Raw genomic sequence first — 288,358 nt, 5'->3', positions numbered from 1 at the left:
TTCCGTTAGTGCCTTCAGTTCAGCCAACTGTGCCGAACATGGCCGTTCACACTTCTCAGCTTTCACCGTCACAAAGTTTTCCACCTTCCTGTTTCACAACTGCAAAACCTCATGATCACCCAAATGATCTCACAACATGAACCATGCACAACATAAGTGACATCAGCCTGCACAAGTGAAGTTGCTTCTAAGTCAGGTCTCAGTTTAATGTATCTCACAGCTTCTGACACACGCTCATGTGGTTCTCCTTCAAACTCACGTGGAATGACATCCGCAGGATCCGATGTAGTACACTTCTGTATTCACATCTGGATGTGTCAAAAGATGCACAACCTGCAAACATCCTGTCCGAGTCACAACATACCTACTCTGATTTATTAGTTCTGAAATCTTATGGTTTTTATTGGAGACATATAAGAAAAATGGCTTCTCATAGACTAGTGTTGGCCGTTTTGGATGACTTTTGCTAATTTCGTTTCAAATTTTCAAAGGCTAACTTAGCCTCGGTTGTCCTCTCCAGTTGTGCTTTCAACCTTTGATCTATGGATCTTTCATGATTCCTTCCAGAGGAAGCGCATTTTATTGCATAATCCTCCCAAAAGAAGATCATACTTGTTGTATTTTAATTTTACTTATTTATTCATTAGATATTTATTTATTTATTTTGGACATGGCGCTTTTCTTACTCCCTCCAAGTGGGATGGAGAGATATCAGTAATTCCCTATGGGCTAAATAGATACTCTAATTCAGACTATCAATGCTAAAATTTAAATTAGAAACTTTGTTCCGTTCAAATTTTAGAACTTCGTAATAGTGGCACATTTAAATTTTAAATTCAGAAACTTTGTTTTGTTGTGTCCTAGTAACAGTGACCTATTTAAATTCAAGTTTTAGAAACTTAGTAGTCGTGATACATTTAACTTAAAAACTTTGTTTTGTTTTGTAATGATGACACACCTGAGGGCGGTTTTTAAACCCTTTTGAGTATGTCTGGTGTAAGTGTACTTCTTACCTCTATATGTCAATGTAAACCAATACTGGGATTCCTCTGCCAGAGGAACGCCTTGGACCTGCCGGGTCACTTGCTCCGCCCCGCAGGGACTGGCCACGGTCCTGCCGAACACTCGGGATTATCGGTGCTCTCGGACAGCTGTCAGCAAAGTGTCCCCTCTCGCCACAGGCCCAACATGCCCCCGAGGACCTTCGTCCTCCAGGTGCACCTCTTCTTGACCTTTGACAGGGTCGACGATGGACTTGCCCCTGTAATGGCTGTTCAGCGGCCCCCGCTGTCATGGCCTCATTTCGTACTTCTTGCTTCGCTTGCAGTTCTTCTAACTGCAACCGTGCAAGTTCCCTTTGCATATCCTTCTCCTGCTCCTTCCGTTTCAGTTCTTTTCTGTATTTGTTTACTGCATGCACCACGTGGTCTCGGAATTGTCCATGTGACCTTGAATTCAACCCCACCACATCCTCCAGCCTCCCCTGAACTGGGGCAGGCAGAGCCTCTTTGATGGAAACTCTGAACAATGTCACCCAAGCTGGGCTCTTCTCGATTTCTCCCTCAGACTCTTGTCTCCATTTCTTCAATTGTTGTGCAATGTACACAGCTGGACTCTCTGTTCCTGACAGTGGCTCCCCCTTTAATGCTTCGAGGTCCACTCCCACAGGAAACTCAGCTCGTAACGCTCTCCAGAGTGCAGCTCGATATGCATTAAAATCAGTTCCATCAGCTCGGTGGCTCAACATCCAGTCATTCTCACTGTGTCTCAAAATGCCCTCCATGGTAGAAGTTCCAAAACACAGTGCCCACACTGCCTTAATGTGTCCCACAGACAACAGTTTATGCACAGACTCTTGTTCAAAAGCTCTTATCCATCTACTTGCACCTGTGTGAATGTCCGGTAATCGAGCAACCAGCCCCCCTAGGTCGAGCGTCTGCCACGGCACATACTGTCCCTGCGTCATTTCTATCAAACTCGGTGCTGACGCTGTTGGACTCTTATGTTCTTCAGAAGATGCCTTTTGAACTGGAGATGCCAGTTCGGGTGATTTTTGGTATTGTGGGAGCTGTCCCCTTGCCTGATCTGAATTACAGACGGCGTCTGGCTCAGGAGCTCCATGACTGCTTGATGTAGCTATTTGTAGTTCTGGACGTTCATGTGATATTTTATAATCTTTTATTTCAGAATCTCCTTGTATGTTTGCTGCTCCTGGCAGTGTTGGATATAGCTCTGCATTTTCAAAGAAATGTAGAACTTTTAATTCAAGCTCTCTCTTTTCTTGTCTCTTTTTGCTTTTGTCCTTTGGTTTGTAAGCTTTAATCCTTTGTTCCATAATCTTACAGGTAGCTCCATTAAAAGTGCCACCTTTTGGCCAGGGTGAGACGTTATTTTTTGTTCGTTTTTCCCATTTTAGAGATATCTTTTTAATATCTTTGGAATGTTCAGGGTGTTTGGCGCTGATGATTATTGTTAGTGTTACATCCATTGTTTCAACTAGTTAGTTCCCTTCTATTGACTTTTGACTTTTTCTTTTTATTTACTTATCTATTTTCTAAATTTTCCTTATTTATTATTCGTATTCCCCCTTTTTGTTTTTTTTTTTTTTTTTTTTTTGAAAGTCAATTTAAATTAACTAATTATTTAACTCTAATCAATGCTAATTTAATGCTCGGCTAAATTTAGCTTAGATGCAGCTAATTATTGGATTGGATGTTGTCAATGCTAATGTTAAGGTTAGCCTACGTTAGCTTTGAAAGCTTATGCTCTAGGTTGGTTTTTTTTTAAATTAAACCAATGTTAATTCAATGTTAGGCTAATTTAGCTTTTTGACTTCCGGTTTGGAGTTCGGTTACTATTATTGCTAATGTTAATGTTTGCTAACCAATGCCAATTGATGTTAGCTTCCTAGCTGTTGCTAATAAATGCTAACCTCTTGCTAATTAAGATTTAAACCAATATTTGCCTTATTGCTATTGCTAATCAATGCTAATTGTCTTTCTGATCAATGCTAATTATGGCTAACGAAATGCTAACAAATGCTACTAATGCTAACTATTGCTAATCAATGCTAATTGTATTTCTGATCAATGCTAATTATGGCTAACGAAATGCTAACAAATGCTACTAATGCTAACCAATGCTAACTATTGCTAATCAATACTAGCTTCCTTGTTGACCAATGCTAATTGAATGCTAATTATGCTATTCAACGCTAGTGATTGCTAATCAATGCTAGTTATTGCTAATCAATACTATTAATTGCTAATCAACGCTAATCAATGCTAAACAATGCTAGTTATTGCTAATCAATACTAATTATTGCTAATCAATACTTGCTGTATTGCTAATGCTACCCAATGTTAATTTATTGCTAATCGAAAGCTCAGTTAATGCTTACTCTGTTTGAAGTGACTCAGGCTAAAGGCGTTGCCCCAACTTTTGCTCACATCCGTATGTTGCCGATCCAATCCACACACAATGTCCTCCACCAATCCAGATGATCCAATGTACGTCACAGCTACGTCAATTCTGACCAATGAAATAATTTTTTTTTTTTTTTTTTTTTTTTTTTTTTTTTTTTTTTTGACCAATGAAATCTGAACACACCTCTAAATCTATCTCCAATGAAACACGTCTGAGACACGTAACTTCTAACCAATAAAATATGAACACACCTCTAAACCTGCCTCCAATGAACCACGTGAATTTCTAACCAACCAAATATGAACACACCATTACATCTACTTCCTAGACTGTTATTAACTCCTCCCAAGCATAACAATTGAACCAGACATAACAATTGAACCACACCCCAACTCAAAATGGCGTTTGTCACACTTTTTGTTACAAGTTGAGAAAAAGGAGGAAATACAAACTTTCCGCTGGACAGAGAAGAAATACAATTTAACACGCTGTGGACAGGGAAACTACAAATCAAAAGATACAGAAACAATGCATACGCGAAAAACTTTCTTTATCAGGAATGTCACATTCACGTCGAACGACGTGATGAATCGATGGCCTAAGGACAGAAACTCTCCCTTAGGAATTGCGAAACCAACATTTACTCGACTGATAACAACTCCGCAATTAGCACATTACCTAAAGAAAACTAATAATTATTACAGTTCAACCATAAAGTGCCCCTGGAAGACACAAGGAAAGAAAATGTGATCACACACGAACATTTGAAGCAGCAGAAAAATGTCAAGGACAGAGCACGCGCCTTCACACCAGCCTCGTGCCCGCGCAGCACCCTCTGTCCCCCTGAAAGCCAAAACACCTTCACTCGCCTGTTGAGAATAGAACTTTAGAAACTTAACACCAATCACAGCAGTATTCAATAATCAATAGTAACAAGATGCACTCAACGAAAATACAGAATCTTAAAGAAATAAACACTCAGCGTTTAAAACTCACAGCACATTACTGCAACAACTCCTTATCTCCCCAAGTTATTAATGTGGCAACTATAACAATTAAGCAAATTATAACAATGAAGCAAATTATAACAATGAGGCAAATCTGAGTTTAACTTAAAATACTACGAATACTCAAAAGTCAAGGGATGATATGAGTCAGAACCTTTTTTCTTTTCTTCTCTTTCTTGATTCACACAAACCAGCAGGACTCCACACACATTGACACACACCTTGACACACACATTGACAGACAAACAGAGACCGGTCCCACGCACCCACACCAAGTCAGTCGATCACCAAGTCGGTCGATCAAAGTTTTGTCAGTCACCGTTCAAATCTTCACATTTTTAAATTATCAATTTCTTTCATTTAGACTTTTAATTTTTCAGGAGATGTGTGTGTCGGCAATATATGGAATACAAAATGTGTTTTCCCTACAAGCCTTGTGATATGGTTTCTTGACCAAAGCAACAGATGCTGACGTGTACTTTACCAGCTTCGCTGTGACCTCTCAATAATAATCTCCTGTGGCCAATTTCATAAACGAATTTGAATTTTCTTCTCAAAATGTCTTTATACTGAGGTCTCGGATAACTCCAAAGAGTTCTAGGCAGATATATAAAATGATATAAACATATATACTTAAAATGTGCTCCTCATAGAACTGGATTTTTCATTTCAGAGTTTTTTTTGAAAGCCTGATTGATTCAATCGTTGAACTTTAATGTTCGCCAGTCAATCAATTATCAGTATTCGTTTTACTCCTTGACTAGTGAAAATAATTTTCACGTATGTTTAATGAGTCTAGTGTACCCCGTACTCCCGTCAGTGTTCCTCCCCCCAATGCATTGAAGGATGGCTGATAGGATGCAAGAGGTACCATTGATGGTTGCTCAACAACCTACCCGCTTCCTTACAGCTATTAATTAATCCAGTTTGAATTCATCCGATTCACAATTGGCCGGAGCGCAGCGACTATAGTCCTTCTTAAATACCCCAAAAATACAACAACCACACAAGCCAGACCAACTGACCACAGCTGTCTGCTTTACAACTCACATAAGCTGCTGTTTACCCAATTTTATCCCAATTCAAACATATGGCTCCTCTTGGCCCAAAATTTCCCAAACAATTTCAACAGCCCCCCTGCGCAGAGGAAAGCAATGGAAGGGCTTACCGAATACAGGATCCGTCTCTCTCCTGTGTTCTTTTAAATTTGGGGAAGCCGGAAGAAGCCGTCAGCTGTGCTCCACTAACAGAGATCAACTGCGTAATGGTAGGAACAAAATCCCACCTGCCGGCTTGTTACAGCTGATGTCGGTTGTCGGGGCACAGAGGACAAGCTCCGCCGGGATCCAGATGCAAACTCTCACGAATTCGGGGTCACCATTATGTTGTGGAGAAATTAGAGTCGAATCCCGCGTTGGTCAGCCGTCCATTGGGGAGTTTATTGAACAAACCGTCACAGCAAATGTGCATACAGAATGTACAAAATGTCCGACGAGCTCATTTTGGGACACCCTTTTATACCGTTTTATCATAACAAGTGTACGTGGCCCTCTCTGGAGGCGCCTAGCTTTCGCAGTTTATAATAAACACGCTCATTCTAACTATCAACAATATTCATATGAACCAGTCAACAAGGCCCAGGATGTAACTAGGCCAGAAGTCATGAGCATGTCATGACATCCTTCTCCCACACTCATTGTCCGTAACTTACACCCCTCAATATCCCAATTTATCATGTTAGGAGCGTAATTCAGAAAAGGTGGAAAATGAATGTGAACTACTTCATTTTGGGACTGGGGACTTGGTTCAGAATTTCAAATTAAGAACATTTACTTGTTCAGTCTCAGTGTATGTGAACTGAATTTTGAACTAGTTAACCTGTGAACCTGCACAACACTGCTATGCCCCTGCTGATGTTCACTCCTCTGCAGTTATGGATCTGCGCTGCTGGTCTACAGGACAACATACGAAAGCATAGAGAGCTGTAATATTAGTTTCTGTGTATGCTGCACTAGGGACAAATACCTTAATCCTCTGTGTCCACAAAGCATTACATTGCTTTTGCATAGATAAGCTGCATGTTTCTTATACTCAATGCACCTGTGCTTTTGCCCATGTGGCTTTACATTTCTATTGTTATTCATAATAAAATCCCCTGTCTGACGCATAAACAGGAATGTGATCAAATTAATCAGCGAGGGTTTCTTCTTTGCCTCCATTCCTGAATCATAAACTGTTGGTACTCTTGCAGAATAAAGAAAACTTTCAGCCACAGATAGGTCTTGTACATCTTCAAATGGTTCTGTTGTGGAGAGAAGAAGTTAAAGCCTTTTCATCAAATCTGAAAGGATGCATTTGCCAGATCAGACCACGCACCAGCATGGATAGCATAGTGGATAGCAGTGTGTTTTCTGCCTGTTAGCGCAGTACAGAAAACAGGGAGACGTCAGTATTTGCTAACATATCCTCTTGATCCGCAGGGTATGGCTTGTGTCTTAGTCTGGCCTGAAATGATGTGGTTTTTTAATTTCTTTCAATGTTTATTAATGTATGTCCAATTACTCGTACCTGGAACCCATTTTAAGCCCCATTACCATCTCCACTGAAGCATAGCACTGTGAAGCACATTTGAGCGTCAGTGCTGGTCAACAACTTAACCGATTTAGACTGTAAAGCAAAAATGAATCTTTATACTTTTGGAATAGGTAATCATTATTTTTTTTTAAACTTAGAGCTTGTTTAATTTGGATTGAACATTTTTCATTTTAGAAAATGTGTCACCCATGTCATTTCTTTATGGGTAATCCATTTAACACCTCAATTATTCTAAGGGTGTTGGTGACACATCCCTGTTAAAGGGATAATTCGGTTTCTTTGACAGCAGGTTTGGGTGAATTATTCCAGAGTAGTCAGCCACTCTTTCCTGAGTGGAAAACTTCCAAAAGCTTTTCAGAATGAGAACACTAGAGCAATTGTTATTTATTTATGGATGGATGAAGGGTGTACCCCGCCCAATGAGAGCAGCGATAGGTTCCAGCCCCCCTTAAACCCTGAGTTGAATTAAGTGGGAACAGAAAATGGATGGATGGAGTTTCTGTGGTTGCTATTTTGTGTATATTTACACTGCATCACTTGATCCAGATAAGAACATCATGTAGCAACACAACTCAGTGTGTATTTCAGAACTGTCCAGGTTGCCACAAATTGATCATGTTAGGCTGACCTTGTAACTGTCTGATGCAGAAATGATGTGGTGTAGAAGTCAACAATATAGCATTTGCTCAATCTACTATGAATCATTTGAGGCTTGAGTTGTTTTTTGTTGGTGAAAAAGGTTGCTCCTCTGATTCTCCGGACTGAGAACACTCTGACCGCAGGAAAGACACAAACTTTGGACCGCTTCATGGGATCCACTTCTTGGGACATGGGAGTTGAGAAAAAGTCAAAAGCCGCAAAATGATCAAATTATTCCCTTTCGATGAGTCGAGATTCTGAATTTGACATGTACTGTGTTCTGCGTTAGCTTTTAAGTGACTTTTACACATTTTCTTTAAAAAAGATAATACCATTAGTGGATCATTTTAAATGTTTGATTGAATATCTGTTTGGAAAAACTATGCATCCTGGTACAATTTGATGAAAGCAGTATTTCCTTCTGTTTGTGTGTGTGTGCAATCGCGGGGGAAAAGAAAGTACACCCCTTTTCAATACTAAGCTTTTACATATCAGGACATAATAAACAATAATTTGGCCCTTTACCTAGTCTCAAGATGAGATAAATGCAACCCTGGATGAACAACAATGCTTTGAAATATCACTCTGTGCTGTGTCATTATGTATTAAACATAAACTAAGACAAAACTCAGAAGCAGTTTGTTGGAAAACTAATCATACCTTCCTTTTGAATCAAGTGAAGAATAATATAATAATCTTATTATTATTATTATTATTATTATTATTATTATTAAATTATCAATAGAAATAATAATATATCATTTACTGCAGTAAAACGCATATATTTTTTCATGTGAATCTTTCCTTGTCTGGCAACATGTGGCACCGGTAGGATTATACACAAACTCACAGACATGGATAATCACCATTATTTGTTTTCTTTGTTAATCGGTTCTTTTTTAATTAATATCTCCTACATTTATAGCTTCCATTCTAAGAGTTTATTCAATGAATCGTTTTTTCTGCTATCGTTGTTGTATGGTTTCTGTCGAAGTAATGTGTTAAAGTCTCTCATCTATCACCTTTTGTCTTCTATCATGTAATGATCTTCATCCTTCAGTTCATGTTTATGTCATACCAAGCACACCATAAAAGAATTACAATGCAAGAAACTAATCAAGATGTTGCTAAGGCCCAGTCAAAGTCAATTGAAATGCTTAGGCGAGACCTTAAGAGAGCCGTTCATAAACGAATGCCGAGCTCTAATAAATGTTTGAGAGACTGATAATGTCATACTGACCCCAATTACTTCAAGTTGTTGCTGGTAAAAGTGATTCTCAAAGCTATTTAATCAGGGTGGGCTCTTCATTTTTCATGCACCATATTTTTTTTTTTTTGTTAAAGAAATAATGACGCAGTGTAACGTATCATGTATTGTTGTTCATCTGCGGTTTTAAACACCTAATTTTACAACCTTTAGGACCACAAGGTTTGTTATTATGTCCTGTGTCGACTTTCTTCTTCAAATCTAAAACACAGAAGTCTTAATGCCCATCTTGTCAAAGACCAAATAATGGTTGAATTAAACAAGAAAGGTGTAAAGTGATCGATAAAAGGGATCAACAGAGTGAATGGCTGAAGGAGTGGTCCATTTCAGACACCATTAATTTCACCGAGGTGGGAGAGACGATCAGAGGAAGTCGGTCCACAAACAAGTCTCGTTTGACTCTAGAATTTTCCAATAATTCATAAATTCGGTTCATTGGATTTTCCATCAATCCATAATTGCTTCCATGCACGACCCAGTTTCATAGTCTGTCATAGCTGCACTGGTCCAAAGCACAAAACAAATAATTTTACAAAAAAAAAAAGTCATCACTAGTCTTATCTCTAATATATACGGGTGTTATGTGGGTGTTATGATGATTACAGCCATGCTTCGCAGTCGTGTGTTAGCTGCTCTGACACAGCTGGTAGACACTGCTGATATGATTTTAAGAACAGAATGAGCATTGAAAGTTGTTCAGATTTTCTGGCACAAAATGATGGTTGGCTCATGGACCACTTAAGGCTTCCAAGGGCTGCTTGAAAAAGCACTACCAACATACCATGCTCCATCTGTACATCTATGTCAACTCTATACCTGCTGTGTAGTCATCTGTTCTATCTAAAGCAGTTGTTGCCAGTCCTAATCCTGTAGCAGTGATGTTGTCTTTGCGTGAGATTTTTTTTCAAATCTTTCTATTTATCTATTTTCTATTCTATTTTATTTTTTTGGTCCTCACTTTTTAACTGCTTTTCTATATGGCCAGGGCCCTTTGCTCTGGACCGCTCTTTAGTTCTGTCACTGCTTTCTATTCAGGAATGTTTCTACTGTTTGTGATTCCAGAACTGAGACACCGGATGAAAGTTTTTTACTTAATTGATGAGCGTTCCAGTTTCTTTTTCAATATAATTGGACTTATTTTTTGATAATGCATATATTGCCATGTTTATTCTGTTGTGGTGCAAATGTTTTTTTTTTTAAGCAAATGATGAATTAGAGGAGTGTCTACTTCCATTTATGGCTGTAAATGGCTGTGACAACAGGCTTGTGCATTAGGACACAATTTCACAGTGAGTGAGATTTATAAAAGAACACCAAGTGTACACATGGCTTTGGTGTAAAGAGTGTGAATGAGCATTTCTTCCTTTCACTGTCATTCATGTAAAACACAGTTTTAGCCATGAAACTACGTAGTTTTATACATCTAGCCCTAGACGTTTAAGATGTTTTTTGACAATATAACCCTTTGCAGGGTGATATGAAAATGCTTGCCATGTACAGTGGTCAAGGAAGCTAGACACATAGCCAAAGCAATGGCTATAAGGTTGATTAGGTGTGGGAAAGTCATGCTTGCTTTGAAAGGACTTTGACCTGCCAAGGGACTAAGGATTACTTTACTTGTAGCTATTATCTATCATGGTGTTAGTATGCAACCCTTCTATCTAAACCCTAGGCTTTTCTTGTTAAAGTAAGTGAGTAAAATAAAGAAAGAAATACCTTAATGAATTCATAGATATGATGGGATGCATGGTGGTGTGGGGGTTAGCTCTGCTGCCTCACAGCAAGAAGGTTCCTGCATCAAATCCTGGCTGGGGTCTTTCTGTGTGGTATGTTCTCTCTCAGACAGCATGGGTTCTCTTAGGGGACTGTGGCTTCCTCCGACAGACAAAAAACATGCATGTTAGCTTGATTGGTGATTCTAAATTGACCGTAGGAGCGAGTGAGTGTGAGCTTATGTTATATCTGTCTCTGTGTTGGCCCTGTGGTGGCTTGATGACCTGTCCAGCTCTCTTTCAGTGGTAGCTGGGATAGCCCCCCCCCCCTTTAACCCTGCATGAAAAAGTAATGTGAAATAAAGGAATGAATGTTGATGATCCAAGTTGATTTGCTGAATTGTTTTATCCATAGACTGTAAATAAACGAAGGATAAAACAACATCAACCACTGTTTTCTTGAATTTTCATTCTAAAATCTTGAGTTTTGAGTGCCATTATCGTGCCGGTCTTGTTTTTAAGAGCCAGAAGTGACCATATCTGGACAAATGGGTAAAGCTTTATCTACATTTTTATATAAATTACTATTGATAACCACTTACTATTCATTGATGGTGTAATGTATATGCTTGAAAAAACTTTTATCGTGAACATTTCATCTAATCATTTAAACATTGCTCCTATACATCTATGCTACAGGTATTATAGGCACTTGCGTTGTACAAAAAACACATCACTGCATTGACATCTGGTGTTAGGTGACGAGCACTGATTTCCTATTTTCAAGTGTCATTATTTTGATTGTCCATTGTCATTTGAATTGTTACAATCACCCCAGCTGAGTAAGTCTATTGAGCCTGAAGTGCTCCGCAGTGCAGAGCAATAATTATTGATGCAGCAACTGGTACACTACAGTGTACTGCCGAGCAGATTGAAGTATTTCCTAATCAGATCTGAGCCGCAGTGTGAGTGGACAAGAACAGAGTTTTGGACAAACAAGGAAGGGAAAACTTGATTATTAATTAGTAGACAATGCACAGAAGGAAGAAAATGAATGAAATCATTTAAAATGGGCGGAGAAATGTAGGGAAAAGAATGAATGGTTTATCTTTCATGCACAGGTTTAGGAGACATACGTGAAAGTGTGAAACTACTGTAATGCACTAAGTCTTGAAAGGACACAGAGATGTGACAAAACAATAGAGCAAGGCTATCATTTAAAGTCTTTAACAAAAGCCTGAAGGGGCAGAATTTAGAAATAATTTATAATTCTCTATTTTAAAAATTTAAGGAAAATAGATGCAGTATAGTTAGACTTATGCAAACAATTCAATTTTGTGTAAAAAAAAAAATATAATAATTAAAAAGACAATTGTGACAGTGTAAAAAAATAAAGAAAAAAACACCTAGTGTGTCACAAATTATTGCTCTATTGAGCAGTTTCATTGAAGCCCATCTTCAGTTCACCTGAACCGATGCCATGAGGCAGTAGCCAAATGTTTCCTGGTAATTTTGTTGGACTCATCCCTATGTTAACCAAGAAAAATGGAGAATTGTGTTATGGAAGGGGGAAGTGTGCTTTGTAACACGTGGGTAATATTACTAAGGGATGTATTTGAATCAATATTGTCATGTTCTCGCTGAGTTTTGCTTCCTAAGCCTAACCAAACAGCTACTAAATTCTACATTTAAATGATGAAATCAAACTAAAAGTGTAACAACAATTACATAAAAGGTAACATGAATTGCACAGGACAATTCTAAATGACTTTATCTATCCATTGATTATCTTTAGCTAATGCAAAGTCTGGTCGTGGCAGCAGGTCCAGGAGAGAAACCCACACCATCCTCTCCCCAGTGACACTGTCTAGCTCCTCTTGGGGGATCCAAAGGCGTTTCCAGGACGTAAGGGACATATTATCCCTCAAGCGAGTTCTTGGTCTTCCCCGGGGCCTCCTACAAGTCAGACATGCCTGAAAAAACAGGAGGCATCCAAACCAAAAAACAACCTCAGCTATCAATGCAGAGAATCAGCATTAATCAGCTCTGCTCTGAGCTCCCTCCGGATTGGTCGAGCTCCTCACCCTATATCTAAGGCTGAGCCGTGCCACTCTGAAGGAAACCCATTTCAGCCGCATTCCTTCAGTCACTAACCAGATCTCGTGGCCACAGGTTAGGGTCGATACAAAGATGGACTAGCAAATCAAAACTTCACCTTCAGCTCAGCTCCCTCTTCACCATTGAACACCTGAGGCAAGGACTCGTTCTCGAACCGAAGGGAGCACTTCACCTTTTTCCGGTTGAGAACCTTGGCCTCGGATTAAATTACTTTAACTCTGGCATTTTCATTTGAAATTTAAATCATCAGAACTTGCCAGTACTGAAATTGCTTTTGACTCCTGAGTACAACTTGGAAAAAACAAATTTAGGGTATACTAATGTGTCAGATATCGTAATAGTTGTTGAAAAATATGGTCAGTGAGACCATTTTGTACAGTGAGAACGGATCTACGTGAGGGAATCTTGTGTTTATTGGAGCCAGTTTTTATTCCTGTGATATTAGAGTTTTATCAACAGTTGGCTGACTCAGTAAATAACTTCTGAAGTGTGCTTTGATGTTCTATTTTGGTTGGTGAGATCACTGTGTGTGTTATTTAACTCATAATTACTGTAAATATATTACATTTTACATGAATGGATCCTAGCCCTCCCCAAGACAAACACTGGTGTTCAAAAATACCAGCGCAATGAAGCTCTCAGAAAATCTGGTTGATTTTGTTTGTTTGCAAGATGAATGGCCATTGTATTCATTTGAATAGCTTCACTCAATTGATATTAATTCATGCTTAAAGTTGTGGCTAACAGCATAGATTTAAACAAATACGCAAAACCATTCCAGCCATAAAATGTATCACTTTCGTCATAAAATCAAATGATTAGCTTGGAAGTCCTTTAAAACACAGCCCATCCTAAGCTATTTCAAACAGCAAGTATACCCGAAGAAGTTCTCTCATATAGTAAACATATTGTTGTGGCAATTTATGTTTGCAAATCACAAGTTCTATCAATTTAGTTTTCTTTGGACAGTTAGAATATAATTTAGTTAGTTTGGAATCCAAATCTGTTATTAATTTTTATATTTGAATTTGTTTAACCTACTTTGGTAATTTTCAGACCCTCCCATTAATTAGAGAGATTAAGAACACACCGGGGGCATGTTGGAAGGGCTTTTTGTTTGTCAAATGTCCGGTGTGTAGACGGGAGGTTTTGGCCACTTTTTGAGCTTGTACAATCAAATTAATTTAACTTTCGTTTTTCATCTAAATTGTGAGAGATGTTTAGTTATTGTTTTGTTCATATTTTTTGTTGGAAATAAACTACATATATTTTTTTAAACAATCAAGTCGGAAGTGCGTGCAAGAATCAAACCAGCACCTGTTGCCACCCACGGCCTTTCTTAGAAAATGTGGTTTGGAAACTTAGAAGGCCGCGACATATATGTTGGGCTGTAAAGTTTCATAGAGATTGGAAGAGATATATTGTTTGTCCCTGTGTGTGGATTTTATTGGGCAGTGAAAGAGAAAGGCTCTGTGTGCATATGTGCCTACAGACATGGGAATTGCAGACTGTGCCTCTGTGTTTTTGTCAGTGCAGCTGTTTATTTTCTTGCATCTTGTGAAGCCCCCTGGCTGAACCATATTCAAAATCCATAGCTGTTGAACTCCTGCCTTCGTCGTGGGCTCCCATTTGCTCATCTGCAGGCAGCTGCTTGTCTGCTGGCACCGACAAGTTAATGGACAGATGGATTGTGCACTGACTACTGAACAACTGGCTACACCTGCAAATGGAAAATCAACTGATGGGAAAAGAGAAGATGCAAGAAGAAAATATGGCAAAAGAAAAACAAGCAAGACGTAAGTCAGAGGAACAAATAGGGTACATACTGTAAAGAAATATTGAGCATATTGAGTAACTAAGAGGGGAAATTAATTGATGGAATGAAGACCCTCTGGGGATGACGGGCAGGGAACACCACCAAGGACAATTTCAGCATCAAGAGTCCCTTGGAGAAAACAGAGCTGTTGACAGAGTGAGGTAGCTGATGCTGCTAATTGCATTTTTGAAGGTTTTGCTGCTTAAGCATCATCTTCATTTCCATGCAAAGTGACGGACAAGATCCAAAGCTATAGCCAGAAGAAAACAGGGCCTGATGTTTCCTCAGGACACTCTGTTGCTGTGCGGAGGCTGTTATCATCTTAAAACTGTGAATAATTCAAAAGAAAAAAAAAAAAGCCCATATCCTGTCTGTCTTCCAGTCTGGTCCCACACCACAAACCTAAGCGTTATTATAGCCAGCAGGTGACAGACATTGCAATCATCCAGTGAAGGAATGATTCCCTTTGAACTAAATAAGATCTGCTCCTGACACTGCAAGAGTTACATGCAGCAGAGAGTTGAGTACAGAGATTTTGCACTGGATTTGATTCAGATATTATTTATTGAATATTATCGAGTTCTGTGCCATTGTAGTGAATTGCAAAGTGGAACAAATCTTTAGACTGATCATTTTTATTCTGTGCCCTCTGTTCTCGCACAAACTAGTCTTAAATTTTGCAAACCCCAGTATTTCATAAAGTAATGCAATAAGTTTATCAATATGTAAAAAGATAATACACATCATTCCAGCAATATGTCGTTTTATGCCTGTTGAATCATCAGGGTAACAATTTTTCAGGCCTGTCACGCCTAGTCTCCCTCCCGACTCGTCATGTACCGAAGCGGGATCGTTACAGCTTTATTTCTGCTGCATGTAGGTTTAATGTTCTGAGCGGCTGTATTTTACACCAAACCTCTGAAAACAGCTTAGCTGCTGCATGGCGCCCAAGCTTGATTTGGTTTAAAAGTGACTGCTGAAGCTTTTAGAAGTTAAGTTATAAGTTATTAGAAGAATTTAAGACTCCGTTGTTGCATAGAATGAGAACTGCAGATTTTGTCCTTCACTTATTACTTTTGATGTGCATTAGCAGGAGATCTCTTAGTGTCAACTTATCATTTATAGTGTCACGACAACTTTTTTATGATATACTTTGGTCTCATTTGATCATGAAAAATCCCTATTAAAGATTGAATGAAGTTTACAACACAATCAATGTTGTACTTAAATTGTAATCCTTAAATTATTTATTGAATCACCTATAAATCAATCTAAGCTCTGCAGGAAGAGGATTGTTTGCATTAGGTTTACAGATATAGATTACTGCTCTCTAAGCATTATTGGGAGAAACAACATCTATTACTAATTAAGTGGTGTAAAGTATCATTAAAGTTGAAAGTGTCATGCATATAGTTGTACATGTAGGATTCACTGCAACATGGAACATCAGCAGGTCAACAACACAGTCCATACATTTATCAAATAAAGAAAATGTGGAGTGCAGCCTGGGGCTCTAGAGTCTTGCTTATGTTATTCTTACCTGAAGAGCTTGCCCAGCTATGCCTCAATAAGCAATGTCTTTTTTGATATCCCATAGTGTCGGTTCCAGAGGCATGGGTGTGTTTTTTTTTCCACCTCAACAATGAAATCCTCATCCTCCTTATTGTGACAGTGACCGAGATGGCATCGTATCCCTTGACAACAGCAGAAGTCATTCTCCAATAGCTGAGATGTGCCAAATCAGGAAACTAGTCTCTAAAGACTGGTGCAGTAATAGAGTGGCAGTAATAGAGCACCAGTATGTCTCGAGTTTGAATAAAGCAGATTTGTGACTCGTTGTAAAATTAATTATTTTGAGTCAAAGGTTAATAGGATATCTAAAAGGTTCAAAGTGAGTTAAAATTTATTATTACCTACCTGCATTCATTCATTTTATCATGAATGCTTCATCCTGCTCAGAATCATGGGGGGCTGGAGCCTATCCCAGCTGTGGCAGGGTACACCCAGGAGAGGTCAACTCAAAGCCAGCACAGAGACAAACAATACAAACAACCATGCATGAACACACTCACTACCACGCTCAATGTAGAATACCCAGATAATCTTACATGCATGGAGAAAACCCACGCATATTCATCTAAATTCAGGTTGAAGAGATTTTTTTTTTCTTTCTTTCCTTATTCATTTTTTATTTAGGTGGTGTTGTGTGAAGGACAGGGTGGTGTGGTGGTTGGCACAGATTCCTCACAGCAAGAGGGTTCCTGGTTCGAATCCTGGCTCGAATCCTGGCTGTTTGTCTCTGTGTCTCTGTTTGTCTCTGTGTGGCCTGGCGACCTGTCCAGGGTGTACTCCGCCTCTTGCCAAATGGCAGTTGGGACAGGCTCCAGCCCCCAGCGACCCTGAGTTGGATTAAGTGCATATAGAAAATGGATGGATGGATAGATGGAGTTGTGTGAAATTCTAATGAGCAGTCAGTGACATATATTCAGAAGGCAGCAGTCTCTCAGAGGTCTCTCAGTTTGGATAGTCAGATGGGAATTCTGACAGTGGAGCCTCTTTTCAGAACAGGGCCACAAAGTTTTTACCATTTAGAATAACCTCAAAAATTTCACAGCTGTTTCAGTAAAAGCTATTTATAGTGAATTTCACACTCACTGCATCACATTTGCATCAGATAGTCGTCTACTTTGTCCCGTTTTTCTCAACCGAAGAAATTCTGTGTGGCTGTCCAACAGTGATGACTGTTGATCAGCTGTGACTCCTGAAAATAGCACAGACACTTGCCATTTTTAAAATCTTTGCCAGTGATTTGTCCGACCTTAGAGCACAGTGACTACTGTCTGCTGCAGGTCTGCTGCTCACGAGTACTTCACAAAACCACAATATCCCTAAGTGCAGATAAAGTATAAACATTAGTTTTTAAAAAGTCTTTTTTTCCTGCTGTGTTCTGGTTCAAAGTCTATTCTTGTGGCTCAGAGCCCTGCTGGTTTTCAGTTGTGAAAAGCAGCTAATTAAATTTACCTGGATGAATTTCTTAATCATGTAAATTCCATGCAGAGAAAGTGCTTTTGTCCCTTTGACAACCAGAATTCAGATTCATTAAACCAGACCTTCGTTGAGTACTGAGTGAAACAGCCGCAGCCTGGATGTTGTGTTAGGATAAAGTGCTAAAATTGCACCATTTAAAATGAGATCTACCCTTGAGATCCACAAAATCATGACAAGCTACAGGTTTAAAAGTAGTAGGGCTTCATTCTAAGGCTTGTAGTGGCCTGTGCTTTAAACTTAAAGCTATAGACATAGTATGTATAATATTTGAACTATCCTGTTGAAATTTAATTCAAGTTAGATCAAATAAAGGACATTTCACACTGCTGGTATTCATATTGCAATCATCATTTAAGGAGTTTTGCATGAGCACCTGCTTGTATTGTACCACTGTTACTAAGCATTTTCAAGATGACAAAGAAAAGACTTAATGTAAGCCCCTGAAACAGTTTGCTCTTCTGCAATCCTACAATCCATGTTAAGAGATAAATGTTTATCAGTTACCTGTCACCATCACTGGGACATCAGCCTTGTGGGTACTTCTGCACTGGTCCACTTACAAGCTAATTTCAAAACCACAAGATGAGCAATACCAAAACAGGAATAGCCGACAGTGTTCTTGTCCGAATGGGAAATGCAACATTGATAGCAAAGCACCAAAGCAGCAACTGAGCATGTACAAGCTTCCTACTGAAATCTGAATCCCATCATATAAATCTCACGGCCATGGGCAGTATTAAACGTCCCATTAGGGGTAATACATTTTGTATGAAAGACTTTAAGTCCTTTAATGTTTAAAAAGGACATAAAGCCACATGTGATCTCTGCTTTAAAAAAAGTACACTTTGTGGGACTTCTACAGTTTTGGGGGGCATTTTTAATTGAAAGCATCCAAAATCGACTTCTAAACATGTCAACTTCTAAATCATTATATCCCTTTCCCCAGAAATACACTCTCTCGTTCGCTCAATGTTGAGCATTTCGTTTTGATGATACCCATGTACCACAAGATTTAAAAGTATAAATGGTGTTTTTTCTTTTTCATACTGAACATGTTGATGTGATCACCTCTTCAGCTCTATGTTGTTTTTCGATGGGTATGTAACTGCAGCAATGTTAATGCGGTTTTATTGGCAATAAGGATCTTTGCTTGTACATTTGGTGCCTTTCTCTTACTGAATAATGTATAACACGTCCTAAAAATAGCACACGTTCCACTATCTAAAATACACCGACTCTTTGCATGTGGAATGTCATTTCACACATACTGGTGGTAGCGTTGACTTTGTGCCCAATCCAAATGAACAATTGTGCAGTTTAAAGGAAGGGTTTCTGTACTCAGCACATCCACACCATCATCCAAAACCATGCTGATTTCACCTCGGCTTCGTCATTTGTTTAACTTCCTTTGATCCCCATTCGAGCTGACTGAATTATGTTAATTAGCTCACATATGTCATCACCTTACTTGTGTTTGGGGACAACCAGGTCCTGAAGAGAAGCAAGAAGGCTATGATTTAATGTAACATCATGACATTTCTTCACACGCACGCATCATGTTTATTTTAAGTTTATCAGACAAAAATAAAACCCTCTCCTAGAAGGCAGAGCTCGTAGGCATTGCATAGATGGAGTCACTTTAACACAGTAACCTGGGTATGCGGAGATTAGCGTTTTTGCAGTGACTGTCATAAATGAAGACAAGCTCATTTCAACTCTGATCAAACCATGAAACAGTGCTGTGTTCATTCTGTGTGTGCATTTGTGCTCGAATGTTTTGTCCTGACAAAAAATAGAAAGGAGAGGAAATCCCTCAAGTATCAAGAAGATATCTTTATATTTGTTACGAAAACTGAGCACATTATGGTGACTTGGGCGTAGTTTTAAATATATTAACAATGACAATAGAAATTAAACTGTATCAGTAGAACTAATCACATTGATGAGTCACAAATGTATTGTTTCTGTGTCGTTAAAAAAATAAAAAATCTTTTTAACAGTTTTTGTCATATTAGCTAAATCATCTTGAATAAAGCAAGTAGTTTTCACAGCCCAGGCCAGTAAAGTTCACCATAGTACCAGCTAACGGGTAATAAAAAAACAGCCCTGAGCCCCTGATTCTGATTGTTCTGTGACGTCTCCCAAAGGACAGGACATGAAATATGAAATTGCTGACAGAGGTCAATCAAAGCCCAGAGAGTGATAACATTTTATATCTCTGTGAAAGTACTTCAGCACCATCTGACTTTTAGTGATTGATCCAAGCTGTCACCAGGGGAGCAGTCATTCTGTTCATGCATTCATTTTCTTTACAGTGCATCAGTTTTTTTACTGCTCAATTCTGGCGCCTTATAGAGACCTCCTTTGGCATTGATATTTTACCATCCCCCTATATTGACTTTCCTGAACACATGCAGTAATTTAGGAATGATAAAAAACATGAAACCAACATATCAAAAAGCTGTTCAATGTTAATAAACATGCCACCCAGCATGGCCATGACAATGGTCAACTGTAGAATATTTTATCACAGATAAATTTAACTATTTTTCGTCACTCAAATCATCAAATCAAATTAAATTTACTTGTATAGCACATTTCATGTACAAAACAATTCAAAGTGCTTTACATAAAATAAAAGCATTGCAGCAGGGAGTGGAAGAAGCATTAACACATAAAAGAATATAAAGAGAAACAAATAAAATCATTTAAATGAATTTAAAAACAAACAACAGTCCAGATAAATTAAACGATATCGTGCAGATTTTATGCACAGACACATGAGAAAAGATATGTTTTTAACCTGGATTTAAAAATGTCTACATTTGGTGAAAGTTTAATTTCCACTGGCAGTTTGTTCCACTTGTTTGCAGCATAACAGCTAAATGCTGCTTCTGCATGTTTAGTATGGACTCTGGACTGGACTAGCTGACCTGATCACTATTTTACTTTATTTATAAGCTTCCAAATGAGATGTAGCCTCTCACACCATATCTTCTTTCATCTCTGCTGTAGAACAAATAGATATTTTAAGATATGATGGAGCTGGGTTAGTGCGATCTTGAATCGTGAAGCAAAGTATTTCAAAATTCAATTCTGGATTTAACAGGGACCCATCCATCCATCCATTTTCTATACCCGCTGAATCCGTCGGTCGGGTCGCGGGGGGGGCTGGAGCCTATCCCAGTGGTCTTAACAGGGACCCAATAAAGCTAAATCTGAAAGAAAAGTTGTATCTTTCATGCTAATTGTCATCACACCTCTTCCTGAAGCCTTTTGGTTGAGGCATTTTTAAAAATTGTTGATATGATTATTGTCTTCAGATTGTCACAGCTATGGAATAGCCGATACACACAAGGAGGGACCCAAGAGCAGACTGACACAGAGAGATGGCAGAAAGAAACTGATTTATTAGTTGTAATGGTGTAAGGTAGGTCCACAGAGAGTCCAGCAGCATCTGTAGGAAGAGAGTAGGAACACTTAAATGGGACCAAGGAGTTATCGAATAATGATAGTTGCTTCCACATAAGGTTTCCAACACAGGGGAGGGTAACGATGACACTGGCTGTGGTGTGGTTTGTCGAGATGGCAGCGGGGCGTGCAGGCAGGTATAAAGCGAGGAAGCAGAGGAGAATGCAGGTTGTAATCTGGACACAGTGAAGGGGTTGACGGAGGTATCCAAGGATCTCGGAAGGTTACACTGGGTAGCACAGGTAAAGGAACAATAAGTCATATGAAGGTTTTACTAGTAACACTGAGCAGCACTGGTGAGCCTGATTACCAGATAATCTGGCGAAGTCTGGAGCTCCTGCAGGTCCTTAAAGGGATAGTTTGCCTCTTTTGACATGAAGCTGTATGACATCCCATACTAGCAATATTATTTATGAAAATTGACTTACCCCCTACTGCGTACTATAAGCCGAGTTCTCGTTTTGGCGTTGACGAAAGTAGTCCGGCTAGTTGGCTGGGGTTTAAGAAATAAAGGGTTTTGCTTCTCAAAACAATATGCGTTCAAAAGAGTAATACATTTGCATCACAAAATCGTTCTCCAGGAAAAAGTCAGACCTCACAATCGCTTGGCGCTATTTTCTCTCCCTTCGTATCAGTGCGTATAGCCACCTGCTGACAGCCGCACCTGTTACGGTGTTTACTGCTCAGAAGCAGGGGACTGCTTGGTCTGCACTTCGGTCTGCACGGCCTACAAAGCACGCAGTGATACGTATACCTGCTCAGCCCCGCCTGGAACTCAGAACGCAACCACACTACCACAACTAAGTGCAGTCATGATACAGATCACATACTGTATGCCTCCATCAGCTATTTTACTCATTTTTGATTTTGATTCAAGTCTTTGAGCTTCTTCAACAGATATGTTGTTTGTTGAAAATAAGCATTTTCTGAACTCAGAGAAAATACAGCAAAAGCTTAAAATGCTATTAGATGACCTATATGCCCGAGGTGTCATGCTATGTATGCGTTCTTCCATAAAATTCAGCTTTTCTGCATGCATGTAGAGTAGACGTTCCATGCTTGAACTTTAGTGCTTCTAGACAGCTCTGTCTGTTCAGGTGTTGTAAGAATGTGTAAATACACTGTGCTGCCATCCAACCCTTTACAAAGAAGTCACTAACTTGTAGATACACGGTTGTATCACAATCTCCAACAGATTCTCTTTGATTTTTGAGACCCACACGTGTGCTTTCATTGACCTTGTGTTAATCTTACTGTCTTACCCGTAATTCAGATCAGCTGGTGGTAGTCTTGAACTTGCAGCCTTTTGATCCCTGTGTCTCTTTGTTCAAGCCTCACACTACAGATTGTACTGCCGGTCCAGAATTAACTGTTTAGATTATATCATAACTGCAAACACAAAATTGCATCTGTCACTTTGATGTGTCTCTGCTAGTGACCTGTAAGTAATGAAATGACTCCGCTTCTGTCACAACTTCTCGATTGTATTAATGAAATAAATATTTTTTTTAAAAACCCTCACATTTTTTAAAAGAAATGCCAAACCTAATTTAATTAGTTTGATTTATACTTGTTGAAGCTAAAAGAGAGGATAAAAAACAAATGTTAAAAAAAAAAAAAAAAAGTGGAATATAACATTTAATGAAACAAAAAGTTCAAATTAAAAAAATACTTTTTCCCTTTGGGATATGAGAGACAACTTTGACTTCCATGTGATGAATGTAACAAAAACGTTTTTATCATTGAAAGTCTTTTATGCTTGATTACTCCTTATGACGTGGAGTGAAAATACAGAAACAAGTCAAATATACAAGATAATGATAAAAATCTCCAGTACTTTACAAAAGCCATACAAGAGATTTTTCCATTGGGAATCTATGACATCTGCATTCACGTCTTTTTTTTTTTACCATCCTGTCACCGCCGCAGCTTTCTGCTTTTTAATTGGACGTTACTGTAATAAACAAAAATCAGAGACAGGGACATCACATCTTATAATCTGGCCACCTACTGCTCAGATTCAGTGGATGACAGCATGCCCATGCAGCTTTGTGCACAAAAAACTTTTTTTTTCTAACCCTAACAAAAAGGTGACAGTTGGTGGCAAAGTGTGCAACTTGCAGATGTTTTTGCTTGCTAATTTCCAAATAAGGCAGAAAAGGAGGCTATTTTTTTCCCTTCCTGGTACTGGCTACCATTACAATGGTATACTGATGGAAATCTATGGTTGAAGATAACACCTGTCGACATCTTACGATAGTGATAATGGAAAACTGTGAGATACCTTGTTGTGAAAAGCAAATACTGAAAAAAGGGTCCTGTTCGCCTGCACTTTTGCCAGTTTTCACTTTCTTCATTTCCCATGTCTGCACTCTGATGCCCTGAGTTCTGAAAGCAGAACATTTCAAATGCACTTTGTGTTCAAACAGCTTCACCACACAATGGAGATTGCTGCTTTCTCTGCTGTGACATTTACATTCAATGGCAGAGACATTCCAATACAAGCGGTAAGCTGCAGTCCCACAACTAAAACATGAATAATTTAATTGTCAGTGATTAAACTATAGACTGAATCTAATAAAGTCAGACAGGACCAATTTGTTATTGTGTATTACAGTATATCCCAACGTACAGTATACAATAAAAGGATCAGCATTGTTTATTAAGATGTCTAAAATGATTAACTTGTTTTCGAACTAGCTTAGAAAGGGCAACAGTTTAGGCTGATTTGTCAGGTTGCATTCATGTATCACAAAAGCCTGTTTACATGACACCAGAAAATAAAATAAAAACAAGACTTTTTAAATGTATGTTAGCAGATAAGTCTGACCGAAATTGTATAAAATTGACCCTCTCACCACCGGACTAACACACCCAGTTGGGGTTCGAATCCTTCCTCCTTGTATATGCTTAAGTAGACTCAAATGGGCCAAGGCACTCCACAATTTTTATTGTTTTGCTTTTATGTAACATACATTTGTGTAATATTTATGTAATATTATAAATCTCCATTCAAGTCACTTAAAGACGCCTATGCAGTGAATCTGGTTCTGTTACTTACTTAACTTTTGAAGTACCCCTTTACTGAAAATCAAGTTTTTAACCTTTTCAACATCTCTATGAGATGTTTTTATGTGTTACTAGACATATCATGAGTAAAATCTGCCAGCAGTGCAATGGATGAGGATCTTGAAACTGCTCAACACCACCAAAAGTTTTCGAAAGGCAAGGACTGGTGCTATGTTTTATGAACAGGCACCAGCCATCCTGACTACTAGCAGTGTGGGGCTATACAAATTTGCTTGCGCTGTAAGGAACAGATTAAATTAAAAGCTAGCAAGCTGTGGAAGAGGCAGTACAGGCTTGATATGGAACAAAGCAGAAGTAAGGCCCAGTAAGGAGCCGTAGCACTCTGCAACGGCAGTGGGACGTGGCAAGAAGCTCGCTGCCAGTTTGAACAGAGACTAACCGTGGATGCCACTAGCCCAGGGAGTGCTTGATCAGGTTGTTAACCAAGCTAAATCGGAAGCTGGTAGAATAAAGTCCCAGCCAAGCTGCACGCTAAAAGGAAGATTCCTCGCTGTGATGCCCCGTCAGAGACTTTGCCTGAGTAGCTGCTTGACTAGTTTAGCTAGTGGCTTTTGGGTCGAGGAGGCTTCTGGTTGGCTCAGCTTGCAGAGTGCCAAAGTTTCACACTTGGAAGCATAGAAATGGAATAGAAAACTCTTACTTCCATATGTATATGTCTTTGTATAATTCTTTTCGGCTTTCTTGAAAATTGCCCTCTGGCTCAAAGTTGTATCAGCTGCCGTTCTTTGGCAACCGATACATGGCTGACGAGTAGACCTGTTCAGCCATGGAAAGGTTTTATTGATTTGGAAAGGAGTTGTTGGGCAGTAAGTGTATGCTGAGTTACCCCACTGCTACCAAAACAGGTTATAAAATGAATTCTTCCATCCATTTTCTATATTCTCTCAATCCAATTCAGGGTCATGAGGGGGAGGGAAGTGAAGCTTATCCCAGCTGCCATTGTGCAAGAGGCGGGGTTCACCCTGGACAGGTCGCCAGTCCATCACAGGGCCACACAGAGACAAACAACCATGCGCATAAACACTCACTCCAAGTGTCAATTTAGAAGGACCAATTATCCTAATAGACATGTTTTGGGATGGGAGGCAGCCAGAGAACCCTCTTGCTATGAGTCGACAGTGATAACCACGCCACCACCGTGCAGCCCAGTTATGAAAGTTTGTTTAGTTTTTTGTTTGAGTTATGCAATATATCTCCATTACAGCTTGTAATAATCATAAACATACTGTAAACCCACAGGTTGAAAAAAAATACATCTTATCTTACCTCTAGATAAGATCTGAATTATAGAAACACTTGACAACATTTGCCATTGCTTTATGTCATGAATGTAATTTCCCTGGGGCAACTTGCTTGGATCAGGGGGAACCAAAGCACGAATGGAATTTGATATCTTGGTATCTTATTTGCAATGATGAGATGATATTACCAAATAATGCCCAGTGTCTTATCTTTATGTGGCAAACAATATGTGACAAAATAATTACAGTCAGTTTAAATGTGAAACACTTTTGTGTTTCACATTTGTCCAGGCACAGTAAGTGGCACAGCCTCATCATTCAGAGATAAATTGGTTATATCAAAGGCCAGGGTCATCCTATTCACAATGAGCAGATGCTTGTTAATTGTTGTCAGAAGGATATCAATGCTCTTTTTCTTGAGCAAGAACTATAAGTTATGCAGTTGTGAGTATTTTGGCAGGTGTTCGTGTCTGTTTGAGGACAGATTTTGTCGACACAAAGGCATTTCAGAGACAGACACAAAACATTACAGGTTTGTAGTTGCAATGAGAATGAAAGCTAAGGATAAGGAGATCAAAAATAGAGTTGACTGAGTCTTTATTAAAAAGAACATATGTAATTGCAGATAATCTTGAAATTTTGTAGATGGGTGTGGTTTGAGTATCAATTCTTGTTGCAGATGTTGTGATCCCATCACAAGTTAGTCTCTAGTTTTTACATTTACTGTCACAGTCATACAGACATCTAATGGCATTTGTCCATTACATGCTACAGTACAGCATTGGTTGGTACAGGTAGCAGCACAAACCATAATAGGGACTATTAACAAGAAGGCAAATCAAGAATAGAGTAATACAGAGAATAAATCCTAATTTGAACCAATAACTCAAAAAATTAACTACACGAACAAGAAAACAGAATATAAACAAAACAGAGAAAAAACAATTCAAAGTCAGAAAATTGACAAACCCAACTATATCAATTTTTCTTTTTCTCTGATGTTCCTAAGTTTGTTATCTTAACAGCATACATTTGTGCCTCTCCATCTCCTGTATTTGATTGTCACAGCTTTTGATTAGTTCCTCTGCTGAGGACCATCTGGTGAAGAGCTTTGCAAATGATATTCTCACGCGCTAAAAGCACGGGGAAAAATTCATAGCCTGGAAGCTGATATAAGCCTTTTTTTCTAATAGGCAAAGCAACATTTATTCTCTCTCTTGTTTAATTTACTTTAGTTTCATTTCAGCAGAAAAACTAACATGCACTGTATGTAGCATCGCCTTTGCTATCACTGGGTTCCATATCTACAAAGCTGGGTGTCACAACTGAATTTCATATCATACATGTTGGAATAACTGCGAAACACTTAACAATATGGACGTGATCGCCACAACACTCCAAGTTTTCTTGTTTACTAAAGCACGGATGCACTGGTGCCTGAGAATCCGGATTTGCTATTTGAGCATTGTGGACGTAATGTACCATCCCTGTTTTTCTCTGTTTTGTTGTTCAGTACTTTAGGGCATGCCCATCTCTACATTAAATCAAGACAGTCCCAATGAGAGTGATGTTCTGTTGCCATAGAAATATCCACTTTTTTTCACACATTTTTTCTAAATATACTTTGAGCCTCTAAAACATAAATGGAGTGCTGATTACTAAAGGTTCTGTGATAGACTCATAAAGGATTTTTTAATTAAACAATGTGGTTTTTGAAAAGCCTTGTGTTGTATTTAAGCGCTCAGTGTCTGCTTTCCGGATAGATGGGGAATATTCGCATTAAAGGCTTTTAAATACTGAGCCAGTCAATGGTCCGTATCAGTAAAAGAAACAAGACAAATTTGGGATAGCAGAGACGGCGGAAAATATCCTAAATTCAGAAAAAGACACAGGGATTATGTTTTTTAAAGTCTTCAAGTCCTCATGCTATAATGTGCCCTTTGTGTATTTGCCAAATTAGCCCACTCACTACCAAATGATACACAAGTTATCTCAGTTTGTGTTTTACATGTAATATAGACTCTCACCCTGCGGCTATGGATTCAGTGAAAGCATAACATGCAGAAGAAGGAGGAAAAAAAACACGGCAGTGCTGCATCCACTCATAAATGTGACTTTGTTCACACAGCCTGATGTTCAAATTCATGCCTCAAATGCACTGAATGAAACACCACCCCTGTTGTGTTTGGAGGGTATCACAGCACAGAAGGAGGGCGGTTTTTGTGGTTTTAGAATTAAAAGAGACAGCCGATATTCATATCTCTAACATTCAATCTTAGCTACTCGGATTTAGAAACCTTTAAATGTCCTTACATATGAAGCTTGAATGACTAAGACACATTCCCTCTGGGTCTTGAAGTGAACATCAACAATCAAAGACATCATATTCAGTCTTATTTTGGGGGTTGGCATCTAAAGATTCATGATTTTGTCCTCCAGCTGAGGTATGTTTTGTGTATTGTTTTTTTATTATTATTTGCCTATTTATTTGCTTGTGTGCAAGCAAGATTAGGCAAAGACTACCTGGCCTACTTTCATGAAACTTGGTGGAGAAGCAAGTCGTGGGCAAGGGAGCAGACCATGAAATCTTAATGCAGATCTAGATCACTACCCTAAAAAAATGTGAGAAAGGGTACTGGCTTTTTGAGTGCTCCTCTATTTAATTATTCATCTTTTTACCAATGGGATAAAGGGCCTTAGCTGGATATTTAGATCCATGAATTTGAGACACTCGTTCACCACTTCAGCTTTTATTATTGGTTTACTTTTTCATTTTTTCTTCATGAATGAGCATCCCTGTTAAGTGGCTTTTTGGCACTGTAGGAATTGCAGGAATTCCCATATAAGTAGGAGAAATAAAAGCACAATATACATACCCTGTATCAAGCTTGCAAAATTTTAATAAACAAAAAACAGGTTCAAATTATTTTGATCGCAATGTTGCTCTCTTTTTCTGATCCGGATCCTCCCTTTTGTTTCATTCTGTGCAGTAAAAGGCTTAGAGTTACTATGAAAGGGCCCTGTTTCCATATGAATCCAATCCATCTCACTTTAGTTTGTTATGACATACACGTATTAATCAATAACTCTGAAAAAAAAAACTGCGTGTGAGCACATCAGTCCTTAATTTCTCCCAATACATGATACCATGTTTTTGTGCGTCATCTTTTATCCCATGAAAAGCAGAATCCCCTTCCGAATGCCATTTACATGAGACTCGAGGAGAAGCTGTGCCCACTCACTAATACATGGAAGAAAACGAAGCGTGAGGAGAACAGAGGAGGCACAAGCTGAAAAGGAAAGGCCTCTTAATGTCAGATAAAAGGAGGGATACTTTTAAGAAAACCACACTAAGGTTTAGTCACATGGGGGTTGAGTAAAGCACAACTCACGGGAAAAAGATCCACAGAGGTGGTATTAATGTGGTAGACCTGACACGGTTCCTCATGTTTTACTTCACTGGAAATAGAAAAAGGAAATAAGAAATAAAAGAGCTTTCTGTCCCGTCTTTTTTTCTAAATCTTCTAGCCCAGCTTTGAGACATTGTATCAATTTATTTCCAGCTTTTGTAATAATGCAAGATTCTGCAATTAAAGATTTTATGTTTGAACTATTTATCTATATTTATGTTATTCGCTTAGCAACACACTCATCTTGAAGCGATACAACTTATAATTAAGTAAACAGTTTTGTTTCTTTTAAGCGAATAAAGACTTGAAAATTGAGCATGCCAATTTAATGCATATTCTGTCAAGTTCAGAAAATATCACCAGACATTCCCTTTGCTGACTGTTTTATGTGAGCACTTAAAAGAAAGTGTACTTATTTGTGCACAGGCCTGGCTCTGTAAATGGTAAAAAACACCAATAGGCCTAAACTAATCCTCACAACACCCAAAGACAATGTGCACCAGACAGTCCTTTAGATCCTCACTCATTTTCCTGGGCATAGGGTGAATTTAAAGGATTGTTACAAAACTCTTCCCACTCATTTTTTTTAAGTCACTGGCTTTTGTGCTGCAGCAAATTTGTTTGCATGCGACAGAACCCCTGTCTTTTCCTACCTCCTTGAAGCCTTTCTCTATTTTACTATTTGCTCGAGCTCATTTAAATGTCACACTTTTGTTTTAAGCTGGATCATTCTCTCTGCCAGAGGCTAAGAAGAAGAATAGAAAAAAAAATGAGGAAGATTGGCACAAATGAGAAAGCAAGGCAGAACATCACAGTTTTGAATTTGGGAAGTTACACCTAAATTACATGGGAATGCAAAGAGGGAGCGATTTGAAGCTTTAGGTGAGCAATATTAACGAGGGCTCAAGTCGAATACGAAGCCTTGCAGTTTTCTCCCTTATCTCTTCACAGACAATGTGACAAAGCTAAAAAGGATTGAGGCGCAGGCCCAGTGTGGCATAGTCTAGAACTTTACACTCCGAAGTTTGACAACTTTTTTAACATGTGTATATGATACATGTCAGAGGTTGGAGCACGATTTACAGCTGCAACCTACCCAGGTGGTATGATTCTATGCTACTTCTACTTATAAGTATTCATCAGTGTCCCTAAATTTAGCTCTGCGTTCTAAGATGAAACTTTAATGATCTGTGTTAAAATTGGGTCACGCAGCAGCACCAAAATAACATGTAACGCACTGCCTATAGATATAATACAGCGAACAATCTGCTGTTAATATACATCTATTATACTTTTCAGCATAAAGTTCAGCACTTTGAGTGACATGATCATTTGCATTCTCTATGTGATCACAGCAACTGTACGTATATTCACTTGTATTGCTGGGGAGCAAAAAGTTGCAATAACATGAGAATGCTACCATGTTATTACCAAATTGTTGTTGCAAGCATTTAAAAAAGAAAAGTGTTAAAAAAAAATCATACAGCAGGCACAGAGTCTTGTTCATGCAGTTTTATTTTTGGCCCATAAAAAAACATCTAGGTCCAGAGCTTTTTTTTCCCCCATCTTTGGTTTGGACACCAAATCCTGAGGGAAATTTCTCTCTTTTAGCTGCAAATTGCCTCTCTGTTCACCAAATGGTTGCTATCTTTGTCTTTTTACACAACTCCACGGAGAGGTAAAGAAAAGAGATGGCACGGTTGTGAAGGTGGTGTATTTGATATGATTTTCATTCTTTTATTTTATTTGTGAGTTTCGGTTTTCAGTGAAGATTGCAGCCTCGATGGCCAAACCTGAAATTAAAGCTGAACAATAAAGTCTGACAAACACTCCACAGTTGGTTTGAGATTTTTTTTCGCCAAATTAGTCCTTGTTGAATACTTACGTGTTATATGTTGTTATCGATTATAGATACTGAGAAACATTTTTAAAAATCATGATTAAAAATGGATAGAACACCCTGAGATTTAAACATAATTTTTAAGTAAAACATAATTTCTTGGTGTTACTTTTTATGTATATAATATAAGATATATTACATTATATGTATAATATAAGATTCATGTTGCAAGATGTATGCCTTTGAGTGGAGCACCAAAGGATGGCTCACCAGGAGTCGTCTCAACTCAGATGTAGTTTATGACTGCTTCTCTCTCTTGTCAGTTCTGAAAACTTGACAGTTACCATGAGGGATCCCATTTACGTAACTGGTAGTCATTTAATCAATTGCTAGACTAAAAGATCTTGATGAGTGCAACCTTAAAGCAGAACTTGCTTAACCAGAGAAGTAATACATGAAATACACACGAAACAGTCAGGTTCCCCTGGCTCCTCCTTGTCTTTCTGAATGCAGTTTGCAAGAATCTACCATGCCTGGGTGAAAACAACCAGTAAGAGTGGATAGAGCCCCTAATTGGTGTCAATCACTGCTGCCTCTACAGTTGCCATGGTTACAAGCCAGGGTGTGCATTACAGCCTTCTCTTTAAGGCCGGCCTCCTCATATGGAGCCCTGTGACCTTGAATGCGTCATTCTGCGTAGCGTGTGTGTCAACACAGTGGCAGTAGTATGATACATGTCTTCCTGAAGCCACAAATGCAAATGACGATGAAAGTCGTTGGTTTAATCCAGTCCACCTGTTTATTTTAACTACATGTTTGATTTGTAGCGGGTGTGTTGTAAGTGTTGTAATGAAATTATGAACATTTGTCCACATATCCAATACATGGTAGTTTCACAATGCAGGCTTACTATTTAAGAACTTTTTTTGTCTCACATTGAGTCGCGTCAGTATTAAAGTGTGTAGTCTGTGACAATGTATAGTTTTCTAATTGTAAACTAATCATGTACATTAATACTCAATATATACTCCCAGGGTGCGATTTGCCGGGGGGGATGGGGGGGATTATCCCCCCTCTGGTTTTTATCTCTGCTGGAAAAAAGATCCTGCTAACACCAAAATAAACCAACAAAAATGTTGACATGACAGGCAGTTGTGACAGTTTTCTATAGTCTACATAGGCTACTCACTTTCAAAATGGCCCGACGTGGCTGCAGCTTTGATGTTCACGAAGGTCCGCGGCAAATAGATAGGCTAGCCTACATTGTATACAATAACAAAGTTGCGTTCTATACGGAAATTAGCATGCATTGCTAAATCAAACAACCTGCGAAAATGAAACGCCAAAGCAGTATTTCGTCCTTTTTTGGTGGACCATCAAATAAAAAACAATCGACCCCCCAATATCCGCACTTAACTGCAGCACACCTGATATTTAGTTAGAGAGATAGATGAATTAGGCTACTTTCTCTGTGTTCATTCTCTCATTAAGCGTTCATTTTCATCATTTGATATCGTCGGATATTATTTAGCTGTTTCATGATTTTAAAAAACAAAACAAAAACACTAAGTGTTATTCATTTGATATCATCCAATATTGAGCTGTTAGCTGTGTTACCTTCATTTTGTGACGTTTCATGATTAAAAAACAAAAAAAAACAAAAACAAAAACATCCCCCCCTCTGGTTTTTTGACAAATCGCACCCTGTATACTCCTAACCTCAACCATTTGTGGGTGGGGGGGTGTAGAAAGTAGGATTGCTTTGGAGAGTCATGGAGAATGGGTAAACAATAGCTGGGTGCAATTACTTTACTGTAACTTTGTAACAGGCTAGCAGACTGGCCCATACATGCTCAGACAACTCAGAACTCAGTTAATAAATTGAATTTATCATAAACTCAGAGCAGGTGTTGAAGACAACAATAGCAAGCTAAGGCGTCAAGTCTCTGATCTCACTGCTTCTGTGGAAATATGACACAGGAGAACCAGTATATTACAGTTAAATTTGGGTTAGGGTTAGTTAAAAGATTAACAAATATTTCCCATATTTTTAAGTCCAGAAACAATCCTCGAAAAACCAAGAAAAAAACAGAAAAAAAACGAGGCAAAAGTCTGAGAGACTTAACTCATGATAGGCCGGGGACCGACAGGCTAAAAATCCAGGGGCAGAAACAGGTAAAAAAAACACATGGAAGTTAAATATTATAGTATTGTTGAATAATATAGTTAAATATTACAGAAGTCTGGTTCAAAAGAATCTCTGACGATCTGGTACCGGAGAGAGAGAAGACTGACACTTAAAGTAGGGAGCAGCACAGGTGAAGGAGAATCAATAATCAGCAGAGTAGAACAGGAGCCAGATGCCTTCAAAGACAGTGTGGAAAACTCAAGCCCCTTAGAAAGACTAAAATCATGACAGTCTGAATGTAAATTGAAAGTTAACGCACATTATTTGACCGAAGTTTATGCATCTACCTGTATAAAAACAAAAACCTGGCAACTTAGACTACAGCTGGACATGCAACTCAAAAGAAGCTGCTTTCATATTTATGTTTATGTTCCTAGAAGCTGTGCCCATTCTTCTAATTTATTAATGGCTTCTAGTTATGGCTGCTTGCTGGGGTTTTTTTCTGACATTGCAGAAATAACAGTTGTGAAATTCTGTTCTGGTTTGGCATAAGTAGATTTGCCTGAAGTAGAGCCAATAACAGATGTCAGAGCTGTTTCTCTCTTTCTCTGCCTGTGTGGCTTTGTGTGTGTCTGTATTTGTAACCAGTCAGAAGCTGCCCACTGCTTCTCTTTAGCTCCTAATGGGAGTCGGCCTAACTTGCCATGGTAAGCACCGCTTGTCAGTCTCTGTAAGCGCCTGTGAGTGTGGATGTTTGAGTGTAAGAGTGCATCATATTACACAGGCAGAAAAAGTTCACTGGTATCGTCATGAGATGCTGAATGAATATTCCTCCCCTCTCTATCCCTCTTACTGACTGCATGTGTGTTATTCGTTGTTCTCGTTGTCTTACTTTTCCGTGCACCTGCCTTTTTTATTTGCGGGTTTGTTTGCCCATCTGTTTTGTTTGTGTCTTTGACCACCCCCAACTCTGCATATCTGTACACCTTTGACTTTGTCTGCCAAAGAGTCTGTATGTGTGTGCATTTTGCAGTGCTGTCTGTCTCTGCACGCTTTGAATAATCTTCTTGAGCATCTGCTTGTTTCCCAGTCTGTGTACATTATGGCTGCTTGATGGTGTACCTGCCTACTTGTCTTTCACCTTTACATCTCTCTCAGTTTGCTTACCTGTCATTTTTGACTCTATTTGTGGGGAGTTTTTCAAAACTGTTTTTTCAGTTACTTGGTGTTTGAAACGAGGAGCTGTATATTTAATAATGTCTCGCTGCCACCTCCATCTTTCTCTCCCAGCCTGAACCAATTCTTCATATCTGCTCTGTTTATGTATTTTCTTGTAACCAGCTTCATCTACATCTGTCTATTGTTCTTACTGTGGGTCTTCGTGTAACTCGGTTTATTTGCACTGTATTATTCTGCCAGTTTTTCCACAGCTTGGATTTTGTGCCTTTTCTTCTGCCTTCCCTCCGTCCATTCATTGATATTCCTTTCCTCTTTGTTGTTTTATGACCACTTACCTTTATCTTTCTCACTCATTTCTTTTAAGTCAGTATGAATTTCTCAGCATATAGCAGCAGAGAGAGGGACAATGGTGAATAGGAGCAGCTGCTAATCAGCTAGGACTGGAAGGAAGGCCGTGAGTGTGATAGAGCGGGCTCTTAACTTGGGAAGCTTCGCCTGAAATTTGCAGTGAGGAAAGGGATGGAGACAGATGGGTAGGGCCAGGGAGAAAAGCAAGACACAGAAAGGGGAGTCTAAGTGGATTAGAATAGAGGATAGGAGGGAAGAGTGGACGAAAGAAACATCAAAGCAGTTGAATGATAGGAAAGAGAAGGGAAAGAGTTAGACAGAGAGAGACTATAAAATAACTCAAAGTTCTGTTGCTTATCAAAAAGCTTGACAGCGAGCTCAAGTGAGCTGTCTGACAGACCTACCAGGAGACCTGGACCTACCACCAATCCCTCTGGTCTGTAGGGAATTTCAAGAAAGAATAGTCTTGGATCCTTACGATAAAAACATGCTCAAGTTTCATCATTAAAGGAGAACTCCGGGGCATTTGAAGCGCATTTCCATTGCTAGAGGTTGTCAAATACTGATAGTAGGACACAGACAGGTGCAAATCTGCGCTCCCTGTGTGGAGATAGCGCTGTTCGCTCAGCCTGTCATGCGAGGCTAATACGTGGTGGCTAGGGGCAAGCGCTAACCCTTCCACGTAAAACAACAACGTGCACACAGCAGAAACGTCACACCACTTTATAAACCATCCGACAATAAAGTCACAAGCCTTACCATCAAAACCATATGCATGGTTCTCACATTACTGGCATGGGGACGTTACAAAATAACTTTATAAACAGCATGTAACTCACCGGTTAGTTGTACGCTCGCGCATGTGAAAGCCCAAAAGAGTCAATGGACGATACTCCCATTTACAAAACAATTATCTTCTCTAGAAAAACTGCGTTCAAGTATTTAAAACATTACAACAATACATGCCCAGTAATATTGTTGTGATGTTTTAAATACTTGAACGCAGTTTTTCTAGAGAAGATAATTGCTTGTCCAAAGTTTTGAGCGACTGAAGCGTCTTTTTATGCCCTCTTTTAATCATTGCCAAATGCCAGGATTAAGAAAAGTATTTAGTACTTTTTTTTATCAAGGACAGCTAGCTGTTGCAGCAGATCAAATTTACACACACACACCCACTATGGCACAGACAAAAAAAATAAAAAATTGCGAGGCCAATCAAATAATTGAGAAAAAAGACAATGAGTGAAATAGATGGCATTTTTCATACGGACTGAAAGGAGTTACAGCATCACAGAACTTTTCACTTCATATCAAAAATTTGAAACAACATAATAGCTGGAATTTCTTTTAACTTGGGTCCGCATTTAGAGGGCATATTTTTTTCTACTTTCATTCCACTTTGACTGTCCAACTCTACACCTTTTTGATTGTTTGTTCTTTACGGTCCCGCTATACTGCAGAAGCCTGGGTAGTTTTTCTATTCAATCCAAAAAAAAAAGGGTTTGTCAGGAGTGTGGGTGGCCTGCCAGCTAAGAAGTATGGAGATGCCTGTGGCCTCATTAGTCGTACATATATAGGCACCCGTGACCTTGGGTGGGTGGAGTGAATTTTCAAATCCTTTTTTGGCTCATCAGTAAGTGTTCTTATCATTAAACGAACAGTTCTATCTCACAGATCTCTTTGTCCATCCCTTTAGGAAAAAAATAGTTCAGAGATCCACAAATAGTAAAGAGTGTTCGAAGTGACATTCTAAGTTGTTTTTAAGCATTTCTGAAAAAACTCTGCTTTATTTGGTTTGGACAAACAAAGTCAATGGTTCATTTACATTGTAACGGTTCCAAGCATTCATTTTCCTTATGTAAGTTGGTGACATTTTGGAATAATTCAAAAAGATTTTTACAAAAGTTAAAGTCTCTCTTTCTTTCTCAACTTATTTCAGCGACATAGGTTGTTGTTTTTTACATTTGAATGTGATCATTAAGCTTTATACATTTCAAATTATTATATCATCACATTATCAGCCCACAGGCCTAACTTAACAGTTTGAATAGGATGTAAATTTTCCCATTTGCAATGGAAGCAGTGACAGCACTGCTTAGAGTGAGCATATTATGCGAGAGGTGTGGCACTGTCACACTTTGCTTTTACCAATGATGCAACAGTCACAAAGTTGATGCTACAGTGCTGCGTTGCTGCTTCTAGCACCTTGATATGGCACTAAGTCAGATCTGTTCAGTTATTTCAGCAGCAGCTTCGGAAGGATGTTTGGGGTTTTTTGTGACAGCATGGTGCAGAAAAGACCATGATGGCTTGACCGCTGTGCCTCAGACGTTTTGCGTTATCTGGACAACAGTCTGTCGAGCTCACAAATTGTTATCATGGCGCCCTCTCTTACATCTCCTTCTGGCAGCTTTGTGTTTTCCTTCGGCACTGCCTCCTGCAAGAAATCAGCTGCCTATGTTACCCTCACACATATCAAGTACAGACAGTGGCTAGTGCCTTCAAGTTTCCTTGTAGTTCATTGCTCTGGCACTTGCACACATATGTGAGGAACACATTTCAGGCCAAAAGAAACACTGCCTAATCAACTTTAATGGCCTGTCTGTGCTCAAGTGACCCATTTCCTTTTTGTTGCTCATTTAGGAACAGAGAGCTGTACACTTCTGGAAGCACATGCTGCCATTAACTTTGTTTCCTCCTGTGCATGGGCCCATCTGTGCAAATCCCACTGAATTTGCTCATATTTCCTGACTAGAATCTCAAACTTTCAACTTTCACCTTTTTGGTGTGTGCAACACACGTCTTATTTTCTCATCTGTCAGATATGTTGCCTTTTACAAGCTCTTTTGTTGCGTTATCTGGATCTCACCTCTGGAGGACAGATGAATTTCGGTGAGCATATCCTGTGTTGTTGTTTTTTTTTTAATCAAAATGCAACTAAAATCAGGAGTGAAGAAAGTTAAATAGATCACAGCTTACCTAGTTTCAGCCTTTCTTGTTTCCAGTATAGGATAATCTTTTGAAGGATACACAGAAAGACAGGACTGTGGTCCAGACCTAATCAAGAACATCTATCAGAAAAATATGGTTCAAAAGAAATTGATTGGCTCCGTACTCTGTAACGAGTGACATTTTCTAATTCAACCAGGGCTTCCAGTGAATACCAGGGAAGACACAGACGTTTTTTTTATATTGTATGATGAAAAGCACTGATTCAGCTTCTAACTTCTGTCAAAATGAAACAGCAGATGCTCAGGGCTCCGGCTGAGGCATTTAATCAATGAGTGTTGGCTATACAACAATGTTCACAAGGACAAACAGCCTATAACAACGAAGAGAAAGTGAGGGGTTTCTTTTATACTGTCTTGTGTAACAGCAACATTTTGAGTCTGTGTTCTTCTGAGTTTTCAGAACAATTCTGGAAAAATTTGTCTGGATTCAAGGTGAAGACAAAAAGGCATTCTTTCAGGTTTCTTGAATACGCTGGAATACGCTCTTGGCAGAGACACAAACAGAGATAAAGGATTGTTTATCTTGAGAAACGCCTTCTTCAACACATTATCTATAAACCTAAAACTCATATATTTTCGTAATTAAATTTAATAATGGAGATGCCTAGAAGCTTGAACAGAAATTTAAATCGATAATCAGTTTCTTTCGGGCAGAGATGGGTAAAGAAATTATGAGTCTGTATTTCGCCTGCAGAAGACAGAGTTCAAAGCACTGTCAGTTTGGTAAATCATGGAGGACGGGAGCGCTAAGAGCTTTTCAGATCAGGGCCACAGAAGAGCAAATTTTCAACCGTCTGAAACAACTTCAATCTCAAACATTTTCTAGCAGTTCAAGCAAAGGTTTTATATAGTGACTTTTACACCGTAACAGCTTGCTCTGTCACTATTTTCTCAATCGACACCCATATCACTATGCGTCATTACATTGCGCTTTGATTGAGCTACGTATCCTACCACTGATCAGCTGAGTTCATTAGGAGTCAGTTCAGACTTTTTGGATAGCGGTCTGCTGGACATTAATTTCCTCTATCTTTTCAATATCAGAATTGGTACTCTGGGATCAGATTAGCGAATCAGTGAGGCCCCCACAGCCAGAATTCCTCCCTTCAAAATTCCTTCTAATGATCAGCAGGCATCACTCGAATGGTAAACATGCTGCCACTCTGCAGTTTCAGCAGATGTAATATCATTATCATATTCAAATTTAACATGATGGCTCTATGGTTAGAATGTCTCATTTTATCTAAAGCCTGTTACCTTGACATCCTCAGCCTGTCTCCATCTCCTCCGCTTGCATCCAGGCAGAAGGGAGTAAGACTCGTGGAGAGGAGTCAAGGATAGGAATTGAGGATGTTCAAACTGAGAACTGGGACAAGGAATATGTATAGCAGTCAGGAATATGCTGTGTTTCATTGTCTGATGTCTGGGTGATATTTCTCTGACTCTGAGCTAAGCTATACGTATCTATAATGAAATTCCAACACACTCCTGTCATAGGAAACCCACCTTATAAGCGAGAATTTAAAGGGGACATATTTTTGAGCACTTGCTCACTCTGTGCCCATCCAAAGAGACTGTTCTCAGAGAGAGGCGAAAATAGGGCAAATAGAGAAGGACTAAATGGCTAACTTAACAAGTCACAGATAGTCTCTTCTCATTTGGCATCTTCATTTTTCCAGATAAGCAACACTTTCACAACATTATGGCAACATGTAGTGAAGAAAAAAAAATGACAAACTGATCATCTTGACTCGAGAGACGAGTTCTGTATGATATTTCCAAAAACTCAAAGCACTGCAGTGTTTATGTCCGACTTGCTCTTATTTTCATTTTTTACATATACAATCTGTCGGTTTTTATTGTACATAATGCCACCCTCATCTACATTGGTGATCTATGTACTTTTGGGCAGGTGTAGATTATACATCCCGTCCGACAGTTAGAAGTCACTTTGAGATGTGTTCAAGTGCTAATTTGTTTGCCTAGATGCTGGTGGCATGAGGAGACTGAAGCCTCTTTAACATATGCCTTTTCAAGCTGGGACAGATGTGCTTTCATTGCGCATCGTGTCATAGGTGAAAGTACAGAGGTAACAACGGAGGCGAAATCGTTCTGCATCATGTGTGCTCCCACACATCAAGCCAGCATCACGAACTCTAAGCAACGGCGTTGTTGTCACTCGGATTATTCAATGACGCCTGCTTGATGTGTGCAAAAGCACTGCAGGGCTGATCTTCCTCTGTTTGGCATGTGCAAATTATGAGGAGGAACAGCCGTAGTTAACGAAGACATCTCTTTCTTTTTTTTTCCAAAATGGTGCAACATATGTGTGAAAGAGGCTATAATAATGGGTCTCGTCACTGTTGTTCTTTACGTTAGTTTGGTCCTGTTGGGGTTTCTGTTTTTTATTTAGGAAAGTTTTGCTTTTGGTTTTTCTTGTGTTCTCAGTTGTTTATATAAATATGCTGTTTTGTTTTTGTTTAGTATTTGCTTTATTTCTTATATTAATTTTGAAAGTAGTTTTAGTTTTATTAAGGCCGGCGCACACCTTTACGATTCGTGGACGAATTTGTCGGCCCGATGACTTCGCATGGGAATCGTAAAGGTGTGCGGTAGCAGCCGACAAACGATTTTTGTTTCATCGGATCAACTCAAACATGTTTGATATTTCCGTACTGATTTTCCTTGTGCCGAATACAATCGTATGTGTGTGCGGTCTCTGTTCCGATGTCATCGCGCAGGATTATTTAAACAGCCAATGGGAATAGCGCACTTAGTCACGTTGGACGACTACGCCATTTTCAGTTTGAAAGTCACGTGATTTGTGGCTTCCTATTTCGGTCATGTGATAACATTCGGTCAAAAAAATCGTAGGTTCGCAAGTGTGTGCGGTGGACGTGCGAGCGTGTCAGATACGGTCCGAATTGTTATGCCGATCACCCGACAAACGATGCAACGATGACATCGTAAAGGTGTGTGTCGGCCTTTAAAAGTATTTCCCTCGTGTGTGATGGCTGGCTTTTCTGCTTTGCTTGTCTGCTTCTGTGATTGCCTGCTTATTCTTGATTGTTGCCACCTGTGACTGTGTGTCTCTCCCTCTTCCTCTCTCAGTCTGTTCTGCTTGCCTTGCCTGTTATGTCCACATGCTCTGCCTCTGTTCACTCAGCCAGTCCTCTTCTCTGCTTCTTTTTTCCTGGTTTTGGTTTAGATTTTCGGTTAATCCACTTTTTACATTCACCCACCCAACCTAACTTTGGACTTGCAGTCTTTTGTTTTCTGAGAGTTTTATTGAAACCTATTTTCTCCAACACTCCCTGCTTCCTGTATCATCTTTAGGCCCTCCTTTGCCTGACCTCATAATAGAAACATACTCACTAGAAAGTGGAGGCATGAGAATGAGAGAAGAAATATGGGAATGAAGGGTAGCTAGAGGGGATAAAAGAGAAAAAGGCCAATAATCATGCGTTTGACATTTAGATGTCTGATGGAAGAGAGATGACAGAAGAAAATAGGATGAATAGAAAAGGGATTTGGGGTCTGGAAAGGAAGAAAGCCCCTTCTTAAATGCAAGAGGGAGTATATGAGAGGAGGATATGTAGTCAGAAAGATGAGAAAAGAACAAAAGAAAAAGATGTAAGGGGAGAAAGTAAGAAAAAGTAGAACAACCCTGCTACATTCAGCAGTCTGTTATTTCCTCCTGGCTCTCAAGAGGGAGTGATGCATGTCTGGCTACAAGGATTTGCCTGTTTTCTTGAACATACAAACACATTAAAACATGTATATAAGCATACAACCCCTCAAAATAAGAAACAAATAACATATTAATCTTCTGTCGCAAAAGAAAACTCCTTTTAATTAACTCCAACATGTTGTCTATATCAGGCCATACTCTGTAGATATAGAACATCAGAAATTACAGACAAAACTGATGTTTAATGTTCTGTTGATTTATGTATGCATATTTTTACTTCACTGCAGCACTTGTTTATGTTTTGTTTATTTCCATTTCTGTTTCTATTTGCCAAAAACAGGATAGAATGAAAAATAAGCATGACATATCCACTTATCAGATTTAACCGGAACTGTCAAAATGTTGCTTAATCTTCTCTGTAATCAGTTTGTTGGGACGTTGCCACGAGGAGCTGCACGAAAGCCAAGATCTGACACAATGGGGCTGAAAGACAAGATCCAGATTTCCATGTTACCCAAAAAGCTGTAGCTTCTTTTAAATTCTGTGAACTAGATTTAAAATTAGGGGAGAGTTTGAATTTTTCAGCCCTGCAACAACGGAATAATTGTGCCTTTTCCTCACTAATGAAATAACATGGCAGTTCAAAAAGTTGTTTTAAAAGGGAAAAAGTCAAAATCCCATCAGTATAGACAGAATATTTGGAATTGCTCTTATTGTGCGATCTAAAATAATATTAAAGTACTTAATAGTTGTTTCAACTCCTTTTTGTGTATGACCATTAACGGCATAACAGAAATTAAAGTCACCAAACAGCCTTTATTTTGGCCTTTCTTTCTTTTACATTCTTCTTTATCTTTCATGGGCCCTCTTCGCTTGATTTTTTTATGTGTCCTCAAAGTGTTTCCTCAGTCTCTCAGCTTCAGTACAGTCTGTCAATTTAAAGTGTGAATGGCGGTGGGGAGAGGTTGACTGAGCCAGACAGTTCACACACAAAACCCAGACAGTCACTTTTTTTTTGTCACAATTGCTGTGTGTCTGCTTTATAGAATTCTCAAACTGCATGAGACATCTCTCTTACACCTGCTTCAGACGTGTCAAAATGACTGCAAAAAAACCTCACACTTTCTCAGTGATGAGACGAGGTCCAGAGCCTTACACATAGATTTCAACTGCTTTTAGTAAAGTTTTTACTTAAATATCTGGGGAAGGCCTTCAGCAAATCCTAAACATAGCAGCTTCATCAAGCTTCATCAGGATTTACTCAAGGGGCTCAGTTCAAGTTGGGTTAATATCCAAATCGTCACCATTGTGTGCCACCTTGCTGTCTCTTGACTTTTCATTCCAATCATATCAAGTGTATGGACTGCAAAATGTGCCTTGTACAGAGCCAGTGACTTTGAGAAGGGTAATTAGTGAATTACTACGCATTGATCAAATTCTAATGTCAACTTCTTTGTGATTAGCTTATGTAGGAGCTGTGCCAAAACTATGGGAGTAGCAATATTGTACAGTAGGCTCCAAAAAAGTAGTATCATAAAAGTAGTATCTTGGTCGGCCTTTTGGGTTAAATTGCAATATATTGTGTACGTAGGAGTTCCACTTGCTTTCGGCCCTTCTGTGTCACTGGCTGTAAGCCCAATTGAGGTCAGTTCAGAGAGATTCAGAAAGAGTTACAGAGGAGGAATCAGAGAAGGAGCAAGTCATGTTATTACAGGAGCTGTATTAAGTCTGCAGTGTGCGCCAATGTGTGCTTGTGTGCCATTGTGGGTGTGTGCACTATGTGGGCACACTCTCTGCAGTAATAAGCTTGTTGGTGTCTCCAGTTCATTTATCTGGTTCCATTCAGAGTGACCTTGAGTCACACGGCCTGCACTCAGATATTCTCCACACACTCATACACTGCACATACACACACACTCTCTCTCTCTCTCTCTCTCTCTCTCTCTCTCTCTCTCTCTCTCTCACACACACACACACACACGTGCAAAACAGTTTAGAAACATTTGGTTGCTGAATATATGAAGGCCTATACCTTGATTCAGCTTGTCTAAATGGAATTATAGTAATGATGCATGTTATATAGAGCGAATATTTGTCATGTTCAGTCCCTTTCTGTCACATTTTGATTCCTTCGCTCTTTGCACATAGATAATTGCAAATGGCCCATGTTTCAGGGTGAGCAGGAACAGATTGGCGAGACCTTATCTATGTGCTCTACATGGGTTAGAGAGTAAGCGAATATACACTGTGAAGTGCAGAACTTGAGCACAGAGCTTTGACAGTATGATTCCCCAAAGTATAATAAAACATCAAAATATGTGTCTGAATAAAATGACTAATTAATGTGCCTGGGAGGATAAGTCACGTTTTCTTCAAAGTTTATATATCCATTTGAATGTGTGGCAGCTTTGAATGTCAGTAAACCCAACGGCAAATTACAGTCTAAAAGCTTCAGACCACTGGCTGTACGGTTGTAATCATCCGGCAGTTTGAAGTAGTTTGCCTTATGATCCAGCAGACGGCCCTCTAGTGTCAGCTGGACCTAATGAATGGTAACTTGTCAGCAAAATAAACCGTTATGTTAGCTATGTTGTAACAAAAATGGATGGCAAAGCTTTCCTAAGAGCACAATTATAACACTTTTGAGTTTTGCACTGTAAATTGTTTCATAGTCTAACAAATATAGATCGGCTTGACTTTGGACCAATCAGCTGACTGACTTTAAAACAACACATCTGCAGACTCACCTGTGAAGGTTTAACATATAAGTTTCAGGAGACTTAAAATTTCATTACATCCTCGCATGAGATAATACAAAAGTTAGCTGGATACAAAACAAAACGGTAAGAGGTAGCGGCCATGTTTGAACGGATGTTCAGGTGAGTCAGATCATATGTAATGTCCACAATGTTTATTCATAGGGAATTTTATAAAAGTTATTAAAGATAAAAGTAACTTAAAGGTAAAGAACACACACTGCTGTTACTTCTAAGTCAGATGATTTCAGTTTGAATGCACGGACTCAAACAGCATTTTTATCATCTTGTTGTCCATTGGTCCGTGGCTTGGTCAGTGTGGCTGAATAGCAGATGTGTCGACAATTCACAGCGGTGGCCCAGATAAATGTTACCCATTTATTTTTATTTTTAACCCAACGCTATTTAATTAAATATACTTTTAGATATTCTCTCTTGGTTTCCTGGGTTGCCTGCTGCATCGTCACAGTCAGTCAAATAATCAAGCATACATATTTACAGACATCTTAGCCAACTTGAATCGTGCTTCCAAAGTCAACTGAAGTGCTCTTCCCTTTCTATCCGCCTTTGTCTTGAATAGTTGTAAGCCTTTGCATTTTCATTATTGATTTGTGTAACAAGTAAACAGCATGTGAGAAGAGCTCATATCGAATGCAGTTTTGTGCATTAATGCAGGAGTCATTATTCTTTCTGTTTGTGCTATAAGGTTGTAATGTGGTTTTTATGCTATATATGGCTGAGTTTCACCGCAAGCAGCTGTTGTTTAATGAATGAAACACTCGGTGGGCTGTATCTTCTTTCTTTACTTTTAGAATATTTCAGCCTCACTCCAGCAAATCCTGGGCAATCTGCAGACAATCTCTACCCAAGAATCAGCAATATAACAACAGGCTCGACTCCAGCACAAATCTGATGAAGCACGAAGATGCCCATGTTCACTTCACCTTGGCAACTTGAGGCAATGCAATATCAAGCACTTCTTATTGATGGTAGAATTAACTGCACTGCAAACAGCAGCAGCTAAAGAGTTGCCTTGGGAACTAAATAGTTCAGCATCCACACTTGTTACAATTTCTTCTGCCACCTCTTCATGCCATCTTTTCTTCATTCTGCAATCCTCTCTCTCCTCATTTACCCTTCTCTCTGTCAACATGTTTTTATCTTTATTCATCTTCTTTTTTTTTTTTTTTACACTCCCCGGAGAAACGCTGTCTTACTTGTTCTCTGCCTTTGGCCTGATTTCATGGCATTGTTTTCTGTTTCTTTAGATACCTATGGGCCTCAAGGGAAAGGACCAACTGAGGAGGACAGGAAGAGGTGAAGGGGATGACTGACAGGAGAACACGAAGGAGAAATCACCCTTGGCAGAAAGGTCTAGATGGAGAAAGGAGGAAGAGGGAGGGGGGGGGGGGGGGGGGGGGGGAGAAATAATTTAGTGTACTGCAAGAAAGAAGATAAGGAATCAGAAGGCAGAGGTGTTGGGGGAGATGAGAGGTTTATGTGTGCATTTTGTCCCCTTAATTAGTTTATCTCTTTATTCAAAATAGAGTTTCCTTTCACATCCACTGTCTGAACAGCATGTTTGTATTTAGGTATGAAATGTTTGGAAAGCTTGAATAATACATGTTGACAACTGATAATGGCTGCCTCCTCGAAGGAGTAGTTGTTGCAGTCAGCAGAGCTTTATCAGCCTAAATGCTGATCAAGGATTTGAAAATACTAAAAGCATTTGCACTGTGGGCATGCAAATAACAACAGCTTATTCTAAGTATACAGCATACATGTGTGGTGTATTTGATGCAAACTCGCGGCATACATATCTGTCAGAACATGACATTATTTTCATTATTACTTAGATGCATTTCCTGGGTACTTCAGCAATTAAGTAGTGCACCTCCACAAAGTGTAAAACCCAAAAGAGAAAGGTAAATGATGCTATGGTTACCGGCTGATGCTTGAAACAGAGTATGAAACAAAAAATGACACCCTAAAAATTAAGTGGGGTCAGGGGGCATCCTCTCCTGAAGTAGAGTTTTTAAAAAGAAGCCTTGAAATAGTGACTTCTTGGCAATTTTGAGAAAACACAAACAACCAAAGTACAGAACAGACATAACATTGAATAAATCAGATGGAGTTTGAATATGCCGAGCTAAAAAATATCTCACTCTGCATAAAATTCATCAATTAAGTTCATGTCAGGGGATCAACTGGCAGTTAGCAGGCATTCAACTAATGTACTGAGATGTGTGTGACGCCAACATAACCTTCTTGAATTATTGCTAACTAGTGACATCCTTATTTTTAGAAATCTAGATATTACTTAGTTTATAGATCCACCCTCCATAGATTTGCCACGGGGCACCCCCCTCGAGTCAGGCAGGCAGGGTGCTCACATACTGCTGCTTGGTCAAGACCTCCTTGTATCATTTTTTAACACACAGGTATTAAAAACTGATTTCTGATATCATTACTTTGTTATGTACAGAGAACTACTGTAAAGCTGCACATAGTTATCCTTCTGCTGTTGTAAATGACACACCTGCATCTCCAGTATTTTTTCAACTTCTTTCTTTTTTACTTCTGTTCTTTATTTTTTTTTCCTTTGCTCTGCCACTGCATTTCTTTTTTTATGCGTTAAAGGTAAATGGTCATTGTTAAGCATTAAACATACTCTGTAAAATTAGGAAAAAATCACGGTCACACTGGGTGAAAAATTCAGTTTCCGGTCATGTTTGAATCCCCGTTCGCGGCTGGAAACTAATTGTGCTCTGGCTGAAGGCTGGCATCTGGGATCGAAAACTTCCCATTTCTGTCACTCTGCTGTCAGGAGCAATCACCCCCACTGCGATAGAAAGGATGTGCGCTCTTCAGGTCAGGGGACTGTTACAGTGATCGAAAGCTTTTAATCCCAGATACTGCTGAACATTTATCCAGAGCACTGGTAATTTCCGCCCTTGAAGGTGGATTTCACCCACCCAGATACTGATGTTCTCACCCATAACATACATATCATTGTATTTTGCACATTGCCACAAAAAACATGTTACTAGCTTGCAAAATCCTGCATTTCCTATAGTATTAGCTTAGGGGGTGACCTAGTTGCTGAAGACTGACTCAGTTGGCTTCTGACCCAGCATAAGCAAGTGATGAAGTGGGAATGAGGACAAATTGACCTGATGGACCCACAGAATGTCAAGACAGTGATTGAGCACCTGTCTGGACATCAATCCCATACTTTGTGCTTCACGAAGGATGAGATTTAAATACACTGAACTGTGAATAACACTAAAGCAAAATGATATGACAGGATTAGACCACTGTACAGCTTGAAAGTTGGTCAATATTGTTTGGTTAGACATACAACAGATGACAGCTTCAATGGTCAAAACCCATTAAATGTTGACTCAAAGGGAACATAGAGGACAGACAGAAAACAGTCGTGCTTACAAACATCTCAGGGGTATAGACTTGGTTGTGATGAGACTGAACATGACCCAGAATGTACAGCTGGAGAAACAGAGAGGATAAATGTATTCAAGACGTTAACAGAAAAGAATGCAACGGAATACCTTTTTTTGTTATAATTATAAAAAAAAGGTCAAAACAGAAGAACAAATGATATGTCTGGATTGCTCCTGCTGTCACATCTGCTTCTCATCTGCCATCATCAGGACACCTTTATAGGAGGAGCAAACAGTCTTCACCAGATTGTCTCACAATCTTTGTGGTAATTAGGCCGACTCCAGTGTGTCCTCATTCCAAGTTTTTCCAAGTTCTTCCCTTGCCTTTGCGTCTCTAGTTCTCGTCTCCCTCCTCCATTTTCCATGTTCAAGTTTCGTCATGCCTGTATTGCCATCCACGGATTCCTCTCATCAGCCTGTTGCACTTACCTGCCTGCTCGCCCTGCGGCGGCCGTCGTCTCGAAACCTTGCACCACAGCCAGCACCCTCCCCTCCATCTTGGATTCCCTCTGGAAAATAAGTAAGGACAAACCAACCACTTTGGACAATACACCAACCTGGAAAATCCCTCTAACCTTCTCCCTCCTCCCACAGAGTTCCACGTTCTACCGGATTCATCTCTCGACCCCCACATACTCCACATATTAATAAATTCTAATTACTCCGATCCTCCTCGAGTTCCGTGTCTGCTCTTGAGTCCGTATTTTCAGAGTCACCTAGCCGTGACACACAGATGATTACCCTCGTGATGGAGAAGCTCCTGCTCTGAAGTAGGAGATCAAAAAGACCCAACATTCAATGAACTGTAATTTGTTGCAGTTCCTGTGGTGCTCACTCAAACTAAAATTGAGACTGCCTCCAGTAGTTATATTTACAATTAAACTGTTCTTGCTGCCCCTAAGCACCTTTTCTCGTGACCACAACATGGGAAACAGCAGAATACAGCCATCCATGGAACAAAATTGAGTTACCTGGCAGACAAGCTGTAGATTGTGTATTGATATTTATTTCCAGGTGATTTTCAGATCAAATGTAAATCAAAATCGTCAGTTTCGTGGAATTGGATCAAATAGTATGTTTGCTATAAAGGAAACATCTTACCAATGTTATTTTTTGGATTAATATGAGAGAAACCAGTCCCATCATTTTGCTCTGTGAATTTACAAAAGACTGTTGGGCCTTCTTAAAGATCCATGAGAGGATATTTTGTTTGAAAGACCTCCTCCTGCTGTATCTGCCGACAGCATGCCTCCATCTCCTATCTGTTCAAAGACTTGCTGGATAATAGTAATCAAAAGAGTGTTTCTTTTAAACGTATGTAGAGAGCTGTTTTTATTCCTACTTTAACTTGATAGATCATTGATGCTGTTCTTTTTAAAAAGCACATAAAAAGCTCCAGGTAAGTCCATTAGGAGTACAAGTGATCACATCTTTTCATCAGTTACAGAAATATTGTGCCTCAATAATCTATTTTGTTCACAAAAATCTTTAATGAGATAATACAGGGGATCTTTTTGAGAATTCCTCCTCTGATAGTTCGTAATACTAATACTGTCTCTTCGGAGCCAGACGTGTTCTGTTGTGTGCATAAAAGAAAAGAGAATATGAAATAAAACCAGAGTCCTAGAATAAAGGAGAACAAACTGGTTGGGGGTGGGGGGGCAGACAGAAAAAGGACACGATAATGACCATACCAAGCCAGAAGAAAATAGGACTACCAGACCAATGTCTTTAATCAGTGTTAGAGCTGGAGGATAAATCCCACCAGGAAGCTTCATTTAATATCTGCTCTTGAGTGATTGATCGTGTGTGACTTTTTGGACGGGAATACACTGTGCATGTGTTTGTGTTGTGGCTGTATAAGTTACCAATTTAAAGACTGTCACTCTTCAATTGGCCTGAGTTGAATAATCCTCAGCTCTGAACAAAAACGTGAACGCATCTTTCTGTGCCTCCAGATTCCCCTCCTGACGGACAGATTCGATCAATTACTAATGACTCCCAGGAAGACCTGAAAATGAGTGCTTGCAGAAACATATGAGATTGTATAACATAGAGAAAAAGAGCTTTCGAGCATGACACAAATGCAAGGCTTTCAGCCATGAAACTGGGGTTCATTTCCTGTGTGGGGCAATTACTAGTATCTCCCTAAGGTTGACAGATTTGGCTTGTCAGTGCAGTCCCCTCAACCCCTGCTGTAATGTTATTTACTAATGCTCTACTGGGAACTAATTTTGATGCCATTAGCCTCTCCACGGTTGACACTTTCGGTTAGTTTGGCCAAACTTTCAGACATCTGAGATCTACATCTGTCAATCTTTGGTTGGAAACAGATCAACATTTCCTGGAAAGTCATTAATGAACTTGCTTATCGAGTTGTCTTCAACTCTACTAACATTATACTGACTTCACCTGTGCCGATTCTGCTCATCTCACACATGGGGTACCACACTCTGGCACCCGCCTGAAACTAAATGAAAGCTCATTAATTGAACGAACAGCATAAATTAAATTTTTTTTTGTCTTCATCAAAATGGGGCGGCACATATTTGGTGTTTTTTTGGCATATAAATGATGATATCATATGTTAAAATGCCAACATCTACAATCTTCAACTAGCTTCTTCCTCGTTCTACCACGGTGATGAATCTGGTCTGCCGTGATAGCATCACCGGCTTTGGACCACGAGCATTTCACGTTATCTTATTTACAAGGTAGCTGGAGGTCGCCTGTGTTAACACTTGTTGTCTTAATGCCATTAAAAAAAATTGATGTGTGTCAGAAGTCGATATATATTCCGCTTTGTGGAGCCAACAAGGTTTTTTTCAATGTGGTCATCTACAACAGCAGTGCGGCTCAAAGAAGAGGCATGAAAACACTCCATTGTTGCGATTTTAAAGTTGCGATTTTTTGCGATTTAAATGTGTTTTTTTTTTCAAACAAATTGTTTAAATATATTCTCTAAAAGTATTGGTACAAAATATACTCATTTTTCACATTAGTCCCACTTACCGAAACAGATCATTTGTAGAGATGGCTCATTCAGGTTTACTACCCTAAATATTTCAAAAGATGTAATGATTAAGATGTGCCCTACAAAACAGTTGGGAATTATATTGAATAGCTGATGCATTTATTATGATGAAAACTATGAAGAAAGAGAACACGTTTAAAATGAGTCTCAAAAGGTACCTAATAGACCATGCAAACTGCAACGGAAACTCCCTCTTTTGTCTTGACTGTTATGAGATAATACAAAGACTTTATCATCGCAGTGATCAGTTTGAAATGCTACGCTGTCGTTTACTCCCATACTCCTGCACATACTCTAAAAAGAAATTGACAACATAAAATTCTGGAAGCCTGGAAAACAGCAGTTGCCGAAAGAAGCTGGAATATCTGGACAAATTCTCTAAAAACGAGGTATAGCTTTACAAGCAGAGGCAACCACAGGGTGCTGGACAGGGCAGGTAGTTTACAGCTTCAACAGAATGGCTGTCTAAAAAAATTCAAACGGGCTCGATCAGGCTGGCACTAAAATGAAAATGTATCATATTTCACAATAAAAAAGAGAAGGGGAAAGCAGAAAATAGAGTGATTACAAAACAGATCGAACGAAAAACACAGTTAAACAACTCATAGGGTGGAGCGAGAAGATGCCTTGATGAAGAATTGTGTAATTCCTACTTGAAGAAAACACAGAAATTACTTCTTTATTCCGATTCTTCACTAATAAATACATAGATATAAATATTATATTGCATTTCTATCAATCACATTTCAAAATAATTTTTAAAACATTTCTTAAAGACATTCAAAACAAAAAACAAACAAAGAATAAAACACTACAGAGACAAATTGAGCTGAAAAGACTGACAGCTGGAAGAAGACAAACAACATGCAGTGTGACATAGAAGAGAAACAGCCACGCAGAAAGAATAACAAACTGAAATATTAAGAAACTGCCACATACCAAGCAAAATGGTGTTAGTTAAATTAGTCGTCAAACCGAAGGAGCACTCTACCATGACAGCTCTGACAGAGGAGAGGAAATTGCATAAGCATGATGCTGAGCAAACAGCAAAAGAGGCAAAACAGCAAATGGAGAAGGATGAGAAAAAAGAGCTGCCGTGCTCAAATACATTTCAGACTCGAGAGGTTAAGATAAGGCAGACCCAAGCTGAGAAGATGAAGGATCAAAAGAGCTACTGGACTGAAGCAAGACCCAGTTCACGGCTGGCAGATTGTATCTCAACAACCAACTGGAAAAAGGTTCACCAGAGGACGAAGGAAAAGAACATACAATTTCAGGATGCCTGTGCTACCTTTGGGCAAAAAATTGTCCCAGTGGTGACCAGCTGAAGGTGGATAAACAGGAAGTTGCTGTTAAGAATGCAGAACAGGCTGCTGAGTGGGTGGATGACCCCTGGCAATATGTTCCGTGTACACTTGTAGAAGCTGCAACAGTAACTGGTATACATCTTTTAGCAACGAGCATGGGGAGGGCATTCTTCAGACAGTGAGGAATCCAACTATGTCATTGAACTGACAAGTGAGGCTCATTTTACCACACTGTCAGGAGATCTGCAGCCTGCAGCTCAGAGTGGTAGACATGGAGCCAAGCCGTCTGCCACAACTTCAAGGATCAACCAAATAGAAATTTTCTGCCAAGAAAATAAACCAAAATTCCAATTAATTACACTTCTGCCCATTTGCATCAAGAGGGCCAAGCTGAGAACCACTTTTCTTCCACCCATTTACAGCAGCAGATAACAGCTGACAAACACCGCCTTTCCAGCTGTTTCCACCAGCACACAGCAGCTCACTAAAATACAATGTCTACCAGTTTCTATAAACACAAGCCGACTGAAGCTAACTTAAGTTTGATTATTTCTAATTAGTCAAAATCAATTCTAAGTAAACATTTTTGTGGGGTTCATATCGTAAAATGTACAGTAAATGGACTGACTTTTACACTAATATTACCAGCAAGAGGAGTATGGCACTATCTTTGAGTTAACAAATGTCATGGTGCATTTATTAAATAATGTAACAGAATCAAAATGAAGCTGGAATAATGATCATTATTATCATCAATTTCTATTAGAAAAGTATAATTTTCCCTCTTTGGTCGTTTGCTCCTTTGCTTTCCTGCTCCAGTGATTATCTACTCCGCCTCAGCTGGGAACGCAATCAGCTTCTCTGTGTGCAAATGTCTTTGTTTGCTAAATCGTCGATGTGAACATGAGGTTTACACCATGTTGCGCTTTTGGTAGTCATTGTTGGGGTCTTTATTTCATTTACAGGTTGTGTAAATGTTCTTTTTACACTGAAGAATTGATCTGCTTGGTCCTAACAGAGCTATGCATAAACTCAGCTCCATGAAGGAAACGTGGTGAAAAAGAATGCGCCAACGTTCCTCTATAACGATGTGAGAGAAAAAATGATTCCTTCAAGTTAATGCTGTCAAAAAGGGTGTCTATAAGTCTTTCTTTTTTTAAAATATCTGTATTTTTGTTTCGGTAAGTGTTATAGGTCTTGTGTTGCTATTTCATCTGAGGGTTGTATTTATCTCGTTTTCAGACCTGCTTAGGAGATGATTTTTTTCATTCTGTTTTGTTGTATTAATCTATGAAGTTACAATTGAAATGGTGCATTCTTTCTTTTTTGCATGATATTTGCAGAAGTTCATTTCACCCTTCCTTCGACAAGATCCTAATCTTCATGAGCATCTCAAACACCTTTTCTAAAATCTAAGTGGCAGCCATCGGGACATGCAGGGAAACAAAACGGCTATAATTGACATCAACTGCTGATGAAATTCTAATCAATGTAGGTGAGAAAAGTCAAACAAATTCTGTCACGGTTTGAGGGTGAGTAGGATCCAAAAGCGACAGGAAACTCCTCGTTGTGGAAAAGGAATGTATTTTATTACTAATAATCCAAGGAAAAGGGAGCCAACATACACCGAACTGAAGCACAGACATTCAATAATCCGACCGGGAACAAGGGACAGAACTGAACTTAAATATACACGAGGGTAATCAAGGGAACTCAAAACATCTGGGGCAAATTAACCAGGGAAAACCAAAAACACAGGAGAGAAGAAGGTGACCAAAACACAGATCCTGACATTACCCCTCCCTCAAGGGCGGATACCAGACGCCCATAAGTCCAAAACAAAAATCAACCCAATCCGGGTGGGCGGAGGGGGCCTCGGAAGGAGGGCAGAAAACAAAACAGAGTCCAAACCAGAAAACTACCCAACCAGGGTGCGGAGAATGAGGCGGCAGCTCAGAGGCGGACTGGAGGCCGATGGAAGTCCGGAGGGCGGCCGGGAGGCCGACTGAAGCCAAGACGAGGGTCCGGAGGGCGGCCGGGAGGGCGGCCGGGAGGCCGACCGAAGCCAAGACGAAGGTCCGGAGGGCGGCCGGGAGGCCGACCGAAGCCAAGACGAAGGTCCGGAGGGCGGCCGGGAGGCCGACCGAAGCCAAGACGAAGGTCCGGAGGTTCCCGCATGGACCCCCGGAGCTGCGGTGACGAGGGAACGCTGGAGCTTGGCGTAGGCGACTTGGAGGCGTGGGAGCTCGGCGTAGGCGACGTTGAGGCGCTGAAGCTCGGCGTAGGCAGAGGCGACTTGGAAGCGCTGAAGCTCGGCGTAGGCAGAGGCGACTTGGAAGCGCTGAAGCTCGGCGTAGGCAGAGGCGACTTGGAAGCGCTGAAGCTCGGCGTAGGCAGAGGCGACGTGGAGGCGCGGGAGCTCGGCGTAGGCAGAGGCGACTTGGAAGCGCTGAAGCTCGGCGTAGGCAGAGGCGACTTGGAAGCGCTGAAGCTCGGCGTAGGCAGAGGCGACGTGGAGGCGTGGGAGCTCGGCGTAGGCAGAGGCGACTTGGAAGCGCTGAAGCTCGGCGTAGGCAGAGGCGACTTGGAAGCGCTGAAGCTCGGCGTAGGCAGAGGCGACTTGGAAGCGCTGAAGCTCGGCGTAGGCAGAGGCGACTTGGAAGCGCTGAAGCTCGGCGTAGGCAGAGGCGACTTGGAAGCGCTGAAGCTCGGCGTAGGCAGAGGCGACGTGGAGGCATGGGAGCTCGGCGTAGGGGGCAGCAGCGGCTGAGGCTCTTCAAGGAGCTGCAGGAGGACGCCCAAGAGGAAAGCTGATAGCACGAGCAGTTCCTGCGGCTTCCCTGAGCTCACCTCCAGCTCAGGTGCAGCCTGATAACGAGGAGCTGGAGCAGGTGCAGTCATGGGGGGCTCTGGTGCTCGGAGCTGACGAGGAGCGGGTTCTGGTGCTCGGGGCTGACGAGGAGCGGGTTCTGGTGCTCGGGGCTGACGAGGAGCGGGTTCTGGTGCTCGGGGCTGACGAGGAGCGGGTTCTGGTGCTCGGGGCTGACGAGGAGCGGGTTCTGGTGCTCGGGGCTGACGAGGAGCGGGTTCTGGTGCTCGGAGCTGACGAGGAGCGGGTTCTGATGCTCGGAGCTGACGAGGAGCGGGTTCTGATGCTCGGAGCTGACGAAGGGCGGGTTCTGGTGCTCGGGGCTGACGAGGAGCGGGTTCTGGTGTCTTTAGGCGGCGCAGGGCTGTGGCGGCGGCAGGGACCCCCTGGTGAGGAGCACTGGAACCTCCCCGGGAACAGTGGGGAGCGTTCCCCCGAGATCTCCTGCCGTTGGCGAGGTGACCCTCCCGTAGGACCTGGGAGGCGTCACCCACTGCAGATGCCTCTGCCGAGCGTCGACCAGACCGGCGTCCTCCTCGTCCCAAAGACGGCCGGTTCTGAGGAGGTGGACAGTCCCAATATCGCCGGGGGCCGCACCCGGGAGGTGCGATCGCCAGCCGGGTGCCCCAGAAAGGTGAGCGCTGCGCTGCCTCCTTCTCCATGCGACGCTCGTACCTCATAGCCTCCCGGCGAAAGTACTCAAAAAGAGTAATCTGTCCTGGTCCTGCTGCTGGATCCATCTTTTGGTCGGATTATTCTGTCACGGTTTGAGGGTGAGTAGGATCCAAAAGCGACAGGAAACTCCTCGTTGTGGAAAAGGAATGTATTTTATTACTAATAATCCAAGGAAAAGGGAGCCAACATACACCGAACTGAAGCACAGACATTCAATAATCCGACCGGGAACAAGGGACAGAACTGAACTTAAATATACACGAGGGTAATCAAGGGAACTCAAAACATCTGGGGCAAATTAACCAGGGAAAACCAAAAACACAGGAGAGAAGAAGGTGACCAAAACACAGATCCTGACAAATTCAGCTTAAAGTGTCATGGCTAGAGTCGTCCTGGACATGGGATTATTAATTGATGGAGAAGGTTTTAATGCATGACCATCAAATCATACTAAAATTAGCTCTGGAGATTAAATTGAAAATATCAATTTCCACACCTGATCAAGTTCACTGAGCAACATCGACATTGGTGTGGTCAAGCAGGGGTGGATCCTTCAAGGGATTGAAAATATTTGGCATAGGCTGTATTTTATGTAAAATAATCATGTCCAGATTGTAGAATACCTATCTATGTACAGAATATTTTCAAGCTTTGACAGTTGTTTTTACAACTTATCGTGTTGAGTTACAGAAATTCACCTTATTTAGGGGATTTACAGTGGCCCTTAAAATTTTGTGTATTCCTTGGAATTTCTATATTACTGCATGAATATTAACTAAAAGTGCATCAGATTTTGATCAGTGCAAATGGATTTATATGTAATGCTGAAGTACTTCATATATGTGAGCTGGACACTGTCATTCAGATTACTGCACCTTTAAATGAGACCCAGATATGTTTGTGGGAAAGAAACCAAAATAATTGATCCCAAAATAGAACATCTATCTTTTAAAGTTCCAATGCGTCTGCAAGGCAATTTCTTGAAGAAAATGTCTTCTGTTTGTGAACAAAATTTTAACGGAAAATGTGGGCAGTTCATCAGAGTTACAGCAGTTCTGTACAGAGGAATAGCTAAAATATGAGGAGGTCAGACCAGGTACTGAAAGCAAAGGTTCACATACTTTTACCACTCACAGATAAATAGAAAAAATTAAAGAGTTAATTTTCCTGATACTAACAAATGATCAAAATTAAATATTTTTGTTTCGCTTATTTTGGTTCCTCTAATCTACCTTTGGATCTACCTGTGTATAAAAACAGGAAATATTTTAAGTTAGATTCATACAAAATCTGAGAAAATCCAAAGGATCTCCCAAATTTCCAGCACCAGTTCAAAAACACATTTTTTTGAGAATACAACCTATGAGAAATCTAGGTTAAGGGAGACAGTTTCAGTGTTATACGCAGGGTTATAGAGTGCACAATGTGCAGATTTCCCTGGTTTGACATATTAACTAAGCTCCTAGACTTCATATCTCATCGGGTTCTCACCCGAGACCTGTCTGAGGGGTTCGTACCGGACCTACATAAAGTGCCATATGTCACACTTGACACAAACACCTGGTAATACTCCATGGGAGCTTAATCTTGTTGAAGATGGGTACTTCTTTTCAGCAGGTTGCTGCCCCAGAAAGAAGACAGTTATCTACAAAACCAAATAACAGTTCATAAGAGTAGCACCCCTACCCCGCCCATACCTCATGGGTAAGAGTAATGAGTTATACAATTAATTAATTCAATTAATTAATCAATGTAAATTTGTCTTTCTAGAAAACCCACTTTGACTTCTGGCTTGGCCTTCTTTTAGTATTCTTTCTGATCCCAACATGGAATTTCCTCCTAAGATGTGTTCTAAGATGTGATATTCTGGTTTAGACTTTGAGGTAAATAGTGGCTGATGATAGTGGTCTGAAATTGTGAATAATGGAGCCCCCTACTGCTAGCGCACGTTGGACCTTGTCACTTTGGAAAGTGACAAAAATCAAACACTATTCTCATGTGTGCTGTTGAATGTGATAAACAGTATATAGTTGCAATACAGCCAGTTGTTGTGATTATTAATTTTTTTTAGTATTTAATCATTTCGAGTCACTTATTATCATTTCACACATTTTTCTCGATTATGTCGCCAGGTTGACAGAGCAATAAATGAGGCAGTTATTGCAAAGGCTGCTGTGTGAGTCAGAAGGCTGGGTAGAAATGAAGCTTTTCTATAGCATTAAACTTCTACCACCCTGCAGTCAGAAGCGACAACAAACACCACAGGGATTATAAACCCCTTTAAACCTCTTCTTTTGTTTTGTCTTCATGTATCTCTGTCTCTCGCTCCTTCCTTTTTTGTCTTTTCACCATTTTTTTCTCTCTCTGGTTTGATATTTCTTTTCTTTTCACCCTCTCCTTTTCCTCTGTCACGATTTTCTCTATGTCTCCCTCTGATTAATAAAAGCGGTAGAATAAAGGGCTTTCACTCAAAAGGGGAATCACTCAGGGAGCCAGGAAAATAGAAATAGCCTGTCTTAATCACCAATTGCATACTCACAAACGCATGCGCCGTTTCCAAAGCTCCCACACACAAAAAAAATCGCATACTCTATATATCACTATCATGAGGTTCCAGGCTGCAGATAATCCAGTGACAGCTGACATTCAGCAGTTTGTTGTTCGCACATACTCACTGGAAACCCTGATTAACACGTTTTATGAAGGCAAGATTAACACCAAGTAGCAAGGAATACATGCCCTTAAAGGAATGCAAAAACACATGGAATCACTGAACGAAAAAAAGATGTTGCAACAAAAGTATGATTCTGAATAATTTTAGTTTTGCTTTATGTATTTGAGACAATGGGGGGGGGGGGGGGGGGGGGGGCACACAAAGTGGTGGTGATGGAACAAAACAAATCCGTTTTGGAATCAAACATATCAGCTCACTGTTCAACGGCCACTTTGCAAAGTCTTAATTCTGGACATACAAATGGGTCAGGAATAAATAAAATTCAAACAGAAAAATGATTAGGTATGCGATTATAAAGGTTAGATCCTAAAATAATGGACAGTCATCAGGACTGAGATGGCACAAGGGTCAACAATAGGATGCTCACTTATGTTAAATAAAGGGCAGTGGAAGGTAGATGGGGTATTAATAATAAAAAAGGAATTTCCCATTTGGATTAAAAACACATTTATGGGGTTAAGCTATTGACTATCAAGACCATTTCTTGGAATGCCATTCCCTTTATGTTTTATGGCACCAGATATAAATAATTTTAAAGTTCATTGAAGTACCAATGAAATAGCAAAAAGTATGTCTTATGTCTATAATTTAACAACTGGTCCAACAATCCTAATTCTAAACAATCCTATAGACAGCACATGAGATGCAGTCTTTCACCATTAATACCCACGAGATTTTTTATTTATTTACCATTACAATGGGCATGAGTCATATTGTTTTTATATGAGCATACCAGCTGAATGAAGGAGTGGATTATTTACTGTAGATAATGTTAGTCTGTAATGTTGTTACTTCAATGTCTGTTACGGGTCCCAAAAATGATAGTTTGGCTTATATCCAAACTTCCAAAGATTTGATTGGCTTGTCTGGATTGGTGCTGGAATAGCTCTCCTCTTACCTTTGTGTTAGATGGTTCTGTGTATTGGCACACCAGATGATGTCTGAAACTGTAGGGTTTGTCCTGTGGTGTACCTCAGGGTTCTGTCCTGGAACCTAGCTTGTTCCTTGTATTCATTCTTCCTCTTGGACAGATTATTAAGCATTTAAATACTATCTCCTCTTATTATTTTCATGCTGACAATATCCAACTTTACTGTTCTTTCAAGGTCACTGAGCTAAGCTTCATAAACTGTATTCCTTGATAAACTGTTTGACTAACATCAAACGGTGGTTAAGCAATAACTGTCTGCAGCTAAACAAAGACATGACAGCAAGACTTGTCATTGCCCCTGTAAACATTATTCCTCAGATAAAGCAATATTTGGTGCTCTCAGCTCTTTTGTTCAGAATAACTTTTGGATTCAGATGTTATTTTTGATTAAGCATTGTCTCTGTAGCATAACTGTAAACAGTGGATCAGAAATTCTTTTTCATTCCTTCCAAGTGATTTGTTCATAACTTTGATTAAGACTCATAACAGAGTAAAGTGCTGCCCCTTCAAGCAGCAGGAGGGATGCCTGACTCATGTAAGTAATTCCACATGGTAGCAGATATCATTCTTAAGTCATTCATTGAGAGGCTGCAACATCTCAACAAAGAGGTTGGAGGGGGTTTTAGATAAGACAGCAACACAGAGCAATTGTAATCACTCGTGTGTTCATGATACAAGATTATACATATTACGACTGTTTTTTTCACTTCTGACTCACGGTTCACATCGTAACACAACAACACTTTATTAAAAACACGCCTGTCCCTTCATGGTTTGGTTTAGGTAACAACAGTGCATGGTTAGGGTTAGAAAGAGATAATGGTTAGGGCTAAAATACATTCTTTTTATTTTTTCAAACACCCGTCAAGCTTCATGGACATTATTTTGTTGGTTGCCTGAGTTACATGTAACACAATATGGTTCAATAAAACTTTGTCACTTCCTAGTCTGATTAATTATGTAAATTGGCTAGAGTTAATCAACAAAATGCCCAATTGTGACATATTTCTTGCGGAGGACAATCTCAAACAGCAAATACCAATTTTGTGTCAGCAACACAGAAAATCTAGGAAAATTCTAAGGGTTTTTCTTTTAATTCTTTTAAAGACTAAACATGGAGAAGCAGAATTTAGCTGTTATGCTGCAAACAAGTGGAACAAACTTCCAGTGGAGATTAAAGCTGCGGTCGGCAACTTTTTTTTAGTCATATTAGCTTGAACTGTCATGGGATTCTGGAAGTAGAATATTAAATAGGCTGTTTAGGAAAAATAACTAAATCTGTAGCTCCCTCTGAAGCCTGTAGCCTAATCATGCTTGCAAAAACCGAGCGCTCCCGGCTGTTTTTAACCAATCAAGTTAGGGTGGAGGAACCCTACCTGTCAATCACAGCTTGTGCACACGCTGCTGAGCGTGAGTCTATCGCAAGCTTGTGTGCGCTCACACTGGTGTGAACTCACGTGCACAACCTCGTCCACAGAGGGGGAGGGGTTTGGGGGGCGATTCGGAGCTTGTTAGAGGTTGGGGGAGGGACCTGAAAGTTGTATCAGTTCGAATTTTCCGACTTTAGACTCGCAATTTTGAAAACCTGCCGACTGCAGCTTTAAACTTTCACCAAATGTAGACATTTTTAAATCCAGGTTAAAAACATTTCTTTTCTCATGTGTCTATGCATGAAATCTGCACGGTATCTTTTAATTTATCTAGACTGTTGCTTATTTTTAAATTCATTTGAATTATTTTATTTGTTTCTCTTCATATTCCTTTATGTATTTTTAATGCTTCTTACACTCCCTGCTGCAATGCTTCTATTTTATGTAAAGCACTTTGAATTATTTTGTACATGAAATGTGCTATGCAAATAAACTTGACTTTGACTTTTGACTTTAATTCTTTGTATATTTTGATTGCAGACAATTGACCTGGACTAGTATGTACATGGTTGGGCACAGTTCAACAGCTTGATCGTAGTTATATGTGAAACAGACATTTTAAGTGGTTTAAACTTTGCTAAGAGCTCCCGCTCTGCTCATTTGCCTCTCATTCCAGAAGTGGATTTTCCTCATGATCTGGTCTGACAAGTGTGTTTTTGCCTATGTGTGCTTGTGGCTGCGTGTCAGCTTGTGCAACAGCTTGAGGGTAGATTTTTCTGGCAACGTAAATAGATTAGCTCAGTGAACTAATTACACAGCTGTAATGTACTCATCAATATTTAAGGGTAATCACTGCTTTAACAGGTACTGATTACCATGAAAAGAGCCAAGAGAAGAGAGGCGATATCTCTGATACTTCTAACAATGCTTATGTGTAGCCATCATATATTGTAATAATAAATACTGCAGTTTTAAATTTGGCGTTGTTTTCTCCTGTAAGTCAAGAAAAAATATAAATTGTATTTGAATAAGAAAAAAAACGACTTTCAAAACAAAAATATCCTACTGTTTTCATAAATGTGGAATCCATATTATGACACAAGATTGAAGGCTTACGTTTAAAAAGAGTCAACAGACTGAGCAGCGATTGAAATGAAAGTATTTGCTTTTTCTGTTTTGTTTGTTTTTGTCTTTCACTGGCATCTTAGTGCATCATCGTTGTAGTGTCATGCTGTCCTATCCTTATATCCCTTTTCTTTTGCATTGTCCATTTTAACCGAAGATGAACACAAAGCTTCACTTTTACTCAAACAGTCCTTAGAAAGAGGCAGAAAGTGAAAATAGCTTGATCTATTTTTTTTTCCAAGTTAAAAGCAAATACGAGTGTGACAGAAACACCCATAGAGACAGATTAAAGGGAGCGACACTATCAACCATGCAATTACCCTGTTGATTTCTCTGTGAGACACTGACATTTAAATGGAAACTGTAGAGGAGTAAAAATAGAGACTGAGATTTTAAAAAAAAGAGATATTACTGTACTTTATCACTCTGTATTCCATTACTGTGATCGCCATTACAAGATCATCCATACTCTTGAGAAGCTCTGCATAAGACATCCTGGCACAAAACTGCACCAGCACACGTACACATATGGGAACATGCCAGCATGTAAGCCATACTCTATCAATGAGATCCCGCTGTCGTGAGCGTCCACACCTGTATGGAAACAATTCTCAAAGGATTCATTAAAGGGATAGTTTGCCTCTTTTGACATTAAGCTGTATGACATCCCATATTAGCAATATCATTTATTAAATTTGACTTACCCCCTGCTGCGTCCTGTGAGCCGAGTTCCGGCCTCGTTTTGGCGTTGACGAAGGTTGGGGCCACAAAAATAAAGCGTTTTGCTTCTCAGAATAATATGTGTTCAAAAGAGTAATACATTTGCATCACAAAATCGTTCATCCAGGAAAAGTCAGACCTCACAATCGCTTGGCGCTGTTTTCTCTCTACCTTCGTATCAATGCGTGCTGCCACCTTTTTTCATTTTAAGAGAAATAGATTCAATACTCTTCAACATTATGTCAAACTGAAAAAAAAAAAAAAAAATTTGTTTTCAATCTCCTTGTCCTTGTCTTCCATCATGTAGATTTAGATGCAGTGCTCTTAAAGTCAAACACTTGTGTCGTTACATTTTTTTTTTCTTCTCTTTTTTTTTCAAGGTTTACTGTGGGTTTGATGGATACTACTTATTCTTGGCGTGCATTGCATCTGGCAGGTTTTTTTCCATCCATCACGTGGCTTCATGTCGATCCAGAAGCATCCGGAACAGAGTAGCACCTGCCAAACCATTCAAGTTGTAGTCAGTCAGGCAAAATCACATATCTCTGTGGATTCTTAACACACACAGACCTTTTTCTCCCAAAAGTGTAATTAGTTTCTTTGCCTTGTCCTCTCTTGTTCTTTATTTCAATTTATGACCTCTCATTCCCCATAGTTTAAATCTTTTGATTTCTAGCTCAGCAGCATGTGTCAGTGAGCTTCTTGCACATGTACATTGATGTTTGTGTGGCTTATTAGGAGGCTGTCGACTGTCCTAGACATTCCGACGCATCTAGCTTTGTCTCTAGGAAATCACGTGTACGTGCAAATATTGTCTAAATTGCCCAACAGATGGTTTCTTTAACTTGTTTGGAGGGTCATTTTATGAGATTATGCTGGAGTTATAACAAAGGGATCTGAGCACAGCCCCAGCCTTGAAATGTATCTATAGCAACCACAGTTGATGCATAGTCCTAAGGATCAGCTTTATGGTCACAATTTCTATTGTCAGACTTTTTTTACTGTTTGACAAAAAAGAAATGAAAATTATGCGAATGAGCTGCTTTCTTGGGAATTTTCCTTTGTCAGTTTATAGCGTACGTGTGCAGAGACAGTAGGAGCAAAGCAAATTAATGTAAACTACACAACACAATGTGACATGATGACCCCCCCACCACCACCTATCCCTGACCCATCATCGCATGACAAATATTTTGCCAAAGTGAAACTGAGTCCATTTGTACAGGATGATATAACTTGAAAGTGGCTTGGATTCTCTGAGGCATTCTTGTGTATGACTTTCATTCCAACTCCTCACCCCTCTGCCTGATTGCCGATTGCTTTGGAGATCACATTCGAAAAGCTTCCTGTGCATACAGGCAGTTAAATGTCATTGTGTAAATGACCTGATCAGGTTCATTTGTTCATGGTTCAACCTGCCTGTGCATGTGAATTTTTAAGACTCTTTTCACAGTCCCAGCACCTCACCAACCACAAACGTATGCTGTGTTTAAGTGCCAGTGGAAAACTAAGAACTAAAATTTTCCTGGGCCATCTCATGACCATTAAACGAAATAAATCGATGTGGCTGAGATCATTTAAGAGTTAAAATGAACCATCATTGCAATTCTCTCCAATGATGTCTTCCATCTCTATTCCCTCTTTTTACGTAATCATAAATACAAATAACGCTCTAAATCCACCATGACAAATCATCTGGTGAAATTGGTTGATTGCAGTGCTTTTTAAAGCTTCATATCAAATTTAACCTTGACATTCAAATCGACATCTTCATTTTAACTGCTAAAGTCAGGGTTTGAAAACCATATACTTCCATTATGTTTAGTATCCCGCAGAGTAGGTAAGTAGTGCAGCACAAAGGGTGAATGATTGAGAAATTAGATTGTAAGACGACAATTAGCTTTGCTCATTTTTACCTCAGCAGGGTGACCATCACAATGAATGTTCTTTTTCTAAGTTATCACTAAAAGTCATAAAGTTCCTCAATTTATTTAATATCAGTCGTACCCCGTGGCAACGTAGATACAAAATTTATCAAAAGTATTAAGATAATCCTATCATTTTCAAAATTGACATTTCCGTATGGGAGGCTTATGTTGAATGTCAAAAAATAGCATTTCTAACTCCAATGCTAATATTCCAAAAGTGTCAACTTGTGTTATGAAATACCCGTAATAAAGAAATACACAGATATTAGGTCTCCAATAATGTTTCTTTCCAGCTCCCATCGCTTGCACAAATGTGGTCACATCTTGCTCCAAATATACCAAGTCAAATGCGGAACTCAAGGCCTTAAAACAAGAGTTCACAGACCAATGGGTTGTGCCATTGTGGCAACATTGGTATATAATGTACAGGCCCTAAAGGTTATCCATTCAAATACAAGGGTAATTGATACCAATCCACAGAAATACACCATTCTCAACATGCTTTAAAGGAAACACTGATTTCTAGCATCCGTACCTGCCTCCTCTTTGATATACACAGATGCTCTCCAGCACTCCATTCCTTGTATTTCATGTTGTAAGAGCACATCTCTAGCAGAAAATCTCCAACTGTGAACTAAAAGCGTGAACAACAACTGCAGAAAAAAATCTGAACCATCCTGTCCACACATTGTACGAAGCATCTCATGTGTGCATATGAATCCGATTACATTGGCAGAATACTGGCAATTGCGTTTGCATTAAGAGCAAACATGTTACAGAACCGATTCAAGTGTAAATCAAGTTAGTCATGGGAAACTCTGTAATGCTGAAGCACAGTACATCTGGACTGAGATTTATATAAAGTCATCCTTTTTGTACATTTTATGTACAAACATTTATGGAGTTTTTCTTTACAACATTGTACGGTTCTCAGTTTGATTTAAATTAAATAAATAAATATTTTAAATATTCAGCAAACAAGACGATGTTTAGCAGAGTCAACAATTATTAAATGCAGAATATTTCAGAAAGGATATTGCTGGAAATCTGGATCTTTTTTGAGCATTAGATTACGAATTATCTGATTTTGGAAGAGACACTTTTAACACTGACGTGTAATCTGTTTTGAAAGAGCAGTGACCGATATAGCCATTCCCAGGGCAGTGTACTGAGATTTAATATCTCTGGTCGTTACACCAGAAGGACAATCTTCCCTGTTTTATAATTACATTCAGATATACCGTGTGGGTGTTTAGCCATCCCTCTCAGGTCAAGAACGTGTTAAGATTTAGAAATATAAACCTTCTTGTAAGTTCTTTAACTCTTGACGTCCTCATGATCCTTAAAGATGTCCCTTCCATCTCTCCAAATATGTCCAAGACCTTGTGATAACTTCATCCTGACAAGCAATCTCATCTACCTGTCTTTTCTACTCTGGAGACTCAGGTATTGCTCTGAGGTGTCGTGTGGTTCTCTCTGGGTACGCCGGCTTCCTCCCACCATCCAAAAACGCGCATTTCAGGTTAATTGGTGACTCTAAATTGTCCCAAAGAGTGAGTGTGAGTGTGCATGGTTGTGTGTCTTGTTTGTCTCTATGTGGCCCTGGGATAGGCTCTAGCCCCCCCGCGACCCCAAATTGGAATAAGTGGGTATAGAAAATGGATGGATGGATGAAGTGTTATGTTTCACTTGAATGCAGCCCAGCCAAAAGGACTAAAAAAAAGCTGTTTGTGGCATCAGTCCAGCACATTCAGCTCAGGCATTAGGAGCTAATGGTTTTCCACAAGCTATAAAATGTGTCTGGCAAATTAGATGCTATCATGATTGTCTATCCAGCCTTTTCCAGCCTGACACTACATTAATTGCAATAGCACATGTAACTAAGGTTATTTCCTCAAGTATTTGCAGTGCTGTCTTTTCATTTTTAAGCTGCTTTCTGATTCTTTTCACTTTTCACAGATTAAAATTTCCCATTCAGGAACACATGAAAAGCCCATCAATTACACTAAACTGTGAAAGATTGAAGCCGTAGAGACCATTTCTACGCTCTTGACTTCTAGCCCCTTAAAATTGTCCAGTCGCAGGACCCTTCATTGATGAAATGAAACTTCTCAGACAGTTTTATTTAATCAAAAGGTAGAATAAGCTAAATTATATCAAATTGAATAAAATAAGGCAACAATTGTGGATTATTATCAGACGCATGCATGGGAACTTAGATAGTAGCGCTGTGTTATTCTGTGCCATTCCTTGTAACAGTTTACATGAATGGGAGGGTAATCAAGTGATGACGTTGTGGTTATAAAATCAGGATTTTATGAGAGCAGAGTGAATGTCTGGAATTGCTTTAAGTGACTGCAACTGGACACACTGTCGTGATGCTTTTCAACCACAGTTTTTGACATGTTTAATGATGTCTAACAAAAGTATTATATTCATATACATTTAAAGAACATTTTTACTCATACACTTTTTTTTATACAAAAGATCCATCTTTTTGTAACATTAAAAAGATGCCAAAACATAGAACTTTGAAGCTTGTACGGAGTGATAGGCTCCTGTTTAACTCTACTTGATTATATACTTGCAGCAGTGATTTGATCCACACACACATACACAACTGATATGCATCAGGATAGACAAACTTGTTCCTCAATCCTCTTGTCTCTTTTTCTCACATTTCTTGCCTTGTCATCTCTGCTGTGTTACAATTTTATTCCACTTTGCATTTAAATGCCACAACCTTTGAAAATATCAGACAACACTTATTTGTTAATGATTTTTTTGTCAACTTTTTCATTTCACGCTTCCTTTGTTATATCTCTTTGGTTTCACCTGTTAAAACAAAACCATTGTAAAGACTGTTTTATCGAGGTACAATGTGGACTTATACTTCTTTACCTCATTTCTCTTTCTTACTCTCCCCCTTTTTTTTATTGTCCTCATCCAACTGGAATTCATCTTTATTTCTAGCTGAAGATGGTACCACCATTGTCCTATTTTTTCAACTATTTTTTGATACCTTTTCTTTTCTCCTTGCTCATTTATCATCTTCATCACCACCTTACAGTGTTTGTTCTCTTCTCTCATCTGCCTTCCTCCCTCTCATCTTCTGTGTGGTAGATTAAATGTACGAAAAGCATTCTTAGATAAGCAGAACTATGTAAGATTGGGCCTGATGGGACGATGAGTGGATTGCTGTGTCTTCTTGTGACAACAGGAGGCACTGCTGCTCCCTAAATATGTGACCAATACAGCATTGGGGAATTGGATCATTCTCTTGACATGTGTACATGTGTTCTAGGCACATCGAGAAGGTAAGATCGCGATACCAAGGTGCAGCCACATTGTTCATGGAATGCTGCATCCCATCACAGGTCAGAGCAGACCATTATGTAGTCAGATCAGACTTACAAGGAGATTAGGACCTGCAGAGAGGGCATAAAGTGTTGTTATAAGGTGCATAGAATTTAATTAAAATATTCTAAGAAGATATTATATACCAGAGCTCATGCAAAGTTTTAGGGATGAGGGTATAGTAAAAAGAATTCAGCTCAGAAGCCCTCATCAATCACACCTGACATAGATCCCTGTTACCACATTAATGCTCAGCTCCTTTGAGCAGTTTGAGCTTTTGGTAATATCTACATTAAAGGTAGTACACCAAGTACTGCTTTCAGAAACATGCTATTGTGCAGCAACTCATCAAAAAGAAAAAAACTCTACCCAACTCTTCTCTCTAAGTATATGCCAATGTCAAAGTTCCCATTCTGTCTTAAATTCGAAAGATACTTGTCCTTAATCAATCCTTTAGACACTTTAGAAGCACATAGAAAAGTTCCAATTTAATTTAAATCACATCACAGCATTGAAACTGCTTTTCTAAGAGTTTTTATTCACCTGCTTACAACCGTTGGCTCGGGGGACTGTGTTGTTTTAGTGCCATTAGACCTGTCTGCAGACTTTGATCTGGTGGATCATAACATTCTGCTGTCACATCTTGAAGAGTTTGTTGGTATCAAAGTTACTGTTTTTTGTTCACTTAGGGGATTATGGCTCTTCTGCAGCCCCTCTTACAACTGGGGTGCCTTAAGGGTCCGTTTTGGGTCCAATGTTGTTTAAATTATATAAGTTGCCTTCGGGATCTATTTTTAGGCAACATATTATTCCTTTTCATTGCTTTGCTGATGATAACCAGGTCAATTTGCCCTTGGAGTAAGACAGCAGAAACTCACTGCAATTGTTACTGAACTGTCTAAGTGACCTTAAAACCTTGATCAAATTAAACCTTCTCAATACAGAAAAATAAAAGTAATTTGGGCTTATAAAATCTACAGTTTTGTTCAACAATTCTATTGGTGCTCTTGGCTCTTTGGCTACATATAGTCACTCTGTTTTCAAAAAATCTGGATGTGATTTCTGACAGCCCCTAAAATCAAGAGGCAGAGCAGTGCGGCTTCTTCCAACTAAGAGTGATTGCCAAGGTGGAAGCCTTATAAATTGACAAACTTTTGGAAAGTTGAAGCGTAGCATGGAGAGAGGTGTGGTTGAAATCTTCAGAGATTGTCATAAATGGTTTGGGATATTGTTTTGTAGCTTGCCATCAACTTAGCTGATGATGTCACACACAGCACTGGCAGATAACACAGTTGAACTCTCTTGGAGAAAAACATGGCCAGAAACTCACAACCAACAGTTTAACATCTGGGGTGCAGAGAGGTTTCTCCTCAGTATCATGTCCAGGACTACTGGCAACCTGTCCAGGGTGTACCCTGCCTCTCGCCCAATGACAGCTGGAATAAGTGCCAGAATTACCAGCAGAAAGATATTTTTAGCGCACAGCATCCAAACCAGTGTAGGAAATGTTTTAAAAAAAAATGTAAGACCACTTCTTCTCAAATTTTGGTCTAATTTGTCTAAGCCGGTAACATTTACTGTGATAATGACTCTGTCATTTCAGTATTTTCTGTTTGTCAATCATCCAGGAGATAAACAACTAAGTAACACAGTTTTGTCCAGCTTCCATATCTGTGATCGGCACGTTGATCTCATTCTCTTTCTCATCTTTTATGTCATTGTTTAGAAAGAGGGTATGCACAGGACCAGGCATGCGCACAGTTTTGTACATGTGGATTTTTCTTGGCATATATATACTTTTCAGATTTTGTGACTACGTTGACCTTCAGCACAAAAGCTGCACACTCTTTATACATGAGGCCCCTGGACACCACTCCTCTGGAAAGAATTGAAAATAAAGACTTTTTTCTGAGCTTTATGGTGATGGTGTCTGACTGTGTGTGTGCCCGTTGCTGCACCTCATCAGCTGGGATTTTGGCTGCAAACGCGGCCACACCATCTGTTGGTCAAGGACTTCCTGGACAAAACAACTCAGTCCCAGAAGGCCTTGCAGGATGGAGTTGATGTAGCATGTCAATGCCAGGTTGGGTAACCTTTAACACAAACACAGAAGTTGAAAGTCAGACTGCAGCTCATTTTCTTTCCTTTTTACATCTCCCTGGTCTGGGTCAGACATCTTGGAAATACTTTTACCTCAGACAGACTTTGCTGTCATCACTGATGTTATCATTATAGATGTCACTTCTGATGTTACTGCTCTTGTAGCTGTTGAAGAAACAGCTTCTTATTACAACTGGAGTAAGGTTAGATTTCATTAAGTTTACTATCTGTATTAACCGCTTTCTGGACTCCGCCATCTGCCTCATCATTTTTTTAAGCTCGATATAGTAAAACAATTAACTAAAGCAGCCACTGAAGCCACCAGAGTGTTTTTGTCTTCGTTTTTCCAGCCTCAGATTCAGCTGAATCTGGAGTCTCAGTCTAATGTGTGGGGTGCATGAAACCTCCTTGACACCAGATTCTTCATCTTCGCTCTCCTCAATGTTGCTGTCACTGGTGGTAAGTGGACACAAAAGCTGCTACTTGGCTGCATATGGAGTCATTTCAGGGTTTAACTTAATTTCTTGTGAACATAACATATGCCACTGGAAAAATGTGCTTATTTAAGCTATTTGGGTCAACACTTAACCCAAATTGCAGTGTACGAGTGATATGATATGCCAAATTGATCAGTCTCCTCAGCCACACTTCAGAAGTGAACATTTCCCACACTCACAAAGTATTGCACACAGCAGTTCACTTCAACATGTTGTTTTCCGGTCATCTGACCTATGTTCAACTGGGGGGCCTCTTTGTAGGCGTTCTTATCTGGATTTCTGTATTCTTGTGTATTTGTGAAATGGCTTTAGTAGCAGCCAAAGCACTGTTCCAATTAAAAGTACACATTGAGGCAGGAACGCTCCAAATATCAGGATGTACAACCTCTTTGCTCTGCCTACATCGAGGAGGCTGTGGCAACATGTGAAAATTCTTTGACCTTTACAGTGGAGATATATCACATGTTTATTATTTTTGTTATTATTATTATCATTATTAAACAGAGAGTAAAATAATTTTGTACTTTTCATTGGCAGGAGAGGATGGCAGGATTACAGCTTCAATCAGACTTTCTGCTCAAGCTAACTGTGGTGTGTCATGAGCTGGCGAAGCCCTCTTCCCCAGAGGGGAAAAAACAAGTGTTCAATCAGCTTACAAAGAATCAACTTGTCTCATTGAATTCAGAGATTCACTTTCAAACCATGTAGTTACACTGAATTACCTTACTTTTGTATCCAGTTCTACTGTGAGGAGCCTTGGAATTATTTTTGGAATCACTATTAGCTGCCACATTCTATTCTGCTCATTGTGTGGTTCCAGAATTTCTGTGAATTCTGCCTTTATTGACGTTTATTCTATGTTCTTTCCTTTGTGACACGTCCTAAAGGAACAGAACTGAAGAATGCCTCCTTCCAAAAACTGCATACACAACCTCACAGAGACACGGTGGATCTAGTTGGACAGGGAGTTTTCTCGAGCCGGCACATTATCGTTTGTTGAGCCGTTTAGATTTGGGAAAAATGCGATAGGCGCATTAGTTGTGTGATAAAGTCAACGGTCATGTTGTTGAATCATACACGCATCATGTTTTGATAAGTATCACACTAATGAAACGCATGATGGATTGGAGGGAGTTTGATGATATATAAAGATATCCCTGCAGCTGCTGCAAGGTAAGGAGTTTCGACCATTAAATTGTATATAAAGTAAAAATCTTTCTGTCTTTATAATTGACTGAACAAGTGCACCTACGTTTGTGGGCCAGGTTTGTTCGGAATAGAGTGATAATAGATAGAAGATGAAGATGTATGCCAGACTTGTATATCAAAGAGACCAATGATGTGGGAAAAAAAGAGCTATCAAATGCATTTTTTCCCTGTGCAATTAAGTTACAAAAATACTATAATTCCCCTGTCTTTCTTTGAATATATCCAGTTATTTAAATATTACTTCCCACATCTATAGAAAATGACTTGTCCTCATTTACAAATTACAAATAGCATCTATCATCACAGAAAGGTTCAGAACTCTAAAAGACCACATCAGATCTTATCAGTTTAATCAAACTGAATTATTCTGTTTAAAAATGAATCATCCCTAAATAGTATCTCAGTTTATGATTTGGGGACATATTGAATGGTCTTCTCAGCTGGATATAGACACATCCCTAATATGGGGGACAATACTGGTCAGTAACATGAGTTTATTATTTGCCGGCTCAGACCAGAAACAAGTCATGTCATTTTAATATTTGCCAGGTCAGGTGCAACATTGTTTCCATGGCCCTTAAATTAGTTTGTTAAAAAGAAAAAAAAAGCCCTCAAATGAGCATATACACTCTCCTTTTCTCATTTCTTCTAATTAATTTCAATTCATAAATTGCAATGGAAATCTGGCTAATGTTCATCTCATCAGTTTACTGTCATGGGTGAGAAACTTGATAATTATCTCCACATCTCTGGTGACAAAATAGGTCATCAACTTAAGGGCAATAATTGCAGAACGCAGTGCACCTCATTGCAGCCTTGGACTGGCAGAAATCATTGTTCCGCTGTAAATGGATTCAGCTGTAAGAATATTCCAACTTCTGAAAAACTCCAATACCCATGTGCTTTATGTGGCAGTCAGATAGGTCTTTTATGAGGATGAAAAGATGTTCCATTTATGTTGCATTCAAAGCCACCAGACTCCATTGATAAAAACAGCCCTTTGACCACGCAGAGTACAGGAGCTGCTATTTATTTGTTTGACTTTGACTTTTTATCTGGCTCTTTTTGTAAAAAAATATAGTTATGAAACTGTTCTTTGACAAGTTAGTACGTTTTTATATTAATTTCTTCTTTCATCTGCTCTACACCATAAAAAATAAAAAAACACGGGCGTTTGGTTCTATCTGCACAGCGTAAACATTGTTACAGATGTCACATGGGAAGGAATTGATTTAAAATCCTGTGAAAAGTCAATCAGCTTCTAGTTTCAGAGAGCGGGTTGATAAAACTTACAGTTTAAAGACAGGAAGTCATGCCAGTAAAGTTGAATTATTAAAACAGCTGTAATCTGATGCAACTACACTAATAACTGACTATCAGCACTGATAAATATGTTATGAATATGTTGCAACATTAATCCTCTGCTTCGGATCCATCTGCTGTGGCTTGTTGCCCTGAAATATTCAGCTTGTTTTGAGTCTTAGGCAAGCACCTGTATGGGTTCAGGGATTTTTTTTTTTTAACTTAAGTCTTTAACTCTGCCATGCTATCATAGTGTGAATTTCACAATGCTTAAAAAGAAGAGAAAATCAATTGGTAACTGAAATTTATTCATACTTAAAACTCTAAATAGACAGTCACCAACTTGTGTGATTCTTCTGATTGAACCTTTCATGTCCAACTCTGTAGGAATTTGCTTTGTCACTTAAGGAACACCTTGCACGTTGTCTTTTTTCTTCTTATTTCCCGGTAAATGTATCTTATGAGATGTAAGTGCAGAAAAAGTACTGTGTACAGTCTAGGTGAAAGTGGGGCTTTTGTAGTTCTTTTGTAGTCAGACATAAGATGGTGGGGGTTTTTGTGGGTTTTTTCATCACCCTGATTTGTTTTATTAGTGCAGGTTGTATAGCATCATCCTTTCGACACAAAGTCCACAGTTCTAATGCTCTACAAGTTTAGAATGGTGGTGTGGTGGTTTACACTATCTTCTCACTGCAAGACGATTACCTATTTAAATCTTGGTTGGGGCGTTTCTCTGTGTAGGAAAATAATTCTCCAGTCTTCTATACAAAGTTGTGCATGTCAACATCATGAAGATCACGGGGCATCAGAAAGTCATGAGTGAGTGCACAGTCATATATATACAAATATGTGGTTGTGTATGTATGTATACATATATATGAACTTTTGAAAGGGTCCCTCTTGTGCAAATCTTTCAACGTAACCTCCAGCAGTTCCAGACTAAAAGCATCACGTTCATGTTTTATGTGTTCTCAATAGGGTAGAGTTAAAAAGTTTAAGTTTCCTTTTTTCTATTTAATTTAAAGTTTTTATTTGATCATTTTCTTTTCTTTTATTGCTTACTCTGCTCCCTAGTATTTGTCCCTTATAAATATGTCCTTTGTTTTAGTTCTTACTGGCACCAGTACACCTTAGAAGAGGGTCCCTCTTGTTTAGATCCTCCTTCAACAAGGAGGTTTTAACTGACCATAGACAATGGTGTGAAAATAGTTAAAGGGGAACTCCGGGGCATTTGAAGCGCATTTCCATTGCTAGAGGTTGTCAAATACTGATAGTAGGACACAGACAGGTGCAAATCGGCGCTCCCTGTGCAGATATTGCGCTGTTTGCGCAGCCTGTCATGCGAGGCCAATACGTGGTGGCTAAGGGGCAAGTGCTAACCCTTCCACGTAAAACAACAACTTGCACACTGCAGAAACGTCACACCACTTTATAAACCATCTGACAATAAAGTCACAAGCCTTACCATAAAAAATATGCATGGTTCTCACATTACTGGCATGGGGACGTTACAAAACAACTTTATAAACAGCATGTAACTCACCGGTTGTTGGTATGCTCGCGCATGTGAAAGTCCAAAAGAGTCAATGGACGATAATCCCATATACAAAACAATTATCTTCTCTAGAAAAACTGCGTTCAAGTATTTAAAACATTACAACAATATTACTGGGCATGTATTGTTGTAATGTTTTAAATGCTTGAACGCAGTTTTTCTATAGATGATAATTGCTTTGTATTTGGGAGTATCGTCCATTGACTCTTTTGGGCTTTCACATGCGCGAGCATACAAACAACCGGTAAGTGACATGCTGTTTATAAAGTTGTTTTGTAACGTCCCCATGCCAGTAATGTGAGAACCATGCATATGGTTTTGATGGTAAGGCTTGTGACTTTATTGTCGGATGGTTTATAAAGTGGTGTGACGTTTCTGCAGTGTGCAAGTTGTTGTTTTACGTGGAAGGGTTAGCACTTGCCCCTTAGCCACCACGTATTAGCCTCGCATGACAGGCTGCGCAAACAGCGCAATCTCTGCACAGAGAGCGCCGATTTGCACCTGTCTGTGTCCTACTATCTGTCAGCAAGGTTGGGTTTGAAGGGAGGACGCGGATGCAGAATTGAGGATTAAAGCAAAACTGTGAGTTTATTTCACAAAAAGATGGTAAACAAAAGCGCGGCTGAGCCGGATACAAAAACCTAAACTGTAGAAATATCTATGACGAAACAAAACAAAAGCATGGGAACTTATCTGTGACTTATCTGTGGCGTGGCGTAGCATGGATGGTGACGGGGAAGGATCTCACAAGAACTGAAAGGAAACCTGGAAACTAAATACTGTGGATGGTGATTAAGGATGGAGTGCAGCTGATGGGGAAAAACAGGTGAGGGACGTGAGGCTGATTGCAGGGAAGGAGAGGGTGGCGTGACATGAAAACTAAACAAGACCTGAACCTAAAACATGAGAAAAAAAACTAAACTAAGACATGAACTATAAACCAAAACATGACCTAAAACTCGTGACATGGCGTTACACTATCAGTATTTGACAACCTCTAGCAATGGGATTGCACTTCAAATGCCCTGGAGTTACCCTTTAAGTTCCCTTTCTTTCTATTTTATTTTATCTTATTTTTCTTATTAGATTTTGCTCATCTTTTTTTCTGCTACTAGTAGTTATCCGACCGCTGGGATAGGCTCCAGCTCCCCCGCGACCCGACCGACGGATTCAGCGGTATAGAAAATGGATGGATGGATAGTAGTTATCCTTTATGCATATATACTTTTTTTCTGATGTACTAGCACCAACAAACCTTAAAAGAACGTTGCTATAGTGCAAATCTTGCCAGGCACCTCCAACAGTTCCAGACTAAAAGTATTTTGCACTAATGCTTTACCTGGTCAGTGATGTCAAAATGGATAAGTTTCCTGTCTTTTTTAATTTATTTGTTTTTGGCTTTATTTATTTTTCTATTTTCATGCTTTTATTATAGTATTTGTTGTTTGCATATATATATCTGTCTTCTTTTTTTTTCAGGTACTGGCACCAACAAACCTTTGACAGGGATCATCTTGTTTAAATCGTCCCAGGCATTCCTCCAGTAGTTCCTCGCTAAATATTTCTTATTTAGGTTTTCGTCTGATCACAGTCGGGTGGTGTCAAAATGAATGTGTTTCCTGGCTTCCAGTCAGGTCGGGATGTAAATGTAAATTTCTCTTTGTCTAAAATAAATCTCTGCATTTGGCTCACACAGTCACTTACTCACCTCGTGCACTTTGTGTGTGCCTCTCTGCTAGACATCTAGCTGGCGAGCTCATCGTGTCTCAGTCTAAACTTTACACTCAAAAATACAGAGAGGAGTTGGAATATAACCCTCGATACAAATGCTTTTCGAAGCCATTTATAGCCATTTGTATTATAAGGCTGATTTCTATGCCAAACTTAAAAACAACTCAAAAACATACTCAAAAGGCAAAGCGTTATGACACCTACACCCACCACTTCCACACTTTCACTTCCACGCTGTGACAGATTAAAAGAAATGGACTCTGAAAAAGGAAGAGTATGACCTCAGAGATCTGGTTCTTATTCGCTGTGTGCCACTCTCTGCAGCTTGCTGTAAGTCATACTTCCAATGACACCATTCCCTGTTGTGTGGATTAATGGGTATGAGAGACTTATAACTGGTTTTCAGTGTCTCCAAAGCACAGGGAGGCCTACAAGGCCATATATGACACCATCAACTGTGGGGAGAAACCCTCTATGATAACCAAGGTGTGTGCCACACATTGGCTCTCCATTGAACTTGCAGTTTCACGCATTTTGGACCAGTGAAAAGAGCTTAGGCTGCATTTTGCAGTCACCAAGTCTAGTCAACACTGTTACATGGCTGAGGTTGAATACTCCATGTACACTGATCCTCAAAACATCTTGTGTATGACCTTTTTTACTTTTTTGTCAGTGCTGGGTGAGGTACAGTTGGCCATCAAGGCTTTAGGGGGACAGCAGGTCGATCCTCTTAAGCTACTTGACAGCTTGATCAACCTGATTAAGTCTGTGAGCAGCAAGGTGCTGAATCCACTGGGAAATGCTAATCTACTCAAAGGGCCAATAGACGGATACTTCAGTCCCAAACCATACCTTGGATACCTTTTTTCAGTCAAAGGCAGCCGAGCTCCACCAAGGGTGGTGAGGACCTGGACGTGTGGTGGAATTGGGTTTGATCGGCGTGTTTTTCTCTGGAGTTGTGGCTCTAACAAACATCATATTTGTAGCAGCACAGTCCTTGGGAATCTTAATCGCGATGTCAGCCATTCGTCTGTCTCCACACGGTCTCTTCCAAGAGCCTGACGCACTAAGGCATCCAAAAGTAGCAAGACAGCCGCTGCGCTTCCCATTACAGATTCAAATGAACCTTCAATTAGTGCACAATTTAAGTCAAACAGAATAATGTCAGCATAATTATGGGGTATAATGTATTTATATTTTCTTCAAAGTAATTAAATATACAATCCATTAGTCAAACAAACTTGATTGGAATAACAGCAGACTATTTTACGAAACTCCTACGACAGCTCTGGATCACTCGTAAATTCTGTTCGTACCTGAAAGCAAACGTAAAATACGAAAAGATTGGTGAATGCGCAAATTCTCTTAAATCACTCGTACGGACGATTTAAGAACAAATCTGTGCGTACGAACGGTTCTTGCATGAAGCCCAATGTGCGAAAGCATTGTGTTGCCTTCACCATCTCCCTCTCTAACGAGCAGAAGGTGAGACTGCCGGACAACATCGAAGCATTGTAATACATGTCAGTATTCAATGTGGAAGAAACTCTAAAACACAATAAGAGCACTGGAGAAATAGAAAAAATACCAAAGCTCCTTGAGTGTTCCCCTGCAGAGATTGACAAGATGGTCCAGCAATGGTGTGCCATCCATCTTAGTAAATGGAATGAGACAAAAAAACACACTGGGCTTCTAGAGTGAGATTTGGAGGTTCAGGGATACAGCTGAGAGCAACCCGTTTCAAGAGCTTGTCCATGGCTGCTGTGTCTGAGTACTCTCTTGACTTCAGCTTTCGAGTGTGGTAAAAAGCAAACTTCGAAATCGAATGTCCTCGCAGAGCCTTAACTCCATCCTAAATGGACTGAAGCTGTCTGGTGAAGCTTGCTATGATCACCAACTGCCTGATAATGTTTTGCAGCTTTTTGGCACAACAGCTGCTTACTCATTTAAGTCATTTGTTGAACCTGAGAGTCTTGACCAAAGTGACGATGACCCACTCTTTCTGTGAACCACCACAGTCTGTGTGTGTGTGGCGGGGGGGGGGGTCTGAAAAACAAACAAACAATTAATCTAAATTAGGGCCAGAGGGGTTACTGTACTTTTTTTGGCCCATTTAGATCGTTAATGTAGATTGTATACAAAAAAAATGTTATGGTTAAAAATGATCACGTCTTACTGTCTTACTTTTAAGTGAATCATAATGGTAAAAACCAAAACCGATTTAAGAAAACTAAACTAAAAGATAAATAAATGAAAAAAAAAAAAACAGTTACCAGAGTGTCTCTTTTAGGTCACTTTTACCAAGCCCAGATAAAGACGGAGGGTTGGAATGATGACATGAAAAAAAAAAAACAAGAATCAACAGAAGGAAATCAATTGTAGTCCGAAACATATTTAGGGTGTTTTTTTTTTTCTAACTTTTGGTCTCTCCCAGACATTATTCATCTCTCCTACAGAGTCAGTTACAATAACATGCACAATTGCCAATTATGCTAATTAGGTGATCAGTCATCCAATATCTCCTGTGCTTACTGAGGAGTTGGCAACACTGACCACAATGAGCTAGAGTAGCTCACTAATACATTTTGGGAATATCAGCAAGAGCATTGCTTTAATGAGAGCGGTTTCTTTAGGAATGACTTATTTTCCAGTAATTTCAGCCTTAAATCTAAAACAGAGTTTAGATATAGATTTAACAAAAGAAAAAAGGCTTGTTTACGTCACATACATTTAATTTCACTGCTTTCTCCAAATTGCCCAACTCACTCGGGAAGATGAAAGACATGTTTCTGGTACTTAGAAATCTACAACTGTTGATAAAGTGTTTGGTAATGATAATCAAACCATCATATATTGGTCTTATCATCCATTATAGTATAAAAATATGATGTCATTATATTCTACAGTGGGTAACTGAGAATCTTTACCCAACATTTAGTTTTGAAAAGATTTCCAATATGTTTTATAAACGTACAGGGAATTTTCCACTCTTTCATCCTTATAAGCACAAAACACAAGGTTGTTTTCTTTTGTGTTAGTAGTGTTATTAGTCTCTTTAGTTCATAATGGGAATATCCAATTCTAAATCTCTGAAAAGCCACTTTATGGCAGTGTTTAAATAGATTTTTACTTTTTGTTTGGTCAGGGTTTCAGTTCAGCAGTGAAGGCGTCTTTTTACCCAATAATGTCCAAATCGCCTCTGTAGCATTACGACATCTGTGGAAATAACAACTCATAAAATAGCATTCCTTTTATTGCATTAATAACTAACTAATTAACTTTAATGTATATTTTGTGTACTTCATATTGAATACAACAATAATTGTATTTTTCATTTTTCCTTTTAGACTAACTAAATCTCTTATTTCCTGTTTGAAGCTGCTTGAGGTGTGTTTATAATAGAGTCTCCAGTATAGGCAAATTGATAATAAAAAACTGACTTCATGTGAATTTTAGTTACACAGAGATCAATCACAAGTAGAAAATCTAGCCCACCAAATTTCTCAGAAATTTTAGAAGGAATATTTGTTTATGGCATCAAAGTCGCTATTGCCACAGAAGATAACTGATCTGAGAATCCGAAAATAGTATCACACGTAATATGCTTCCTTAAGCCTCCAGCCAGTCCACACAGATTTGTGACATGAGCGAGATGGACCAAGCCTTGAGGAGGAGAGAGCAGCTGTAGCACCTTACCTGTTCCGCCCGCAGCCACCTTAGTCCCATGAGGTCTTAATGTCATATGACAAGGTGACGTTCTCCAACGCTGGTGAAAGTCTGACAAGATTTCGAACCAGCATACATTGCCTCAGGAGCATCAAGCATCACGTCAAGTTGTTGCAGCGCAATGCCACATAAAGTCTAACACACCTTTTGATTATCCTGAGGCGTGGCTGGCAGGGCATTTTGGGATTACTCATTCCTCTCACCGGTGGCTCATCATCCTCCAACAATTTATCTACCTCGGTCTACTCCCCAGTCTTCACCAGATCATCAGTCTGCCTTCAGGATACACAGCATGGCAACTCTTGTTCTCATGCTCAGTGAAAGTTACTGTGACTGTTGAAATCTTGTTCTTTGTCAGTCTCGGGGACCACACTCTTATACCACAGCCCCCACACCTCAGTTTACTGCAAAATAAATCTGCATAAAGGCTCTTCTCTTGCCAAACCACAACACCAGAGCTTTCATCGTCAAGAATTGTCACAATTTATGTAAGTATTTGAATGGAGTAAAAAAAGACACCTCATCAATGTTACAGTTTTCATTTTAAAATTTGGACCATATTACTTTGAAATGTAGTCAGTTACTTAACATGCTGCATGTTCATCCATCCATCCATCCATCCATCCATCCATCATCTTCCGCTGGTCCGGGGATCGGGTCGCGGGGGCAGCAGCTTGAGCAAAGAGACCCAGACGTCCCTGCTGCATGTTAATTTGTTGTAATGTGCAGCAGGATTGTGATTATTGAGAGTAACACAATTCATTAGATTACAAAGAAATATATAATAAGAATCCTTTAAATTAAAGTCACACTTCTCATAAATGGTGGCAATTTTGCTCATTGGAGCATATAATAACATTACAAAGAAAGAGACAGTAGGCAATACACACAATCACACACGCATAATTATAGGCTTGTGAAAACAGGTAGGCTATATTGTAAGGTGGTGTCGTTTTGAATGTAGCCCCAGCTGTATTGGACCACAGCTCAGGAGGTTGTTTGTTTCAGAGAGCAGGACCACAGACTGCACCCTCGACAGATTTGGTTCTAATTTTAGGAATTACTAGGAGACCTGCAGTATTTTAATTTGCTTTTATTGCCGTTTCCAAGATGTAATCAAAATGTAAGAACGTAGTCCTCCAACTCTAATTCTAATTACACCGTTTTTGTTGACAGACTGTAGCTGAATATAGTTGCATTTTTTTTTTTTTTTTTTTTTTTTTTTTACTCTGCTCTTGTGTGCGACTGTATGCCGGCTCAAATGTCGAGTATTCTTATTCCACAGGCGAAAGTGCAACTCTTGTCACGTGACCAAATATCCCAGAAGCCTCCTCACCGGGAAGTGGTAAACTGGAAAGGTTTGTCTTGACAATGATGGAGGAAGAGGAATTTGAATTCGCTGAAGATTTGGAGGCTATTTTGCATCTAACCCCAGAGGTGCAATTAGCCATTGAGCAGGTAGGCGCTCGGACTCGTTACCATTATGTCAAACGGAAAGCATTGTTGTCCCTTTTGCTAACGTGTAGCCAGCTGCTAGCCAGCTAACCCATCCTCCGGGCTCTCTCGCAACAATGACATTGATAGCTATTAAACCTGACATTCTCCACAATACTGACATTGTTCGGCTTGTTGAAAGCTTTGTCAGCCTGTCAGCTTTAGTGGGAAATGAGGCACAGGTCTATTTCGCAAAGGTGTCTTTACTTTTTTTCTCCCCTCCCTAGATAGATTAAGATAGCCCTAAGTAGCTACACCAGGCTCATTTAACAAGTTTGGGTCACCGGGCTAAAAAAAACCGTGAAAAAACTGTACGTCCATCACACAAATATTCCGGCGTAAGTTCTGGTTGAAGTGTTTCCGTTTGTTTGTGTGTATCCAAGGTGTTTCCCAGCCAGGACCCACTGGACAGAGCAGATTTCAATGCTGTGGAGTACATCAACACTCTCTTCCCCACGGAACAGGTACAGTGAGTTTCATTCTTTAGTAAGAGTTATCACGTGATAAAGGGAAACCCCTTCCACAATGGTCACTGTAGGAAAAGCCCTGTTGTTACTTTAAATGTCTCGATCTGGATAAGGTTTGCAGTGATATTTTTCTTCTCATGCCCTCAAAACTATCAAAGACACATTGTTGTGGATCTTCATGGAAGTCTTGCAAGCATCTGAAGAATCTGAAGCGGCTAAATTGTCTCATTTCAGCGTTTACACATACTTATACAATGCAGAACAACTACAATTCAACTGTAGCAGGAAGCGCGTGCACAACGTAGTGGATATGAGGCACGATTTAAATAGTCACAGGTTGCCCTGTCTGTGAGTGGATATATGCCAGCTGGCCATGTACACAAACTTGGCTAATGTGAGTGCTTCTGACTGATTGCTTGTGAAAACTGGTGTTTCAGTGAGTGTTCGTCGTGACAGGCATTGCATACGATTAGTTTTTGGTGATGTAGCAAAGTTAACCACCGTTGTTTGTGTTTTGGGTCAGCTCAACCAGTTGAGCTGCACCGTGCCCTAGGAAGTGTTAAGAAAACAAGGTAAAAAATTAATAAATATATACGTTTGACACAGACTTGGACATCGTGTTGCAAAACATGAAAGTGGGAGTGTGATATGAGGCTTCATAAGTGCAATCGGTGGTAGTGTAGATGATATTCATATATCTAATTTCTCTACCAAAACGCTTGATTTTTAAAAGAAGGCGAATAAGAGAAGCTAGACTGTTCTGGTGACACCAGGAGAATTGAATCTGTCATCAGAAATGAAGACGGGCCCACAAAATCACAGTAAAATAATGGATTGATTTTTGTTCTCATCTTTGTTTCAGCTTGTTTTGATACAGTATCATTTTTTTCAAAATTATTTCTATATTTTTTTTTATTGATTTAATCTGTCTACCTTCTATTTCTCAAACAAATCTCCCCATTCTTGCTTGTGTTTTTGTTCAAAACTAATTAAATTCCATTTGATTCTTCCATTTGTCATCACAAATGTTATATTCCTTTCCCCTTGTTCAGTTATTAGTGTGACATGCATGTGTGTGTATATTCCACCTCCATCAGGGGTCACTGTAAGCTTTTTTTTTTTGCTTTTATACTGTTGATGGTTTTGCATGCATCACCTCCTAATTGCACCATGTCCATCATTTTTAGGTGAAAGGCTCCGCCTGTGCTGCATTCGATGCACAGTGTTTGATTTGTAAAATGTCATGGAAAGTCATCTGCTAATTTGGCCGCAGCTGTCTTATTAACGGCGATTAAAGTACATGTTTTAGTTCCGAGAAAGTTTTCGTTGAATGTATCTGGATAAAGTGTCAAAAGGACCGAATGAAACAGATTTACATGTGGAAGGTTGAGTTTTCAACTTTGAGTCAAACAATGTGGTTTTCCGAATGTATGACAAACGATTGCTTCATGTTTCACCGACATCCTGTCTTTGTTTTTGTTTTGTTTTCTGCCAGTCTTTGGCTAATATCGATGATGTGGTAAACAAAATTCGTCTGAAGATTCGGTGAGTTCATGCCAACTGAGTCGTGGGATTTTTTTTGTTTGTTTAACTGTACCTTCAGTGTTACTCAAGATCTGCTTTTTCTTGTCTTCGGTAGGCGTCTCGATGACAATATCAGGACGGTTGTGAGAGGCCAGACCAATGTGGGCCAGGACGGCAGACAGGTGAGCTGAGCTGCTAGTCGTCCGGCGGGGTCTTTTCAAGGTTTTTCAAACGCGAACGCCAGAGGTTTTCAGCAGAATGCGCCGACAGTTTGCTGCTCAGTCACGCTTTATGGAAATTTTCTGCAGGAGATGCAGTCCAACAGCTGAAAATGCACTTTGTTTGTCAATAGCACACCGGAGGATGAACACGGTACAAGAAGTATGCTGTGGAAATCAGTGCGACTTGTGAACAGAATGTTGAGCGTGGCGGATGAGGCATTTTGATCACCCTCTCTGCAGTTGCGTTTTCTGGAACAAAAAGACAAAACTGATTGAATTGTATGTTTGGCTTTTTTTCTATGATAATTTCCTCATTTTTCTGGCAGCGTGGCTATAAAGGACGCAGGACTCTTGTTTTGTCATTAAACAATGTTATTTTGTAATTGCAAAGGTAGTAAAGAACAAATGCCGAACACTGGGATTATCCCCAAAGGCAAATTGACATTTGCGGTCAGGTAAGAGGGGGAAATTAGGTGTGTGTGACTATAGGGCAGTGACATCTCACAAATGTGTGTAGATGTACACCTTGTGGAGTTTGCATTTCCCGGTCGTTAAAAGTTTGGAAATCGTTAACATTTGTGCATTTATCTACAAATTGATTGCACTGTTAAAGCTTGTATGCTTTCTCTCAGGTTAAGTGTTGCATTTGAATGTAATCGACACAGAAAAACAGGCTTCTCTCCATCTCCTGCTCTCTCCCCTCTCCATATTGCTTCCATGGAAAAGGACAATATGACTCAGATCCATTCCCGCAGCTCAAACTGCGTCTATACGGAAAACATGTCGGTGCAAAAGATTCTCGCATGTAAATACTTACACTTCTTTCCCAACCCAGACTCTTGATTTTTTTTTTTTTTTTTTTTCTGCCTTTTACTTTTGATGATGATGGAAAAAGAGCAGCCCCAGCTGATTCACTCCAGGTCCCTGCTCTTTTAAGGAAACGTGCCTTTAAGGGAACGTGACACCTGCTGGGTGAGCCATCCGTGTTCTGACCAGTTGACGTGATTAGGTGCGCGTTGTCGGCGCAGTGCCTGGCTCGTCTCTCCCAGTCAGCTCCCGTTTAGTAGCGGAAACACTCTAAATCCCCTCCAGACCAATAACATTAAACAGTCACACACAATAATTTTAGTTTGTTTTTCCAACCCCACAGAGCCATTCCAGCCTTTCCAGGGGGAAAATCTGTTTTTTGTTTTTTTTGCAGATGGAAAGATGGAGAGGTGTTCATTTCGAGAAGGCAATACATAGAGACGGCCCTAAAATAAACCAACAAGATCAGCAGTTCGGTCATTTCTGCCGTTAGCTAAACTCACTCACTTACCTGATGTGATCCTCTGGATTGAAAACCAAGGTGGTAAAATTTATGTAGAAGAAAGGAAGGAGCAAGTTGGGAAGAGAGAGAAAGTGGAGGTCTAGTGAGTATTTTCTCGGTAGGGTGGCAGACAGCAATATGTTTGCCAACTGAAAGTCTGGAAATGTCTTAATGATCAGACTGTAGTGGCTAATAAAGCTTATATTTAGAATGTCTGAGGCAGTGTTACTTTTAAAATGTTATTAAGGCACATTGCAAACATAATTCCATCCCTTGATTAGTTGTTCTTGTCGAAAATGTCATGGAACAAGGTATCGATCCAGAGTTCATGTAACCAGTGATATCACCACTCATTAAAGAGCTAATGTCTTGGACATCTACATTATTTATTTATAAAACATTTAGATGCTTTAATACTTAAAAAAAAAAAACATTGTTTCTGTATCTGCACTGCCCAAACCCTGCATGTTGATGTAGACAAAAAGCCATGTAACACCCTCAGGGAAAGTAGGTTTCATCTCTCAGGTCCGGTGTGAAATGATGATTTCTATGGCATTCAGAGTATACTCTCTCTTTCTGTCAACTTTGACAATACCTGCTCCCAAATCTCCTCTGATATGCATCGCCTTCATTTCTTGTTGCTTTTGCACAACTTGTCCCTCTCTTTTTCTAATTGGCTAGTTTTCGTTGAGTTGGTCACAGGCTTAAAGATATTCCCCATCAAAATGAGGTTGTTCTGTATTTGTGTTTGGATCCCGATGGAGACTCTGAGTCAGCAGTTTCTGTTTGAAGGATTATTTTTCTCCTTTTGTTTTTTTTTTGTTTGGTATAATCTGTTTAATCCGCTTCAATAATGTGGTCATAGTGGCCTGTTACCTTTTCTAATCAAGCGCTTCAGAAAATCAGGCTTAGCTAGGACAGAACGTTTTAACACGATCAGTGATTAGTGAAAATTGTGCTGAATTATTAAAATATCTCACTTAAGTTGAATGGATCTGTTGTCCTATTTAGCTTGAAATGGAGAAGAACTTTTTTTTTTTTTTTGCCCTCTACCAAAGAACGCTACACTAATGTCTAGCAGGGGTTCATTGGAAGCATCTTAAAACATTGAAAGGAGGCTCCCCTCCCTCCTCTTCAAACCTTATAATACAGTCTATGTTAGCCGTGGAACATGTGCTACTTATTGCATGTTCGAGATCCACTGGTTTGTGTGAGTGCCGATAACATCTTTGGCATGGAGGCGCCTGCTGGGCAGTGGTCTTCTGAGCTTTCCTCAGGGCTAAGTACAGGAAATGAGCACTAGGAAGCAAGCCAGATTGAATCAGCTGAGCCTGCATTAGCGACAGTCGCTGCATTGGAAGTTTCGGACTCTGTATGCTCAAGGGCCCCTCCAGGGAACCTTTCAAAAGATTCAGTGGCACTCCCTTCCTCCCAGTGCTCAGATCAAAGTACTGTCCCTTAACCTGCCTTCACTCCTCCAATCACCAACAGCCGTAGTGTGGTATGATGACTTAAAAAAATGAAGCATGCGTGAAGTGGAGGCAGCTTTTTCTCTCCTTGACTGAAGGCTAATCAGTACCAGACACTGTGTGCTCTCAGTGGTAGATCGTGTTGATGAGAAGTCGTATTACATAGAGAATACATTTTTAACTTAGTTTGATTACACCCAGGCCAAACCACCCTGTGTAGGTTTAAAGATGGATTTTGTTGAGATTTTTTTCACGACCTTGTCATATGGTACCATCGTCACCTTGACTGTGTCTCCATGACTCGGTCACCACTCTGGAAGGGAAACGGGGGAACTTCTGTCAGCGCAAGCTGTATTTATGTTTGTATGTGTGCGCACACGGACACTTTTGCGCGTTTGGTCCCCCACTGTCCACTTGTTTGTTAGACGTGCCTGTGAAAGTGGTAAATTCCTCGGACAGCTGGTGCCGGCTGTTAGCATTCCCTGTGTGCACGTGTGTCAGAGGAGAGTTAAAGCTGTGTCTGCAGTGCCGCCACGGCAACAGACCAAATGAAGCCAATTAGCCTGACATTGCATGTCGGAGCAAAAGCTCTGTTTGGCACCATCAAAGAAGAGCTGCCGTGTCAGATGATGGGGAAGTATTAGAATAGCAATTCAGCTACCTTACAGCCGTGACTGTCTAATGTAATATACCCCGTTAAAACTGCGAATGATCTCTTTACTCCTAAGAGTGACAACGGTGTATATGTACTTACATATGGAGGAGAATGTGCAGAATATTAGCTAATCAGCTGATGCTCTTCACAACAACCTCTGGAAGCAAACTCCCACAACTGGGAATAGTCCAGATTGGCACCTGCACACAGAAGGCAGGACAATATGCCCAAAGTGTGCTGTGGAAAAAGTACGCATTGGGAATTGTAGATGTGGCCTATCTGTAATAGTGACTGCTTTTATGTTGATACCAGTAGCACGTCTATTGGAACATGTCTACAAAAAATATAGAGGTCAACAGAAGATGATTTCACAAAGATGGAAGCAAGTGTTTCTGTTTTTATCTCCCGTGAACCTGCCAGCAAGTAGGAAATCCTGTGATATCCACTTCATCAAATAGTATGTGATAGAGAGTGTTTTCACTGCTACTTGTGCAGTAGTTGAAATGTGCCTTCTCTTTATCTTTAATATTGCTTTGTTTGTTTGTTTCATGCAGGCTTTGGAGGAGGCTCAGGTAGCCATCCAGCAGCTCTTTGGCAAAATCAAAGACATTAAGGACAAGGCTGAGAAGTCTGAGCAAATGGTACGTGCGCACACACACACACACACACACACACACACACACACACACACACACACACACAGGCACGTATTCAAACACAAAAACAAATGGTTTGCTAAAGCACAGCCCGGATATGACCCAAGCACAGGCGAGATGCAGCCTGTATTTTTCTGTGACAATAGAAGACAGTTGGGCAAGTCATTTATATAAGTCAAGATAATGCACCTTCCATGTGTGCTGATGTTACAAGCAGGAATTTGCGTGTTTGTTTGTCAACGAGAGTCATAGGACGGTGATTACAGAAAGGATGGGGTTGAGGTCATGGGGGTGGGGATGTCTCAGGAGATACGTTTTAAAGCTGTTCATTTTACTCTCTTTTTCTTGATCCTGCTATTTCTTCCAGTCGACCACCCTCTTACATTTGTCCAACTGTTTGTGCTTCATCTTGTCATCTCTGCACTGTGACGCCTTCCATGCAATTTTCTTCTTTCCTCTATCTTGATTATTTGCTCAAACTGATTTGCTCCTGTGCAGGTCAAGGAGATAACGAGGGACATCAAGCAGCTGGACCATGCCAAGCGCCACCTCACTACGTCCATCACCACCCTCAACCACCTTCATATGCTGGCAGGGGGAGTTGACTCTTTAGAGTGGGTACAGTTTCTCATACAGTTCCCCTAAAGTTTCTTTTTAATTGATCTAAGGCAGGGTTTTCAAAGTCGGAGGCAGTGAGCCTCCCCTCAAATAAAGTTTGGTGGAGAGACCCCACACTCCCTCCACCTTTCTGGTTAGTTTCGTTAAATTCCTGACTGCCTATAGGAAAACTTTATGGTGTATAAAATCATTAATGTGTGCGTTTTTGTTCTAGAGCCATGACCAGAAAGAGGCAGTATGGTGAGGTGGCCAACTTGCTGCAGGGAGTGGTCAATGTACTGGAACATTTCCACAAATATATGGGCATACCCCAGATCAGACAGCTTTCAGAGAGGTAACTAGCACGCAGACACACACACACACACACACACACACACACACACACACACACACATGCTCAAACACACTTGACTGTTTGGTGATCAGCATAACTCTGGAGCTCATTTCCAGTAGCCAGAAGGTTAGCTCTCCTCTCTGCTGAAATGTTCCACTGCTCGTCTTTCGAGCTGTTGAAAAGTGGTTCCAGTGTTCAGTGAGGTATTTTGCGTATTACATCCTGTTTATGTAGATAGACACACATTCAAGCACTGTCCCACACATGTAGGAAAACAGAGGAAGGAAACTCACTGAATAGGCGCTCATTATGCCAGTTTTTCTTCCATTGTAAGACAGCAGGGACACACTTTTCAGAGGGTGCGTTTGTATCGCCACGTATATGTTTCCCCTCTGCGAGTGTGACATGCATTTATTGCAGTACTCTTTTATTTTTTTTTTATTTTAGGTTGTTCTTCACTATGGCAGCAGGTCCATCAGTTATCTAACATTTCATTGTTTGTTCACTCTTGTATTACTAATGTTTTTTCTTTGTAAGAATTTACACACACATTCACACAGAAAGTCTTTGTTATACTTTTTTCCTTCTTTGCTGATAATTCCCCAGGAACGGAATCAGTCTTGGACACGTTGGTCAGCTTGAAACTCAAGTTCAAAGCAGTGCTGATCCCTAAAAACTAAAAAGGACGACCTTCTGTTCTGTTTTGACCGAGGTGTGGTAGATAGCGTTCATACCAAAGAACAGCTGTGTGGAAGAAGTGACTGTGCTGGAGAAAAGGATGAGAGGAGACACAGAGAAGTGGAAGATATGAAGGCAGGGCTGGTGGCTGGAGGCAAACGGTTAATAGGGAGTATCAAGGCTTCATGCTGAGAAACGGGGGCTGAGGTTGCGAGGGGATCTTCACTCCCCCACCAGACACCTGATTTCTTTGTGTGTCATTTCAGTCTACTTCCATAGCAGCAAAGTTATATCAAAGATGCAATTTAGCATGATCCCTTTGGAAAAGTGAGATTCACATTTAAAGTGTCATTGGTGATGGATGTTTTTAAGCCTCAGAATTTGGGCTTTTGCAGCCAGAGGTGACGTGCAAGAAACACACCTGATGGAGAATCCAATAATACTGTGCACGTCCATTGGACTAAACCCGCACTCAAAGTGAACCTGCCTATAGTAATGCATAGCTTTAAGTCATAACACAATTTAAATAGGAGAGTTGTATGAAAAATCATACAATGCAGAGTTGTTCTTCAGATACAATTCTTTATGAGGAGCAGTGAGAGAGAACTTTTTTGTGTGTGTGTGTGTACCAAACCACACAAATGTGTGTGCTGTAGAAATGAATGAGAAAGTGATTGTCATCTATTGGGAGGGACTCGCTTTTTGAGCCGGCCTCAAGTAGCTAATGGAAGAGATGCAGACGTTTCTGTGTTGGCTTCTTCTCTCAGTCTTGGTGATAGCAGTGCAATACATTAAGAAGCAAAACACTGGGCTAATAGTTTGTCATCTAAAAATGCAACTGATTCCTTTCTGACTTACTCTTCTCAGCTGTGCTGCTGAAATTCCGATTTTGTATTTTTTTTCATCATGCATCGTGCATTCTGTTTATATGCAACCTCAGACATCAACTTTGCACCGTCAGCTGTAAATCCACCCTGTGTGCTTGATCGTCTGTAGCCAGCCACACAGCAGTGGGGAGCTGTGTATGTGGTCAGTATCTAGAGTCTAGATGCAGTCGTACTCGTCCACCCTGTCCTGTTTGTTGTGAATGATTGTCATTGCTTTGGATGCTGCTCTTGGTGAGCCAAAGTGGGATACATTTCAAGTAATCGCAAACTCGTTTAACTGGATGTAGTCGGCCAATTTTTTTTTGTTGTTTTGTTAGAGTAATGTTTCACATTGGTAATTCTGCCAAGGAATGTCCTTCTCTTCGATTCCTAACAGAATACAGCGATAATCTATTAAAGGTCTGAGCCACGCTGGCGAAAATGAAAATGCTTTTACCCCTACGTGCAACCTATTAACTGCTCATTTATATTTTTCATTTTATTTTTTTTTGCCTGTAGAGTAAAAGCAGCACAGAGTGAGCTGGGGACTCAGATCCTGGCAGACTTTGAAGAGGCCTTCCCTTCTCAAGGCTCCAAGGTAGATATCTTACAAAAAAAGGTTGTCATTATTGTTCCCCCGTTGCATTAAAAAAAAAAAATTATAATAGTAATAATATTAATAATAAAATCAAATAAGAGATAAAATGCACACTTTCACATACCCATTCACCCATGCAGAGACCGGGTGGACCGAGCAACGTGCTGAGAGATGCCTGTCTGGTGGCAAACGTACTAGATCCTCGCATCAAACAGGAGATCATCAAAAAGTTCATCAGGCAGCACCTCTCTGAGTATCTGGTTCTCTTCCAGGAAAATCAGGACGTGAGTAAGAAGTAACGGCAGTTGACATTTCTATTTTCGAGTTCGATTTCTGACGAGATCGTAGTCTAAAATGGTGACCTGATAATGGTGAAGAAACATTGTTGTTCTTCTTTTCCAGGTTGCTTGGCTGGACAAGATCGACCGCCGCTATGCCTGGATCAAACGGCAGCTGTTGGACTACGAGGAAAAATACGGACGCATGTTTCCCGAAGAGTGGTGCATGACGGAGCGCATTGCTGTGGAGTTCTGCCACATTACCAAGTAAAGCACACGCAGCATGCAGTCTACAAGCCCATCAGCAGATGTGTGCTGACACAAAGTTGAGATTACGAATGATGTGGTTTGTGATTGATCTGATTCATAGCCAGTATTCAACACTGACTCTTTGTCCAACAGAAGAGGGAAGGGAGGGGAAAAAAAAAGAAGAAAAACTGAATTAAATTAACCGGAAAATCTTAAATTGGTTTTTAGGACTTCTTGGCTTTATGTAGTGAACTGCTCTGTTTTAGCCCAGAGTGACAGTGGCAGTTGAAGTAGGTGGCCTACATGAGCAGTGACCCAGAGTCAGTATTTTTCTCCATCTTTTACTTCAACTGCACGAACGACCCGAGGGGCACTGTGTGCGGCTCCCATCTGTAACCGAAGCCCTTTCTTTTTTTTGTCATACCACCATTATATCACTCAGTAGACCCCCTCATTATACCATCATTGCTTGCTGACGATGAGTCAAACAAAACTGGTGTGATGCCGCCCCATTGTGTGCTTTCAGACAGCATGCTAACTTTCTGAAATCAGAGGCATGACGTACAACACAGCAGCTTCCCCTGTGATGTGTTTTCAGTTCTGTGACTAACTCCGCTGCCAACTAAAACTACATTGTAACCAGTTTAGTCTCTATATCTTTTACTCGGAACAGCAAGGTGGAAGAAACCTTTCTGTTTAAAATGAACCAATCTGAAAAATCGCTGTCCATGATCATTTTAGTCTTATCAGCTCCCGTGTTCTGCATTAAATGTGAGATGTTACGTCAGGCATCTCAACTGAACCGTGTCCCTGGTTGGTGTAAGTTTGTGTTTTACACAGCAGCCTAAAGTAAGTCGAGCTTTGTGCCGCAGGATCAAACCACAAATTAATTGATGGTCAGGTTTGATTTAGGGCGTTTATTTTTTTTATCAATTGGAAACTATGCATTTTGAGAGATAAAAGCACAGCAAATAATCAAGTTGCATTATTAGAAACGGGTCTGACATCCATATTTGTAGTCTTACAAAGGTCCTTTATGTCTTTTCAAAGTGGAAAGATATCCTTAAACTGACTTTTATCGCCTTGTTTTCTTTTTCTTTTTTTTGCACGTGTGTTCCCTAGGGTGGAGCTAGCCAAGGTGATGCGAACTCGGGCAAAGGAGATAGAAGTGAAGCTGCTTCTGTTTGCTATTCAGCGGACCACAAACTTCGAGGGTTTGCTGGCCAAACGGTTCACAGGATGCACCCTGATGGATGCGCCAGGAGTGAGGAAAAAGCACACACAGACGCACACAAACACAACTGGTCTGTTGACTCCAAAAAAACTCAAAATCCCTCAAGTTGAGACTGAACCAACACAGTTAAAGTTTATAGATAGAATTTGGATTCTATATCTAAATAAATGCATCCCTCACTGACTGCTTTCTCGCATTAAGTATTGTCCATAAAAGCCAGTTTTTACAGACTTCACACATGTGCCCACATTGTTCTACAATGACAACTTTATACCTGCTGAAATACTCTTCATTAGGTTTTGCTGTAATGTGTGCAAAACTCATAATGCGTTTCTTTGAAGTCACTTGTTTTTGTGTGCACCGTCGTTGTATTTATGTGAACTATTTTTTTTTATCGTGTTCTCCTTTCACACATTTTTTGGGGTACCAGCCCAAAGAAGCATTTTAATCCAGGCCAAGTTTGAGCTTGGAGGTGGAAGTGAGACATTAGGAGCGGGCAGCTGATAAGTGGCATGCCTAGTTATGTTTGGGGCCAAGTAGGCCAGCCTTGTCCTGACCTGATATTAATTAGGCTTGACAGTAGCCTTTTTGTCTGCAATTCACTTTACACCCATGCCTGCTGGGTTCTGTAATCCAATCGGGGATTTGTTTGAGTGGAATTCTATAATAAGAGTTTCGTGAAATGGCTTACGTTAATGTAGGAGGAAGGTGCTGAGTTCTGAACTCTAAAACATTTTGGAACGCGTACACTGAAATGACTGCGGGACAGTCAAACCTACTTTTTGCTTAAATTATTGGGCTATGAGGAGATTATTAAGATTGTGCTATATCTTTATTTGTGCAGCAGAAGAAGCCAGAGAGCCCACCAGAGCCGACAAACCCCTTTCTGGAGGATGAGCCAGGAGAGGATGTGGGCGCAGAAAAGGATGAAGATCTTGCGAAGGTGAGTTGACCTCATCTGACATTTTTATGCCACATCAAGGGGTCTGTCAGATGTTGCTTCCACTTATGTTGAGCTCTCTTCCGGCTGAATGAATCTTTTTGAGGTGGTTATCTCATTAGTGGCTCATTTTGCTTTTCTCTTTCAGCCCAGGAAGCCCAAAGCTCCAGACAACCCTTTCCACGGCATTGTCTCCAAGTGCTTTGAACCTCATCTATATGTCTACATAGAATCCCAAGACAAGTAAGCAGCACACACTCACAGAAGCAGAGAAGATCAATTTGACTCATGGTAAACAAACCCAGATTTAGGAGCAGGTTGTACGTTAAGCTGGCACAGGAATGCCTTTTCCACTGCCTACTCATCAATCAGTTCCCCCTCCTTCCATTCTGCTTCACCTCCTCCTGTCTTTCCAGCCCTTGTTCCTGTACATGCTTCTGTCTCCACTGTGGCAGAAATGTTTCCCATTAGCTGCACGACCACAGACATTGAAGGAGAGGGAGGTTGAATAAGTGCTGCCACAGCAGATCTGCCTATTTTCTTTCCCACCTCGTTATTTTTTTTCTTTTTGGTAGCCTCACTCCATTCTCTTTTTTGTGTAATTTATGTTTAATTCTGTCTCTATTTTTAAGATTTATGTCAAGCCCTATTTAGTTTCACTTTTCTTTTTTTTTCAATCCTCCCCTTTTTCTTAAGATTTTACCACCAGTTTGCACTTGCGTGTCAGTCCCTGCCCGACCTCAGTGATAGGGATGTTTTCTGAAAGTGCTGAAACTGAACTCTGGGACTGTTGCGCTTTCCTGCAACCCACTGGAGCGTTAATTGCTGTTTGGGGGACAGGATTGACCTATACTGCAGCTTTAACCTCGTTTTTGTCCAATCCAAAGGCCTTAAAACAGGCAGAGGCCAAATCAGCTTGTCTCCATGGGACGTAGCCGAAGAGAACAGTGGCCTGCTTGTTTTGTCTTTGGCTTTATTTCCTTGATTCAAGAGAATTGTTCCACAACAACTGGCTGTAGACTGTGGCACTGAGGATTTGGCGCTTGGAGCATTTTCTTCTATTTGTCCAACTGTCTCGCTCCCTGACTGCTTGTTATTTTATCGTCTTTGTATTTATTAGGGTTGAGAATTAATCGTGTGCTTTTAATGTTTTTTTTAACACATACGTGCGTAAACCTGTGTGGGTTTGGCTGTACATTTTCTTGGTATCTGCAGGAACCTAGGCGAACTGATTGACCGCTTTGTGGCTGATTTCCGAGCACAAGGTCCACCCAAAGCAGGCACGGAGGAGGGTGGAGCGGTGCTGCCCAGCTGTGCTGACCTCTTTGTCTATTACAAGAAGTGCATGGTGCAGTGCTCCCAACTGAGCACCGGAGAACCCATGATCGCCCTCACAACCATCTTCCAGAAATTCCTCCGAGAGTACGCTTGGAAGATCCTCTCTGGCAACCTGCCTAAGTAAGACCAGTTCAGGTTTGGTTATTTAAACATGTATACAGGAGCATCTCAGAAATTTTTTTAAGGTATACCCCTGAAATAAAGCTAGAGGTGGTTTTCATTGGTGTAAGTAACCCACCGAGATTCAACGTATGAAGTTGCAATGTAAGCAATATCAAGAAATTATCAAAAGACCAAAGAAACTTTCTCCGACAGTATAGTCACGTGCGCCGTGAAGTCGCGCTACGGTTGTAGCTTGACTTGGTCAGTTAATTGGAATACTCTCCCTTGTTCCAGTGTACATGCATGATAGAGGAACCAATTCAAAGCATGTCTGACAGCAGTGTTTATGTTTATGCATTTCTGCCTACTTACAGGTAGGTAGATAGGGTAAGGGGGACCCCTAAGGACCCCTTCTGGAGGTACTACCTTTCATGCAGGGGATTTGAACCCAGGTCACCTACATGAAAGGTGGCAATCTTACCACTACACTATCCAGTCCCAGTGCTGCAGCCGAACAGTCAAAAAACATTCAAGACATACCGCTTCAAACTTTCACTGTGGGAGATCATTGTACTTGTAAATATAGCTGAATTCACTGCAGAGACCTCTTTAAGTAAATTGAGTGGTTATTTTTACCAGATTATGCTGTGGTTATAAAATCAGGATTTTATAAGGGCAGACTGGCTGTCTGGAAATGCTTTAAGCAACTGCAAATTGACATGTAGTCTTGATGGGCTGAATTTTATTTTATTTATTTATTTTTTTCCCCATCACATTTTCTGACATTTTTAGCTTGTCTGAAAGAAGAAACTAGAAAAGAAATTGTGGCTTGACAAGAGCAGCTTTATTGGGAATTAGGCTGTATTGATATACACTTGAACTTTACTGTTTTTTGCAAATAGGTGCGTGAGATACCTTGGAATTAGTCCTTACTGTTATTGGTTTCTTCTTCTGTGTACTAGATGGTAACAGTGAAGCATGCCCCGAGCCAGTTTGAGAGTCTAGTTGAGGAAATGCATGCAGGAGTGACTTGTTTGACTCATAACTGCATTATCTGGGTGTGTTTGTCGGATGAACATGTTCACATGTATTGTAAAAGTCTTGTTTTGGTTGGACTAATACAGTCATTTTGTCCTTTTTTTAAAAAATTTTTTATCCACGTGTGATATAAACACACTGACTGTCAAATCAGACTGCTTCAGTATTCTACATTTGCCTCAACAGCTCCCAGGTCAGTTGCTGGAAGTAATATACGAGTGGCGTCATACGTCCTGTGATTGCTGACTGGCCAAGTTGGGGTGACAAGGAAAAGCTCCTCTCTTGAAATAAAATTTTGTTGCATTTTTTTTAAATGCAGAGGGAATTTTGGCGGTTCTCTGTTCTTTTTTTTTCAACAAACGAGATGGAAATGGAGTATACAGGAAATCAAAAAATTTGTTGCAGAATTTTAGAGTAAATTATATATATAATTTATTTTTATTTTTTTTTTTAGACCTACAGTTTTAATAAATGAATTGGGTGTTGAGTGACGTACTAATAAACTTAGTGGGATACCTTGTCAGTAGCTAACATGCTATCCTTAAAGTTACCCGATTCGTGTTTTACCGTCTTTCGCTCTCAGCTTGCTTGTCTTTCATTCAGACTTGCTGTTTTTATTTTCATCAAGTTTGAATTTTCTGATTCTAACAAATTGCAGCAAACAAGTGACTCAGCACACCAGGAATAATGATGAGAAAAATAAAGCAGTTATAATGCTGCAAAAATCCTACAATTATAAATGACAATGATGCGTGTGTTTTTATAGAAAAACACATTTCAAAAAGCATCTCATCTTTTTCTTTTTATAAAAAAATAAAAAAAAGCAATGGCAACCCTCCTATTTTCAACTAATTCAGCCACGGAATCGTTGCATAGTTGTGGATTGTAGCAAATGCAGATTTGTTTGGGATCAACTTTTCATCAACAAGCCCGTTGCACCCATATTTGTTCATGCTTTAGTTATGGAAACGGGGGCTGTTTAGGAGAAAAAGTTTGATGCTAACATCTTCTGTCCTCACTGTTGTGATGGATTATGATGGCATGCTATGAGCGATCTGGAGTTGGTTTGGCTGTGGTAAAGCCTAATATGCTACCAGCAAAAACATCTCTGGCTCATTGGCCACATCAGAACCCGTCACTGACTGTGGGGCGCACACACAGCCAGGCTTGGATATGCGTGCATGCTAATTACACACTTGCGTTTGACGGCTAATGTATACCATACTCCTCGCTCGACACAAACACTGTCATAGACTCATTGCGCGTGCACACACTTGGAGATGCTTGCAGACACCCGTTCGGTGTTGTGTGCGTTGGATTGGTTTTGTGAGGTTTTTGAAAGGGGCCCTCAGAAAGGAGTTTTAACTGTGTTGTGGTTTTACCCACGTCTCTGTTATGACGTTTATTAATGAACGGGTCGCTGGCCCCCACTGTTGCATCTGTTTGTACTTATGCCCATTGTGTCGGTTCCTAAAAATGGCTTTCCTTACCTGCGGTTTGAAAAATGTCTTGCACCGAAGGCTGTGTAGATGAAAGAGGGCTCCACAGATTAATCTAGATTAATCTCAACCACTTGTCCCTCTAATTCACAGTGTAACATAAAGGAGTAGAGTACTGTGACTGAGAAGTAAACATTGTGAAGTTCTCCCACTTCGATTTGAAGACCGGCTCTCAAAAATCCATCTTCAGCTAAAGAATAGACTGGAGTTTTTATCGTCAGCGGGATTCATCTGATCAGTTTTGAAACTGTGCACATTTTTGAAAACAAACTGAACTCTCAAATTATATATAATGTTGTAGTTTTTCCCTTTCTTAGGAAACTGGAAATCCAACCAATCCAGCTCTGCTGGGGATTTAAAAATCAATATACAGTCTACTGGTAACTGTAGCCAACATCAAAAACAGCAAATCCCTTATTGTGCGACACGCTCAGTGAGCTTCACATGTTGAGTTTTCATTACAAAGCAACTCTTGTTACCAGCTAGGATGTGAAAACGACCTGAACCTCCCTCTTAAGGCTCTGCCAGTCATGGATGCCAATCTCACACTGTCAAAGGTAACTGAAATAGCTGACAGGTTTCACATCCTCTAAAGCTTAGCTTGTAGATCTTTGTGTGATCACCGCAGAGCCTGCTGTGATTCCTATGCGAGCGACTGAAGCAGTTTTCAGCTTTCATAGTGTGTCTTCATCCGTCTGTGCTTAGAACCCCAAAGTGTAAGTTGGTGTTCGGATTCTCTGCTGATAATTCATATAATGTTGACTGGAGACATCGGTGTGTTGAAAAGGAATTCTGCCGCTGTGAGTACTTGGAAGGCGAGTGAATGTTGAAGAAATCACTTTTCTGCTCCTTTAATCTCTGTACAACAGTGAAGCCATTTTCCCTCATGCAGGGTAGTCGCAGAGATGGACTGTGGTGTGATATGTGAGAAGCTAAATGTCCACAGCATTCAGTCTGCATTTCTTGCTGAGATTTTCCACCCTGCCCCCTAGTGAAATCTCTGGAAGGTCAGCGAGGAGACTGTGCAACATATTGGCAAAACATTCAGAGGATTTACAGCAGGTGTGTCTGCTGGTAAGAGTTGTTGCTTTATCCTCTTCTCTGCTGACCTGCACGTTACTTTTCACCCACCTCTCTATATTGCAGATAGATACAAATGCATGTTGAATTGATGTTGACACAAAAGCGGTCATCAAGGACCCTCGCCGTTCTGAAGATAACGGCAATCGTTCACGCCGTACGTGCTGCCATCGTGTTCTGCCTCCTGGGTGCTCGAGACAGATGCCACCTCCACCTCTCATTTGTATTTCACGCTGTGGGAGCACATCTCTGGCTGGACAAATCCCCCACTGTGCAGTACATCTGTGAACAGCAACTGTGAATAGAGTTCAGACCAACTTCCCCTGAAAATGTATCACGTTGACGTGTGAAAGCGGTTTAACAGACGGTTTTCTAAGCTGAACTACTTTTCTGAAACACAACAGCCACAACTGATACGTCACTCAATCTGTTACTGTCTATAAATACACATATTTGACGGCTTCAGGAGAGTTGTAGGGAGGAATAGTGTGATGTCGAAGGTCTTACCAACATGTAGCCGTTGAATATTGCCACACGATTCTGATTGCACATTCAAGCCTTATTTCCTCCTTTTCTTTTTTTTAACTCTCCGTCTTTGAACTCGTCTTTCTCTCTGCTGTTTTGTCAATCTCTCTCTCCAGATCCAGCAGCAGCAGTGGGGGTCTCACCATTACTAGCCTGCTAAAGGAAAAAGAAGGTTACGAGGCGGCAAAGTTCACAGGAGATGAGCTCTGCCTGATCTGCAGCATTCTCAGTACTGCCGAATACTGCCTGGCTACCACACAACAGGCGCGTACCGAAACTTGCTCATACGAGTGCGTGCTGTGAAATGATGCGAATTGGATGTTTGCGGTGACCATTTATGCCGGGGGAAAGGGCAAAAGCTTTATGATGGTAGCAGTCACAGACGCGCGCTTAATGTTTCAGGAACTGCATTTTAAGTCAATATTTCATTAACTTAGACGTACAATATTTATTGAGACACATGCTTGATCACGAAGGCTTGTCTGTGTTCACTTGTGTTTTTGTGAATATATGTATTTGTGTTCCAGTTGGAGGAGAAGCTTAAGGAGAAAGTGGATAAAGTGTTGGTGGAGAGAATTAATTTGACCGGGGAGATGGATACATTCAGCACGTACGTGGCAGCTACCTACAGGCCTTGTATTTTCTTGTAAATTTGAGCCCAAACTTTTTATCTGACGAGTATGTTTTAATGGTGTCTCTCTTATGTTTTTATAGTGTGATCTCGAACAGTATCCAACTGCTGGTTCAAGATCTCGATGCTGCCTGCGATCCTGCCCTAACAGCTATGAGCAAGGTTAAAATGCAGCTGCCTTTCATTAAAAGTCAAATGAACATTACCATATTTTTGTCCTCAAGTGTAAGGCTTGAAGATGGGTGCATTCCTGCTGGTGTTGCAGGGGCATCTGCTCCGCCAATCATCACTAAGAAATCCGTTAGAATGCAGTTTTTCCATTTTTTACTTCGTAATGAGTTTAAAGGTGTCCACATTAGCTGAAACCTTAGAACTATTTCAAACAATATCTGACCCTCGAGGCCTCTCTGACGGTTATCCCTCCCCCTCAGATGCCGTGGCAGAGTGTGGAGCACGTGGGCGACCAGAGTCCTTACGTGACATCAATCATCATACATATTAAACAAAACGTGCCGATCATCAGAGACAACCTCGCCTCCACTCGCAAATACTTCACACAGTTCTGCATCAAGTTCACAAAGTACAGTATACCCATTTAATGCACCTCTGCACGAATTCCATCTAAAAGTTCTCAAATTTGATGTTTGTCAATTCTTTACTTCCTCAGTTCTTTCATTCCAAAATTCATCAACCACCTGTTTAGATGCAAGCCTATCAGCATGGTTGGAGCTGAACAGGTAGGTTTAATTACCTTAATGTGCATTGTGTGCACACCTGTACGGAATATTGTATGTTCACTCTCGAATATCGGCTTTTTTCTCTCTTGTGCAAACTCTTCCACAGCTCCTCCTTGACACTCACTCCCTGAAGACGGTCCTGTTGGATCTGCCTTCCATAGGCTCCCAGGTGCTCCGAAAGGCACCTGCCAGCTACACCAAGATAGTGGTGAAAGGCATGACACGTGCAGAGATGATTCTTAAGGTGAGGAGTGCTGGAAGTCGCAGGGTCATTTAGGCGAGCGAGTCTTTGCATTAATGACTCGTGTGCAACAGCTCTGTTCAGGCTTTTTTTTTCCTGTGCAGCTTTCAAGTGCAAATTAGTCAAAGTATGAAAAAGAAGCCTGTCCTAACCATCCTTTGAAGTATTTTGGAAAAACACTCAATCCTTGCTTCTAAGGCTACTGGAGATGAATCTAAACAGTTTACCTTTCACATGTAAACTGAGGATGAGCTTGCAACTTTTTCACTGACAGATTCTTATTAGAATTTGAGAGCAACTTAAACACAGTTTCAGTGATGCTCAATCCTTACGGGACACTTCACATTTTATGACATTTAACTTGGGTGGCTAAACCCATGCTGGCTCTTTTTTTGCAACCAAAGCTTCAGTTGGTGACCTTTAAAGGCTCGGAACTTTAGATAAGCCCTTTAATTTAAGTACAGTCTGGATGGCTTTTCTTTATCTCGTGTTTGCCGTTTAGCAGATTTGATGTTGAAGCTCTGACATATCCAGTTAAACATGAGCTTTTGCACTAGACCAAGAATAGTCTGGCACAACCGGCACCTAACTGCTTTTCCATTGATTGAGGTTTCATCATAAGAAGCAACAATAGACTGAGCAAACATTCCTCCCGTGAGTGTTTGTGGTTGGACGTGAGAGCCAACTTTAAATGTTTGTCTTGAATGAGTCACTTGTGCAGATTATCCACCCAGGGTTTATTTTGGGCAGAATAGTCCTTTAATTGTGTCTTTAGCCCCACTCACAATAGCACTTTATGAGCATGTTTCCACAAAATAACCCATCTCACATGAGGCGCGGAGAAAACAGGAACGGAATGCTACTTGTTTAATGAATGGGAGACGGGCCAAGACGAGAAGCATATCCTCAAACCCAGCATGTGGCTGAGCCCGTGAAAGGTGCGAGTGAGTAAATAAGTGCGTGCCACCGTGTTTCTACTCCAACAACACACTTGCACATGCAGTGCACCATGTTGCATGCTGGATGTTGTTTACTGTGAGAAGAGCAGTCGCAGGATTCTGCCAGCTGGCCTCTTCTCAAGATTACCTTATGAGACTCCGGAGGATCCTAGTATGTGGCTGCCATAGATTAACCCCACCCTTATTAACCGTCTCAGGGGTGAAGAGTCATGCACACGCACTCAGATTGCAGCCATTTATGTCCCTGGCTTTCCACTGGTGTCCCTGGAGGCCTTCTTTCCTTTCTCTCGTCGGACTGTTTTGGTGCTCACAGCACTGAGTGTGGCCTGCTCTAATTGTGCTATCGCAGTAATGCTTTTAAAGTGATAACGGTGGATGAGTTGTACAGTGACAGCTTTTCACCTCCCCGTCCATGACGCTTTCTTTTGCTGTAGACACCGACTGTCTAACGAGCTCATCTCCCCGTTTCGCATTTGATTGAGTCTCTTGGTCTGCTCTCTGTGAGGTTGCAATCTGTTCCATGTGCTCTTTGCAAAGCCAGTCTTTGTCCTGCGGAAAAATGCCTTAAATGTATATCCACAAATTTCCACTCATCTGCCTCACATTAAAGAGCCTTTCACATTATAGGATTATATGAATGCATTTACATCAGCCCACTACTGTCTGGGTTTTTTTTTTTTCTGAATTTGACTGCCAGTGGGCCCCTTCAGCTGGAATGGATCTATGTGGCTTCTAAAGAACTCTCAGGCATAGATAACACTGCATGAAGGCCTTTGATTCAAGTACATTACTATGACAGCAGGAAGCATAGAAATCACTGTAAAGGCAAGACATTGTATACTAGGAGAGGTATCAGAATCCACTGTTGAAGAAACTTCTCACTGACTCTTTTTAATGACAGGTAAACAATAAAGCAACATTTAAAAGAGGAATGATGCTGCACAACAATATATATGCTTTAAATGTTGAAAAAGATCCAATCAGCCACGATGTTTTTTTGCTCAAGGTAGGGAGGCTTCTTTGGATTTCGTCGATCTAAAAGAAACTATTTGGAGAGAGCCACAGAAAGATTACTTCTATGACCGTTTTTAGCTTTGGAAGGAGACAGAAAAAAAGAGAAGCTTTTGTTCTGCAGCCAGCACTCTAGACATTGACTTTATGTAACATTGATGTTCCTCACAGGTAATTGCTTCCACCTTGAGACTGAAGCTTCTGAAAGACGAACCCATTGAGAGAAGGTCAATACGGGAATTCCTCTGCCTGGCCTCAGCGATAGTTTTAAATTACACTTTATGATGCGGTGGCTTGAAATGAAATGGGTCTTGCCCTCACCAAGAAACTGTAGTTCAGTGAGAGAGTTGAAAAGACATTTAAACTACTTAAAGCCTATTTCAAGTAGCCAACTGCAGGGTCCTTTGAACATTTCAGTTAATGAGGTGCAGTCTGAACTCTGATATTGAAATGAGCTGTTCGGGGAATGATCAAACTGTACCTGATGGTTGTTTTACTGATGTGTAAAACAATATTCAGTCCGGTCTCACCGATGACGCTCCGAGCTTCACCCGCAAAATGCATCTGAAAATGACACAAAATGATGGAATAGCAGATAGATAAAAAGTGACTAGAAAGAGATGTAGAACTGCAATGAAAAAAAGGGTCAAAGAAGCATGAAGATGCACACTATTGAAAGTTGCAAAGTTAAAACACAGAGATAGAAAACTGCTACAAAGGCAAACAAACAACAAACAAAAGGATTCGCACACTGTAAAACGCACAAAACGATTACAGAAATGTAAAATGGCTTCAGAGGGATGCAAAATGTCTGCAAAGAGATGGGGTGGGGGGGTGCAAAGTGGCTACAAAGGTGAAAAACAACTGCAAAGAAACATAAAGACACGGAATTCTAAGTAGCTACACAAACGTAAAATGGCTGGAAACGGAGGGGGGGGGCACGTTGCCTCATAATACATCCATGTTTATACACAGTTATTTGATCTGAACTTTATATGAACTAGCTTTAAAGCTGTCGGAGTATCTGCTTTGAGCGTTAAAGATGAATACATTTGGGCTGTCTGCTTTGTGAGCCAGTGCTCAGTTGTGTTCAAAGTACATAAGACTCTTTCAGTCTGTCTGAGACGGCCTCTCCTGGCCTCCACAATGCCTGTGAGACGTGGCTGTTTTCCACACTCGCCCAGCCCAGCCCACCAGAGCTCCAGCTTTCTCTCCCTCTTCTGAAGTTCTCTTCTGGGGAGTATTTCAAAGGCAACCCCCATCCCCACCCTTGTTAAGCCTGAGAGTTTCTCTCACTCCATTTCTCTCCCTCTGTTTTTATGCCCATTTTCATTCTTAACTTTCTCTCTCCCTGTCGTTCCCTTTTTTTTTTTTCTACAAGGTCCCTACTGGCCTTTCCTCTGGCCCGGTTCCAGGACAGTTGCTAAGTAAATCACTCAGTCAGCAGGGCTAGTAAGAAAGCAAAGAATTCCACACAATCCTGAGCCTCTCATGCATGCCTCCCTCTCTGCCTCTCCTGTGTGGGATTTCTCCATTCTCAGTGCATGTGCAGCTCATGCGCTCCTTGCGCATTTCACCTTGAGTGAAAAAGGAGATTTAAGGACAGATGAAGTTGTTTAGAAAGCATTTTGTGAGCTTCTTGGGCACATGTGCATTACATGGGAGGAAGTGGGGTCTGTCAGCCATGTGCTGGTCTACCTTCTTTGCAGCGGCTTAAAGAAGTGGTATCCAAGCCTTCCTCCTTCTCTCTGTCTCTAATTCTTGCCCACTCGTGCATGAAGTAATTGCCGTGTTTAAAGAAAAAAAAAAAAAGGAGAAAAGCTCTGTGGACCTAAAAATGCATAATCATAATTTGGACTTTGTTTGCAGCTAAACTACTTGGTCGTGTCAGTTGTGGCCCCCTTTCCCCTCATTTGGGCCATGGCTGCTCCCATGTGGGATTATTTAAAGATCTCTTGGGTCATCTCATGATGGTTCACAGGAAATTGGTGATGGAGGGTGAGGGTGGGGGTGTTTGAAACCGCACTAAACGATTTAAAACTGTTCCGCAGGTGGTGATGGCCCCCCATGAACCTCCAGTTGTGTTTGTTGACAACTACATCAAACTCTTGGCTGATGGCAATCCAGAGACTTTCCAGAAGATTCTGGATATGAAGGTCAGTTTGTTTGATTCTGCCTGGGATGGAAATCCACCGTTTAATCCGTGGAAGGTCGAAAGCAACACAACACATTTTCCCCATAACTGTGTATTGCAGCTGTTGTCCAAGCTTTTTAATCGTAAACATTGGGACAGTCTGAATAATGGACGAATAAATTGTGATTCATTCATCGGTTGTATGATCCAGTATTAATTAATGAATCCCAAGATCAAATTTTTTTGTTTAATAATTCCCTTTTTCTGTGGTTTTTGTGATCAGTTTTGAAGCTAACGGACATAATTTCATGCGTGTGTGTGCAGGGTCTGAAGCGCAGTGAACAGAGCAGTATGCTGGAGCTCTTCAGGCAAAGGTTACCCACTCCGCCCTCCGGGGCCGACGGTGGCCCCACTCTATCCTTCAGTGCCCCCACCCCTGAGCAAGAGTCGTCTCGAATCCGCAAATTAGAGAAGCTCATCAAGAAGAGACTGTGAACAGAAGCACTTGACAGTTGCTGGTGTGACCTTCTGCCATCTTGCATTTATTCATCTCAAAGTCTGTAGAAATGATAGAAAGGGGGAAAGTTTTCTGACTGATAGTCGCATGAAGCCAAGCTGCTGCCGGATATATGAAGACACTTCCTCAACGGTTGGTTGCCGTGGTTAAGTTTGTCGTGCGCTTCTGCAATTCTCCACCTTTCTTATCGTGACACTAAGGTCCGAGCTCTCAGTAGAGTGAATGTAAGTGTCTGCTCAGAAATCTTCAAGCTGCTTCTCAACATATCGAATCCACGATGATTTCAAGGAGCCTAATTAAAGTTGATGTTTTTCCGGGTGTAATGTCCTTTTAACATAGCATACACATGAACTGTTTTAAATCTGTGTGTGGGAGAACAGGTTGGTAATGTGTGTCATCCATTAAAAGGGACGTTGACACTGTTTGTGCATTGGCCTTAAGTGATCTAATGGGACTGGGCAGAGGGGAACTTTGGATTCTCTGCATTTTCAGACAGATGTTCGGCCATCTTTGATCCTTATGTACATAGTCACACCTGTACACTAAATATTATGTTGTTTGTTTTTTTTGTTTTTTTTCTTTATTTTACTTTTTGGTAACAGTCAAAAAATGCAGTCTACATCACCATTTCTGGGAAAAAAAACTTATAGTCTGTTCACTGGCTTCATTAACGCACTCCAATCCTGCCATCATGCACTGCGTGTTATACATTTTCATTGTCTGAATGGTATGCTTCAAGGGCAACTCTATTAAAGCATTGCCACATAATTTCCTCTCTGCTTCAGCAGACGGGTGTGGGCTGTTTTACTTTGCACGTTTTGCACAATACCAGGAAAACGTATCGACCTGAATTTAACTGGGCCCAGTTTGAAGGAAGGGTCTGGACAAGTTCCCACTGCTGGCCTTGTCTCTTGTTGCCAATTATCTCTCAGCCAATCGGTAACAAATAAATGCTTTAAAAGGCGTTTCCTTTCCTGTGTTTGTGGATGTGAAAGCCCCCTTTGAGAGGCTACAAGTTTGAAGAGGAGCCGCGGGTGGCTGAGCGCACTCATTCTTCCCGAGGCTTGTACAGAAGTTAATGAACTATTTTGAAACAAACAAAAAAAAAAAGCCTTCTAGAACGTAAAATGTGACGTTTCCCCGCGAGTTTGAAATGGTTGTTTTTTAACTGAAGTGTAGAAAGGGTTTTTAAGTCCGCCTGTGCGGTGTTCGGGGAGCTGAAGCCGAGCCAGGTTGATTATATTTCCAGGCTGCAGCTGTGCGTACTGTCCGGGAAAGAGGTTCGCGACAAGCACGAGGAACTTCTACACGCAACAACTACAGGGCACGAGGAACTGAAATCTGACCGCGTTTAGCTTTCATCACCTGCGGTTCCGCTCGTTGGACTTTTGCAACGTTTTTTGACAGAAATGGTCGGCAGGTTGAACTTGCCAAATGTTTGCGACGGAGATCCTCTGGACATGAGCTGCAGCAGGGCTGATAGAGGACTTGATAGCCCGGACTCCGGGTTACCCCCGAGTCCGAGCCCCAGCACCTGGTTGCTGCCCGCGTGCGCGGAGAAGCCGGGTCGCGTGAGCCCGGTGTCAGAGGACGAAGGAAGGGGCTCCCTGGTAAGTAATATGACTGCACCGTTTTCATCACTGCCCACTTTATGAAGTCACCGTGCTAGTTTCCACGTATGGGGAGAAAAAAAAATGAATGTTTAAGGCTGGCTCCCTACATATTCAGAGCTGTGTACAACTTTTGTAAAACTTGCCACTGCTCGCAGGAAGCTGGGTCAGATATGACAGTTTCCCGCCGGCCACAGCATGTGTACAGCTTTACTGAGTCTCTTAATTGTTAAATCGATGTGCTAGTTTATTAGACTGGTAGGTAGAAATGTGCAGCAAGCATGGGTCAAATCGGCACTAAACGGGGCCACTTGTACTGGCAGCAGTTCTAAGTGGCCCAGTGCAGTGGTGCTTTTTTTGTTTGTTTGTTTTTAAGGGCTTTATGTGTTGCAGATTCCAGTTTCACCTGCTGGATCTATTCCACAGCTGCAGCCGCTTTCCTTTGGGGAAGGCATAGCACTTAACCCATTGCCATCAAAGGAACTGAGGTGGGTTTATTTTCACACGACACCTGCAAAGTGTAGAAGTGAGCAGGCTTTGTTTTAGTGCTCTGCTTGGTTGGCGCATGTAACTCGCGCTCTGTCATCCACAGATACACTTCATCCGTGCGCTATGACTCTGACCGTCACTTCATCCAGGATGTGGACCTGCGGCCCCTGGGCCGGGGCCTTGAGCACTGCAGGCAGACCATTGTGGCGGTGTCCCATAGCACCTGGCGCCACTACAAGACGCAGCTGGAGTTTGAGCCACGCCTTCGCCCTCAACGCTTCAAGAGCACCACCATCGTTTACCCCAAGACAACCAGTGCGGTCTACACCACAGAGCTGAGCTACGACTCCCGTCGGCTGTCCAAACGTTTCCTGTCCAGTGTGGAGCTGGAGGCGGCCGGCAGCAGGCGGCTGCCTCAGTGAGGGAGGGGGGAGAAGGAAGGGCCAGATGGCAGAGGTCATTTCCATTACCCTTATATCGATGCACACTTTTAAGGTTGCACTGGAGCCAGTTCGGGCTCTCTGGTTGATTCATCCAGTTTAAAAGGCTAGTTTCTTTTCCTGACTCATCAGCAACATCTGTAGACTTGGTATTCCTCCTTTTCTCCCTCATCTCCTTCCGGCTTCCCATGTGACCCATGGACAGGTGGGCTCTTTAAGCTGAAACTCGTTACAGGTTTAACAAATATTGTCATTTTCTAAAGTCTCTTCAATGTGCATTATTGGAACCTTAAAGTCGCCCTTATCTTAATCCCCTAAATCCTGTTTGTTTTTTTTTGTAATTTTTGTCTTGAATGATGGACTGGGGGAGAGGCTGCCTTGTGTCCAGATGCCCCCCCCCCACCCCCCATAATTTGCTCCCTTGGCCGAAGGCGCTCATTTAGGCCCAGACAGTCTTGTTCTAGCACTGACCTGCTGTGTTGTCTTTTTATAGCTCTGCAGCTTCCAATCTGAAGTATCCATTCCAAGCCCTGGATGGGAAGCCTCTATGCTGTGGGGGTTGGCGGACAATTGCGTATAGATTCTTGATCTATATTTTTCTTGGATGTATTTATTGGCCCAGTTTTATGAAAGTATTTTATTAATAACATTTTATCAGATGCTTTATCTGCAGCTTGTTGAAGTTTCTAAAGGCTTTTCAGCTCACTTTTGTCAAAATGAGGTAGAGGAAACTAACCCTGCACGAGTACAGTTTTTCTTTTTTTTTCATTTCCCTCAATGGTTGTAAGAATGGCACATTTGCACAGGGTGTTGTGTTTTTTGTGCACACCGTAACACAATCTAAGCTATTTACAAGCCTTCTTTCTCGCCTTTTTGTTTACACCTGCAATTTATAATTGGGTTAAAATGATGGGTGGGGTAACTTCAGCCTGTGAGCTTGGACTGATTTTTAGTAGGTGGTACAGATGGCTCCTAAGTGAGGAGTTTACTGAAAAGTGGATCAATGGCTTGCAGCATTCCACTGCTGTGACTGTGGCATGACTTGGGTTGAAATTTTATTTATTCTGTTTGAAGTTTGGGGTTGTGAGATTTATTTTAGTAGCTCATTAATGGCTCTCTCCACAGTTGTGGAGACCTAATTGATGTATCTATTCTTGCCCTTTTTGGATATCACTTTTTTTTTTTTTTTTTTTTAAATAAAGTGATTTGTTCAATAATTGTTTGGTTATTTATTTTTTTTTTTAAAGATGCCAGATATCATCTGTCCAATAAAGAAACAAACACCCTAAACTTGTGTCCATAACATTATGTATATATTTTTAAAATATCTTATTGTAAAACCTGAATTTCCCAACTTGCCGAGGGGAAGTGGGTCCGCCTACACAAGAAAGGGGCTCTTCACTTGTGTGTTTTTTGACTTCTTGACACTTTAAGAAGAGTAGGCAATAACGTCCTTATAGTTTTGAGGACGAGCTCAGTTAATGAGTAGATTGCCTACTGTTTGTTCATGCTGTCAATCCTATTAAAATAATCGCGGCTAATGCCCTGTTGATTTAAATGTGCTATCAAAATCCATGTTTGGGTGTATTGTCCCTTTTTTTTTTTTTTTTTTTTTTTTTTTTTTAAATTGCAGAAGTTTTTCAGCGGTGTTCCTGCACCGCCCTCTTGTGGCCATACAGGGCGGTGCAATTAAAAAGCCATGCTTATGAGAGCCAGTGAAGTAATGGAAAAATGCAGCTCAATACGGGTGAGCTTTGTAATGAAAGCTTTATATATTACTATTCGTATTTTTTTAATTCATAACACTAAATTTGTTAGGTGAAAGCCTCCCATCGCTCTCTCTTTAGAACGGCAGCAACACGCAGACGTATCAGCGTGGCTTCGAACATTTTTGGGAACGTTTAAAAATATCTATAAATAAATGCGTGCTATATATACACACTATTAACATAGTTGCGTTTGGGAGATAATGGTAAAAATGCGATATACAAAAAATAAAATACAATAAAAATAAACGCACCAAACGTTGCGTTATGTGACGTAATGGTTCAGAGGTCTAAACACACGCCCACGTTTCTTCCTCACGTGCTCTTTCTAATGTGGTTGTTTGGGAATATATTCAGCTTCGTATCCGTAAGTGTTTGTGGCAGGATGGCGTATTGTGGCGTATTGCAATGTTTGTGTTGTGCTGAAGCGGTGGTGTAACTGTCAGAGGACGTAACTTATTGTTTCGTGACGGTATTCTGGGGTTTTGTGATAGTTAGCTTGTGGCTAACAAGTTACTTGAGAATGAAGACTGCCAGCTGTAACTCCGGCAGCAGCATCATGGACATGTTTGAGAAGGGAAAAGCGCTGAAAATCTGTGCCCCAATGGTTCGATATTCAAAGTAAGTCTTTCTACAGCTGTAAAATGATTTCTGCAGTGATAAACTTTGTGTAACGTGGTGAATGTATTGTTGATGGTGTGCTTGTTGCTCATCGCACTTTGACTGAGTGTGTTTTTGTCCACAGGCTGGCGTTCAGGACTTTGGTTAGGAAGTACAGCTGTGATATCTGTTTCACTCCGATGATAGTTGCTTCTGATTTCATGAGATCGGTCAAAGCCAGAGACAGTGAATTCACCACTAATGAACGTGAGTTTTAACTGTAGCTGTAAAGGGATGCTGCTTTAATTATTTAATTATCTCACTGTCAGCTCCTGATTCCACAGCCTCTGGTCCACATCCTTGTGACATTATTAAGTGAAGTGTTTATTGCTCTTGCTCCTCAGGTGATCGGCCCTTGATAGTGCAGTTTGCTGCCCACGATGCCCAGACCCTGGCTGATGCAGCCTGTGTGGTGGCACCTTTTTCAGATGGCGTTGACCTCAACTGTGGCTGTCCCCAGAGGTGCGACTAACAACAGTGGACCTGAGAGTTTTAATCTCTGTGGTTTCAAGTATTAGTTGAGAGTTACCAGGATGGATAATTAGATGAAGATCTGTGAAAGCCTTGGCCTCTTGGAACAGGTCTGCAGATCTTGTAAAATATATTTGATGTGCTTATATGTTGTGCTTTCAGGTGGGCTATGTCAGCTGGGTATGGTGCGTGCCTCATCAATAAGCCCGAACTTGTTAAAGACATGGTTAGACACGTCAGAAACCAAGTGGACAATCCAAACTACACAGCCTCCATCAAGATAAGGTAAAAAAAAAACTTGGATGTTTGGTATAGTCTGGTATATTTTGCAAATGTCTAATAGGAATATCAATATATTGCGAATTGATCTCAGCTGATACAATCAAAAAACGATTTAAGGAAGACTGCTTTTCGTACATTCTTTTTTAAGCTGCTTATCGCAGAAATTACTTCACCCACAGGATTCACAAGGACTTGAGGCAGACCGTGGATCTGTGTCAAAAGGCCGAATCTGCTGGTGTGTCGTGGATCACAGTCCACGGGCGCACAGCGGATGAGCGCCACCAACCGGTTCATTACGATGCCATAAAGACCATCAAAGACAGCGTATCTGTCCCTGTCATTGCCAATGGCGACATAAAGTACCTTCGTGATGTGGAGTCCACTCACCAGCTGACTGGTGTTGATGGTATGTTATCTGCAAAAGTGTGCTTTTCAACAGCCTTGCCGATCACAACCTGTTACGTCTACGTGAATCCCAATGTTTCTTTTATGATCACCGACTTCTCGTTTTTTTTCCGATCTGCTCTTCAGGTGTGATGGCTGCGCGGGGGTTGCTTTCAAACCCTGCCATGTTTGCTGGATATGAGGAAACTCCGTTGGAGTGCGTGTGGGACTGGGTGGACATCTCCATTGAACAGGGCACTCCGTTCACATGCTTCCACCACCATCTTATCTATATGCTGGAGAGGGTCAGCTCCCAGCCCGAGAGGAAGATGTTCAATGCTCTGTCCAGCACCTCGGCTGTGATAGATTACCTCCAGAACACATACGGGTCGGTTCATGATCTCGGAACATGAATTTACGGAGGATTAAAGTCTATTTTATGGGGGGGGGGGTTTCTCTCGTTTTTATGCCAAATAAAATTGCAAAGCTACAGTTTTATTGCTTGTTTTTATTGCTGTGTTTTCTTCGTTAAAGTGATCATGTGCCAAATTGAATAAAAAATCTAGTTCTAAACAGTGCTCGTCAATGAGAATATGTGTAAAGGTTCATGATGACTTGTATTATTCTAAAACATCTCAAAATGAAGGGTAGTACAAATAGTAAAAACTACCTAAGTCATGCTTGTTAGCAAAGAATAGAGAAATTACACAAGTTAGAATATCATAGTAAAACTAGTTGTGTAGGCTTGAAAGCAGTAATATAAATCTTTTTTTTTTTTTTTAACTGATAATTAGAACACTTTCTGGTACAAAATGTTAAGCATGCTACAAAGGAAACTGCCCTGTCTAATCGATCAAATCGATTTTAAGTTGTCAAAAGCGACGGAAAAACAAAGTGTTACCATCCATCTTCAAAGTAAAAGTAAAGATTTGTATTAGGGATTCATTTGATGTAGCAACCAAACAAAGCATTAAATAGTAGTATATCGATAAATTAACTGATGTGAAAATTTGGATATAGTTTGGATTTTTTATTTTTTTTGACGGTGCGACCACGAAAACAACGAAAAAGCCTAAATTAGATTTGTTGTGAAAAAGCTGCACCGGAAACAGTTTTTTTAAGAGAGGATTTTGGAGCCACCAACGTTGAAACAGGAAGAGAGGGACAGGAAGACAAACTTTTCTCTGTGGAGTTACTTACTGTCAGCTTTTTGTCGATTTTTCTTGTCGGTAAGTCGTGTATTTTCTCGTCGAACAGTACCCTGAATAATTGTCTTATTGGTATATTGAGTTAAACTGAAGCCACTTCTGGGTTAATGTTAGCACTAGCTAATAGCTTAACGGGGAATTGGGTTTATGGTTTTGAAGGTGTGATGAAGGAAGGTGCTAAATATTCCCGTACAGCTAGATATTTTCTTATTAATGATAAGCTACAATGCAATTAGTTTGCCAGAGTGTACTGAATCCTCTGTACATTTAAGGTATCTTAACTGTGAATAAAGTGGCTGTTTAGTTTGTTATATGTTCTCAAGATATGTCATTTATCAGAGGGGCAGCTCAGCCCCTGTTCCTGTCTCCTCTTTAAGGTTTAAGTGTGTTTGTATTCAGTGATCTTCAGAGACGATGACATTGCAATGGACTGCTGTGGCCCTCTTTCTCTATGGGGAGATTGGCATCATTGTCATCCTCTGCTTACCCTTCATCTCTGCCAAGAGGTAAGTAACAGTAGCCCACAGCACTTTTGTGGTAATTCTGAAGAAAAAAAGCAAAAATACCCAAAGTAATATTCTGTGTTGACATGTGTGCGAAGCTTTCTGTCTATAACTGCTGTTTCTTTTCGCAGGTGGCAGATTATTTTCCAGCTGCGCATCTGGAGCTTTATGGCAAGGTTTTGGAACAAAGTGTTTCTCACCATGATCATCGTGCTTATTGTTCTCTTTCTTGGTAAGAATTAAGTCATCTGCTTCTTGTCATTCTTCTTCTTAAATAACCAACCCTACCCAGTGAACATCAGCTGGAGTGTCAACATCATTCTTTAACAAAGAGCTCACCCAGCTAATATTCACATTATCACATCAGCGTAGCACGAAACACAAATTTGTTTTCCCATTTTGATAACTTCCATTTGTAAGAAACGATACAAAGATAAGTGTCACTGCAGTTGCAGCTTAACACGCTCTAAACAAAAAAATAAAAAAAGCATAGTTTTTTTTAAGGATAATTAGATATGGAGGTAGTGTGCTATTGAATAAAGCTTCTAGGACAGCGTGATGGGAGCAGTTGTGCACATCAATGTAACAAAAGGAATTATATTTAGTGCCAGTACTTCAGTGTTGTAGCTTTGATCCACATCTTTTGACAATTTTCAAGGCAAAATATCAGGGAATACTTACAAAGCAGGTTCTTTTTCATTTTGTTCTGGTGTAGTTTAAGATAATCGGTGTGTAGGTGATGATATAGCTCAAGACATATGGCATAAAACCTTTTATAACAGCCTTAATATTTTCAGAGCAGAAAAAGTCTTATTGAAGATTGTACACAGATGTTTAAGAATGTCCTGCTCCACTTGTAACTCAACTCTCTCCTTAGATGCTGTGCGTGAGGTGAGGAAGTACTCGGCAAAAGAGATCGGCATGGATGCCAAGCTGCAACCAAATATGTTTGACCACCTGCACATGAAGCTTTTCCGAGCCCAGAGGAACCTCTACATCTCTGGCTTTGCTGTCTTCCTCTGGCTGTGAGCATCTGCCTTTAGCGCAGCCCCGTACGTCTACTTTGAGCTCAGCTTTCCTCTTACACCCCCCCGTGTCATTCTTGCAGGGTTATGAAGCGAATGGTCACGTTAATAAACCAACTGGCGTCCGAGTCGAGAACTACGGCTGCTCTTCAAGCGCAGGCTGACACTGCTAACCAGGTAGCTGAGAAGTACAGGAAGGACAACGAGCTGCTGAAACAAGTAGGCGTCGTACACACTCGGAACGTAAAGCATTTCTACTCACTGTATCATTCTGTATTCTTAGAATTCATGTCATTTGATGTATTTCAGACTCTGATGGAAGGGCAGGGTGATAAGGCGACTGCTGAGGGCATGGAGCTGTTAAGAAAAGAAGCAGGGAAGCTGAAAGAAGAGCTGAAGACCTCTGGAGACGGTTAGTTTTCATGTAAATGTACACATTCCCACTGTAACCTTGACTGTGTTTTTGTATGTTTGTGTCATTCTTGTATACCGACCACAGGGAAGTTGATGTCACAACTGTAGACTTGCTACTTGCTGCAGGGGAATGTTTTGTATTGACGTGATCATTTCATGCGCAGACCTGAAGAAGTCCCAAGAAGAGGCAGACGTCTTGAAGAAGCAGATGGACGGCCTCGCCAGGGAGTATGACCGGCTGCTGATGGAACATCAGGAGCTTCAGGTAATGCTTCGGTCAAATAAAACAGGACGGGCGCTCGTTGGCTGATCATTTTAACAGAAGCTGTTTTTCGCGTTTTATGAAGCTTTTCATCTGTCACCAATCTTAGCGTCCGGTGTTGGGCTGGATCAAAAACCAAGGACGCAGCAGCTGATTGGCTGATTATCAGAATGGGTCGATAAACATACTCCTTCATTCATTAACAGCCACATGCACCTCGTGGCCGCTCCGGGTTTACATTGCTGGTTTTATTATCTGGTACACTGGGTTTAATTTCCAAAAGTACAGAAACAGACTAAACACCCTATTCTTAGGCTCAAGTGTCCTGCTCTCCGATGCACTTTTTGTTTATTTTTTTTTATTTTAAGACAAGTAAGATACGAGCACCTATAATCTGGTGGGGAAAAAAAGGGGGACGTACTGTAATTCCTCTTTCCGTGGGACCTGGAGTGCTGGAAGTTAGTTATTTATTTATATATATATATATATATATATATATATATATATATATATTTCTTTTAGATTACTCGTTAATCACTCGTTGGCTGCTACTGGGTCCTCGGCCACCAATTTCATTCCTCCTTATGTAAATTGCAGACAGGAATGACATTAAATGTCTGATTGCTTCTGTTTTTTAGCCTTGGGTGATACAGCACGGTGACTGATGTTTGCTTTTCGTACCCTTTATTCTCTCAGAATCTTCAAGATAGTGGGACCAAAAAGGACGACTAGTTGGAGCGAGTTGTCACAAGTCACAAGAGGGCAACTTCAACACACTTCTCACCCTCATACAACACTCTGTCATTGTTTCTAATCAAAAAATCAAGTTCAGATCCTTTGAAGAGCAGAATTTTGGCTGAAAACGGTTCTCGTCGGTTTTAAATTAATTACGTTGTTGGTGTAGCAGACTGGCATTAATGGCACGTGTCATACTTGATGGTTTCCTGTTTCTCGCTGCTACAGCGTAACTAAGAGGATTGTCTTTTTCAAGCGAATGCGATCTGCAGGTTAATTGGGCAGAATAATAGGAGAGAGTTGAGCTGGTAATTGACCTGGGTGGGAACACAGAGCTCTGGCGGTGTGTTCACAAAGGCGGCGCTTTGCTGCACTCGTTTTAGCCCCTTGTACAGTGGAGCTTGGAATAGAAAGCCAGAGCAAGCTGTCGCTGCAGTAAAAGTTTCTAAATGTGTTTTTTTTTTTTATGTTATTGGCTCGCATCCATATTGCTGTAGAACGCGGGGACGCTCGCTGCACGCACTGTGAGCCTCACGACATGTAAATCTGGTGCGCGGCTGCGCAGATAAAGTTTGCACGAAGAGCTTCACTTCAGTCAGTGCTCTGTACGCTTTTACATAATTGTTATGAAAGATAATAGTTTGAGGGGGGGTCTTAACATCTGAATTTCTTTCTGAACTTTAGGTTTTGTCCTTTATTTGAACCTGCAAATGCTGATTAAATTCTACCATACAAAATAAAACAGGAACTGTGTGAGGATATCAAACAGTGGATTTGTAATGAATGAAAGAATGTCTTCAGTGTCCAGATACTTTTTAAAATTTATTTGCTGTACTACGCTTAAAAAAAGGAATGTATTTGTTTTGTTATATTTCCGTTAACCAGACCAAGCTAATTTACTGTGTTGGGGTTGTAATTAGCTGTAAGTAGTAAAGGAAGTTTTTTATGGGGTTTACCACACTTACTGTTAAGGTCGTAAATATCTCCTTATGTTTCTGTTGTACAAAGAAATCCGATTTAAGTGCCTTTCTTTGTTTTTTTTTTTTAGCAGGTATAAATAAAGTTCAGTTTTGTTATCTTGTGTTGAATTTTTTTTCATTCATCTTCCCACAGAAGCGTCTCACAAAAGCACCCCTAAGGAATAACACCAAAAACATCACTTGATAGCACACAAAAAGTTTCATTTTTCATTTTTACATTGAAGATATTCTGTTGAAGAATTTTGTTGAACATGCAGGTAAAACCCTTACGTTGTCGAGATGATGAGTTCCTTCTCGTGTGCCGCTTCTCTGTTCGACTGTGGAACTCAACCCAAATTCCAACATAGAGACAGTACAGTCAACGTACACTTTAAGCGGATGAAACATTCCGATGTGGAAGTGAACGGGGGTCCCATTCTTTGCGAGAGACTAAACCCTGGACCACAGGAACTTTCCTGTGGGGATTTTTTTTTTTCCATCAAGATCAGACGCTAAACTCAGTTCCTTTTTATGATGCTCTCCTTTTCTGACATGTAAATCCATGGCCTTAATAGGACAACTGATGATTGCTTGGCTTACCTGAATGCCTGTTCAAATCACACTGATGCAAGTCACTGCAGCATCTGATATATCATAATATGGAAAACTAAAATTACAATAACAAATAAGCGCTCCTTTCTGATCCTTTTGCAGTCTCACTTAAAGCTGTTTCAGCATCTGTGAAAATCGTAGTTTTTTTAAGACCTTAGCAAACCAGGTTTAGTATGGGGAAATAGAAATAAAGAAATTCCCACCTGTCAAACCTTGATATGAGACGAGCATTCCCGATACAGACTAGCCTGGGAATTCCCATGCTGCTTTGCGCGCAATTTCATTCACACTGCAAAGGCAGCCTGGAAACCACCACCCTTATTTTTGCCTGAGTTAAGGAACCAATCACAGAACGGGGGGGGGGCACCAAGACGAATGACGACGTCTATGCGCAACACCGAAGCTTGTAGAGTGTTAATCCAACATGGCAGCGGACACAACGCTACCGTTCGATGCAGCCTTAGAAAATGTTTTAAGTAGCTTAGAACGCAAGTTTACTATTAAAAAAGAGCAACACGTCTTCTTCTTCCTCGTCGAATTTCTGTCTCTCTACATAAATCATCTGGTATAAGTGACACAATTGGCTATGAATTGCGCGGAAAGCAGCATGGGAAGAACCAGACGCCATTTGATAGACATTCGTAGCGCCCAATAAACAGCTCTAGGCATTCGTAAACCACGCCTCAAATACAAGAAAGTGCACACCTAGTTCCCAGACCACCATCTCATCGAGATTGTGGACGCGTCAGCCAGGCTAGATACAGACCAGGTGCAGCTCAAATACGGCTTTGTTCTGTTTAGACTTTGTCATATGGAAAAGTTGCATTTAAAAACAAAAAAAACAAAAAAAAAAAACAGACCAGCACAGGACTTTCATTCACCTCCCAGAAAGCCAGCTTCTACATTGTCGGGAAAAAAAAAAAACTTAGGTTGAAGCTTATCTCGCTGATTATCTCGCGAAATTCAGCAAACTGAAAAAAAACTCCCGTTATCCCTCTGAGAGCGAGTGAATAAAGAGCACGTCGCCCCACTACAAATCTGTCCACGAACGGCAAAGGGACAGACCACAAAAACTCAAGTGAGGCATTGATCAGAGAGGTAACAAAGAGGCCAAAGGACCACTTTGAGCCACAAAACTGGGCTGTCAAGGGAAAACGGAGAAGTGAGAGTGGGACATTTCAGTGCGGCAACGAGCCAAAGCACATTGCTAAAGCAACACCAGAGGGGCTTCAGGGGAACCATTGAAACACGCTGAGATGGCCTCGTTCCAGCTCCGACTGACTGAGTCTGTGGCAGGACACGAAGATCGGCCGAACGCCGTTCAGCTTGAAGGAGTGTTCGTGTCGAGGAACGGGCTCAATGCACACCACTGTCACAGCTTCCAGTTGTAATAGGAAACAGGAACAATGCCAAAGGGACGAGACACCGTCGGCATCTTCTGTTTCAGTTGGGCGATACCACAGCGTAAAAAAAAGGATTTGCAATCATATAAAAAGACCAATTGAATTATTTCTGAATCGAATGCGTTACAGTTACTTGTAAATATATTTCAGTCCCTTTGAGGTTCTCCACATAATGTTGTGTTTCAGACTCCTCTTGAAATAGATTCGGTCCATTTTTTTCCTCATCAGTGCCGACACAGTTCATTGTTTCATGAAGTTGCTTCTACAAACAGGCTGGAGTCCACCTTAAGTCACTGGACACGACTGGGACTGGTATCGTAGTCAGTTAATGTGAAAGCAAGCCATTTGGTCCGAAGCGTCGTCAATAGGTCTACGATCCCGGGCTGGGTCAAAGTTCAGGTCTGAGAAAGGACACGAGATGGATACATTTTACAGTCCTTTATTCATAATAAAGTAGCAAAACAATACAAAAATCTATTTTAGCTAATTCGTAGTGAGGAACTGCATGTAAAAATAATCCTGAAATAAATAGGAACTCTAGCGTTCACTCTAACACTGAAACATTAATGAGGGAAAACCTATAAGGGTCAGGAAAGGAAAAAAAAAATCTAATAAAATCTGTGTACGTGCTGCGTGAAATCAGACAAACGGGAGGAATTTCTTTTTTTTTTTTTTTTAACCATCCTTTTCTTATTATTTCATCTCTGAAGTGATAAAACTGGCGGTAAAAAGAGCAGGAAAGTCGCGCCTCTCATCTACCTCAAGGGAAACATGAACCCATTCAAAAAAAAGTTGGACATCACAGAGAAATTGTATTATTAGTTTCAAATTTGGGAAGATTAAGATTGCCAGAAATGTATGGGCCAGGCCTTTAGAGGCCTGTTAGAGTTTAAGACGGACATCTTAGATTGTCTTTGTTTTTTTCTGAAAGCTCTTCAACTTTAACGTACTAACCCTGAATCGATGTGCTGTACATTCTCGAAAGTATCTTGAAAACATTGATTGAAACATTGAAGGGGGTTGTGATCTTGGAATTAAGCCTTAGACGATAGTAAGTCTGACTTGGAAAAACCTGAGAGGAGACCAACATGTTTCAGGGTTTTGGCACAGCGAACCTCTTTCATACACAAAAAAGAAAGAAAAGAAAATACACAAACAACTGACCATTGAAGCACATGTAACAATGGCTGAAGGCGTGGGAACGGAACTTACAGACCCACTTAGAAATCAGCAACAAATAAACATTTCCTGCGGTAACAGTTCACACACACTGACTTTGTTTTCACCCCAAAGACTCAAACAACACATAGTATACCAATAATTAATGTTTCAACAGTACACACTCTGCCTCTTCCAAGGCACAACAATGGTTATTTTACACCAGAACCTTGTGAGCCGCATTGAGATACTTCTTAATACTAATCATCAGTCTTCAAAGGAGCTCAGTGTGCCTTTTCTCCAGAAAACATTTTCGTCATTTATACGTTTCAAAGACGAGAGTTTGGTGGGAACTGTGTGGGTTTTTTTTTTTTTTTTTTGGGGGGGGGGGGGGGGGTAGAGAAGAGCACTGCCTCCTTGTGGACATATTGAAATCACAACAGCCTCCTCTGCACAAGCACGTTACACCTAAACACGACTTTTTTTTAATTTTTTTTATAGAAATGAGGAATACCGAAGTTTTACATCCAGAAGTACACGACACAAACTGCAATACAATCAGACCGAACTTTGGGCTTTAAGTAAAAGGCAAAAGTTTTAAAGTCACTCAGAAATAAACTTCTTCTTTTTTTTTCTCTCCTTTTTCTTTTTCCATACGAGTATGAAGCGAACAGCTTGTAATTTTAAAAGTGAAATGAAGTATCGTTCGAATGTCTGTTCAAAATCGCAAACCCACCAGTGAGTGAACGAGGCACATACTGTATACTTTAACTCACGTGAACACAACCGCCAAGTCCTTTTAAAGGTGCCAAAGCACACATCTAAGCATGTACTTCCACGACAGGTTTAAGAATCGGCCTGACTGTTTCCTCATGCTTCGCCTTTGGCCTCTTCTTCTTAAGGCAATTTCACCTCCTCTGTTCAGTGGCATACTGAAAGAACTTGAAAGAACAATCCCACAGAAGCAGCTCGTAAATGCTGGTGTTCATCATTGTACTGTTTTCTTTTAGGAGCTTGCACACATCACATTTACTCTCAATTCTCTGCGCCAGGATAAAAACTGAAATATCTCTTTTTTTTTTTCCTTTTCTTTACGGAAAAAAAGCAAAACAAACAACAGCATGTACATTCAAGAAATACGGCAGGTTTATTCAATTTCGGTCATATTCACGACACCTGCACACGCTCAGTAGTACAAATATAGATTTTTATGCTTTACATGAGATGATTGAACACAGTTTGGGATTCCCTGCAAATCTCATTTGTGTGTGAGTGTGCGCCCCCCTGTGGACAGAAAGACGCGTACACATTTTGTGTGTGTATGTACGAGAAAATTGGCACATGTAAGAGACCAGTGGCGTCAGTTCTGCCAGGTGTGTCACAGCCGGGTGTTTCTATCTAAGCTGTTGTCCAAATTGTGTGCCGGTTGGTCGGAATTTGAAATCACAAACTCTTCCTTCCTGAGCGCCTCCAGCTCAGTTCCACCATTAGGAAGGGCTCCATGCAGCGCACTTCTTTCCTCCTTCTTCAGCTGTCGACTGAGCAAGATGAAGCCTGGGATGCAGATGATAAATGAAATAGTCCGCAGGCTCAGAGTCAGGCCCAGGTACGCTATCCTGTGATGGAAGAAAGTAAATAAATTTCACTGACTTGTTCAAATGACTTATTTTCTCTTTTTTTTTCTAAAGACATGAAAGGAACGTGGAGGCTTTTAGAGATAACAACAAGGCGTCCTCTTTTGTGGCCAGAAATGGTGATCTATGGGTGGTGAAATAGTTCTTTACAACACCGTAGTAGGGCCCTAGCAGGTTTGAAATGTATAGATTATAAAAGTAAGAGTGAAACGGAAGCTGAGGGAAGGAATTTTTCCACAAAAAAACCTTTGAGGAAAAAAAGATTAAAGCTGTAAAGTGACATCAAAATATTTCAGAAACCTGCACATTTTTGTTAAGGACGGATGTTGCGTCGTGAATGTGACTGTAAAATGTAAAATTCTCTAAAAAGCATCTTGCTCAGAGAATTGATCTCTTCTTCCTAAAAACCTCTAAATGCATTGTCCTGGGTCTCTTTGCTGCATTTGCTTCTTTTTTTAAATTAATTTGACAACAGTTTATTTTTTCCCCACCCAACTTAAGAGTAACAGTGCCAATGTCTTTTAATATTATTATTATTATTATTATTATTATTATTATCATCATCTGCACAAACTTCGAGTGTGTTGCTTAAAATCCACAAAGATCCTAACGATATGCATGTGAGTGTTACCTGTAGGCAGTAGTGTTGTAGATCCTACAGGCTCCTATACCTCCACATCTCTTCTGACCCCATTTGAGACACGTGGTGTCAATGATTGCTCCGAAGTAGATGGGCGCTGGAATCCCTGCTGCAGGACCAAAGATATAAATATTTTTTTTACAAATTAAACCGAAACACATCAGATCATCATAGATTTAAAACCTGAAAAACACAGTTAGTCTCAACTCTGAGTCACTTGAATGTGGCCACGACAAACTCACCAAGGGTACGTGTTGCCAAAGTATGGAAACCCAGAGCCAAAGATTTCAGCTGGGGTTTGATGCACCTGCATGAACAATAATTGAGGATTTTTTTTTCTTAGCATGTAAGATCTATTAGAAACTTGTGAGAAACAGCATTAAACAGAACTGTCTTCATGAAATCAAAGTCCTCATAAACACACACACAGAAAACAAAACGGTGAGGAAAAAAAAACTACAGTGAGGTCAGACAGGAAATACGCTCCACAAAAAAAGTGGTGGAACCAACATGACATGAAACCAAAAATGACTTTGTTTGTCTGAAAGGGAAAGAAATAAAGGGTAATTATGAGAATACACGCAGGGTGGGGTTGTGCAACGATCTGCATGCACTGTGAGAAACTGTGAGAAGTTATGAGCTGGCTGAGGGAGTGGGTGCTGCTCGCTGGAACAAGTAACCTATCATTGCTGAGGGATTGCGCATTAGCCATCGGGCGGTGATATGCGTGTGTGGCCTGATTAGCATAGTCATAAATCACCCATTCACAGAATGAGGGGAAAAAAAGCTTAGTCATACCTAAGCTATGACAAAGAAATTTGAAATGTACCATTTTGCAGAACACAAATTTTTATGACAATTCATGATTCAAGACAACTGAACTGTGACGGAGGGGTTATTCCTAATCCTTTCACAAATAACGCTCTTAAGCAACTGAAGTGCCATCCTCAGGTTAAATCAAGCCACCATAAACAGAAGAAATTTAGACCCTGAGGTATATAACATCTATTCAAAATCTTTTAAAAGGAGAAAATACACACACTATGCCTAATGAGGGCTAATCATTTCTTATGACAAGCTTTCTTAAAGCCATGCATAGCTTCTAATCTCTTGGACTCTTTAATCTTTGGAGGAAATGACTGTGCAGATACTGTATTACAAGAGTCTGTACAGTAAAACGGAGAGAAAAGAGCAGAGAAAACAGCACGGAGTAATTGCATTTGTGTCACGCTTTGGATTCCAGCAGATCAGCTGACATGGCTTCAGGAGATCTTGTGTGTGCGACTTTAAGTATGTTTACGTGTTCTCGTGTCATAATTCCCTCAACCATTCCTCCCTGAATAACTAAATACTCTATAGATACACCTCAGTACAGAGATGGATATGAGACAGCAGAGGACAAAAAAAAAAGTAGGGCAGGCTCAGTATAAAGTCTCATCAGATCTCTTTATGACAATTTTGCCAGCAGAGGCTGCTCTGGTGCACAAGGTTTTATTCTGAACTGGGCTATAAAGAAACTGTGTGTCTTCTAATATAAAACTCATGGTAAAACCTTTACAAAAGTGTGTTTGGATGGAGCTGCCGTGCAATACTTCAATAAGTCATGTTACAATGTGCAGGAAAAGCTGCATTCCTGTTGTGCTACACTGGCAGACTTTTTCACTGCTCACCCTAACTTATTGCAGTTAGAAAACATTAGCAGCTTGTCTCGTAATCCCATTGAGAAAAAAAATAAAATATTGTCATGACCTACTTCCTTCGTATGAGAAGAGCTAGTGGTCATAAATAAATGACAGATCTTTCGTGACCATCATTTGTCATTCCGAGGCAACTCGTTGATTCACTCTGCAGCAGCTTCCGACGGCTTAATGATGAACAACTTTGTTGTAGACTGAATTCGGGTGGGAGCTCTTGGAAAAACATACATATATTAGATTTGCTTTGTTTCTAAAAGTCAGTTCTTCATCATTATAACTAAAATGAACTTTTTACTCGGGAGCACATCATAGGTGCCAATATTTGTGAAACAGTGCCCTCCTGTTAACCTTAAGATAACCTGCGTCCACAGAGGCTGTTGGTAAACTCATTGTCTTCCTGACCTCAGAAAAAGTTCAGAAGTTTACCTTCAATTTTAGATCTTTAACATGTTATTTTCAAGCAATTTGATCGACAAAGTCCTGGTAATAAGAAAGTCAGGCAGACATGAAGTATACAGAAAGTGATCAGCGACCCCGCTCCGTCTCAAAAAACCAAACAGATAAATCTCAGGAATTTCCCTTTTAACGTAACAAAATCAAACTAACGCATTGTGTGATATGACACAGAAGGACTCAATAACCACTGCAAACAGAGCAACAAATGAGACTAAAATCAGATTTTACATCGCCAGTGACTGTGAAAAGTCATCCAACTAAACGAGTGCAAGGCAGTAAGTCATAGTCACAGGGATCTGTTCGAGCATCTCCGAATGGGAACGAATGACATCATTTACAAACAGAACAACAATTTGAGCATAACTTTGGCTAGTTGCTAATCCCCATACAAACGCCAATTAAACCACTTTACAAATGCACTGTGAACTGCGCAAACGTTAATATATTTGACATTTACAATCTCAGCCTCACTTTCCACACATTAAAAAAGCGTAATTTGAAGACAAATTGTTAAAATTCCTGTGCGAGCTTGGCCTAATGACAACAGATCAGCTGCGTGCAGAGTTTCGAAACTCCTTTCTCAGCTCCGCAAGCTCCTCACCGATAAACAAATGCATGCATGAGTTTAAGCGCTAGTGGAGCATTATCATGTGTCATTTTCCTGTATGTCTTTGCATGGTGGTAGAAGGCATTTTTACAGTAAACTGCTGTACTTGTGTCCATATGAGCATTTTAAGAATCTAGAAACAGATGTAGGCTCATGTGTCCTAATTGATGGAACACTGAGCTCCAAAAACATCTCATCTCACAGCAAGACATTCCCACAGCAGTGCAATATGCAATAGTGGTCAATCTGAAGATGAATGTAAACCGGAGGTGGTTGATAAATTCACTATTGGGTTGTCACTTTTCTCATCTCTCTGAGAAAGCTGTGCCAGTAACAGTGGCCTGTGAGGACCACAGCTCAACTATCAACCATAAAATGATATCATTGTGTTTAGATAGAGAGTAGGGAGGTATTGATTAACCTCCTCTTCACTTCCATGACCAGGGGTACATGTTTTTTTTTCTTTCTCTCTCTTTTTTTTCCTTGTAAAGTGAGCGTCAAAACCAAAGAGACAAACAAACAAATGTTTATATGCCCACATCCACATTCTTATGGGCCATATCTGCCATTGCCTAGGTTGCTGTCAACTGCCGTTGCAAGTCAGTTTATCCTAACAGGCGTGCAGAATGGAGATATAAAAGCCGTTGGTCGGCCAGGATCAGTGATGAATAACAGAGGGAGAAGAGATGTGGAAGCAAGACAAAGGTAGTCAACAGTTCTTTTAGGTTTTTCTCCTCCTTTATCACAGTTAGCGTACGATAGTTAAAAAGCCGTGGAAAGAGTTTGCTTCCTCGCTGATTTGTGCTGTTTTTTCATTTGCTGGACAGCTCTGTTCATTCATTTTGCCCACGAAGATGTCAGCTTTGCACTGCATTCATTTAGTGGCTCGTTTCACTCTCTGCACTGCCGCGAGTAGCTTCAATCCAGTTCCGCCACTTATAACGGTGTTCTGCAGTGACGTGACAAGATGCAAAGCTGGAGATGCATTCTACACTTTGTGTTTTTAACACTCAGAAGATTCAATAAAGGAACCGAGCAGCAAACTGCTGTTTCACTTAGAACTCGACTGTTAATTATTTAATATCGGCACAAATTATGTGTCAAATTAAATGTGCCACACAAACACATCGTTCTATAATTCAGTGCTACAAAGTTGTAGCATTTCTTATGCTCTATATAAGATCAGCAGATTTCTTGCAAAAGTTTGAATAAGTGAGGGTTTCTTTCAAAAAGTCTCTAAAGTTCAATGCCACCAGTAATCGAATAAGTTATGCATGTAGTTATTCTAGATTTTCTCCTCTATGCATGCAAGTCTTCTCCCATCTTCTTTTTAAAGATCACTTATCTTGTGCGATTGTTGGTTGCATCAGTTTATAAGTAGTAGTCCATACTGTATTATTTATTATTATACATTATAGTAATATTTTCTTCATTTGACTCCATCTTTTAGAAGTGCTCATAATATAACGCAGCAGAAGTATTTGTTGGCAGCACACGGCCTAAAATTTGACATTTTTATGGTATTATAGACATTTAATTTTCCACGGCAACGTAACTGCGTATTAGGTGTTTCAAAAGGGGGCAAAAAGTGGTCCTTCAGACCAAATATAACACGAATTGGAAAAAAAATAAAAGTCATCACAGAAATCCCACATGCTGCAGACTGCTAGGTCACATCTTATTCTATAATGTGAGAGAAAAAACTAAAAGGATACTTTCCTTTTGCTAAAAAGAAAGATTTAAAGAAGGCAGTGACCCTCAAGACGAATGACATTGTACATTACAAACAATATATGACAAAGGTGAATGAAGTTAACATTTATGAATAAAGGCAAAGGTCTCTGGTAGTGTCCTTTTTCTAAATTAGGGTTTGCTAAATTATCGCCATAGATCACAAAAGACAGATATACTTCCGGCTTCTGCCACTACAAACATCGTTCCATGTAATCCCAATTAAAAGCTACTGCGGGGAGATTAATTACATTTGTTCATTTATCATCATGCTTATTTATTGGCTCCGAGTTACTATCTTGAAAACATCAGTGGCACCAGACTGATTTCAAGAAAACTGTCCCCGGCTCCAAGTCACAATGGTTGTTCAACATAAGTTAAGCAAGTTGCAGAATTTATCACAAGCGGTAGGTCAGAGCGGCCCAACATTTTTGCACTGTACTACATATATCCATTTTTTATGTGAACCTAACCTGATTAGAAACATGTAGCCTGGAGTCCCCCCAAGAGAGATGATGAAGGAAGTGATGACAGAGAGAGCCAGGAAGTACGGGAACATCCTGTCGCAGTCGTCCTTTTCGAGGCACTGACCTGTACTGGCCGTGAAGTTACCAGCCACCCCGACGCAGCTACAGTTAGAGAAGACCTGGAGAGATATGCACAGTTGCACACATGTGACCATGTGGAGCAGGACTTAGATGCTAACATACAAGCAACATTTACGAACTACCTACAGATTTATTAGTGGGGATGTGTGTGGTGCAGTGGTTATACGTTTTTTTTTTTTTTGCTTTCTTTCAGTCAGAGGAAGACACAGCACCTCCCAAACTTTGTTCTTTTTAGCCCAAAACTGCTCCCAACGGGGCTAAATTGTGGCTTGCTTCTTTTGAATTGTTCCTCTTTCAACTTCAACCGACACTCACCCCACAGGTCTCGACCAGCATAATATCCAAGCACAGTGCGAGTTCCACATCAACTTACTGTGTCCTTCCCTGAGCCTGCCGAGGTCGTGCAGCCAGCAAGACACGGAGAAACATATGTGATGCCGTTTTCCCCACAGACTGGGTCCCACTCACTCGATGAGCAAAAACAGTCCGAGTTGCAGCCCGTGAACACTGAGTGTGTATCATAAGATATGCTGGAGAAAAGAGAGCAAAAAAAAGAAGAGCAACTACATATTTCTCATAACATTAGGTGCTGGTATATACTTACATTAGAATATATTCATGTAAATAAGTCACAGCATAGATATAAGAGAAGCACGTGAAGCATTTGGTAAATAAATATTATATTTTTTTATATTGCTATTTTTAACATGTCTAGGCTGTCCTTTTTTATTCCATTTAATGCTGCTGGTGCACTGTAATTTCCCAGTTTGGGATCAATAAAGTCTATCCATCTATCTATCTATCTATCTATCTAGAGCAGAAGGAAGGGACCAAGATAATACAGCTATACACTAAGCTAAGCCTGACTATAAAGCCTCATAACCTAGAGAGAAGGAGCAGAGGGATTATCAAACATTATGGCGACAAAGCAGAAATCTTGTTATTTCCAAAGTCATTATCATTAGCTGGTTTCATTTACCACCCTCTTGGCGCCAGAGTACATCTCACTCATTTATCAAAATCGATAAAGAATTCATGAGGTATTAGAAATTCAATATTTTATTTACTGCATGTAGTGTTGTGCTTTTAATTGTGTGCGCGAGTTCAGCGCACTCACTGCGGGTTAATTACCCCACTGCATACCCCTGCTTTTCTGTCAGCAGTGTCCTTTCATTTGCGCTGCAGAGGAGCACCGGGCTCACTCTGCCATTTCTGCCTGCTTACCGGTCCATATCCACATGACCGAATCACCTTTCGTACACATTATTTTTTTATTAGATATTCAAAACCGCATTATGTGAGGAAATGCAAAACGTGATCATTTTTTCACCTGTTGTACGGCAGTGTCACCCCGGCTACCTTAGCATTCTCACAGCTCATTGCGAAGAAGAACAGCGACAGGATGTAACCGATCAGAGAGGTGCTGAAGGCAAACTTGGCTGCTCCCATGATGTTCAGTTTCAGCCTCTTCATTAGCAGACCACCAGAAAACATACCCAGCGCCACAGCGGGAATATTGATCATGCCTGAGATAACGAAAACCAGCAAAGGCCATTATCAGCACATTATATATTATATAAATTTGGATTTTCTTAAAAAATACAGACAAATTCGTGTTTGGCTATAATTTCTTTTAGACTACTGAGACACTTTCAAAGGGAAAACAAGACGAAACAAGTTGCCTCGATCAAAAAATTATATCCTTGCTTTTTTTTTTGGTTCCATACCTTCATTTAACATCAATGCAAAGACACAGTCTTTGATCTGTACACGTGTCCTTAACTCTGGTCACTAATATTGGATTCTCTTTCATATGCAGCCAGTCTGGTCAGTGCGCAGGCATCTCCCTTAATGAGTCCACACGAACCTAGATGTTTTCATTTTATGCTCTGAACTTCATTAGATATTTTATTTCATGTTCAGAGCAGTTCTCATATTCACAAAGCTCCGGTCTCTGAGGCTGATGCAGTTAGTGGGTTGAGTTAAAATATACAGCGAACCCACTTCTTTAGCAGTATTGTTGATCCGAAGGTCTGCCTCATTTGAGAAATGTGAAAACTACAGGGGACTAGCTGCTGAAAGAATCTGCACACCATAGATTTGTATTTATATTTTTCTCCAACCCGAGATGAGCCAAGCAGAAAAGCCTTCTCTGGTTCTTTTCCCTGATGACTTCCCAGGATGTAATACACTATTAATTCATAAGATACAGAGCAATATTCATGAAACATGCACCATACCCATCAGGAAGTTGGCCTTTGACGCAGACTGCCTGAAATGCTGCTCGATGTACTTGGGTTTGTAAGTGACCATGCCGATGAGAGAGTTCAGCTGGATGACTGTCACACATTGGTAGATCAGATACACAGGGTTTGCCAGCAGAGTTCGCAGGGTTGGAATGAAGTCTATGGAGAGATTTAAAAAAAAAAAAAAAAGCTGCGCTGAAACACAGACATATGGAAATGTCCAACTGCTCTATGTGACCGTGGCTGACAACCGTGGCTGTCCCTCTTCGTCTGCATGAAGAAAAACAGAATGAGCACTGTCTTGAGACAAAGTGAAAGAGCTCGGAGAAGAATCTGACGTTGTCCAAACTGTCGCTGCTGCAGTCGTTTGAAAAACAGAAAACGTTCCCTTTCATTTCAAACATCTTATGCATCAGGACTTACAATCCCAATTCCAAAAAAAGCTGGAACGGCTTGTACAATATAAATGGAAACGGAACGTGATGATTTCCAAATCTCACAGACCATCGTTTCATTCACAATAGAACAGAGAATGTATATAAAATATTGAAAGGCAGACATTTTGCTGTGTATAAAATGAGCTTATTTTGAAGTTGATGTTGATGATCTTTAAATAACAGTCTGTAAACGTTCGGAAACTTTTTGTCCTCTGTGTGAGGAATGTTGTGCCGTTCTTGTCTGATGATTCTAGCTACTCAACAGTCCTGGGTCTCCTTTGTCATGTTTTCTGTTTCACGATGCTCCAAATGTTTTCAGTCGGTGAAAACTATGGACTGCAAGCAGACCAGTCCAGCACCAGCACCTTCTACAACGAATGCGGTGGAGCATTGTCTTGCTGAAATATGCAAGGTTTTTCTCTGAAATAGAAATGTCCGGCTGAGAGTATAGATTCTGAAACCTGCATATACCTTCCAGCATTGATGGTGGTCAGATGTGCAAGTTGCCAGTTCTAAAGGCACTAATGCACCCTTCATACCATCAGAGATGTAGACTTTTGAACTGTGTGCGGATAAAAAGCTGGATGATCCCTCCTCTTTACTTTCTAAAATAATTTCAAATTACGAGTTGTCTGACAACAGAACAGTTTTCCACTTTGTCTCAGTTCATTCTAAATTAGCTTTGGCCCAGAGAAGGCTACACGATGGAGCTTCAACCTGCATTTGTGGATGGCTCAGTGAGCTGTGTTCACTGACAGTGATTTCTGGAAGTTTTCCAGGACAGAATCATGTCTGTTCTTAATGCAGTGCTGCCTGAGGGCCCGAAGATCACGGGCAGGCAATTTTGAGTGTCCCTTGCACACACAGATGTCCACAGATTCTCTGAATTTTTTGATGATATTATGTGCTGTAGCTGATGGAACGGAAAATGGAAAAGCTTGTTGCTTGCATCCCAACTTTTTGAGACATGTTGCTACCGTCAAAGTTTTTTCTACCGGGGATAGTGAAAAAAATCTCACTTTCAACATTAATATTTTGTTCTTGTGCAGTCAATAAAATACAGGTTTAAAAGATTTTAATTTACATTTTTACACAAGAGCCTTTTTTGGAATTGAGGTTTTAATGAAAAATCTCTAATGAAAACACCACATATGACACCATGTCACTATTTAGTTAACAAAAGTAAGCCAAAATAAAGAAGTTGTGTTTTACCTCATAATTTCATAGTTTGTAGAGGAATTTTGGACACCTTTTTCTTTCCAACGCTGCTTTAGTCCCTTGAGATTTGTGAGCTGTTGTTTATGCACAGCCCTCTTAAGGTTCAACCACAGCGTTTTGATCAGGCTGAGGTCTGGACTTCGACTGAAGCATCATTCGCTGCAGTGTCTGGGATCATTGCTGCGTGCCTGGCAGACATCTCGGGGTGGATGTCGATGCACCACCTTAAGCTCAACCTGGACAAGACTGAGCTGGTGTTTCTCCCGGGGAAGGGCTGCCCATTCAGAGACCTGGCCATCACCATGGATGACTCTGTGGTGACATCAACCCGGACTGCGAGGAATCTGGGTGTGACCCTGGACGACGAACTGTCGTTCTCGCCAAACATCGCATCAGTGACCCGTTCCTGCCGATTCCTCCTCTACAACATCCGGAGGATTCGCCCCTTCCTCACCGACAAGGCAGCACAGGTGCTCATCCAGGCTCTTGTCATCTCCCGCCTGGACTACTGCAACTCCCTCCTTGCTGGCGCCCCGGCTTCTGCCATCAGACCTCTGGAGCTGGTTCAGAAAGCTGCTGCTCGTCTGGTGTTCAACCTCCCAAAGTTCTCCCACACCACTCCCCTTCTCCGCTCTCTACACTGGCTCCCTGTAGCTGCTCGCATCCAGTTTAAGACTCTGGTGCTGGCCTACAGGGCAGTGGAAGGAACAGCTCCTTCATACCTCCAGGCTATGGTCAAGCCTTACACCCCCGCCCGACCACTTCGCTCTGCGGCCACCAGGTGCCTGGCTGCCCCGTCACTCAGGGGTCCCTGCGCACGATCGACATGGTCACGGCTTTTCTCTGTTCTGGCACCCCGATGGTGGAACGATCTCCCGACTGATATCAGGACAGCTGAGTCGCTGCCCATCTTTCACCGCAGGCTGAAAACCCACCTCTTCAGGAAACATTACCCTGCTCCGTCCTAGTTCCTTACGCACTTATTGTTTCCTCCACCACTGGCACCCTCTATATTTTCATTACCCCCTACCCGAACCAGGGTTTGAATCCCATTCCTGCTTTTCTTACCTCTTTTATTTCTTCCCCTACCCGAACCAGGGTTTGCATCCCATTCCTGCTTTTCTTACCTCTTTTATTTATTCCGCTACCCGAACCAGGGTTTGCATCCCCACCCCGCTGTGACTGGTGTGCAGTTGGTGAGAGGCTGAGGTATCTGACTTATCGCACTTACTCTAGCACTAGTTTTGCTCTTAGCTGTTTGGTATTGGAAGGAAATTCACTTATGATTTCTTGTGACCTGAAGTTCTCTTGCCTACCGATGTTGAACGCACTTATTGTAAGTCGCTTTGGTTAAAAGCGTCTGCAAAATGACCGTAATGTAATGTAATGTAATTGTCCTATTGAATGGCCTGATTTCAGCTATCTAACATCCTAACTGAGGCCTAAAGACTCTATGAGAAGATTTATTACCAACACTGTGTGTGTACGCACAAAAAGCAGAAAGGTGCCTACGCATTCCTTTTGTCAGATTTATAAAGCACTGTGTGCGTGTGGTTCTCTTATATTAAATCTTAATCATGGAGAAATAATACACTTGTGCATAGACCTGATTTCCATTCCAACAACTGATTATCTATTGCACCCACAATTACTGTAAATTAGATTCTGTTGTGAAAATTAACGACAAGAGCCAATCATACTGAGCAATCTCAGTGGAAATGTCTTGTTTGGTTTTATGGTAAATAACGTGGCCTCTTTTCAGTGTCCACCTTGTATCAGTGTTCCACTGCTATAAAAGACGTGTACGCAAGGTCTAAAGAAATCGGTAGGTTCTTATTTTCACCGCACAGTCTTCCTTTGTGAATACCGGTGTGTGGGCAGGAAAAGACAACATGTTTTCTGTGCGTACACAGAGTGAAACGCATCTGGCCCCAGCCCTCAGCCTGACTGAAATGTGGTGGAACCCTAACTGAGCTGTGCACGAACACACGCCTCCACACCTCAATCAACTGAAGCGACATTGTGAGGAAGAGCAGACCAAAGTTCCTCCACAGAGACGATCATACAAAAAATGATTGCCGCCAAAGGTAACATGTCGTATTTAGTTTTCCCCACAGCTTTTGGATTTTGGCTTATTTTTTGTGAACTAAATATTTACTAAATAATAACAAGTCTGTTGTGTTGAGCTGAGGTTTTATGTACCTAATTTTAAGACCTGGTAAGGATCAGATGATTTTATTTTCCAATCATATCCTGATACGACAAACCTTCTAATTGCAAGAGGATGTCCTTCCTTTATTCACATGACTGTACAATAACTTGTTACTTTACAATAGATGGAGTATTGTGAAGGATTCAACTGCAACTCGAAAAATGTAATCATAAAAGAAATTGTATTTATGGCTATAAAATCAACAACAGCGCCCGCAGAAGGATTCGGAATCTTCCCATTTTCCAGGTTGAACAAGAATAAAAACCATTTAAGAATACTTAAAAGAGAATGATCCTCTTTATCCATGCTTACCTTTGGCCATCTCTATAAAGTTAGTTTCTTCATCTGCTGGATACTTGTGCTTCTGATGGGGAGAGTCTTTAATGAAACTCATCTGCTCCTGAGTGCACTTCTTTGGAACCCGCTGTCCGGATGTGGATATAGAGCGGGGCAGAAACCAGAACGGGATGGCAGAAAGCAGGGTGATGACCCCAGCTACGAGGTAGCCCAGCCACCAGGCCCCCACCCAACGGGCGTCTGATGGAGTAATAGTAATGGTCTCTGTATCATAGACGGTGAAAGATAAGTAATACTAAATGTCAATAGGATGGACATACACATGCTGTGTATGTATATACACACACACACACACACACACACACACACACAAACACAAAAAATATATATATATATATATTTAAACTCTCTATAGCAGACTAGATGATCAAAGGCAACAGGTTTCTGTCATTAAAGCACACCAGACCAGTTCAAACAGCCAGCACTTGAAGGGATTTATGCTGGAAGCTTTGTACTTGTTACTCAACTTTTCTATCTACCTGTAAGCTGTCAGTTTGTGCATATTGAGGATGAAAACTTGTATCTTTTATTCAAGTGATAGCTATTTGTTTTCCTGTTAACTTCCTTTTTTTTAATAAAATGTTTTCTGTTTCGTAAATTGGCCCTTTGAGCTGAGCTCTTCGTTCTTTTTTTTTTTCATCTTTTATTTGAGGTTGACCACCTAAGTGAAATTCACTGTCGAATAAAGCAATCGACTTGTCTCGCTTCTCCTTTTAAATTTCTTTTTCATTATTTTCCTCTTTTTTTTGGTTGTTGGTTACCTTTCTTGTCATCTCTGTGTAACTCTTCTTTCTTTCCTTCTCTCACCCATTGCACTCTCTCTGATTATTGCCTGTCAGCCGGCTCTACCCTTCTTCTCCCTCAGCTTGCCCTCAGCACTCCTTCATTAGCTAATTGATGATAATCCTGCACACCTGCCCTGCGTGTTGAATTGTGCACACACGGACTCTGATCCACTCTCTGTTGGATCTGATAATGTTGTTGCTCAGTTTTATGAATGACTAGTCCTTTTACACAGACGAAATTTTGAGCTGTAATGGTTGGAGTGGTGCAGGTGTTACTAAAGACACTGACGCTGGCTATGTTGTATTCAAGAGTCTCAGCATGAACAACAGCAGGGACGAGATGTATACACAACGCATAATGTTCAGAGCCAATTTGACATTTTTCACTCAATAATGGGTATTCATGAGAGATTAATGTTTAATGGGAATCTGCAAACCTCACACATCTCTCAGACATGGTCTTTCCTTTGTCCCAAGGGTCCCTTGTTTCCCCAGTTTACGGGAACATCAGCAAAGGACTCCACATTTGCCAGCATCCAATAAAGACCTTTTTCACACCAGACATTTTTGACTTGTTGCAAAAGGAGAAGCACAGGTGTATTAAATGATGTCTGTGATTGCTAAGTTCCTTTTAGTGTCCAGTACCACTTGTAAGTGAAATGGTGTGTCCAACAGCATGAGCCCCCCAACAGGGGTCTGGTCACATAGTTATTTCTGCTAAGGTTCCAAATCGAGTGAAATGACCAGGAGTATTTAAGTGGAGGCCGTGATAAGAGGATGTTCAAATTCTTTAAAATACTCAGGAAAGGAGCTTTAGTGATTCGTTCATTAATTCCTTCAGCATCGGAAACAACGGATCATCCTCTATGAAAGCAAACAAGATAATTCCCTCTCACAAATCCTTGTGGTTGCAACGTTCAAGACGGTGCTCAGTTATTTCCATCCAGTCTGTTCAGAATCACAAACCCGAATAATTAAGAAATACTTTCAATTGTATTATCATACCAGCCTCAGTGAAACAACACTATTAAGACTGTGAGGTACAGTACTCGGTGTTCTTTTTGTAATACTGCGGACCCACATTACAGTTTAAGCCGTGTGCCCACCACAATATTTTAAGCTAGATTTTCACATCACAGACAAAATGCTGGAGATCGCGTACGAATGACCCAGATTTGAGGCATATCAGCGGTTCATACAGCGTTCATCGAGCACTATGTGTGAAGGTGTCGATTTTTGTGGTTCGTGGAGACAAAGCAGTCCTCAACTGAATATTTGACGTGTATTCTATACTTCTTACCCAGGAAACATTGATATACATCCCATCAGACCAGTTCTCCGGGTAGAAAATATCTATTATTTTCTACATAGTAAAGGGTTGTTTTCTTTAATCCGCTCAATGCTTGTCTTTTGTTTTTAAACCCACACAGCACTCTGTAAAATTTCAATAATGGACTGAAACAGGCCAACTAACTCAGCATAAAGCCCAACAAATGTCTCCAAATATTAATTTTTTTCTCTATATTAGCTTAGTTGAGCTCTCTGTGAGACTAGGATGAAGGATTAATGACAACACGCGTGTATAGACAGTTTGCACATTAATCAAATTATTTAGTCTTTATATAATACCATGTTTTTCTTGCTTTGTTTGTTTTTGTTTTGTTTGTTTGTGTTTTTTGCTCCTTTATCCTTGCACTGTGACCATCTATCTATCTATCTATCTATCTATCTATCTATCTAGAAATAAAATGTGTTTCAACCTACCCATTTTTACAAATCCAATGTCCACATAGATTTTGGCACAAAGGGAGCCTAAAAGGTATCCAAAGACGGGACCAACCACAGAAATGGTCTGCACACAGCCTACGGAATGAGAAACACACACACACACACACACACACACACACACACACACACACACACGCACACACACGCACACACACACACACACAAACTGCTCAGGACTTTGTAAAAGCTTAGATGCAGCGGACCGTACAGAGCACTTTTATTTGAAATGATTGGTTTACAACACATACAAGTTTAAAACCTTTTGTCAAACCTCGATTTGGCTGGAAAAACATTTGCTGAGTAAGAATGTTCTTTTCCAGTAATTCGCATAATCTGCTATTGTAGGATACATAAGAGTTTTACTGCAGTGCTCGTATTTGGAGAAAGAACAACACTGTTGCACATGGCAGAGCTTTGTGCTAGCATGGCATTATTTCTGAGCAACCAGAACTCGCTCATCTAGTTAACATCTCACTCCAGACTGGAACATTTCCAAAGGCCTTAAAAACTGCTGTCATTAAGCCTCTTCTAAAGAAGAGCAATCTTGATGCCACAGTACTGAACAATACTGGCACATATCAAACCTGCCATTCTTAGGCAAAGTCCTAGAAAAAGTTGTATACCAACAGCTTACTGACCTTCTCCTGTCTAACAATGCTTTTGATACTTCCCAATCAGGCTTTCGGCCCCACCACAGCACTGAGACAGCTCTGATCAAGGTGACAAACGATATCCGCCTGAACACAGGCGCAGGCAAAGTCTCAGTCTTAGTTCTGCTGGACCTGAGTGCTGCCTTTGACACAGTTGACCATGCAATCTTATTACAGAGGTTAGAAGACTGGGTGGGAATCCATGGTAGTGCTTTAAACTTTAAAATCTCACAACTCATCAGGCTTACAGGCAGCAAGTCAGGAGTTTTTCTGAAGTGAAATGTAGAGGAGTTCACTTATGTGTATGAGACTGTGAGCAAAGAGTTCAGCAGTCATGTTTCTAATCTTACAATTTCATTGATTGCGTAATATATGGTGGATTAAAAGATTCAGAGAATCTGGAGGAATCTCCGGACACAAGCGACAAGGCAGAAAACCAATATTTAATGATCATAATCTTTAGTCCCTGGGGCAGCAGTGCTTTAAATACAGGCTTTGTGATTTTGAGGTTGAAATCACTGCATTGGCTCAGGAACACTACTGAAAATCATTGTCAGTGAACATAGTTCGTCACTGCCTCCGCAACTGCAATTAAAGTTCTACCATTAAAAAAAAAAAAAAACACAGAAACACTGCTGCCTACAGGCTCCGTGTCTGAGCTGGCTTTATGTTCTAATAGAGTCTTCAAAGAGACAATTGGCCTGTGGTTTGACAAATTATAATTCCCATTGGAAATCATAGACGCTTGGCCCTCTTATGTCAAGCAAAAACAAGAAAACAAGACTGCATGTTGGTTAATGTGTGAACAGTTCTGTTGTCACGAACATGGTATTGCCAAGCTTGTTGCGAAGTTTTTGTGACACTAATAAAATACTGAGATGGGGTGCGACTTGTGGTGTCGCTTCATCAATGATGCATGCTGAGAGGCGGCCAAGCTGCCCGCTGGGTTCGGCTGGGTGTCATTACAGGATGTATAGTTAAAACCACAGCGGTAAAAGTGGTGAGATTAGAAAACCACATGGAGTCACGGCCAGATCAGAAAATTTTTACATCTGTCTCTATGTATATCTCAGACCTTTGTATAACAATTGAAGCTGCACGTAAGAATCATTGGCATTTTAAAATGAAACTCTATACGGTGACCTTAACTATACAAAGACACTGAATAGTCTGGAAAAAGAAAATACACCTCTTTCAATACTAAGGTATCAAGACATAATAAAGGAAAATGATCTAGTCTTTAACTTATTCAATACAGCCTCAGAAAAACAGCAAAAAATATATATTTTACACTGTGTGTACACTTTACTCTTATTTTTTCATTTACTTTTCATTCGAGACATCTTCCCTGGTGTCAAAATCCTCAGAGAAAATGTAAAAAACAACAGAACAACATATCTGCCTCTACAGACCTCAGTTAGCATGTTAGATGTCAAAGTTAATGACAGTATAGTTAGAAATAATGTCCTTTGGACAGATTAGAGCCCAAATGTATCAGATGTTTGGTCATTTTCCAGTGCTACGATTGATGAAAACACAGCATATCAACGCAAACCCCTCATATCAACTGTTAAGTACAGTGGTGGAGGGGTGATGATTTGGGCGTCTTTTGCAGCCGTAGGACCTGGGCTCCTTGTAACTGAGTCAACCATGAAGTCCTCTGTATGCCAAAGTATTCTCAAGCCAAATGTGAGGTCGTCTGTCCAAAGGCTGAAGCTGACTTAAAGGGGAACTCCGGGGCATTTGAAGCGCATTTCCATTGCTAGAGGTTGTCAAATACTGATAGTAGGACACAGACAGGTGCAAATCTGCGCTCCCTGTGTGGAGATAGCGCTGTTCGCTCAGCCTGTCATGCGAGGCTAATACGTGGTGGCTTGGGGCAAGATCTAAACCTTCCACGTAAAACAACAACTTGCACACTGCAGAAACGTCACACCACTTTATAAACCATCCGACAATAAAGTCACAAGCCTTACCATCAAAACCATATGCATGGTTCTCACATTACTGGCATGGGGACGTTACAAAACAACTTTATAAACAGCATGTAACTCACCGGTTGGTTGTACGCTCGCGCATGTGAAAGCCCAAAAGAGTCGATGGACGATAATCCCACATACAAAACAATTATCTTCTCTAGAAAAACTGTGTTCAAGTATTTAAAACATTACAACAATATTACTGGGCATGTATTGTTGTAATGTTTTAAATACTTGAACGCAGTTTTTCTAGAGAAGATAATTGTTTTGTATATGGGAGTATCGTCCATCGACTCTTTTGGGCTTTCACATGCGCGAGTGTACAACTAACCGGTGAGTTACATGCTGTTTATAAAGTTGTTTTGTAACGTCCCCATGCCAGTAATGTGAGAACCATGCATTTGGTTTTGATGGTAAGGCTTGTGACTTTATTGTCGGATGGTTTATAAAGTGGTGTGATGTGTCTGCAGTGTGCAAGTTGTTGTTTTACGTGGAAGGGTTAGCTCTTGCCCCTTAGCCACCACGTATTAGCCTCGCATGACAGGCTGAGCGAACAGCGCTATCTCCACACAGGGAGCGCAGATTTGCACCTTTCTGTGTCCTACTATCAGTATTTGACAACCTCTAGCAATGGAAATGCGCTTCAAATGCCCCCGAGTTCCCCTTTAAATTGGGTCAAGTGCAGGAACAATGGTCCCAAACACAGACGTTTTCCACATACTGATTCAGCATTTCGTTTAGTTTTTGTTAAATGAGTTATGATACTTTGTAATGTTGCAGATGATTTTTAGTGACTAAATAGGGTTTAAATATCTGAACACATTTCCAGATACCTAAACCCTTGTATATGACAAAGTGAACTTTCTTTTTTTCAAATACTTCATTATTCTTTTCTATGATATGAGCATGAACTAAGAAAATAATTGTAATGGCAAAGTTTTTTGTTTTGTTTTTATGCATCTCTACAAGTGGGTAATGATTTTCTTACCAACATATAGTGCAGCGTTCTCCTCAGTCGCAAAATCATCTATGTAAGAGATTCCCAGGGGCTGAACAGGTGTCTCCCCAATCCCCCGCAAGACATTTCCCAGAAGCACGTATATCCACATAGACAGGTTAGACTCGCCTTCACAACCTGGTGGGAATAATGTGTGACATATTTATGTCTGACTACTACTGTCATCCGTAAGCGTGTTGTGCTCGTCTCACCTGAAGATGGCCCTTGAGGCAGTTGACCATCTTGCGTTATGTTTGCTGGTGAACCCACCCGACATGGAGATTGGTTAAGGGTTGAGTTCTCCTCCCAGCGCACTGATGTTTCAAATTCATAACTATGAACAAAAGTACAGACAGTTCAAACTCAGAGGAGGTAAAATATTAATTTCATTTAGTTTAGAGCTTTACACTGAGCTGAAAGGAGATTTTATTAAGTAGCATGTCAGCGATGGTGTATTCTTGCATTGTGCCAGGGCTATAGTATAATACAATTGTGTTTTTACTTACCGTCCAATAATGAAGTGCGGCAGAGCAATGAGGAAGGTGCCGATAGACATCAATACACAGCCCACTGCAATGATCTTTGGCCTGTGGAGTTTGGCCCCAAAGTAACTCACGAAGGCTATCACTAGCAAGTTGCCTGCAGGGATGGAGCCAGATATATCATTGATTTAGAGGGTTCCCAGAGGCAAAAGGAACAAGTACAGATGATTGCCTTTTTACTTTTGTTTTCACTGTTGTCTTTTATAGTTTGGTACGGCTGTGCAATTATTTGCCTATTACTTTATTTTTAGATTCTCTTTAGATTCGGCCTGGATTCATGAAAAACTAATGAGCCACTTTCATTTGCACTTTCAGTAGAGAACAAGAAACAGACACATAACTGAAAATTTTCCTTCCAAGAAAGTTGTTTCCCTACCGTACATCCCTCAGTCATTGAAATATGCATTACACAGTGTGGATGAATATCATAATAGCATGACCAGTGTAGGATGACATGTGCATTAAAAGACTGGCAGCCGATGCGCGCTGTTGACTGTCTGCAAAGATGTGACGCGATATTTTCACGCTCTGAGAGTTTCATTCACTGTCACAGGTAGAAATTCAGCTGGTGCGTTATCTTTTACTGCATTATGTTCATAATCAGTGACTTAGAATGTCACATGACTTAGATAGGTAGCCTTGTAATCATGTAATCTGACCTTTTCCTATTGTACAGGTTCGTTTATGAGGTGACATCATATCTTCCAACAACCCCAGTGTCCTATGTGATAATGAGAGGGTCAGTATCTACAGGTACAACTGTGGGAAGTTTTTTAAAAATGTTGTTATAATTAAAGTTTTGTTAATAACTTGCTTTAATGATAAAAAAAAAAAAAAACAATATACATAATGTGAAAGCTGTACTCTCATAACGAGTCATGCAGAGTATGGAGCCTATATACATGCAGCCAGTTACCTGAGCTCATCTGGCAGATGTGATCTTTGCAAAGATCACATCTATCATTATAACTCTCTCTACTCTTCCCTCCTCATTATTCCTCATTGTCCCCCCTTTGTCTTGCCTTTGCACTGTTCTCCTCTCTTGTTTCTTGCACTTTCCTTTCTTCTTCACGCTGCCCTGCTCTGCCTCTATGTTGCCCTGGCAACAGTCCTATGGAAAAAGCTTGTTGCCTAGGCCACACGAGAGAAGCAGCTTTCATGGGAGATGGAGCGATGGCGGTAGCGAGAATCACGACATTCAGCTCTGACATTGACGAAGGGGTCACTGTTTTTTCTCTGGCAGATGCACTCGCGGACACGCACACACGACTGAAAATCGCTGGAGTAAAAACGTGAATCGTCTTTCACAACTTTTGTGCCACCAAAGGGTCCAAATTAATTGTCTGACAGCAGAAGGACAGAATCAGAACAGCTGATAGTAGAAAATAACTTTTACCCCTCATAACCCATGTTTTCATGGGTCTAATCTGCAGGATTAAACTTCAACTGAATGGACCAGACTTTCAGAGCTGTGCAGAAAACCGGTTAGGAGACAATTAGGGAACCACTAATAACAGGCCACATGTACAGTAGCTGGAGATTATGACACGGTATTGCTGTGAGTTGGATCAACTAATAAGCCGTTAGTAAATTTGTTTTGGCCACATTTTTATTTCTTATTTTAGAACATATTCAGATTTCTCTCTCTGGAGCCTTAAAGAGGGTTTATACAACCTTTTCACATATGCAGCATTATCTCACAACACCTGTACACAGACATTGGTTTGTAAATTTGATTTGAGTCCTTCTGTAAGCAATCTTTTCATAAATCCCCTCTGCTCCTCATGTTCCTTAAACTGAGTCCAAGTGGATTGTTTGTGTCCCAAAACACTGTTTCAAAATCACGCACCTTTGGCTTTTCTGAGTGGAATATTCTTGTTTTCAGTAGGAATAATTTACATAAACACCGACCATCTGTCATAAGTTAAAATCGACAGACAATCATCCATTTTTCTGTTTTTGTTACTTCGGTTTGCACTGAAAAGAGGACATGTTCAAAAGATGACCTAAGGCAGACATTCCCATTGTGGAAAAATTACTTGAGCATATACTGAGAGAAAGCTGTGAAACGATAAGAATCCTGTTGCTTCTAACAGATTCACATGTCAGCTGATGGTCACAAATAGTATTACTGAGGATAAGGGACAGTAAATTAATATTCTTCAGACGCTATGTCGTAAAAAGAATCTTACAAATTCTATGGTCTGGCTGTCCGGAGCTTTAAGAGAGCTTGAGGCTTGTGTATTATGTCCTTGCTCAACACTGTGACTCACCACACACAGACACATACACACAAACACACCCCTCTGTCCTCGTCTTGGAAGCCTGATGAATCCTTTATCTGCAGCTTGAATATCTCAATGACCCATTCATATTTACGCCCCAGAGACAGCTAGAAAAAAAGGGAGGCGAGCCCACAACACGGAGGCAACAAACGGAACTGCAAAATAACACTAGTGATTGGCAGGCCCACTTACCTATCTCGAAGCTCCCATCAATAACACCTATTAGGTAACTGGGGATGTCAAAGCGCCTCTCCAGCTGAGTTATTGTGCTCTTCATGTAGCTCCCCGACAGAGCCTTTGCAAAATAAGCAAAGGACAAAGCTACCAGAAACATCTGGGGAAAAAAAGGGAGATGGGAAAACGGAAGGGGAGAGAAACAAGGCAAGGATTTTTACAAAGATGCACTCTGAAGCCAAAAACATTGGCTAATGTCGTGTTTCAGGCAAATTTTCATTCTCGGTATTTTCAGTTTTAATTGGGTGATTATCCTGTTTTTGTCCACTAAGAATGGGCACATACCAATAATACCTCGAGTCATATTTTACTGTCGCTGTAAATGGCTTAAAAGATGAAACTTTGCTTCAAAATTAAGTATATCATTTTTTTAGATTGAATTATTTATGGTCTCAAAACAAAATGGGAGAAGATTGAATAAAATCAAGGGTACCCTCTACGATCAGTGTTTTTTTGTTTGGGGGGGGGCATCAGTTCCAGTTCTGCTATGTTGTCAGAGGACTAAGAATTGTGGTAAAAACCTTCAACTTGTGCCTCTTGAGGTTGTTTAGGAGGATTTTAGGGCATATTTAGGATCATTACCCTGTTGTGGAAGCCTTCCTTTATTCGTCTTCAGCTTTTTTTATTTACAGGCAGTGTGTGTGAACACAAGCAATCAATCTAACAACAGAAGAGGCTTTTGTTGTCATGAAAATGCGCACCCATTTTCTAGTAAACACACTTTTTCTTTTCCTTTGCATAGAAGCTGTTTCAAGGATACATTGGGTTCACACTTAGTGCTCATTTGAAAAAAATTTGATTGTGGATTTTGTGGCGAGGACGCTGAAGGTTTTTCCTTTGATGAGCTTTCCACAAAGTTCATATTTGCGCATGTGGGGCTGCGTGGTTAAACAATGCCCAACACTGTTGTCAGGACAGCTTACTGCAGCTGTCAAACAGGGCTTGCAATTTTTCCTTCCTAAACACATAGGGAGTTCTTTCAGAAAGGTTTCTTAGTGTTCAAGACTTCAGCTACAAGTAAACAGCTGAAAACCCCTTACAATCTTCTCCTGCTTTGTGAATTTTATTAAAGCTTTGACATTTGTACCACCTGGCCTTTCCTAACAATGTGTGTGAATTGGACAAAGTCCTCGCATACTATCTAATTAAGATCTGAGCCCTTAGTAAAGGTTATCTATCTGCAATCCCATGGGGTGCCCAAACCTTTGCATGGTTCCCCTTTCATCTCCCATTCTTTCCACTGTAATTGCACAAAACAAAAACAACACACTTATTTGCCCCTGAATGTCTAGAACAGTGTCTTGCTTTTGAAGATGAGTTTATTTTCTGTTCATTACCTATAGCTTTTCTCAGAGACAGCAAATATTAGTACGGTGTTGTAAATTCCACTAATGTTTAATTATCAAATAAACCACTACCAGCATCTCAGGAATAACAGGAGTCAATAACAGGATCAATGTAATGCAAGTCAGAGTGCATGAAATGTCAACAATGAGATAATAACACCCGAGAGTTGATGGCACAGGTGGACATGTGTGTTTCTCATAATAAGCAACCAATTATTTGTGCTGTGATAGGACTAAATGACAAGCAACCTGCAGTCGAAACCATACTATGAGAGTGGCAGTTCACACCTAAAATAAAAATATGGGGAGGAAGAGGCCAAAATTGGACTCAGCCAAGCCAAGAGGAAAAAAGTGAAAAGCCAGATAACAATCAATCCCAAAAAACTGTCCCTCCTCACCAACTAAGGCAATCTAATAAACATATTATGTCATGGCAGACACCAAAAACAAATTCTACTTTATTAGCTTCAAAGCAGACCCCAAACTGTGTTTGCGTACACGCAATAGTTTTTTCAAAGCCGCTGGTCAGGAGCTCCAAAAGGATCCATAGAAAATAGAAAAATAATACCAGTAGATTGTAGTGGAAAAGTGCTTTGTGAGGTCAGTTTGATGAGAAAAGTGCTATATAAGTACATGTCATGCACATGTTTACAAATCCCAGAACGGTTTAGGCCCAAAATACATCTGTGATATGTTCCGAGAATATAAACCTAGCAGAGCTCTTAGATCCAAGGTCTCAGGTCAGCTGGTCCAGTCCAGAGTCCAGACTAAACATGGAGAAGCAGCATTTAGCTGTTATGCTGCCAACAAGTGGAACAAACTGCCAGTGGAGATTAAACTTTCACCAAATGTAGACATTTTTAAATCCAGGTTAAAGACATTTCTTTTCTCATGTGTCTATGCATGAAATCTGCACGCTATCTTTTAACTTATCTAGACTGTTGCTTGTTTTTAATCATTTTAATTCATTTTAATTATTTTATTTGGTTCTCTTTATATTATTTTATGTATTTTTAATGCTTCTTCCACTCCCTGCTGCAATGCTTTTATTTTATGTAAAGCACTTTGAAATGTTTTGTACATGTAATGTGCTATACAAATAAATTTGACTTGACTCCAAAGAAAAAAAGTGACAGTAGAAAAATACAATTAAAAAAAAACATGAATAAATACACAAAATAATTGAATTGTAGTTGTTTGGTAAAGTGAGAGGGCCGTATTGGCTGACTCAGAGCAGTCAACAAACAGCCCACTGAATGAAATCGTAACATGGGCACAGTACGCTACCTTCCTCTGTCATACAATGTTCAAATATTCACAATCAGGCACGCTCTATTTTTCTTGACTGTAGCTAACCGTTGTTGCTGATTCGTGAAATGTTGATTGCGTTGATATAAATATATCTAGATATATTCCGCTGGGCAGCTATGCTGGAAACAATTTTCCTGAGGATTTGAATAGCATTTTCGCTTGATATGCATATCCCTAATAGATTTTCAGCATTGCCTGAAATGGACTCAGGATAAGGATTCTAATACTTTTACTTTTATGATTGGTAATAACAGCGCTGTGAAAGAGCTTTCAAAGAAAATTAACTTTCACAGCGCTGATCTAAATAGATGCTTTTTAAACATGCATGGTCTGTACCTAACAACCACAATGTGGGGTTAAGTATCCTATCATAAAAGACGTAGCATGTATACAAATAAGTCAACAATTCACTACAACTATAAAATGTCTCCACAAACACACTAGGAAACCAGTCTGAGAACCTGTAGCAAGCATTCAAAGTACAAAAAAAGTGTCTGAAAGACCGCAAACGTACAGTGATGCAATAAAATCAGTCTGTGAGCTCATAGGGAACCCTAACGAGGCTAACTACAGTTCCTCTGATATCTTCATTTCATGTGGAATTGAGAAAGTTGTGATGTTGTCCTGAGGTGGTGATCTTGTAAAGATATGGAAAAGTTATCTTATTTGAAAGTATATATAGGATTTGTATACTTCGCTCTTTTTTTTTTGTTTGTTTTGTTTTTTTTAGTATTTACTGAATCATTTCATAATTCTGTAGAAGTGTCTTTTTGTATGCCTCTTAGTCCTTCTATTTGGTTTCCATGGAAACCAAAAAGGAGGATTTCTTTAAGACAGCAAAAGCTCACCTGACAGAGATGAGAGCTTTTGGACATAAATTCTGTGGTTGGATAAGATGAAAATTTAGTTTTCTGGACACGGGGGACTTGGCTTTTGTTAGAAAGAAAGAAAGAAAGAAAGAAAGAAAGAAAGAAAGAAAGAAAGAAAGAAAGAAAGAATTTAAATTTTTAACCAGAGGGTCATCAAGAAGAGGACTAATGTTGATGAGAAAAAATAGCAGAGTGCAAAAAAACAAAAACCTGGCACCAATTAACCTTCCAATAAGACACAAGTGTTTAAAATCCAGCCAAAACTAGGAAGAAAAGGATAAAAAGTGGACATTTTTGGGTACATTTACTTTTAAAAAGTTTATGAGACATGAGTGCATAAATCCAGAATGAGGTTGTCATGAGCATGTGTGTGTGTTTACGTTTTCAATCCCTTTTGGGTCAAAAGTCCTGTGTGGATCCATATTCCTTATCATTAAGCTTCTTTTTTTTTTTAGCTTTGCTACGCTCAAGTTTTTTTTTTTTTCTTTAAAGTGTAGAAAACTAACAGAGATCTAAATGTAACTCGCTTTTTTTTTTCTTCAAAGGTGTTCCTGCACTTTAAGTCACTGTGGTTATTTACCTATACAGTATAAACATCGAACAATATGAACATTTTATAATGTCCCAGTGAGAGTCAGAATCCATCCAAGAATCTGTGAAGGGAAGTGAAGCGTTTCCAGTGCTGGTTCAGGACTGGTGCAAGAGCCAGTTATAAGTTGGTACGAGCAAAGTAAGTGTGGAAAATGCTGCAAGGAGATAATTTATCTTAAACAAAAAAATAATAAAAGAGCAGATTGCATTGTTTGCCTATTTTCCTGGGAAACGAGCGTCTCAACATCGCCCGTCCACTTTTCAAACGCAGTTTTAAACAGCAGATAAATGAGAGAAGCACTAAGCTTACGAGTCAGCTCAGCTTTACATCCACGTTAAGGCTCAGTTTTTCTACTATTGTGTCATGAATTATGCAGGCTAAAGGCTATACCGGCTTTGGATTTTTAAACAAGGTGATGACAACATTTCTATTGATCTCAATGGTCTCAGTAATCCCTCGCCAAGCGAAGGGTTGGTGCTTATGTCGAAATAGTTTTTCTGTGCTGGAACCAGGGCTTTGGCAGTTGAAACAGAAAGAAATGGATCTAAGTTGTGGTGGTGGAAAAGAAAAAAAAAAGTGTAGAATAGGAAGTGGTCCAGATATCCAGTGGACACAAGCACAAAGCTAGTTAACGCCTAGATAAAGGCTCTGCGATGATGGCTAAGAAATGGTATGAACAATTTGAGGAATGGCACTTTTACGATGAAAACCATTAGATATATCACAAACATCTTCATCTTTGTCGAAGAATTTTCCTACTTGAAGAAACCTCATGGTGAAACTTTAGAGTCTTGAACGTGTTTAATTAATTCTAGGCTTGCATTGTTTGAATGTCTAGAAGTTGCACGTTTAAGTCGACAGAAATGATTTGGATGCACTTCCATATAGCAAGAGACGAACCAGAACCACAATAATCCTGGCAGAAATAAATAATCAGCGCACAGCAGTCCAATTTGTTCAAAGGATGTGTTTTAATAAGGGCGTGCTTCATATGTCCTAAGAAGCCAAAGCTACTGAACTAACTGCAGCTCGATTTAGTTATGTTACATTACGGCTCAGTATATTCAACTCATTGTTGCTGCCTCCTTTTTAGCCAGTTTGCCTTATGAGAGGAGAAATAATGGAGGTGACGTCACCCCCATGACTTCCCATAGCAGAGTTTAGACAAAAGAAGAATACGATCTTTGTGTTATCTTTAGACTGTCTATAATCCCCCTCTGTCTGCCTGAGAGCTTGTACGTAAGTACAATTTGATCACTGATTTTGTAGCGTATCCCACCCCCTCTTACAGCAGAGCACATGAGAGTCACATTAAACACATGATGTGACAGACATGCCTTCATCATAGACACAACGATGTCTGCGATTTACCTATACAACAGCGCATCATATAATCATCACTGATGACAAGGTTTGGCCCTTTGACCATTTAGTGGTATCTGAATTGGAAGCAGCTGACTATACTATTAGTTCCGCTAAGTTAGAGAGGGAAGAAGTAAGTCTGGGTGGAAGTCTTTTTTAGTATATTCAACAACGCGTGCAACGTGACCGGGAGTTTGAGGTTGTGAAATAGTAACAACTTGTCTTATTTCCTCACACAGAGCACTTATTTAGATGACAGAGTTGGGAAAAGCCTATTAATGCAAATAGGCCTCTGTTGAGATCATGCTGGACACCAGTGCTGGATTTGGGGCATTCACACCAGTAGCTCATCACATGTGCATTTCCTGAAGGGATTAAATTGCAAACAAGCATGCATAACCATTTGTTTCACTGCTATTTCTAGGCAAACCTCTTTTTTCCAGGCAAATCAAAATGTTTTGATCAGTTATTTGTGCAAACTAATCAAGATATAATCGAGGCTAATGTCAGTGGAGGGGAGAAGAGGAGGAGGCTAGTTTGCCTCTAAACAACCCTGTATTTTTTTAGTCAACTGTGACCCTTATTAAGCCTCGGTGGGAACTTTTCAGTTGGTACAATATCCTTGCATAGCCGACACTTTGATGGTGCCGAGCTTAAGTCTTAAGCAAATACAAGCCGTCCGTTCAGTTATTGCTCAAAGGGACTCTGTTTCTACTGGATTGAGTGATGGAATCCCTCAGAGATCCGTGTTTGTAAAAATCATTCACAGACACTGTTTTTCACCTCTGTATTTTGCAGATAGCCCGGCTGATAGGATATACTTGTCAGGGTGCGGTTTAGGGAAGGACACGGATGCGGACTTCAGAAGAAAGGTTGATTTAATCAAGGCAAAAATAACAATGGAACAAATAAATACTTAGCTCAGGACTGAACAGGTTGTGGCGTGGCATGGCATGCAGGGCCGGTGACGAACACACACAAAGATCCGACAAACAGACAGGGGAGACAAGAGACTAAATAGAGGCCTGGGAGTGATTGGAGAGTGAGTACAGCTGGTGACAATGACTAACGGGTGCAGTGAATGAACCAATGACCAGAGTGAGGGGGAAAAACAAATGACAAGACTGAAACTCAAAACCTGGACATGAACTGAACCCCTAAACCTTAACACATGAGTCCATGGACGTGACAATACTCATCCATCTTACTGTGCCGACATGGGACCAAACTACTTTCAAAGGACATAAGAATAAATCTGATTCAAATGTATTTGGACTGCAACTTGTCCCTCTTATTTCAAGAGAATTATTTCCATCCGACAAAATCTTCCTGAACAACAATCGATTGGGCCAAAACATTGAATTCCCCCACCCCTCTTTTCAGAAATCATAAGCTATTATCAAGATTTTACATACATCAAACCTGGGTTTTAGGTATAAGCATGTTAATTTAACTCATTATTTTTTTTTTGTTTTTCAGTTCTTCTTCTTTGGAGATTCACTCTTATATACAGTACATACATATATACTTCTACAAAGCACACCTTGCACCAGCATTTCTTTTTTCTCGTATTTCAATACTCAAATATAGAATTTCTATCTAGAAATATGTTATGTTAATTCAATTATTGATTAGAAACAGGACTTTTTGCAACACATCTTAAAGGGGAACTCCGGGGCATTTGAAGCGCATTTCCATTGCTAGAGGTTGTCAAATACTGATAGTAGGACACAGACAGGTGCAAATCTGCGCTCCCTGTGTGGAGATAGCGCTGTTCGCTCAGCCTGTCATGCGAGGCTAATACGTGGTGGCTAAGGGGCAAGAGCTAACCCTTCCACGTAAAACAACAACTTGCACACTGCAGAAACGTCACACCACTTTATAAACCATCCGACAATAAAGTCACAAGCCTTACCATCAAAACCATATGCATGGTTCTCACATTACTGGCATGGGGACGTTACAAAACAACTTTATAAACAGCATGTAACTCACCGGTTAGTTGTACGCTCGCGGATGTGAAAGCCCAAAAGAGTCGATGGACGATAATCCCATATACAAAACAATTATATTCTCTAGAAAAACTGCGTTCAAGTATTTAAAACATTACAACAATATTACTGGGCATGTATTGTTGTAATGTTTTAAATACTTGAGCGCAGTTTTTCTAGAGAAGATAATTGTTTTGTTTATGAGATTATCGTCCATCGACTCTTTTGGGCTTTCACATGCGTGAGCCTACCAACAAGAGGTAAGTGACATGCTGTTTATAAAGTTGTTTTGTAACGTCCCCATGCCAGTAATGTGAGAACCATGCATTTGGTTTTGATGGTAAGGCTTGTGACTTTATTGTCAGATGGTTTATAAAGTGGTGTGACGTTTCTGCAGTGTGCAAGTTGTTGTTTTACGTGGAAGGGTTAGCTCTTGCCCCTTAGCCACCACGTATTAGCCTCGTATGACAGGGTGTCCGAACAGCGCGATCTCCACACAGGGAGCACAGATTTGCACCTCTCTGTGTCCTACTATCAGTATTTGACAACCTCTAGCAATGGAAACGCGCTTCAAATGCCCCGGAGTTCCCCTTTAATAAATAGTTTATTTGTGGTGCTTTTATAAGCCTCATTCGGTTTCTAGCCTCTCGTGCACCTCCTGCCGTGGCTTACTTACCTCCTAAGTGGTGTGTGATTAGAGAGAACAAGTGCTGCATACAATATAGAGTGCACATATACATATAAGAAGCCCTTTATGAGTGTGTGTGTGTGTCAGAGAAAGGGCGAATGAAAAACGCATTGTTAAGCACTTTGTAGAACCTATATCGAGTTGACAGGTGCTGTGAAAATGTGGATCATTTACCATCTTAATTATTTGTACTGTTATTGTGCACTTATTCCTTTGCCAAGGAGGACAACCTCGCACAGATTTGCTTGTCTGCGAGCAAGATTATGCATGAACTATCAAATCAAAGTTCAAAAACCTTGTTAAAGACGACTTGCTTTAAAGACGAGTTACCACGAAATCATGCAGATTAAAGTACAATAAAGACATCACTGATGAAGTTGTCTTTGTATTTTAGGGAAAATAATAACTTGTTGACAGACTGCTTTTCTTTCTGAGTAAGCATACAGGTCATTTTTGGATTTTGCAGCAATGGAAAGCGTGGGGACGCTTCCGTGCTATACTTTTATTGTCATGAAAATTTATCAAACCCACATTCAGGGAAAATAAAAAATTGTGAAAATATGTCACCATGATCCCTGAAAGTAGAAAATGAACTATATATGATGGAATATATTATTAGAAAGCTCTAAGGGAGTTCTGAAATGGTGTATGAGGCAAGAAATAAATACAGAGTGAAGAAATACTGAGACATTGTGGCACCAAAGTCCTGCTCTTATTGGTGGAATTAACAAAAAGCAGAGAATAACATTCAGCACCGGATTAGGGTCGAAGTGGACCGTGCCATATCCCACCCAGCCGCTCAGGGAACCAAACAATCCTGAGAGGAAATAAGTCTGTCTTGCCACTGGAGTCTGTATTATGATAAGCTGTTTGAACACCATTGTCTCACATCACTTTCATGTGGAAAAAAAGCCACAAGAATGTCTGATCTTATATAGGGCTTTGCTAACATTTTTTTATGCATTTCTATTTGTTTGCTTTTAGAAAAAGGTTTGTTTAAGGCGCGGGTCGAAAAGGACAAAGAAGGAAAGCCTGAGGTGTTCCATTTCTTTAACACCATGAGATTTCACATCGTGTTCAACATCAACGTTTCAATCAAAATAGACTGAAACGTTGATAACTGCTAATATGTTTTAAAATGGCAGCAAAAGGCCACAAGACTAATATAATTGTAAAAAAATGTTAACAAGCCATTAGCCTGAATATATGGCCTGCAAGAGTGGGCACAGCTAATTTCTTTCACTTTTTCTTTCTTACATGGAGGTCCTGACAGTGAAATCAACAGCTCCGATACAACAGAGAACAGATGATCGCCCAATCTCATTCATTTTTACAGGTCTAGTCACAAATAATCAACTAGTTCAATTACGTCAGAAAGTCAGAAACTGTGGCTCAGCCTGTAGGATACAGTGTTGTCGTAGTTACAAGCTTGGGACATGCAGTCACTGGAATGATTCTGAATACAGTGGAGCCTACAGAGCACCAAGCATAAACATGTTACTACTGGAAATGGAAATGGATTAAATCAACTTGTTTTAGATAATTGAACCCAATTCAGAACATGCTACTTTTGCTGGAACAATAGTATAAACGACATTGACTCTTCAAAAAACACAAAGAAATCAGACTTGTTTTTTCCCCCCAGTATTATGATGACCATACTGGGATTAATTAGCTTTTAAGTTTTGCATTTTGAATGAAAAATTTTATCAACAGTATCAACACCAGTTTAATGTCGTGCAGGTCCCTCTTCATGCTACCAAAACAAGCTCTAACTCTCTTGAATCGTCAAGTACTCTAAATGGGCCTCTGGTGTCGGGTACCAAGACATTAGCTGTCACCTGTGAAGTGAAACCTGTGTGGATCAAAGTTGTTTTTCACACAAACTTCAGACTGATATCTGAAAGATTTAAAGGCGAAATGAATACTTTGAGTTCTTTGTTCTCAAACCATCCCAAAGAATGTCCATTGCAGCAGGCAACATTATACAACTCAAAGAGCCAATGGGGTTTCCCAGTCGAACATTATCGAGAGCATCACACTGCTTCTGCTGTCCTGCCCTCCTTCCACAGTGCATTCATTTGCCATCTTTTCCCTAGGTAGACAACACCCAATCGCCCAAATGATGAAAGAGAAAAGAGGTTTCATCAGGCCAGATCACCTTCTTGCATGGCTCGATGGGGCTTTTCTTAAGTTTACGAGCCCTTTAAAGGTACTTTTCGGTGGGTTCAGGAATTAACAGTGACGTGGTTTTGCCGACTCATACACAGCAAAATTAGATGTTGTGGATTCTGACATTTGAGCTTTAAGATATTTGTGCTATAATGGTTCCTCTTCGTGACCGAACTTAATTGTTCATACATTACACATCAGTTGGCCTTAAGCTCCAAATATTCTCTTATTGCTTTAACAAAAGCAGTCTCTGTGCTGTGGTGTAAAAGAGATCCTGACTGTAAAATGTCAAAACTGTTATTACGAATCAAAGAAAAAGCTGATTGCAGAAGAGCTATGTTTCTCCATTGTGAATCCATGTCTACAGGAATTACAAAGCTGTCATAAAAGCCAGAGGAGGTGCAACAAAGTTTTTTAAATGCAATAATTTACCGAGGAAGTTAGATTCTGTGATGGAGAACAATAAACATCCTCTCCACAGCATCCTGACAGGACAGAGGAGCAGCTGCAGTGAGAGGCTCATCTCTCTGCGCTGCAGGACTGAGAGGTTCAGAAGGTCCTTTGTTCCCACAGCCATAAGGCTTTATAACAGTGACTGCTGAGTTCTTGTCAAATTGATTGATTGATTTTTATTTATTTGTTTATTTTGCCATTTAGTCATTTATTATTATTTAGTTAGTAGTAGTATTATTACCTCCGCCAAGGAGGTTATGTGATTGCCCGTTATGTTGTCTGTTGGTTTGTCTGGATGTCTGGATGTTCGTTCGTCTGTTCGTGCTGCAATCTTGCGACCTGCCACAAGGTGGCGCGACCTCCACAAGGTGGCGCGACCTCCACAAGGTGGCGCGACCTCAAGGTGCCAAAGCCAAACAGAGCCAAAGCCAGACAGAATGCATAGTGCGCGGATTGAATGCATATTGCGCGGATTTGCTGTAATTAGCACAACAAAAGATTGCAACGGCAAGCCAGTGTGCATAACTACATATAGCGTAATAATAACGGCGAACACTGCTTCTCGACAGAACACTGCTTCCCGACAAAACATTATAATAATAATAATAATAATATTAATAATAATTAATAACGGCGAACACTGCTGTTCAATAATGAATAGGGAGAAGGGAATGCTTCTTCTGCTGACAGCGCCAAAGAACAAGTAGCCCACATCAGGAACGTATGTCCATACATGGCTCGCTATCCACAGGTAGGTTGGCAGTTGGCGGAGGTCTGCACTCTCTGAGTGCATTTCTAGTTATTGTTGTTTTATTGTTGTTAATTCAATCATTGTAAATATTTAAAAAAAATGTTGAGCTACTTGACGAATTTGAATTTCCCCCATGAATAAAGTATTTTTCTATTTCTATTTCTAATTACAACAACAACAAAAAGCCAGTATGTTCAGCTGTTAAATGAAATAGAACGTTTGATTTATATTTCATTTTTTTTAGAAAAATATAAAAATTATATGTTTTATAAACATATAAAAACTTCTATAACTGCTGAATGAACATTCCACATGAGTGGTGGTGATTCTATATTTATCCCTGGGTTTGTACCTTCACATCAAGACATACAGGTTCAAATGTTCACTATTCCTTTGCCATCATCCTTGTGGAACTGTTCCCGAACTTATTGCAGTGATAAGGTAATTTAGTTAGTACTGGCCTCTATACACACAGATGCATACATACTAGGAGAGCACGTGACTCTCCAACAACACACGCAAGCACACATACAGTTTTTAGCTGGTGCTTGGTAATCCTAGCATTCATAAAGACATGACAGTTTGAGTACCCTCAGACTGGTGCAGGGGGAGGTGCGAGGTTCGCTGTTCGTGCCTTCACCGCGACCATTCTCCTGCGCGCGATCGTCCTCAGCTCCGTCCTCCATCCTCCAGATATGTCTTCACGTCTCCTTAGCAGAAGTCTCTCAGTGAATGTGATTTCTTGGCACTGAGGCATGCAACCCTGCAAATGGATAATTCAAGCATGTGACCCACTTCTCATCCTCAGGAAAAAAAAAAAAAAAAAAAGAAAGACAGAAAGAAAGAAAGAAAGAAACGTACGCACAGCAGCCAACACAAGGAAGAATAACACACAAACTGCAACATGCCAGTTTCTATTTTGTTCCGGAGATCTTAAGACTCCAATCACAAGTAAAGGGTCAACATTGTACTGAAAGAGATGACATGTGCATGTTTTCAGAGGAAAAACATTTTTTTTTTGTTTCAAGTTAACTATTTCAAGGAACTATATCAACAGTCGAACATTCCAACTTATCAAACCACATACCTTCTTGTATTGTTCGGGCAGTTACTGAGATCATGAGACCAAATATCATGAAGCTTAAACTGGGGCTGTGAAGTCTGGTAAACCCATAATCCTAAACCTAAGAGCCTCAGTGCACTGAAACCAAATATAAACAACGTCAGAGGAGATTTAACTAGCTATGAGATTGATAAGGAGAACCATGGTTGCTTTAAGGACCAGAAATACTGGTTGCCAGTGTAGTAACTTTTTGGGTTTTTTTTCCTTCTTCTTTTTAAAAATATGAACATGGTGAAAATGTGTCTGAACTGAGACAAATAAATGCTAATTAATAATAGACACTACACGTCAGATAATTGCTCTCACCCGCAATTACCAACCCGTTGACCGGCCACCTCATGCGAGAGGATGAGAGAGACGTGTTTTTGCCTTAATTTGCCTATTGAGACTTACAGGTGCACATTGATGTTCACTTTTAAGCTGACACAGCTCGAGGAAGGCCAGAATCCAGAGCTTTTTTAATAACCCATGAGACCGCTACACAGGTACATCAAAAGCATCAGAGCGCCAACATGCTGCCATGTAATTGCACCAGGCTTGTCTTGTGCAGAACTTTTTGCAGCCTCCACTACCACCTTTGTGGTATCTATTTTTGGTTGCACTGCTTTGGCTGCATTTACCCTTTGGACACGTGATGCATATGATAATTAGGAAAGAATGTCGAGAAGTAAACAACACCTAGGTGATTTGTATTTACATTTAGCTTTTTCGTGTCTTTTTAAATCACTGACGTCGTTTCAGCTTTCTCTAACAAGCATAGTGTTGACCCACTTTGGGTCTGTCAATCTGTTTGAAGACACATTTGCAGCAGGGAATTCCTGAAATAACACACGCAGTGCCTGACAGCCAAGCCAAAGCATAACTGTGTCACTCTCAATAGCGGTGCATCATCAGCGGTGATCATAGCAGCAGTCGAGTGAACCAAACAAGGAGAAAAGAAGGGGTAACTAAAACGTGTGCTGACCATTCAGTAGTCTTATAGTTTCTGCTTGGAATAAAAGTTGCAGTCAAAACAACAGAACTTCAAAGTCCCAATTCTTAGAGTTCATCTCAACACAATTTTTCTCCTGCTCGCATCACGCAAATACATCCCAGCTCATGTAGCAGCTATCATAAACAGGGCTTCATGCTGTCTCGTATTAAAACCATCTGTAAAACGGATGAGGAGAGATTCCCTCTTGCAGTTGAGAAACAACCCCAGCTTTCAGATATTTCATGGTGATGCATTGAGGAATCGAATTCAAGTCATGTGCATCTAAACAAATGTCTAAACGAATGCCTTTAAAGGCCCTGTCACACTGTTGCGTATGAGAGAAGCGTCTGAGTTGCGTATGAAAATTAATAATTTAATTTTCATACGCACGAAAAGTCCTTGAAAATAAAGAATTGTGCGTATACTTACCGTATTGAACCTATGAGTAGCGTATGAGTAGCTTATGGTCAGCGTATTGACAGCGTATGGACAGCGAATGTCAGCGTATGAACAACGTATAACCAGCGTACTCTGCGTATGACTAGCGTATGAGTAGCATATGAACTGCGCATGGCCAGCATACGTTTCAACGCGCCTATATCAGCAGCCTTTCCACATTGCTCCAGTAGACGACGCGCTATCAAGCTCTCTCCAGACATTCATCTAGATCATGCCTCCAAAGAAGCTACCATGGTTTGCCCAGGCCCTGGGCCGAGGCCGAGGTCGAGGAAAAGGCAAAAAAACAGAAGAATCTGCTGAAATGCCTGATGCACCTGCGGCTGATGCTTCTGAGCGATCAAGATCCCCAACTCCTCCTCCTGACCGCTCCCGTGAATCGTCGGTTCCATCCATCCATCCATTATCTTCCGCTGGTCCGGGGATCGGGTCACGGGGGCAGCAGCTTGAGCAGAGAGACCCAGACGTCGCTGTCCCCGGCCACTTCCTCCAGCTCTTCTGGGGGGACCCCGAGGCGTTCCCAGGCCAGCCGAGAAACATAGTCTCTCCAATGTGTCCTGGGTCTTCCCCGGGGCCTCCTCCCAGTGGGACGGGCCCGGAACACCTCACCGGGGAGGCGTCCAGGAGGCATTCTCACCAGATGCCTGAGCCACCTCATCTGACTCCTCTCGATGCGGAGGAGCAGCAGTTCTACTCCGAGCCCCTCCCGGATGACCGAGCTTCTCACCCTATCTCTAAGGGAGAGCCCAGACACCCTGCGGAGGAAACTCATTTCGGCCCCTTGTATTCGCGATCTCGTTCTTTCGGTCACTACCCACAGCTCGTGACCATAGGTGAGGGTAGGAACATAGATTGACCGGTAAATCGAGAGCTTCGCCTTCTGGCTCAGCTCCTTCTTCACCACGACGGGCCGGTGCAGAGCCCGCATCACTGCAGACGCCGCACCGATCCGTCTGTCAATCTCCTGCTCCATTCGTCCCTCACTCGTGAACAAGACCCCGAGATACTTAAACTCCTCCACTTGGGGAAGGATCTCATTCCCGACCCGGAGAGAGCATTCCACCCTTTTCCGGCCGAAGACCATGGTCTCGGATTTGGAGGTGCTGATTCTCATCCCAGCCGCTTCACACTCGGCTGTGAACCGCTCCAGTGAGAGCTGAAGGTCACGGCCCGACAACGGCAACAGAACCACATCGTCCGCAAAAAGCAGAGACGTCGCCAAACCAGACCCCCTCAGCGCCCTGGCTGCGCCTAGAAATTCTGTCCATAAAAATTATGAACAGAATCAGTGACAAAGGGCAGCCCTGACGGAGTCCAACCCTCACAGGAGACATGTCCGACTTACTGCCGGCAATGCGGACCAAACTCTGACACCGGTCATACAGAGACCGAACAGCCCATATCAAGGAGTCCGGCACTCCATACTCCCGGAGCACCCCCCACAAGAATCCCCGAGGGACACGGTCAAACGCCTTCTCCAAGTCCACAAAACAGATGTAGACCGGTTGGGCGAACTCCCATGCTCCCTCCAGGATCCTGCGGAGGGTATAGAGCTGGTCCACTGTTCCACGGCTAGGACGAAAACCACACTGCACCTCCTGAATCCGAGATTCGACTATCCGGCGGATCCTCCTCTCCAGTACCCCCGAAAAGACCTTACCAGGGAGGCTGAGGAGTGTGATCCCCCTATAGTTGGAACACACCCTCCGGTCCCCCTTTTTAAAGAGGGGGACCACCACCCCGATCTGCCAGTCCAGAGACACTGCCCCCGATGTCCACGCGATGCTGCAGAGGCGTGTCAACCAAGACAGCCCCACAACATCCAGAGCCTTGAGGAGCTCAGGACGGACCTCATCCACCCCCAGGGCCTTGCCACCGAGGAGTTTTTTGACCACCTCGGCAACCTCAGCCCCAGAAATTGGAGGCCCCACGTCCGAGCCCCCCAACTCTGCTTCCTCATCGGAAGGCGTGTCGGTAGGATTGAGGAGGCCCTCGAAGTATTCCCCCCACCGACTCACGACGTCCCTAGTTGAAGTCAGCAGAGCCCCGCCCTCACCATACACGGTGTTGACGGTGCACCGCTTCCCTCCCCTGAGTCGCCGGATGGTGGACCAGAATCTCCTCGAGGCCGTCCGGAAGTCGTTCTCCATGGCCTCCCCGAACTCCTCCCAAGCCCGAGTTTTTGCCTCAGCAACCGCCGAGGCTGCGTTCCGCTTGGTCCGTCGGTACCCATCAGCTGCTTCCAGAGTCCAACTGGCCAAAAAGGCCCGATAGGACTCTTTCTTCAGCTTGACGGCTTCCCTCACCACTGGGGTCCACCAGCGGGTTCGGGGATTGCCGCCACGACAGGCACCGACCACCTTACGGCCACAGCTCCGGTCGGCCGCCTCAACAATGGAGGCATGGAACATGGCCCATTCGGGCTCAATGTCCCCCACCTCCCCCGGGACATGGTTGAAGCTCTGCCGGAGGTGGGAGTTGAAACTCCTCCTTACAGGGGATTCCGCCAGCCGTTCCCAACAGACCCTCACAATACGTTTGGGCCTGCCAGGTCTGACCGGCTTCCTCCCCCACCAGCGGAGCCAACTCACCACCAGGTGGTGATCAGTTGACAGCTCCGCCCCTCTCTTCACCCGAGTGTCCAGGACATACGGCCGCAAGTCCGACGATACGACCACAAAGTCGATCATCGAGCTGCGGCCTAGGGTGTCCTGGTGCCAAGTGCACATATGGACACCCTTATGCCTGAACATGGTGTTCGTTATGGACAATCCGTGACGAGCACAGAAGTCCAACAACAAAACACCACTCTGATTCAGATCGGGGGGGACGTTCTTCCCAATCACGCCTTTCCAGGTCTCACTGTGATTGCCCACGTGAGCATTGAAGTCCCCCAGCAGGACGAGGGAGTCTCCCGGAGGAGCACTCTCTAGTGCCTCCTCCAGGGACTCCAAAAAGGGTGGGTACTCTGAACTGCCGTTCGGTGCATAAGCACAAACAACAGTCAGGACCCGTCCCCCCACCCTAAGGCGGAGGGAGGCTACCGTCTCGTCTACCGGCGTGAACCCCAATGTACAGGCGCACAGCTGGGGGGCAATAAGTATGCCCACACCTGCTCTACGCCTCTCACCGCGGGCAACTCCAGAGTGGAAGAGAGTCCAACCCCTCTCGAGGAGGCTGGTTCCGGAGCCCAAGCCATGCGTCGAGGTGAGTCCAACTATATCTAGCCGGAACCGCTCAGCCTCGCGCACCAGCTCAGGCTCCTTCCCCAGCAGAGAGGTGACGTTCCACGTCCCAAGAGCCAGCTTCAGTAGCCGAGGATCAGACCGCCAAGGTCCCTGCCTTCGGCTGCCGCCCAGCTCACACTGCACCCGACCCCCATGGCCCCTCCCACGGGTGGTGAGCCTGTCGGAAGGGGGACCCGTGTCGTTTCTTCGGGCTGTGACCGACCGAGCCCCACGGGCACAGACCCGGCCACCAGGCGCTCGCCGGCGGGCCCCACCCCTGGGCCTGGCTCCAGGGGGAGGCCCCGGTGACCCGCGCCCGCGGGAACACGGTATCCAAAAATATCATTCATCATAGGGGTTTTGTGAGCTGTTCTTTGTCTGGTCCCTCATCTAGGATCTGTTTGCCATGGGTGACCCTACCAGGGGCTTAAAGCCCCAGACAACATAGCTCCCAGACTCTTTGGGGCACGCAAACCTCCCCACCACGATATATCAGTTGCCGCCTCCATCTCCGCTAGTCTGGCTGATGACAAGGGGAAAAAGAAGAAGAGGGCCGAAAAGAACCACTGCAACATCAGTAACGCTGAGGAGGAGCTGATGCTGGCGTTTATGATTGATAACCCTGAGCTATGGAATTTCAAGATGATAGATTACAGGCGTAAGGACAAGAAGAACAAGATCTGGGAAGACCAGGCCCAGCTGATGGAGAAGACAGTCGACACCCTTAAGGGCTGGTTCCGGTCATTGCGTGACACCCACACACGCCTTGACAAGAAGAAGAGCGGTGATGGTGTCCCAGACCTGACTGAGAGGGAGCAGTGGATCCTCTCCAAGTTTGGCTTCTTGAAGGCGGTCACTCGCCACCGTCCAGAGCCCCTCCAGAGTGTACGTATACAACAGTTCTAATTTGCGATTGACCACTATTATTCGAATCGAATCCCATGAATAATTTTGAAATCAATTCCATTTCTTAATTTAAATCATATTTGCTTTCATTGTTGCATTTATTTTACTTATAATTGTGTTATTTTGTCTTTGCAGGTGAAGGCAACCATCCAACAGCACAGGGGAGACCTTGATGCTGCAGAGACTGCCTGCGCCGAGCTTGAGGTTGACCTAGATGAGCTAACCCCTACCCCCTCATCTACCTCACGCAAGCGGCCTAAGGACCCGGACAGCGCCCTCCTTGAGTCCCTACAGAGTAGAATAGTTGAATCCGGCACCATCCTCAAGGGCCTCGCCAAAGCTGAGCTGCAGCCCATCACAGCCCGAACAGCCTTTGCCAACTACGTCAGAGACAGCCTGGTTACCATGCCTAATGCCAAATATAAGAAGGCAAGGTTAACCATCAACAGGCTGCTGTATGACCTGATGAATGAGGACAGTGATGATGGCATCTCAAATACCATGGGAGCTCCCCTCATCCCAGCAACCCAACAACCCAGCCACCTTCAACAACCTGCACTGCACCCCAGTTCAGCACCGTCCTTCGGCTCGTTCCGCTCCTCATCACCATCACCCTCCGAGCAGTATCAGCCACCTCCCCACATGTGGAGAAACGTGCCTCCAGCATCATCAGTGTGGGGTTCACAGTCCATGGAGTACATGCAGCAGTACCAACAGCAACCATTCCAGCATCCACATCAGCAGATGCCTCTCAGTGTCTATATCAGATGATACCCGCTAAGGAACCTGGTCAGCAGCAGCAAAAGTGCACCCCTACCCCCACCCCAGTGTCTGGCTCCTTGAGTGCTGCTGCCGACGTACTGACAGACCAGCAAACTCCAACCCAGCCCAATCGGTTCCCAGGATGAGGAACTCATTGTTGACTATTGTTGTAGTGAGTCATGTTATTATGACTGTGTGTATTGACTGTTCACTATGTGCCAATGCGAGTGAGAGCGTGCAGGTAACACAATAACTCATGCACCAGGCGCGTTTCGACTGCGCAGGCACGAGAAAGAGGGGTGTGGGGACAGGTGTGAAACCTGTGCGTATGTGTCCAAAGCGATGCTCTGTTCAAAGAGCGTTCAAGGCGACTGCTTGTCAGCTGATTGGTTTAGTCAGCAAAATAAGCCAATAATGTTCGGTGTGGGAGGGCTTCGATTTACTCTCTGACAGTCACGGTGGGGGGGGGGGGGGGTGTTCGATAAGCATCTCCCTGATATGAGTTTTTGGAACTTGGGATGTCTGCTTCTTTGCAGAAAAGAGCGCTAACATAACACCATCACTGGCTCTGTCGGTGAGGCTGACGCTGTTGCTAAAACATTCACATTTCTCCCTGTTCTGACTGTCTTTTCTTTTTTTTCTGTCTTCAGGTACAGGACAAGCTAAAGGAGCTCACTAACTGCAACAAGTTGCTCTACATTGAAAGGAATCAGACCAACCGTAGCTTTAAGTAAACGGATGTGAAGCACACAAGTAGCAGGTTCCTGATTCATTACTGAGATTGTCTTCGACCCCAGTTACTTCTCATTCTCACAAACACTGTGCTGGAGTCAACGCAGTATCAGCAGATGTAGCAAATGGGTAATTTTTTCAGCAAAAAAACCCCCAAAGTCAATAGGGTGACTTGTTTTGTATGTGTGGACCATAAAATATTCATGATACAATATTTAACCTTCAGTTTTCATGAGTGAGAATAAAACAAGCACAGAGGGCCTCTTACAAGATTCACATTTACTTGCTTTTACATGATGAGCACATTTCCTTTGTTCTATTATCGATGAATATACATTACTGTGAGCATTCAGTGGATCCACCACATGCATTGAATGACTGGTTTAGCTGCTTTCTCTCCCCACCAGCTTGTCCTCTGCCTTTTCCTCCTGCTTATTAGTTGACACGCGTTAAATGGCATGTGACCTCTCCTCTTATATGCCACGCTCCATATCTCCATACAGTGTACATCTCCATAAATTTCTCCCTGTGTACACCGGAGGTTGATAATCACTCTCCGCTGAATCCTTAGCGTGCTGGTAAAGGGACCAGCACCAGAAAAAAAAAACAAAGCTGTGGTTATGTCCTCACGATGTGAGTGATACCAACTGAATTTATTGGGAGTGACAGTTTCACACGGTGAATTATATGAACAATGACAGCATATGAAATAAAGGAACAAAGTGACATGTGTCTTTTGTTAGGAAAAATCACAGCAGCCCGTGTATGTCAGAAAATACATCCACTTTTTTTTCACAAGGCTAACCAAGACACTTACTCAAAACATTAACCAGCAAATGTTGCCTTTCGTATGAGATTAAATAGTGAGGAGGGGGAGCATCTGACCAGGAGTAATTACTTAAAGCTCCTCTCCATCAAGCCTTGCCACTGAGGGCTGATGGGAAATACCAACATTTTAATTTACATTGGTAGTTTGTCAAATAACATGTCAAATCAGACTATACCGTTTATATCAGTATTATCTGACCCTCTGTTTTGCCCTGTAAAGCAGAGCGTCTGTGTGTTCATTTCGCCCCACTCACGGGCAGCTCCGTCTTTGCCTTTACTTCTGCATTTGTCTTCAACAAGGTCAGCTTCGGGCTGCTTAAAGATTCTCATCACTGTTGCCAAAGTTGCAACTTTTTCACCCCCCCCCCCCCTAAAGAAAAGGAACTAGTATGTCATATTCTGTTGAGGAGTGCCGCTGAAGCAGTTAGTGAGTGAGCTCGTACTCTTCCTCCTTCACCTCTGTCTGCCCGGCGGAACAACGTTCGTATCAACCACTCGGACTCAGTCAAACTTGATATTATTGGGCGACATTGCACTTTTTAAAAATCAGCGACTGCAGGTGGATTTCATTGGCCATCTCTGACTCGCGAGAATGATGTGCATCACGAAGGTTCGGCTGAATCAAAACTGCACGACAGCTGGGATGAGTGGGAGAAGAGTAAAAAGATGTTCCAACCACATCCTCTAATCTGTCTGAACATATCCATTTTTAGGGGGATGCTGCCCAGCCCCAGCACTGATCACTGAACAGGAGGTTGAGGTGGCTGCAGTTAGATTAGGTTTGGTTAAAGTTTGACATACTGGTGTCAGCCATAAGATGGAAGCAGGGCCGTTTCTTGCCATAGGCGAACTAGGTGAATTCTTAGGGCCCCCTATTAGGGGGCCCCAAAGCTGCATGGTCAGCCTCATCTGAGGAGAATTAAAATGTCCTGTATTTATCTGTAGCTATCTGATGTATTCATTACATCCCTTATATTCTTTAAAAAAAAATAAATGTAGGATATAAATAAAAAAAACTGCAAAGATGAACTGTGGCTGGTGTTTTTGTGGCATTAGTAGGTCATATTTGTTGGACAGCACTGTCACACATTGAGTGGCGTAGCGGGCCGCCGACAGGTATGACGGGAATGATTCACATCTACTTAGATGTTGCCCTTAGCGAGAAAAGTAAACAAGACAAACGGCGTAATGGCATCAAACAGAAGTTATATCAGTGGCGTGGAAAACGGAGGAAGAAAAACGGTCTAAGGAAAAAGGTAAGGCATGTGTTGGGTGATGTGGGATGGATAGCTGGAGGTGTAACGTTTTCTTTGTTTTACTTGTCCTGCTAGCTAGCCTCGGATAACTGTTAGCTGGCTAGGCTTTGTTCATTATAAACTCGGCTTTAGTGTTTGCTTCATAAAAGTTTGCTCATATGAAATGGATACATATGTCACATGTGAATGAACAGTCTGTCCTGCCATGGGAATGACTGACTGACTCCAGACCCGTTTATTCAGATTCTAGCAGAGATGGAGGCATGTTGTTTACCTGCTCTGTCATTGTTCAGTGGAAGTTGTCTCTCAGATATTTGACATTATTTTAGCATTACTTTGGATTAATTTACTAAGTTTGGTGTGTTATTTATAGGCATCTAATAAGAAGTGTTCTACTGTTGGTTTTTTAAGTGATATATAAATATTAGGCATCATGTTGATTATTTTAGAATATTGTGGCAGTGGATAATTTTTCTTAGTTTTATTCATTTAACTACAATGTGTGTGTCCTCCCCATGAGCTGTCACCTTACCGTGGTGGGGGGGTTTGCATGCCCCAATGAGTCTGGGAGCTATGTTGTCTAGGCCTTTAAGCCCCTGGTAGGGTCACCCATGGCAAACAGATCCTAGATGAGGGACCAGACAAAGAACAGCTCATAAAACACCTATGATGATGAAGAAAAATTGACACCGTGTTCCCTTGCCCGGACGCGGGTCACCGGGGCCTCCCCCTGGAGCCAGGCCCAGGGGTGGGGCCCGCCGGCGAGCGCCTTGTGGCCGGGTCTGTGCCCGTGAAGCTCGGTCGGGCACAGCCCGAAGAAACGACACGGGTCCCCGTTCTGACGGGCTCACCACCCGTGGGAGGGGCCATGGGGGTCGGGTGCAGTGTGAGCTGGGCGGCAGCCGAAGGCAGGGACCTTGGCGGTCTGATCCTCGGCTACTGAAGCTGGCTCTTGGGACGTGGAACGTCACCTCTCTGATGGGGAAGGAGCCTGAGCTGGTGCGCGAGGCTGAGCGGTTCCGGCTAGATATAGTCGGACTCACCTCGACGCATGGCTTGGGCTCCGGAACCAGCCTCCTCGAGAGGGGTTGGACTCTCTTCCACTCTGGAGTTGCCCGAGGTGAGAGGCGTAGAGCAGGTGTGGGCATACTTATTGCCCCCCGGCTGTGCGCCTGTACATTGGGGTTTACCCCGGTAGACGAGAGGGTAGCCTCCCTCCGCCGTAGGGTGGGGGGACGGGTCCTGACTGTTGTTTGTGCTTATGCACCGAACGGCAGTTCAGAGTACCCACCCTTTTTGGAGTCCCTGGAGGAGGCACTGGAGAGTGCTCCTCCGGGAGACTCCCTCGTCCTGCTGGGGGACTTCAATGCTCACGTGGTCAATGACAGTGAGACCTGGAGGGGCGTGATTGGGAGGAACGGCCCCCCCGATCTGAATCAGAGTGGTGTTTTGTTGTTGGACTTCTGTGCTCGTCACGGACTGTCCATAACGAACACCATGTTCAGGCATAAGGGTGTCCATATGTGCACTTGGCACCAGGACACCCTAGGCCGCAGCTCGATGATCGACTTTGTGGTCGTATCGTCGGACTTGCGGCCGTATGTCCTGGACACTCGGGTGAAGAGAGGGGCGGAGCTGTCAACTGATCACCACCTGGTGGTGAGTTGGCTCTGCTGGTGGGGGAGGAAGCCGGTCAGACCTGGCAGGCCCAAACATATTGTGAGGGTCTGTTGGGAACGGCTGGCGGAATCCCCTGTAAGGAGGAGTTTCAATTCCCACCTCCGGCAGAGCTTCAACCATGTCCCGGGGGAGGTGGGGGACATTGAGCCCGAATGGGCCATGTTCCATGCCTCCATTGTTGAGGCGGCCGACCGGAGCTGTGGCCGTAAGGTGGTCGGTGCCTGTCGTGGCGGCAATCCCCGAACCCGCTGGTGGACCCCAGTGGTGAGGGAAGCCGTCAAGCTGAAGAAAGAGTCCTATCGGGCCTTTTTGGCCAGTTGGACTCTGGAAGCAGCTGATGGGTACCGACGGACCAAGCGGAACGCAGCCTCGGCGGTTGCTGAGGCAAAAACTCGGGCTTGGGAGGAGTTTGGGGAGGCCATGGAGAACGACTTCCGGACGGCCTCGAGGAGATTCTGGTCCACCATCCGGCGACTCAGGGGAGGGAAGCGGTGCACCGTCAACACCGTGTATGGTGAGGGCGGGGCTCTGCTGACTTCAACTAGGGACGTCGTGAGTCGGTGGGGGGAATACTTCGAGGGCCTCCTCAATCCTACCGACACGCCTTCCGATGAGGAAGCAGAGTTGGGGGGCTCGGACGTGGGGCCTCCAATTTCTGGGGCTGAGGTTGCCGAGGTGGTCAAAAAACTCCTCGGTGGCAAGGCCCCGGGGGTGGATGAGGTCCGTCCTGAGTTCCTCAAGGCTCTGGATGTTGTGGGGCTGTCTTGGTTGACACGCCTCTGCAGCATCGCGTGGACATCGGGGGCAGTGCCTCTGGACTGGCAGATCGGGGTGGTGGTCCCCCTCTTTAAAAAGAGGGACCGGAGGGTGTGTTCCAACTATAGGGGGAATCACACTCCTCAGCCTCCCTAGGAAGGTCTTTTCGGGGGTACTGGAGAGGAGGATCCGCCGGATAATTGAATCTCGGATTCAGGAGGTGCAGTGTGGTTTTCGTCCTAGCCGTGGAACAGTGGACCAGCTCTATACCCTCCGCAGGATCCTGGAGGGAGCATGGGAGTTCGCCCAACCGGTCTACATGTGTTTTGTGGACTTGGAGAAGGCGTTCGACCGTGTCCCTCGGGGATTCTTGTGGGGGGTGCTCCGGGAGTATGGAGTGCCGGACTCCTTGATATGGGCTGTTCGGTCTCTGTATGACCGGTGTCAGAGTTTGGTCCGCATTGCCGACAGTAAGTCGGACATGTCTCCTGTGAGGGTTGGACTCCGTCAGGGCTGCCCTTTGTCACTGATTCTGTTCATAGTTTTTATGGACAGAATTTCTAGGCGCAGCCAGGGCGTTGAGGGGGTCCGGTTTGGCGACCTCAGAATCGGGTCTCTGCTTTTTGCGGACGATGTGGTTCTGTTGGCGTCGTCGGGCCGTGACCTTCAGCTCTCACTGGAGCGGTTCGCAGCCGAGTGTGAAGCGGCTGGAATGAGAATCAGCACCTCCAAATCCGAGACCATGGTCTTCAGCCGGAAAAGGGTGGAATGCTCTCTCCGGGTCGGGAATGAGATCCTTCCCCAAGTGGAGGAGTTCAAGTATCTCGGGGTCTTGTTCACGAGTGAGGGACGAATGGAGCAGGAGAATGACAGACGGATCAGTGCGGCGTCTGCAGTGATGCGGGCTCTGCACCGGCCCGTCGTGATGAAGAAGGAGCTGAGCCAGAAGGCGAAGCTCTCGATTTACCGGTCAATCTATGTTCCTACCCTCACCTATGGTCACGAGCTGTGGGTAGTGACCGAAAGAACGAGATCGCGAATACAAGGGGCCGAAATGAGTTTCCTCCGCAGGGTGTCTGGGCTCTCCCTTAGAGATAGGGTGAGAAGCTCGGTCATCCGGGAGGGGCTCGGAGTAGAACCGCTGCTCCTCCGCATCGAGAGGAGTCAGATGAGGTGGCTCGGGCATCTGGTGAGAATGCCTCCTGGACGCCTCCCCGGTGAGGTGTTCCGGGCCCGTCCCACTGGGAGGAGGCCCCGGGGAAGACCCAGGACACATTGGAGAGACTATGTTTCTCGGCTGGCCTGGGAACGCCTCGGGGTCCCCCCAGAAGAGCTGGAGGAAGTGGCCGGGGACAGCGACGTCTGGGTCTCTCTGCTAAAGCTGCTGCCCCCGCGACCCGATCCCCGGACCAGCGGAAGATAATGGATGGATGGATGGACTACAATGTGTAAATCAATGCAGAAACTTCTTAAAAGTGACAACTTTGTAATTGGGGACAATCTTTAAAGGAACTCTGTACATTACAATGTTTAATATTTTTTAAAAACAGTCAAAATCTGTTTTATTGATTAATTGTTGTTTTCTTTGTATCATAGTTTTTTATTAGTTTAACTTGCCTGAGTGGTTCAACTTAAGATGTTTAATTTTAACTGTAGCCTGTTTTGCTCACACAGTGTAATAGATCTTAGTGTCCCATCTGAAGCATGGCAATTCAAATGGCGGCCCGTGGGCCACATGCGGCCCAGAAGCAATACCTGAGTGGCCCAACTTGTGGTTCAGCCAAAAAAGCAGAGAAAAACCATGAAAAACACAGTTCGCGAAAATGAGATCAAAATTCCTACATTAGATCAGAGAGTGAATGCAACACTCCACGTAACCTAGCAACGCACAACCAACCCACAAGGCAGCACGTTGTTCTGAAAGTTACTGAAAGAACCAAGTTAGCAGCTCAATTCCAACTGAAAAAGTACATCTCTCTCAACCCTCAAACGAAAAATTGACGATGAAAACCTTCGTTTTAACCCTGCCTGGGCGGACAGATACCGTTTTATTTTACCACCAACTCCACACGTTTTTTTTTTTTTAGTTAAACTCACCTTTTTGGTCAGATATGACCAGGATGTTACTTTGATTTCATTTAAAAAGGGAGACAACATTTTGTGACCAAAATATTCTCTTTAGTATTTTAAAGTGAAAAATAGCATCGCTGTTACCTCAGGTTCTATTTAGTTAGAAAAGTTTTAATGCACTTTTTGATGTTCTTATGTCAGATATGTTTATTTCATTCCAAAAGGGAAAACTATTTCATCATCGTTGATGTGCACTTTTTGTTTTAATGTCCGGGTTATTTCAGAAGTGAGAGTATTGCGACTACCTCAATTCATTTAAAAGTTTTGAAATGTGTTTTTATGCACTTTTTGAAGTGGCTGTGTTTTACAAAAATACGAAAAGGGGAAATGATGAATAAACCTCACATGTTATTTCATTATATTTGTGTTGGTTTGAAATTTGTCATTACCTCCTCCTTAGCCTACTGACCACTGAAAATGTCCGGCCCAGCTTAAGGTCTCGGTTTTAAAATCTGGCCCAACTGAATTTGTAATTAAATAGCCCTGATCTAAAGGGTTAGGAATCCCTTCATTGTAGTTTGACAAACTAGGGGCCCCAAAGAGCATCTTGGTTAGGGCCCCCACAAAGCTAGAAACGGCCCTGAATGGATGCAACCTTCCACATCATCTTGCTGAAGTCTAAGCATCTTTCCAATTAGTTGATGGTTGGTATAATGCCTTTAAAAATGTTTTTTTTTTTTTTTTTTAATGGTAGGCTATCTGATAAATTTGAAAAATGACAGAGACGAAACAGTTTAACTTTAATAAACATCTCTTAACCACCATCCTGTCTGCACCATCTCCACCACCTCTTCTGGTGATATGAAGATAGAGGCGCCACCGGAACTCAGACAACACATTGACACGACCGTGTTACTGCAATGTGGTCCAAAAAATAAGACCTCAATCGTGCCGTTATTTGCTGCTGCGGGAAGACCTCAATCGGAGCTCCAGCAGCTTGGTTTGCAAATAAAGGAAACGCAACGACTCGAGAATACAACTGGTGTGTACGGGGGGAGAGGCGGACCAAAATCTGGAAAATAAAATAGAATTTTTTATAAAATTTTTGGATGATCTGGGAGTAGGCGAGTTATGAAGGAAACGCTCCCTGCTGTTTAAATGGCAGGTTGCGGCTGTTAAACTCCTCTGCGCGGATCACCTGCAGGTGCTTTGAGGAGGGAAAAAAAAAACTCATCTTAACATCACCTGATGTTTCAGAACTTATTGAGTTTAATATATATATATTTTTTTACTCGTAGCCTACCTCTCCGCTTAAAACAACTCCGGATGAGAGAGTTTTGAGGATGGATCGCTGGCGTCAAATGAGATACCTTGAAGTGAACACATAGCTTGCAAAAGTGCTTATATCCTAAATGAGTCCGACAAGATCAGACAGTGAAACTGTCCTCTGGCAGTCATACAAAAACCAAAAAAAGCCTGTTGCCATCTTTAATTTAAGACGCCCTGATTCATCCAGCTCGGATTCCCTGTAAAGAACAACGTGATGCTGCGCTTAGACAGAAATCACTCACCTTGGCGTCCTTTTTAAAACAAGCGTCGAAGTGACCGAGCTTCGCGGATCTCTGGACCAATCGGAAGCGCGGGTAGTTTCCCTTCAGCCAGCTCCTGTCAAACTTCTCATGTGGTTGGGGGAGAGGGAGAAGCGCCGAGTCTCGTCTTGAATGCTCTGTCACCGACGTGTATGATTAGAGTTCATTTCCAGGCGACGACACGGTAGTTTTTTTTTTAATTTTATTTTTTTTTTATCGTCCCGTGACACACATGTCCTCGCCGCCTCGAGCCTGTTGTTGAAAAGCAGCCCGGAGATGAGGTGCGTCGGATTCGCTTCCACGTGAGCGAGAACTCCACACACAGCCTCCAGACGTCGGACTGACTCTGCTCACACACAGGCTTCGGCACAATATGCTTTCAGAGAGGCGGGTGTCTTAATCTGAAGCTCCCTCTCTCTCTGTGTCTGTGTGTGTGTGCGGGAGTGTGCGCATGTGTGTGTGTGTGTGTGTGTGTGTGTGTGTGTGTGTGTGTCTCCCTGTCTCTCTTTGTCGTCCCCAATTTCAGCACAATAAATATTCAAATCTCGCCACATTTAATCTTGTGTTTACGAGGTGACGGACGTTAGGCTGTAACTCACCAGCCACGAGCGCTCTCAAACGAGGCACCTCTCAAGCTAAATTCGAACATTTAAAAAGCATGTGTGTGCCACAGCTGAGTCCTGGGCTTTAATTTGGTTTACATCATTTGATTCCCTAGGGGGAAACACCGCAGGGGTTGTGTATTCCCCTAATTCTCGAAAAAATTAGTATCAGAGCCATGGCCAGTCATTTTGTTGTAGTATAACACTGTATTCCCTATGATTTGGATAATTTGGGTAAATTGCTGTGTGTGGATGTGTGCGTTTGGTCCTTAAAGAGACAGTGACATATTTTCCCTGTTCATTTGTCTTTGTATTTCTGCCCAAACTGTAATGATAAATGTCATGCCAGCCCAGACTCTGAAAACATTTGTTTACCTCTTGCTGGTTTCTGTTATATAACATCCTCTCCCTCCAAAATCTTTAGAGACATGCCTCTATGATGAGGTTATATCACTCACTTCTTATTAAGATATGATACTTGGGTTGGGCTTTTCTTGTCCATATTACGTTAATCCAATTTTCTATACGAAGTCCAAGCTACTTGAAATGACTTAGTCAGGTTAGCGTTTTACGTCTGCCCTTAAACAAAGAGTCATTTAAGGGGATTGCTGGAGTGAAACACGGTGTCTACGGCGAGTTGACCATTTTGTGACTCTGCACGGCACGTTTCACGTGATGTCAATCAGGCCTGTGATGATGACCTCCTCATGTAAAGAATGCTGCAAATCTTTAACAAGCACAACCTACTACTGTGGTGGTGTCTGAGGTCTTGCTCTTACAAATGTGACTCACATATTAGAATTTTGTATGTGTTTAATTGTTTTTCTCATGTCCATTTGAATTCCAGTCATTTTTTTCTCTTAGGCTGATGATGGGCCCTGATGCCAGAAGTTGTTGAATGGTGTGTGCCCTCTGAGCTGGTGTAACCGATTTTATTAATCGCCATCTACAGAATTCGGACGTGTTGACCCTGCAGCAATCATCAAGATCAACTTTAGTTCCCTAAAACGTGTGCCTTCATTTTAACCCTGTTTCAGGCAGACAGATCTACAGTGTGTCAGCAGTGTCGCCTCCTCCTGATGGAGGACAGATCGCTGTTGCATAAGCATGTAGACACAGAAGGTGGCTGCTTGCATATTTCTGCCGCCTTCTCGAAACACCTGTCCTGCCACGCTCTGATTGCATTAGCACTCACAACAGTCAGATGGTGCCCATTACAACATGGGAAGCATACTGTGATGACCTTAGTTTTTCTAAATGTCTCATTCAAACCTCATCTTCAGAAACAGCTGATTTTAAATAGATGGATCGCAGTTAAGGGGCTGCACGGTGGTGTGGTGGTTAGCACCGTCGCCGCACAGCAAGAGGGTTCCAGGTTTAATTCCCAGCTGGGGCCTTTCTGTGTGGAGGTTGCATGTTTTCCCTGTGTATGTGTGGGTTCTGTCTGGGTACTCAGGCTTCCTCCCACCACCCAAAAGCATGCATGTTAGGTTAATTGGTGTCTCTAAATTGTCCCTAGGTGTGAGTGTGAGCATGTGTGTGGTCGTTTGTCTCTGTGTGGCCCTGTGATGGACTGGCAACCTGTCCAGGGTGTACGGTGCTTCTCGCCAAATGATGGCTGGGATTGGCTCCAGCAGCCAATGATTGAGTTGGGATAGAAGATGGATGGACCACAGCTAAATGGTTGCAGTTAAACAGGTAGTGGGCCCTCTTAAGCTTGCACATTTTCTGGAAAGCGCTGTCCTCCCCTTGGTCAGATCTGACCATCTGTCGCTTACTGCTAACCTGTTAAGTGAAGCTCTCTTTGGTTGCAGAGACATTTCTGTTACACTGAACCTTGCTCTGCTCTAGAAAACTTCTGAGCACTGAAATGCAGCCTCTGTTTGTGGCAATTTGCAGACAACTCAGAGTTCATCAGCTGTGTGACCCATGTAAGAGTGTTGTTATTGAATTGGGACTGTAATGCTGATCATGTTTTTTATCGAGCTGGTTACCTCGTTTTTCGATACATTATCTTAAGACGTTCATTTCATAGAACAAAACAAACAGAGCCTTTTGCATTTACTCTGCTGAAAAGCCCACAAAGCAGTTCTTTGTATTTATTAGGGGTCAGTTTGACAGTTTTGTAACTGAGGACTTAAAATGAAGAGCTATTGCATGTCCTTGACAGAAGATGTTGTGAATGAGTGAACAACAGCGTGTCAGGAGGAGCAGCTAAAGTGTGGCATGTTTTTCTTTGACATATGGTTCAATAAATTGGAGGGTTATGCGATTACAACATTCAGGTTTTGATCTGAAGTGATTGGAAATTTAGTGGATTTTTGATGGCACAATTAAAACAGCTTATAAGTAGTCATACTATACATGAGATATAGAGATGCATTTAAAGTGACCATCCGGGATTTTGGACACAGGACCTCATTTCCGAGTCAGCCAGGGTGGAAGAAATGTGTCCAGAACGTTTTTTTTGCATTCCATGCAGTCCTTGTGAAATCCCATATCCCTGTTGCTAAGCTAGCGAAAGTGAACGGCTATGCTCTAGCCTGTCCCAAAAACAGTCTTATCCAGTTTAAACAACATTCAAAACAAAACCGTAATTATGCCAGGCTCCGAATGTAAATGTTTGTCTTCATATAATGAGGTTTGAAATAAAACCGACCTAGCACTGCCTGGATTTTAGAATGTTGAGGGACTATTTTCTCGGGGTCAGCGGAATTTTACCTCGCTGTCTTCAGTTGTGATGTAACCACACTGTCATCAACAGGGAGCCGCAAGAGACGTCGCTTAGCAAGGCTAGTTCTACAGCTTGCTTTCGGATCGAATAGTAGATTAAAAAACAGCGACACCGCAACATGGTACATCAATGTGCATATATCAACTGCAACAATAAAGCCCACAGATGGGTACCGGCAAGTTTTATTTAAGATTAGTGCTAGAAATATCACTCCGCGGCTGCCAAGCTTTCAAATCAGGTAGTATGAATTGCTGATGGTGATCAAACACAATTGCAAGGTTGGTTAACTTCCTAAACGCCCCCATCAACACATATATTTGCATCGATAACCTGCCATGATAATTGAGTTGCTTTCAGTGTTAAATAAATAGGTTTAGAGTGTTTTCGGGGCAGGCTAGAGCATAGCCGTTCACTTGCGCTAGCTTAGCAACAGGAACACAAGATTTCACAAGGACTGCATGGAATGGAAAAAAAACCACCTGGACACATTTCTTAAACCCTGGCTGACTTGGAAATGAGGTCCTGTGTCCAAAATCCCGGATGGTCGCTTTAAGTAACACTGCTAATAAAGCTGCATTTCTACAGTGAATAGCACCTTAAAGCCAAATCAGAGCTGTTTAATGCAGAGGTGGCACACTCCTCATCGAACTTCACACTTGATAAAGTGTGTGAATGAATGTGTGAAAGTTTTTTTTCTTAAAAATCCTTCTTAAACAACACAATCTTTGGCATATGTAGGTGTGATTAAGAACGACTCAGAAAGGATCAGTGATGTCTGAGCAGCTTAAACTGTGGCTGCAATTCCTCTGTGGAGTTCTGTATTGCACCCAAGGCTTTGGTCTATATATTGACGTCATGTAATTAGATGTGGATTACACCAAATTTTTTATATCACACGACAACAGTTAAATTAGTTTCCCTTACACATCAGTTCCGCAACTTTTCCTCAGACGCCTGTCTCAAAATGAGGAGGTCATGGTATTGATTATGTTCGGCTGATGTTTGTAGAGGGTTGTGCGTGCGGCTGTTTCACAGCAGTGTGACAACGGATGCAGCCTTTGCGTAGAAGCACTGTGCTCTCTTATCTCAGCTCGCAGGGTGAGCAACATTGGCATTACGTTGTCCTGATGACTGTGGGGATTTATTCAGGGGAACAGCTTTTCATGGCTGCGAGGAAGATATATAGAATCACTCAGATTCAACAGAGATAGCGTAGTCTGATGATTGGCGGTGCTACATTAACCACAAAGCTTTAACTTTTGATGCTGCCTTAAAATGTGGAAGCTGTTTGATTCAGTTGAATTTTCAACAGAAACATGTTATTTCTTCACTTCCATTTGTAATCTAAATTCTGAATAGCCATTTCACAGGCCTATCAATAGGTAAATGTGTATTGCGTTGTTGATCTACGCCTGTTATTGAACACGTGCACTCACACTGTCTGCAAAAGAGATCTTGGGAAAATCATCAACTGTCAGACTGTGGCTTCAACTGGTCAACTCTGTAGGTTCCAGAGAGAATTTAAGCCCTTCCATTTCCTTTTGGCTTTCAATATCAAAATCAATCTCCCTGGCTTGCTGTCTTACCAAATAACGGTTGTCTGTGCTTCTTTCAAATAACACAAGCAAGCTAAGTCCTTCACAAAAAGGCTCAGTGTGTTTTTCGTAGCCTCTTCATCAGTTTGGTCCTTCCCTCATCTTAGTAATTGAATGGGACATTTGCATTTTGTTGCCAAGCACGAGGTGCATGTGTTGAAAGGTGTAAAGTGATGGGAGGTTGATACAAATGAGGCAATGGAAACTCCGTCCATCCATCCATAACTGCTGAATCTGTCAGTCAGGTCACGGGGGGGCTGGATCCTATCCCAGTGGTCATTGGGCGAGAGGCAGGGTACACCAGGTCCACACAACCACACACTCACTCCTAAGGACACTTTTAGAGACACCAATTAACCTAACATGCATATTTTTGGACAGTGGGAGGAAGCTGGAGTACCCAGAGAGAACCCACACATACACAGGGAGAACATGCAAACTCCCCACAGAAAGGCCCCAGCTGGGAGTTGAACTTGGAACCTTGTTGTTGTGAGGCGACGGTGCTAACCACCACACCACTGTGTAGCCCACAATGAAAGCTATCCAGTGAAAAAAGAAAGGCTGAGAAAACCATCTGCATAAACATTTTAAAGGTGCCCAGTTAGATATTATTGAATTCCATTTTGACAGGCCTGGATATTTGCTTTTCTGCATGAAGCTCTCACTGAAAATTTCAAGGCTGTACCATAATGTGCAAGAATTGTTACTCATAATCAGAGATGATCAAAGATCAAAGAGGGATATTTTTCTTCAACTCCATCTCACATCGTATGAATGTATGACTCTTTTTTACATGGCAAGGTCTTTACACAATAGAAACTGTTTAAATCTTGTTATCCCCTTATTAGGCAAAAAACTTGCCATTGTGCAAAGCAGTTTATTATTTGGTGAAGGCACTCATCTGCCTCTGGAAGGTGGTTAGACTATATTTCAATGACTGTGTTCCCAAAAGGTAAGAGTGGTGTTTTTTTTTAATATTTACATCTGCTTGTGAGCACCTGTTACATCCCCTGAGTGAAAACCAGAGGGCAACAGACAACCACTGAAGTTAACTCAAAGCAAAAAGAGTACATTATTGAACCTTTGTATTCATCTGCATGCAATTTGACTCAAATTAAGAAATTTTCACAAAAATGATGGGGCAGGATTGGGGGTAAAGTAAGTCACTGTGCCAAACAAATGAAATAAACATAACAAGACGAGGCCTAAATCTCACGCCTACAAACAAAAAGGGGACGAAAGACCTAACCAGTTGATCCAAAAAAGACATTTTGTGGCACCAACCAAAAACCCCATACTTTGTGGAAACAAAAGAGATTGTGTGTGAAAGAAAGTATAGGGTACCCCAACCCTATTTCCACGACCTCCCACCACATAACTTTTCATTGATATTTATCAAGAGCGCTCAGGTTGACCAGGGGTTGTATGACAAAGCGAGACCAATGGCTCAGCGAGGTATGTTGAGCCTTAAGTCAGTGTCACAAAATTGGCTTTCTGGCTAGACAAGGAGCATTTAATGTTCAGGGTTTTGGAATAGTCGGTAAAAAGAGGTACTTTTTAATTTATTCTTGTGATGATGATATCCCAGACAGACTGATACAACATTTAAATGTTATCTTGCAGAGCCATTGAATCTATGCTGATCAGATCCCCACTTAAAGCACTTAACTGATGTCGAGTAAAGGTTGCATCGTTTAAAAAAACTAAATCACTAAATGACTAATTGAGCTAGAAATCAATTAAAAGAAACGTCGCAGACAAGGGAATGCTTTTGATACGAAACCGGTTTCGCTGTGCCGTGTGTCACCAAAGAAGCTTTGCAGTAACAGTAAATCAAAATGCAGGCTCTGTGTCGCATTACCATGAAATCCATGAATTCAGCTGGTTAATTGGAATACTTTTTTATTTTTCATATTTTGTCCTGATTTGCTATAAAGTCCATTCTGTAGTGCTGATATGACACCAAACACAGATCAGAACATCAATTTATCCATATATTTGAGAATTGTCAATTAATAATGTTATTTTCCCTTTGATTTGTTCCTGGACTTAAATAGTTTCTACGTTATTGGGCAGATTCACAGCTAAATGCACTTCTTTGGTATGAAGTTAAATATCCAAAAGTTTTGTGAGGCTAGACATAAACAGCAGACAGATATTAACGTGGTTCTTTTCAGTCCTCTCTTGTATTAGTTGCAGCATCATATTGCCGAAATGATTCTTCATTCCTGATCATTCGTACAACCTCTGCTGTACTTATAGACGAAAGGTCACAAAGAGGTGCATGACCCCATTTCCAAAAAGTTCGGGACGCTGTAAAATGTGAATAAAACCAAATGCAATGATTTGCAAACGTCATAAGGCAATGTTTTATTTGTGCTCGAAGATAGAAAACATATCAAATGTTGAGTGAGACATACTTTTTCATGAAAAAAACTAAATATAGTGGTAGAGTCTCAGCAAAAAATGATTCTACAAATCGATGAGCTTAAGAATCATCTGCAGTACATAGTGTCATCAAAAGATTCAGAGAATCTGGAAACATCTTGATGTCCAAGGCACAAAACTTGAAAATCAATACTATGATCTTCAGGCCCTCAGGTTTTGTTTTTGTAAATCACTGCACGGGCTCAGGAACACTTTGACAAATCATTGTCTGTGAACACAATTCACCTCGCCTTTCACAAATGCAGGTTAAAACTCTATCATGCAAAGAAGTAATCATATGTGAACATGATCCAGAAATGCTGCCGTCCTCTCTGGGCCAAATCTTATATGTTCCTCTGGACAAAAGAGAAGCAGGACCGTATGGTTCACTATGGGGGTGTATCAGTGCTTATTGCACCTGCAACTTGCACGTCACCATCAATGCTGAATTGTACATACAGGCTTTAGAGCAACTTTTTCAAGGATGGTCTTGTATATGTCAGAAATACAATGCTAGGCCAGATGCTGCGTCTATTAAAACAGCTTCGCTTCATAGAGAAGAGCTGGGAGTCCTGTTTCAGACAAGAATCCGAGAACATTCCCCTCCCAAAGATCCAGCAACTGGTCTCCTCAGTTCCCAGATACTTGTTAAAACAAGTGAGAGTGCTACAAATTGGTAAATATGGCCACACTTTTTAGGGACATGTTGTGGTACTTACATTTACCATGAAATAGTAAAATTTCTCATTTTCAACATTTGATATGTTTTCTATGTTCTAATGTAAATAAAATTATGATTTATGAGATTCACACATCATGGCATACTACACCATGTCCCGACCTTTGTAGAACTCAGGTTGTATTTTGTTTGGAAGAAGCATCAAAGGATACATAAAGTCTCCATTTTTAAGTAAGCTTGTGCAGAGCCTTTGTTAGCTCAGGAAAGTCTGAGCGAATTTAAAACGTTCATGGCCGTGGCTGTAGTACTCTTTAGGTTTTGTCAAACCAGCAGACACACAAAAAGCCTGGCTGTGGTGAACTTGCGTGTATTACACCCCTCAGGAGTGGAAAACGAGAGAGCCAATCCTTCACTCGTACTCCTCTTATTGTGGGCTCTTGAAGGTCATAGAACAGTTTGAATTTTAGGGAACCCAATCTGCAGCAGGGCTTGACTGCGCAGGTGTATCATCATTCAGGTAGCACCTAGAAAGAAGGCAAAGAAAGGGAGAGAGATAAGCATACATAACAACATGAACACTGAGGGGAGAAAAGGAAGAAAGTGAAGAAATCACCTCCAAGATTATTTTAAGACGGCAGAAGGAACGTCTGCATTGGTCATGCTGTGACTGGTATGACTGACAGTGTTGGGTGGGTGATGGTGCCTTCTCTTATTCCACGTGATCTCATACTAAGCCAATTTTAACCCCCTACGGTCATGAGCCACAGGGGTTAAAGTTAAAGGTCATGGATTATGGGGAGGGAGAAATACAAGAAGGGGAAGAAAGTGAATGTTTGACATAGTTGTGGAGACATAACCATGGTTAAAGTGAGGAAGACATGAAGAAAAAAGAAAGTGACCCTGGAGTGTATTCAAGTGGTCTTTGCAGAATAATGAATGATACACACAGGGAAATGGGAAGGCCCTCTGGCTCCCACATGAACCACGTCACTAAAACTTAAAATAACTTAAAGATCAAGGGCAGAATATTTGTTAACGCATGAATCCAGGGCTGGTTTCTGCTATATTATTAGTTCACTCAGTTGATGGATGAAAAGGATGTCTTATAATATTTAATGCCCTCAGTGGTAAATAAGGCTGACGCAAAAACCAGACATGGAGCGCTTCAAAGAAAGGGCGACTTCAATGAAAACAAGATTACCAAAAGGATTTCCTTTGATCTGCACTAGAATGAACATGCACTCAATTTATTAGCTCCTCAACATTTGAATCAATAAAGAAAAACTTTACCAAAATCTGGAGGGAGCTTAATTGCATTAATATTTTAAGTTTAAAAACGCACTCAATAAAAACAAGGAGATCCTGGAGACTATGTGCACACAGATAAAAACCCTTTGATTCAGTAGATTATGGTATGTAATTCCTTCGTCCTCCTCTTCCATTCAGAGCCATCAGCTTCATAAAGTTGCCCACAACTTGACAGGGATAAAGGGGCAGATTGATGCACATGTATTTATGGGAGTTTCCCCTCTTTTAAGAGCCAGCTGTGCCATTATTTGCTTCCAAAAAGAAAAGAAAAATTTGCGTTGGACTCATGGGGGAAGCTCAGGTGTTGTGCAGCACAGATGGGAGGAGACACTGTGCACTAAAATGATTATGCATTTACGTAAAATGTCTTTAAAATGGCAGAGGAAGACGTTGAGGGGATTAATAGCAAGCCAACATTAGTCTCAATTAACTGGAAAAAAATATAGTATGGCCTGGATTTTAAGTAGAAACAGCCTTCATGTTTTGTTCATTGCTTTATATGAGTTTATTTTGTTTTAATGGAGGCACTATAGCTTCTGTAGCTGGGAAGTCATTCACATGTTCTCCAGCATTGCGCCTCAATGATAAGGAATCATGTTTTTGTTTCGTTTTTTAAGAACAACATTTGGATCCATTCATTCTGACCGAGTAGATGTGTTGAAGGTTGACTGCTGTTCTATGTGTAGAAAATCAGTTTAAAGCCTTTTTTGGCCATGAGCGATATCACTTGAGACATGGTTAGGGATAAAGAATCCATCTTCCCTTTTTTATAAACTGTAATCCAAAATCAGGAAACAGAAAAACGATTAATTCTTCTATTGTGCCTTAGATCAGCACTAAAACAGCTCTTTTTTGTTCCGTATGTTAGAAGATTTGGTAAAAAATGTGAAATTCATTTGAATGAAGATTGATTTTGATCTTGAATCTCAAGTGTATTGACTTTGTCGTGTACAACCTGTCATCAACACTTTCCTCTACGCTTGAGCTAAGCGACTACTTTTCCCATCTCCCAAAGTGAGCACCATTGAAACCTCTCTTCTCCTCTTCTCCCACCCATCACAGATGCGAGCTGAAGAGGCAAAAACAAACATGAGGAGAGAGGAGGCGAGGTAACAGACACATCTTGGCTTCAGTCATCATTTTAAACTGACATCAATTAAAAATGACATGATAAAACTGTATTCTCTAACCACTGTTTTGCTGCTGTGTACAGCTTTGTTGCATTATCTTTGTCAGATGGGCCTTAAAGCTGCAGTCGGCAGGTTTTCAAAATTGCGAGTCTAAGGGCGTATTCAGACCAGGAAAGTCCGATAGTTCACTTGCTTTGGTCCGAACCTTTTTTTTTCATTTTGGTGCGGTTTGCTTTCAGACTGTACATTTCATTAAACGGACCAAAATATGTCAACAAAGCCACGCGCCCTGAAGTCGTTCGGCTATTGGTCAGAATCGACACGCGCAACACAAAGTGCTAAGTTCAAAAGTGAATGTATTCATGGACGCTTTCCGTGCCGTTATTGCTTTTAATATAATCAACGTTTTTCAACGTTTTGCTATTTTCACAACTGTGTAATTACTATGCTGCTGTACAAGTAATTTATCAACAACGACGACAAAGGGCAAGGCGGCTACGGAGGAGAACGCTGATTCGGTCTTTCGTTAGCTTTACCACAGCCGGTCTAGTAATTAGAAGAACGACGCTCTGTTACCTAGCAGCAGACAAACGACGGATGCTCCCGAGGTACAAAAAAGCAAAAAGTCTGGGATTAGGTCCGGTCTGCTTTCACACCTCCAAAAGATCCGCACCAGGGTTCGTTTGATCCGGACCGAGTCCGACCTTTCAGCTCGGTCTCGGTCCGCTTGTTTGGTCCGGACCAGAGTTCGGTGGTTTGTATTCAGACCATCCCAAAAGGTCCGAACCAACGAAAATCTGGTCCGTTTGGTCGTTTGGTCCGGACCAAACGAGGTAGGTGTGAATACGCCCTAAAGTCGGAAGATTCGAACTGATACAACTTTCAGGTCCCTCCCCCAACCTCTTAACAAGCTCCGAATCCCCCCCCAACCCCTCCCCCTCTGTGGACGAGGTTGTGCACGTGAGTTCACACCAGTGTGAGCCCACACAAGCTGGGGCAGACTCACGCTCAGCAGCGTGTGCACAAGCTGTGATTGACAGGTAGGATTCCTCCACCCTAACTTGATTGGTTAAAAACAGCCGGGAGCGCTCGGTTTTTGCAAGCATGATTACAGGCTTCAGAGGGAGCTACAGAATTCGTTATTTTTCCTAAACAGCCTATTTAATATTCTACTTCCAGAATCCCATGACAGTTCAAGCTAATATGACTAAAAAAAAGTTGGCGACCGCAGCTTTAAACCTGTCTCTTACAGTATGTTTGTTCTCTCTGAGTTCCTCTGTCTCCTTCAGTTGAATTAAAGGAATTGAGACACCCTTCAAAAGGTTTTGCCGAGATTGATATCTGGGTCACAGGCTGGAGGACAGAGGAGAGAAAGGACGTGGAGGCATAAATTAGACAAATGAGACGAGCTTATGATTTAATGTAATAAACAAAAAGAAGCCTAAACAAGAGCTCCTTTGTCTTGCTCTTCAAGACTCTTCACTTGTGTGAGCAGGTATGAACTTTTACAAGAGGTCTAATGTTGCTGCTGACACAATCAATGTCCCAAGTGTTAGATTCCATCTGACGTGTTTTTATTGGCTTTTCTTTATTTACTTTTAAGACTATTGTAAAATCCAAATGATGCTCCGTCAGATTCAAACAGAATGTAGAAAATGGAAAAGATTGCAGAAACTTAAAAGCTTTACTGTGTCTTGGGTAGATTTGGCTGTGTTATGTCATGTTTACTATGAACAGAGCAACAGAATGGTGCTTCGTGTAAGTGCTACCGACCACTCGCCGAGAACAGATGAGGAGCGTGCGACTGGAACGCTTGTCTTGAAGCGATGACGGTGCTTCACGGCGTTATTTCATTGTTTGAACTCTGAAATCGTGCAAACGTGACGTAAAAAAAGAAGCACGTGGGGGGGGGGGTGACCAAAGAACACGAGAGACACAGGCAGCATTTATAAATCTTATTATTCAACAATAGTCACAATACGACATCAACAATGCTTTGCTAGTGACAGGTTCTAATAATCCCAGTATATTGTATAGTTACTTTGTAATACATTATCGAGAGGCACTTCCAGTAAGTCTGGCAATAGAGGAGCTACAGTATTGTGTCTAAATTACAAAACAGTAAAAATAAATATTTTTCTAAAATTTTTTTGTCATTATGTACTTTTGAATCTGTACAGTATATATATATTTTTTTATACAAAGTCAAACAATATCTAGAAATAAAATGTCATATTCCACTTAAATACTGGTGAGTCACACAATTTCCCCATCCTGTAGGTATTGCTACATAATGTTAAGTGCAAGATACTGGAGAGAAGAAAATAATTGAGTCTGTGAAGCGCCTGCAACTGTGGATAAAAACATACCAGCCTTGTTAGTCTTGCTTTAAAGGTGGTGGAAAAGGAAAACTTGTTTTGGTTTTTTTCTTTTGTGACAAACGAGGAAAGCAGAAGAGCAAAGCATTTAGACAATGTCCACATACGTATGTGTGGAAAATGGTATGGCACAGGAGCATAGGCCCGTTCTGAATGGGCTGGAACAGCAAGCAATACAAAATACAAATGTTTTTGGTTTACAAGGGCTTGAATCTGAGATCAAAACAGTTGGTGAGTTACATTACGCTTCCTCCGGTGCCCGCTGACATGGCAGTGAAAGAATAACAAACAGTAAAGACGTGGACAACACTGTGAGCTGCAGTCCGTTCAATGAGCGCGGACGAGCTTTCATTTGTTTTATTCTGCCTTATTTTCACACGAGAACAAGATCTATCCAGAAATCTTTGCAAGGTTCTGAATAACACTGACAAAAAGAAACAAACAACAAAAACTTGCTCCGTTTAGGGCTCATTTCTGTGCAAATCACCAAAAACTGTAAAGTTGAAAAAGTTTCTTTGGTTTGCACAAGTTATTCCAGCGTGCAACAATCCCCTTCTTCTCATTACTTAAGAGACGGCATTCATACTAACTTTGATATAATGAAATAGTTTTTCTTGTTCTTGTTTTCTCGCCAGGCTTTTAACGTATTGTGAACCACTGAAAAGCAAAGTTAAGAATGTCACGTGACCGCCAACCAATGACAGGCTCGGCATCATGTCCAAAACAGAGAAAAGAAAACTGACCTCAAGAACTTAGAGGTTAACGTTTGAATATTTAATCAATCTCTTCCTCCGTTTCGAATTTTAAGGTGAGACATGACAGGCAAAAGGTCAAACTTTTAAATCAATATGAGTACTTTTATTATCATCTATTTTCAACTTTTACAAATATTATGAAAGTATAAAGAGAATGTTTTGCGTCTGGTGTCTCTCTTTAAAAAAATATTTGGACTGTAAAAATTAGCTCAGCCTCTCAGGAGAAGTTGTTGAACTTTGAAGACCATGTCAGTGGTTTCCCATCAACGTTAGGGTTCCATTTACTGAAAATTTGTGTGCATCTGTGTACTTTATATCAAAGAAATGACCTCGCTAACAACGCAGTTGAGTTTTCTTAATGAGGGTGTGTAATTAGGTCCCAACATCAAATGGTGTTCATTACTTGAATAAGTTTTCATTTCTACCTGTGAACGCGGGGTGTGTGTTTGGTTTGTCCACTCGTTCCCACAAACTCTTCCTATCGTGTTCACTTTATGGAGAACTCACTAGAGAACAGAGATCCCAATTCTAATCAATTTTATAATTGTATGCCAGATATCTACAGTTATGTGTTGCAGAAATATATGCCAGCAGGATTGGTGCACAGGCACGAGATTGCTCTTTTTAAAGAAGAGCTTTTTAAAATATTGTAATTGGCATCTTAATCCACAACACCGACTTCAAACTTTATTTCACACATCTGTGCGCTCTCGTTAAAAAAGACTGGTATCTTCATGGTTGAAACGTCGCCGGAGTATCATTTTCTCACCAAGCAATCTCTACGGGGTTAGAAAATCCCAATTAAGCACTGCCTGCACTAAGCAGTCTTACGAGGCTTGAATAATGTTTTCTTCTTCTTGATTCTTAAAGCAGTTCACTTCTCATCCAAAAGGCTTCCTTAGTTCTAAACTAGTTGGTTGGGGTGTTTCGGCTTATAATGAGTAAAGGCCGCTCCCGCTTTGTGGGTTGTTAAAGGATAAGACCGGTTTTTTGACATTGGGCCCTTGATTTCACATTATAACATGATGTTCTACTCACCCCTGCTTGTTGTTGAACATTTGGAGCTGTTCCGAAGATATTCGCGAGGCGTCTGGCTGCTCTCTTGAGATATTCGGCCATGAAACGGTTTCCTATGGGCAAGTTTATACAGGCACAAACTATGCTGTTTATAATTTATTAATTACTCTACACCAGCACTGATAACGTGGAGGTGCGTCGCTTACTTAAAAAAATCCGGGTTACTAATTTTGAATTTTAGCCGAATGAATAAACAGGCAGCAGGTCTGTGGGCTGCCTGTGGCAGTAGCACGACGATGACGTCAGTAACACCCACTTTACGACAAAAAAATCAAAATTACAATAACCCGGATTTTTTTAAGTAAGCGACGCACCTCCACGTTATCAGTGCTAGTGTAGAGTAATTAATAAATTATAAACAGCATAGTTTGTGCCTGTATGAGCTTGCCCATAGGAAACCGTTTCATGGCCGAATATCTCAAGAGAGCAGCCAGACGCCTCGCGAATATCTTCGGAACAGCTCCAAATGACAAACAACAAGCAGGGGTGAGTAGAACATCATGCTATAATGTGAAATCAAGGGCCCAATGTCAAAAAACCGGTCTTATCCTTTAAGGTCCAAAAGAAGTCCAGTTGCCTTTATTTCAGGGTTTTTAGGATGACCGTGATCTGGATGACTGAGAATCTAGACAGAAAAAGATTAGCAGTCGCTCATGTTAGCACTGCAGACTCAATGCACGATGGTCCCCGTCGAAAGATAGTGTAGCTACGGCTTCTGCTACTGCTTTTTGTGCAGCATGTAGTAAGTTTGCAGTACACCATATGGGATTTGAAGACTTGTAGTTAAAAATTCAAACAGCACTGTGAAAGGACTGATTCACTGTATGGTGGTCTACAGCTAGTAGTGAACGAGTGGACATGTCAAGCACTGCTTCATCCCGCATTCATTTCTTAGCCAAATTAATGAATTTGCACAAAGCTTTTAAAACATTCCAGCAAATATAAAATGTAGCTTGAGTTTCCAAAAGTCTGCTGATTCATTTGCTGCCTGTAAAAAAAAATCCAAACTTTTCTGAATGAAAGCAACCATGTCAAGAACACAAAATTTGCTATAAGACTACAAAAATACTTGAAAGCTAGAAAATAAAATAAAGAAAAAGTAAGAAAATTGACCAGTAAATCTCTCTCCTCCATTTTTCCCAAAACCTTCTAAAAAGTTACACACGTCCAGGCCTTGAAATGTACGTTACATGTTTTTTCTTCCAGCCACACATAACACAAATAATCAGCCGCATATTGGCATAATAGTCAATGCGTTGGCTATTCCACGAGGAGCTACAGCCTTGGAGAGCTTACGGATCTGCAGGATGTAAACAATAAACGTTGTGACAATAAAGAAAATTAGCATTTGGTTGATGGTTGAAGGATTACAGCAGGAAAAAGGAACAGCAGTATCGTCGATGGGTCCTAAAACAGTATGTAAAGTATATGAATCAACATGCAGCAGAAATGACACATCATAAACATGTGGATGATTAAGTGTTCTGTGACTTTAGCTTAAAAACTTCCCGCCATTTTTTTTTAAACTTCTGCTGACGTTGTGACCCGAGACATCTGCTTACACTTCCCCTCGTGATCACCTGCATGATGCTTATTGTGAATGAGAAGTATTGATTTTTGAGGATGTGCACAAACAATTCTCCAAACAGACACAGAACCTGCAAGGCAACGATCCGGAGACGCATATTCAAAGGCGAGGATATCTTTGGCCTGGCACGCGTTCATGTTTTGGGTTGCTTGCAATGAAAATAGTCACCCCAAATTAGATCACAGCTTTGATTTCTTCAAGTCTCTTTGATTGTTGCACAGCAGTGTAGACAGTTAGAGGCTGCGCTGAGAGAAAAGAGAAGAGTCTCTTTTGACTGATTTAATCCCAAATGAGCTTTGAACTGTTAGATCATGTAAAATTCAAGCAAATGATGTGGAGGGAGTCTAGGAAAGTTGCCCAAACAATGCTGACGAGTATGAGTTAGTCCAAGTGTGAGACATGAAAAATTCATTGGAATTCCATTAGTCGCAATTGAGGTAATGATATAATGTATAGTGCCTGGGTTATTTACAGTGAGTGGAGCTCAAGCTTGTATACTCAAATTCTTTTTATTTTTTCAGTGATTTGATTATTTTTAAAATAACTTATGTTCTAAAGCTACCTTGCTGTACAGGGGTTCAAATATGCCCAAACCACTGACACCAGTCGATACCCCAACCCACAGCTGGTTATATCAGTGGGAGCATTTTTATTTGCTATCTGCAGACTTAGCATGACAAGCAAATGGAAGGTGAGGCCACTGGAAGACGATCGGGTCCAGGAGGGGACGTAAAATCCAAATGTGTCTTGCTGCATATGCACACTTTGTGACAGAGGGTCACATTTAACTTTAGCCTTTCGTTTAATTTGGTCCGCAATGAGATCTTTTACGCTAGACTACATTTGTCCAAGACTTCTTGTACGATTGACGTTAATGCTCTTTGCTTTTGCCTGTGTTTTATACTGGCTTAAAGTCTGTAAATTAATACCCTGTTGAGTTTTTCAAAAGCAGTGCCTTCTTTGAATGTATGTAATAGCTATCGTAAAAAAAAAAAAAAGGAAACACCCAAATGCTTGAAAGTAAAAGTGAAACATGAAGTTCACGGAAGCTTCCTATTTCATATTATTACAAACAAGCTGAACTACTGCATCAGTAAAGGCAATAAGTCCCAAAGGTATTACTATGCTGCACAGTTTAGCCGTCCTTTGCACAATGGGCATTTTGATAGCAGTGTAATTGATACAGATGAGGATTTATACAGTATTACAACAGTATTAGCAAACTGTAATTGAGTGAAGAAATTGGGTCACAACAAGGCAAGTCCCACCAATAAGTACTGTATAAGCAAACGTGCTTGTTTAAATAGATTCACTAGCCTGATTTCATCCAGCTCATGTGAACACGTTCTGCTTTTTCGCTTAGTGGACGCTTGTATGCCTATATCATGTTGCTTTATCTGTATGTGTGTGAGTTTGTGCGAAAGTTACTCACTGGAGTTATCAATTGTCACCCATCAACCCACCTGTGACTTGTGACTTGCATGGCTTAAAATTGTCAATACTTGTGGTCATTTTGGCTCATCTTGCATCTCAGCTAATCTTTGAAGGATTTACAAGCATGTTGTTTAAAATTCCCTGCCTGCTACAGAGCTGAATCATACATCGATGCAATTTAATTGCTTTAGACATCCATACCCATGCTTGTATAACTACACCCTACTTTGCTTTGCCTATCTAAGTCTTCTCAACAGCCAGCTTCAGGTCTCAGGCAGTTACTATAAAAAGTGCAGAGAGTAACTGTACATTAATAAATTTAAATCACATTGGGTCCCTGTTGCTTTTCTGATGTAACATCAAATATGGTGTAATGTCTGTCTCCTAATACGTTTTGCATCGTGGGAAACAGATCATCACATGATTATGATTTCTACCAAACTGGCTAATCTTCAAAGAGTTACATCTGGAAGAATCTGCTGCGTTGTTAGAGAGCTCTGAGACCCCTCGTACCTTTCAGAAGCAGCTACATTGAAAGCTAAAAGACTCTCATTTCTAAGCCTCATTACTAAGATTGTTCTCCTTGTTCAAACTGTCCTCCATCAGCACCAATCTGAATCTCTGACGACATCAAAGGAGAGCGCTCTGTTATCAGAAATGATTTCTTGGAACTGCCCCTACTTAACTGGACTTTTTGCCAAATCACGCAGAGTGAGAGCGCCAGTGGCAGCTTTTGACAAAGCTATTATCACCTTTCCCTCTCTGACTGTTTTTTACGTGAAGTGTTTGCACAACTCATTCACCTTTTTCTGTTGCCTATCATTGAGAACTGACTATGAGCAGACTATGAATGCAGCATCACATAAATCCTACATTTTTATGTTATTGTTTCTACATTTTCATTTTGTGGTTAGAATAAAAATCGGACTCACTTTGCTCTGACTGTGACGTCCACATGGTTTCTTGGTGGCATCTGGGGGATGTCAACAGGCTCTGGGGGTGGTAAGGTCTTATTGATATAAATTTTCTCAGGTGATATGGAGTTATGACTCAGCTGAGGCCTGGCCCACTATAGTGGATTATTTTGCATTCTGATGCGTTTGACCTAAATACCACATTTTGAATTAAATGGAAAGAAAAACATTTTGCTTCATTGCTGACTATATTAACTGTTGGGATAATACAAATAAGAAATGTGGAGAAAAATATAATTTTCTTGATCGAGCATATTGCCTTATTAAAGCAAAGAAAGTAAAGCAATAGAAGTGACAAGCAAATGCACAAGGACACTGGAAGTCCTTTGTGTGTTTCTGTTTTGCTACAGATTTCTGCTTTCCTGAGCTGTGTAGCCTGGAAAAATGTAGGTGTGCCGTGCTGACTGAGTAACAAGAGACAGGGAGAAAAGATCTGCCAACTTGTTTGACATGGGCAAAATATTGTTTTGTATGTTTTCTCCTTGAATGAGAAGGTTTTTGAGCAACAGGGTTGTTTGATAAACTGTTTAGAGTGTGGACTGAGTTTCTGCTGTAGCGCTGCATTGTGTTGGTTGAGTGGGTGTATGTACACACAGTGCACTACTACTGCCTCTATCTTCCATCCTCTTATATAATCTACACGGCCGAGCCTTTGTGGACACAGCTTTTTCCCTGGCTTTCATCCCATTGTCCTCAAGAAGGGGCTTGTTGCACATCCTTGACCAGCTGGGTGGCTCCACAGAGTGTTGATGCTTGAGAGCAGCAAGGACAGCGGCGAGCTGTGACAGAACGTGAGTGACTGGTCCAGCGAATCTGTGAATGAGTGTGGTTAGCCCATAGTGCAGGATGGGCAGTCTGGGTACAGGCAGGGTGCCAGATCCACACAAAAACAAACACTTCAGTTAAAACAAACACAGTCCATGTCCTATATTCATCAACTTTTTCTTTTTCTTCTTTAGTCACTTCTTCTTCTTTTGCTTATGTCACATATCTCTCCATGTCAGACGCACTGGTTAATGCGTCATCCCGGTCCTCAGTCCTGTTTTTGTTAGGCACATTTTACCAAAAACATCTTCTACAGTGTTGTGTCAAAGTGATGTGCTGGCTACCATAATCAAGAGTTTAGTTAGGAAAGAAACAAACATTTTTTAAACAATGTTCAAATTCCTGGTTTAAGAGGAGTTTGAAATTCAGAATCTCACTCTGGTTCTTGCTCATTTTCTCCTGAAGTCTCTGATTGTGGAGGGATTCCCTCCTCCATAGGCAACGCTTCTTCCCTTTCATCAAGGTCATCAGTTGATTCCTCCTCTTTGCTTGCCTGCTCCTCCTCCTCCTCGCGAATTGCCGTGATTGGATCGGCTGGGCTGCCGATGCAGTTGGGCTTCTCTTCCTGGGCCTCCTCCGGGGCTTCCGCAGCAATCAAACATTTCCACATTTCATGGTTTTCCAAAAGATGCTGCATGATCTGGCAAAACACTTTCCTCCGGTGTGCCTTTTTGGTTTCTTCTTGTTCTGTGAGAAAAAGAGCAAACGGTTACACAAGCTTCTGGGAAGGAAGCAGATTTTAAAAGAAAAGTTTGACATTTTGGGATGCATTCTTGTTTGCTTCAGAGTTACATGAAAGATTTTAATACACTTGTATGCAAAACATAGCAGAGGGGCAGGGGGTGGGCAAAGAGCTCATCAAGCTCATCAAGAGTTTAAAAATGCCCATCTAAAGCTCATTAATTAATAAATATATATGTATAACATATGAGAAAACCTCAACAAGGTTTGTTTTCATAGGAAGTTATATGCCTGTGTAGGCTGGGTTAGTGGGTGCTTCTATCAATGATTTTAAGCACCTGAAAAAATTTTAATGGGCGGACCAAAATGTGCCTTTTTTATGTTGAAATGCTCAGTTGGAGACGGGATCGCCTCTTTTGAATTAACGCTCATTTAATTCATACATAAGTCAAGCAACCTATCAGCTATTCTGCTTCAAAATACAATAGACCAACATGGTTGTTTCAGTATGAGGAGGAGTTGTAACGAGGAAGTGAAGACATCTCCCAAACATAAACTCTTTGTTTAGAGGGGCAATTAATTAATTATGTTTAGTTTGTAATAAAACAGTGCTTTTTTTCTTTTTTTAATGATGTTAATCTCTTGCTCGAGGTAAGCTCAGTGGCAAAAAGGACTTTCAATAAATGAAGCGAAAAGAAAAACCTATTAAAGAAACATCAAATACATTATGTTAAATAAAATATTTATACATCAGCAACTCTTAAAATCTTTTTCTTGGAAATGATATCCCCCCATCAGACAACAGGACAGTAATCTAAGATGTCACTGAGGCGGTTATTATTATGAAAGGCTCCATAAAACGTAAGTGATATATTTCCTTCAAAAAAAGGAGGCAGTTTAGAGTCTGACATACGGGAGGTGTCAGAGCCCGTCGATGCCTCCTCATCTGCTGTGTCCTCCTCTTCTGTATCTTGTCCTTCCTTCCCCACTTCTGGTTCCATTTCTCCCTCTGACGTTTCAACCCAGCGTCCTGGCATGAGAGCAGCAGAGTCGTAGGAAGAGCACAGTGGTCCCACTATGTGAGTGATAAAAGACTCCTGCAGTTTTGCGAGTTGTGGCGCGGACCGGTCCATGAATGGACTGATGGGAAGGCCCAGGTTTGCTTCTTCATCACCCTGGGAACAAAACATTATGCATATGTGAGAGGCCTCATGTAGTAAGGGAGTTTAATGAGAGACAACCTCTTACCTTGGAAGAAAAAAAATGGCCTTGATTAACATATCTTTAGGTCTAATGTATGAATTGCAAATTTCTGCTGGTTTCACCCATTACACACATTAAGTAATTTGGGGATAAATCAGGCAGGATTCTGTTTGTGAAAAGTTAAAGTCACGGCCATCGACCATAATTTCATCTGAGCAATCACCTATAGAGATATTTTCTGTCAGTGATACAGAAGAAAGTATGGAAAGACAACACTGTATGTCGAATATAAAATAAATAAATCTTTTCAGGCAATCGTGGGTAAACTCCACCACTCCAATGGCAAAAACACAGCTGTCAAGCAGTGAGAGTCCCAGATACTCAGCCTCTGGCTACAGTCTTGTGAAAGTAGGTCAACAGGACTATAAATAGAAAAACATTGGTTCAAACTATGGTTATCTGTAGGTATAAGTTAATCAAATAACACTGTCTGAGGAGATTTGCTGTAGTTTATGATGACTACAATCTGTTTATTTGTGCCCAAACAAAGATAAAGAACAGTGACAGACATACTCTGACTAATCATCTTAATAATGCATAGACTCTCTACATTTTATCAGATAAGTTTTAATCACATTCCCTGAAGAAGCCATTTGTGTGACCGTCAACTAGTGTAAATGTGGGGCAGATCAAGTTGTACCCTAAGTGGAGCCACTCTTTTCCCTTCTTGTCCTTGGGACAGTTGTAGGTTTTGTGTTTCCCATTTTCAATCCACAAAGAAGGATGAACGCGTATCTCACATATTTGAAATCTAATCTGCTCAAAGAATTCCAGGTACCTCTGATTGTCTTAAATCAAACCGAATTTTGATCACCGCCTCCGCGTTCACTTCCAAATGCTGCCCGCTTACTTTGTGGTGTACATTGCACAATCTACAAACAAAATGGTTGCATTGTTGTTTTTCAAATGTTACCACAGTCTAGGATTGTGCTGTTATGTTTTTCTTTTGATGTTGGGGCTTTCAAATACGTTCAAAAAGAGGACAGAGGGGCAAGAGCTCCAAATTGCTATGGCAACCAGAAACCAGGATGGCGTCAGTGCGCATCACAAGCGGTTAGTGTGAGAGGGGTGTGTGTGTATGTTGAGTCACAGCCTGATCAGAGAGGAGAAAAAAATTATTTTCGCCAGATATTGGTAATGTGTAGGATGTTAAAGTGGTGCATTGCAGAGCATAAAGTAAAGATGCGTGTTTACATCGGTGCTGACTCTGTTGCCACTGAAAGCCTTCTTTGAGATCCTCCGCAGTGACTGTGAATGAGTGCTGTCAAGGATGGCACATTTAGGTCATCCGTCTCCCCTCTGAAAAAGGAAACCACATGCAAACCCTCTATCTCTCGACACCCCTTGCCCCTCCCCCACTGCTGAACAGTGTTTTGATATCCTTGCAACACAAGTTCCCTTCATTAACACTGACTTAACACATATCGCATACGCTTATACCCAGTTTGCGGATTTTCAAAGTAACCTTGGGATAACAAATTTCTGTTGCAGCCTGAACGTCGCTGTGCAACTCTAAAGACTGTTGTCGTTATATTTTGAAAATATGCACAAGATGAATAATTTCAAATCGGATTTGTCTGCTTACATTACAGTTGCTAGGAAATTTGTTCTATCGCTGCGGCTGATCAGATTTTATCTTTATGGTCTCGGTAGTTCAGAGCGGGATTTGTTGCCAGGCATCTGTCTTCAATGGTCAAATTTATGAGCTACTAAGGGTTTTGAGTATTCAAAACAGTCATAGGGAAACATGCAGTTACACAAAGAAAACCCTGGCCATGTTTGTCTATCCTACATAAAGCACATTACTGTCATACACTGTGATACATGTTTTGCATTTATCCCTGACCCCCCACTCCACCCTCTGGAGGCATGCCAAATATTAATCGATCATTGCAGAATTAATGCTACATTTCGCCTGTACAAATAGTATAATTTTCCAAAGAATGAATATACTTGTTCTTCTTGTTTGGGAAATTTCAAAGAGGCTACAAGTAGCAGTCTTTTTACATACAATAGACTTGCACTTTCATGTACTTTCTATTGACTCATGCTTCAGGCTTGATGTGAAAGCATGTCTGTTCAAACTCACAACAATCTATAAAGAACAAGTCATAAATGCAGCTATTTATGGGCTTGTTTTCATCGTAAACATGATTTTCAGAAACAATTTCTAAAATCCAACATTTGAACACTTGAACATATAACTTTTTTATTCATTTGAACCTTTATTTAACAAACGCAAGTACAAAGAAATTATTTCCTGTATCTTTATGACCAGCTTCATTGAGGAATAGAGTCCAATATACGAGTAACATTGTTTTGAGAGATTCTTCAGTTAGGTGAGGGTGTCAGGATTAGTTAAAAAAAAAAAAGAGGAACATCTACTGATGGCTCAGTCTTTTCAAATAATGATGCATCATGGGTCACTACTAGTAGTGATTGCACTGAAAGAGTTAGTGACAGGCTTTCATTCCAAAGGGGTTTGAATATATATACTAATGAATAGTGTATTCATTAGTATATGTATTCAAACCCCTCTGGACTGAAAGCCTGTCACAAGCTAATGAATGAATAGTGTATTCATCAGTAACGAACATAGTATGCGATCCGTGTGCCCAGAAATGTATGATTTATGTAGTAAATTCGGCAGACGCCGAACTTTCAAACGACTTTATGGAACGAGACGGCGTGTGTTGTGTGTGTGCGGCTGTAGAGACGTTGTTCATGCCCACAGGTGACGATCATCTCTGATTACCAGAGCCCTGCTGTGCTTCACGTCACTTTACAGTATTGGCTCGGCTGGCTTGAAACCTCAACTGAGGTGGCACCAAAAAAAGAGTAACAGTATGTTACAATTATGTGGTGCTCTTACAATGGAACACCAAATTCAAGCAATGATTTGATCCTATCGGAGTGCAAACCTTTTCATAAACTTACTTGTTCATAGAACTCATTGACAATTCCCTCTGTCCATTTCAGGTGCAGCTCTTTACACTTCAGTGGTCCATTGACATCAGCCAGCTTTATGCACATCTGGCACACCAGCAATCGGTCGTTCTCATTGGTCCAATCAATAACAGATACTCCTTCATCACCCACCTGATGAGATAAAAAGATAGCGAAAGAAATGTCTATTGATTTGGACAGTCTGGAAGAAAAGAGCTTTCCTATTATTGTTATTAATTTCCCCTCGGGGATTTATAAAGTATAATTGATTGATTGATTGATTGATTGATTGATTGATTAGCGAAACAAGAAAAAATACTTAACAACAAGTGAGGAGAGATGACCAGTGACCCAACAGGTATTACAAATGGATCATGGATGGTCACTCTTCCAACTGTCTATGTAGCTGATCCAAATTTTTACCTTTGCATTAAACTCTGCGAGGAAGTCAAAGTGCTTTTTGAGATCAGTGGCCAGGATAGCTTCAATGACAAGGAAGCGGAAGCGTTTGAACTCCACGTGCTCAAGGTTAACAAGGAAGTTGTACTCGGGTCGAGACATGAAAAGGTTCCAGGCTGAAGCCGCATGGTGGTTTTCCAAGACTGATCTATCGTTGTACAGAAGAGCCTACAGTGGAGTCGAAGAAAGTGAAAATAACATGCAGCATTAGTATTCAATAGGTTATCCATAGGAGCTTCTTTGGCCTTACTGCGTATGTCATGGCATACTTTAGAGTCCTTGAGATCTCACAGTGAACAATATGAATTCTGCTGCCGGCTTCTTTTTACTGAAATCCTGCTTGTGCACAAAAGTGTTATTGATAATGAAATCCTATTGTGTAGCAGCTGCTGTTGGCTGCTGGTCTGCATTGTTTTTGTTTTCTGACATATGACTACTTGTTTCTTTCCCAGCATTACTAATTAGTAATGGAAATAAAAGGACACATAGACTCATTCATGTTAAATTTCAATGCTTAGAAAAAAAAAACCTAGAAAATTACGCTGTGTCTTCCTAAGAGCAGCCAAATCTGAGTCTCCAAATTGGACACCAAAAAAAAAAAAAAATACCAATGTGGTCTCAGATAGAATCTTTCACTTTGTGGGAGAATTTTTTAACTGAAGAGGATGGGTCATTCAGCGGCGTAAAACATAGTACTGTGTTAGCTCAGACAAAGACTCCCGCACGAACATGCAGATACGGATGTCCTTGCTTCAAGAACAAAGAGCTTAAGAGCAGGAAGGGGCTACAGAAGCTGCACACTCTGGTGAGAGCATCAACACAATGCAAGCTGTTTTTAGCTGCTGTAATAAGGATAGAAATACACACACACACACACACCACTTATTTACCTGTGGTGCACTGGTGGCTACCAAAAAAGCATTGGTTCTTCCAGGGTGATCATAGTCGTGCATGGCGGCCGCTACATACAGGGCCATCAGCTCAAGGCCGGGGATCAGACCAGCAAGGGAGCCATAGCCTTCCTCCTGCACAGAGTTCATCTTGGACACCAGGAACCTTGTTGCTCTCGGTGTGATGCCGTTTGCAGAGTCTGTGAACAGAAAGAGAAATGTTATGCATACGGCTGAATATAGAGGTAGGAGAAACATATACTTAAGCTGAAAATGATGGATCAATTTGTCTAAAAAAAATTGCTGTAGAAGGAATGCATGTTATTCTTAATTCTCTGTTTACACACTTTTACCCCCTGAATGAACGCTTGATTGTCTGCCATGCTTGTGTGTGTGGGAGTTAAATTAGGTGTTTTTGCCTCTTCGGGCATCTGAGCTTGAGATCAAAGCCCGAGATGTTGATTGAATAAAACATGAGGGTGAAAAAAGAAAAAAAGAAAACCAATACTGAGGTTCAATTATAAGAAATGAATGAATGTATGAAGAAAGAAATCCGTACCAGTGTGTATTCCGTTCTCAGTCACCAGGGTGGGCAGGCCTGGCACAGGCTGAGTGGTGAGATACCAGACAGCATGCAGCACATCAGTAGCATGGATCCGGTTGTGATCTGGGGAGATGGAAAATAAAACGCTAACTCTCATAGGAGCAGAGAGAATGCAGTGATGACATTCAATAGAGAGTGTGGTGCAATGATACGAGCACTCTGTCCTTCTCAAATATAATTGCATTAGGGTTAAACTGGTGCAGTACATATAGCCGCCAGTGCTTTTCTGAAAGAGTTTGATCTTGACTGATTTCAGTCAGCTGAAATAGTATCACTATCGATGACAGAGAGAACAGTGACAGACATGCTGAGATGAACCAACGTATGATACGGATAAAGATCTATTAAAAGTTTCCCTGTTTAAGGAGAAGTTCGTTTTTTTTTTTTTTAAACCTGGACCTTATTTCTGGTGTAAAATACGTTCATCTACTCACCGATAACAGTTTGGGGAAAGTCTATCTAAATAGCGTCTCTCGGACGCTATTTAGATCTGCATATATCCATATAATGGGAGTGAATGGGGAGTCAACTGATGCCCCTATATACAGATTTAAATAGCGTCCAAAGGACGCCGGCTTTCACCAAACTGTTATCTGTGAGTAGATGAACATATTTTATGCCAGAAATAAGGTATATATATATATTTTTTAATAAATTATTGATTTCTTATTTATATATCTCAAGAACAGTACTTAATTCAGACACTCTCTTTTTTTTCTGTCCAGAATTTAGAATATGATCAACACAGTTTGAAGGCTGTCAAACACAAGCAAAACCGTGGGCCAAAAGCAGGCAACCACACTCATATTTTCTGGTCATGCTTCATGTTCACAAATTATAGGATGAATTCTGATGCTCGGCTTCGAAGTACGTCCTCCAATTTTCCCAAAGATCTAAAAGCAGACCCTCTAGGTGTACTTATAGAAGGCTTTGAAGGATGAGCCAAAAATGCACTTGTTACTAATCTGATGAGGGGTCACCATATCGTGTACAGTCTGTTTACTGAAACCTGTTCCACTTTAGGCAGCATTTGGATCTAAAAATATGGGGATCCAAAAAGAGATGTTCACATATGATTCAAAGCTCCATGAGATCAATTATTCACGCAGAGGTGGGGTCATGTAAATTCACTGTTATTGCAAATATGTTCTATATAAATATGACCTGGTCTCTGAATCTACATGCAGTACATCTGTTGAAACGCTTTTCTCAATGCAAAAGGGCCACAGATGGGTCACTACATGTCACAGAGTCCTACCATCACCTTTTTATGTGCTATGGTTTGATAAGAAATGGCCAGAAACACTGAGGCTTTCCAGTCAGTTGTGTTGGAAAACTGCTTCATTTCTCAACGCTTTGAATGCTCAGTAGTGCCCCCTGCTGATCAACTTTGATTAACATTTTGAAAAATAGACCTTTTTTTATTTGCACCCTTTTCAGCTACACTAATGAAAACTTTACAATAAAGCTGTCCAAGAAAATGAAATGTTGGTTAAAGGAAAAAAAAATGGGAAAGGGAAAAAGAGTAAGCGACACATATCTAAGCCCGTATCGTCAGACGAACTAATCGAGTGTCTGTGTTGGAAGTGAGGCTTTATATGTCGTTGATAACCTGATTTCTGGGATAACAATACAGGCCTCAATTCAGGGTATTGTCTGAAATAGCCTTACCTTCTTGCCACATGCTTCAGAGCCCCAGTTTAAGTGTCCCATAATTAGTTGGACTACTGCGGTTTGTTCTGTAATCAACATTTTTATTGTAAAAACGGACATATGTCAAGAAACCTGAAATCTGCCAAAAAAAAAAAAAAAAACCTGCTTGATTAAAGATTATACAGCTTTGTATAAAGTCCTGATGTTATAACTGACAAAAATAAAAGTTTCTGCTGCCACATGGTATCAGCACATTTTCATTAATTTACCAAAACATCACAGGAAACTGGACATAATTATATTCTTCTATTGTAGTCATTAATGTTCTATCCAATTGTGCTGTAGCAGCATGTCACCGAGTCCTTTTTATTTACAACACCACCATCTTGTGGCATCTAAAGGAATTGCTACATGCAAATATTTTCTTTTTTATCAATTTGTGGACCATCTACTCACAAGGTATATCCCTGTATCCGTTCTCCAAAGCGTGGAAGTAGTTCATGAACTCTTTAATGGGAATCTTGAAGGTTTCAAACAGACCAGTGTCCACAAAGAGCCTATAAGAAACCTGGGACATAATAACACGGTCACTGAATCTGTGAGGAGGATCACAATCGTATTTCCAAAGAAGCAGAGACCCAGTGTGAAATGTACAATTTGGAACTCCTTTAAACCCCATATTTACTCCTAATAGGGAAAAGACTACATGTCAAACCGTGAAATGATGAAGACTAATATGGTCATGTTTGACAATTAAGCATCAAAAAAATATATTGTGGATCATTAGTAGTTTTTATTTATACTTCTACTTTCTTTTGACATTTTTCTATCTACATTCCTTTATTAGATTTGCTGTTATTTTATAGATTTATTATGTTTTGTGGCAATTGTATCATTCCATAAGGGTGTTGTTTTTTGTTTTTTTTAATTGTATGTATCTAATCTAACTACATACACTTCCAGCTAATGCCACCAACTCATTAAACTGCTGATTTCATACTGCACATGTGGACATTTTTGTTACTTTGGGGGTTTTAATTAGTCTGAGTTGCTGCCAGACAGTCATATAGGCTGCAAAATGTCCTCAATAGCAAGTGTTTACCTGGCTGAGGATGCAGCCTGCCTTGCCGTGGGTTCTCTCCACAAGACTGAAAATGGGAAAGTTCCAGTTGTTGACTTGACAAATCAAATGCTCCAGCCCTGGCATTACCAGAGCCTCTGGGATTGAGATGGGCTCATCTTTCTGCCACGTAACGGTAAAAAGACAAAGGTGATGTTGGAAAGACGCAGAAAAGTTCTTGCAGAGATATATAAAATAATACCTACTCTGTTTTTTACAAAGTTACCAGATACCAACAACTACGAAGAATTAAATGACATTTATTTTTTAAAACTTGAGTAAATGAATGAGAAAATTGTTCAAAATCTTAATTCTCTTATATTGACAAAGAAATCTGTCCCCTTTGTTTTTAATTGCCTAACTTGTTTTATTCTTGTCAAATGAAGCCTGTCAGATTGCCGACCTCTGGCGATGACAGAAGTGGATGGAGAATGATGCCCTCTGTCGGACACTCCCTGCAACCTTCCCTTGCTTCAGGCGGCTTCTTGCCTCCTTCTCCATCCTCCTCATTCTGTGCAAAGTCGCTGCTGTCACTGTGGTTGGTCTCATAGGTGCTGTCGTAGGTGCTGTCGTAGTCTGATGAAGCTACTGCGCGCTCATCTGGGAAAACATTGCACACGTTAGACATGCGCTAACTTTTGGGTAACATTTTTCATTTAACTGACTCTGTGAAGAGAATTTTCTGCGCAAAAAGAAAAAAAAATCTCTTTTCCCATCGGGGGCTGATGGGTGAGAATCATGCTGAGCAGAAGCAGGAAATCTTGCAGACTGCAGTTTACCTGGATGGGGTATTCTTTCTCCTTTGCCGCCAGATTCTACCCCGTGGTTTAGTCGACTGCTGAACGGCCTACCACAGCTGACAGAAAGTTGAGACACACCAACACATTCAGAGGTTACACACCGGTGCATCCTGATCATTCTCCTCAATCTGATTATTAAGCGTTAAGTTCCTTTCCTGTCAAAGCACTGAAAGAAAGTGACAGATTGCTTTCGTTTCCATACAAACAAACATTCATGCATACGTTGTGAATTTCTACTCTCTTCACTTACAATTGCTCATCAGAACGTAAGAAGAGTGTGATTGTATGTGCGTTACCTGCCACAGAGTGATGGAGGCCGCCAGTGAATGGTGGTAGAGCTCGGGGCGCTCTGGCTGTGAGTTAAGGCTCTGTGATGGCTTTTGGGGGCCACAGAGACAGGTGCCCGCTCTGTGAGTGGCCCGGCCGGTTCGGGAAGCTGCACTGAACATGTCTTTACCGTGGGGCTGGAGACAGGTGTTCCCTGGACGGGAGGAGAGGGGCACGGAGAGCCAAGAGGTGATATGTTGGATGGAGTGAAACCTGAAAAAGATTTTGAATATAGTCATTTAAAACAAGAGCTTGCTCAATGTGCACAACACTGTGTGTGAGGTAAATGTGCAAACACACACACACACACACTCACACACCTGGTCTTTCTAGTGGTTTGCTGTTGAGGTGGTTGGAGGAGACGGAGGCAGCACAGGAGGCAGACATGGAGCAGCTCTTTGAGATGGTCATCATCAATGAGTTGTTCCACGAATCACTGCTTTGATGCAAGATACTATAAGATACAAGAAATGACAGTAATCCCAGTGTTTGAGACGATGGATGAGTGATGTCACCTGTCTGGAGTGTGTTTGATGCTGGCTGAGCGATCTCTGCGTACAGGGCCTGGCTCAATGGTAGGCAGCCCTGTAGCTGAGGTGGTCGTGGTCCAAGTTGACGAAATTCTTCTCAGCAATCCTGGAGGCAGACTCCTCCTCAGACGCTGCAGTGCAGATTAACAAATACATAGAAACACACAGTTATAGGCTCAAATCTTTTTTCTGTTACGCAATTTTATTATAAGTTTCTTCAGGAACACCACAGGCACAGCCCTGCCCCTAATTATTGACGGTCCCTTTAAACATTTTGTCACTTTTGCGTTATAGATCCATGAATGGCAACATGTCTCGATACAACTGTGTAATCATGTGAGGGCCTTGGAGGTTGTGATGTGAATTTGTTAATTCTGCAAAAATTGAAGACGTCAAACGAGATGTATCATCAGATTTTTGTTCATTATAAGATGCACATGTGATGAATACACACACACACAAAAAAAAACAGTTCAACATGTAAAAGAAAGTGGGAAACAAAAGGAAAATCCACAAAAGAAAACATCTAATTATTGTCAAAGAAAAAAAAACACAGCAGGCAGAAGCAGGAAACAGGACTGCGAAGTTAGAAGGAGGTCCCTTAACTCATTTACAGTCTGCACATACTCAGCTCCCCTCGATTTGTATCCTTTTCAAGAGGAATTGAGGTAGCAGTACTTCAACAAAAATGAGACTTTGGAGCTGACATTTTAAACTTAACTTGATTCAATCTGAAGTGTGACACGGCTGCATCATCTGTCTGTCTACCGGGTGCTGCTGTATGATTTCTGTCACTCTATTCAGTGTTTTAAACTTTGTTGCAAAGCCATGCACGTGCACATGCACATGTTTGTCCTGTTGCCCGTTTCTTAAAGCCACCCCCAAACTCATATACACAATGGAATATAGAGGGCAGCAGAGGATCAAATTTCATGTTCTCCAGAAAATGTACATCTTATCTCCTCAACTAAGTATGGATCTCACACAAACACACCTACATGTACACATGCACTCTCATGATTCTCTGTGGCTGTTCTCCCAACAGTGAAGGCAATCTGTGCATTTCTGAACATCTAAAGTGTATAACTGTGCAACAATAAACTCGCTGACAAAAATAATGTTCATTAGGTCTGCATTTGACCTAGTTATCCAATATTTCTGTTCAGGAGTAAAGTTTTTCATGGTCATCTTATTGTTTAACTTAATTCATCTAATAAAATACGGTGCACTGTGGAGGTAGTAAGAGGAAAAGTGTAGTGAGGTCTGGAAATGCTTGGAGACAGATTCAGTCTTTATTTTTCATTTGTTAACCAAAACATTTTACATTTACAGTTATATGATTAATGGCCTTAAAGTCTAGACTCTGAGCTTTAATTTGATAGAATTGGCATCTAAATTAGCAAAAGATTTCAGTAATCAAATATGTTTTATTTGCTGAATACGGATGATCTGTGTAATTGGACAATTTGTCACAGATCCTGTTTATGGCCAGCTTTTAGCTTTTCCTCATTTATTTCCTCATCAATTAAGCATCTCAATGGTTTTAGCATTTGGGAGCTGTTGCTGTGAACTGACAACATGGAGTCAAAGATGGTGAAGAACAGAAGGGCCAGAAAGCCAGAGCAGTTCTAAACCAGCAGTCTTGGAGAGATTCGTTTAAGATGAACCTTTATCCAAATAGTGAGAGAAACAACAAGAAAGAAGACGCTGAATGGCTCATGATGTAAAGAATATCATCATTATGTAAAACGTGTAGAGACAATGTGACAATAAGGAAAAGCATTCCTTTAAATGGTATATGGAGTAACCCACTTGACTCCAAGGAGCACATTATTACAGTATGAGAGCATCCAGTAAGGAGCCTGAGAGCACAGACCACACACCCAACTGAAATAAAACAAGTTGGACCACGGAAAGCTGGTCGGATACTGATCCCTTCTCAAAGCATCCTTCTTGTCGAAAAATGTGTTTTGTATTGAGCCGCCCCAAGTTGTTGAAGCACACACTGCAGAAAGTAATGGCCGCTGGCAGGGTAATAACAAGTGTCAGAGCTCACATATTAATTCCTCTGTCAGATATTAGTTAAATAAACTCTGGACTTCACTGTTGCTTCATTCCTTTGTTTGTTTGTTTACTTTTAGCAGCTAACATTAGGAACTGTTGCTAATATGGACGATATTCTACTGATGTTTGTTTTTGTAATGGTAATTACCAAACTGTACCGATGGTGATTCAGTGATAATTGGGAAATCAGAATGTCTGACATCTGATTGATGAGTGCGTATTAGAAGTCACGTTTCCTTGTCGGGAAATAAAACAATAAGCACAGAACTGGAGGAGCATTATTAGCGCTCAGTTATTTCTTCAGTTAGGTAATCTATGAAACCAATGATAATATTTGATGTTAAAAGCAAAGCAAAACGCAAGACCAAAGAGTGTAAACTACCCACTGCTGAGGTGAAGCTAATACAGCATCAGCAGCTGAAATTTAAGAAATGAATTAAAGGGCTGTGATTCTTAAACCCAAATAAGAATCTGCAGTTCAAGCTCATATTCATTATAGAACTGTGACTTGAATTTTTTGTGCTGCAGCTTAACTGTCAGCGTACACATTATTCTAGTTCTAACTGTAAGTACTGGTACATCTTTGAACAACAGCAGGTGAAAGTCTGGGATCAGCTGTAAATTTGTCAGTTACCCTGACATTCTGGAGCTGAATTATGGGGAAAGGATAATAAATGTACTGTTTTGCTAAGGAAATTGCAACCTTAAGTATACGAAATGACCTTTAGACAACAGCACGGCTGATTACCTTTAAGTAACTCCTCCTTCTGTTTTTAGTTCAAAGCCCTACAATAGGGCAGTGTCAGTGAGATGAATCACAAACTTTATCAACTGACACGCATGCAAACGCACAAATCCCCAATGAGCTGAATCCAGGCAGCAAATCATTGAGATTTTATACATGCATCGAACATTTAAGTGCACTCAGGCGGCTTTAAAGTGGCAGGTCACTTTCCAGGTAGGCTATCCTGCATTGCATCACACGCTTTATTTAGTTTCCTTGCTGTCTTGAGTGCCTGCATACATTTTGAAGCACTGGCCTTGTAAAAGATTAAAAAGCCCTCTAGAAGCTTTTGCGTCATTAGAGCCACACTATGCCTGCTGTGAGGGAGGAGATGAAGGTACCCCTGCGTACGTCGTGCAGCATACAAACAAAACCTAACTTTGACACAGCTGGTTCTGTTGTTATGATCACAGTTCAGGTATTCCAATTAAGGTATTCTGAAATCATTTACTCCACTAATCATAAAGTACGTTTTTCTTCTTGTGGCCCATTTTAAATGGTTTTGTATCTTAAAGGAACCATTCACTCCCCATTCAAATATGCTTTTCTTGTGGCCTGTGCTATCTATCCATCTAGACTGTTTTGGTGTGAGCTGTTGAGCTTTGGATATCTGGTTTGTAGGTCTGTCCTCTTTCTGATTTAATGTTACTTGATGACTCGCTTGTGGTGCTTAAAGTGCCAATAAACACGACGAAAAAAAGCCAACAGCAATATTTTTGTCCACGAATCATCGTCCAGTTATTCAAGAAAATCCATACCCCTTCTGATGAAGAGCTTTAAGTGTGAACTAGTGTATTTTTTTTTTTTTTATCAAACTGCACCCACCAAGTAAATCCCATGTAGACAGATGCATACATCTACTATTTACGAGAAGCTTGTGTGTGTGCACAGGTGACACGAGCTGTGTCCGAAATCACGCACTCACTCATGGATCACTACTCACTGCTTAGATAGTTGTACTGAGAAGACAACACAGTAAGAAAGAACACTTTTGGAGAATACATGGCTCAAGTCAATGCTGGAGTGCATTGTTTGTCTACATGCTTTTTTTTTTTTTTTTTTTTATTCAGGGCAATGCACAATAGTGTGCATTTGGTGGATTGGTGACCAAAGATTCTACCCTACTTTTCACAGTGAATTGTGGGAAACTCTGAGTATAAAGGTTAGACTGTATAAAATATACACAATAAAGGGAATATAGTCACGATACATACAAGACTGCACAATCAAATGTCAGCTCACTATCTAGTCCAGGAAATAGTGAGAGGGGAAGAATTTCGGAGACAGTAAGGCTCTTGATGCAACCATATGCAACGATTCTGCGAATGTGTACTTGGTTTAGATAAGTATGGCGACATGTTTATAGCTGACAGACACTGCTAACTTACCAGGCGGTAGAAATGCTTCTCTTCTCTTGCAAATAATTAAACTAGATGGAACACAGCTTGTGGCTTTCGAAGCTCAAAAAATTAAATAAATCCAACAAAAAAGAGAAAAACTCAACAGCAAGAAGCGTGCATCTACTCTCAATAAGAGGCTTATGCTTGTAATGAATGTAAACATGAATGTAAACCTGAATAAGACAGCCCAACTCAGAAGGTTTGCTCGCTGATGGGTTGCTAAGTGGCTTTGAACCTATCGCTCCATAAGTTAGCAAAGTCAAACAATAAGTAATGTTGTCAATCTGTATTTATTTCAATCAGAACAAACAAAAGGATTGCAACACTTTTGTTAGTGAAGCAATTAGCCTCAAAAGAGAAAACATATGAATCAAACATGTTTCCATAAACTGGTTAGAAGCAAATATATTGGCATAAACAGTGTTGTCAGAGGGAGGCGGTAGAGGTGGTTGTAACTGTGTAGAAGTAACTGACCTAACAAACCAGGAGGAAAAAAAAAACTAAATTAAACAACCGCCCAGGATATTTACAAAAAGAAAATGGAAATTACTAATGAGAAATATCTTTAATCTCTTAGAATATTTTGAATATTATATCAAATCTGTGAGGTCATTATTATTAGGTTATTGTCAGCTGAGACTAAAAACAGCTTTTGAGTCACATCATTTGAATTTTTGCCAAGTCAGACGCAAAAGGGTTTCTTCAAAGCCACCTCATGCAGACGTGGCATGCTTTTATAAGCAGTTGATGATTTGTGGACAGGGATGTTGTTGTTGAGGTTTTAAAATGTACCTTTTGGCACTTTGAGTATCACAAGACTACTCCCATCTACAGTATTCGATGGAATGCAGATATCTTTTGAACTTAGCAGCCCACGCCAAAACAACCTACATGTGTAAAGATTTTACACATCTTGACAAATCTTTGCCCATTAATACAATCTTAGTACATACCAGTTCACAAAAAGCTGTTCATAGCATGCTCCAGACAGTTCAAAACCAAAAACGCAGAGGTTGCTTCTTCTTTAGGCTCAAATGTCAAATAAACTGCACAGCAACTGCTGGAGGACTTTTTTTTCTTGCTTTGCTTACTGTTTTTGTCATTGGCGTTGTCAGTAATTACATATGTATTGATTTTCCAATTTACATGATTCTGCTCTGTACAACAGATTTAGCAGTGTGTGAAGGCAATTCATGTCATTCTTATAATAAATGCCAATGTTTCCAAGTCATCCTATTTAAACCTTCAGTTTAGTTCTTAATATCCTCTGATAATATCACAAAGTCCAAAGATACAGGAATAAACAAAAAATGCTGAAATGCTAACCTTGGGAATGGCCAATTTCTCAGATTTTTCAGGCCCATCCTCCGAATCAGAGCAGGTGTGTGTGTCTATGGGGATGCGAGGTCTGTGGAGCGGCTGGAGGGTGATCTGGGTGCTGAGGAGGTTGCTGACAGCCTTCAGAGAGCTCCAGGTGTTAGGAGGCAGTGAGGGGTCTGCCAGCAGGTCTGAGATCAAGCCATGGGCCTCTCCCATCACAGAGATGTCAACTACCATACTGGTGCCTGAAGACTGGGTGGCAAAATGAGAGGAAAGGAAATCAAAAATAAGGAAATACGGTGAGATGAGCACTCTTTATCTATAATTTTTTATGTAATACAAGGATGATGCATGGAACAATTGTTACTCCACGTTGGTATACACAGCTATTTTATCCAAGAGAAATAAAACATGTGTGTGTGTACTGGAGACAGAACAAGACCACATCTTACTGACTGTGAGCTCAGTTTTGTGTCTTTATATGACAGACATAACCACATTACACTTCCGTACAAATATTCCACAGAACTTTACAGCAAAGCTATGATTGCTGTTGAACTGTACAACAACAGTAGTTTAGTGGGGAGTAATTAATGACAACATAGGAAAGACATCCAGCAATAGATAAAGAATAGCATGCCCCACTCCCACAGCACTGCCTCGTGTCTAAATTTAGCTGTTGCTCATTCCACATATTGACTGATAAGCTCAGAGACTCATCTGTGTCAAAGGTCAACCTGGTGTTGTTTCCGTAATGGAATCCATCATTCATGTTAGCATCTGCTAATTAGCTACTCTTTAGATTCTAATGAATTTCCTCTCGCTATAAAATACAAGAGGCCTCATGCATACACAAGACTTTGTAGTTTGCCAAAAAGGTCCATAAAAAAATAAGCTGACATTTCTGAATTTGGACATAATTCATAAACCCTGCAAACAATGCTATTCTGTTTAAAAATAAACAGCTATGTTGAAACTATTTTCAACTATTAAAGTCAGCCTTTAAAAAAACTGAGACAATGCATGAAGAATATATCCAGAGGAGAATCATTTTTGGTTTCTTCTCTTTTTCTGCATCATGTCATTGACATTGTTCTAAATTTTAGATCAGGATTGTAGTGATGTCACTGATCATTATGTTTGAGCATCATTACAATGGCAAGACTTTGCACACGTTCCAACTTTTTTTTCATATGAGAGGCCCATTTTGAGCAACTTGTTTTGACTGGACAGAAGAATAGACCTGAAACATCTGGTAAAATTTGATTAGGACTCCTCTAAAAACCTTGCTACAACTGTACTCGATTAAAAAAAAAAGTGTTTTCAAAAAAATTACTTTGTTTTACACGTCTGCTGTTTTTCTGGAAGCAGTGAAGAGATTAAGATACAGACAATATTTTGTTCAACGGGACAATGGCAAGTGTACCGTCCATTGTAACGTGTGATTAACATAATTGTCACAAGGTGTATTTCAAACCGAACCACAATGTTTTCCTACACCTACACAAAAACACTGTTTGCTCTCATAAAGCAGTCTAACATATGATTATGTTGTAATTGTAAAACACAACAGCAATAACATAGCATTCTTTTTATGCAATATACCTTTAAATGTGAGATGAACTAGAATATTCATTCATTCATCAGGTCTGAAGGGGAAGAATAGCCAACCTTATGAAACAGCTGATTAGTGCAGCTGAATCAAAGCATGTTGTTTTCCTCTCTCCACTTCTGCTCCCCTCTTGCATCTCTCTCTGCCCCACTGTGCCAGCACTTGAAGCAAATGAGCTCACATGATCACTCCATCCATAAGCCTCCGATCTCCCATCTGCCTGCTCCCCCGAGGCTACAAGGCTTGACAACTGGCAGCAACCTCTGCTTTTGCCACTTTGCTTTTAAATGTGCCAAACTTCTTCACTGTGGTTGTCTTTTCTTTGTACTCTTTTAAATATCCTGAGCTTGTGAGTTGTGCACATTTTTACATATTCCACGGGTCACTTACACACATACATGAGTTTGCAGGAAAAAGTCGGGATATACAAAGTAACATGAGAAACGTCCCTTCTGTATTGAGACAGAGTGACTGATGATTCCCATTATTTGCTTCTTTAAACAGATTGTATTAGCTCTTCAAACATGTAAAGGCTTAGGGCAGTGATGTGATGAGTAAACGTATCAAGCACAAAGAACGACAGTTTCCTGGAAGAGCATGTGTCTTTATGTGTGCATGTAAGAGGGTGCATGTGTCACCTCAACCTGAACAAAACCCATTAGACCACTCCAGAGCTTTATGACATCCTGCTATTGTGACATTCACCTATTACCTGGCAGTAATGGACTCTGTTTAGCTAATGTCAGGGAGTGAGCGGGATAGTAGGAGCACGAATCTGTGTGTCTATAGTCACCCGCCCACCCACACATACACACATAGATGTGAGCATTGCACCTGTATTATGGTTTTACCCTTGTTATTCTCAGATATTATACTTCCCAGATTTATACTACGGCTTTTAAAGATCATCTGCGATAATGTTTCACTTTAAAGTTTAAAACGCAGCATGTACTATGTGTGTACTTTAGATATAACATGCAGCACATGGTGTGCCACTGAGCGCCAGAGACAGTGGAGAGGCAAAGGTTGAGGGAGAAGGTTATTGATTCCTCCCAGCATAAAGGCCCACAGGATACAGCAGGGGGAGTGATGGTCAATGAGTAAATCAACAGTGGGCACAGGCGAACGTGTGTGTATGTGTATATACACACAAACAGGCATCAATGTACCAGAAGTGCCCCGTGGGATCAGTCTATCAGGCTTTCAGGGTAATACAGTGCATGGTGCACACAGAAAGATGGGTCGTAATCCTTCAACAAATGCAGTGCACTGTAACAGAAGACAATATCAAAGTCTGACCCTCTGATGTAAGCAGATAAATGAAATAAGATTTGTGTATATCAGGCTCCTAAGAATAGAAAAAGCTGATTTGTATCACTTGTCAAGCCACAGCAGCAAAGTCAAAAGGTAAACTAATGCCAATTTACAGTTGAGATAGGGTTTCACTTTTAAACTGGCACACACTGAGGGTGGTCAAAACAACGATAACCAGATGTTTTGACTCTAACCACAAAGCTTAGTCAGTCTGATACACTACCAATAAAAACACCTTAATATTTGGGATAATTTGATGTACTCTCCAGTAAATTGAACTTGAACTCTGAAGTTAAATTCAGATCTCCTTGATCACTTTTAACTTTAAAGCAGCCAGTAGTGCAAGAAACTCAAAGTCTACTGTAAAAGCTACAATTTGATTTTAAGAAAATATGTTAATATTGTGGCTATGTTCTTTTCACACTAATGGGAGATATAACTGATACTGAAGCAAATTTTCACAGTTGACACTTGCTGAAAAAAACGTAACCAACAATCCACCCTTATTCTCCTCTCGTTGAGGCAATTATTTTTCCTCTGGTTTCCCCTGCTTATCTGCCATTGCCCCCCGATCTCAGTTTTCCCTCTCCAACCCGGGCGCTCTCCTGAGAGACAGTTAGGAAACATGGAGGCAGATCAGGCATAAAGGCAGATGGTGAGAGCAGAGAGGGAGAGATAAAGAGAGGCAGTGACAGACACACAAGAAAAGAGGGAGCTGAGTCCACAGGCAGGCCATGGCCAGTCAAGTGAAAAAGAGAACAGCTCACTCTGGCAGACCAGCTGAGCTTCTCGACAGTCGAGTCTACAGTACATCTACTGTAAATACGACACTGCAGCAGAGAGTTGCCTGTTCTTGTATCCCTTTCCGCTTTAAGAACCATTTTTGAAGCTGTCAACACAGCATGCCAGGGGCTAAGCTCATGTGCTATTATATATCACACTTAACAGACTAAGTAATTGATTTATTAATAATGACTGGCAAAGTATGGAGGAACCACATGGCATGTGAGTCATGCATCTTTGAGCTGGATAAGATTAAGGAACACAATACTTCATTTATGCTCGGTTTTCGTTTTTTTTAAAAAACATATTCAACTCAGACTCACAATGGGCAAAATTGTCGCTAACGCCAAATCAATGACTATTAATCATTCACTTCTGAGTCAAATATGAAATAAGTATGCAAATCATTGTGCTAGAGTGAGATAAGGCTCAAATAACACACCCACCTTCATATGACATACCTCACGAGAAATAGTAAGCTACCCAACCTGAGAAACATAGTAACACTGACTCTCTTCACAGTGTCGTCACTGGTCTCCCACATGCGTAATTGACCTAAAAACTACGAGCTGAATTTAGACATTGCTTCAAGTTGTCCTATTTAAACCATCTCATCATCACTGATTAAATTAGGCTTGCACACACTCCTTTTTGTGCACGCAAACACACAAGAGTATAAACTCAGCTCGAATCAAACCAATACTGAACCTGTTTGGGAAGATGCGCGTTATCCTGATGTCTACCCGTGGTATTTTCTGAGTGCCTTCTCTGCATCCTTTGCGCTGACTTTAAACTTCTCAACCGCGAAACTGCAATCTAGATTCCTGTAGATACGCGCAGTCTTACGTGCTCATTCCCTACTTTAAACCTGGTTCAATAAGTAACACACAAAAGTCTCAGTTCAAAGCCGCTGACATTTAAAGTAGCACTTCCTCGCCTGCTCTCCTCCTTTCTCTCCTCCTCTCCTCTGCTGCTTCATGAACCTCCCTCCATCCTCTCACCCGCCCCTGCCGCCGCGTCTGCCAATTGCAAATGTTCAGCAGTGGCTCAGAGATGAGAAGACCTGTAGTACTTCGACATCAATTGTATCGAAAATACCTGGTTGCCAGGATACCGCAGGACAAAGATCAAAGCGACTTGTCTCTGGACCATAAAATAGTTGTTTGGGGCTCCGTTGACCACAGTTATCCCACGCCTACAACTTGTCGAGTGTTTCCTGTGATAGCAGCTGATGCATGACAACCAAGCAGTGAGTGAGGTATATTATCGGAAAAGCACCATCAGGAAACTGAGATGCACATTGATTCAGTACAAGTCTGCGAAGGCAGGTTTGTTGTTAGCTGAAGCAGCAGTTTCATGTAGAGCATTTAGAAAAAATAGTGTGTTTGTATGATTTGATATAAACTGTGGTAAAGAAGCAAAATATGAGGAGTCAGTCAAACCAAGAACATCTATGGTGAAAATATTTTCTGATACTTTGGCCGTTGCTTTAAGTCATGAGGGGTTCTCCCCAAATACCAATCTAATGGGACCTGATGGCATCTGTGGAAAGCAAACATAATCCACAAAGCGCCCACCTCACAACACACAAGGCCCAAAGGATCTATAGCTGACATCCAGGTATAATACACTGCAGGACACCCTAAGAGGCTTTTTGTACACGCCATGACCACTCAGGGGTGCTTTGGTAGCAACAGGAGGACCTATTCAAAATGAGTTAAGTGGTGCTTCATTCACCTCAAGAAATGCAGAAAAGGACATTTATACGTTTATTTTTTTTCTTCTCAACAAAAAATTGGTTTATTTAATTTTTGAAACCTTAATTCTAGCAAACCCGACTCTTGCAAAGCTCACGAGCATGAGCTCATTTCTCATTTGTGATGGCTCCTCTTCCCACCCTAAAATTTAAAATTTTGAAAAATAAGATATTATTCATAACGTATGTAAATACGGTACCAATGCTGAGAAAATCAAAATCCAACCTTGCTGTTTTATGCATATTTTAGTAGTTCTCAGTTCATTATTTCAGTTATCTGGATAAGATAAATCCAAGTTAGATAGCAGGCACATTTGAGCCTAATCTGTGCTACTATTGGAACTAATTTCAATATTGTACTGGAAGGTGTTTTAAGTAAGTCAATTGTATTTATATGGTACCTTTCTAGAAAAGGATCACAAAATAAAATTTGCAAATATTAAAACACAACAACAATATCCACGACTTAAAAGCAAGCCTTTACAACTAAGTATTGAACTGCTCTTTAAAAGTTTCAATAGAGTCCACAGATCACAAATGTAATGATAGTGCATTCCATAGTTTAGGAGGTGCAACCTCGAAGGAATGAGGAACCACCAACAGGTTTTGGTCAGAGCACCTCAATGACCTGCACGTTATACTGTATATGGATGCAAAAGTTCACTAATGTAAACAAGTATTTGACCATGCAGAGCTCTGAAAGTGCTCAATAAGATCTTAGACTGAAATCTGAACTTTATGTGGAGCCAGCGCAAAGTCAACAAAATAGGCGTCATATGAGACCACTTAGAAGACCTAGTAGGTAGCCTCGACTCAGGCGGGCAATGTCTGGAAGCTAAGGGCAAAGCAGGATCGCACAAGACTATTATTATGATTATCAAAACTAAGAGCCTGGTCAAATGTAACACCAAACATTTTGACTTTCGATTGAAACAACGATAATAAAGAGCCAAGATTGTTTATCACAGTGGTTACAAAGCTAACAGGAGCACAAACAAGAACTTCCGTTTTCCCAGTATTAAGTGAAATTAGTAGCCATTCCGTTCTTTATGGCTTCAATGCAGTCCTGAAGGATAGATATTTTTGCCACATTCCATGAAGAAAAGGAAACATACAATTGGATATCATCTGCATAAAACAATGATATGACCCCTAACCCTAGCAGCACTTCCAAGAACATAACCACAATCTTCTCTCCTTATCCATTTCCACTTCTCTCCCTCTCTCTCTCCACACCACATATCACACAGAAACAGGGGCCTGAGCCCACCTGCACGCACCAAATACCAGCACATCCGAATCACTTTACACCACTCACCACAAGGGGAGCTTCAGTAACCCATTGCGCCACCATCTTCTACATTTTTTTATATATAAGCAACTTTGAAACTGGTCTGAAGTTCTGAGAAAGAGAAGGATCAGCGTTAGACTTCTTGAAAAGAGGGTGAACAACAGCCTGTTTAAAATATTAGGGGACACAGCCAGTAATCAACGAATTGTTTATTATTTTAACACACATGACCCAATGTTTTGGAAAACCTTCTTGAATAAAGAAGTCAGAACAATATCATGTGGGCAACAGGAAGGTTACATGCAATCAACCGCTCTAATGAGATCTTTTAATGATATCTGTGAGAATTTCTCCAGGATTGATGGCCAGCTGAGACACGGGAAAGATTAATAACAGCTCTGACATCATTCATTTTTCCAATAAAATTGGACGAAAAGTTTTCACGGTCTTCATTAGACTGAGTGGCTGTGGCAGGAGAGGCAGGTGTAACAATATCTTTGATTGTGTCTAAATATATTTTTGGATTTTACTGTTAAAAGAAAATTGTCTGACCCAGTGAGGAAAAAATCCTCTAAATGAAGGAGGTGGATTTTGAGCTTTGTTGTTTACCATAAACACTTTCCAACAGGTCCGCTTCAATTAGCTAATACTGTCATTCATCCATGGGAAGGAACTGTAAAAAGTAGACTTTCTTGTTTTAAAAGGAGCTACTCTGTCTAGAGTAGACAAACACTGATGATTAAAAGAATCTACTAAAATATATACATCATTTGATGTCGCAAGTGCGAATCACATGTGGAACAGAAAGACAATCCAAATTAAGAGACAAGTGAAACAGAATACAAACATGATCAGAAATACAAAATGTCTTCGGAATGAAGGAAAACCAATTTTTAAGCTGAGAGTAAAAACAAGATCTAAAACATGTCTTTCGTCATGTGTGGGGAACTCACAAAAGAGTCCATCAGTTTTATGAATTTTGCAGCATATTTATCTGACAAAACATCTATGTGAAAGTTAAAATCTCCAATAATAATGTTGTTTTTATGGCATTTTGGCACGAGTCGTATAGCAAAATCTGGCCCAAATGTCCTAACTGGCTTTGATGTTGGTTGCAGCAAGTGTTGCCAGGGTCAGGTGTTGCCTAAAGGTTCAAAGAAAATGTAGATTTGGGTCATGTTTAGTTGATATTTGGTTAGTATGGGCAGCAGCGCTCACCCTGGGTCAATTTGGTGATATAAGGTCGAACATGACCCGAAGAAAGCTGCAGATGTGGACTTTACTGTGGCAAAAACGTTTCTTTGGTATCAGGGGGAAAATAAATAAACATACCATCTTGCTTTATTATAAATCCTGAACAGGCCACTGATAACACACCGGTGTTACTTAACCAGTCATTCACAACAAAATGTGTTATGTCCACATTAAACTGGCTTTGTGGATTTTTCATATTCAAAAAGAATTAAAACTTTCAGGTAGATGATGAGAACACAGACAGATGAACATATATAGCCCATCATTTTACTGCCTTCAGTGTGATGTTAATTTACTTTACCTTGTTGACTTATGTATGTTATAGGGAGTAAATAATGTGACTTGTGAAAGAAGACAAGCAATCACTGTCAATTTCTTAAAATATGCTGCGCAAATATAAATAATTCACTCTTTCCTGTTTGGAGAGTCAGTGGGAGAGCAGGGAATAAAAATATTGTGACCTTAATTTCGCCAATTAAACAGAAAACCTACATCTCCGCCACTTAGACATTTAGCCAATAATCAAATTAGAGGCTACAAATTATGCCAAAGGCACACACATGCCTCCTGCTCTTTCACTATGATGCGCACTGACCTGAGATCTGCTTATAGGTCTCTTGTAGTCCCACTCTGGCTGGCCCATTATCTAGAGATAGAAGCACACAAACAGAAGCCACTGTCAAAGGTCTGTCCACCTCATGACACTATAAACTGCTGACTGAGCACAGAACCTCTTTTCTCTTCTTCTATTGGTTCTCCTTGTCGTACCCCTCCTCTATGCCTCTCTACATCAATTCATCTAAAAATAAAACAAGAACAGGCGCTGCTGATGAAGAAACAGAGAAAGACGCATCGCCCTCAATGCTGGAGGGCTGATCCACATATGCCTCTCCTCACCCCTCTGCCACCATAACCTTTATCTCTGCCTTCTCTGTGGTGATTTTTGTATTTATTTAGTATGAGAGAAGTGTAATTCAGAGTCACATTCAGGTGGCTTTCAAGTGATTTTAAATTACCCTAAAAACAACAGTAAATCTGTTGTCTAACAGAAGGATGAATTGATATCAATAGCTAAACGAGTAAAAAACTCAAATCCTCCAGAAAGACATTTTATTTAAAGATAAATTAGAGGTAATTCTTGAAGTTAATTGACATTTGAAGACTTGAGTGCTGCACGAAATGATGTAATGCGACAACAGTAGCGTAAAGTGTTCTCCCCTGACCTACATCTCACATTGCTAACAGCTGGTGTAGTGACGAAGACCTGATATTTCATATCCTTTTGTACCTCACAATGACTAGAGTTTAGCTTTTATGGTTCCCATTTGCTTTAGAGGGCATCACACTAGTAATGATAATACATTAAAGCAAAATGACACTATGCCACTATGCCACCCTGAGATAGAAAAAGAGAAAAGATTGAAATAAAAGTGAAATAAGTGAAATAAAAATCTGAAGCAAAATCCTAATAAACATAAAATACAAAACCACAAACTTTAAGTTCATAGCTATTATTTTTATTTAAAAAAGAAAAAGTCTGTTAGCACACTGACTGCATCTTTTTTGATTCTCAGGTTGTTCCACAGTTGTGAAGCCCTTATGTCTCAAGCCCTGGGGACCGAGAGCAACAGATGGTCTGCAGATCTGAGAGCACAAGCAGGAGTGTAAGGGGCGAGGAGGCCGATGATGTCAGATGGAGCACGGGCGCTCAGTGATTCAGAAACAAGCTATGAAATTTTAAAGTCAGTGCTCAATACAACAGGTAAACAGAGCAGTGAGGTGAGACAAGCTCCCACATGCTGCTTGTCCACACTGGTCCAACTGGTCCATCAACCTTCCTCCTGCGTTCTATGATGTTCAGGAAATATTGTGCTTCCCTCTGAATCTGGAGTAGCTCTGCATTCAACACACTGTAGAGGTTGGAAGTCAGAACTCGTCATTTTCAAAGGTTTTTTTTTCAAAGGGGCAACACTGGATGAACCTAACAGGATAAAAACAAGGCTTTGCAATAAAAAACACTAGTCAACATTTTTTTTTTTTAAAAGAAGAAACAGCTTCAAATGTGGGATAGGTACCCCATCAAATGTTTTTAGTTGATAAATAACTAATGAAATATATGTAATTTACTGTGTCCGTTGCCTTTTTGGGTAATGGCATGAAATACAACCGACTTACCAAAAGCAAATCAGGCATTTTAACTTTTTTCCTACTTGGAAATTGCACATTTTTTTCTAAATGCTGAATGATCGTCTAGAAAGTGGTGGAGCGAGACAACAGAAGTAGTGTTAAAAAATAAGAGCAGCGTCAAACATTTTTTCAGCAGAGAAAAACTCAAAGACAAAGGCTGACAAAACAAATCTTCCATCTTTTTCTTTCCGCTCTGGCATGGTTCAGTGATGCTGCTCCCTGGGTATGAAGAAGCCAACTTTGAGCTAATACTTTAGAAAGTTACATGTCTTCCTGAGATAATAAATAATACAACTAAGAGAAAAGTAGATGGTATTACTTTTATGCTTATTTATAAATTAACCTGGAATCACATGATTGTAAAAATTGTAGACACAAATCTACTCAGCTTCTTATTTTACCAAATCATTTGGCCTAACATCAACAATTATCAACGAAAGAACAAGATACAGATTGAGTTGTTTTAAAGAGCACTGTCCAAGAGCTTATTCTTTCTATCCCGCCATGAATAATCAAAATGGCAACAAAATGACCATTAGTTGTAGCTGTAACTTATCATTTGCGTGAAACGTGGCCTTTAGGGTGATGTCACAAAATGGTATGACATGACAGAGCTACCATCACCCACTGAAGATGAGTTTGCACCTTGAATGGCAGATGAGATACTTTGTCTAATACAGCGGATTTGTGTTTTTAATGTGAATCATCACGGACAGGATCAACGGCTGTTTGGAAGAATTAAAAAACGATTGCTGAATAACACGTAACTCTTTCATTGAGTATACTTGAAATATGATACATAGATAAAAAAAATTTATTAAAAATCCAAACTTGTAGTTTAAGATAATAGGAGCAATGTTAAAGCAAGGATGCACAGGTCCAGTGTTCCACCATGGTAGTGATCAAATGTGAAAAAACCCTGCTCTCTCAACACTTAAGCTTCCATCTCCTCCACAGGCTATTAAATCTTCTTCTGTGCTGTGCTGTCCCTTGACAGCCTCCATTACTGCCCAAATACAGTTCTCTTGTCAAGGCTGAGAAATCTGTGGCCTAATGTACTTCAGAGCCACATAATCTTTGACAGCTCCATCATTCAGTCTTAATTAGACTGCCCCTAATTTCACTCATACAGTTTGTGCTGCAAAAAAATAAAAGTAAATAGAGGCAGCATCACGTGGAAGCAGGGATGTTCCACTCACACAGCAGAGTTCCTTTTTATTGCTGGGATGGCAGACACACACATGCAAGAGCAAACTGTACGCTGCAGAGGGAGCTCTTTAAGCTGACTTGAGCTGTTTTAGTCTTATGGGTGTTTGTGGTGTGCAGAGTGTTAACAGGGATTTGGGCTTCTTTTGAGCAGTTTCCTAACTTCTTAAGGACACACAACAAACCATGCTGAAATATGCCAAGTGTTCGGCAAATAGTTCTTTTGGAATGTTCCGACTGATGCAAAAGCACTGTTCCCAGATCCAAAAGATTCTTTCCTTCGTTGTCTTGTGTAGAAACAAACCTGATTCATCCATCCATTCAAAAGTAGGATGAACTGAGTGAAAAGGCAGAAACTGGACAAAAAAAAAAACCTGTTGCTCAAGTTGTCATATATCACATGAAAGTCTGGCTTCTTAGTAGCAAAATATAATGAGGGTTGGCTCAACCCTTTTGCACACTACAGTGCAACTGTGCAGTGATCGCTTCAACCAACATGCGGAGAATCTAGTCCTTGTCACTCGAGATAAACTATATGCTGCCCTTTAAAAGTAGAGGTATGCACTTATATAGCACTTTTGAAAATATGTTGAGGGTTGACAAAGCTCTTTACAGTGTTCACCCACTCACACATATGCTCATACAGCACTTCTTATAACATACAGTACAATATGTGCTGTGATTTGTTTGCTTTGTTCTTGGGTTTTTTTCTACAACCACACACCACTGCGCAAATTGAGGCAATATGGGGTTCAGTATCTCGCCCAAGGACACGTTGACACTTAGAAGAACTAGCAAGTAAACTCTCAACCTTCCAGCTGGAGGACGGCCGCTACCCACTGAGCCACAGTAACCCCAAATGATCGAAAAACAAAAAGAAATTGTACCCACAACAAGCACAAACAATAGGAAGCTTTCACTGTTCACAGATTGCGGGATTTGCATTGAAAAGGGCCAACAAACATGAATAAAGGGCCTGAAAAAAAAAAAAAAGCACAAACAAACAGTAATTAGAAATGAGAACTTAGAGTAAAATCTTTACGTGTCACACACGTAATTTTATCCATCAACAATAAGTCACACTGAAACAAACAGGCGTCAATGAGGTCCAATTCCACTGAGTCCCAATGTAATCCCCAGTGATTAGATGTGCCCTTCTAGTACAATTTGTACAATTCCAGAACAAGAATTAATTTATTTCTAACTGTTAAAAATGTCAGTTACATAGCTTTGATTGAGAAAAGCATCTCTTGATAAAATTGGATAAAGAACTGATGCAGTTTATTAGGTAAAGTGTATAATAAATGGCTTATGTTCATATTGATTAGTTGTTAGTGAAGTGACTCATATTCATAAGTCACAATCTCATAATTGTGACTTATGAATATGAGCATCATTCAAAACCACAATCTTGCAACTTTTAAGTGACTCTGACACACTTCTTTAAAAGAAGAGGCAGCCCAAGATAAGAAGATACATTTCTTCAGCAGCCCAGCAGGCTGCTTGTTTTGCAATGTAAAATTCCTGGTTTTGTCAACATGGTACAACATGGCACTACAAAGTGCTTGATATAATCCCCACTTTTCTCTAACCTTACGATGAATTGAATCCCTTTGGAATTGTTTCCGGTTAAAAACGCATTAAACCTTAAATCAACAGTGGGGTGTGTTTGACTGTGCGTGTTGTAGTGCGCTGCAGTGTAACAAATGTAAGTCCTAAACCAACAAAAAAAAAAACACGGCAAATGAATGTATGTGAGTCTATCTTCACACATACACACCTACACACACAAACGCCCACAGAGCCAAAGGCACACACTGTGCACACACATTGACACACATGGTTTGTGTCACGACTCAGACACTCGAGTCCCGAAAAACCCAGCAAGCCAGACCAAAACCCCTACAGGCTTGCAACTGTTCTTTACTTGATACCAGCTGAGCCAGATAAAAGGAAGTATGGAGAGACTTCTCACACAGAAGCATGTGTACTAGATGAAAGCATAAATAATTCTTCTCTGATATTCTCAAACAGCAATATGAACTCCTGCAGAATGTGAATAACTACAGTGAAACGAAATGAATGGAACTAAAGGAGCATATACGTTAAAGTATCAGCAAAGATACAGTGTTGCAGCTCATCTCACTCCAGCTCATCTGAAGAAACGGTGGTATTGGCACAAGTAAAGAATAAGAATAATTTTTAAAGAAAACTCTGTAGTTCTGTGACATTTTTCCATGAGAAGAGCTTAATGTTTTAATGACGAGCACTTAACTACCACTTCTGCAGCAGGCGGACCAGTACAGTGCAGACTGGACCACTGGTGTAGGCTAGATGTTGCTCAATGCGGCTTGTACACCACATCAAACTACATGAGAAATTTAAAAAAACTGAAACAGTTTAGTGAATCTAACTTAACTTCTTTTGCTTTAGCGACTAAATCTGAACTTTAGAGACTTGAAAATATTGAACGTAAACAATATTACAAGAATTACATCACTCCAAAACACCCAACCCTCACTCACAAGACCAGTGAGGACTGAGGCAGTCACAAATATTATCAAAATTGTGAATTTGAACATTTTTAATGTAATCCTTTAAATCTTTAAAACTATGTCCCTAAACAAAAGCATTGGTTATTTTTTTTTAAAAGCTCCTTAAAACTGAGGATTAGCTTGAAATAAAACTAAATAGAACTGACATTGCATAATAAAACCTTTATTTCTCGTCCTTTAAAGAAGCCACAAAGGTGAAGTATGAAACATTGAAGAGATTAAAGCTTCACTTATTTTTACTTTCAGCTTCACTCGCTGGTACACTCGCTGTTTTGGTCAGCTACCTGGTTTGGGGAAGGCACAAAAAAAGGGTTTAGGAAAAGACGATGGTGAGGTGAAAATATTCTGAATGAACAACTAGGTTACTTTGTTTACCCAAAAACCATCAAGACACTTGTCAGTTGAGAACTGACTGATATAAATCTGAATAGTGAGTGTGTAATCTGTCAGTAGTATTGAATCAATCGGCACTGACAGCATCCAGTGGTTTAAGTAAAAGGGCTACAAACAAGGGCACAGACATTCTTAATCCAATATAGATAGTATGACTGATTGTATCACTTTTTTTTTTCTCTTTACTTTAAAGGCTGAAATAAGCTCAGTTTTAGAGTTCATCAAGAGGTTTATAGGACAATCTCTGGTCAGATTTGTGACTCATCAAAATCATAGACTCTTAAATCTTTATTTATATCATGAGTATTATGCATTGTGCGTGCTCGAGTTTTACATTAAACAGACCGGTAGCCTGGTTTATGAGGTGGGGGGAGTACAATGCGAGTACAGTATTTAGTGCCCAAATAAATAAATAAACTAAGAGTAGATGCAGTTTTGTTCAAATTTTGGATGATGTGTAAAATGTAAATTAAGACAAAAAAACAATGACTTCTGAATATTTTAAACTAAAGCATCATGTTTGAAAAAAGGTTGTTTTTGAAACAACTTTCTGTCACAGCACAGGCTCTAACAGCTGTAGTGTTCAAAGCAAAATGCTCTTTTATTCTTCCTTGATATCGGTTTTAAGCTGCTTTGGGATTCTTTTGTTTCAGAATGCAAATGCAGACTTTTTTTTTTACATGCAGATAGGCAGATGTAGAGCTCAGTCCTTTCTAATACTGAGCCATGTTGTTGTAATACATGCAGAGTGCAGTTTGGCATTGTCTTGCTGACATAACCTCTACATATCATTCAGTCTTTATGGCTCCTTCACAGATGTGCCAGTTGCCCGTGCCATGTACACTACTGCATCCCCATACTATCATGAAGGCTGGTATTTGAACTGTGAGCTGATGACAACCCAAATGGTTCCTCGCCTTTTCGTGCAGGGGAACATGATGTCAATGATTTCCAAAAAGAATTTCAAATTTTGATGTGTCAGACCAGTTTTTCACTTCACCTCCGTCCAACCTAAATTAGCTCAAGCCAAAAGATGTGTTTCTGATTGTTTTTTAGATACAGTATTTTTTTCTTTTCATGGCAGCTTAAACTTCATTCTCAATTTTTTTTTTCATTATTTTATGTATCATATATCATTAAAGATTGTTCTTATTGCTAACCTACTTACCAACACAATACTTCACAGAGTAGTGAACCTTTTACTGTCTCTTCTTCTTCCAAATCCTGTTATTGACCAGTTGACAGTTAGATGTTTCAACCAGTTTTTTTAATTATTTTTTTTATTAAATAATTTTTTCAGAAAGCAATGAAACCGTTTTATGTCCATCTAACACAGCACACCAGCTGTTTTAGAAGTAAGTTCATTCATCTCCTTTTTATCTCATCTTACTTGAAAATTCAGTTTTCCGGGATCTGTTTAAAGGTCATCATTAAGCTCTTTTTTCCCCCCCTGTGCTGTTCATTATCCTAATTTCACTGCATCCTGCACTGTCCAGTTAAAGCAGATGGTACTTTCTGCACAGACCAGTTCATTTGGACGGTGAGGATCATCGTTTACCCACTCAACAGAGCTAGCTCACCAGATGGATTTGGAAAATCTGCATGTGCATGAATGGTTTACATGTGTGTGTTTATGACAGAGTGAGTGAGGGTGTGAGCATGGGGGAGAGATGGGACTCCTGTGGTTGGATGATGATGACTCACCCACCCACACACACACACACTTGAATTCAGACATCCAGTCATTACCGTCATCACTCAAAACCCTGTTAGCGCTGCTTACTGATGCTAATTGTTCCCAGTCAGCACATCAGGGGTCTTGTCAATGCACGGTGAAACCAGACCACACCAGCGATTGCCTATTGATCTCGTTACAAGCTAACGTCACTCCATCTAGCAAGCACTTGTGTGTCTGTAGATGCTCGATGGACTGAAACATCCATTCAATAATGGAGCACAATGCCGCAACTATTCAAGTGGTCAAAAAGGACTAAAAATGACGTTCTAACATCTGACTAAATGTGTAAAATCAGTTTTAACTTTTGGATAATTCATGAAGGACATAATGCCTTTTCTTCAGATTTTACACAAGTCTTTATGCTTCAACCTTTAGACAAACACAGGTCAGAAGCATCACATACTTACAGTCACAATGAAAAGTTTCGATCAGCCCTGCTGAAATGGTGTGGCAGTACCATAAGAGAGCTGCGCACATATAAATGTCCCCAAAACCTCAATAAACTAAAGCAACGCCGTAAACACAAGCAGCACAAAGCTATAGCTAAAGCTATAAGAAGTTGAAGCACTTTCAGATTCATGATGTAATTGAGAAAAGACTAATGAAAAATTGAGGTCAAGCTGAGGTGTGGAAGATCAAGACATCTCTCTTTCTTAATTCTTGGATCTACAGTCTGTGCAAGGTGGCACTGATGCACGTTTATCTGCTTTGGTTTCTTGCGTCTAAGCACAGAGGCAGAACGGGACGTAAAAGTTAAAGCACCCCAATACGCCTCTGAGCCAGTGTCTGATGGCGATATCTTATGAAGATATACTGTCAGTTACTGACCCACATGGAGAGTCATCAATAGAAAACATATTCAAAATTCTTTTTTCTAGGTTTATAAATTCACATCTAAACAAGCCTGATGTATGTTAGAAGCAACACATTGTTTGCCCTAACTTTTGTTTATTTTCACCTTGATTCCCTATGTGTTATGCCTTTTAGAAATTAGGTCACTTTTTTATTAGCTTAGATATATACAGAAATTTTGACTTTCGGTGCCAAAACCTTGGCATTTTACCAGGTAAAGACAGAGGGATAAATATGAGTACCTAATACTAGTAAACACTAATAAGTACCTAATAAATAATCCATTCTATCGTCTAAGTGTAACCTTAAAACCACAAGTCAAAGAAAGTTGACTTGTTCAGATTTCTGTAAATGTAAAAGTAGGCCAGGAAGCTTCAGGGAAATGAGTCTGCAAAAGATTTGCTCAGTGTAATATGCGATGGGTGCTAAAAAGATCATTCTTAAAATGCTGACTATGTATTAAAACAGTCCTACAGTTTTTGGGCTTTAAATGTAAAAAAAGAAAAAAATCTTTCTTTCCCTTTGTATGGCTTGTGTTGATGGCAGCCAAAGTGGAGTTGCATGACTCCACTCCAAGCCTCTGCATGTACTGTCAAGTGAACACATGCGTGCATCTGTCAGAAAGTGTATATGTATACATCTAATATTTGTATTCCCTTTTCATGTTTGATGCATGAACTGCCACGTGTGGTTTGAAAGTTGCATGTGATCATGTGTACTGTAGCAGGAGGCCTTTTATCCAGCTTCAGCTTTGAGGTATAGTACAACTGCACCTCGAGTAAATTCGACATAAAAAATGTTGTGGTCGAGTCTGTCCAAAACAACATTTTTCCACAAATCTTGGGGTTTGTTCAAATGCAACGTTGCAAACATAAGCTGTGCTACCATGCTCTTTTTAGAGAGAAGAGTCCTTCCTCTGCAGCACTTCCAAATAAGCCATACTTGTTCAGTCATTTTTACATTTGTATTCTAATGAACTTTAACAGTTAACATGCTGACTGAGGCCTGTAGAGTCTAAGATGTAGCTCTTGGGTATTTTTTACATTCTCTCAGAGCATTGCACAGTCTGACCTCAAAGTGAACTTGCTTGGACGTCCATGAAATGAATAACTCCAAATTGTTTGGAAATGGACTTATAACCCTTCCCAGATTGATGGGAAGAAACAGTAGCTTCTCTATTATCACTGCTAATGTCTTTCCTAATGCTCCAGACCAGACCAGACCAAAACTTCACTTTCTGTGTGGAGTTTGCATGTTCTCACAGTGTATGTGTGGGTTCTCCCTGGGTACTCCGGCTTCCTCCCACCGTCCAAAAACATGCATGTTAGGTTAACTCTAAAATTGTCCCTAGGAGTGAGTGTGAGCGTGTGTCCAGCCGTTTGTCTCTGTGTGGCCCTGTGATGGACTGGCGACCTGTCTAGGGTGTACCCCGCCTCTCACCCAATGACCGCTGGGATAGGCTCCAGCCCCCCCACGACCCGACCGACGGATTAAGCGGATATAGAAAATGGATGGATGGATAGCTGCCCTGGCTGCGACTTACCTGTGATGTCATCTGACATGTTACTGTTCTTGGGTTTCACCCACTGAGAGGCTCAGTGACTGCCGACTGTTTGACTCGCTCAAAAACACTTAAAGGGACACTGTGTAATTTCTTCCCCCATCTAGTGGTGCAATTTTATTTTGCAAAGTCGAATGAATTTGCTCCCTAGCGCCTCGCGTTTTCAAATGTGCGTTGCAACTTCTTGAACTACGGCAGGCGGAATGTGTCAAGATTCAAGAAGCTATAGCTTCAGACTCAAGGTCTATACAAACAAAAAGACATCAAGACACACAGTACAAAGGATTACATAACACACATACAATAACACTATAAATACAGATGACAGATAACATGTCAGATAACATAAGTTGACATAGCCTTTGGTGTGCAAGCAATGCCATTGGTCATATTCCGGGAGTTACCGGAAGTGACGTCGACGCAGCGGTAGCGTTAGCAGCAGTGTGTAGTTGCTGGAAAGTGTTCTTTTAAATAAACTCCCGGTAAACTTACAAACTTTCTAATGCCTCGTTTTGTGAGTTAAGAGCCTATGTGTACTACGGCAGAAGTTTGGTTACAATCAATGCATTATTAGTGGGATAATTTACGAGATAAAATCTATTTACCATTAGCGGCTGTAATAAGCCATTCGGCGGAAATGACGTCACAATGACGACATTTCCGCTTGCAGGCCTGGCGGGGAAATCGCGATTCGAAGTGCTTTATGTCCCTCTCGGCACTTCGTCATTTTTCATAGACCGGAAGGACATGGCAGCCTCCATATAGCTTACCCGCTCTATGTAGATACAGACAAGTTATTCTTCACTCAGGAGGATAAGTGAGATTGTTGACAGAGATAATTTTACACCAATGAGGACTAATTTATGAATGAATATGTTGATTTGAGCTAATAAATTACTTAATTTATTACATAGTGTCCCTTTAAAGAGCTGTTGTGTAGTTGACTGTAAGTAAGATCTTTAGAAGAAGTCATTTTTGTTCATGATTTTGACAAACCTAGATTGGCCATTTCAGGTAACCTATTAATAATCTCTGTCACTGCAATGTTTCTGCATTTTATGGGAACAGTGTGTGCAGTCTCCTTTAGATCTGCATCCTGGATGAGAGCTAGATGTGAGGTCACAACTTTCATTACAAAAGTTTGATTAGAATATAAACTGTTTCCACAAACTTTTTCATATCCAACCAGAATGTTAACATTGAGATTTAAATGTTCAAACGGCACAATGTGCTGCTGAGAATAAATAAATGAATTACGACTGTGACAAAATAAGACAGAAAAACAATAAGTATCGTAATACTATTCTTGTCAAATCTTTATATTCAAATTCATATTCCAGCATCTATTTATACCTTTTTCCTTGTCATCTTTACTGCAATGTATAAGGTTAATTACACCCAAATAAGCCCTCGTGAATTAAAAAATACTCATCTGAGAAACAGTTTTTCATTCAAGCACCCTCCTCCCTCCCTTCTTCTATCCAAGGTTATCCATAGCTAAGTGAAGTGCTTTCCCCTCATGTTGTTGTAACCATGTAAGGCTACTGACGCCAGCTTGCCATTCGCTGCTCCTATTACTGAGGGAGGAGAGTGCGTCACAGCTTCCATGACCTACCCCTTTCTGTCAGCTTTCTGCTCCTACTGATTGACACTGACATTACGGGGCATTAGCATTTCCGGCTCAGTCTTGTGGGAGCAGTGTGAGCATCCAGACACCGGTCTTCCATTTGAAGCTGCATGCGTAATAACTTTCATCCCATTCTATGTCTGTACCTCCTCGAGTTATCCTCCTTCATGATTCTTTTTCAGGAAAATAGCTGATAAGAAAAATTTCTGATTGAACAAATCTTTTTGCCGTCCTTCTGAGTAACATATTTAACTGCATTGATGCTAAAGACGTGTCGATGACTGTTTTCTGTTACACTTATTACAAGACTCAAAAATGCATTGTGGAAGAAAAAGGAACATGAATAAAACAAAGAAATATAAAGAGAAATAAAGAGAAAGAACAAACAAATGAAGAAGTATGAAGGCAAATAATGATTATGACATCATTATCCTTTATTGGTGTATTTATGTGCTTTTGTCTGAATTTCAAAAGAAATGTATACTTTTTATTCATTGCAGTAAGAATGAATTTGTATAACTTCAAAAATAATTGTTTTTTTCTTAAATTCAATGCATCTATTTTTATTCCTTTTCTTAGGTTTATTCTTTTCCTTGTATATTGTAATAATTTTCCATATTTCTCATGTATATGCATTAGTTTAACTTTTGTCGACATACATTTGACTTTTTATATTTCCTAATTTTTTTCTTTTTTATCTATATAGACATTCATTTTATGGCATTCCATGTAAAAAGGCCAAAAATACAATGAATTAAACAAATAAATTTATGATTATATATTTCTTTATATCAGTTCATTGGGTTGCTCTTGATTCACCCATGCAGGCAATTACAGGCTAGTATGAGTGCAAAATCCTGAGTTTTGATGGTGCGTACGTATAGATACCAGAACAGATATAAATAGGTTCAAATGTTCTGAGAAACCAACAGAAAAATGAAGATTAAATCCGAAATAAGACTGGGGTATATCTAGTCCTGACTTCAGGCTAAATCGCAGACGGCTAATTATGTTACACACCAACTTCATCCAAGCATCTCATCATTGAAAAAAGTAGAAAAGAATGAACCGAACAAAGTGTGACGATGGGAAAGGGAAATAAAGTGAGAAACATACCAAAGACAAAGCGATCTCATGGCAGGACACAAAATTTGTATGTTGGTTCCCGTCACGCTTCAGGTAACGTTTCCACACGTTAACAAAATATAAGTGGTTATATCGACAGTTGACATGGTTACTGTTAGGATTACATGGTTAGGAATAGAATTAATGCACATGGTTAGGTTTAGGTGTTTAAAAGAAAAAGGACAAGGTTAGGGTGAGAACAATATACACAGTCATGAATCACGAAGTCTTATACTTATTGGTCGCAGTTTTCGTCACGTGACACACCACTACCCAGCACAATACTGTTAGCCAAGAAAATTGTGATCTCATCATTTTGAAGCCTGGATTGTGAAACTGCCATGTATTAGATGTGTGTGCAAACGTTCATATTTGACCATTTCTGGGCTGTTGAAGAAAGTGAGCTGAATTAAATAAAGGAAACTTGCTGCCTCACATAGGAAGAAAGCGCACAGGTCACACATATACTGCATGTTTGTGTGTGCATGTTTGTGTGATTGAGACAGAAGGCGAGACAATGGGGGTGATGGAGTGTGTGTCAATGTGTAGTTTGTGTCATCTTGAATACACATTACAGCCCAGGGCCAACTCCTTCATCTGCTCTTTGAGATGGTTCCTATGGAAATACTGGAAATCCAACTGACCTAAAACAAATTCCCCACCAGCTTAAACATACCCTGAAAAGCCAGTGAGTTTGCAAAATTACAGATATCTTCAATGATGTTCGAGCCTCATTTTGTGAAAAACACCATATTTCTTAAACAAGTAACGTTGAAATGCAGCTGAAAGATGCAGGGAAAAATGCATTGTATATTAAAAAAAAGGTTATTTTTTCTTGTCTATCTGACAAAGAATAAAATGCCAAATACCAGTCCGCACCTTAGAACTTATAAAGGGCGGTGATGTGGCCAAATAAGAACTCAAACCTTGATAATTCCAGTGTTTCTTTTTTTTGCGTTGACTCCAACAACAACAGTAGGTAAAGCAAGGATCCCAGATGACCCCCATAATAGGAAATGTTTTCCAATTCTCCTTTGCATTGTTTGAGGCCACGAATATGATATTAAGGTCCCTGGTCCACCAGTCCACACCATCGGTATGTTGAAGAATTATTCAGTATTTACCCTCCGTGAAGAGGGAAGGTTGATTGGGGTCCGACATTATCCACTATAGTCATGATGTTTCTCTATGGCCAGTCAATGAATTGGACTATAACTGGCTTGAATTGGAATACCTGTATCTTTTAAGTGCCTTGAGATGACATTTTTGACACTAAATATGAGTACAAGTATCATTTGAATAGAATTGGATTTAATCAGATCACAATGAACTGCATCACAACTGAATTGATTTGTGCTTCATTTAATTAAATGAAATAATAAAACCAGTATTGACCTCGCTTACCTTCACTGTATAGTGCACTAAGATTGCTTTTGTTGTCATTTGGCATTAAGTAATTGTAATCAATTGAAATTAATTAAATTGCCAACTAAAGCACATATCTACAGAACTCAAAACAGGCTTAAGTTTTGGTACGCTATGGTCAGTGTGACTTCAGAGAAGGCCTTTCAGAACTGAGGCAGGCAAAGACACAAGCTCACACATACACACATCAGTAGTGTCTTACATAACATAGAGAGTGATGGCAACTGAGGACACAATAATACTGCCTTTGGCATTTGTCCTGAAAGTTGGACAAAGAGAAGATTGGGTGAGTGGGAGACATAACAGAGAGGGACAGGCAGACTAAAAAAACGACAGGAAGTGAAAAAGAGAGGTACGAGAGAGGGGTGCAGAGAAAGGCTTGTGGAAAGAAATAGATTCAAAAAGAGAAAAGACCAACATTTTAACATTGTTAAAACTTTTACTGAAACCTGAAACGTATTTTTCATTAATGTTAAGTGAAGTAATTTGTATTTTGAGTTGGGGAATATTTCATAATCCTTCGTTGAAATATAAGGCAGAGCTGTCAGAAACAACCAGTAAATTGAATAAAACCAACTTGAAAACATCACCACATGAAACACATCACATTTAATAAAAACAAGTGACATTCTAAAAAAAAAATTACATTAGAATGAATCCATTAACTCTGTTTTATTCATTTTGACCAGTTCTCCGCTTAAGTTAAAAAAATTCAAACTGCCTAAAATTATTGGTTGGCACCAGCACAAATATATGAAATACACAAGTAATCCATTTCCAACATTTGTTCAATCAATACCAAATACAGAGTTTATGAGCTGAACTGAAGACTGAAGTACAGCTGTATTTATTGCATCTCTTGACATCATCTTCACAATGTAGCTCAGCGAACCACCTTCAAAGTACAACGAAACATAATGTTAAAAGAGAATATTTGGCTATTTCACTCCCACACCTGCAGAGCACATTTTTTTTCCTGTTGCAATGCACATTTAAGAACATCTGACCTCAGCTTTTAAAGGGCAGACTTCGTAGCAGAACACCCTCACAGCAATGTCTTTTAGTGTCAATTCATTGAACCATCAACTTCAACATTCACAGATCAGAACTGGCCAAAGATAACTGAACATCTAACAACTCAATCTGAGGATATTATCCTAGAGCTACCTTTGCCCCACCTGTATCAGTTCCATTAACAAGTTCTTGAAGGACTGAACAACTGCTCCCCCCTTCACACTGAACAGCTCCAAGAGCTTTGGAGTATACCCATCCAGCTGGGACATAACTGTGGATTCAAGCGTAACCGACAGCACTTCTTTGGAACTCTTTATTTTATCTGATTTATCTGTAAGACAGCAAATGCTTTGGCTGTTATATGAGACATTTTGGCAATGTTAATATTAGAAATCTTTCAATTTCATGCAGTCAAATGCTCATCATGAATCTATAAACAAATTTTAGATTAACTAAAATGATGGGTCTTCAGTATATGTTGTTGCATTGAATATCTCGAGCCGAAGTCACACTCCAATACTGTCCAAGTCAACGTATTGCAATGTAATGAGTACCAAATGGACATCGAGGTAAATTTTGAAGATAAAATCATTTAACTGCAATGGTTCAAAGAGAGCAGGCTATCTTTTCTTAAATTCTGCCTTCTCCAGCTTTAAGTCTGGGCCATTAAGTAATCTGCGCTCTTAACATTGTCCTTTTTCTTCCTGACTACAATTAGGTCCAGTCAAGCATGTTTTGCAAAAACATAAAATATTCATGTTAGTCTTAACCAACTGGGGACTGACCTGTTTGGTACCTGAATGAGACAAGTCTGTGTAGGATTAGTTAATTTGCTGTTCCGCGCGTGCTAGATCTGTTGGTGTTCTGAAGAAATATAAACAAACGCCTAATGAACGAACGAATGAAAGTAAAAGACAAGGTTCAAAATTATAAATATAAAAACTTTACTCTAAATCTGATTCTGCATCATGCAACGGTACATAGTGTACATAAATACTCTGTACTCCCAGTTTTAGAGTAAGGTTTACAGCTCTAAAACAGATCTAGTTGTGACAAAAAGTGGAATGTCTGGAGGGAAAAAAAAAGAGGAATCAAAATACTCTAGGTGCCAACTAAAAGTCTCCCCATCAACCGGCTCCTCCCCCCACCCCCAGTGATGTGTGGTACCTTTGGAAAGTCTCCAGTAAATTTCAACACTTACAACAATCTTATAATCTGAACCTTTCCGTAGAAAATACAAGCACTTCAGTGGACATATACTTCAAAGTGAGCACTAGCTGCGTTTGATTTCCACAGCAGTTGTTTATTGGTAACAAGCTACAGAGTTCATTCACATTGGACCGATTCCAAAAATGCTTGTCTTTATTAATAATATATACCATAATTTCTAGGAAACAGGCTCCAAGAAAACGTCCAATCCGACGTTTCGACACCAAGTGTGCCTGCACGTGTGGTTGTTGAGACCCAGACACTGTAAAAGAGATTTGAATTTAACTACAATGAATATCAATATTATAATTACACTTTAACATAGAAATGAAACATCTGCGCATGAATGAGGTAATAGGCAAAATGAGACAGAAATTAAAATTTTCTTAATTTGTTTAATGCTTAGTATCTTTGGCTGGAGGCTTTTATCCTGATGCTCGTCAGGCCTGAAAAGAATGACCAATTTATTTATTTATTTATTTAGTTATGTTAAAAGCGCTTTGAGTGGTAAACTAGACTAGAAAAGCGCTATACAAGTACAGTCCATTTCCCAAAAAGAAGTAAGCAAAGCATAAACAACATCATGGTAAATTTAACTAGTTCTTCAACATTACAACAGGGCTTACATTCAATAAAGGAAACAAGGTGTTGCAAATCCTATCCAACCGTGGTAATTGAGGTTAAATCGAGGTTTAAACAACACAAAAAGCTACTTACATGTTCTGTGTGAAGTAGTGATGCTCCGATCAGCATTTTTTGGACCGATCACCGATCACCAAAATCATGATCTGCCCGATTGCCGATCACTGCCGATCACGGAAGGAATCGGACATTTCCATGCCTTTCATCTAGCAGAGAGTGCACCATTTATAGAAATTAAACCGCCAGAGGTAGCTGGGGACATGTAGAACAAGAATCTGGTGGAGTTTGCAGAAAACAATTGTTTTTTTTTATTTTCTATTAATTTTTTAATCTGCCCATATACATCATCCACTGGGTATGATTTCAACATCAGATTATTAAACAATGATGCAGTGAAATGACTTGAAAATCACCACAGAGGTAGCTGGGGACATGTCGAACAAGAATCTGGTGGATTCGGCAGAGAACCTTTTGATTTGGTTCTAAATGAATTTTTCAAATCTGACTATGCAGAAATGAGTTTGAGTCTGAATATGCTTCAATAATTTTGTTCTATCATTTAGTTTTAATCATTAAAAAGAATGTAGTAAAAAAAACAACCAAGTAATGACAGGTGTATGTATTCCAACAAATGAAAGATCAACTTCGATATAGATTTCTGAGTTTACGGGGTGCACTTGAATGCACCATAAATCCGCTCACACGCTTTACCGTACGAGTGTAGCTAGCGCGACCGTGCCTCTCCGAAGTAAGTTTCACATCTTTCTGACACACTTTGAAGAAATTCCCGACAGGAGAGGTCATGTTGTCGAGATGCACTGTAGAGGTTTTGCCTGTTCGGTTCTGTACACACGTCACGTACCACATTAGAAAGTGGTCGCTAGTAATTTACGTCACGTGATCGGTTTTTTGATCGGCATATTTTTCCCATCGCCGATCAGGCTATTTTTGGGCATTATCGGCCGATCATGATCGGCAGCCGATCGATCGGAGCATCACTAGTGTGAAGTATTATCCCGAAAGACACTGTGAACACAGGGCTGGTCGTTCTTCCTGTTACAGCACGTGCAAATCAAACAGGTTGATATTTGTTCTTTCTTGCAGCCGGTGTGTGCCGCCATTTTCCGTCTGTTAAATTGGGTTTTGAGAAATTAAATTATGGTGAAGTCCAACGCAATCAATTGTACTTAAAACTTTTCAAAAGGTCTTGTAACGAAGGAGCGCTTCAGTACTCGGAATATGTAACATGTAAATATTAATAGCACTTGAGGCAATTCACTCAGGTTCTTTTGCACTCTAACACATTGCACTTGCAGTGATTTACACAAAGGTAAACATTTACACACAAGAAGTCTCGAATCATTTATTGGAATATTTATTGAACATTTTAGCATTTAATCTTTAAGAAGTTCTGTTATCCAGACACCACAAAGCTGCCTGTAAAGGAAACAGGTGTTAGAGGCAGGTTTTCCCTATGTGGTCTATAGCAAACTAAAGTTCACTCTAAGGTCACTCAAGGTTTTTAACCTTGGTGTTTCTCATTCACGCAAAGCTCTTTATTCCCTCTCTCTCCATTATACACAAATTCACATCAAAGTGCATTTTAGTGCTTGCCCAAGGACGCTTTAGTTTTTTTTTTCACACATAACTTTTCAAACTGGCAATGATGCACATTTTCTGCATCAAAGTTGATCCACCACTGATACGCCTCTGAGCCAGCAAGGGAGGTAGTTACAGAGGCAAAACAGGCCTGCATCACTGTGCGCTTACACACATTATCACTGTTGTTGGAACTGGCAGCTCTAACAATGATGTCATCACTCAGCTGATTCCAAAGCACTGGCTTAATTACCAAGGAGGAGCAGCGGCGGGTCTGCGAGGATGGATTTTTTGAGCTGATAAGCGCAACTGATATGTGAAATGGGCTTTTATTAGGCGGAAGGGCTAGGATCGAACCACCAACTGGTGGACGACCCCTCTATTTTATGGGTTACAGCTGTAAAAGGAGACACATTATGCCCTTTGTAAAGTTGACACAATTTCCTGACTTTACGATTAAATTTCAGTGACATGTTTCAGTTAAAATACCAAACAAATATAAGACAACAGCTCCTTTTTTTCACTGTGAATTTACATCTCTTCACAGTAACCCATTTTAAGATGTGGAGAGACTAACTCAGTCAACGCCATCCCTTTCTTCTTCAACAGGGTCAGCTTCTTTTTGAGATCATTAACCCTTGAACTACACTACCATAGGACAGAGTGTACATTACAGTTTTTCTCTGTTCGTTTGGCTCATTTCTTGAAACAGAAATTACATTCTCAAAACTCTAAGATCATTTGGCATAACACTCTTATAGTTCAGCACAACACCATAGCTAACCTGCAAAAGCACATAACTCTCCCAAAACTGTTCACCCATGCTTCAGACCTGATTTCTTTCCCATGTAAAGAGTCAGTGCCACCCAAATTGCAAAGATCTTTCTCAATTGCCTAGGCTCATTTCTTGAAACAGACCGAACGTTTTCAACACTCTTTAGTACTTTTTGCAAAACTAAACTGAATGGTTCAGCAAAACACCATGGTTCACCAGCAAAAGCTCATATCCCCCCCTAAACAGTTCACCCAAAATGAAGTTTCTTTCTCATTCAAATAGTCAGTGCCCCCAAAAAGCATTGTCCTTTTGGCATTGTGTGAGCACTACAAGTCAAAATGTTTAGATGTTTTGTCACTATGGCATAGGACTACCTAACAGAATACAATAGTGTATAAAACTGAAGGAAAAAAGGTTCACAGTAAGAGTAGCCTCAAAGCATACACAATACACTCATACCAACCATTTTTATTCACACAAATACTGTGAAGTACGTAACTTCCATACAGTATAGTATTGTAGAAGGAAAAGAAAAATATACATAGCACACATATAATGTAATATAAACACAAACAAAAAACAAGCAAAATCATGTGGCCTACAGTACTGTAAATAAATCTGCAGCTTACAGAAAACACTATAGCAACACTTTACTGGTCGCTGTCGTCCCCCTCCCGCTCACCCTCACCCTCCCCCGCCCCTCCCTCATGACCACTGTCCTCACCCTCCTGGCCGTCCAGACATTGCTGTCTGTCTGGCCACAGATTCTCATCAACATCACAACGTATATTTTCCCTTGCAATGCAACGCGGGAAGAAACGCTGTGCATGCCGCAACCATCCCCTACACTGATCTCCTGTAATGTCTAAACATGCAGCGTCCGTTGCATGGAGCAGGGATCTTTGGTCTTGAGCAGGATGCTCATACACTCTCCACCTCCAAGCAGAGAAAAACTCCTCAATAGGATTAAGGAAAGGGGAGTAAGGTGGGAGCAACTCCATCATCATTCTTGGATGCATAGTGAACCAAGCCCTGATGAGTGGACCACGATGGAAGTTGGCATTGTCCCACACAATCACGTAGCGTGGTAGGTGAGACTCAAGAAGACTTCGCTCATATTCAGGGACCAAATTAGTATAAAGGTGGTCCAAGAAGAAGAGGAGCTTCTGTGTGTTGTATGGGCCAAGAGTGGAGATGTGAGTGGCCACACCATTCTCAGAAATGGCAGCACACATAGTTATATTGCCCCCTCGCTGGCCTGGAACACCCAATAATTTTGCTGCCACGTCTTCGCCCCTTGGCCAGGTTGAAGCCGGCTTCATCTACAAACACGAGGATGTGAGGGATCTCATTTGCTTCCAATCCCATTATTCTCTGCAATAGTTAGAGTAAAAAAATTACATGTACCCATCATGTGCTTTTTAGCTGTTTTCACACACTGTTTTTATTTACTTCTTTTACTCTGTAAAGCACACTGAACTGCTTCTTAGCATGAAATGTGCTATATACTGTAAATACATAGGTACTGCAGGGGGTATTTGACAGAAAGGAGAGAGAAATACTGAAGATTTACTGTACTGAAATGTTGTATGTATTACAGTAGGCTACTGTACTTGGGAGACATTACAGTAATTGCAGCTCCTTGACCCCTTTCAATTAAAGGATTATAATGATAATTGTATCATACAGTAAACTGTAGTTTTCTGCTGCAGTTTTTAGCCAAAATGTTGATGTCAGATACAGTAAAGCAAATACTTGGAAATCTGAAATCAGGTAAAGGGGGAGCAGAAGCCCAAAACGTTTAGGAACCATTACTTACAGTATTTACAGTTAAGGTTATGATGACAGACAAGCACTAACTGACTTACTTCTACATACTGGTACCGTAGCTCTTTCACTCTATCAGAGTTCCTCTCAAAGGGTACCCTGTAAATTTGTTTCATGGTCATGTGATGCTTCTTCTTCTATTGTGGAGATGCTTATGGAGTTGATATTGTGGAATATGGCATTGTCTTCAATAATGGCAGTGCTGATCTGTCTCAATATGATGGCATTATTTGCCAACACCATGTTACAGATCTCTTGTTCTTGTTGATCACTGAGAAGTTTTCCTCTGCCACCTATGCGAGGTTGTCGTGCAATCCTAGATATAGAATCCAAAGGACAACTCTGTATTACTGTACTGTACAGTACAATTCGTATACGTATGCCTTGTGTTTTTCTTACAGAATGAGTTACCAATATAATTGTATTGTTGTTTTACTGTACTGTAGTGCTTACAGTAACCACAACTATAATGCATCACTGCACAGTGACTGGAATATTACTCTAAACAGTGTCCTGTACATCATACAATTCCATAATTGAGCAAGTACATACCTGTTTTCCATGCGAAAAGTTTGTATGATGGAGGAAACTGTAGAGCGAGGCACATTAGGCTGCACTCTGCGACCTGCCTCTGCCATTGTGAGGCGATGGTTGATGACATGATCTATAATTGTGGCCCGAATTTCATTTGGGACAGCACGGTGTATGGAAAGATGTGGCCAGCTGTATCCTCAGACGTGTTAACTTTCTGGGGCTGGATGCTGCTCTGTTTTTAACAAATTTTAGCTTTTTAAAGTTAAAAGGGTTGCCTCAATTTTATCAGGGTGTTTTTAAATCCTGTGCTCTTTTTAAACTGCAAAGAGCAAAAACGCATAATTCTCTGTATTGGCTTTTAAAAGAACCACTGGTGTGTGGAGCAAGGCTGGACGTCAGCGACAGCAGTGTGCCGGGTCTGTCTGAGGTTTTGTCCAGGTCCGGGACGGTGACCCTGCGGCGTCTCGTGCGGGTTGCTGGACCTGACCTCTCTGACGTCCAGGAGGTTGGCTCGCTGCTTGGAGTCCGGTCCACCAGGCTGGTACAGCGCTTCCTGGAGCGGGTGAAGGAGCGGCTGATGGCTGGGGAGAGGCGGCTCCTGGAGCTTCATGCAACAAAAAAGTGCCTGCCTGACCAAAATGACCCGTTCCCAGATGTGGTCCTGGACCCAGGTTTTGCGGAAGACGATGGTCCCCTGCTGCAGAGTGTCGTGCCAGGGATGGATTTATGTAAAACTGGACCAAAAGTACTGTACACATACTGTACAAAGATATTTAACAAAAGAACTCTCAACAAAAGACCTAGCTGTGTCTGGAGCGACAAATTTGGAGGACAAAAACCACAGTGGAGGACTTTGTACAAGCCTCCTATAAAGAAACGGACTGGTGACCTCCAGTGGAGGATTCTTCACGGCGCCATCGCCACAAACTCGTTTTTATCGGTCATCAGTCCTGGGGTTTTAAATGAGTGTCCTTTTTGTAGGTTGTCCGAGAGTGTTTTTCATGTTTTTATAGATTGTGTACGGTTGACTAGTTTTTTACAATTTTTAACAAGAGTTTTTAGCCTTTTTGGCGTGGTTTTTACCAATTCTGTTTTTATCTACGGTGTGCATTACAGTCGAGCCACTAGTTTTAAATCCCGCATTTTAAATTATTTAATCTCGGAGGCAAAAATGTCCATTTATATAACTCGCCGTGATAAATTGCAGACTGGACCTCATCTTGATGCCGTGGCTCTGTGGAAGTGCAACATCAAGGCCAGGTTGAGATTGGAGTTTTGCTTCCACAGAGCCACGGGGGATTTAAATAGTTTCTTACAAGTGTGGGGTTTTAACAATGTACTGTGCACTGTTTCGAATCAAGAACTCATATACAACAAGCTACTAATGTAAATATTCATTTATTTATTTATTTATTTATTTAGCTTATGTGACCTGATTGTGTAAAGTTGTATTGTTGGATCATTGTCAATAAATGTTTTGTTAAAAATCAAAAAAAAATCTTCTTCCTCTTCCTCGAGCAGGAACTTGCCCTTGTTCATTTGCTCTGCCTGGTGCCTCCATGTTCAGAAATTGGTCCTGGTCAAGCTCTTTATATAGGCCTACATGTTTGGCAGCACTCACAATCATGGACAGTATCTGTCAGGTAACTAACTATGCCTACCATTTGATTGGTCACCTGAGGTGCTTGAAACTCCTTCTTCGTTAGTAAAGTTCTAGTTTCACCTGATTGTCAATTATTGTCATGAATTTATCAAATGTTACATGAGATTCTATATGGTATTGATGGTATCATGTTCTTGGCCCACTTTGACAATTGAACAGATTATTGTGCATGTGATGACTTATACAATGAAATCATGCTGACATATTTTGGATAGAAGAACCATTAGACCTAGGCTGCGGCTACACGAAAACGTTTTTCACTGTAAACAATACTTTTTCTTATCGTTTCGCTGTCGCGTTCACACGGAGCCGGCGTTCCCACTACCCCAAAACGATAGTTTTTGAGAACGGGTTCCAGAGTGGGAAAGTTTGAAAACGGCCTCGTTTCGTTTCCATTGTTACAGCTAAAACGTTTTTGCATCAGTCAAACGTTGACGCTGTGAGCCAATTTTAACACTTCTCTATTGTCTCACAGCGTGGCGTGACACAGTGGCGTGTGTACTGCATCGTTTCATCGTTTTCATCCGTTTTCGTCTGGACCTGAGTCTTTACAGCAGCGCGTTGCCGTGTGGTCGCAAGAATTTTCGTACCCGTTTTAAAAAAAAACCTTGTTTCGTTTTCGTGTAGCCGTAGCCCAAGAATCAACTAATCAGTTAAGATCACCAAAATCTATTCACTTGGAAAATGTGCAAACTGTAGGCTACTTGTACTTAATCTTTTGCAGAGATGCACTGAAACAATTGACACATCTATTAAGACAATTGCAATTTGATGAAAGCAATGAGAAATGCCATTCTGTTGTGAACAATTGCGAGGTGGTTTGGAGATTTGTCCATGTTATTTTGATAATGTAATTTCTGTTTCAAGAAATGAGCCAAACCAATAGAGAAAAACTGTAAATACCCTGAAGGCTATTTAAGCACACACTGCCAACCCAGCTCAGATCACACAGAGCTGAGACAGAAAGACTTGACTGGCAGTTTTATTCTAAAATACTTAAATTTCACACAAATGCAGATCAGCCACTGACAGTTGATTCCTGTTTTTGGCACAATCTCATTTCGAATCATGCACTGAACTGGCCCAGGCTGTCAAAAACACCAAACTGCACACTGCAACGACCAGCTGGAAGGTTTATGTTCTGAGCAAAACTCATGTGGTAATTCCTCTATCACATATCGGCTCCATAACCCCTGGGCTTCCCTGTTGCATCATTCTTCTGTGTTAAGATTTACAAGCTAACATTAAGAACTTTTTCTTATACTTTCAAAACTTTCTATTTTCACCAAAGTAAAAAAAGTTTCTTGTATAAATGGCTGAGCTGCTGGTAGTGCATTCAATGAATTTCCAAATTCAAACTGGAGGGGAACAAAGTATACCAACTAGAAGGCAGATACCATGTTGGGTTATAAAACAATAGACAAACCCTTGGTAGAGCACTAGTAGCTCACATTTTTGTCTAAAACAAAGTACATAACTACTGATGACAATTTGTTATTAAAAGCCAAAACGAGAGCAAAAGATGTTTGACCTTCCACTTCCAAGCTATGGCAAATGCAGCGTCATTTAAATTTGATGTTCGGTGGCAAGAAACATAAGAAGGATCAAATTTTTTTCTCAGAGCAGACAGTTTTTTTCCCCCCTTTGGAAGCGAACCTAGCTTAAAAAAGGTTACAAAATCAACCCTTAAGAGTTTGGTCTCCATCAATCCAAATTCCAACAGATTGTCTACAAATGAAGTAAATCCAAGAGCAGAGTTCAAGACTCATCTCCAGTGTTTACCCAAGAGAGATCACCGGAGGAAAGAAATTCTTCAATTTCACAAAGGAACTCGGTCTCTCACAGTGGCTAATAGTAATGTTCATCAATCTGTCATGAGGAAAACACTGAACAACAATGGTGTGCATGGTTACAAAGAAAAAGCCTCTGCTTCTCAAAAGATAGCATTGCTATTGGAAAAATATCCTGTGGACTTTCTTCATTTAAAGTAGGAGCAACATGTTTAAAGAAAAGAACACATTACATTGCTAACAGAAGATCTTTATGCCCTTTGTGAAACACGATGGCATAAATATCATAATTTGGTCACATTTCAGCACAGATTGCCATCACAGATGGAAGAATAAATTATGAATATTACCAGTGAATTCTAAAGGAAAATGTCAGGACATCTACAAGAAAAAAACTATAAGCACACACACAAAGTCCCTCTACTTAAGAATAGTTAAGGCGAAAAAAAAAACTTGTTCCCAAACTTTAAAGCACCATTGAATAAAAATATTGAAACTTTGATACATTATATCAATGAAACAAAATGGATCACACTTTGAAAAACAGACCAATTCCAAACCAATATATCCCTTGAGCTTTGCATTTTTATGTCCAGATGAAACCATGGAGGAACTTTTAATCTCTCAACAGAGACAACCTCTGGCAATTAGCTGCTGCATGTACGTCATCACTGTGTGTCTGCAGGATGCCTGTGTGTGTGAGTGAGACATGTATGTGTGCATTATGAGGGATAATGGAAGGGAAAAACACTCCCAGATGCATGTGATGCAATTATACCCTTGATTATCTGATTGGGTAATCTACAGCCGTCCAAGACAAACATGCTGTCGGCAGACTGTTGACCGAGCATAAACCACAAGCAAGGACACGCATGCACACAGACACCTATATTTGAGCTTGTGCTCAATGATGCATAGGTATAGTGAACACCGAGCAGAGAGACTCAGATGAAGGCAGCAGTTATTTGTATTGTTCCCTAAACATTTGTATTTGTATCTCCTGTACAAACAGCAGAGCATATGCACAGTACAAATGAGGCAGAAGTAAAGGGAGCGAGTCAGTGTTACAGAAGAAACTCAGAAAACTGAGCATTTCCTGCTGCAACATTTGTTATAAACTTACATACATCTGAGGCTGTCAGATAGATAGATAGATAGATAGATAGATAGATAGATAGAATCTTAGGTGTTAATAGTAAACCTATCACTAAACCGATTGACAAAGAATTGGATCAAAATTACGTTTAAAGATGTATTCTGTTTTATTTACTATCAATCAAGACATTATATTTTTAATGCACAGCCTACTTTATTCGATCATTTCCGCACGCCAATAAAAGCACACAAGCCCAGCAGAGGCCCACTGACATATGCTTCAGTCTTACAGTTAAAATCACCCTCGAGGTAAAAAGCAGCAACATGTCACACATCTACAAGAAAATATACTAGCAGCTGTGTGACAAAATCTGGTGTGGGAGCACCACAACAGATAAAAATCCTACTTCATGACAGTGCGCGATTCAGGTGATGACAGAGCTGCTGAATGTGTCCACGTCAAGGCCAAAACAAAAACTTCAGCGGCATTAAAGGTGCTTTGCTCCGTCCACTCACTATCGACAGGAATGTTGTTACGACGTTTTGAGACAGTGTTACGCTCACTGAATGTTTGTAAAATGAAAATTGCCTCTTTCATTTAAAAATTCACAGAAAATATGAACATCCCTCATGACAGAGGCTAATGTAAGGGACAGAATTACCTTTTGTCTGTTACTCTCTGTTTTGTTTGACAAATATAGAGGATATATAATGTTACCTTAAAGCTGCTGCTTATTAAAGCTACATTATGAAGATAATGTATGTATGTAACATTTGTTAAAAAATTAACCTTCAATCACATTGGCAGCCGAAATGGATACACTAAGCGGCTGAATATTTTAAACAAATCCTTCTTCCTCACAACAAAAAGTCAAGCGGTCAAGTATGGTCAGACTTTTATGGACACAGAGTGCCATCTAAAATATATATTCCGTTAGAGGGAATACACTGTACATATATAGCATGGGCATCAAAATGCATTGTCAGTCATCAGCGTAATGAAAAAATGTAACCCAGTGTAATTGTATGCCGATTTCATGGCTCTTTATTTTTTCTATCAGTATCATACTGATGTTGTTTTTTTAACAGGTGAATTCATAAGGTCTGTTGATGGTTATACAAACAGAGACTCAAACATTCTCTTCAGCTAGTTAGCTCAGTCAGTCTCACTCCAAACTGCAGGGCTGTTCCCAGGTATGTGAGTGTGTTCACAGGCCACAGGCATAAACCAGGAGAACAGGAGTGAGAGAAATATGTAAATGCCAGAAATTCTCGCATTAATACTTTTAAAACTTAAATCTCATCCCCAAACTGACTCAAAGGGTTGTAAATCAAAGGGTTGCAAATATGAAATAACTATTCATTCACATTTACCAAAAGAAAAAAAGGACTGTTTATAATTCTCCCCTGCTGACAGTGTGTCGCAGGGTGTGAGTGTTTACTGTAAGAAGCCGACAGACATACGGACAGATGTATGGACAGATCTGGAGCCTGCTCCTCAGCCCATCCTCCCTCCCCCAATCTCACTAAACATATTTTGGAGCTAAAACACACCATTGGATCAAGTAACAAGGCAATCCTTGTCCAAGGCCACCAAACCTCATCCGGACAGCCAGCAGGGAAGCCACTGTTCGCGTATGCGTGTGCGAGCACATGTAGAGTTTACAGAAGTGGCCGGGCTAAGTTAAAATTATTTGCTGTTGCCTTTCAGCAGGAAGTTGTGCAGGCTACTCTCGCACATTATTTTTCTCTTTCTTTGCCTCTTGCCTGGCCCTGTCCTCTCTCTGTGGGTGCAGGTGGCATGGGGGCTGTATTCTTGTTATTTGGAGACGAAAACACACAGAAACACTCACATATGCAATATCTGTCGAGCACACCAGAAGCGATGGACACAAACCTGCCTTGACAGCACGTCGGTGTGTGTGCAGGAGCTCAGAGCAGTGGTGTGTTTGGAACTGCAGCAGAGAGGCTGAACGCAAGGATCAGATTGTTGTCCTTTTACCATCAACACTTCGCCTGCGCTTGGCAGCAAACCTCCTCTCACTCCCCCTTTTTCTCCTCACCCTCCTCAGCAAATCTTTCAACACTCGCTTTGCACTCCTCTCACTCCTTCCCACGTTCTTTCTCACATTGCTCCGGCATTAGGTCCCCTCCAGTGTGTTTGCCCCCCCCAATTCCTCTTTCTTACACTTACACACACACACACACACACACACACACACACACACACACACTCACTCAAACAGTAAACACACATATATTAACCCACCTTTGGCTATTTGAGTGCTGCTTATAGCTGGATGCAATGTCCAAATGCCAGTGTGCTCATTCCTTTAACCTTTTGGAAATCACTAAGCACGGTTGCATGCACAGTTGAGTCGAGCTACAGTCAGAGTTCGACCTGGCCATTTGATGAGACCACCGTATTTGTCCCAGTATACACGCACTGGTGCAGAATCGAGTTATTGACTAGAGTTGTAGTGGTGTGGAGTGTGCGATAAAATGTTCAAGAAATTCTGCTGCTTCGAACTTTCTCCGTGGGAGATCACGAAACACGTAAATATACCTACACTGACAGCGCAGAAGTTTTCCTTTAGCTATTTGAATGGGGGTTTTGTGTGGTGACACTGTGGTTATAAAATCAGGATTTTATTAAGGCAGAGTGGCAGCTTGGAATTGCTTTAGGAGATCACAAGATGACACATAATCTTGATGGGCGGATTTCAGCCACAATTTCTGAGGTGTTTTTCCATCTGACAAAAGCAGTCGAAAAAAGCATAAAAGAGAGCAGCTTTACTGGTAGCTCGTCTGTGTTTATTTACACTTACACATGACTGTTTTTACAAAAAATTATGGAATTTAGGATCATGTCTGGAGCACCGAGACCCATTTGAGTGATTTGATCCTACGTTGCATTATCTGGATGTGTTAGCTTGGTTTTGAGAAGCTCGATTTTTTATGATTTTGGTCGCACTACCACGTTTATATGCATTTTAAAAAGGTTTTGGTCTGACTAAAACAATATATTTGTGTTTTTCTATTGTCATGTAAACATGCTAACAATTCCATCTCACCACCTTCTGGCAATATGGAGCTGGTTTGTCCTCCAATTTTGCATCCCCTTTCTTCTGAACACCAGTACTTAAAGGCTCTCTTTATTTACTCACACACATTTTGCTTTACTTTCTTAAAAAACAATACAGCCTCTTAACATCTGATATTTTATCCTTTTAAGATATAATGCTTTTGGTCCCTGATTGCATTTGCATGCAGCTGTCTTTTAGTTTGTACTCATGTCCCTCATTTTACATTCATTTTTCATTAAACTTTTTTTGCTTCTTCGCACATTCAGCTGTTAAATGTGTATTTTTTTTCCTATATTTTTTTATTTTACTGTTTATGAGAAGGCATGAGATTTCCTTCAGTAAAGCCTGATTTATGGTCGGAAACCAGGTCGTCTGCGTGAGTGTCGCAGTTAACGCAGACATGCCCCCGCCCCCTACGCAGACACTACGCAGACACTCTGGTGCACCTCCTCAAAATTGTAACTCACCGCAGACAGTGTCGCAGATATCGTCGCAGGGGGGAGAGAAAGGAGGCCTCTGATTGGTCACTCCGCTCTACACTATGCGTATTTCCGGTTTGCTAACCGGCTAATGGTGACGCTAACCGTGCTAACCGTGACGATTCTTTCGCCTCTCTGCCAGCTCCAGTAGTAGCAATATTTCTTCTATTTCTAGATCGATCAGCTGCATCTCAATCAAAGTGCGCATTCGTCCAGTCGCCATTGTTGTTGAATGACCTCCGTAACCGTAACACCCACAATCCTAGCTTGTTCGTGATTGTCCCTCTTGCGTTGTGGCATGGGATTAACATAGCGCAGACAGCGCTTCAAAAGTAGGCATAAATCAAAAATAACTGCGTCGTGTCTGCGACAAGCTCACTGTGACACACTGCTGCGAAGTATACACGAGCCTTAAGGCATGAGTTCATGTGAAAGGTTTAGCTTTGCATGTGTAAACATAAAATGGGAACATCTAAATGCCGCCTTTGCAATCGCCAAATTCTAGCTGACGAGTCATTTTAATGAAAATATATACAATTAGCGGTTTCATTTAGCCTGGGAATTCCCATGCTGCTTTGCGCTCGATTTCATTCTCACTGCAAAGTCAGCCTGGAAACCACCGCCCTTATTTTTGCTAGAGTTTGGGAACCAATCACAGAACGGGGGGGGGGGCAGCAAGACGATGACGACGTCCATGCGCTACACCGAAGCTTGTAGAGCGTTAATCCAACATGACAGCGGACACAACGTTACCGTTCAATGCAGCCTTAGAAAGTGTTTCGGAGTAGATTGACCCTAGGGTCATTTGAACCGTGACATCCAGCCAAGTAGCCCACCCGAAGTTTTTCCGATATTGGCTGAACATCAGCTGAGTTACCGAGTTATCCCGAATAGCTTAGTACAAGCGCTAACGGACCCTAGCAGTATCTCCAAAATTACCACACTAAAATCACATGTCATGACACCAAACTTCTACAGTTGTACAAATATGGTCTGTACTCACAAAACGATGCATTTGGAAGTTTGTACATAGTCCAGGAGTTTATTATTATCATCAACACAAGCCTGATAGCTTTTCTGCTGCTAAAGCTTCGTTGACGTCACTTCTGGGAGCTGGGAGTTTCAAAGTAAGATGAGGGTTGATCTACTACTGTAGACAACAAAGCAAGGCTGCTCAATTTCTCCATTATTAAAATAAATTCACAACTCTACAACATAAAAATTCATGTAGAATATAGCATATAGGCCTACTTTGTTGTCAATTTGAGTAGCTTAGAGCGCAAGTTTACTTTTATTTTCCATTTTTTTCTTCTTCCTCGTCGAATTTCTGTCGTCATCTGGTAAAGAGTGATACAATTGGCTATGAATCGCGCGCAAAGCAGCATGGGAAGAACCTGACGTCATTTGATAGACATTCGTAGCGCCCAATAAACAGCTCTAGGCATTCGTAAACCACGCCTCAAATACGAGAAAATGCACACCTAGTTCCCAGACCACCATCTCATCGAGATTGTGGACGCGTCAGCCAGGCTAGGTTTCATTGGCTTTCATTGATGATTTTGTGCCTCTAACAGTCTTATAAGATTGAGAGTGATACCTTTGTTTAAAAAGAAAAATCACTGAAAAGCAAAGTTTGTAAAATATTAGAAGACAAACTCATTTTACGATGAACAGTTGGTCACACTTACACCATGGCAAACGAACGTGGCACATGACATTGAACTACTGTTGAAATACAGTCAAGTTAGCTTCATCCAGCTGTTTAGATACAGGTGGATGACAATTTTTAGAGCAAATATGAAAAAAAATACAGTGGTTAGTTTAAATATTTACAATCAGGCAATGATGTTACGAATCATAAAAAGGCTTGACAGTTATGCAAATACACCCCTACCCATTTTTTAGTGTGTAACACACATTTTCACACAAACGCACACATGCAGGCACAAGTGTCACTTTTGTATTTTGCTTGTTTGATGAATAAAACAAGCAGAGCGCATTACTCATATCAGTAGCACGTTTATTCAAATGAACTTTTCTGCCATTTAACACAAAAAAAATCCACAATTTTTGTTCTTTAATCGACTATTTTTAAAACTTTTTCTGCGTTTTCCTGCATATTTACTGAATGCCAAACAGATTCAAGGGTGTTTGTCACCGCTTTAAGACAAGAACAATAAATTAAGTTGTTTTGATGTTTAGGCATGCGAAGGAGAAAAGCAACAGATCTTTTCCCCTTTTTGTAAATGTTTTGTTCATGTTCCGCAAATTCTGAGTGAAGCTCCATAAAACCTTTTGAATAGTTTTGCACTGCATCTACTGTCATTTGTTTTACAATAACATCAAAGTGTTTAATGTTTAATTACAGTGTGTTAATTTAATTTCTTTTAATTTTAATTAAAAAAATTAAAAATTGGACGATCAATTTTAATCCTATTTTGAGGAACAACAGATGAGAAAAATACAGTATTCCTAAACCTTATGCACTAACAATGCTGATATAACTGAACCATGTCAAAGCAATATTGTTGCAGGTAAATATGCCCTGATTCAAGTCTGCGAGGCAGATTATTCTCCTCCTCAGGTGCAGATCGCCACGTTAAATGAATGAGGCCTGCCATTAATCCAGCAACTCACTGCACTCATGGTGTCGGTGAGTCTATGTGGGAAGCTGTTTGACATAAAATGCTGTTTTATGCTGCTGAATTACTGCTATCGACCGTCACTGGTTAATCAGCCGCAAATAATTTCCATGCGAGGGATTTAACTGTAATTTACAAGATATTATGTAAATCCAACATGAATTTACATCAACTCGTTATGGTGAACCTTGGAGGTCTGGTTTGTGAGTGTTTTCTTTCTGCAGACGGCAAAAACCTGTCCACTTATTACAGAGGTGGGGACATTATTTCTGCTGAAAAACAACTGAACCACATGAAAAGTAAGAGAGTAACAACTCCGAGACAAAATGAAGGACAAGAGATTAATGTTGCACATGAATAATAACCTAAAAACTATACTTTGTGTCCTGTCAGAGCTGCATGAATGTTTGCACTTCTTACTTGCCTGGCTCTGTCATAGATTATACAGTTTATTATCAATATTATCAATTACTATGTTTGCATTGCACACAATTTCCAGGAGAAAAAACACCTTTGAAAAAAGAAACACAGTTGCTGATCATAATCCTTGTTACTGTAGAATCATGTTGTATCAATGTTCCTTCTGGCAAATGCTCTGAGCTTAAAACCTTTACTGCGTCCATCCATTATAAATTAAAAAAAAAATTCTCCATTATCTTAAAAAAGATATATTAAACCTGGATCCCATTCCAAGTGCAATAGCTCTGGCGACTGGAGCAGGTTGTGTGTCTCCCTGGAAAAGTATGTGCGTCAGTGAGAGATTGTGGGCCTTCCCTCAAATAGATTTGGGAGCACATGTTTCTGCTTTAAAATCCATCTCTCTCCACTCCCCTCGAGTTTGACACAGATACTCGGTGCGCTGATGAGAAGATGATTATGCTTTGCAAGACAGAGTAGCCTTGTTCTTTGTGTGATACTGTGAAGCTCGTCGTAACTTTCAGCATTGTCGTACTGGCCTTACTTGAAACAAACGCGAGAGCATTTGTGAGTTTTTACCGTCATGTAACAGAGACGGACCGACAAACTCTGAGGTGAAGCATCAAAAATCAAAGTGCTTTTAAGTATTGCTGCTTCTTTTAGACATTCTATTTATGGCTGTTGTTATCTTGTAGACAGCAAGAGCGTCACAAATACATGTGACCCAAAAAACCACTACTTCCCAAGATCCCCAGCCAACTGAGACCCCGGCTACAAGACAACAACTTCTGTTGGAAAACACCAGGCCAAAACTCCTGTCAAATCTTTGAATATTAAGTCTCCAAGCATGTTGACTGTAGAAACACAAGCTTCTACAGAAGCAGTGCATAAATGAAACTTGAAATCCCATTCATGAAAGAGAAAAATACAGAAATAAAGCCATGAAGCTGAGTCAATGCTATTTCCCAGCTTCCAGATCAGCAGAGTGCCTGTCTTGCCTCTGGCTTGGCAGGCTGCACCAGCCTGCTTCATAAATACTGCACGACCAACGGTGGATGAAAACCCCCGCTTCTCTCAGGTACAACTGCACTCTGGAGAGCTTCATTATCTACAGTATGGACAAACTATCCTGACAAACTGTATGTGTTTGTTTCAGAGAGAAACTGTGAGACGAAGGAGGAGAACAGAAGATTAGAAAAAAAAATCGGAATCAAGTGTTTTTTAAACATGTTGGAGCAGAGTGTTCTGTAACTACTCTATACTTTAAAATCTGTGCAGGTGTGTTTGTTGATAAAGTCAGAATATGATGCTAGTTTGTCAAAAAGCAGTGACTCTGACACCCCTCAGGAGAGGTAAAATCAGTTCCTAACTTAATGTTTTATTTTATCATAATATTATGAATTAGGGCTGAGTCTCACTTTCTGTTCCTGGAGGTCTTTGTCCCACCAGCAAGAATCAAACGGACTCGGTAGCATTCAGTCACCTCATTAAGCCTTTTTACAATTACATTTAGGATCATTTAAGTTATAAGAGTTATAAGTTTCAAACATGACTTGATCCTTATCATTTTGAAGCACTGTCCTTGAAAGGCAGGTGTAGTGCTACATAACCTTTCTTTACACTTAATTAAAGTGAAAAGTTAGATCTTAACCAAACTGAGCAAACTTAAACACAATGCATAGCTAGTACACTTAACACTTCGTCCAAATGAAATTATGGAATGTTGATCGAGTGCACTTAACTGATTGCACTTGATTTAAGACAGAATGGGGTTACAGAAAAACTCCTTTTTTTTTTTGATTGCACAAGCATCCATCACTGTCAACAGGGCCTTTATCTGAAGGGAGTGCTGCTCATGTGTGGCAAAAATCAGAATCATGATTATTTTGGTTAACCTGGCAATTGTTTAACACAATGTATGGTACCACTCAGGAAAGAGGTGAGTTGGATTTAATAAAACTAGAAAAGATGAGAGCATCATTGTGTAATGGAATATGGCACAATGATCATCCAGCTTTCCATTTTCTTTACCCGCTTTGTCCAATTCAGGGTCACGGACGGGCCGCGGCCTACCCCAGCATCACTGGGTGAGAGGCAGGGCACAATAATCAATAAACATCAATAACACTGTTTTCATAACAGTTCAAAGCCAAAGTTGTAAATAAAATCTGAACAGTTGCCCAGAAATCTGTTGGTTACTCTATCAAGCCAATATCCACATTATATTAGATAAAAGTAACTACATACCAAGTCCACAGTAGAAAAACAATTATTCATGTGTGATGTATGACGTATGGCTTTGAAAAACTTTTTAGCTTCTATAAGGACTTACTGACTGTGATGACTTTGCAGACTGCACATTTATTTCTTTAAACGCTCTCTCAGATCAGACTCAACACTTCTTAAAGCTGTCTGTTAAAATCAGAACCAACAGAATAAGCAGATTTTGTGTTTTTTGTTATTTTATATATTGCACTGTGCACAATGACAATGCCGAAATGAATTATCAATCTAGGTATTTGAGCTGTTCAGAAAACTTCTTTAATTAAAGTGTATCTCACTTATATAAGCATCAATCTCTCGGTTCTGCTAACTGATCATACAGATTACTCAGTGAGGGCAGAGTACAGGAGGACAAGCTGTCCTCTGCATCTGGTCAGCTGAGAGGCTTTTTCTTTAAGTTTCGGAGTTCAATTTGTCATCATTCCTGTTCCAGGCATGATGAGGCAGAATGGGTAATGGAGCTGTTCTAATAGTACAGATAGTGCACTAAGTCAGCGTTCCCTAGATACCAATTAGCAATGAACAACCAAGCATCAAGAGTCAGACAGCTGATGGGCGAACAGCTCAAGTTTCCAAATGAGAGAGTGAAACTTGGGTCTTTAAAGGTGAGTGTGCTCTATCATAGCAGGGCATTTGTTGGCTCACCGTGACTTCTTAAATCTCTCAAAGTTAGAGGAAGTCTAACTCTGCAGAAATAGGGTATGGAAGAGAAATTTTAAATGACAATGTGATCTAAAACCTTTGGGGCTTTTTTAGTGACTCGCTGGTTAGTTTACATCAGAACAACTTAAAGTAAGTTTTCATGCGGAGTTCTCTGTGTGCCACAAGTCCCACCGCAGATCAATGGAACCCTATCACCACAAATTACCGTCGCCAATGGTGATCTTACAGAGTACTGAAGTGTAAGGGAAATTAAGCATTCACCATGTGAACTACACCACAAATCAAGCTGTTAGATTCCTGCTATTTGTGTTTACTTTCCCTCTTCAGCCTGAAAAGCTAGAGTCAGGCTGAGGTTGCATGTTAAGCAAAACCATCCATTGCGCAAGATCCAGTGGAGACTCGATATATGAGCATGAAACCCCACTTCTTTTTCCCTTTTGGGGATAACTTGAAAACAAAGGAAGGCAAAGACTACAGGAGATGAGCATTCACAGCAGCCAGGTGGCGTTCATAAGTAGGAAAGGAAGATTGGTGAACGCGTCACTTTCATAAGCAGGAAGGAAACATTCGTCGCTAAACAAAAACACATCCAAACACGATTACGCTATGTTTTTCTCAACTGTAAAAAATTTCCCTGCAGTCCTTGTTATCAAAGTCATTCATTTTGACCGGTTTTAATCAAACACATTTATTTCCCGGGATTAAAACAAGACTGGACTGTCCTTGACAGGACTTGATGTGGGACCAGGACTGCAGGGCATGTCTTTCCAAAACTGCTCTGATTTTGGTCACATATTCTTAGTACTTAACTTTCTGTCAAATACAGTAATACAAGTATACTGTGGAAAAACCATTGTTTCAGAGTAGTTGGCCTAAGTCTTGGTAGGGGCTTTGACACGGATAATGAGGTCATAGAACACAATCTTGAAGTGTCCATGAGATGCCAACGAAAGATAATTTTCCTCCAAAATTGCACTAATCGTGAAAGTATCTTCAGGAATTCAAGTCTGCAAACAGACTTCCATTTCTAAGTCAATCGCTGAGCATCTATAAAGTTATTGAATTATTCAAAGTTTTTAAGCCACGTCTTGTAAATACCTCCCTGTATCAGCACCATTCTCTTCACCTATGAGAATTTCCTTCAAAATCAGTCGATCAATGCGTCACACGAAAGCTATAATTTATTTTGATAAGCAGTTCAGGGGAAACAAAAGATTCATTTTTTAAATTTTTCATTGCAAGAATAACAACATGCAACACGACAGGCTTCATAACATGTAAAGTCTGGCACCACAGCACTGGCCAGCAACCAGGATAAGCAAAGGCTTTCAAAATATTTAGATGAGTCTTCACACCTATGCATGCGCACACACACACTCGCAGGCACTCAGAAACTTGGCATGAGAGAATGCACCATCCATTTGCTTATCAGCCGCACAAACAGCGCACAGCGCACCGATGAGAGCAAAAAATTAACAGCCAATGTGAATGTAAACACTAGTGTTTGAGAGAATGGGGGAAATGAAGAGTTAAAACAACAAAGCAAGCTTTAATTAAAATAAATAAATAAATTGTAATAATAGGTATTAATACTCTACTCTAGAAACCAGTCGGAGGTTTTTTTAGGCCTACAGATGAAGGCCTGCAGAGCACACAGACATCATCACCATGATGCCAGTGCCTTGCTTTTACAATCTGTTATTCCTGTTGTCCCGATTAAATGGAGCAAACGAGCGTAAAGCGTAAAGCTTAAAACGGAGCGTAAAGCTGCCACACATGCCATCAGTGAAGGAGAGAAGAGCGCAAATCATCACAGGCCTACAGCTGAAAGGTCATAAGCAGGACTAAAACGATACGAACTGGTCCAGATGTCCAAAGTTGGACGTGTCTTACCTGGTCCCGCGGAATGCAAGGCAGCGAAGTCCTGCGGTGGGACTTGCTGTTGCTCTGAGAGTGAGCCATCATTTCCGAGGCCGCTATGGAGCTGGACCTCCGTCTCCTCTTGAAGACAGGGATGTCCTCCTCCTTCGCCCCGGTCACAGAGCCACAGCACCCCGTCCCGCTGGTCCCTGAGGCCGGCAAGAGCCGGTCAGCATACCTTGCAAGCAAAACCCCCAGCAGCCCCAGCAGGTAGGCCAGGTAGGGTCTCCAACTGGCCCGGACTCTGCTCAGAGAGACAAGGGAGACGGCCCTGATGACGCTAATGAAGACGAGGATGGACACTCCCTGTCCCAGCCGGACGACCAGCAGAGCCCCGCTGCCTAGGCAGCCGAGGACTACCAGGGTTGCGGTTAAGGACAGCAGCTGCTCCTCGGCGCCGCGCAGGAGGGACTGTGCCGCAGCTTCGCCCAAGTGGCACACCGCTAATAAAAACAACGCGCTCCGGATCAGAACCCCACAGCGAATCAAAAAGAGCCAGACCCAGAAGAAGGCACATACGAGTGTAAAAGCAGGGGAGACGCAGTAACACGCAGTCAAAAGCAGCTCCACAGCGCAGCCCGCTGCTAAATGAAGACGAGAGCCGGAGCCGCTGCTATTTCCGCTGCTGCTGCTGCTGCTGCTGCTGCCTGCATCCCAGTTGACCAATCTGAGCAGCAGAGCGAGAATAACGGAGATGGAGCCAACGCAGACAGCAGACGACACTCTTCGGCAAGTCCATGTCACGGCGAGTCTCAGCCACGACTGGCTCCCCTCGTCCTGATACAACGGGGTGGCACATGTCCTCACGTAGCCGTTGCGCTCCAACGCTGCCCGAGGATATTTTTCATGAGCCCCGCCTGATGAGCCCCTGTCGCTGTCTGCCTCCAAGGCCATCGTTGTCACTCAAGCGGCTTGCAGCGCTGACCGTCCGGAGAAATGATAGATTTAATTTCGCGGTAAATGCTTCAGTCTACATCTCCCGATAATCTCCATGATAACGCATGTGATCAAGTTCACTCACTGGTCAGACTAAAGTTTGCACATCATTTGTTTGAAAGACTGCTAAAGTTTGGGCTGCGCAACTTTTCTGCTCAAGTTGCTTGGGTCAGAACTTCCCACTTCTACTATTGAGTTGCCGCTGGTTGTCAACCAGTGAACCAACAAAGCAACCCCTGGCGTTTCACACATTTAGGCCACGGCCTCTGCTCCTCAACACGGACTCCCTCTCAGCCTCTCTTTCCTTCTCTCCCCTCCCACTAGACATTATCCCTTTTTTGTGCCGCTCCGGTGATTACTCCATCACGTTTCAGCTCTGCTCAGTCTGCAGGCTGCAGTCCGCCGTGGATGTGACTCAGTCTGCGGTGGATGCATGCCATGTTTACATGAAGATTTCCTGGCTTGTTCTGGAAGATGGAGCAGCTCATTATGAGAATTGACTATAGTAATCCTGTAATACATTTTAGGAGGACACCACACTGTAATGACAGGCCAACAAAAATGGATATCATACTAGTGCCACGTGGCTTTAAACAATATGATTTATCAATGGAAGGTCACCCAAAAGGCACATATCAAAAACACCTCCCAATGCAGAAACCAGTGGGATTCGTTTAGTCAGTGAGTGAATAGCACCGCACACCTTTGACAGTAACCAGTCCATCACAGGATTGATTTAGTATTTGGATGATTTACTTCGCTTTTTTTTTTGGCCTGAGAACATGCAGATGTCCTTTTCAACAATGGTGGAAACTAAGTTCAATTACTAAACCATCCAATGCAGCCTACTTCAAACTTCACTGCATATTTTCCACTTTTAAGATGAAGATTGTGCCCACTTGATTAATAAAGCAACCTTTTAAAAAGAAAAAAAACACAGCTTATAGCTAAACAAGTGGTTTCCAATCTTTTTAACAGGGGGTTTATTTTGCAGCTAGCAGTATTGAGCTGTTAGCAGCAGAAGTAAAGAGGGATTTCCCCTAGACAATCATAATTTTTCAATAACCTTTCAAAAGATTCAGTATCTCAGCAGAATAAATTGATTAATAAATGCATTTAATACTGTGTTATGTCCTCTTTCTTCTCATCTTAATAATCTCTTGACCCCTCATCTCACGATTCTACAGAAGCTAAGAGAGGCCACGCTTGCTGAACAATTTTAATGTTATCTCGAGATCACAAATTAAAAGTCTCATTATCGCAAGATAAGGACGTTGTTTTTTGCTTTGACAGCGGGTTAATTATGACACTATCTCAGATAACACGGACTATTTTCTCACGGTGAGGGAGAAATATATTTTGTCAGTTCAGCCTAGTAAATTTTCCTGTCACCGCAAACAGTGGGGCCGCTTCAAGGGCAGCCACTGTCTGGAGCAGAGTTGGTTAAACCTATCTGTGCCCTTGGAGGCCACTGTGCTCAACAAGAACAGACTAAACTCACCGAAGCACACAGAATTGCACATGCATGCCTTGACTTAATGTTATAGACGTACCATGGCTGCAATGATGAATGGTGAAATCTGGCATCAACATAGGAACCACTCCTTTTCGAGCTCACCGTAATTGCCAAGTGATCTCATAATATGTCGTGGTCTGGAGAAAAGAAAAGGCCAATTTCTTGTGACAACGAGATGAATTAACGTGTGCTTTTTCAAGATAACACGTCAACTTATGGTCTCACGATAACAGCATCAAAAAAAAATTTGCAGGTAAAGCCACTCTCAGCCTCCGTATGATCCATACAAGCCCTCCATCTGATTCAGTCAAATACGTTGTTTTTTTTCCAATCTAGTCCCACAAAATAAAAGTGAAATACTCTCATGAAGAAATCCCAAAATCCTCATCAGGATGTCGGAAGGGGGGTTGGATGATGCAGTAAAGCTGCAGTTAAACACGCCTTATTGGTCACCGCAAGAGCAAACTGTGATGCCAACACAATGCCAAAGACATTTATACCGATGCTTCAGGTGTGCTGGAATCACTGTGGTGTCCTTTCTAAACAGTCGGCATCACTACTGAGAAATGGGAGCCACAACTCCCAGTCGTACACTAGGAACACTAAAAAAGTACACTATGCATACACAGCCAGCCGAAACGACCACAAAACCCCCTCCTCCAGGGGGAGAACAGCAAGTATATTAGAAACATAACGTACACTGCTTCACATCATTTCAGTGTTCTTAATGTGAAGAACCAAGAAAATAGGTTCTTGAATTCTCAATTAGCTTCAGGTACTAGCACGACAGCACATTAAAACATCTCTCTTAGTTCCCGGTAGGGTTTAGGCAATACGATTACTCGATCAGAGCCAGAAATCCAAACTACTTGGTGAAGGTAGAAGTTCTAAAATGCATTCTTATCACAACATGACCATTACCTTCATGGAGGCCATTACAATTCACATGCAGTTGCTTTCACAACCAGCAGACGTCCCATGTTTTTCAAATACTAATGTACTGTTAGTTGTTTTTGCCTGAACAAACAAACACCCCATTTGGACGGATTGAGCTAAAGACAGTTCATACAGGACTCCTTTTTCTTTCATCGGAGTACTTTCACATTGTTATATCAGTACTTTTACTTTTGTAAAGGATCAAAATATGTCTTCCATTGCTGTTTTTCACAGCTGTATGCAGTAATGCCACTACCAAATGAAAAGCACCGTCCAGCATAGAGCACACTTTTTGTCCTTATATTGATGATGTGGGTTTTATTCTTTTTAATTTTCTTTGCTTTTTTTTTTTAATTCTGGATTAAAATCTTGAATCACATCATCCTCTTCCTCCTGTGTGGCAGGGCAAATTAGCAGTCTTCACCTGTTGCCCTATATTTGTTGAGAGGATTAAAAAGAAGGCACTGCTGTCGTATAAAGCTATTCAAGTCTGTCATCTCTTTCTGTTGTATTAACAATTCAATGAGTCAAACAAATTGCTTCTCAACAGCTGGATAATCTCTGATCTCCTAAAAAGGAGGTCAAAAACATCTGTCTAATACATTACAATACATACATTTGCACACAAATGCATCAAAAATGTACAAAGGCTTTTCTTTCTCTCGTTACTTGTTTCAGTAGTGACGCAACAGGAGAAAGGTTTCGACATAAAGTGGAGTTACACAACATGAGTCAATAAGTCAAGTACAATCAGCAAATAAATCTCATGTTATTGTGCACTGATGTTCAAGCTACTTTGGATGACAGAGGGAGAGGTCAAATAATTCAGTTTTGACTTCATTTTATCATCTTATACTGGTTGAACATGTGTCAACAGCACGTGTTTGACAACCTGCTGCCATGTCAAATAAAAGAAAGACATTGTCACTTATTTGTGATATGCAGAACACTGTATTCTGTCCTGTCTTTGCTGTGCATCACCACTAATATGCTATTAATCACACTTGGCAATGGTAGCCATGATAACAACATTCATAGTCCTCTTCCCCTCAGAGAAATTGTCCAGACACACTCCGTCAGCTGTATCGAGGAAGTGGTGTAATGGTGTCATCTGTCAATGGGAAGTGTTTGAAAAGAACTGGATATGAGTGTATGTGTTGCGAGTTTGGCTGTCTTCAAGTTATCAGTATGTGGTTGCTTACACAGTCCCACTAATGTATCCTGCGATATATTTGTACTGTGATCAAATGGAAATGTCCCGCTGTATGGTTGGACCTAAAGGAAAGGATGTCTGGATTTCTTCACAAAATGTTCCTGCAAGACCGGGAGACTTTCACCACAATGCTATGATAACGGCTCGCAAAAAACTAAATACATTCGACGCATAAAGTACAGAAAAAGGTTTTGCTGTGATTCAACAGCCACTCAGTTTTATGAAATGAAAGTTTCCGTGTTCTCTTCTTGTATTCAGTTGTGTTAAATGTTTATGTGTCACATGTTGCTTCCTATAAACTCCTCTCTTTCGTCATACGTCTGTCAGACAAAAATATTTTTGGTAACTCAAATTGAACTCATGGGTGGTTATAGAAATTGTCGAATCGAGTAAGAATTAAACCGAAAGACATTTATTTTTAGTTAGAGATAAAAGAAGAATATCATAGAAGGAGGTGTGCGTGTGGCATAGTTTGGCACATAGTCTTAAGGTTGCTTTAAGGCCACGTTTTACTTTTGTTTTGAATCACATTGTGGTTAAATTTAAGCAAAAACCTCTTTGTTAGGTTTAAGCTTTAAAAATAGTGCTTCTTTGTAGGTCTATACAACCATTTACAGAAAGAACCAAGCTTGCCTGTAGTAGGTATTGCTGCAGGAGAACAGTCCTCCCCAGCTCTGCATTCTGTTACATTTGGCAAGCCATGGCAACTTTTGAGCAGAAAGACTGTCACATCTAAAGGTTTCGATCAAAAGATTTTGATCTGTGTCACTGTGACATTAACACTTGTGACATTTGCATAATTAGTTGTTGACCTCTGTCTCTTGGGACATATAATACTGTAGTTGTGTAATACCACATTGGTGACAGTTTCAGAACGTGGGCGTGTGACATTTTTTAAGCTGTTTTTGAGCGGCTACAGTAGAAAAATGTTTTAGTGTTTTCCTGTACCTCAACACTGCTTAATATGCTGTCAAAATTAGCTCAGGTATCATCATCAACTTATTACAACTGACTGGACATACCTTCCATTAAAAGAGTAGTCTTGATATTTTCTTTACAGATGGTTGCAAGACTCGTAATACAACAAAAATGCAGAAAAAAATACTCAAGCTGCAATCATAAGCACAAACAGTACCATAAAAGAGACACAGCTCTCAAACTATTACAGAGTGGCTAGCAAAGACAAGAGTTCAGTTTAATTAAGTTGTGATTAATAAGCTTCCTCTGAACTAACTTTGATATTGTAGCCATGACAATCTGGCTGAGCACAAAATGAGCACCGGTGGAAAACCTGAAACTAATCGGGAGTGGACTTTGAGTTCTCTTCTCTTCAGTAAAGAAAAAAGAAGAAAAGAATAAAGAATACAAAGCCTAAACCCATCAGCTCAAGAAATCATCTAATTGCTGCTAATGAGCTAAGGATTTCTAGCTCATTTTAATAAACACCCACACACATTCAAACATACACTGACACATCACTGTTTTATGTTAGAGCTGTGAAGATGTGAACCAAAACAGAGTGCGTCACTTCATTTGCTTTATGCCAAAGTTATATCAATGGAAGCACTGCATATGATCATACTGAATATCTTTTTGGGTACACTTCTGCATTTTAGACGTTACAGAATGTCTGTGTGAAGTCTGAACATTTTGCTTAATAGCACATAAGATCAAACATATTCTGATGCGCTGAGGTACAGAAGCATCATGGGGAGTTGTTCGGCTACCAGAGAAAACACAATATCTGTTCTTCGGCCTGTTAAAACCTGTAGACGAACCTGTGTTGGTGTTAATAAACATGTGTGCGCCTGACTCAGTGCACCTAAGTTAGTACACATATGCATATGTGAGGAAAGAGAGAGGAGCTGTGAAGGCTGGCAGCAGTGAGATGACTGCTTCTGTCTTGCTTGTTTTCTCTACCTCTCTGCATTTCGCTAACGGCCAGAAATATTATTTCCAGGTCCTGCTTTGACCCTCTCCTGCTCTGGTGGGGACACTGTAACATGTGCCACTGTACTGTTTTGGGTGCAGTGGCACAGTCATACAGTGACTGAGGAGAGGCTGTATTTCAAAGGCAAATGACTCAATGCTCTAAACAAAGCACACTAAATTAGTGATCGCCTGAGGTTGTCACAGAAAAAGCTGAGTTTTGAACATGGAAGAGCTTCAAAAAGAAGAAGACTGTAATACCTTGGAGGGTGAAAACAGAGCAGTTGTAATGAATTTCTTTGTTTGTGCATGTTGAATAAAAGCCTCAAAGACATACAAGAGTAGAAGGCTGTCGTACCTATTGTATGTGGAATTTATTCTGTATATCTCTTTAGCGTTACTTTGAAATAATAACGGAAAATTACATTTTTTGAGGGCTGATGACCATTCAAACAATCACGAAGACCATTTGCTGCCCAGTTTCATGAGAAACAGTCCAATCTGAAAATTTCTCCATATATCCAGTACATGGTAATTTCCCAATCCAGGCTTCAAAACTGTAAGATGAGAATGTTTTTTTTTTCTGTAGTACTACCTTGCCAATTTTTGATTTCTTCTTTTTTTTTTTTGCAGTCTAGTGGCACATCGAGTGACAGAAACTACAGCCAATGAGTATAAAACTTATTATATAACTTCTTGCATAACGTATCCCATTCATTCATTCATGTTCCATACCCACTTTATCCAAGTCAGGGTCACAGGAGGGCTGGAGTCTATCCCAGTTGCCGTTTGATGAGAGGCAGGGTTTAGCCAGGACAGGTCGCCAGTCCATCATAAGGCCAACACAGAGACAAATGAGACAAACAACCATTTGTGCTCACTCTTACTCCGATGGTCAATGCAGAATAACCAATCAACCAAATATGCATATTTTTGGACAGTGGGTGGAAGCTGAGGTATCCATGTAAAAACCCACACATGCATGGTGTATGTATACAGAACCACAAATTCTAACTACTAACTATGTACTTTTAACTCCTTATTGTTACTCCAAACAGCAGGAGAAAATAAGGTAGAAATACAGGGAATTGCAGAAAAACAAAAGTGAATGGACTGAGAAAAAGGTTGTGAAGGAAGAGATTTGAACCACTGACTTCTCCCTTTGAAACAGGGACTCCTGAAACGTGTAATAGCTACATTGGTTCACAGCACAGAACGTAGCAGGTAAACGACTAACGAAACCTCTAAATTTGCAACATGCCTACCTTTTACATTATGTGAAATTACCAAAACAGTAACATTTACTACTTTTAAGATGCTCAATGTCGAATGAAAAAAAAAAGATTAAATTTGAAAGTGTTTATTAAAAAACTAGATGTTGCAACTTTTCAAATGGCTTGGCTAAATGTTACATGAAACAACATGTTGTGTTTTATGTTTAGTCAGTGATTATTTGAGCATTGCAAATGATGAACACCACCTGGCATCAAACCCAGAAAAACAATAGATATGATAAATAGATACATTATTATTACAGGTGGAGCTCATAACATCACTGCTTTGTCATACACACAGACCAAAAGCACAGTCTTCATGGCAAAATAGGTAATTATTCAGCTATTAGGCTGTTGAATTGGTCCCTTATCGCTTTCTGAAAATGGACTGCATTCATGTTCTAAAATAAAGAACCTTTTATTTTATTTTCCACTCCTCTTCACAATTTTCCCCAACATTAAATGAGAGATCTACAATTATGTGGTAGTGTCTGAAATGGTAAATGGTGTAAAACCGCAGTGGGACATCACTTGCAAACTTTGTGATATATTTTGTAAAATTCTATTCAGTGCAACTGTTTTGCTAAACAGGACATATCAAAGCTACACTATACAATGATAATGTACCGAAACCTGCACCCCAGAGTTTCATGCATGCACACACACACACACACCTCATTCAGGCCCCCTCAGTCTCTCCGTAACTGTTTCCATATGATGGATTAGGAGTTGTTTATGAGTCAGTGCAGCAGAAAATGCACCATATCCTGTTTGTTTCTCTCCAACAGGCATAAATCTTAAACAGTGGCCTGTTCTCACCACTAATGACTTGGAACATAGAGCTTAAATATCCTTGTGTTTATAGGTTTGTGTGGGTGTGGGTGTGGGTGTGCGTGGATGTGTGTGTGTGTGTATGTGGTAGCAGAGAGGAGAAATTATGAATTACCAGCAAGCATTTAAATATTCTCATACATTACATGTAGGAAAAAAATGTATTTTAAATTTGTGTCACGAGCAGAAAGTTCCTTAAAATACTGAGCTTGTTCAGTCTGCATCAGAAGCATGATAAGCTGTGGCTGCTAACTCTTCAGGAACACACAGATGAACAAAAAGCCTATCAGGACTATGATAACAGTCCTATAAGTGTGTGCATTCATGTGTTTATCACTTTCAGGATAAATGTGCTTTATTTCATTCTGGTGTATTCCCAATAAACATGACCATTGTGGCCCTTTGGATTGTTTTAACTTTGTGGTTTGAGTATTCATCTATTCCTTTATCTGTATGCATGGCCTGGGTTGACCCTACTGAATAGAGAGAACAGAGAAAAGGAAAGATGTGTTTGACTGGGTTTGTACCTGTGTTTCACCACCAGTCTCAGTGCAATTTATTCGCACGCAGTCCCTGTATTCTCACCCGCTCTTCACTGCGTGTTATCTGTAAACCTCTGTGATCCTCTGGGATAACACACACTTACACCCACACGCAGAAGGGCTACTCATCCCATTGTGCCTCATAAATCCTGCTTAAACAGAATAAATAGAAAAGCTAAATTGGTGTGACTGTATTAGTGGTTTGAGGTGAGGAGTTGTTAGATCTGAAAATACCAATGAATTATATAGAATAGCTCCATGTCAGGAATATTTAACAGCATGCCACTCTTTATGTACTTGACCAGACTATTAATGCTACAAAATAAAAATTCTGCAGTTTTTTCCACAGCAGAGGTGGGTGATATTATTCCTTTAGGGCCGATGGATGGAAATGTATGGAAGATGCATAACAAAAAAAAACACAAGACCTCAGTTTGAGACCAACATGGGACAGCTGTTTTTTTTTTATTATTCCAAGTTTTTATTCACTAACTGTTTACTTTGTTTTGTTAGTTTAGAACATTAATACTAGATTAGACAATGGAAAAGAATGCTGTCAAGATGAAAATGCCCAACTTTTTGAGGTTCATATTGAAGCAGAATGATACAGGATTAAAACAACTCGAAAATTGTTTAGAATTGATTAAGATGAAAGACAGTCAAAAGATATGCATGGGCTTCATGTTTTATGAACAATAAAAAGCTAAACTCAGCTAAAATCGATGCTGAGTTAGTGCTTCAGTTTTTTTTCCTCTTGCTTTGTTTGTTTTGGTTCTGCGCAACGGGCTCATCATACAAAATGGTGACCACCACCCAGCATGGAATGCGTCAAAACGTCATTGCTAATTTTCTATCATGGATATGATTCACAGTGAAATATGTTTTTGCACATGCTAACAGTTATTTTTTTTTCTTTCTGTCTTTCTTTCTTTCTTTCTTTCTTTCTTTCTTTCTTTCTTTCTTTCGTCTCCAACCAAGTAATATTCGCAAAGAAAACTAATATAATATTAATATTTCCCGGAAGCACTGTAACCTTTAAAAATAATCCTTCCAGTTATTAAAACCTTTTATTAACTATTGTCGTAGTGGTCCTAGTGAGTGATGGGGACTGTGACATATGAACTTCAAAAAGAAAAGAAAAAGAAAGAAAAAGGACAAGCTTTGTTGTTATAATGTGGTGTTCGGGGTGCTGATATTATTCATTCAGCCGTCCATACAGAAAGGGCTGCACTGGAGAAAACAACAACAACAAAAAAAAAGCGTTATTGTGAATTGCAAACAGGTATAAAGACACAATTTGCATAAAGTTCAAAGGCAAAGAACGTCAATGGGATACTTGTCTGGAGGACAAGAGGCCTGTGGAGTTGTGCACATAAACACACACTGTATTGATACGCTTCTTTGACCCCTTAGCACCACCACTGTGTCATCTCTTTTTTTCAGCCCAAATTGACCACATTTGCGATTTCTTTTTTCTTTTTTTTTTTATTCAAGACCACTTCAACACATGTTCCACACAGATGCAAAAATTTTAATTTACATATTAATGGTGGTCGTGGACGTGCAATGACTTGTTTATGGGATTTTGTTGTACTAATGAATCATGCTGCTCAGTGATTTTTGTCACGATACCCAGCTGGACAGCTTGGTGACATAATGAGCTACATGTGTATCTCAAACTGATCTGTGTAAAAAACTACATTAAAGAATGAATAAAAAGTGATTTTTTTTTACACCAGATTCTTTCTTCTTTTGCTGAAGCTGAAGGTTCCACACTTCATCTTCAGCAGTATGTTTAAGGAAGTATTAATATTACTATAATAGAGCAGTACATTTGCCTACATTCGATTGATTATTTCTTTAGTCGAAATGGAAGAACATGAAGAGTAAAGAAAGAAAAATAAATAAAATGAATTCAAAAATAGCACTAGTTTAAGGTTTTTCAGGGAGAAATGGTGACAACCGGATGAGAGTTGTTTGCATGAGATGAGAATGGTTTGCAGAGTAAAAGGGCAGTATGAACGAGAGATGTGGCGAGAAAGAAAAGGAAAAAGCACCAAAGAAAAAAAAATATGAACTGAGTAGGGAATGAAATCCATCCAGTAATAAAATGTCGCCCTCCTAAAGTTAAAAAACTTTTGTTCACATAACTCCATTCTTAGTTATAAACCTACCAACTGGATAGGTTTTAAATGAGAATTTTGAATGGTTTTGTTTTTAGTTTGATGTCACACATCACATGCATGTGCGTATACGATCTTAATTACAGCACTTACTCAGACCACTGTATATTCTGTTCTGCCGAACTTTGGGCCATAAAATGGTAATATATATCCTTTTCGCTTAGCCATGAAAACCTATTTATTGTCACCAATCATTGTTTTAACAGTCCCCTAACAAGGTGCAGAAATCCTTGAAAAATTGATGAAACTGCTGTACTTCCCCTAACCTGACTAAAATCTGACCATCCACACAGTGAAACACTATAGTCATCTATCTCAAGCACTTCCCTACAAATACAGAATACTCAAAGGAAGATGCATTCAGGCAGACAGTTACTCGAAGGTACTCGTTCATGCATGGTTGCACAGGCTTGAACTGTAACACCAGCACGTACAGGTACATACTTAGACACACACAGATGTGGACATAAAAGTAAATACACACATTAGGAAAAATAAGTCAAAATCCTTATTTTGAGGGTCCTGAGTCCTCAGTGAGACACTCAAGACTTACTATATTTGACAGAAATTGTCTGTTTAGCACAGTTCTCCTTTCTTAACATTAGATCCTTCCCCTTATTGTTCCTGCTTAAGCTCTGGTCCGCTTTGGTGAGCTGTCCAAGCTTTGTTTATGATGCTGACCCCTCTACGTCCCCATCTGTCTTTCCTGATGACTTGAGCTCCCTCGTCATCACACACACTTACAGCATGTTACTGCACACTGCCCTCATTTCACTAACGCTGTTAGCTCACACTCTTGTAGATACCCATGAGTTTCTCACTGTACAAACTGAAGATACAAAATGCTGGAATCCACATCTGTGTCGGTAAAGTGATGTCATCAGTTCCCATAACAAATCCTATTGCTAGATTTTTTTTTAATATATTCTGAATAGAAGACAGCAGGAAATGTAATCATATGTAATCCCGGCTGCCACAGTCCCTGAGTAAATACAGAAGTTGAGGTATGCTACAAGCCGTCAAGGGAAATCTACCTTCCGCCGCATCTCCAAGAGATTTCTAGTGTGGTGGCCAAGGAGATATGCAGGACTTTCTTTCTTTTTAGTGAGCCAATTCCTGGAAAATGTCCTGAACCAAAGGAATTCCTTTTTTCTACTTTTTCTTTCATTGTCCCTGATGCTTTGAAAATGACTATACAGTCCCACACATATTGAATATGATAACACAGCAATGTGAAAAGTGAATAAATTAAGTCAAAAGATATCTATGGTGTGTCCCCTCAAACTGTAAAACAGAAATCGGAGACTGAAAATATCATGGCATGGTGTTGATAGCAGTTATGTTGAACCTCTGCAGTCGCCTTTGACATGAATTGAAGTAACAGCTTGAACATAAGGATGTGATAGGAAGCAGGTGTGAGAAGTGACATCAAAACAGACTGAAGCTTGTTTAACATTATTGACTGTCTGTAATAATTGCAGATCTACAGAGCCTGCGGCACAGTGTTTAATCTTGTGAATGTCTAATATTAAATATTATAAATGTTATTGATAGCATCAGATGCAACAGGAGACCTGTAAAGTATAAATGATTCTGGATTGGCGAGATAAGCTAGGTTTCGCTCTGGGTTTTAAGTGTCAAAAAGGAATTTGCTTCTTAGCAGGGTGCATCACCATGGTAACTTATGCTGGATCTCTTTGGAATAAGATATCATGCTTAGATAAGAACCACCAAGAGTCCAATCAAATCTTGTGGAAAATAGATTTATAATAATCTTTGGTGCATTACAGAGGTAATTATTAGTCAAATGCATGCATCCCTCTGGGATCCTAACATTAGTTTTGATTTTATCTATAAGCCTATTATTCTGTAGTCATACAGTCATTGCTGGGCCTGGATGCTTCAAATTTGCTGCTTTGGCTTGTGTCTTTAAATTCCTCATATTAGTTTTAGCTTTATAGTTTTTTTTTTGTGAGAGATAATTAGCTCCAGATCCATGTCTATGACTTAAAATAACTGAATGAATAACACTTTATTACTCCCAAAGAAAAATGACCTTGTTCATCTGGTGCCAACATCAGTCCTTTTATATCAGCACATTTATCCAGATTAAAAATTTCTGTTGACCCACTGAGTTGATAGACAACACGGGGAAAGAGCATGATCTTAATTGTTAGGGTTATTCAGCCTGTTAAGCCAAAAGACTGTGGGTATAGTAAACATGCTTCAGTGTACAGTGTTGCTACTTTCACTCAAAGACCTCATCATCCTCCAGGTAGCTGCAAAGTTGTGATCTGACTAATGGTTTGAGGATTCTAGACAAACAGTGTGGACGTAGGTCAGTGTTGTTAACATCTGAGCATATTCAACCAATAATTTCATTGTTAAAGAATATCCAATCTGTTCAACTCTAAGCATTCCAATTAAAATATACAACATCATCTTCACAGCCAGAAGGACTTGCCAAAACTGATTTACTCTGGGATGAAATACTCCCATCTCTCTCCTCTACAAGCCTCCTCTAATCACCTTATACATATCCAGTAGCTGATAGTGTACTTACACTGAAATAGAAAGCATCCCTCAGGCCCAGTGAAGTACTGTAGTTAGGCTTCTGCAGCAATTTTTTGTTCTGGATTGGTACCAATATTACGCTACCACCCTTCAAAGGATTTAATCAAGTTGATTTCCAAACACATGAAATGCTGCCACCGTGGGCCAGATTTTGAGCAATTTTACGATGGCACAGCTTAGAAGGAACACTACATATATCCAAAAAAGAGTGTTAGTGGTGAACATATACACATTAGGAGCAGACTAGTCCATTTAGTTATCATCCCTATGGGCTCCTTGCCTAGCAGGAGAGCCACAATCTCCCCATTGTACCAGTATCCCACTGCTTCACATTGAGTAGGTTCACTAAGAAGTCATTTTCAAGTAATTTTCTTTATTTGTAAAGCCACAAACCCAGTGTTATGCACCCATAACAGTGAAGAGAAAAGTTCCTTGAAAACTATATGTGGACCAATTTGAGGGTGCTCTAATCCGAAATAATCAATACAGAATGAATAACAGGGCAGAAAATGTGTAACTTCACAATGCTCAGAAAATAAATGGAAGAAAAAAACAACCGATCTACATCTATTCACTCAAAACCATTTTAATTTAAAAATATGATTATAATCAATAAGAATCAAGTAAATAATGTAGTAATCTATTTTATTTTTTAAAATGCAGTCAAATTAAACCTCTGTGAGACAATGAGTTAAAAAGGCCTGCTACTACTATTCAGATGTACCCACTCTGTCTTATGTTGGCTCATTCCATAGGTGCACTTCTATGTAAATGCTGTGCTTGTTATGTTCTTAGTTACTGAATAGATGAATTTTGATCGGGCAGTAAGCTCTCAAAACGAACACGTCAAGCTGTGTGTTTTCTGGAAATGTTTCCCAACAAGTGCCTGCAGTTGTCATCTCCGTTGCCACATGAACATTAAACAGGAAACATTTGATACAAAAGATATTCAAAACGCTCAAAGACTAAAAGAAACCATGACACTTGCAGCCAACCTTGAAATGTATGCATGATGAGAAATGAGATGTAAAGAGAGCTGCCGAAAAGGTTGTCCAGAGGTTAGCAGGGGTATGGATTCATGTGACCCCTGACAAAGTGGAGAAGAAGGAGAAGAAGAAGACTGCACAAGGAGAGCAGTCTAGTAAAGTAGAAGAGGACGAGTAAAGATAAAGATATGGTGACATATGTAATTTAGTTGATCTGTGACCCCAACAGAACCTTCATGGGTGAAAATGCTCTCAGTAGTTGAGGCCCAGGTTTACCACATGGTTGTGTGGCCTTTAGCTGCATGTCATTCCCATCATTTCCTGCTTTTTCTCTCTATCTCAGCTGAAACTATGCAGTCCAGGCCAGAAAAGTACAACTCTTGCATAAATCTAGAGAATGCAAGTAGGGAAAACACATGCATCACAACCACAGTGCACAAATTAGTGTATAATTCTACAAACTATATACATTTTTTTAGCATAATTTCTAAGTGCTTAATTGTTCATGTTTTCCATCTTGTGTCTATAATCATTCCATGATGTCTGACAAAACAAATTGCTGCAATGTAAGGTCTGTTACACAGTTTTTAATGAATAAATAAATAAATTCAGCATATTGTATACGTATGTATTGTATAGGAACGTTGCAGTACGTACGCGCCCTTAAACAAAGGCACATTCAAAAAAGACCAAGGACGGTATGTGCTCCAGTTGTGAATGTAAGAAGTTACTGCAGATGGTTGTTTGTTTGAGTCCACAGAGCAACAGCAGCAAGTACAGAAGAGAAAGTAAATGAGCAACACACCCTGCTGCCTCACTGCTACCGTCACAGTGACGCTGACTAAACAGGAAAAAAATGTGGCTGTGCTGAGCAGATTTCAGGTCATGTTTAACAATATTATTTCCAGCTTGGAAAGATATTGCAAAGTCTCCGGTGATGTCATTACCTGATAGGCTCCTTCCTGAGTCCCTGTAATGTGCCTCCTGTTTCAGTCCCTCTGCTTCCTTTCTGTGTAAAATAATCAGAGAAGAAAAGAGTCGTGCAAGAAAATGCACCACCTGGTGATAAGACTCTCCAGCAACCGCGGAAACGCAGTCCTGACACATTCAGCCATTCATCTTGGCATTGCTTGTGCATTGTGTGTCTGTGCACATGAGTTCACGTGTGTTCTTCCACTAAAACAGGATTTGTCTTACAAACATGTGGAAATCATGAATAGAATGCGAATAAACTATTAGATGCAGCTGTAAAGGCCTCATCACTCTACTCCTCCGCTCCCTTCCTGCCTCTCCCTGCTTTCTGTCTGTTTATTATCGTCCCAACACCTTCCCATAGGAGCTGCGGGCTCAAGCCAACAGCGAGCAGAGGGAGGGTGAGAAAGCAAGAAAGAAAACAGACAGAAATGTAGATTTACTTACAGCTAAATCTTTGGTTTGTTTAAACAAGTAACCATGAAAAATCCCCCATTGTTATTGTACATTTTGATGCCAGTCTTGGCCTGTTGTTTTTTTTTCCCAGCATCATCGGGTGGGGGATGATGCTGGGACAACACTTAAAATCAATTTTGTTTTGAATTATTCATAGAAAAGTAAGTGATCTTATGTGGCCTACTTCTCTCCGAAAGTACAAGATTAAGAAAGGGCCAGCTCTTTATGGATCATACATAAAAATATAAGAGCAGAACTAAAGAAGACGACATGTTCCTCATTAAATCCGTAAACTACGCCTCACTCTCACTCAGCAAGTCCCTTCTTGAAGAGAATGACTGGTTCACATCAGTCCATCATGACGTCATAAATTTCCCACATTTCCCAGAGGTGTTCCTATAGTAAGTCTGAGAATCTCTCTCGTTGCTGTTTCCAGAGTCACAGCCGCCTGTTGTTGAATGTCGAGCTCTTCCTGTGAGGCCTTTCACTGACCACACTTTTCAATACGGTCCAAAAAGTTGAAACCCTCTATAAGACGGGAAGAGAGATGAAAACAGTGATTATGCAGGCCACTTACACTGCCTTTGCCAAGTGCCAAGAGCCAAGAGTGTCTCTGCACAATTTGCATGTGCAACTTGTTTTTTTTTTTTAAAGGCAACTCATAATCTACCAACCAGTAAGGGTTTGTGGATACAATATATATCGGGTACATTGCTTTCACTTTGGAAAACATGTTCCGTTTTTAGCGTGAAAACAAATAAATTAACTGAAGATGGACAGTATTTCTTAAATATGTTAACAATAAAATTCATATAGATATATAGTACAGCCAACCCATAAATATATAGTATGAATATTGTAAATAACTTAAAAGATAAAATAAACTTGGTGAGTTATGAAATACACATAACCATGGGTTTTTTATTTGTACAACTATGCATGCATTGTGTCTACATTTTGTTTTTGTTTTTTTCATACAAATGTAGCATGTAATGCTGTATCCTTATTTTTCAATGAATGTTTTCTTTGAAATACACAATTTAAAAATTGTCCAACAGGAAGAGAGACATATGAATGTTAATAATACAGGTATATGCATTTAAATAGATATTTAAAAGTTAGTGAACTAAATACTACCCCAATTCCAAAAGAAATTGTGAGGCTGTGTAAAATGTAAATTAAAAAACTGCGCAATGATTTGTAAATTTCAAAAACTGATATTAAGTGAGGCTTATTACCATTTCATGAAGAAGAAGAAAAAGAAGCCTATCTTGAATATAATTGCACCAACACATCTTGAAAAGGTTGGAACAGGGCAGAAAAAGGTTGGGAAAGTATCAAAAAGTTCATTGGCAACAAGTCAGTGATATGATTGGGTATGAAAAGAGCTTCTTAGAAAGGGTGAGTCAGAAAAAGATGGGCAGGGATTCAGCAGCAAAATACATGCATCTACAAATTTTAACTTTTTTAAAGAGTATTGGAATAATGCTCCCATTTTTAAAATTCCGTCGTCTAGAAAATTCAAAGAATCTGTTGTTAAGGGCTGGATGGGATTTCTGACCCACAAGGTAGAACAGAGGACCAGAAGAGGGAGATAGTGCCAGTGAATAATTGTCTTTATTGTAGATGGGTAGAGTGGTGTTCTGGAACAGGCGAGTGAGCAGGCAGAGTTTCCAGACCTGGGCCGGATGGGGAGGCTGAGCCGAGCGATGTAATTCCTTGACCGGTGGGAGTCTAAAGCAGACGGAGATAGAATTAAGGAAGCAATACAAAACATACAGATGCCGGATGTAGCAGCCAACTGGTGTTACCACGGTAGGTGAACAGACGAACTGGCGAGGAGTGGAGATCTGAACCAGGCTTTATTGCAGCAGGAGAGGTGGCTTGATTGGTAATGAGAACCAGGTGAGGTGTGGAGATTGCAGGCCCAGCCCAGCTCCAGACTCCCAGGCAGGCAGACAAACAGACACACACAGACACAAGAGGGCGGGGACACACCAGACAACAAGGAAGTGGGAAGACGGCCTAGCACCCTGACATCTGTAGACACTTCTTTGTACAAAAGACACAGAAAAAAATCAGTACAGGATTCCTGGGATCTGAGATGGAAATCCCTGCTTACGCATTTTGCTGTGCAACCAATAAATACAGATTAAAGCTCAATCATGGAAAGAAGAAGCCATATGTCATCCAAAATGCTGACATCTTCTATGGACCAAAGATTATTTTAAATGGAAACTGGTAAACTCTTTTGAGGTCAGACGAAATCTGATAAATCTAAATCTGTAAATATTCTTGGAAATCATAAATACTCTTTATTAAAGAATAGAGGGGGCATCATGTTTTGCTGTTGGCATTCTTTTCAAAAGCTTGCATCTCTGGTGGTACAGGGGTGCATTAGTGCCTATTGAACTTGCACATTAGGAAAGGCACCTTCAATGCTGAAAGGTATCCACAGGTTTAAAAGCAACATATCATGCACCCATAGGTCATGCAGATTGTCTCTTTAGTTCTTTAGTCTTACTTTCAACCCTCGATATCTTGCTTAAATTCTGTTGTGAATAGAATATTAGTTTATGAGAATTGCAAATCATTATTTACATTTTACACAGCTTCCTACCACTGAATTAGGGTTGTCATAGCCCTCTCATATATCATATATTGCATTGTGTACAGGATAAAGCTTTGTATTTTTACATGAGGGATTTTTACCAGAAACTCTTACTTTTGCCTCTGATGTGATATAAAAAGTCATTTCAGCCACCATCAGCATATTTACCAGGCTTACATATCCACAGGATGGAAGGTTTTTGCTAGAACAACAATCTGCTGATGTATTTCCAGCTCTGAGCATCCAGCAGCCGCTTGTACGCACAACTGAAGGTGACAAGCGCAGAAAGCTTATGAGGTTAGGTTTCTGTATCACTGATGTCTTGAGTATCACTCTGCTCCCTCCGTCTGTCTACTCAATGGAAAGTTGCCTCATGCAGCTAGCTCTCATCCCAAGCCAGCACTGATGTCATAAGTGGCCCCATTTCTCTGCCTCCTATTGGTCGTTCCACTGTGACACTGCTCTCCTGTTTGACGTACCATTAATAAATTCACGTCACTGTAGTAAGTGGCCTCATCTCTCTTCCCCCTCTCTCACATACACCTTTGAGCCTTTCATCTGAACTGCTCTGCGTCCCTCCTGCTGCAGTAAAAGGAAACACCCAGTGAGCCATTTGCTGATTGGCCAAGACAAAACCGGTCAGTGATGTGTGTAGCTGTCAGAAACAGGAATAGAACTCATGTGCGTATGTGTCTGACTGCGCTCGCCATGTTTATATCCCGCTTCTCATCACAGAGGAGAGCCTGCTATGAGCACAGATGGTGATAAGTGCATACATCACTCCTCACAGTCTGAGTGTTTGTTCACATGAGTTTACTGGTGCTTACCCTCTCACATGGTCTTGATTCACTGACGAGTCTAGATCAATCTGATCAGTCTCTGGTTTCATTTCAAGAAGTCCATTTCTCAAAATGTGATTATAATGCTTTAGGGGCGAAAGGAGTTAAAAGAAAAAAATGACCAATGAACAGATTTACAACAAAATAATCACAATAACCTGCCTGAGAGTATTACATTTTTAGCTGGTTATTTTGCAGAATAAATAAATAAATAAATAAATAAGAATAGAAATTTTAAATCTGGAAGTTCAAGTAATAACATGAAATTTGAAACTGTAAAAATGGAGAGTAACAAAACTGCAAAAGTCTTGGATGGAAAGGCAAGAACATTTCACACTGGGAGATTTTGCAAAGTTATTTGCTTGGAAATAAAACAACTGATAAATGTAACATGGTCAAATTTAGTGGTCATAATTCTGGATTTAAAGAATGCAGGTTATTCAGCAGCCTTGTGGTAGTTTGCACAAAATCTATGCATTCGCGATCTTGGACACAAGCATCTTTTTTTAAGTATATGAAAACAACAATGCAACATATTGGCATAGAATCTCAAAGTGATCTGTGCTTTAGCAGACTGGAAGGGATTCATGTTGGAGTGACAGAGATGCTGGTCATTGAGGTGACTAAAGTTTGTCTTCCATCCAGTACTTATTCACTTTCAAAGACGCATATTTGATGTAATGTAAGTGAATGTTCTGGATCAGACTTTTAAGATTTCAGGATTACGATCCTTTTGAACTCAGATGAATCACTGCATTATGTATCAGTATAGTGTGCATTATAGATGTGCAAAGTTTATAGATTTGCAGCAAAGTCACAGAGAGAAACTCCTCTACGATTGACTGCGTTTCCAAAAACAGTGTTTTGTAGAGGCATTTGCCGATCTAAACACTGCTGTATCGTGGTTCCACAAAGCAGAACAGAAACAGCTGGTGATGTTGCCTTCAGCCATTAAGCTCCAAACTGGTGGATCAACCTTACAGATGATATAAGAGGAGCTGAAATATTATTACATTTAAAAGTAAGCAAACAAACTAAGATAGTGAGTTTGCAGAGTCTTATGATTTTATGATTTTTGGTATATTCATCTATTCTAATATTAAAGTCTTCAAGCTTATACATAATCTCATTCTGTTTTATTTTATCTTTATATCTCATATTCAATTTAATGTTATAACCATGCACTGCACAGTTTTACTTTAAACAATTCTTGTTTTGCGTTATATTCGATCAATTAATTTTCACGCTTATGCTTGTCTTGTGATTTATCTTTATTATCATAATGAGCAGCCTAATTGTTTTATGTGTGTATTAGTGTCTACAATCATACATACCTGCTTATACCTTCAGGTATCCACCACAATGGAAAAAAAATGAAATGGTTCAAGTTAATTGCAATGTTCAAACATAACCAGACAGACGTAGTATTTTTTTATTTTCACCGACCGCAAATTTTCAGGCTACTTAATTTACAAATGGCCATTCAAACCAGCTGACTGCCTTCAAATGGGGCACAGTGGTGGTAGCTGTGGCTTGTGGAACTGCAGTTCATGCTTCCCTTGCAGGTAAAAACATATTTATCACATCATTCCATTTGTCTGTGTGTAACAGTGGGAGCTATTTTGTCAAGAAACATGTGGCTGCTTTGTAAAAGAATCAGCGCTCTGAGACGTTGTAACATTTCTCCAATGAAAAGCACTTAATTTGTTAACATTAGGCCTAATCCGTCTGTAAGTGAGTGCAGTATTGTTAGGACCCACTGTAAATGGCCCGGTTCATGTTATGGCAGTGTTACATACGAGATAATTAAAGTAATAACTGAGATAATTAAAGTTTTTAATTTGATTCATATTTATGTGTGTGTTCTCAGATCAAATGATCCGACCCAGTGTCATAGTTCAGTTACCATAGTTTTCAAATGGTAATGAGGAAAACCAGGTCACTTAGTATCTGTGGTCTTTCACATGGTTTAACACTTACACTGAGCAGGTGTGTGCTGTTGGTGCTGGTGCTTTTGCGTGTATGAATGCTGGAGCTTGCATGAGAGATGCGCTGCATGTGTGTTGGCTTCGGCAGCCATACATAAGTGAGTAAATGTTTGGATGCCACATGGTGAGGACACCCTCCAAGGACCAAACACCTGCCAAATGTAGGCTATATGTAATGAAAGTTGTTTATTTATTATTTACAATTTTTTTTTATTTATTTATTTTTTTTACAAATTATCTGATTATGTCGTGATTTCCTTACAAGTGGGAAGTAGCGTGGCTGTCTTTAAAAATGCTCTTGTTTCCTGGTGGGAAGGAATAGCAGCCATGCAACAAATAATTGTTTCCCATAATAGTTTGATAGTCTAATAATAATTAGACTATCAAATTGTGTAATCACAATTTTTTTGCTTGTTTTGACCCGCCCTGGCTCCAATGTAACATAAAGAGATATGGGAAGTCCTTCCTGCCAGCAGCAATGAAAGCTTGTGATGATTGTTTAAAGATAAATTTAAAAAATGATAATAAATTACAGCAACAGCATCATTTCCCTTTGGTATAAAGCATTTTTAAAATTTCATTTCATTTTCAATAAATGGCTTCATGAAATGGTTGTTTTTTTTTTAATAAGGGAGGTTAGTTGATTTAGTGAATCATTACAGAACTTGTAGTATAATTATAGCACAGAAATGAACAGAGATGTTTAAATCTTTAATTAATTTATTTAACTGTTTATATGACAAATAGTAAAAAAAAAAAAAAATCAGAATCACAACAGACCTACTCAAAGGTGACTTGCAAGTCTGGTGGCTGACCCTTTTATTTTTTATTCTAACTTGTTAAACAAGCAATCTTGGGGCTGCTGGGCTGATATTTAGAATATTATGGATGCCTTCATTGGACCAAAGTCGCATCCTGGCAACTAGCTGAACAACGTTAGAAATGTTGTGAAAAATGCACAAACAGCTGAGTGCACTTAAAATTTCTCAAACTTTGCAGCAGATATAAAAGTGCTTTATAACCAGCCACACGATGGCACTGTTGGTGTCATTTAAAGAAAAAGTGTAAATCACAATTTCTCTTCCATGCAGAGTTCATACAGAGAAGCCCATGTAAACATGGTTGACAGATATCTAAATCTGAACATGGGTAAATAATGTAGTCATTATAGTGGGAAGGAATCAGGAAAATGCAGAGAAAATGAAGCACTGTGTGATGCACACAATAAAACAATAAAGAGCAAAAAGAACACAGTGTACTATACAATTATTATGTATGTAAAGGAAACACTGTTGCTTCTGTTTATGATTTAAATTTGATTTTGGATCAACATCTAATTGCTGCTTCGGCCAGAGAGAAGGTAATGAGCTGCCTCAAGGCTGCTCGCTGTTGGAAAGGATTGTGCTTCCCTCTAATGGCAAACTGAAGGAAATATCAAAACCTTCCAGTCAAACCAGTCCATTTTTACCAACTTATCAGTCAATGATTATGGCTCGTTCTGCCTAATTTGCCTAAATCTGTAAAAAAAAAAAATACTGTGGCTATATGCTTTAAAAAGCAGAAATTTCAACGAGAAGAGGCTAATTGTTTTTAATGTTTTTTTAAATTTATTTATGTTTTTACTTTTCTGTCCTTAACTTATTTTTTGCAGTCAAAGCGTCACCCAAGAACACAGCGACATTCTCCTGGGTCAGAGAACGTCTAACTGAAGAAAATGTCACTGCATTAATCTCTGATGACAACTCTTCTCAAAGCCTTAAAGTCGTACACACTTTATCAAGAATGCATGCGATAAACATAATTTAGAGTTGACTTGAGTAACAGTTAGGTCCATAGCTTATATAGTATTCTGATTTATCTATGATATGCATTTGTGTATTTAATCGAGCCAATTAAAGCATTGAGAACAGCGTCTATGGTATGAAACTCACCTAGTAGTTTCAGGATACTCGAAGTGTAATCAAATTCACGCCATAGCATCACAACATACACCTACAATGTGTGCTCTTACTTTGCAATTCACAAACCATACTCATAATTTACTTAAAGGCAAAGACATTTATCTGCAGTGGCAATACTTCCACTCCCCACTTTTTGATATCACAGTACAAAAAGCACAGGTTTCAGTGAGTCATTTGAACTTCATTCATTCATATTCCGTACCACCTCTTGTTGGGGGCTGGAGCCTATCCGCTATTGGGCAGATCCTTTGTTAATCCTGGACAGATTGTACAGACAGGCAATTTGACACCCTGTACACATCAGCAGTCCATTGGCAACAAATGAGACAACACATTCATTCCTAAGGTCAGAACAGGGAAAACATCCAAACAGAAAGGTCTCAGCCAAGATCCGAAGTGGGACCCTTGAACTTCATTATAATAAAACAAAGCCCCTGATAACACTTCCCATTATGAAATGAACATAATAGACAAATAATGGTCTGCAGAGCTGATATTAAACAAAATAAAGCAACCACCAGACCCCCTGCTGCCATATACCCTTTTCCTTTTATTTGAGCATCAAAAATGTGAAATACATGTAGGTCAAAAGCTGTCAGTTTCCTTAGATCATTTGAGGATGATCATTTGATTGATTGATTTGTTCCCTCAAACAAAAGATTTACAGTGAGTTCCATCCACTTCACTTGACAGAGTATTTGAGATTTTTTTATAATAAGATTTTTTTTTTGTTACATATTGATATAAAGTCTTTAAATGTCTTTTATCATTGAAATGTTCTGTGGTGCTCTTTTTGAACCCTTTAAGTTTAAACATAGTACATAGTCCATATAGCTTTATTTACAATGTTGTATCTTAGAGAGTGACAGCTTATATTTGCTCTCATCAGCACACCGTTGGAAATTTTTACTTTGGAGCAGTCTTCAACATGTATGACCTAAATGTAACTATTGTTATGGTAACAAATTGGCCATCTTTTCATTTCATACAGTTAACTTCCCTCCTCTCTGTTTATGTGTGTGTGTGTGTGCGTGTGTGCGTGTGTGTGTGTGTATTTGCTTGTCAAATGTGCAGATCAATCAGTGGCCCTGTTGTTCAGCAGTTCAGCTGTTGCTTGATGTCCACCTCTGCTAATTGACACATGAGAGTATTAAAACCCCTCTGAAATAGATATGAAAACAACAAGCCCTGACGCACAAAACAGTGGCACCGTAAACACCTAGATAGATTGCTTTGATAGCATCATAATTACAAGGCAATTTTCATCTAGCCTTTATTTAACACAACAAAAGCAGGTGGCTGACTCTGTGCTTATAATTGCTTGTTTGGCTGCAGATGGGATCCTCCCTCCCACCCTGAGTCCCTCAGTGCAGCCCACCTGCTGTCAATGCTGCTCAGGGACACTAATGAAGTTACGCCAAACCTCATTCAAGCTCTTAAAAGCCCCAGCAGCCACCCTGATGGCAGGCCAAAGTGCTCCCCATTGCTTTGCCTTTGCACTCTCTTGCCTCAGTAAACAGCCTGTCATTTTACATCAGCCTGTAAACTCACCGCACACAGGGCCTCAACTGTGTCTATCGGTCATGGATTTCATCTCACCTTTTTTTGGCCATTGATTTAAATCAAGTTTTCACCGACCTCTCTCTCTAAATTTAGTTCAAATACTTCTGGGTTCTAGTTATCCTATCATGCTGATTGTCAGGGCTATTCTGCTCAATGATCTCCCGCACCTGCCTGATTGCTGCACCATGCTACCTGGAGATCTGAGTAGTGACTGCTTGCTTGATTGTCTGTGTTTCATAGTCTTCTCTGCAGTTCTCTGTTTGACGCCGGGGGTTTAGTCCATTTTCTTTTTTTACTCCTTAAAGTCACATCTGTATTCATGTTTGTGTGTATGAATTACATCAAAACCAAAGGACTGGTTTACATCATAGAAGTTTTAAGTTCTACTGTAACAGCAACTGTAAACCACAGTTTATACACAAGTGGATGTTATTAAAGCGATACTCCGGAATTTTCGACATTGGACCTCATTTCCGAGTCAACCACAGTGTAAGAAATGTGTACAGATGTTTTTTGTTTTTGTTTTTTTTTAATTCCATGCAGCCCTTGTGAAATCACTGGTCGCTGTTGCTAAGCTAGCGCAAGTGATCCACTTTTGGTAGCCTGCCACAAAAAAACAGTCTTGCCCGATTCAGTAAAGCACATCAATTGTCTTGCCAGGCTATCGATGCAAATATTGATTGATGTGCTTTGAGTGTTTATTGAATCGGGCAAGACTGTTTTCTTGTGGCAGGCTACCAAAAGTGGATCACTTGCGCTAGCTTAGCAACAGCGACCAGTGATTTCACAAGGGCTGCATGGAATTAAAAAAAAAAAAAAAAAACATCTGTACACATTTCTTACACTCTGGTTGACTCGGAAATGAGGTCCAATGTCGAAAATTCCGGAGTATCGCTTTAATATATCTTATATGGAAATGAGTTTCTCAAAAGCCTGACTCAATTATCATGAAAGCAAGATTCAAAGTATGTTTTTATAGTTCTCAATGCTTTACATATCATCTGCTGGATATTTTCTGTGAAAACATTGACAACATCTACAGACCTATTTGCTTTTTCAAAATGACCTGCAATGCTCCATCACAGTCCAAATCCCTCCAAAGGCCTGTTAATGGATGTCAGTTTGGTCCATTAGTTTTTACAATCTATGGCTCATGCTATACCTATCTATCTTACAAATTATAGAGCCTTATCATGTTGTTTGGAGATGCAGGAGAGAGGATGTCTGGCCCATTTGTCGATGGCATATAGAGCTCTTAGTGAACTATTGCCCCTTTCCAATTCATTACCCTGACTTCTGTAGCACTAACTAACCAGAGGTTTGTTGCTGCATCACCGTGAGAGGTAGGTTTGTGAAAGAACTCATCCATGAACTACATTGCAAAAACCATGTGTACAGTAACCTCTTCATTATAGATTCAAAATATATATATGTTTGGCCTTGTTTAGAAAAAAGAATGTTATCTAGGGCTTTTAAGAAAGATCCTTTGACATAAGTTAAATATTGATTTGCCTGGGACGACAGATCTATTGTTAGGCTTCTTTTGCATTATCTCGACATCATTGTGCATGATGTCAGAAGAACTAAACATCCAATCTGTCCAGGAAGCTCACGCTCAACCTATTTTATTCTCGATTAGATCTGTGGCTGCTCCATTAAACGAGTAACAGAGCTTAGCAGTATTACTGTTACGCTATAAATGGAGGCTTTCTGTTTGATATTATACAAAACTAATGTACCAAAGTGTATAATCTGAGCTATGCAAATACCATAGTTAATTAAGGTAATATAAATCAAGCAACGTGCATTGTAAACTGAAAGAGTGGATTTTCCTGCTAGATGCTGAGGATTTCTTTATTTTTCACAAATAATAATTTGGTGTTGTTAAAAATAATTAAATAGCAGCCATGGCAAAAAGATGTGCTAGTGTTTTTATTTGATAACATAATATATTTGTTTGAATCCATGAATATGAATCTGTTTCTGTATTGCACATAAGTATCTGCAACACAAGCGCATTAAAGTGAGTTTTTATAGCAACGTAATATGTGCGATATTCCCCAAGCTTTTAATTTGGATGAATGTTTCTTTTAGTCTCCCATGAGTTCAATGTTTATCTCCTTCACTCTCAGTCTCTCTCACTTCAGATGATTTTAGTTTCTATTTATAGAAATTGATCTAGTCAGCCTGCAGTCTCACTGTAACGTTACAAAGTACATCAGTCTGATGCAGAGGCTCTTAAACGTCATTTACTGACAGGAGACTCGTCTAAAAAAAAGAACTGAACTGAGATTCTGTATCAGAACTTGACTATTCAAAGTACAATGACAAAGAATCACATCATCTTACAAACAAAAAGGCTGATTTATAAGGAAAGAAGATATTTCTCGCTGTTCTCCGTACAGTCATGGGTTCCGCTGCCACAGCCTTACTCGTTAGAGGCTTATGATGGCCAATGTTGGTAGATTTTTCTGTGCTTCACAATGACACTTTTCTACCACTTATGCAGAGAGTTGCTTGAAAGTTTAATTGAATTTTTTTGTTTAATTAACAATTTTTACATCACTCACTCAGTTCATTTTTCCTTATATAATTATAGTATATAGTATAGCCACCATTTAACAATCACTACATTCTCTCTGTTGAGGATGGGCTCCTGTGTGTCGTTTTCACACCAAAACAAGGCAAAATGTGGCAATAAATAGGTTCTTTTATACACATTGGTGTCACGTTTTTTGAGTCTTATTCAGGTTTTGATTACATTTCGGACACAGCGTCAACATAGAACATGAGAAAGCTGGTTATACATATCCCATATGCCCATTTAGTGTTTGTACATGCAGGCGGATACAGCCAGTGATTACAAGAAAAGAATACGTGACCCTGGTTGTGAGAGTAGCTGCACGTGAAGGGTAAAGATGCTATCCATGACGGTGCGGTCATATTGTTAAAAAGAAAAAGAAAAAGCCTACTCAACCACCCATTTTGATTTCCAATCTAAACCAAGTTATGTTGTAAACTAAACCCAACCCAGAAGTGTTTTAGTTAAGTGATTTTGTGTTATCTTTTTGTGTGTGTGTGTGTGTGTGTGTGTGTGTGTGGTCTCATGCCACAAGGGCCCATGGTTGAGAGCGCTGCTATTCACTGTGCATCTACTCCCTTCCTTCCTTCTCATGAGCATCCGACATACTTTGGCCAATAACTCAGTTTTCATTCCCTGAGAAAATGTATAACATGTGATACTGGGCTGGAGTACTCATCATCTCATGAATTAAGGAAAAAATGCATCATCAGACTCTTCTTAGAGTGTATGAACAAAAAAACTATTGTGCTGTAGTTTTCAAATCATGTTCCTCTTCAAATACCTCCCAAAAGTCCATCTGATGTGTTTATCTCAGGAAATTCAAGTCTGTTTTAGCATAGAACCATCATCTAATATAATGATGTAATGCTCCTCAAGGTTTGCCAGCATTTACTGGTAAAACAAGGTGAAGTTGACTGAAATCTGAAAAATGGTTCACTTGAATGGAGTTTCCACTCAATCCATGTTCATACAAATTCAGTTTTCTCACTTTTGTTCATCTTCTTCCTCATGGATTTTGTTCTATGTTGCTTGAAAGAGGCCCACCGGTTGGTTAGAGAACCTCTGCCATGATGTGACTTAGTTTCTTAACTTAGAATCAGCTGTTTTGAATTGTCGCTCATAGCATGTTCACACTGACATTACAAAAAGAGGGAGCTGTAATCTAATCTGTTACAGTCTTGTTTAGTTGGGTTTTTTTTCTGTTATACTATACCTTAACAGTTTTTTCCCTTTTTGTGATGTTATTGTTCCAATTTTATACTTTTCAGAAGGTTTTTCCAAGTAAAAACTTTCCATGTTCTTATGTGGATGGCAGTATGTTTACTTTCACTTGAGTGATCTTAATTTAAAAACTATGTTTTTGAGGTTTTACACTGTGAAGAAAGCTGTTCTCCTAAACTGTATGATAAGGTCAATGAAAGCATTGTGACATTAATGCAATTTGTATAAGATACATTAACCACAAGGTTCCACTTGCCATGTTTTCCAGGGTCACACTCAGAACACTTAAATAAAACATTGGGTGACAAACATGACATTTGTCAGTTTCCTTTCATTATTCATATCTTCAGCCTTGAGTGGCTTCCTTTTATACAAACAATATCATGCTTACTGGAAACATTTGCTGCTGTGTCCCTGAGCTGAACACATGGAGTCCAGTGACTATTGAGATGATAGACTATTTATGGGTTTTTTCTAACTGTGCTTACATGTATGCTTACATTTTTTTCTCAATTTGAAGGGGGTTTTTTTGCACACAGAAATCCCGACCTGTCCTTTTATCTTTTACCTCTTTGTCACACATGATAGCTGACCAAAGTTCTATGACATGTTGATGTGTCATTCTTCCACCCCAAAATTTCCTTAACTGCATCAAAGTGGACAGTAGGGTGACAAACATCCACGATCCCGAATTTGTGCTCTCTTTTGCATTACTTTTAAGTACCTTTTTTTTTTCTTCTAGAAAAGATACAAGAATAAATATACGAAAAATATTGATAAAATTACAACTAGCATCAAACAGAGGGAGGAAGTCCAAATTGTTGTTAGACCCCCAACTTTAGGTGTAATTAAACATCTAAACAACAAAGAACTCACTTGATGCAAAAACAGAACTCTATATTTATAGAAAATATTTGATTTAATTTCTGTTTAGCTTTTATTGAAAGGCTTTTAACATTTTCAGGTTTTTTTCTGTATTGCCCATTTGTGATCAATGAAGTTTTCTGACCTGAACTGAATCAATATACTATGGAATGTGTCAAATGGCATCTAAATCCTATAATGGCGTGTCAAAATGAAGTAACTTTAAATCATCAGTGTGTGGAGCTCTATTCCCCCTCACCCCAACACTCTGAATGTGGACTTCGTCGTCTCTTAAATGTGATGCAACAGTTGTTTTGCACGAGAAAACTGTTAAAATTGTGTCCGTGGAAACTACTTAGTAGATTAACTTTTCATGACCAGTAGATGCTTATGCTTAGCCACCCTCTAGTCTCAGCTCTTGATTCTGCTTTCTTTTTCCTTTTGTTCTCTATTTCTTTCCCTTTTTTTCTCTTTGGACAAAAAGACAAACTTGCAAGTACACATCACATGTGAACAGTATGGACTCGGTGGAAGAGATCAAAAAGAAAAGAGATGAAGAGAGTAGAGATGAGGAGTTGCTTTAAGTTTTCTGTTTCCATACAGGATTTATATTTGTGTTCTGTAACATCTGCTAAAAAGCGCCAGTAAGTTTGAATCTCAAACTATTTAACAAAGACTGACCTATGAGAATTAGTTTAGATATTTCCAATTAAGCTATCTTTGAGATAGTTGGAAGATATTTTACATGCATCCCTTATTAATAATCTATCGGTGTTCAGTTATTTTTCAAGGTTGAAAAGTGACAAGCTGTTTTTTTTAATGACATCTGTTTTGAATGATCTCCAAGAATAGCAATATATCTACCATACACTGCAGTTTTCATGTGTGGACAAACAGATAATCCTGCCCTTTCTGTAAGCTTGAGCATGAATGCATATGGAGACTGTTTAAAGATGAAAACAGCTGCGCAGAGAACTCATGTCACTAAGTCGATAAAACCCTGTAGTGTTCATCATTCTAATGTACAATAAACCATCTTATTATCACAACAAGTTCTTAATTCCCAGTATGACCTTCACTGATTTGTGCAATGCATGAATGTTTATTCATGGCCTTCAACAGGATAAAATCCTAATGGGTGCTAAGTGACATAAACAGTGTATCCAGAGGCAGGACGCGTGTATGTAAATAAAAGATGAGAAGACAAAATGTGCATTGTAGAAAGCCCGTGAGAATTTGTTTACAGAGGCAGGATGCCAAAAAGGACAGAGTAAACCCTCATGACTGTTTCACTGGACTTAGTGTATATTTGAGCTGTTATGTTTCTATCCACAAATACAAAATGATTTTTGGACTTTTATGTGACCCTAATTTGGAAATATAAATCAAGCTCCAGAATAGATGCTTTAATTTGCTTTAATTCTGGAGATTTCCAAATAAACTGCTACCAGACGTACTAAATATAGTAAGCATTCATAGAACAGCCCAGCTGCCAGATTAAAATGTGGTCAACCACAGATATATACAATATCAACGCGTCTTGAAAAAATGCTATCTTAGTATTTCTTAGCCAAAATTATCCAGGAGTCTTTTCCAACTTGTGACATGATGCTTTATCAGAAATTTACAGATTACTGAAAGACAAGAAGTTATTTCATCCGTAACTCAAGATCAGTCCGCAAGTCACTGTGATTTACGAGAGCAATCTTTACCACAGCAAATGCTTTTAAGATAGTTTGTATCAGGAAAAGTGAAACTCTTATCTTACAGATGATATCGCTGCTCTTTTCTTTTTTAATTCAGCAACGAGACAACAAATAGTTTAAGATGAGCCGGCTTGATCAGTTACAGCTGTGGTGTCAATCATTAACTTAGAAAGCTGAAATGTAGAAGAGTCTGTAAGTGGAATTTTTTTCCTGGCTCGACATAATAAGCCATCATTTTTGTTGTTGTTGTTGTTGTTGTCTTTTCCCACCAAAATAGAAGAAAATAGAAAAGAAAAATGCTTTCACAAGACAGAGCTGTGATGTCTATCAAAACACATGTAAAATTAGTGGTCTCCCACAAGAGTCTAATTCGGCTCAAAGGTCTGCTTAGTGAAACCAGTGTTATCATGGATGATAAAATATTTATGTTGGTCCATGGAAAAGTACATTGTAATTTCCAATGAAACATAAAAGATTGCTGAATAGCTCCCACCACAGTTGTGGGTTTCCACTCTTGTCGCCACGTTGCATTGCTTTCGCTTGTGACATAATGATGTTGACAGATGCCGACAGTCAATACTGATGAGGTCAAATATTCCAAACAAGGCGGACGGAGGGGTTGGTGGGTTCTTTTTAACATTTGCTCTTCAAGGGAACGCTCACTTGTTCGAATCCTGTCCTGTACACAGTCTTTTCATGTCTCTACTACCACAATTACTGACCTTACTACTTTGCTCCCACTCACTAATGATTTATATCAGGAGTTAAAAGTACATGGTTACTTTTAGATGTTCAAAAATAGAAGATTATACATTGTCACAGACTCCACAGTTGGTTTTCCATTACGTGACATAATGCCACCAGACACATACAAAAACAAAAAAAAAGAAATGCCTACCAAAAGGGTGTTATCTCAGCCTTTTAAACCTGAACTGTGAAACTATTACACATTAGATGTATGGACACACATTCCTCTTTCACAGTTTCTGGTGAGACTGGGCTGGCTCAGTAATCCCACTGGCACCCCTCTAACCTCATTTAAGGCATGTGCTTGCTCCTGTTGCCTGAATGGTTTCTGGACATGAGGAAATTACAAGGTTCAACACAGTCTTACAACAGCTTGTGTCACAAAACACAATTTGTTGATATGTGGTCAACGGCGCTCTCCTTTTTTTTTCATGTACAGAGACAAAAACTACATAAGAACACGATCACAGTCAAGATGTCACAAGAGAAAAGTGTACCAGCTTTAACAGGCAGACGGGTCTGTGTCACAGACAAAAGATCAGTCGTGTCCATCAGTACGAAAGAAATTAATTTTCCATTGCTCTTTATTACAAAGAAGTCATGCATCTAATTCCATTAATAGGATTTTAGAAATATAGTTCTATTTTGCACATAAATCTTACGTTTTGTGTATAAAATCTAAATGTAATGTACATAATCTATTGGATTAACTTCCTTTAAGATATAATGCAGTTCTATGAATTCAACTAACATGAAGCCTTTTAAAAAAGCATTTACAGCATACAGTAAAAAACTGTAAAGACTTATCTTACATTATAGTATTGGACCTTTAATTCATATAAAAGATGGAGGTTTCATCATTTTCTCAACTTAAATGTTCTTTAAGACTTCGATTAAACTTTTCATCTTACAAAAACGATTCCCATTCTAGTAATAAAATAAGAGTCAAGAAGTTTTGATTCATCTAAGAAAACATGAGAAAATAAATTGTCGGAAAGGCTGTGCAGTTGATATCCCAGTTTTTATGTGTTCTCACGCTCCTAAAGGCGAACATCATTTATTCATCAAGAGTATTACCTAACATGTCAAAAGACTGTTTTTGTTTCATATAAGCTCCAGTGAGACCTGTCAGTGGAACAACCATGTAACCATCAAAGTGCTCTCAAAGATTCTCTACAGCAGAAAAAAAAAAAAAACCTTTTTCTTGTACGTCAAATCTCATGTGAATGTCTGGCAGGCTGACCAGCGCTGACCGGGTTCTTCTATTGTTGTTTTTCTTTATCACGTCATGGATGGGCTGGGCTCATGTGACTTTATTGCTGTGTGGGACTCTGTCAAAGGCCATTTTCTGTGTGCATTCATCCCGCCATGTTTGAACTTCCTTCCTACCATTCACTGTTGATGTCACTGGTGCTATTTCAAGAGCACATCACACACTGTCATTATTGTGCTACTGACAGGAGCTCTGTAAATACTGTTCTGTAAAGACTGGATTGTTTGGTGATTGTGAATTGGATGAAGGCTCCTCTGGTGGATTTATATAAGAAAATAACATTATGAAAAACAGGAAGAGAATTACATCAAAGAAAATGCCATTTAAACATTGTAAAAACAAATAGATTCCACAGATCAAAAAACATTGTGAAATAAAAACATGACCCCTTTCCATGTTACCTCTGGAGAATTTTGAGTAACTGAAAGATTGAATTTAAAGGTGTGTCAATGTGAGTGTCAATAATGGCTGCTTGCGTTTATTCTGAGCTCACTGTTATGACTCATGGGCAAATGTCGGATTATGTCAAATCCAATATGATGGTGCTACAAATGCTTTTATCATGCACTTTATCTGCAAACCTGCGGTTATCTTGGCACTTTGTTTGCACAAGCAGCTGTGATCAAATCATAAAACAAGTGTAAATCCAGCGCCATGGTTTCACGAGTTGCTTACTATCCCAGGACCCATCATCGGCCAATAAAATTTGAAAAAGTGAGCATGTATGAATAGTTGTAGATAATTCACAAAAATGAAAAGGAAGTCAAATATCAATTTCTTTTATTTCTCCGCTGTGGTGATTGCATCTTGGTTTAACATGAATGTAATGTTTGACTTTGGTGCTTCAGAATTTAATGGATTCTCTTGAGGAAATTAGTGTCTTATGTTGAACGCTGGGAACCTGAAAGGCAGTCCTGCTTTTCTTGCTTCATGCTTAGCCTTCCCTGTCAAGATAACAGTTCAGTGACTGCAATTAAATTTATGTGCACTGAGTGGATTAAGAGGGGAAAGTTCCCACAACAAAAGGAGCTGTGAACTCTCTTTAATTAAATGGAGAATGGTGTGACACAAGTGTGACTCTTTCTGTGTGAGGGCGTGAAACTGAGTTGTGTGAGTTATGAGTTTTATGCAGTATACTGTGGGGAGTTCTGGCATTACTTGAGAACTTAACTTTGAAAAAATTTGAAAAAATTGTTTGACTTCTGTAAATTCAACAATCATGGCCTGGGATCTAGAAGAATATTTCCTGTTTTAAAGTCCATTTGTGGTGTATTTCTATATTTAACGTCATATAAGGTATATACAAATATATATATACTTTTATTTTAATTAACTATTTCTGGGCGGCAGAAAAAAAACAAGAAATAAGAGATAACAAGGACAAGTATAAAATGCATCAAGCCTTCAGTAGACTTAATGAGCTGACCCTTTGACAGCACTGTAAGTTCCCAAACTGTGTAGCTGTCCAGCTGGCACATCTTCAACTGCAAATCATCTATTTCCCATCCTTTCTTTTCAGCTTTAGTTTGTTCCTCAGATCTACGGGCACGTGGATAGTTGGAATCAATTTTGTCTGATTGCTCAAGATTTTGTGTCGATGTGCTGCTGCAAGCCTCGGTGGCTCGATGAAGTAAAAGGGCCCCAGGCTCTGATGATGTTCTTATGGGTTTTTTTGTTGTTTTTTTTACGAGGGTTCCAGTTTTCAGTCACGATAAGACTAAATTTATACTCTCACTTTGAAACTCAGATCCCTCCATTCCACCACTATCAGCTAGAATTCCTCCCC

The 288,358-nt window shown here is 40.5% G+C and overlaps 6 protein-coding genes across 13 annotated transcripts; 4 read left to right on the top strand and 2 right to left on the bottom strand.

The window, feature by feature from the left end:
- The first annotated feature begins 80,732 nt into the window (after positions 1-80,732).
- Positions 80,733-105,594, top strand: vps53 (VPS53 subunit of GARP complex). 2 transcript variants are annotated; one of them, XM_075473550.1, is made up of 22 exons: positions 80,733-80,882; positions 81,302-81,382; positions 82,881-82,930; positions 83,025-83,091; positions 87,118-87,204; positions 87,718-87,833; positions 88,052-88,171; positions 90,235-90,313; positions 90,454-90,597; positions 90,716-90,858; positions 91,963-92,104; positions 92,922-93,017; positions 93,163-93,257; positions 94,230-94,472; positions 98,713-98,860; positions 99,124-99,206; positions 99,311-99,389; positions 99,659-99,807; positions 99,895-99,964; positions 100,071-100,208; positions 104,227-104,331; positions 104,634-105,594. In XM_075473550.1, exons 1-22 carry the CDS (start codon positions 80,796-80,798, stop codon positions 104,802-104,804), a joined length of 2,493 nt encoding a protein of 830 aa, XP_075329665.1. In that variant the 5' UTR covers positions 80,733-80,795; the 3' UTR covers positions 104,805-105,594. The 2 variants fall into 2 exon arrangements, with proteins under 2 accessions (XP_075329665.1, XP_075329664.1); XM_075473549.1 differs by having other exon boundaries at positions 92,919-93,017.
- Positions 105,595-105,695: 101 nt separating this feature from the next.
- Positions 105,696-108,547, top strand: rflnb (refilin B). Of its 2 annotated transcripts, none has more exons than XM_075473556.1 (3): positions 105,696-106,436; positions 106,863-106,924; positions 107,029-108,547. In XM_075473556.1, the coding sequence occupies exons 1-3, from the start codon at positions 106,236-106,238 to the stop codon at positions 107,345-107,347; spliced, it is 582 nt and encodes a 193-aa protein (XP_075329671.1). In that variant the 5' UTR covers positions 105,696-106,235; the 3' UTR covers positions 107,348-108,547. The 2 variants fall into 2 exon arrangements, with proteins under 2 accessions (XP_075329671.1, XP_075329670.1); XM_075473555.1 differs by having other exon boundaries at positions 106,830-106,924.
- An 872-nt stretch (positions 108,548-109,419) lies between these two features.
- On the top strand, positions 109,420-111,484 carry dus4l (dihydrouridine synthase 4-like (S. cerevisiae)). Its single transcript, XM_075473551.1, has 6 exons — positions 109,420-109,752; positions 109,877-109,998; positions 110,136-110,253; positions 110,425-110,547; positions 110,724-110,950; positions 111,076-111,484. Exons 1-6 carry the CDS (start codon positions 109,655-109,657, stop codon positions 111,339-111,341), a joined length of 954 nt encoding a protein of 317 aa, XP_075329666.1. The 5' UTR covers positions 109,420-109,654; the 3' UTR covers positions 111,342-111,484.
- Positions 111,485-112,061: 577 nt separating this feature from the next.
- Positions 112,062-116,151, top strand: bcap29 (B cell receptor associated protein 29). 2 transcript variants are annotated; one of them, XM_075473552.1, is made up of 8 exons: positions 112,062-112,157; positions 112,536-112,642; positions 112,771-112,871; positions 113,517-113,664; positions 113,748-113,883; positions 113,974-114,076; positions 114,243-114,343; positions 115,037-116,151. In XM_075473552.1, the coding sequence occupies exons 2-8, from the start codon at positions 112,551-112,553 to the stop codon at positions 115,070-115,072; spliced, it is 717 nt and encodes a 238-aa protein (XP_075329667.1). In that variant the 5' UTR covers positions 112,062-112,157; positions 112,536-112,550; the 3' UTR covers positions 115,073-116,151. The 2 variants fall into 2 exon arrangements, with proteins under 2 accessions (XP_075329667.1, XP_075329668.1); XM_075473553.1 differs by having other exon boundaries at positions 112,484-112,642.
- Positions 116,152-120,335: 4,184 nt separating this feature from the next.
- LOC142388377 (solute carrier organic anion transporter family member 1C1-like) lies at positions 120,336-170,562 on the bottom strand. 2 transcript variants are annotated; one of them, XM_075473547.1, is made up of 15 exons: positions 170,186-170,562; positions 154,436-154,608; positions 142,269-142,410; positions 139,756-139,888; positions 139,462-139,583; positions 139,241-139,387; positions 135,600-135,698; positions 133,006-133,254; positions 128,821-128,985; positions 127,911-128,106; positions 126,954-127,110; positions 126,446-126,618; positions 121,724-121,788; positions 121,473-121,590; positions 120,336-120,823 (listed from the first exon to the last, which is right to left on the bottom strand). In XM_075473547.1, the coding sequence occupies exons 2-15, from the start codon at positions 154,529-154,531 to the stop codon at positions 120,586-120,588; spliced, it is 2,100 nt and encodes a 699-aa protein (XP_075329662.1). In that variant the 5' UTR covers positions 154,532-154,608; positions 170,186-170,562; the 3' UTR covers positions 120,336-120,585. The 2 variants fall into 2 exon arrangements, with proteins under 2 accessions (XP_075329662.1, XP_075329663.1); XM_075473548.1 differs by lacking the exon at positions 135,600-135,698.
- Positions 170,563-185,332: 14,770 nt separating this feature from the next.
- Positions 185,333-254,107, bottom strand: LOC142388376 (cGMP-inhibited 3',5'-cyclic phosphodiesterase 3A-like). Of its 4 annotated transcripts, none has more exons than XM_075473542.1 (16): positions 252,841-254,101; positions 215,156-215,206; positions 206,557-206,802; positions 200,968-201,113; positions 200,773-200,891; positions 200,422-200,665; positions 200,105-200,181; positions 199,729-199,925; positions 199,308-199,448; positions 198,662-198,773; positions 196,508-196,615; positions 195,949-196,148; positions 195,023-195,226; positions 194,591-194,752; positions 191,304-191,565; positions 185,333-190,396 (listed from the first exon to the last, which is right to left on the bottom strand). In XM_075473542.1, exons 1-16 carry the CDS (start codon positions 253,759-253,761, stop codon positions 190,083-190,085), a joined length of 3,504 nt encoding a protein of 1,167 aa, XP_075329657.1. In that variant the 5' UTR covers positions 253,762-254,101; the 3' UTR covers positions 185,333-190,082. The 4 variants fall into 4 exon arrangements, with proteins under 4 accessions (XP_075329657.1, XP_075329658.1, XP_075329659.1 ...); XM_075473543.1 differs by having other exon boundaries at positions 200,773-200,888; XM_075473544.1 differs by lacking the exon at positions 215,156-215,206 and having other exon boundaries at positions 252,841-254,102.
- Positions 254,108-288,358: the final 34,251 nt, after the last annotated feature.

This window comes from Odontesthes bonariensis, chromosome 9, assembly GCF_027942865.1.
Source record: "Odontesthes bonariensis isolate fOdoBon6 chromosome 9, fOdoBon6.hap1, whole genome shotgun sequence".
Taxonomy (NCBI): domain Eukaryota; kingdom Metazoa; phylum Chordata; class Actinopteri; order Atheriniformes; family Atherinopsidae; genus Odontesthes; species Odontesthes bonariensis.
The sequence above is the reverse complement of the archived record's forward strand: the minus strand, read 5'-3'. Positions and strand labels throughout refer to the sequence as shown.

What these genes read in the sequence shown, in the direction of transcription:
- vps53 (XM_075473549.1), top strand. Translation starts at nt 80,796, where the DNA reads ATGATGGAGGAAGAGGAATTTGAATTCGCTGAAGATTTGGAGGCTATT. An exon ending in GAGTTCTGCCACATTACCAA is followed by an intron (nt 90,859 to 91,962) that starts GTAAAGCACACG and finishes TGTGTTCCCTAG; the next exon opens with GGTGGAGCTAGCCAAGGTGA. An exon ending in AGGATGAAGATCTTGCGAAG is followed by an intron (nt 93,018 to 93,162) that starts GTGAGTTGACCT and finishes TTTCTCTTTCAG; the next exon opens with CCCAGGAAGCCCAAAGCTCC.
- rflnb (XM_075473555.1), top strand. Translation starts at nt 106,236, where the DNA reads ATGGTCGGCAGGTTGAACTTGCCAAATGTTTGCGACGGAGATCCTCTG. An exon ending in ACGAAGGAAGGGGCTCCCTG is followed by an intron (nt 106,437 to 106,829) that starts GTAAGTAATATG and finishes TATGTGTTGCAG; the next exon opens with ATTCCAGTTTCACCTGCTGG. An exon ending in TTGCCATCAAAGGAACTGAG is followed by an intron (nt 106,925 to 107,028) that starts GTGGGTTTATTT and finishes TGTCATCCACAG; the next exon opens with ATACACTTCATCCGTGCGCT.
- dus4l (XM_075473551.1), top strand. Translation starts at nt 109,655, where the DNA reads ATGAAGACTGCCAGCTGTAACTCCGGCAGCAGCATCATGGACATGTTT. An exon ending in CCAATGGTTCGATATTCAAA is followed by an intron (nt 109,753 to 109,876) that starts GTAAGTCTTTCT and finishes TTTTGTCCACAG; the next exon opens with GCTGGCGTTCAGGACTTTGG. An exon ending in TGAATTCACCACTAATGAAC is followed by an intron (nt 109,999 to 110,135) that starts GTGAGTTTTAAC and finishes CTTGCTCCTCAG; the next exon opens with GTGATCGGCCCTTGATAGTG.
- bcap29 (XM_075473552.1), top strand. Translation starts at nt 112,551, where the DNA reads ATGACATTGCAATGGACTGCTGTGGCCCTCTTTCTCTATGGGGAGATT. An exon ending in GCTTATTGTTCTCTTTCTTG is followed by an intron (nt 112,872 to 113,516) that starts GTAAGAATTAAG and finishes CTCTCTCCTTAG; the next exon opens with ATGCTGTGCGTGAGGTGAGG. An exon ending in TGGAACATCAGGAGCTTCAG is followed by an intron (nt 114,344 to 115,036) that starts GTAATGCTTCGG and finishes TTATTCTCTCAG; the next exon opens with AATCTTCAAGATAGTGGGAC.
- LOC142388377 (XM_075473547.1), bottom strand. Translation starts at nt 154,531, where the DNA reads ATGGAGGACGGAGCTGAGGACGATCGCGCGCAGGAGAATGGTCGCGGT. An exon ending in GCCTCAAGGGCCATCTTCAG is followed by an intron (nt 139,388 to 139,461) that starts GTGAGACGAGCA and finishes TATTCCCACCAG; the next exon opens with GTTGTGAAGGCGAGTCTAAC. An exon ending in GGCTACATGTTTCTAATCAG is followed by an intron (nt 121,789 to 126,445) that starts GTTAGGTTCACA and finishes TTGTTCATGCAG; the next exon opens with GTGCATCAAACCCCAGCTGA.
- LOC142388376 (XM_075473542.1), bottom strand. Translation starts at nt 253,761, where the DNA reads ATGGCCTTGGAGGCAGACAGCGACAGGGGCTCATCAGGCGGGGCTCAT. An exon ending in GACCTATAAGCAGATCTCAG is followed by an intron (nt 206,803 to 215,155) that starts GTCAGTGCGCAT and finishes TTTGCCACCCAG; the next exon opens with TCTTCAGGCACCAGTATGGT. An exon ending in TCAATGAGTTCTATGAACAA is followed by an intron (nt 191,566 to 194,590) that starts GTAAGTTTATGA and finishes TTTTGTTCCCAG; the next exon opens with GGTGATGAAGAAGCAAACCT.